The sequence below is a fragment of the Diadema antillarum genome, unplaced genomic scaffold (genome assembly GCF_040938485.1).
Source record: "Diadema antillarum isolate AM-2024a unplaced genomic scaffold, OU_Dant_1.0 scf00000029, whole genome shotgun sequence".
Lineage (NCBI taxonomy): Eukaryota > Metazoa > Echinodermata > Echinoidea > Diadematoida > Diadematidae > Diadema > Diadema antillarum.
Genome location: NW_027270918.1, coordinates 2,108,872 through 2,397,229, shown reverse-complemented (window position 1 = coordinate 2,397,229; position 288,358 = coordinate 2,108,872). Strand labels below are relative to the sequence as shown.

The following is a 288,358-nucleotide window of genomic DNA, read 5'->3' as shown; positions in this document are numbered from 1 at the left end:
CAGCCCTCACCCATAAATGCCATGGTTTGAATTCTAATGCTGACCAACAAAATAATAATAATAACAAAACCCCACAACAAATCTGAAATTTACAAATTTGGTCATGATTCTTGTCAAGGTCACTTTTTAAAAAATTCTTGAAGACTATCATAAGCTTCTGCAGCAATGTATTCTAGAAATGCAACTTACTGACTTGGTTTTGAAATAACAGGAAGTTGTGAACACAAACATAAAGAATGTACGATAGTTATCAGGAGAAGCTAAGTGCATTCATACCTTCAGAAAATGGACCAGGAATTTAATAATAAGCCCAATCGCATAGCACACTCACAAAGTAATTAACTCAAAAACAGTGTGCTAGTAACATGGAAGATGTGTTAGGTATAACAAGAATGATCAAGAAGTCTGATTCATCACAATAAAAAGAAAGCAGTTACCCGTTTTAGAAGGTCAAAGGGAGTAAGATGTAACACTGGGGCTCAGATCTATTTGTTAAATACCAAAGTACATGCACCAGGAGGAGTAATTTTCATTTAATAAGTTTGACCTGTGCTACAGATGCTGCAAACAAAGAATAAAAGTAATACCATGATATGCTCTCGAATGCATTAAGACATGAACTACTCGGACTGAACATTGCTATTTGTTTTTACTGTTTTGTTTTTTGGGTTTTTTTGTTTTTTGTTTTAATGAGACTTAATACGCTACAACATCAGTAGCTGATCTGTTTGGCTTGAAGATTATGCTGGACATGACAAAGCAAATGGGAAAAGAAATGAGAAAAAAAACAGTGCTCCATATGGCACAAGGGCAAAATTCATGCTGCCATTAAAATTTAGCAAACACAACATGCATTGCATTGACAAACACGTCATGCAGTTGATCGATATGCCAAACACTGCAGAACTTTGGAAACACTTCGACCTGTTTCCTTCCATGGTGACTTGTTGAATCACATCTAAGAATGTTGCCAGAACAGCACTGAAAGTGACACATGACGAAAACTGACAAACGACTTTCTTTTTATCTTTAATAAGGAATTACCATCTGAATTGATGTATGCTACTTTTATAATCCTGACATCATATTGCCATTCATATGGGAGATTTTGTTGTTGTTGTTGTTGCCATGTAATGATAGAAAAACGTTGTTCTACACTCTTTTGTGAGTGTAACATTAGTGTATTTACTAGACACAAATGCCATAACAAAAAATAACATGTTATCATGATTGTGCTGCTAACAAATGTCATATGTACTCACTGATAAGTTGGAGAACTATACAGTATTTTAGATTCCTCGACAGCCTCCAAATATTTTCTTCCCAACTGCAGTAAGATAACATCCAACAGCAGTACAGTAAATGCACACTTTTGTGGGGTTTGAACAAAAAAAATCTACTTGAAATTTACACAATCCCCCATCAATTTCAACACAGTTAAGTCTGACCAATGATTGGTATAATCACAAAGACTGAAAAATCTTCTCTTATCCCACCCTCAACCAATTCTTGTTCCGGATCACCCGTGAGATATGTCCTTTGGAACATCAACATCACTTACTGTTACACTCTGCGCTATACTTCCTGACTTGCTTGTATACCTGATAGCTACGCGAGATGTTCCCTACACACAAAACATTACATTCACCACATATACTTTCTTCTACTCCTTTTCATCTCTTGGCCTCGTCTGGTCTCCAATAACATTCCTTCAACACATTGCCAAGGTAAAAAATTCATCCCTGAATCACACACAATGCAACATAGTGCACTACAGTACTATCTTCACAGTCCCAGCTAGCTAGCTCTTATACCGTCACTTTTATTTGGCAAGCACAATTATTATCCAACTGGCAAGATAACAACAGCCTTTTTGTTGTTTTTTCCTCTCTCATCATACACAACACAAAGTCTCGACCTGTATACTGTCTCCTTCCGACTTGCAATTGCAAATTCCGGACAACTGCTCACATATACACACTACCATCCAAATGCCTAAAGCTCATATAGCACCAATAAACGTTCGTGTTGCCGAGGACATGTTTGAGCATACAGTTTCCATGACAATCAGAAATAATACTTCTCAACTTAATTTCATTCAAAGACATATCGTTTTATGAGAGCGCATTCCATCGATGCATTTTCATTTTGTTTTTGTTTTTGTTCCAATCACCTAGATCCCATTCTATTATTACACATTGCAGAAATTAATCAGTCAATCTGCATCAGTGATCATTAGTCAAATTTTACAGCTCTTACAATGGTATCTGATACAGTATGGTAGCTGCTCACGTATTGAGAGGCCATCTACTTCAAAACACATGATGCACGGCACATTTGCATATCAATGACTGCTGAATATGGTCACTAGGGGGCAGTGCACATAAATTGAATGCTAATGGCAGAAACCGAAATCATCATCACTGATTGAATAGACAAAACATTTTTTATAAACCCCTAGGAGCCTACAAGGCAGAGGTTGATGGCAACAACTGCTTTGACACCTTACACACACACACACACACACACACCATTCCAAATAAAACAAGCAAAAACAAAAACAACAAATTTACGTAAAGTATACAACCACACACACACACACACACACACACACACCATTCCAAATAAAACAAGCAAAAACAAAAACAACAAATTTACGTAAAGTATACAACCACACACACACACACACACACACACACACACACACTACATTGTATGTCCACTCTCTTTTGGGCAATCACCTTTCAAACTGCCAGGAAATATGTATCAAGTTTAACACTAACCATAGATCAAATAGTTTAGTCCATTAGATAATCATGTGTGATTTCACAACTATGAGTTTAGTTCGACACCCAACTCCAGAATTAGAAAAAAAAAAAGTAAAGCAAACAAGCAAGTGACACTGCATTCCGAAAAAAAAAATATGAAAGGAATATTATCTTGCTGTGTTTCATACTTTCGCAATCAATGCATGTGGGGAAATTTTCTCTGATGGAGCTAACAAACTCTGCCATGCCATGCCTTAAACCTTTTAGGCCTTCACATCAGTGGACCATTTGCTATGCACTTTACATACACACAATTCTTTGCAGAAATAGCCATGATTGATACATGTTATCTTGTGGCTCCCAAACTATAACAATTTATTCATTGTTGCTTTTTTTTCACTACATGGACTATGTAGGGATATCTTTCCTCTCTTAATAAAATGTCCACATACAGTACCTCTCAAATGAAAATTTCATACAAAGTTCCACTGGCACATAGAGACATATAATCACAGCCAACACGTATCCCTCCCTAGATTGATTGCTCAGAGCTCAAACTAGTACAGAATGACATACGGAAACCTCTTTGTCACTTAATGATGTGCAGGTGATATAGAAGGCAACTGTTAAGGTAGAACTGATTCTATGACGGCATACTTTCCGACCCTCTGCATAAACATACTGGGCCATTGAACTGAATCAGCTCATTTTGTCTCCCCCAATCACACATGCAGTGTACTCCCTGACTTGGGACAGAGAATTTGGTATTAAATGCCTACAATTCAATTGACTGCAAGAGTCATGACGAGCTGAGAAGTAGAAATATTGTGTCTTTAACTAGCACCATGGAAACCTGTGTCATTTCCTTGTACAGACCCATTGATGACGCAGTTACCGTCTATGATCATCTACTGACGCAACAATTATTACAGTAAGATCCACACCTTGGTGTGTTCACATTGATGGAATCTGACACAAATACAGCTGGTTTAAAGTGTACCAATACCCTGGAAATCAAATTTGTGTACAGCTAAAATACACAAAAAACAGCAATAATTCTCCTGTAATAGCCCCTCAAAGTATATATATTTCCATTATTCAGATAATATCTCAATAGCAATTTGGCATTTGTGCTCCATTTCAAGCACCGGTACTGAAGTTTGCGTGTTCCAGCTATACAGTACCTTTTTATGAATAATATCGAGATTCCATGTCGATCGGTTAGCTGATCAAGTGCACACATTGCATATCACTATCGTTCATGACAATAATTGACATATTTGGAAAATAAAAATATCGACAGCACGATCATTCATTTGAAAGAATCAGGTGATCAACTAGCCTATTTTCAATCACATTTGTTTCTGCATACTCTTTAAAATTTACATTTAAACTCTAATAACCAAAATCTGAGGGACAAAAAAAAAATTATAGTATTTTGCAGAGGGCATATCTCAAGTATATTCAACAAATACAGCAAATAGTATACGCAGCGTTATTGGTACACTTTAAAATAGACATTGATCCCTGTTTAAAAACACACAAAAAGAAACGCACACACATGCACACACATGCACACACGAATTACAGTGTAACAGGCTGCGTGATACCATTTTTTCTCTACACCTCTTATAAAGGGCAGTCTAGTATTCAGCAAATTTTCTTCTCACCCACAGGTAAACCAGAAGAGGACCTAGGCCAGCATTCTGTGACACACTAACACATCATGGCCGGAATTTACAAAGGTAGTTTACAAGTCCAAGGATTACAGACTTTTCACCTGCATTTATGCGTGTTACACATTGCACATGCTGACACATCCATTTGCAAGGTATGCCTATTGTGCATTCATTTTAATTCGTGGAATCATTGGACTATTACTTTCAATCATGGATTTGATTTAAACTTCCTGTGTGAATTGGGTCCTCCTGTTACTGCAATCTAAAGAGTGCACATGATTATGCTATAATGGAAAACACCACAGAATTGTCACAGAGAAGAGCAACAAGAATCAATCTGAATGAGGTCAGACCATAATGTGCCTGTCACCTAGGACCAAAGTGGTATGTGACTGAGATGCCAGAAATCTGACGCCAAAAGACAGTCCCCTTTACAAAGCCGAAATACCAGCTGTACATGAAGGCCGGCTTACCATCAGCTTTCATGAGTGAAACGGTGGGATCGTTGCTTAAACCTACTCAGCGTATTTGCTGGATACGTGAAAATCAGCGAGGAGCCACATTGTGAAGCTCCTTGACTCATATCATCACCTCTTCTCCCGCTGGCTCGTGGCAGCCCTCCACAGGGACGCCACCGAGGCGGCGGCCGACGACATGAGCCCCGCTGCCTGCGGCAGGGTGGACACGCTCATCACAGACGGACTCGCCTCGGGCGGGGAGGGGCTGTGACCTGCGACGTCCTCCCCAATGCCTTCCGCTGGAAGAGGCAGGCTGGTGGGCACGGTCTCCCACTCCTCCTGGTCCGAAGCGATGCTGTCCTCCTCCTCATCCAGAGATTCCGGCAGACTTCCACTGCCCGACATGCTCAGCATACTCGTTAGGTTGGGCGAGGTCTGGGCAGCAAGCAGCAGGTCACTGTGCACCTCAAAATCAGCTGTCCTGTGTGGAGAAAGAGGAAAAATGGCATGAACATCTGGCATTTAACCCTCAAGGTGATACTGGCAGGTGCAAACAGAAGAATTATGATAAAGTAAACTATAAAATAAACACCTTTTTTCTTTACATTTTGAAAAGTTGAAACACATCTTAGACTGGGAATCTCTGTAACACCAGTTTTACATCATGCTCTGACTTTCAATCATTCAATATTTCCTATATCACATACTGTACTTCTCTCACAATTATAAAACAAATATTGACTGCTTTATCACTTGGGTCTCAGTGCAAACCCTTGACCTACATTGATTCTACCTTTCACTTGCATTGCCAGTCTTAAGTTTCAGAAAAATATGTTGGAATCAACTTAAACAAAAACAAAACACACACACACACACACACACACACACACACACAAACATACAGACAGTAAACAAACAAACAAACAAACAAACAAACAAACAAACAAACAAACAAACAAACAAATTGCAATTTGTAGCAATTCTTACCTGCCATAACTTGGAGTGTCGCTGGCTACTAAAGTGATGAGGTTTCTTAGTGTGTAATGAGGATGCAGTTTCTCTGGTGATATACTCTGACAAAATAGGAAAGATGAAAAAAAAAACAACAACGAATAAGAAATCAACAATTCGCAAAATTGATGTAATGTGACAATTCTCACATAGCACAACATACATACTGCAAAGGTCTTTACGCCCTTAAAACATGATCAATCGAAAAATTATCTCAAGTGGTTAATTGTTGGATGCATGTTCTGTTCTGCTTTGAAAAATAGTTGTCAGAGTCTACAAGAGTGAGGATTTTCCTGCATGTAAGGCCACTCAGCAAACAATGTAGAAATGGCTTGATCATTAGGACTGTCATGCTTTATTAAAATGATACATCAAAAAATAAAACAAACAGTAACAATGAATACTGAAATACACTGAAAATGGTTCATATCTCTTCAACATCACCAATACATGACTGATGCCCACAGATATTTAGTGGGAAATTCACTGTACTTCTCCAACATGATCACATCGTCGTCCTTGTAAAAAAAAAATTTTGTTCAACAACAAATAACCACCTCAATGCACCTCAGCCCCCCTTGCCCCCCCCCCAAAAAAAACCCACCAAACACCCAAGTTCTGTATTAGTCAAAATACATGGCACTAGTGTGAAACGAAAAGGGATAATTTTGTGTTTCTAATATTCACAAATAAAAACAGGACTTTCTGACCATCCAGCATTGCTTTATGGGTGAAACTCACAGCTCAAGGTACTACAACTTTTTACACATTCCATATATAGTTCAAACCGTGTAGTGTATTAGCACTTACCTGACTAAAACAGAGAAAGAGCACACTGCTGTTCAGTTTGTCAACTGCAGATGAGAATTCACGGCGGCTCAGCTCTGATTTACAAAAGCGACTGCAAAGATTGAGCAAATGAGTTTTGGCATGTGAATAGATTTCAAAACATTTACGGCAAATATTCTTACATTGTGTTTTCAACTTGTAATGAAGAATTCCAACATTACAGGTTCACAAATGATATTGTTTATGCATATTTTGGGATTTAGTGCTACATAAATATGAATGTAAAGGCTAACTTTCAAGTATACTACACAAATTACATCTAGAGAGTTGATGAGGAGACAAAATTCTGCTTAACCCTTGCTGTGCTTTGGGCGCTAATTACTGTACGAGCTGAAATCTTCGCTACAGATATTTTCGCGAATTGCTACTTGGAGGACATTTTCGCGTGTTGTTAAATTCGTGGTTGCGAGGGTCTAACTGAACTTAGTTATTCACGCGTTATCATTTTCGTGTGTTGTTATTTTCGCGGTTCAAAGGCGATTCGCGAAATTCGCGAAAATAAAACCACCGCGAAAATTTCAGCTCGTACAGTAGCATGCATGTTGGAGTGCTTTCTTTGCCTAATTGACACAGATGTCAATGAATAGAGATTACCCAATTACCCTAATCTCTATTGTGTCCCCATGGCCTTCCTGCTGGACTGAGGCTCATTGTTACACCTGAATGGCCTTGCTAATCTTCAACTAGGTTAAAGGGACTGTACAGTACTGGTTGAGGTAGGAATTCATGTTTTGAACATTCCTAAGTGAGATAATGAAAAGCCTCTTATGAAATATGAAAGAGCATGTAATTTTAAGAAGGATTCAACGTCTTTTTGATGAAAATTGGTTTTCAAATGGCTGAGATATCCAAAAAAGTGTTAATGATAAAAGGCGACATGCCACAACTTTATTAGGATCTCTTTGTTTCACCTTGTTTTTGGATATCTCAGCCATTTCAAAATCGATTTTCATCGAATAAACTTTTGATACCCCTTAGAACTGCATGCTCTTTGACATCTCATAGAGTGGTTTTTGAATATCTCGCAAAATGTTAAAAGCTAAATCCTCACCTCGACCAGAAGTGTACACACCCTTTAACTTTGGATGGATTACTGAATGCTGACGAAAAATGCTTGGCAAGTTTAATAAGCTAAGTGCCTGGGCAAATAAAGGGTTACTCAACAATGACATCAATACACTCCAGCATAAGATTTCAGATCATTCCATACATGCCGAAACAACGTTTCTCGTCATATAGATGAAATCAAACATAGCACTAAAATGAATAAATTAATAAAATGAAATAAAGTAAATATATACCGGTAGTAAATTTATCATGAGATGTAGACAAGACAATTGTTATTGGTGGTTACCTGAAATGTACCCTTCGGACCAGTGGCACGTCCAGTGTGTTGGCTATGTGAGCTACGAGCTGCGCAGTGTAGGTTAGAGCTGCTGCCACCTGGTGGCCAGGATTGTGCAGGTCAAGTTCTGCATCCGGGTCAGGGATGTCTGTTTCCTGGGGCACAACTGCAAAGACAACAACAGAAATTATTTTTGTTAAACAACAACAACAACAATAACAACAACAGCAGCAGCAGCAACAGCAGCAGCAGCAGCAGCAGCAGCAACAACAACAACAGTAACAAAAACACAAACATCAACAGAAATCAACCTATTTTCAACAACATCAAGAGAAATTAACCTTTTTTCAACAACGTCAACATCAACATCAACAACAACAAAATCAACATAAATGCATGGGATGAAACTTCATCAAGCAGTACATTACACACTGACACACTAGAAAGGACAAATAAATACATGCACAATCTTAATCAACAAAATTCACAGGAGAAAGAAAAAGAAGAAGGTATCTCCCTCTTGAAATCAGATGCTTTCTGCATATTCATGATGAAGGATGACCCAGTATCTACACAGAAATTTAGTTTGAGAATAAAGACATAAGTGGATTTAATTCAGGGTATGTGTAATGAGATGCTTTACTTAAAATGATAAGTACAAACTAGGGGGAAAAAATTCACTCACCACATGCTACATAGGCCGAGTAGTCGCCGTTGGCTGGTATTTGGACGTGGGGGTGAACTATGCTGTAATGTGCCTCCCCATTGTTGATGGTCTCAACCCAACGACCCCTGACATAGGAAGTCATCCTGGCCTCAGCGAGGGCAGCAACCAACTCATCTTCTGCTGATTGCTCGTCGACCTTACTGTCAGTCAGGCTGACCTCCTCTCGCCACCCTTCCTCGTGTGACACGCTGAAACAAGTATGATCAAAACATTCATCAATACTCCTGTTTGCAGCTGAGCAAGGTGCTATGATCAGATGACAAGGCAAGTTTGATGCCCTACAAACAGATACACGTACTTCTGCTTCACGCAAATCATTTCATGACAACATGATAAAATCTTATACAAAATCAATACATTCTCACAAGGAATGATACTCTGTTGGCAGAGAAACTTTGGGTAGAGCGTTTGGCAAGCAACACACTCATACAGTAAATTTGCACTCTTACGATACTGTCATCAGGTGAAGAAAATTTGTCTCATCAATAAACTACTAATATTTGAATTATTCAGCGATACTGGCACATTATCATAAGTCCCTTGTACATGCTCATAACCACAAATTTTGACTGAAGATGCTCCACCTGAAAATGATGCATCACGCATTACCCCGGGGTACCACATTGTGTAGCGCCACCTCACGTCCACTCAAGGACAGCCGCAGAGAAATGCATGCACGGTGTGTGCGTCTACAGTCATTCCCATGCCACAGTATGTGATACTATGCATGCATGGTATGCTGTGCTAGCAATATTAATAGCGTGTGCTTCAGTGCAGTGCAGTGGCTAGCGCGCTCTAGCTCCTGCACCAAAATAATTTCCCACTTTTTGGCACCCAGGGTACAACCTTTAAAAAAAGAAATACAAATTCAACAAAATGGCTGATTTTTATTTGGTACCCCGGGATACCATATATGTCATCAAATGGTGAAATCATGGTAAAATGCCATTGGTACTTGTGACGTCACTCACCTCTGGTTTATTTCAGTGATGGGGAATATATGATGAAGCAGCTGGGTTATTTTCTCTCTCCTCTTGACTTGCAACAATTCACTCTTCTCCTCCAGCGACTCCTTCCGACTCTCAATATTTGTTCCTATGTGCTCTGCAGAAAGTTAATGTGCCAACCACACAAACTTAAAGGGATGGCATAGTTTGGGTTGAGGTGGGGATTCAGATTTTAACTTTTTGCCAGATAAGTAGAAATCACTTATGAAATATGAAAGAGCATACAATTCTAAGAGGATATCAAAGTTTATTTGATGAAAATTGGTTTTGAAATGGCCGAGATATCCAAAAACAAAATAAAACAGAGTGGTCCTAAAAGATGGGTCCCACCTTTTATTAGGACCTCTTTCTTTTTCTTTTTTTTAAAGGATATCTCAGCCATTTCAAAACCAATTTTCATCAAATAAACTTTGAATCCCTCTTGGAATTGTATGCCCTTTCATATTTCATGAGTAGTTTGTCATTATGTCACAAAAAAGTTGGAAACCTGAAGCCCCATCTAAACCAAAATATAACCTCCCTTTAACACATCGTACTATGTAGAGGCTATGCCTCCATGTTTGCTCCTTGAGACAGTGTAGAGTTACAACTCCCTCTCGATACTCAGAATACTACATATTTGTATTCAACAGATATTTTCAAGAGTTTGAATTGGTGGAAGAACCTCATGTACATTGTAACCATAGTTATTGGAAATTTGTTAACAGTTAGGAATGAATGCAAACATCAATTGGTTCAAACATGAGAAAACAACATAACCTCATCATATCGTCGGTTGAGAATGATAAGGGCGTTAAGTTGCCACTAAACCCATAGTGTTCGAGACAACTTAACATCCTTCTCATTCTCAACAGACGATATTGAGCTGATATGATAAGGAAAAATAAAAGTGATTATGATTGTCAAGCATGTATGTCTATTAAATATGTGTAATTCCACATTTAATATCGAAAGTCATTACGTACCAGGCATTCTATCACTGTAATTGTTGTTTGACGACTATCTACTCATCACTTTAAAGGGATGGTACAGTATTGGTGGAGATGAGAATACCAAGAAAACACTTATGAAATAGTACAGAACATACCATTTTAAGAAATGGAATTACATGCTCTTTCGTATTTCATAAGAGGTTTCTCATTATCTCACCAAAAAATGTCAGAAACCTGAAATTAGGTCTCAACCAAAACTATATGATCCCTTTAAGCAACTCTCTGCAAGGCCTCTAACATCACTTTCTTACGTTACAAGAGGTGCACTTACCCATATACTTTTGAATCTTCTGCAATTTCTTGTTGTGTTCATCCCTTCTAATTTTCTCCAATTTCTTTTTCTCAACAACACTTTGGAGTGACTGTTTATCTGTACAAAATAAAAACATAAACAATTGTCACGTCAAATTACAGTGGCAATATCTTTACTTATCATCTCTTCATTCACTGTACAGAAGTAAAGGTGGCATTAATGATACCAAATGTAACTTTTACATAAAAGGAGGGATCACGTTTTAGCAATAAAAAGTACCAATATGGACACAGTATTAGGAAATCATGTTGATCTTGATAGTGGTTAATAACAACATGAAAACGTAAGTCAAAAACAAACACACAAATAGATCTGTCAGTTGTCAACAAACAATGTCACATATACTTGGTATACTTATACTCTCTTCTATACAACAGCAGAAGATGCCCACATGCTGATGTCCATGAAGGCTTTTCCTTTTTGTCTTAAAAGAGACCTCCTGATGATTATCAGATTTTTGAATCTGAACATCTATAAATTGGAGACACTGGGTACAGAGTTTCAATATTCAGAGTGATTGGGATGAAGAATAAGAATGTTTTCAAAATTCATAATAACAATGAACACGGATGATGACCTACCAGATTTACATAAGAATACATGATTGGGTGCTCAAGGAAGCAGAAAAAAGAAGAAGAAAGCATGCATAACTTCTACACACGTGAACCTGTTAAGCAAGAGGTATTCTAATGGAATTACAATGCTATGTGTGCTTAGAAACGCCAGTATGAAGCGCCATATAAATGCAATTATTATTATTATTATTATCATAATACTGGAACGTGTGAGTCTCCTACGTCATCATCCTTGTTTAGTGTAATTTGGGGTTTTTCAGAGTATTGGTTTATCTGCTCAAGATCACAAAAGTTCCACAAATCTGTACATGGCACTATCGATTTATGCACTTATTGATGTCAAATTATATTAATTGTCTGGAGTGCCCCTTTCTATTTTCTCCTCCTCCTGAACTTGGTGCAAAAAAAAACAAGGTTCCACAAATAAATATACACCGTAAATAGGATGAAAAGAAAAAGAACAAAGAAATATATCAATTGTTAATGTTAAAGGGATGCCAGATATTCCACTGAACTCATTCACACCTTTATCTAGGTTGCTTTTCTCGTCAGTGATGGCCTTCTGTGTCATCTGTAACCTTCCTTTCATTAGTGAAACTTCCCAGTGCTGCATAGGAATAAGGTAACAAACACTCAATGCTAGAAGAAATCAATCCTTTCAAGTATGTTACACACATAGTACACTGTATAACTGTCACAAGCAAAAGACAAAGTAACTAAACTGTGTATTTTCTACAAAGAGGTTGCATTGTCATTTAAAAAAAAAAATGTCTTGTACCAGGGGCTCTTTAAAATGAGAACTTCATCCATATTATAGATATATGTCCCTGTGCTTTCCTTCTTGGTTTGTAAAATACTGTCACTTATTCTTGTCTTCACAAACTGATTTCAAAAGACAGTACATGTACCTAAAAAGATATGAAAAGAAGCAAAAAATTTGCACTCCATGCAAACCATAACTCAAACTTTACATCATGTGAAATGTATGAAAACACTGTGTAGCATTATAGTGTAATGATGACTTTGACGCAATGTGATGTCCATACCTTTTCTGCTATTGCATTTTTCCTTCTCAGTCTTTCACAAAGCCTTGGTGAGCAATGAAAGAAAATGTAAAAACCATGATAAATATGGATATCATCTACATGACACAATGAATGAATAAAAAAAGAATGATAAATAGATCTGCATAAAAGGCAGAAAATGGTATACAACAATGTATTTACTAATACTCTGCATAATGAATGTCCGATGCCTATTGGAAGGGCAATAATGCCAGCCTAGACTGTGTAGCCAACAACTCTTGCATTGGCAGAAATCAGGCAGAAATCTATCCCTGTTATTGTGTTCACAAGTGTCAGATACAGCTTGCACAATAATTTTTGAAGGCTCTTTTCAGAAAAGTTGTGTACTCTGATATACTGACTTTTCAGAAAAGTTGTGAACTCTGATATACTGTACATCTTTAAATTCATATTCAAAGTAATGTCACTTATTTTTTCAGGTCCCATGAATAAGGAATCTGAGCATTGATCCTGTTCTCCAGAATTCATGACTGGTAGCAAACACTTTACATACATTGTACATCAGTGCTGTAGAATAGCTTTCACTTTTTATTTTTTATCTTAGACAAAAAAATAAAAAATTAAATGTGATATCACTCACTTTGCAGACAGGCGTTCTTTTTCTTTCCTGAGTCGCATCAGCCTGTCTCTCCTTTCACAATACCTGTTTCAACACACATACACGTATTATGATTTAAAACAAGCAAACGAGGCAAAAGGCTCAATTTGAATTATTCTGTTGTTTAAAAAAAACAAACAAACCTCAAAACAGAAGGATAAAGAGGAGAAAAATGGGAAACTGTAAGATTAACAAAAGCAAGAATTTCATAATGGAGAATAATGCCCATCAAGAAAAATATTTCAGACTGAAAAACAATGTTTTTATGAAAATTCAAGTAAATCACACATTACATACACATATTCAACATCTTGAAACAAAAAAAAAAAATGATGTGAATGTCATACAACCACCTCAACATAGTCACAACAGTCACAAGATCATGATGACATGTTCACTACATAGTTTTCTTTGTCTGTTTATGCATATATAAACTGTCACTACATTATTTTTTTTTAATGCATATAGAACCAAACAACTGTCACAGCATGCGGTGTGCAGTAACTTTTTCTTTATGTTCGCGTTTGCTTCTTTTTCCAGATAAGGTATCAAATACTTATACAGCTCTAGCTCAAATACAATTCTGTATTCAAAATAGCTTCATTTTTTTTTTTTCAAGAAAGTGTGGGAATAATTATTAGAGTCTATCAGCTACTGTTTTTTTTTTGTGTGAAAAAGGAGCACACTTCTTTTGTTCTCCTTTATCAATGGTAATCAGAAATGACTTCATTATAATGGGAATTTCACTATATATCCTCATTTGTTGTAAGGAAATGTTGTGCCACAAAGTAGGTCTAGTTTAATACTTATAATTTGGGGAACTGACTTTTTACTCATTTATACCCGTGTTTGATGTAAGATGGGATTGTACTGCACTGTACGTGTTTGTTATTGTTATGTATTCATCTATCATATACACGTAGGAAATTCATTAAATTTGGGTGCAGAGATGTACATCATCATGATTGAGATCCCATGCAATGGCTATGCACCATGCTAGCTTGTACAACCTGTAGCTGTATGCAGATCAGCTTTTTTAGTAGGGCCTATATAGACCATCTACTGGATTCTAATACAGTAACAAAAGGCTCTAGAAATATTGTGTATTGGTAGGCAACATAAGGCCAAAAAAAAAAAAATGGTTTGTTTGCTCTTTGCGACCGACCGAAAATCACAGAAATCTCGGGTCGGGTTTTTTATTTATTTATTTTTTTTTACTCTTTTGAGTTTAAATTTTTCCATGAATTTCATCTTTCTACAGCGTCTAAAATTGTAAACAGTTTTAAACCCAAAATTTTCCATTTTGAACTGACAAAAGAATGAGAAAAGTCTAAAAATATTTTTTCATCACATCAACCCATCGTAAATCATGTTGTACGGTACACGTAAGCATATTAAAGCCGTATGGCGCGTGGGGCCGCAGGCTATACGTTTAGCATACACTGCTAGCTAGCTTTTTGGCTCACATGCATGCACATGTACGAAATCCAATCAATGCATGCATGCGCATAGCTAGCTACCACGGCAGCGCAGCGCGACTGCCAAGATGGCTACTTTTGCAGTATCCGTAACCAGCTGTCATGGCAGCAAAACTGTGTAGAGTTCGGTTGCCAGCATCTCACTGGAAGGTACTTTTTTTGAGCTGTTTGCTAAATTCATCAAAGAAGACCATTTGTCAGTTAGTGTTTCTGCCTCGCCCACTGGCACTGGGCCCTGGCAAGATGTTATTGTTAGTTTGAACAAATCGCTTGAGTGTTGAGTGTATTAACTATTAAATTTGCGCCATATTTTGTTCAAAGTTGAACTTGAACTTGAAGAATTGCCAGAAACGAATCATGCCGCAAATGCACTGTGGAGGTGCTAACAATGTAGTCCGCCAAACAGTGGACACTGCCCCAAAGAAAAAATGCAGACCCGGTATTAACCGCAGCAGCGACCCCATACGGACAAATACGTACCGTAAAGGGGTCGCACAGCAAGGCCTATCCTGTCACGGAAGCACCTGATATGGCTTAGCATTTACGTGACCAGAGACCAAAATACAGGGTTTTATACTGAAATTAGTAGCCTTACTCTTAGATAAGATACTTACAATCACAGCAGGCGAAGTCGATTTACAATATGATCTGTTTTGAGAGCCCTGTGAAAGAGTTTATCCGAGGGTTTTAAAGTCCTACCGCATTTCGTATTGTGGTACGACTTACACAGCGCATGCGCGAATATGGATAAAACGTAGCACATACTATAATACGCAATGTATGCGTGTGGAAAATAACCCGGACGGCTCGCTGAGATCTGAAATGAATATTCATGAGATGTAACAAAAAAGAACGCATGCTGGGCGCTGATTTACTATCGGGCCTACCGGCACTTATTAATTTCGTTTTTAAAGCACATTTTGAATGTGTGGTTCATTATTTATTTGCAATAAAGGAAGTGCACACATAATGAACATCTGGAGATATGACGGATTAAGAAAATAACAGGTGATTTTCATGATAGAGGGTATGTTTGTTTCTTTGTTTGTTTCTTTATTTGTTTGTTTTTTAACAGTCTGCAGGGGCAATGTCCCAGATGTCTCATCTATAAATCAAGTTTCCTTTCACACTGTAAAATGTTGTACATTCACAATGGGCTCCACTCACAAGCTCTGCTTCTTGGGGACTCATATTCATTTTTGCTTCATGTTTATTATCTGCTGTGATTTGATTTGAATACACTTCTGTTACATACATGTCTTGTCTATTTTCAATGTTTCAGGATTGTTTGATTATTTATTAAAGAGACCTTTCTTTTTTCAAAGAATTCCACCGTATGGGAATCCTTTCCTGTCTTTTTCTTTCGGGCATGTCACTTGCTGTTTGATTGTGTGTGTGTGTCTGCACGCATGTGTGTTTAATGATTATTTGTGTGTAACAAGTTGGATGAACTGGAAGCTAAATTTCTATGTACTGTGATATACAGATCAATAAAGTTGACTCTGAGTAGTCCTTCATTTTCTTCATTCATTCATTCATTCATTCATAGCAATGGGACAAGAAGTGTCTTCCGAAATTTTTATATCAGAATGTCATTATTTCCTTTTTTTTTAAATCTGATTTTATCATTTTTGCAGTGTTCTCCTGGATTTTTTTTTTCATTCTCATGAAATATAGATAAAGTTTTAGACTGGCTTTCATCTTAAAGGTATGATGGATTGGTTAATGAAAAACTAGAAAGTAACCCTTTCAGATCCATCCATATGGTCATGGGGATTGTATTCCACTGCTCCCTATGTCATTTTCAAAACATTTAGTGTCTTTTTTTTTGCACTATTATCGACACTATATCTAATAACACTATACACTCAATTATAGCTTCATATTGATATTGTTATTTATACATACGAGTGTGTGATACACCTTTTATGTATTGGTGATGGTAATGTACAAGCATATTCATACACTTATTCTCTTCCTTCTCATTCGCATTAGGAATAAAATAAGCACTAAATTATTATGTCATGTCCCTAGTACTCATTCTCATGATCGTGATACTATATACCTGGGGAGGGAAGGTGACAATAATGCAAGCCTTTCTATTCGTGTTCAATCAATAATCATTTTTCCTTATCTCATAACCATGCTTGCTTTAATTGATCGATATTTTAATATTATTAATATGTCATCAGAACCTGCCTTGCTTGATAAATTATATAAGATTATGATAGTGATATAATGATTATCATTATCATGATTTGAAATATCTAATCATAACTAGTACCCTGTATGGCTTCAGTTTGCTACTTTCACTGTACTTATTGATGCCATTGCATACTCACTTTATCCAAGATTTGGTGATGGAAACCAAAACAAACGCTCTTGCCAAACCCAGTTGGCAATATCATTAAGGTGTCCTTCTGTTTCACTGTGCTTTCCATTATTTCTACCTGCTCCTCTTTAAACTTAATTCCAGCCTCCTCCTCTAATTCCTTGATAGCATCTTTGAACTCCATGATGATGATACTGATAGCTATGAATGGTCCGAGAACTACGAGCAACATTGTACATATGTACATATATGGCAGATGACGTAAACATGAATATTCATTTGCGCATGCCCAGATCAATTTACTTACGTGATATTTTCAAAATGGCGAGCGGCAGTGTCGATAGTGTCGAGTGGGGTTCCAGCAAAGATGATGGCGATTTCTCTTGTTTTCGGAGGTAATGGTGAGTAATACATAGTCGGCTAAAATATTCAACATTATGGTATTACAACATGTGGCTTTTTGTTGCGAATCCATGTGTCGTTTTGAACGGTGAGTTTGTGACAGAATTGTACGCGTCGCAGTACTTCCTAAAAATCGCATGGGATGCTTCGGGGCGCTGTTACTGTGTTACAGCGCCCCGCGACGGGGTTAACCCGGTATAAAAAAAACAACAACAAACAAACAAAAACCCGACCTACCGACCCTCTTGGTTTTTTTGTTTTGTTTTGTTTTGTTTTTTGCATAATGTCGTGTTGCACCACATGATGGCAATCAGCGAAACTGTTCGGAGCCAGAGCTTCATTTATTTGAAGACCTGCCAATCCGTACCTTGGGCTTGCCTTCAACTCCGGAAACAGCAACGCAACTGCATTGAATTGAAAGAACTCTCAGCTACAGTAAGTGCATTGCAATGTTTTGGACACTGCGTGACACAGCGACTGTGGCCCGTGCCGTGGAGCTGCAGCTGCGAGCAGCGGCGCGCGCTGCCTGCTATGAACCATTGTCATTAACTGCAATGCGAATGTATTCGATCTTTTGTTTACCTTTCAGCCTCTGCAGATTTGCTCGAAGAGTGACAGAAATCGCCCTTTTCTACGCAAGATGCACATGTAAACGGTCTCCTTGTCGTAAAACACAATGGACATTTCTCAAAAGCTATGCACATCCCGGCCAGAGGAGGTACAAAGCGTCCTACGTCGTCGTCTGCAGAAATTTCTTCACTGTCCCTGTAAGCTGCCATCTTGGATATCCACCCTGTCTCTATGAACCGATTAAGATGTGGATATACAAACATTTTTTCACTATTAAACTTAATTAATCCATTTATTATGTTATTTCAAAATGTGAAATGTATTATTTAGATGATTTGGGAAGATTTGTATTTAACAAACTATTCATTCTGGTATCAAATCATGTTCGCATAATATGGAGTAGTCAAACCGGCAATAGTATCTTTGTAACCACAAAAACGTAGCAGCAGTGGCATTTCATGCAGTCGACAACAGGGTGACAAAATAACCCGAACTCGGTGTATGACGTCATAGTTGTTTGTAAATGTCAGCTGGGATTTCATTACAAAACGTATCCTCTCCAAAGTCCAGCATTTGCAGTACGACTCATATGGTTCACAAAAAACAAAAACAAAGAAAAGAATGAAATAGATCTCTAAAATAAAATTACAATGAAAAGGATTTAGTTCAGATCAAATTTTCAGAGGCAGTAAATAAATGCCGGTTTCAGTATTTAGGTGCCTACAATGCTCTCTCCTTCTCTCTTCCTCCACTTGATTGTTAATGAATCAACCATACTTGCCAACTCTACCGCATTTGGCGGTAGACTACCGCTTTTGAAAGATTTCATTAGCATTCAAGCTAGCGCTACTCGCATAGGCGTCCTGGATTCTACCGCTTTCTCAAATGAAAATGTTGGCAAGTATGAATCAACTAGAACTTGCATTTCAATCCTAGCAATTGAAAAGATTATAACGACTCAGGTTTTTGGTTGGTATGTTTACATTATTTGTTATATTTCTCTCTTTTTTTTTCTCAAAAGATCATCCAAGGTATCAGGACCCCCAAAACAACATCAAAACAGCAGACTAAAAAAAAAAAAGTTTACATAAGATGCATATGTCTGTGTAAAGTACAGTGTATGTCTGATTTTGTCTCACGATCATGTATCTATTTCTCATGTCCATGTTCCACCTAAATATATATAATCATAGTAAAGACTGAACAAAAATAAATCATTTTTCATGTTCAGATGTTGGCAACTGCCATGTATTTATTAACATGCCTTTGTACAGAAAAATGACACAAATATCGCACAAGATATAAACATATTCTACAGTTTGTACAAATTACATGTATACAGTACTTTAAACAGGTCTAGTCATGAAAGAACTTAAAAACCATTCCATGTTCATATTGACTACAACGAACGAAGTAAAATGAAATAAACAGAACGGTAGAAGTTGTTCAATTAAAATCAGATACAGAATTATGGAAGCTTCATGTTTCCAGGAAACAGTACACAGTCATTAATGCAAAATTGAATGAGATGATGATTTTGCAAACAAGTCACCCAATGACCTTGTACACAAATCTTCACTAAATTTTATTCAAAAAAAAAACTCACCAACTGAAAATTATGTTCACTGCATCGAATCATAATAGAGTTGTTATGCCTTAGAAATAGTGCTTGATGGGGAAGGATTGCATTTGCTGCTCTATCAACCCATATGTAAATACTTTGACATCAACTTTTGATTAAGAAGCTTAACAAAACTGTGTGAAGTTATGACATCATCATTATCTAGTCTAATTATCATATTTGGCTATGACTGATGACACTCTTTCATACAAAACATGCGATAGATGTAAGATTTTTATAATCTTTTGATCTTACCTCAAGGAAACTTCAGAAGTTCTACTTGTTTGAATTTACTATATCCCATTAAAAACATTTGAACACAGAGAGGTATTGTCACTTTAACACGCTCAGAGTACATTCCCACTTGCCTCAATGATAATTCTGTTGTCAACAAGTGGATGCAATGTTTTGTTATCACTCTGTACCCATTGATATATTTGCTTTTCTCTGCGAGCAAGGGTGAAATATGGTACAGTATCTTATACGTTGTATATTTCTCGAGCATATTTATTTTTGTAAATTTTGCTAGTCGGGCACTATTCAGGAATTTAAAAACAAGCAAAATGATTAAAGGGATGGTACAGTATTGGTGAAGATGAGAATTGGGCTTTTAACTTTTTGCGAGATACCAAGAAAACATCTATGAAACAGTACAGAGCATGCCATTTTAAGAGGAATTTAAAGTTTATTTGATGAAAATCGGGTTTGGAATGACTGAAACATCCAAAAACAAAGTAAAACAAAGCAGTCGTAATAAAATGTGGGTCCCACATTTTATTAGAATCACTCTGTTTTGGATATCTCAGCCATTTCAAAACCAATTTTCATCAAATAAACATTGAATTCCTCATGGAATTACATGCTCTTTCATAAGAGGTTTCTCATTATCTCACCGAAAAATGTTAGAAACCTGAAATTAGGTCTCAACCAAAACTGTACGATCCCTTTAACTCAGACCTTCACATGAATTCAACTTGCATGTGTGCATGTCTCCTTTCATTGCTGCGCTCCATGATCGCAATTTTAACCATCTGCACAATAACATTATCAGGAAGTCTCAGTTTGCAAAAAGTCAAGTCTCGTGAAATACATGGTGTATACAGTACATCCATGTGTGATCCTGGCATCCTTATTCAAAATAACTACTGCACAATTACAAATGTTTGAAACCAATTCAACTGGAAATTACAAAGGTAAGGACTACAAAAGAAAAGATGATCATAAGAAATAGTATTCAACCCTTTCTGACAATGCAGCCTTACAAATATGAAGACATAAATGGTATCCCGGGGTACCAAATGAAAATCAGCCATTTTGTTGAACTATTTATTTTTTTAAAAAGGTTATACCCTGGGTTGCCAAAAAGTGGAAATTATGTTGGTGCTGGAGCTAGCGCATGCTAGCCACTGCACTGCACTGCACTGAAGCACACGCTATTGCTAGCACAGCATGCCATGCATGCATAGTATAACATGCAGTGGCATGGGAATAATTATGTACACACACAGTGCATGCATTTCTTTGCGGTTGTCCTTGAGTGGACATGAGATGGCGCTATACAACGTGGTACTCCGGGGTACTACGGTACCCCGGGGTAATGCGTTATGCATCATATGATCATTGACAGTCTCAATAAGATATGACTTGATTATTCTCCCAGGAAAAAAAAGAAGAATATTTCATCCAGCACTGCATTCAAAAACAGTAGTTGCAGCTTGTTACAGCTGAATGAATGGCTAGGATATGTTCTGTTGAATTTTTGTATACATAAACCACTTCTTTACACATCGATACATACTGTATTGTATATCTATATACTTTTTCTTTACTCTACAGATGGGAAGAAAAACTACAGTTGCAACACAAGTTTTAAGACAAGCATACTACTGTATACGCTATATATTTTGCGGGGGTTTTATTTTCGCGAATTTCGCGAGTTGGGAGCTATTCGCGAAATTAACAACACACGAAAATATTACCTTACAAAATGAATCCCTTGCTTTGATGATACGAACATTTCAGTACTAGTATACCATGTCACGGCTTACCGAACAGACCATACTGGCTAAGCTTGTTTACGCTCGTCTACGTCTACTTACGAATACTGTAGAGAGCCAATCCATTATCGCAAGGGGACCACTCGTCAGAAATCTAGCGCGATGGACTTAACCACTTCAAAAATGTTGAATTCTAACTTACTAGTTTGCAGAGTTTGGTAAGTTTTTTTCATGCAGTGTATAACTAGTATCATTCTTATTTGCTAGTAAGTTGAAAATTCACACTTTCTTTGCCACTTCATATTTTCTCTGGTCCCCCAATCGCGAATTTAACCACTCGCGAAAATGTGTGACAGCGGCAATTCGCGAAAATTTATGTACGCGAAAATTATAGCGTATACAGTACCTTTCTAAGGTCATTGGACATCGTAATACTACACATGGAATGATACTACAACATGCATAGCTGAACAGCAAAGATTTCGGTGTTTTTAAACATATACTTTTATTTCAAGGTGAAATATGCTAATGCTGTCATTCTTTTTTTTTTCAGTCAATCATGATGAAAAATAATATATCTGTATTTTGTCACCTTTTTGGTTAAAAAATATAGGTTCTAACTGCAATCTGCACGAAGATGGCATCCCACTGGTACTGTAACAAAAATGAAACAATAATTCTTATTTCTTGCGACACATTTCATATCTAATCTGTTTAATCTTACAGTAATGCTGCATGTGCCACATTACCATTCTTGGTATGTTTGATGGATGCCCAGTTAACTAATAAAAAACACAGTGTTTCATATACATACATTACTGAATGCGATACGGGGTAGGACATTAAACTCATATGCTTTTGATGTATGGTGTAACTGTTTTGAGAGCACTTAGGAAACTCTTCTATCCGAGTATTGCATTGGTGTTGCTCATGGCCTACAGAGCGAGACAAACAAAAGTTGTCATATGTTACTCAGATAAACTGTCTGATTATGCTGAAAATATTTGTGTGTGATGCTAAAACAAATCTTTGCAGAAAAAGACACATATCTGAAACTGCTTCGATTGCTAGACGTCACACCCATTGTTAACATCAGTACATCTTTCTACACAATTTGTAGTTTATCTTGCTCATGGATCACCACCTGTGGATCCATTCTCATTGCAATTCTAACACAGATACTACATCTCTGCTCCTCAAAGGGAGTTTGCCTTCGGACACCTCATTTCAATGAGTGAAAAGATCCCTTTGAATATGAGTGGCAGCTTACAATGTACATACACATGGCTAACAACATACAAGATCTCATCACAGCTGCCAGAAGACTACTGTAAAAGTAGTTTCTTTCGCATACAGAAACTTTCGCGGTTTCCATCGGTGCCGACTTTTTCGCATGTGTTTAAATTCACGGTCGGTAATGATAGCGTTGTAACAGCGACGAGTTCAAAACGTTTTCGTGTGATGTTAAATTCGCAGTTCAACCTCAAAGCGCAAAAATAAAACCACCGCAAAAGAAACCACTTTTACAGTACTTAGAATCATATTCACAAGAGAAGACTCATAATCATACATCATATACTATAAATACATGAGATGGAAATCCCTTCCATTTCACGCAGCTGAAAGATGCTACAAAATTTTACAGAATACAAATATACTGCAAGAATGAAAACTTCTACTGCTTAGATTGCATCATTTTACTCTATCAATTTCACCTCAGTCATTGGGTAGTTTTTTTTTTCAGCTTAAATTCCCTCTTTGACAGATGATAAAAGACAGAAATAAAATCTGATTTCTTTTTTCTTTTACACAAGGTATTCATACAAACAAATGTAATCGCTTTCTTTTAACGATGTTGGCTTGTCATTAGCATCAAGATTTGGTGGTGGTTTCATATAGATTTATTACCACCTTATTTATTCACATCAATCATCTAAAATCTTGGATTTTTAATTCTTTTAAGAAGTCAAACACATAAAACAAATCTTGAACACAGCTATCTTTTTTGTTTTCAATATCGGAAGATATCGTAGATTTGTACATGTTTCAACTTTTTTGGGGGGCATAATCAAGACAATAAATCTGATGGACCTTTCTATCAAAATATTGACTAACATGAAACTCAGAATAACTGCTACATAAAAAAAAAGATAACCCTGAATGCAACATGTCCACGTCAGGACAGCTAAATAATTCACAGTACAGTCATCTGCTGATATCTGTTAAAGGGACACATTACCCCTAGACATCTACTGTAAAAGTGGATGTTTTTGCATTTTTTTTCTCTGCTGAGTTAAGATGAATTTTGAGTGCAAGATTCCACAGAATCAAGATTCCATACATGGTGGTACATACAACACCAAAAGTATGGATACTTTCTTTTTTTTGCACTTGTTTCTGGTCACACGAAATGCATGAGAATTTCCACTTTTACAAATTTCCACTTTCAGAGCATGTGGATTCAATGAATCCACATAGAAATGCAATGTAAGAGTATCAGTAGAACATATCAGTTAAGTTTGAAAAAAAATCAGACAATACATTCAAAACTAATGAATGTTTCAAATTTTGGTCAAATCCATTGTGGCATAAGAAGGCTACATGATTTGGGAAGTCACAGTACACTGTAGCAAAAAGAGAATATGACATATTCCAATTATAGAAGCCAAAGTGGACCTCTGGTTAAAAAAGGTGGAGAAATGTGAATGTAGAGTACTGTAAAAGTGGATATTTTCGCGCAACCAATTCTTTGTGCTTGGCCGGGTAAGAAGAGTTTCGCATGTTTTTAATTCCGCGAATATAGACACCAAGTACAGGAACATATGGCAAGAAAAAATATTTACATGCTTTTATTTTCGCACTAGTTTCTGGTTGCACAAAATGTGTGAAAATGTGAACACTGCAAAAATTTCCACTTTTACAGTACCTGACTTTACCTCATTTAAAAGAAGGGGGAATAATATTATCTGCAGCAAACCAGGGGAATTGTACTTTTAACTGATAAGTGAAACTACATACACATGACAAATTGTTATAGCCTTCTTATCCAGCAAATGACAGTATATAAATTACCAAGTCAAGGTAAACTTTGGAGGCTTGTCCAATCTCCTTCTATTTTCATTGATATATTCTACTAATATTTCTGCATTCACTGAATCTACACACTGATAACTATTATGGTACATTCCTCTTTGACGTTATGGCATTCACCCATACAATATCTGAGCCATCTCAATCACAGTTGTGCAAGAACTCTCCTTCATCCAACAGCTTTCTCCGGGCACCTTTACCAGCATCATCATGGTGAGATGGGTTGGCCACAGAAAACAGCAATGGACTCCATGTGCAAAAACTTAGTATCGTCCGCTGGTGAGATACACTGTCAGCAGCACCAAGTTTCCATTCTATGTTCCAAAGTAAACATGTCTACAGTCTTTCGTTTGGTTGCTGTTCCACCTTCCTGACTTCACACAGCCGGCCTGAGCCAAAAATGTCTGATTCATGCATTTAGCACGACTACTATGTCTTCTTGAAAGACTTCAAAATTGGGTAGATGTTGTTGAAAGCATCGTAGATCTCCTGTCTTACCTTTGCACCTGCAGAGGAAAAAATGTCATTTTCAGTAATGGACAAACATTGATAAAACCTTTGTGAAATACCTTAACCCTAAAAGGGCCGAGGGGGGGGGGGGGCAGAATCCGCCCCCCTCTACGTTTTGCACTATAATTCTGTAACGCGAGAAGGCCTCGTCACGAGGCTTCTTGACTTTCTTCGTTCTCAAGTCTCATGCAACTTTTGAGACCAAATTTGCAACGCCCGCGCATACTTTTGTGAAGCCACGCCCATTTTTGTAATGGAATGTCGCCCCAAAATGGGCACAATTTTGTGATTTTGTGTACATTTCCTATGGAAAACAGTGCTCTGTCATGAAAGTCATAAAAACCTGATTATTTTTACAATTAATCACTTTCATTGATTAATATTATGCTAATTATGGTAGAAAAGTGGTCAGTGACAATTTCCAATAAAAAACAAAGAAAAAAACAAAAGTTGAAAAACGAGGAAATACATAAGAAATTCTGGAAACAATAAAATACATAAGAATTGAAATGAGTTTTGGAAGTTTTTGTGATGTACAATTGGTTGAATATGCTAAAACAGATTTACAAACCAAAATTAGACTCTCAATGCTTTTAATTAGGCTAAAATATGATCTTGAGCTTAATTTGCATAATCTATTAATCAAAATAAGAAATTGATTGTTTCAAAAAATCTTGTAGATTATGACGTGGGTCTCACACATGCAAAATTTCATCACGATCGCACCATTGATGGCCAAGATCTTGGGGGGGGGGGGGGTTGGAATGCGCCCCCCCCCCCCCCCCCCCCCCTCCGGTCTTAGCATAGCCAAAAATGCCTGGCCCTTTTAGGGTTAATACAAAGAGTAGGCGGGTTTGAACCAAACATAAATGCAGTTACTCATTCACACTTTTTATCCATAATCCTGATATACACTTACAAATAACAGAGGATCTGTTATGGCTAATCATTGTTTCAGCAACTTCAACTTATCCTAAAATGGTAAAGTCTATATTTTGAGCAAGTGCCATAGCACTATTCTCATACACATCAATACACTATATTACTGTCCTAATATTACTAACCATACTGAATATGGGTAAAAAAAACCTTCTAATTCAATGACACCATTTCTATTCTACTCACTTCTGAAACTGAGCTAGAGTTCTACTGATGGAGAGTTTGAAGTGCAATACAAATTACTGTTTTCTTTTGGTCATAGAAAAGATCTGCCATCCTTGTAAATGTGTTGCGAATGTCTGATAGCTTACCTGTCAAGACAACTTTCCCTGAGACAAAAATGAGGAGAACGATGCGTGGCTTCACCATCCGGTAGATCAGGCCAGGAAATAGCTCTGGTTCATAACTACAGACAAAAGCAATGTCAGAGATGCAAGTGTAAAATATTTTAAAGTGAAATGTTCTTTGTACGATACAAATCAAATACTAGTGGCATATTTTGATGCCTTGTTCGGTGCATACATGCATCTAATTTTTGTTGTTTGACCCTCCATAGAGCCACAAACTAGTCTTTAAACAAAGGATTGACGGGAAGGGAGTTGGAGGTACATGACTCCACAAATTTGAAAGGCATCATTCCCCTCCCCCTGCCAACAATGTATCTGTCCGGCTACAAGCAAGTGAAAATTGGGCTCTCTGAAGCAACCTGGACAGCTAAAATACACCCAAAAAATGTTTAAAGTGAATGAACTTCAGAAGAGAGGACAACCAAATGAAAGAAGACATGGAAGAGACACAGGTGGAGGAGGGGGAGCTTGGGAAGGTTCGCTTGAGGAAGGAGGTTGACAAAAAGGTGTGACTATGGTTTCCGTCAGTGTTAGAGTAAGCTGAATATGGTCACCCCTGTTATCGGGGACAAACCCGGAGCAAAACTGGATGACGATGATGATCCTGATGCACTCATCCACACACACATACAATAACCCCCCCCCCCCAAAAAAAAAAAAGAAAATAAAAATAAAAAAACAAACATAAAAACAAAACAAACAAAAAGTATATTTTTATACATTAAGTTCTAGATAAGGGATACTATGTTCAATGGACATCTATACGCTGAGCACGAACTACCCAGAGAACTACCTTTACTAATACCGCAGTAATTCAGTATCAAGTGCGGAGTGTAAGCTACCATGAGAAAGTGTGCATGAGTCAAAATGTATACAAGAGTAAAATAGAGAAACTCTAGGTGCGCATGCTAAAAAAACCCATAAATAACGCAGAAGTACTGTAAAAAGCGGAGAGTGTGCAAAGAGCATGAATTACCTGGAGAACTGTACGTGGGTAAGCACAAGACCCTCCAAACGGATTGGGAACTTCACGTCACAGCTGCCCACCATATTTTGGATTTTGAAGTCCAGAAACTTGGCCTGTGTGAAGAAAGTAATGCAGATGAAGTAGACTACTAAGTACCAAGTACAACACAGCCTATTGCATCAGTACTGCAACCGCAAATTGTAACTTATGAAAGACTCCTGACCTTACAACATACTTATAATTTAATCGATTTTCCTGCTATTTATCGATATATAATGCTTTGGAAAAAATTTGTGTAATAGAGTTTTGCAAATAAACATACATGTATCATCATTATCATCACTATTTTTTAATTACACCTACACACTTTTATTCTACTTGCCACTTGGTAATTCTAAAAGTATTCTTTCAAAGCTAAATTTATCAAAGTCCAAATGCCATTCCTTTCACGCTGAGAAAATGCTATGTGATCTGATATAGAAGTTAAGGAATACTTGGCACCTACATGTATTACACCATTTTGCGCTATTATTGAAACAGAACAACTGTTTCTGATTTATATGCGGATTGTCTAAACAAAACATTACTTGCTAACAGGAAAAGTCACTTTAGCAACTGGTATGCCTCCGTCATATCACATTATTCTCCCAATAGGTCTACAGTGCATATTGCCAGTACGAGACAACAGCTTCACATGATTAGCAAATAATCACCATCTTGTCATTACACATAAATTTCCATTACAAATCAAGCTGAATTTAACTATGGAAAACAGGTGAAATTTTACCATTTTCATTTGACCATTGACCTCATTGCTCAATACTTACCTAATCACTGTTTGGTAATGCATGTTTATACCGAATTTACCTGGCACAGTAATTATGCTGTATGTGTATACATTTAGTCACTTCCAAGGTATGAAGAAAATAGTGTAATTTCAACAAGAGTAGTGTATGGGTAATTCTAGCATTTTTAGCTGACCTTTGACCTCATGATCCAGAACTTCTAAAATGAATCAATGTTAGGCAATACATGTATATGTACTGCGTTTTATGAAGATACCTTGAGCCATTTCCAACAAATTGACAAAAGTTAAATTTTAATATTTTAATTTGACCTTTGACCTTATGGTCAAACCCCCAAAAAACATACTGCCTCCAGCGACATTTTATGGCAAAGGTATTAAAAAGAGATAACAGACAAGTTGCCTTGACCATCAGGGAAATATTCATACGTGTACATCTCTACTCCATATCTAATTGCACTGAGAATTAACAACTACTTTAGGGAAATAAAAACAAACACTCACCGGAAAGCCCAGTTTCTGCACTACCCTGGCATACTTCCTGGCTGCCAATTTTGAATTATCTTCACTCTTGGCACCAGTGCACACCATCTTGCCCGAGCTGAAAATGAGAGCTGTTGTCCGCGGTTCCCGTATCCTCATGATGACAGCCGCAAACCGCTGTAAGAAAAAAAATTTATGTAAATGAGCCAGAGCATCAGTCTTCTGCCATTTATATTTCCTGAAAATGGATGCAAAACAATTCAAGGGATTTCAGTTGTACTTCTATCTTATTTAGTAAAGCGGTCTAATTTCCTTTGCCATAATGTGTAGTTTCAGTGGGCAAGACTGGATTGTAGACGTCCTACTAGACACAGAGTGGGAGTGAAGTAACATTTATATGTTAATCATTTTGATATGGAGCTGAGAAGCACCGATAAAAACAAAGATACATTCACCAAGATAAACAGCATGTTAAAATGATAATGTATGATTTCCTATGTTAGTTGGAAAGCAACAATTAGATCTCACCTTTGGATTGTACTCTGCGTTTCTGGCATGGAGGGCAATTTTCTTCAAATCAAGCTTGCAGCCAAGATTTACTGTGGACACAATATTCCTGTGAGAAGAAGTATGCAATAACATTACTCAAACCAATTTGTAGGAGACACTGTGGATGCTTTATGAAAATGAATAGAGTGACATGAATCAAAGCAAGTGATAACCTATTCAAATTGAATGTAAACAATTGGTATCTTTCAGTTACAAGTGTGCTTCTTAACGGACAATAAATCCAAAGCTAACATTTTCAAATACAAAAAAAAAAGAAGAAGAAAGAAATAAAGGCACCTTCCATTTCCATTCATCTCCAACAGCTGTGAGACTACAAACCATGCATGAAATATCCATGACTTCTTGCTGCCATACAATGATACATGTCTGTTTGTTTAATCCATCCTCGTTAACTTGCACTGCAAAAACTATGTTGTTTTTTTCTGGCTATAGAGGATGCTAGTCAAAACACAATGGATGATTGTCAAATTAATCTTTTCATAAAAGTAATTGAAGTGATTACAATTTCTTTACTGTTCCCATTGTTGGTTTCAACATTACTTCACAGAATCCATCACTGACATTCTTGCCAAAGAGAAGGAGATGGAGAAGAAGAAGAAGAAGTGTTTATCCAGATGGGAGAGCGGTCTTCCAATAGCGAGATTTCTGTGTTAGGTTTCTAAACTTACTGGAGCTGGGGGATTATTCCCGAGGATTCACTGCTGGTTGATGCCACTGGAGTCATTGGGGCCATGGGAGAGGCGGGGAAGTTGCTACCAGGCTGCATCGGCGAAGCGCTGCCCACTGTGTGGGGGGAGGAACCAAATGCTGAGGTGCCGATGGAAGGAACCGACAGGTAGGACTGAGACTGATTGGAACCCACGGGGAGGTACTGACTTCGCGGACCTTCATCTTGATTCTCTTGCGATCCATGACCTTGATGCAAACCCTAAGAGCAAGAGAAATAGGAAAACTTGCTTTTGTACAAAGACTGTTTTGATATAATAAACTAATGTATTGCTTGTTGTCCTTTCAAATCAATGTAAGGAATGTAACTTTTGTCAACCCTGAACATGCAATTTATAGAGCAATATCAGACCATTTAGATAATTTCTCATTCAAAACGGTAAGAACTTTTAATATCTTAGGATCTGCTAATTGATTGAAAAACAAGTTTAACAGCAACGGATACTTTATACAACTCAACCTTGGCCAACATCAGGAGTGTGCACATAGCAGTAAACAGATGGAGACTGCAGCACAGGTAGGTCATGCAGAGTAATTTACACCTCCACTGTACAAGTAGATGAGGCCCACAGGTCTATCAACTTCAAATCCAGCAAATGAAAATATGCTGTGAAAGGTCTAGACTCTATTAAATTAACCTTGGTTGTCAATGACAATGTAACACATAAATCATATTCATAATTTCATAAATCATGGGGCTGTATTTGCTGTCAATTTAATGGAGATCTCTGCTCCAGGCTTCTGCTAATTAGAAAATTATAAACATCGAGTTGAACTGCTAACTTTAAATGAATTTAGTCGATTTTATGTCATGTTGTAGATCTACTGACTACGCGACAAAAAAATAAAAAATCTTGCCGCAAGGGCGAAGGCTGCTGTAGTGGTGTGATGACATCATGACAGTGGGTGACCTACCCCAGCAGCTTTATGAATTGATACAGGGGTGATGTTCTGCTGGCTATACATGATGATGTTCTGCAACCACGCACGGATGTGTGAAGCGTCTACCTAGCAGGAGTAGCACTGTACACTAACTGAACTCCAGTCGGAAAGGCCTGGCTGGCCTGGTCTCTGCTCTGGGTGACGCTCTGTGTGTCCTTTCCTTAGTCCGACACGTTTCAGTACAGGTAGGATGGTCCAATGCACAGATGCATGCGATGAAAAACCCCTCTAAAACTGAAAGAGGAGGAGCAGATCTTCCTGGCCAAATGAATCACAGTAGTGGATAGTACTCGGACTCATTTCATTCACTTCCTGGAATAATGTACAACCTACTTTCTATAATATTCTAGGTAGAGTACCAGTGCCTCTGTTCTGGATGACAACTGTCCATGTCACTTGCGACGCTAGCGATAGCGTCTACAGGGCACGAAAAGATTGTAATTGCACGGCGCGAGGCGGTACGGTCGGGTACTGTATTGAATTGCACATCAATCTGCATGCACGCGCACACCGATGCCTCATCATCGGGTAGTGCAGTGTTCTCGCGCTAGAGCAAACAGCGCCATCTACACAGCTCGTGACTCGCTCGGGATCTCGGAGGCGAGGGTACACGGTACACCGGGTGTGTGAGATGATACGCACATCAACTACAGCTTCTGTGGTGTGCTGTATGGTGTGTGTGTAGTAGAGGGGGATCAAACAAGTTTGATCAACACAAACCAAATAGGGATCTCTCTGCCTGAAATATACAACACTTCTAGGTGCTTTTCATCAAAAATTGAAAGGGTAGCCATCATCATCTTCATTCTCATTGGTCTACCGTATTTTGGTTGATCAGACATCGAGGAAAGAGCAGCTGCATTATGTCCGGAAAAGAGAGGATTGCTGTTTTCCCATCACGAATGTGAGTCATGTCATGAGCTAAAGAGATTTGTTTTTGTTTGACCATGTCCATGAATGTCGATCCTACTTCCTAGATTACTTAGATGTTTTGACTTTCTTATGATGATAACCCTAGGGAAACCTTATTTGTAGCCATGAAAAAAAAAAATAATTGATTGAGAATTACTTCAACAGTCCAAAAATTAGGGTTGAGAAACAGCAGAGCCTGTCAGAAAGATCAGTCTTTACAATGTCAATGCTGTATCTTGTCGTTGGGGATACAATTTGTATGTTCTGCGGAGACAAGACCTAGCCTATAATTCGTCTGTTGAGAATGAGAAGGGCTTTAAGTCTTCTCGAACAGTGTGGGTTTTGTGGTCACTTAACGCCCTTATCATTCTCAACCGACGAGTATGTCTGGCTTCACCTCGGAAGCCACTTCTCATAGTCATACTGAGAAGAGCTGTAAAAGTTTGAAAATCATAGATTTTTCTGTCTGAGGTGAGAAGAGCTAACTAGGTAGATAGTAGAGCCTTCAATCTTTAAAGACGCGGTAGGGTTGGACCTACTACTCATCGACCGCCTAATGTTTATTTGCTTGATAAGAATATTTAACACTGAAATTCACGTTAAAAACTTGACCTACGTGATTGAGAAAATCCAGCTCTATCAAATGCCGTTGTTCCCTTTTCGATTCGAAGTTTCAGTGCAAAAATATCGCCGACGAACTTGCGTGGCCTTGTTTCAGCTCCCCACGGTAAATCGCGTTATTAATATTAGGATCGACCGCTGTTTTTGCATTGACAATGCACGCAAACCGAGTTGTATTGAACACCGTGTTGTACGAAGCTTTTTAGAAGCCTTTTTTAAGTTTTAGAAACTTCCATAGACATTACATTGTGCTGTCATTACGATTCGGCGAAAATATTCATTCGAAATTTTGTCCTTGATTAAAACCATTAATGAACAGTGAATTATCGCGTTTTCCCACACCATCCTCATCTACATTCAAAGCCAATCCATTTTTATGTGCTTTGCGCGCAGAGAAGTGCGTACTAAGTGTTCAGTGTGCGAATTATATGCGGTCGGTTTAAAAGAAGGTGGTCGATATGTAGTAGGGCTACCATACCAACAACCGGTTCAGGTAGAGCAGATAGTGACTGATGATAGTATGTAATTTATTCGACTCTTTGAGAATCCCCGTATCGGAGTCAACTCAAAGTCTATTTAATTTAGTTTAATATAGCTTGAGATTCTACTTTTACAGCTTTATCGATCTTTATGTCAGATGTAAGTAATATACATGTACATGCATAGCCAAAGAAATTTGACTGGAGAAAGATGACTGTTGCCATTGGGTGTGAATGTCGTCGATGCATTGTGTGCGATACCTCATATCTGCTTTCAAGTGGCTGACAGGCAGCAAATGAAGATTAATTCATTCGGACAATCCATCCATGTCTGCCCATGCTACGGGTTCTTGATAAAGATGTCGGGTGTATATTTGTCTGAGAGGATTTATGGTTGGAGTTTAAAAAGTATTACCCATTTACCACTTGAGATTTAAAATTCTCATCCTTTTGACAATATTTCTACTTGCGCAGAGTTTGGTAGAGTGTAATTTGCCACCTGCTGACTTATCAGTGGTATGGTATGGTTATATCAAAGTAGACCATATTCCTTTTTTTTCCCCTGAGGTAACGTAGTTATGGGTAAACTCAGCCCCAAGCTCAGCGCGCGCATTATAAGTGGCCAAGTTTACCAGCTAGGCCAAGTTTACCCATAACTACAGTTGTGTGATATAATAGGTATGGTACAATGTAGTTAGATATGTTGACAAAATTGAAGCAAGCTGTGTAGTGTATAAATGGAAAAAGAACATCATACATTATAGTGGTATAAGTTGTCATTTGTACATCATCTTTCATGTAACATGAGATGAGAACTGATAACTGATACAGGGAAACTTCTGTTCAAGGGTTTTGATTGTTGTGTGTTTGTCCATTGTGGTGTACAGTCTTGCATATATGGCCTTTGTTCTTACATAATTGTAGTCACAGCTAAAAGACCCAATAGCATATTAGAGATTCATACAATTGGAAGGTTGGACTGGTTATCCATTTGAGAGTACCTGTTATGAATTGTGTACAGCTTTATCACTGATTTCTATATGCCTCCCCCCCCCCCCCCCCCATAAAAAAAAGAAGAAGAGAGAAAAAAAGAAGATGATACAATCTTACTTCTTGCGTTGATAAAGTTCTTTCAAAATACAGCTGTACCTTAACAATCTAAATGCTAATTCAGGGTATTCAAAACAATAACTTGTATGTCCATCTTGCAGAAAACCCAATTCACTTTGGTTAAAACTTCAAAGGGCATGGAGAAATGAGGATCTTCGTAATTTATGTTATGGATCCATCCATTTCTCTCAAGTTTAGCACTTGGATGGTCGTGGCATCCATATGAATAAAAATATTTTGCTCACAACTCACAATGGCAGCCAACACATGAATTGAAATTTCATGCATAACATTACATCATTGTGAGTATTACAGATGTGTAAATATGTAAATATTGCTGTCATGGTCGCCTTGATAATGAAGAGAGAAAAAAGAAAGAGAAAACAGAAACAGAAAGCCAAAAAGGAAGATGACAACAGTCTAGTTTTCAATGAGATAATACTTTTATATCTTTCTTTAATCATTCATTTTCACTCCTTACTAATGCTTTTTAATCCTTTTTTTTATGCAATTCACTTTTCATTTCTTTATTTGACAATAAAAACAAATTAAGCTCTCACTCTTTTAAAAGAGATTTTTGTCAGGGAACACAATGAAGAAGTTGGTATTTGTAATTTGCAAATGGATATCACATCTCCTCACAAAACTCTGAGAAAGGGACTTCTGACATGCTTTAAAAAAAAATCCCCATTTCTCTGTGTCCACTGTTCAAAGCAAATCAAATGGGGCCTTTTGTGGAATGTTGGTGACAAGTTATAGTTTCATACCCTGAAATTGCATTTTGATTTATTCACTACTTTTAAGGTTATCATTGCAGAAAGTCTTATTGTAATTTTTTTTTTTTGACACGCGCAGCTGAAGAACGGCAACTGGAGATGACTATTACCAATGAGTGTGCATCGTATGCTTTGATGCACATATTCCCTGACCAGTGTAATTGTGGTTTTCGAATGTCCCCGATGGGCAGTGAATGTATTGGGCCAGCCATGAATCCCCATGCTACACAGTTGTTAATGCATGTGGATACACTATCGTTTTAAAGTTAGAAAAATAAGAAGATGCACAGATTGATAACTCTGACAATGAAGACACCAAAAGTATTGTTTAAAGTGTAGAGCTATTAATCTACATGCATTTACAGTTTATTATCATTATCTATTAACGTATTGCCAACATCTACCCTGTTTACCTCTGATTTAGGGCTCTGACGACCATGAAGGTTCGTCTCAAGGGGGCCCAGAAGGGTCACAGTCTCCTCAAGAAGAAGGCAGATGCTCTCACCCTGAGGTTCAGGCAGATCTTGGGGAAAATCATTGAGGTTAGTTTAACAATTCTATGCATTATTTTCTATCATTTATAGATATCTCACTTTTTTTTGTGTGTGTACTGAGTATCATGGCTTCATACATGATCTTGTCTATCCTTCTTAGTTCATTAAGTTTACTTTATACATTATACTCTACATGTTTCTATTTATTGAGGAGAGACCTTGTACAATGAAAATGTCATTGTCATAAAGTTTTGCTCTTGCATTCAGAATTTCAGCATTATAAAGTCTGGTCTAAATCAAGATTGGAGCAAGAGTTAGAAGTACTGTACATACATAGTATACAGCATTCACAGATAATTATATGATGCATTTTATCATAATGATATGACCAACGGTATTGCCAAATTATGGTCATTTTAGGTTCACATGCTGTAATGTGCACATTTCTACACAGGGTAAGAAAGGTAGCCACTTCCAACTGAAAGTGACATGCCAACTTAGATATTTTGGAAGATGTTTGCCAGGCTCTTTAGGCTTTTTATGTTTGTCTGTCTGTATGTTCATATATGCCTACACAATGAATGCCTTCAACTACAGATCATTGCAGGAACATATGCCTAAGCACACAGATCACAAATCAAGTCATACTGCAATTGAAACTAGGTTCACATGTTTAGTATTGATATTTGGGATGGTTCATTATTAATTTTATGGTTGCATTTTTTTTTTGGTCTTTTTCAGTGGGCTTTATAAAATGTTTGACTTTTGGATAGAGTAGTTATTAAACATTCAGAGTGTGTTTGCAAAATTTGGCCACCTCAACAAGAGATGTCAGTGTTTTCGTGTACATATTATGAATTAGAATATAAGTTCTGCAATTTTTTTTTTGGTAGCCTTTTTGTGGCATACTTTGGAAGGAACATATTTGAAAACAACATTTTATGCGACATTGCTCTCTTGCTGAAGCCATTGCCATATCCCCAACATGCAATGATTAAAAGAACAAAATCATTCTGCTCAACAGACTTAGCAGAGATTCTTATCCATAGTTTGGAAATGAGAAACTCTGCCCAGATGCTTGTCATGCACACACCGAAAGTGTGTGGAGTACAACCACACAGGAAGTTTACTTGAATCAGAACAAGACTTTGGAGGAAATAGAGATTCAACATTCAGAGGAAATACTCAGCGTGTGTGTATGTGTGTGTGTGTGTGTGTGTGTGTGTGTGTGTGTGTGTGTGTGTGTGTGTGTGTGTGTGTGTGTGTGTGTGTGTGTGTGTGTGTGTGTGTGTGTGTGTGTGTGTGTGTGTGTGAGTAGACAGCAGTGTGTAATCATGCATATGTTCTTGTGTTTGTGCATGTATGGAAGACCTTTTAGTGAATGACCAGCTGCAAATTTGGAATTGAAGTTAAAAGATGTACGTAGAGTGTCATCTAAAACATTTAAATTATTTTGTAGATAAAAGTAGTGTCATGGTCACATTGCATCAAAGATGTGTGGAAAACAAAGATACATTTTGTATGATTTCCAAAGTACAATTGATATTATAACTGAGCAACTTGAGCAGGTATGACAGGTACCCAAGTTTCATTTTCATTTTCATTTCATTTTGAATAAAAATATAAGAAAAATGCAGCAAAACATTTTAATATGCATAACGACACAAAAACAGTACAACTTTGTAATCACTATATTTGCTCATGTTTTGCTGTTTGACACCCAGTGTCTTCTTATGGCATGATCCAATGACATGCATTTAAGTTGAAATGTGAAAAAAAAAGAAGCTGGGTAATGATTTTTACTTCTAAACTTCAATCCCACATTCTCAGTTTGTGAGTCAGCACAGTGTTTTAAGCTGTCAACAAGATTTGATAGTCTAACAAGAACCTTTTCCTTGTTTCCTGTACATTGGTATTTGTTATAATAGAACCCTTACCTTGTGGGAAAAACTATATCAAACATGTCTGACATGCATCCAGCTGTTGTCTAGAATACCTTTATTGAATTGATGAAATCTTTCTGTTTAACTTTTCCTCTTTGCATAGAACAAAACATTAATGGGAGAAGCCATGAAGCTGGCATCACTGTCACTTGCTGAAGCCAAGTTTGCCATGGGGGACATCAGGTAATTTGGACCATTTTTTATGACATTTTTATCCTTCTAAATAGTAAATTCACCATTTTAGTGAATCTCCTAATTGAGTATATACATATCATATGTTGTAAAGCTTTCACTACTGTGATTATTTCTTTCAGGTCTTGAATTTTGTATGTAGCAATACACAGCTGTAGTTCTAGGCGTATAAAAAAAAGTTTCTGTCATGATATTACTCATTAGAGCAGAAGAAAATTATTTGAATCTGCATGCTAAGACTTTTGTTTAATTTTTGCTGCATGGAACCCATATTGTTCATACAGAGTCTCATGAACTGAAATTATTCTATGTGGTAATAATGCTAGTATCCACGAGAGTTGTACTTTTGTAGATAATAAAAGCGCAAATTAAAGAAACATTGAGAAAAAAAGAAAGAAAAGAGAAACTGTACATTACGTTAAAAGTCTTTCTGTGTTGAAGGTAGAAAGCTGTGTAAGGAAAAAGAGATTAGAAATGCATAAAATGATTAATGTCTCTCTCTTTGTAATGGACAATATCTTTGCTATATATAGCAATTCACTGGAAGACTTGTTGCATCAATTACTCATCCTTCCACTGTCATTTAACTTCTTTGTAGCCACAATGTCCTGCAGAATGTCACCAAGGCACAGACCAAGGTCAGGTCAAAGAGGGAAAACGTGGCCGGAGTCAACTTGCCGGTCTTTGAACATTACACCGATGGAGCAGACAGTGAGTGGAAAGATAATGGCACCCAGGTTCTCTCCCATGTGGCTTAATCAGTAGCTCAAACAAACAAAAATATAGTCAACCAGGACTCAACAATGCCTTTTTTTTCCCCTCTTATGGCCCATTCGACCATTTAAACCTTTAATATGAAGTTTTGGTGGCCCAAAATTAATGGAAACATAGTGCAATCCATTTCAAATCGTAGGTGCCCAATTGGGCCACCAAACGATGGTTCCATGACGCTTGCTTCTGCGACAGTTGCTCCTACGAAATATCTGCGCTCTAAGCCAAATGTAAATTCCACCCGCAAACATAAACCCTTACCCTAATCCTAATCCTCAAATCAAACTAGACTTAAAACCCCATCACAACCCTAACGCTAAGTCCTTCAAGAAAATAAGACCATGGCAATTGTCGCAGGAGCAAATGACATGTCACCCCAAATGATAGCCTTTTTGGAAATTTGGTGGCCCAACATCAATTCTTAGTGGCCATCGGCCACCGGGCCAACTGCCAATGTCAAGCCTTGGCTTGGCTAACAGACCAATTACAAATGGAGTTTGTTTCATGATTTGGTCATGAGAGAAGAGTTTGCTATATTGTATGCTTATGTTTCATTGTATCATCTCTTTAAATTTTTGTATCATCTCCTTATTGCATCATTTGTTTGAATTAGCGTGGCTAATCAAATGTAGACATTTGTACAGAGAAACGCAGCAACAATTTAGGAACGTGAAGGTATATTTTCCCTTTCCTCCCGTACAATTATCATATTGTCTCAACCCGAGGCATAGATATGCCATGGGGTATTTTGTGCCTTGTGCTGTACTGATTACTGCAGCTGTTTAACCCATTCTGTGCCAGGAACTTTGCACAGTATGTACAAAGCTATGGGGTTTTCTGTGCCCATCAGCACTCAAAACACATGAAGGGATGAGGGACACTATAGGACTATCCAGGACTATTTCAGGAATAACAATAACAAGAATTGTGATTTATTTAGGGCATAATAATCATTAATTCATTCTCTATGCAACTTACAACCAAGTTGTAGGCAGACTACATAACAACACCTAAGTAATTATTGTCTTATATTTAAGAAAATGATAGAATAGATTTCTTAAAGGTCTTTTAAAGGAAGAAAGCAAAATTCTACGAGCTTTCAACAAATTTTAAACCAGATGGGTCTGAAGAACAGTCTTGACTAGTGGAAATGAAGATCTTTTCCTCTTGTTGTAAGATGATTGTATTTTATAACATACGTTATGTGCCGAAGAGCAGCTTACAGGTAATCGACAGATATGATCCAACTCGAGATTAATATCTTACCACCTTATCTTCCATTCAAAGCTTATGAGCTGACTGGTCTGTCACGGGGAGGGCAGCAGGTGGATCGACTGAAGAAGAACTACGCCAAGGCCATCGAGCTCCTGGTCGAGCTGGCCTCGCTACAGACGTCATTCGTCACCCTCGATGAGGTCATTAAGATCACAAACAGGCGTGTCAATGCTATTGAACATGGTGCGTTTTTACTCTCAAGTTTTATTCAGTATTTAAGTTTCCTCTTGACCATTATATTGTTGTGTGTGTACCGTTCTGGTTTTAGCTGTCCATTGGCAACCCAACGCTGCACCCTGGCACTAGTCCGACGATCTCTGACCAGTAAAAATCACTGTCGGACCAGTAACTTTTTCAGGAATGGACCAGTAAAAACTGGAAAAATTGGGTATCTACTGGCCTAACAGAAAGTTTGCACCGGTAGAAAAAATGGGTTAGAGTGCAGCCCTGTACAACCCTTTTAACTTTCATTGATATGTATTTAAGATAATTTGCAAATCTTGTGATTATATGTATGCACTGTATGTGTGAGTGCAACAATATGAATGTATGTATGTATGTATGTATGTATGTATATATGTATGTATGTACAGACTATATGTAAAGATTTCCTTCAAAAACTCACATTAATCTATTAAAGTTTTAAATTTTTACCTGGCATAAGAACTGAAATTTAATGCCATGGAGTTTAATTACCCCTGGTATGAAGTGATTATAAGGTACATTTGTAATAGATCCAATCAAAGCAGTGTCTGTTCTGCCGCACTGTGTCTTCATACTGACAGGCAGGGTTTGCGTGTCTCCCTTCTGTATTCCACAGTAATCATCCCCAAGATCGAGAACACTATCTCGTACATCACCACGGAACTGGACGAGCGGGAGAGGGAGGAGTTCTACCGTCTGAAGAAGATCCAGGAGAAGAAGAAGATTTTGAAGGCCAAGGAGGAGGAACGCAAGAAGCTGAGGCAGGCGGCCGGCGCAGACGGCGATGTCCGGAACCTCATCGATGACGACGCAGACGAAGATTTACTCTTCGACTCATAGTGCTGAGACATAGGATTTAGGAGAAAAATAGTAGAGATGTACATGTATATTTACATATCATGCTACAGTATATTTTGATGGCAAGAAATGGTGTACCATTTGAAATATATTAAGTTTGAACTATTTTGTTGGTGCAGTGTGAATGGGTTTTTCGAAATGGAAAAGTGTGTAGGTAATGAAATGCATTGAGAATAAGAAATGTTTTGAGAGAGATCTGAGCAGAAGGACTATCATAGCCTTCTCATTGGGAAATCATGAAATGTTGTAGGACATCGCAAATTCATGCTCTGGTCAGAAAAGTTCCTTCATGATACATTGGACAACACCGTGCTCATATTATACCTTGTGTATGTAATGAAATGGCATGAAACCTTAGCAAATGGCCATCCATGATAGTGTACAGTATTGTACTGGCATTCAATGCATTGTGTGTGTGAAAACTTTTGTGAATGTTTGCTCCTCACAAATTTGCAAAAGCTTCATGCATGCCCAAATTTCTGGTTTTACAGTATCCCAAGTGTAACATTGCTCCATTCTCACTGTAAAATGGGTCTTTTTTACAATCTTGCAGCATATCATTATCATTGTAGAGACTTGGTAGATAGAATGCAAGAAAAGATGACATATTTTGTAGCTCTATAAATCCCCCAAAGATATCAAATTGTTTTAGTTTTATCATTATTTCACAAGCTACAACCAGCGCAACTCATAGCAACAGCATATTCACTATGCTGTGGCGTTACTGCATAGGGAAATGAAATGTTAATTATTGAAATTATTGAAATGTGCCCTGTACCTGTGTGAATTAAGATTTGCATTCCAGTGTCCTCTGGAATGCTGTGAATGTGCAAACTTTTGCACTGGGTTATTTCCCAGGAAGTTCATGGGTATGTGATTTCCAAGATTAGAGTACTTCTGTCAACAATCCCCAAATAGTCATGTTATAATTTATTTTATTATTATTTTTTTTTTGGTGATAGTTTTAATACTTAAGCACAGATTTCACCAAAATTGTTTACAGTTGTGTTAGTATATATTGCTGCTGAAGAGGTTAGGTCAGCTACATTATGAAAAAAAGAATGTGAGATTACATTCTCAGCAGTATTTACTATGTAGCATGTACTTCCTCAATATCGACCAGGCTTGTAAGTGCAGTATGGAATGTAGTGCTTCACATTCCACACTGTGCATATTGTCAGTACTTGTACTTATGCAGTGCATGTTAAAGTGTTTAAAAAGAAGGTGGAGGGTGAAGAAAGTAGCCAAATGGGAAAGGGTTTATTTCTTGTGATGCTCAATCTCAGTGTGACTGTTGGAAAGTCATTTTAGACATCGCTTGTGCAAGCATCATAGTTTCAGTGTTTTTTGATAGTGAATATAAATTATTCCAAAACAAAGAAGGTTGGGACTCCTCTTACATTTTTTTCTTTATTTTTTTTTCTTTGTTATTTTGTCAGTGTTAAGGCTATCATTTCCAAGATGAGCAATTCTGAGAACCAATTAAAAATACAATGTCATGTGAGTCAGACTGGCATTTATTGGGTGTAAAGCTTGCTACCATTTCACACTAAGCTCTCAGTGGATGCAGGTGTAGCTGTTATTTTCTCTTTAACTGAGAATGACCTGATATTAGTCAGCAGATGCTTGTTCACACCCTCAGAAATGACTAATATTAGATTTTAGATTTGTCATTGGTCTTGGTTTAAAAAAAAATGAAGGTACATGCTGCTGCTCAGCAATTATTTTTTTTAAAGCACATGCTTTTAAAGTAATGGCAGTTATTCCATTCAAAACGCCTAGTTGGGACTTTTCCTTATCCCAGTTTCCCACACTTGTCACACTGCCGCATGTATATCATATTAAAAATGTTGACCAGTGTTGGAGGAGATGCCATGTCCAAGTGCATGTTGCACAGTGGGAGTTTAAAATGCAATGCAAAATTCATGTCGGATGTGTGTAATCATTTTAATCTCTGTAAAACAGCATCTGAAACCTCTTGATCACTACTGGCTATAGTTGTTTGAATTCATCGTCCACTATTATCGGGCATGAGTAATACAGGCTATTGCTGTGGATCTGATCCGACCAACTGCTATCATTGTTGAGTGATTCTTTTTTTTCCCTTGGCTACAAATGGAATTCCCTACCCCTAGAAAAAAAAGAAGAAGTGTTGACCGACTTTAAAGATACATGTATATAAAGTCATGACTGACCAGTTGTGAGCATTGGGTCTTTGTCCTGATGCAGCAACATTCACACAAGCAAGGCATACAGTTTGGGGCTACACAGCAAAACATGCATGAGCACAGAGAATATACATTGGGTAGAACCGTTAGATTGTGGACATGTGGTCACTCGGACGCTGTTGTGATAGCTATTGTCTTGATGCATGTACCTTCCCAGCAGCCCTGACTTGAGAGACAAAGCAAAGATAGTTGCCTTCAAATAAATGCACTCGGTCAGTTGGTAAGGAGTATCTACACGAACTCTCTCAGCATTATGCAATAGTGCATTTTACACACCATCTTTCGTTCCTCGATGCCGATTTTCAGAACATTTCATTTAGCAGACACTGCACATGATCAAGTTTTTGTTTCATCTTTGCAAAGATATAAAAGATTCTTTATTCTAAATATGACAATATATCTGTGTATATATACACATGAGATTATATCAAACTGTAGTACATTTATATAATGGCATGTGTATACAGTGTAATGACAAAGTCTTACTCATGGTGTTAGATAGTACCGTTATACAAGTAGCTTTAAGAAAAATAGTAGATGTGTACTGTTTTATGGTAAACTACACTCATCTTTATGAGCGATACATGTTTCTGGTTTTTGAATAAAAATGTGTTTTAAATGTACTAGCACAAATCGTTTGTACTGAGTATTCTCTTGTGTGAATTAGCTAAGGAAAAGTTTCACAAAAGTGATGATCATCTTCTCAGCAAGCTAATACATGTATAGTTTTGAGGGTCTGGTATAGCTATGTGCCGTTACTCTGGTTCTGTAGAAAGAAAAATATTCACACAAAAACATAATATTGCAACTACTCCCTTGCCCCTATAACATTTTGCTAAGTTCTTTGGATCAGCAGATTCAAAGTCCATGTAGTGGCTATTTCAGTGGTAGCTTTCAAAATGTCTAAATATGCAGAAAATTACACTTCAAATGGAAACGACAGAACTATGCCCAACAAAGTTACTTTCATCTCATGCTGAAAAGTATAGGTACCCTCTGTTTGACTCATATATTGAGAATTTCTTCAAAATCAGGCACTAAACTTAGCAATAAAATTGATGAGTTGATAGCCATACTTTGGCACGTGGAGTAAAGCCACAACATTTTCACCATACAGAACATTACAATTTTTTTTAAAGGACTTGTGCAGACTTTTGCCAATGATGAGACTGAAGCCCAGATGATTTTGTGGAAGACGTGTGTACAAAGACATTTGCAACTGAAGCTAAGTGCTCTAGTGACTCTTCATAATTACACTTACTGCTAGTTTGACTGCCATTCAAAGTGAAAATAGCTTCCAAATGATTAGTTAACAAGTACCAACGTTTTTCATTGTCCCGTGATTTAAGGCATTCCACAGCTGAAATGAGTAGGGCCTAGATCAACAGGAAAAAAAAATCACATGAAATCTACACCTAAAAATGTATAGAATATCACTTTAGGGTTTTGCCACCTGTTGAAAAATATGACCAAAGGAGTACCAAATGGTCCTACAAGCAGAAATGCCCTCTAGTACTTCATAGAATAGCACAATTTCCATTTCATTGAAATCTATACATTAATTCATAATGAACGCTTTTGATAATGTTGCAACAATCAGATCCCTTTTTGTTTTCACTATGCAAAGGGCATATTCAAAATATAAACAAACATAAATATCAGTAAAAGAGACATACAAGCAGCTCAAATCATGGATGTTCTACAGCAAACTTTGAAAGATGTCTAAATTCCAACATCACTTAATGCAACAGTTCTTAAGTTTTCAAATGAGGAACATGGTGATACAAAGATGGCATGTTTAACAGACCAATGATGACAACTGATGAATGGAATGGACTCTTTACACATTAAACATGAACATTTCTAAATTGTTTTAAACATGCATGAAATCAGATGTATTAGGAATTGTAATTAAGTTCAGCACTTTTCTGGGTTAACAACATATTGATTATCAATCATATCTAGGCATGTGCACAGTTTATACAATTTGGTCAGTACTGGGATGAACAATACAAATGTCATGTAGGCCTACTGTTAGTAAAGTACAAGTCTCAAAATAAGATCTAATACATGTACTCTACATCACCACATGGCAAAAAATATCTTCCATTTGAGTACTCTGATCTTAGACATCAAGCTATAAGTACACTGATACTAGTATATGTGTACTGTAAAAGTGGATATTTTTGCACAACTAATTTTTTCACGCTAGGGAGGGTAAGATGAGTTTCACGTCTTCTTAATTCCGCGGAATCAAGACATCAACTACTGGAACACATGTCAAGCAAAAATATTCGCATGCTTTTTACTTTACGCTAGATTCTGGTTGTACGATATGCACGAAAATGTCAACTTTTACAGTATCTTGCCCCAAAGTTAATAAGTTTCTTTGTATTCTATTGCTTTCCAAACTCTGAAAAAAAATGATATAAAAGAGTGATTTCACTGGTCATATGGAGCTTGTTATGACAAGTGTCCATTGTACTGGTTATTATATTAATTTCTACTTTCTCTTTTTTTATACATATATGCATCAGAGTTTGGCACAAATGTGTAAAATAGATCAATATCCAAATCTTGTAATAAAAAGAAGTCCTGTCTGCAGAATTAAAACCTGAGATTTTTATATTCAAAATTTGAATAGTACATATTATATTAGTATAGTGCAGTTATTTGATATTACTCATTCTGTCTGATTCTCTTTATATCCTGGAGCTGGGCTTCATGGGGATTACTGGAGAAGAGCAGCTGACATCAGTCGTCCTGAAATGACAAGGATAGGAAAATTTTCTGTATATGACAAATATGAAGACATCAATCAGTAATGGCTGCATGATATGGGTACATTCCTATAAATCCATTTTGTGTGCGTGTGTGTGTGTGTGTGTGTGATAGTTTTCAGAAAATTACCAGTAACTCAGGTGATAAAGCTCTCCTAGTACACTTTAGCGGTAACACTTATATTTCCTGTACGGCTTAGAATCGTTTGAGCATACAGAGAGAACAATATTCAAGCCCATTATTATGTAGCTAGAATGGATGCATTTCACTTGTTAACTCATAGCCTATTACAATTACTTGTAATAGCATTTTTGAATTTCTTAAAGCCTTACAATCGTGGCGAGTGGTTTGTGCGGCACGGAGATGAACGCGACACGCTGCCTCCCCCATTCTGTACCAAATGTAGTGACACCGAATGAGAATAGCGCTGGCTCAATGGGTCAACGAACAACACTTTAGACTACAAATCTCCTGACCCAAAATGGCTGTCCGAGCCACGAGAGCTTCCGAATGGACGCACACTCTCAGTGTGCATGCGCATGAACAGAGGCCAAAAGAGCCACGCGTCTTCTGGCCTTTCTCCTCCAATCACCGCAGCTCGTGGTCACAATATTTGTGTATGATGCATACACACACGCACACACACACACACATGTCTCAGTGGCAGCATTGTCCCACACGTTTATGGATATAGCACCGGTCTGGCATTGCACAATTGCATGCACAAACTTCAGTCATTCGGGAGATTACGAAATAACACACCATTAGTGGTGACGATCGTCCGACTTTAAGAGTGGTCACATGTGAAGCTGAAATGATTTCAGAACTGAATATTTGTCTTAAAAAAAAATGCTAGCTCTATTTTTCAGTTGTCATCATGCTATTCTGCACTTTGATACAATGTGGCACTGCATGCTCCTTAGATATATATCACGGTAAATTGATTTGAATTCATAATCCAACAATCTTACCATGGAAACATCCTTGAAGGTCACAATTGATTGACATATTGCCCTACATCGACGTAAATAAACACATATTAATCAGTGTTTGAGTAGAAGTCGTGATAAAAAAAATCATGGGCATACATACTATTAAAAACACTGATTAATTGGCACTTATTTACATTGACGTAGGGCAATTTGTCAATCAATTGCGATAAAAACAATTCGATGCAAGAATTAATGAACTTGAATCCTTGTAGATGTTGCAAACCCTGTCTCACCCATTCATCATCCCCAGCTCCTTCGTTCTCCTCCTCCAAAGGCTTTGGATCGGGCAGATTTTGTGACTTGACTGTCATGATCTTGTCAGTCCAGGACACACCGACTTGTCCCGAACCGGCCATAGTGGTCATTTCTTTTGTGACAGTGTCCAGTTTACCCACTGAGTCTGCACAAAATGAAGGCAAACCAAGAAGAGGAAGTAGGTATACAATTTAACAAAACAAATATATCAATAACAAAGCAAAAATAAACATTCCGTCTTTATGCATATAAGAACAACAGTAACTATTACTTCAATTGCATTTGACACCGAGTAATCTTTGGTGTTTGAATGTTAGGGTGTTTGCTTCATGCAAAAGCTAAGGCATTGAGACATGCTAGAGATTTATCATCTTTTACAAAACACTTGAAAATAGAATGCAGTGTCCATTGCCCACATTCTTTTACATTTCCATTTCAGGCTTTCTGCATGACACAAAATGGAATATGCTCTATTCGATGTCAAACTTGTCAAGCAGCACTGGCAGCATGATGATTTTTCATAAGCACATTTTGAATTATAGGGCAACCAAAGCCTGGCCGCCTCATGGTTTCCATTTTTCTGAAGCAGGGATGATATCACTTGCTCAGTAGTTGACTAAGTAAAGCTACTAAATGCTATGTGAACTGTAATAAAGGGAAATTACTTCATTATTTAGGGAGGCCAAATATGAAAACTGTCTTGACACTTTTTGATGCAAATTACAATATCAAATATGTACTTCGATTTGATTTGATAATGGTTTATTAGAACAAACATGCAAAGTAGTAGCCCGAAGGCTAAATTATAATGCATCACATTAAAAAACATATAAATTACATCAAACAACATACATTATATGAACATTCTAACAATACAAATACCAATTACATTAACATAACAAATACACAGCATCATATAAAACTTAGATTTCCCTGTAATTAATTCAATACACTATAAAATTCAATAAATATATTATGCATATCTTCAATAAAAAATCTCATTAACCATTAACACTTTAATGCTCAGATAACTGTGTCTGCATTCACTTTTAACTGGACTTAACACCGATTTCCCAAATCTTTCTTCCCCGAATGACATGAGTTTTGAATCTTTAGAGTTAGGCTTAAAAGTGAACTCATGAGCTTGATTTAGACTGAATGAAATTGGGGAGACAGATCCTGCACTTACTCTGTAAAATGGGGACACAGTGTTTAAAGGTGCATGGTCCCGGTGTTTTAGTCAAATGCGTACACGGGCGCACGGCGCAAGTTTCCTATAGAGACCTACGCTATTGACTCCTCTTTAGCGCTTTCGCTTTGGCCCACTTCCCCGAGTCCGAAGAAGTCTGATTAACTGTAGTCAGTGGTCCGATCACAGTTCGGTTCATGATTCGGCTGAGGGGGAAGACAGCTTTGGCAAACTTCTTTTGTGATGTCACAATAAGAAGCACATATGCACGCACCCTGGCATTACTACACACTGCGCGATGTGCAGAGAAGACAACAAAGGCAACGTTACTTAGCAATACCTACGCACTATACTCTTGATGACAGCTCAACTTCGGTAATCTTCGTATCAATGCTAACGGTGATCGGCAGTATCATCAACAGCACCCTCTACACTACCGGGACTATGCCCCTTTAAACTAAATTATAAAAAATAAGGCTTTAAGGCTTTAAGGCTTAAGGCTTTGCTCTTTCATTTCCCTGGGCATTAATATAGTGTATGTTGGACATACCCAAGAAAGGTCCATCCCCCTTGGTTCTGAGTTTGACGGTATCACCATCCTCAAGTTCCAAGTCCACCAGCTCTTGCTCGGTCATCCAGAAGGCCAGACATCCCGCTGGCGTGTGTTTTCTTGTGAGGGCCTCCAGGGCAGGTTTGCTGACCATGGACTGAAGCTGGGTTTGGGTCAGGTGGTCAGTTAGCCCCTTGGCTTCAACCTCTGTCAGGAAAAAGAAAATGTGAATCCGCTGTGACAGCAGCTGTCCGACTGAAGCTAACAAAGGGTAAAACTTGATAGTCATCGATGGGGAATTAAAGGATTCATATATATATATATATATATATATATATATATATATGATATATAGGCACTGTCATCCCTGAAGAAGAGGAAGGATCCTCGAAAATTTGGATTATTCATTAAATCAAGATTGGCTATTAATGCATTCCCTGCATTCCTCTGTTGTGACTTTATTATTGCTATTTCTAGTACTGCCAATACGCGGAACAACTACAATGTATATATATATATATATATATATATATACATATATATATATATATATATATATATATATGTATTCTTTTTTTAAAACTTTTTTTTTTTCTTTTATCAACTCTAGCCAAATTTTGAAAGGTTGTCGGACACACCTGATATTGTATATCGCAAAAGACTATTCCTGCTTGAGAACACCTGATCGATTGGCATTTCATAGCATTATTTTCAGTTGGGATGGGACATAGCATCATGGACATAATACCATATTCAAGAGTATGCATAAAGATAAAATTGAGATTGTAATGTCTTTAAGATTTAAGAATATGCAGCCAGCAATAACAGAGACATATAGGTCTACAGGTTAAAGAATCAGGTTACACATGAGCGGTACATGATGATGACATCATAATGTGCACAGATGATGGTCATGAGGAAAACAAGGAAAAGTAGAAATTACGTGGTGCGTAATATATGTCCCCGCCGGAAGTGGCATTTTGTAGCAAAATGTACAATACGGGTCAAAAATCAAGGTCAAAGGTCAAAATTCTGTGTAGAAGTTTTGAAGCCCTCACCTAGTGCCATCACTTAAAGCAAACGGAATTGAAATCGGGTTAGAAATGGCGAAGGAGTAGCATTTTGTAGCCAATGTACAATATAGGTCAAAAATCAAGGTCAAAGGTCAAAGAAGTCAAAGGTCAAAATTCTGTGTAGAAATTTTGAAGCCCTCACCTAGTGCCATCACATAAAGCAAACGGAATCGAAATCGGGTTAGAAATGGCGAAGGAGTTGCATTTTGTAGCAAAATGTACAATACAGGTTAAAAATCAAGGTCAAAGGTCAAAGAAGTAATAGGTCAAATTTCTGTGTAAAAATTTTGAAGCCCTCACCTAGTGCCATCAGATAAAGCAAACGGAATCAAAATCGGGTTAGAAATGGTGAAGGAGTAGCATTTTGTAGCAAAATGTACAATACAGGTCAAAAATCAAGGTCAAAGGTCAAAGAAGTCAAAGGTCAAAATTCTGTGTAGAAGTTTTGAAGCCCTCACCTAGTGCCATCACATAAAGCAAACGGAATCGAAATCGGGTTAGAAATGGCGAAGGAGAAGCATTTTGTAGCCAATGTACAATATAGGTAAAAAATCACGGTCAAAGGTCAAAGAAGTCAAAGGTCAAAATTCTGTGAAGAAGTTTTGAAGCCCTCACCTAGTGCCATCACATAAAGCAAACAGAGTCGAAATCGGGTTAGAAATGGCAAAGGACTAGCATTTTGTAGCAAAATGTACAGTACAATACAGGTCAAAAAATCAAGGTCAAAGGTCAAAGAAGTCAAAGGTCAAAATTCTGTGTAGAGGTTTTAGAGCCCTCACCTAGTGCCATCACATAAAGCAAACGGAATCAAAATTGGGTTAGAAATGGCGAAGGAGTAGCATTTTGTAGCAAAATGTACAATATAGGTCAAAAATCAAGGTCAAAGGTCAAAGAAGTCAAAGGTCAAAATTCTGTGTAGAAGTTTTGAAGCCCTCACCTAGTGCCATCACATAAAGCAAACGGAATCGAAATCGGGTTAGAAATGGCGAAGGAGTAGCATTTTGTAGCCAATGTACAATATAGGTCAAAAATCAAGGTCAAAGGTCAAAGAAGTCAAAGGTCAAAATTCTGTGTAGAAGTTTTGAAGCCCTCACCTAGTGCCATCACATAAAGCAAACGGAATCGAAATTGGGTTAGAAATGGCGGAGTAGCATTTTGAAGCAAAATGTACAATATAGGTCAAAAGTCAAGGTCAAAGGTCACGACTGAAATTCTGTGTAGAAGTTTCAAAGCTCCCATGTAGTGCTCTCATATAAAGCAAACAGAATCAAAATTGGCTCATAAATGACAGAGAAGTAGCAAATTGAACATTTTGATCACACACGGACGCACACACGGACACACGGACACACGGACGGACACACGGACACACACACGTACGGAGCCCGTTTCATAGTCCCCTGCTCGAACTCGTTCGGCGGGGACAATAAAGTCACTTTTGAGCTGATGATGAAAAGTAGCTGATCATTGAAAAACAAGAAAAAAAAAGAACAAAACCAAACACACACACACACACACACACAATCACAGAAAAAAAAGGGGGAGGGGGGAATCTTACTGTAGGATGACATGAGATAACCAGTGTTGACTTTCTGTGTGTTGTCCATGTTTGGTTCGATTTCCTCTCCATTGCTGTTGAACTTTCGTCTGTGGGCGACCTTCACTCTGACATGCAAGACGAGGTATCGTATCTATAAAAGTAAAAATGCAGAATGAATTCTTCTAAAGTACTGACATGTACTTGGCAGATATTTATGTTGCTCATGAGTAAATGTTTGTGTCTAATAAATGTGTGCATCAGTTGTGAAAAAAAATATGAAAACATTGAAAACAAATGAATATGAGGTGAGAGGGGATTTTCTGTGACATACCTTTTGTTGCTTGGAATCTGTAATGACATGCTTCGATCTTGCTTCTATTTTTCCTTCAATTAGTGCACCAGTCCCACTGTAGTGAAAACAAAGACGAAAATTACAGAAACTAAACAAAACAACTTGCAATTGAGAACATAAATCCTTCCATCCAGACAGACGTTAATGAAGAAAATACAATAGATTTAATTCATGCATACATTCTTCATGTTCTAGTCTAAAATGAAGTGATATGACGCAACCATCAAAATGACTAATCCAGAGCTACCAAGTCTCATGCATTGTAAGACTCAAGCATTTAGGGTCTGTCTCACGATCTCACGCATGACACCCATTTTTCTCACGCATTGGGAGCATAGCTTAAAGGATTAAAGTGAGAGTTGCAATTGAAGGCATATTTCCCTTTTGTCTTTCAAAATAAGCAAAAAATTGTCACTTAAGTATGCACCAGCTTGCACCATTAAGAGCTAAGAATTGAAAAAGCTCCCTACCGTGGGAGGGCGGACGCTTACTGGTCATAACGTCCCCACGTCAAAACGTCCCCGAGCCAAAACGTCCTCGGGTACGACCAAAACGTCCCTGGGCCCTGCTGGCACCAAAATGTCCTCGGGTCAAAATGTTCTATGTCATAAATTTTTATGAAATCTATGTTCATACAAGTTTCACTTATCAATTCATAATGGTAACTGTGAAGGAATTTTGTTATTTAGAGCAGCAAGACAGCATATTTCTAAAGTCTTGTGATGAGAATACGTACGCGAGATAGAATTGTCAACAACAAACCGAACTCGACCATGGCGAAACGTGAGTAGAATTTGTGCCCTTTGCGTAATAATTGTCACTTTGTTCACATCAAAATAAATAATTAGATCATGGAGAATGTGATGTAAGGTCAGAACAATTCATACCCATTTGAAAAAAAAAAAGATTTAGTGAAAGCAAAAACAACAAAATCTGGGTGACTTCACCGAGTTGCGAGCTGTAATGCAAAAGCGGGGACGTTCTGGTACCAGTACTTGACCCGGGGACGTTTTGGTTGGAACACGGCGGGGACGTTTTGACCGGATTCGGGGCGGACACCCCCCTCCCACACCCTCCCCTCGCTCAGTCGCTTCGCTCCCTCACTCACGCACATGTGCACGCGCTGAGATGCTGAGTCATGAAAATCTCACTCATAAAAAATTTTTGAACTTGGCATCTATATGCTAATCATTACATGCATTATCAGGTGTGATGCACACACAACATACATACACACACACACACACCTATGACTAATACTACAAAACGCATACAGATAAAAACAAGAAAGAAATAAGATTGAGTATGATACACTAATTCTAAATTTAAATCTACTGTAACTTAGAAAAAAAATAACCTCACTACTGCAGTACTGCCACTGGACCAATGCAATGGTGACAATTGCCATTGGGTAAACCATATTATCTAGAGAATACATTACATTCTAAAAAGTACCTATAGAAAAGGTTCTTCGATATTTGCAGTTTTTTCTTGAATCTGAAAATACTGAATTACAAAAGAGAGACAGACAGAGAGAGAGGAGAGTGGTAGACAGTGCAGTTACTCCTTTACTTCAGCCTTTCACACTCTCCCAACTCCATCCTGAACGTATGGGACCGTGTATAGGAAATGGGCAGATCCTATCCGACAGAGGGTAAAAGATCCACCAAAGTCGGTTCTCGCTTTGTACTCCTTGCCTTTGAAAATCATCAGGTTTCCACTGGCTTGGCCAAGACTGGTTTTCTACAGGAACAGAAAGCAGCGCTTCATTATGGTAGATGCGAGACATTTTTCTTACTTGTGTCTTCACTGACTTCAGACGACTTCACTTTTCCGCACAAATTGCAAAAACAATGCTAAACAAGACATCCCAGTCGTTTTCAAAAATTATCTTATTTTCAAAAGAGTCGGTTTGCCGCAACAGTGAGTTGACTGTTATTGATAAATTTAAAAAGTATATTAAATGAATTTTAAACATAATTATTGTACTATTTTCTTTATTGCATCGATTTTTGTTGTGCTTAAGAGCAGACCGCTTAATTAGCAGTCTAACCATAAAGGATCGATCGCGCAGCTAAGCCTAGTAGAGGTCAGAGCTAACTTCACGGAAGACATAGAATGAGAACCACCCGGATTGAAAAACATAAAATAATTATATTTTCCGGTCGTTTGTCGTTTGTCATGGTATACAGTACAATACTATTGCATTGGTCTAACGACTGAAGATGTATTCCGGCTGGGCCTCGCTTCAAGAGGCCATAGAGACTGACCAAAGTAACCAGAGCGTCCTGCATACATTCCCCGAAGCCGTGGGGAAAGATGTCGCCGTATCTGTGGTGAAGCAACTGGCAGCGAACACCGCAGCACTTGCTGCAAATCAACAGCAGCAACTGCAGAGAGGAGATGGTGTAACAGCAAGCAACCCCCTGGAGTCAGAGAAGCAAGTAGAATGGACGATGGAGGTATAATTGTACTCGTAAACGATAAATGTATTTTGTTGTTCGTACAGTAAGTAAATGAAGAAGTTGTTTCACCTTTCCAACTTGCAACTGGTGGGCTGGGCGATTTACATAATGTATGATGCAGTAGAAACTTAAAGTAACATGATTGCGATTGCTTGAGGTTTAAATAACATGTTAAATTGGTAGGTTTCTAGACCATGAGTGTGTATAAATATGAGATGCTGGTTGTACCCCATGTCTAGGTAACCCCAGGGCACTCCGTTTTACGCTTTGTGTTTTGGCTGGTCGCAGCTTGTATATAATGTCAATGATGAGTAGAATCCTTTCCAGAAAATTACAGTCACCTACTGCAGATCTGGACTTGGTTTCTTTATAATGTTTGTAAGCAAAGAAGAGTGAACTTATGCGTCAGTTGATTGTGTACAGCACCTGCACCAAGGTTCGACTGTGCGCAAAGGCTCATAGGTTTCTACACATAGCTGGCGGTAGAATTTGGGACGGCATTGTAGTCTATTAATGGGCGGCTTGCATTACACACAGTCACTGATTTCTGGGTGGTTTCGTCAGAGTAGACTCTTGCATCCTGTCATTCATTTGTTCACGAGCTATTCTCAACCACTCCCGTAATTTGTATATTTTTGTGTGTATCATGTTTAATGTACATGTTTGCTCTTTTATCTTCGAAGTAGAAAATAAATTCAATTCAGGTCAAGATATCCACATAAATACAAAAGTGCATTAGTGTCTACAATGAATCAATGAGTCAAAACTATAACTAAAGCTGATAGTAAAAGGCAACCGAGGTCATATTAAAAGACAAATTTTGACACACACACACTCAGTGGATGGAGCAGGAATACTACTGTATCTGATAGTAGGTAATTGATAACAGCCCCAAATTCCCAACCTTGTTAGTCACATTTGTTTCATTAAATGATAAAATGTTGTTCTACTTTTCAGGTGATATGCTATGGGCTTGGCCTCCCACTGAGTGAACATGAGGCCATCCGTGACTGCGTGAGTGTGTACTGCGAGTGGCTCAAGGCGCTGACCATCCCCCAACCAACATTACCCATGCCGCTCATTAAGGACCCCAATCCGTACATCCAGAAGATCTTCCAGCACCTTGTTAACCTCTTCAAACCCAGGCATCAAGGTCAGTGAACTTTGCTGGCCATGTAGATGACATTAAAATTCTGTAGTCATGCAGCTGCTGTCCTTGAGAGAGTAGAAAATTATATGGTCATATTCTTTAGTGCAAGTTTGATTGATTTGATTGGACCCATGGTGACATTGATTGTTTTTAATTCTAGTGCAGAACTGCTGAGTGGAAAGTAGGTAATCAGATACCAAAGTACATACTTTATTGAATATCACAGTGAAGCATTTTCTCTTGCGCACTTTTCATATATTGCCTGAGCTAGAAACATTCTTATGACACAAGTCAAAACAACTGCATTAAGAGTCTTGGAGAAGACACTGTTACTTGTAAATGAAATTCAGTCAATATCAGTAATATTGATTCACACACCATAATGTTCATTTACCCTTATATCAGGCTGGAAAAGAAGGAACAAATTATTGCACTTATAATATATTTCCGCTGTATAGATGAATGTCCCAACAATCAGTGATGAATTTTCTTGTTTTGCAAAGCAAAAAAACATATTGCATTTCCCCACATTCTACGCCATTGCTTCACCAGTATTCTGTTTTTTCCCCTTTTCTTGTTGTATTGAAAGTAAAATAAGAATTAGATCACAATTCACATATATTTTCTTGTAATGTCATGTCTCTATTAAGTCCTGGCATTTGTAGTTATCCTGAAGGACTGTTTTCATATTCTTTTTGGCTTTAATCTTTGCACTTCCTTTTAAGATTTTTGAAATGATAATACAATGTGACATGAACCTTGTCCTTGATTTTGACTAATCCTCGAGCTAAAAATTTTCATGTCACACTGTTCTAGAGCAACCTGCTTGACATGATAAAACATGTAAGGCCAAGTAAAAAAAGATAGCAGTTTCTCGTCCGGGTTTTTTGAGCAAGGCGATGAGGGAGGTCCTTACTATTTGATATCTTACTATTTTTTGAGGATTGTCAAAATGAAAGTAATATGTGTTTATCGTCCGGTAATTCTGAGAAAGGTAACGAGAGAGGGCTTTACTATTTCTATATCCAATTCATGAAATGAAATATCACTCTGGTAGCTGTGTTATGAGAGACCAAGTCCCAAGTGTATGTCTTGCCTGCACTCTGTGCATTTTCAAACAAATAGATTATGTACCATACTTGAAATGAAACTTCATGTATGCAGAAATACATTTGCTTTTTCTTTCCACTACATATGTCAAGGGAAAATGACCATCTTAATACTGGTATTTAGTGTTGTAATGGCATTTCTGATTCGCAGTGTACTTGCAATTCTGATGTATTGTGTACAGGTATAAAACATGTCTTTCAACAATGTACGACTGAAATGAATTCCATGATATTCAAAACACTGCTTTATTCATCATTGGTGTTTGTGACTTTTTGTATCCACACAGCTGGTATGTATCAGCATTTCTTCACAGTACAATTGTAGCACATTCAACTGGAAACTGGCTTGTACAATTGCAGATGGATGTCAAAATGATACTGATATGGCATTATAGCATTAAACATTTAAAGATGTTTCTTCATGTTTTAAAAAGACATTTGATAATCACTCATCATTTGGATGATGAATGATTGTATACCACACTACAGATGATATAACTATACACAGCCCAGTCGCTGTACGTAGGTACGTCGCACAGCGTAATTTAACAGCGTCTTGTCGGGCTACAGATGATACGACTCACGGCCGTGTCTGTGAATTTACATCGTAAAGAAAAGAATCCCGCAGAAATACGAGACAAACCAGAATCCGTGGAAAAGTTATTTATTTTGGAGATACATCCATTTGATAATTCTACATTTGCTGGAAAAGCGCATTCATTTTCTCTTCAAAATAGAACAATACATCGCCGTCAGATGCAACGTTACAGAGCAGAGTGTACGGGCTTCTACACATTCGAATGTGTTCATGCGATATGCGTGCGTGCAGACAGCAACAGACACGCACACTTTGCCAATACGGCCACGGTGCGGCACGACAGCCACTGAACCCGGCGGCACCGTACCTTACGACACTGCACACACATGCACATAGTCACAATGACATGAAAATGCATACAAACTCGATACAATCCTCACAAGCATTTGTACAGTATAATTCATCCGCTTGAAATATGAGAAACGGGGAAAAATACGAACAATGCTCGAAATATGCGTGGAATATCAGCGATTGATCGCAAAAATGTTGCCGCTATCGCGTTCATGACATACCGAGTGCGCTGTACATCACAGCTAGCCCAAGCCCGCCCGCCGCGCCCGCGCCCATCCAACTATATACAGTTCGACTGCTTTGTGGGTCATTCCTTCTTGCCGAGCTCGCAGTGTGAAATGCATGCGTTATTACATACGCACTACAGAAGCTACAGCTGTACTACAGCTAAGTAGAGGACGCAAGGCGTAATTAGAAATGAGACATCACGATTGGTAGGTGAATTGTCGATTTTTTTTCGGCGGCCGAAAAAATAGTAAATATCAAAAAAGTCGATGCGGCAACTGAAAATCGATGCGGGCGGGGTGCGGGCTGGGACGAGAATTATGAATTTCTCGGTATTTTCAGCGCCATTTTGAAAATAGTAAATAGTAAAAAAATCGATGCGGCGGCCAAAATCGATGCGCGCGAGGACGAGAAACTGGTTTCTTTTTTTACTTGGCCTAATGGTGAGTGATTTTTTTTTCTTGTTCAATATTCTGACATGATTAGAAATAGCAACAAGTTTGATTTATTTTGGCTTGGAGACCTTTTCATACTTCCTGAAATCTAAGGGGCTGAAATAAATTCTTTTCTCTCGGTCTCCTCTTGTCAGGAAAGAGCGATACCAACAAGCAGGCAGTGCTGTGTCATCGTGTGCTGCGCTCTGTCCAGTCCGTTGCCACGGAGAGCATCGTCATGACGAAACACACTTGGGAGGTCCTGCTCAGGTTTCTTCTGTCAATCAACAACACACTTCTTTCACCACCACTGGAAACAGGTGAGGATGTGGCATGCCCCAAGATATCAGGTTTAGATGACTCTATGTAAAATCAATATGTTTTAGTGAAACAATTTGACCCTTTCAGTTCCAGGGACTTTTGACAGTGTAAACAACCATTTTTGGGGGTTTTTTTGGTTTTTTTTTTTAATGCCAAAAAGCACAAGAAGGGGTAAATGATAAAATGACAGTTAATTAAGACTGAGTTGAGCTGGATACAATTGATTTTTTATGTACAGTAAACCAAAAAAAGAAAAAAAAAATAGATATGATATATTTATTCTGTGGTTTTTGTCATACATTGATTCAAATCTAGCACATCATTACAGTAAAAATTTACCCACTCTAAACATGTATTAGGTGACTTATTCATCTAATTCTCTTTCTTCAAACAGGGAGTCTGGCTGAGCAGCTGTGCGAGCGCTTGCTGAGTGTGCTCTTTGAGGTGTGGCTGCTGGCTTGCGCCCGCTGCTTCCCCTCCCCGACCCTGTGGAGGACCTTCAGGGAGATGTGCTGCACCTGGAGGCACTACCCCTCCACTGTGGCCCAGTGGAATCGGATCAACAAGGTCCTCACCGCACAGCTCATCCAGGTGCTCTATGGGCCGGCCTTCCCATCGCTGAGAATAGGTCAGCACCACTACCTTCGTCAGTATATTTTACCGTAGAGCTGAAAAAAACAAACAATGAGCTGCAGAGGGATTTCTCTGTTTGATACCTTCTTCTGAAATGCTTTACTCACAATCAAATTGCCTACAACTGTTCGATATTGAAGCAGGAACGATTACAAGTTTTCTCCCTTTAAACTGTGTCAAATTTAAATATTAGGAAGTGAAAGGACTATTTGTGATCAGGAGGACAGGAGTTTGAACAGTTAGGATGAAAGTCATAGCTTGAAGTGGAAAGTACAGCTGGGTAAGTATTGGATTGGAAAAGGAGTTTTACTATAATTTGTTGTTTATACTTACATGCTTGGGTTAAACAGAACATGACATGCCTAGATTTGTACTATGTATCTATGCATATTTGTTGAAGGACAAGATCACCCAAATATATGTGCGGATTTCAGTGAAAGCAGGAAATATTACTGTAATATTAGTAGAGCATATCAGTGAAAGCTGGAGGAAAGTCGAACAATCCATTCAAAATTTATGAGTTTTTGCAGTTTGTGTGTAGCCATCACTGGATAAAAATACTACTGCAGTTTGTGATGTCACATATGAAGAACAGTATAAAGAAAATATAAAAATTCCTCATTTTTCATTTTCTAGCATAATAAAAGAGCACTGGACTTGTCTCCTTAAGAAAGCAGTGTGAATAGTATTACCCTTTATATAGCATAATCATATGTCAGTAAGAAGTCAAGGAATGTGTACTTTTCATTGGAAAAAAAAAACTTTTAAAAAATTCTCTTTATATTTTTGTTATATCATTCTACACATGTGACATCAAAAATTGTAGTATTCTTCCCATCCAGCAATGGCGGCACTGAAACTTAAAAGATTCATATCTGTTTAAACAGATTGTCTGATTTTCCTTTAACTTTTACTGATGTGTTTCTACTAATATTGCTGCATTCACTCAATCCACCCATATATTAGGGTGAACTTGTCCTTTAAAGCCCCCAAAATGTCCATTCACTCACAAGCAGGAGACGATGAAGGGCGGATCATTCCACCGGAGCTAGACAACGACGGCCTCGCCCAGGCGTGGTTCCGCTTCCTCCACGTCCTGGGCAACCCGGTGGACCTGTGTCACCCGGAGATCATCGGCAGGACGCCCATGTTTGTGGCCTCGCTCAAGGACGGCAAGAAGTTCCCGGACCAGTTTGCCTGTCTCCAGGCCCTGCCCGAAATCTTCCTCCGCGCCATGAAGGGACTCTCGGTCCTTGTGGATGCATTCCTTGGTAAGCCATCTCGAGCAAAGTCCCCACATTCGAAGAGGCAGCGGTCAGCGGAGAAGATGGAAGATCTGGAAACATACATACAGGAAATCGTAAATTACCCAAAACACAAACAGAGCAAGCTTACATCTGAAAATGACATCCTAAAAACAAACTTGTGCTGAGATGTAGAAAAAAAGGACAGGAATATATTACACCTTGAGATCATTTAGCCAATGGCTGTAAGAGTCTTGGTTTCATTCATTGTAGATGTGGCATTCTCATCATATAACCTGTTTACATGTTCATATCATTAATCTCACTCAGGTAGCTGTTTTTTTCTATAAATGATCCAAATCTGTCCATGAGTAAACTGTCGTTTTGATGGGGGTTATCATTGTGAGTGTTGACTGAGACAAAGATCCTACCATTGACACTCCATGCATGAGTGAACTTGATGTTTGGTAGATGTTATTATTTAAAGCATTATTTACCATTTGCAGATGAAACAAAAACCCAGCTTTAGTGCTTCAAAATAGTTCTAAAATGTGAGTTAGGGATAGAAACAACCAATGTAAAAATGTTAATCAGTTTAATCAGTGTTAAGTATTGTTCAATATACAAAAGTGAACAATAGTTATAATAAAAATGTTTCTAGAATAAACTGTCAACAGTTATGGTATATTGAGAAAAATAGTGATATCTCCTTATACATTAGGCTTTATTGCAAAATAGTATTTCTATTGCAAAATGGTAAGATGTTTTGTGATACAACTGACCTACACATAAGCATCAAATGTGATAACTCAAAAAAAATTTTAAATCATAGCTCCCAATGGTAAACAATACCTTTAAGTTCACACACTGATGTCCCTGAACTATTGATGTTGTCTTTGAACATGCAAAATAATACTTTTTGTAGGAAAAAATACTTTTTTTTTTGCTTCTGATTACCATGCTGCAAGTGTGTTGTGTGTAGTTCATAGATGATCTTATGTAGTTCTAGATCTAGTAAACTGTAAATAGTGCTCTGCCTGCAACAATGTCTTATGCCACCTGTGTCACTCTGTTTTAAAAGCAGACTTGTAGATGTATCAACAAAGGGATGCCCTTGCCTTTCATCCAGGTTACCCCACTGATCGGTACATCACAGATCCATCTCAGACCATGCCCTCTCGCTCCCCAACAATCCCTGTGAGCAACTTCAGCCAGGCTCCGGGGCAGAAGACCAAGAGCGGGTCGGGGACCGGGTCCATCAGGGGGACATCGAGCGGCCCTCCGGCTGCCGGCATCCGGGTCGGGGGAAGGAGCAATATCCTGCACAGCGGCATGCTCCCGGGGCCGAGCCACTCGGAGTGCAACAGCATCCTGCATCTATTCGGGGCGTGGCTCTTCCAGGCGGCTCTGATGGGATGTAAGTTCGGCGGCGGAGGGACCGCCGCTTCCCTCCCGCGGCGGAGTGGCTCCGTCTTCGTCGCCCCGTCGGCGGCGGCGGCGGTGGCGGCTGCGGCTGCTGCGTCTTCGATTAGTTCTGCCACCACCATCACCACTACCAACAACACCAGCACCACCTTCACTGCTTCCACCACCACCGCCACAAACGCTTCTACTAACAGTAACGCTACTAACTACCATCGCACCCATGGTGTGGGTATGTGTGCCGTTTGATGTTGCATGAACACACATTCATGTGGTAGAGCATCCTATGTTGCTAGAACATCTAAATAACATCCCCACCATAAAAGATGAATTTGATAGCCTGCTTATAATCAAGATGTGTTGAGATCTTTTGTAACAATTATCTTGAAGCAATCAATAAGGTATAAAGCGTTTATCCTTCTCTAATTGATACAAAAACTCTGTCTCTCTGGCTGAAAATTTACCAGTTGACCTGAGTCCAGCCATATTTTAAGCCATTTGGGCACATCACCTTTGCTTTATGACTAACCTGTGCATGCAATCTCTCTCATCCTGCGATATAAATTTGTACTTGAAGGAATAACCAAGAAAACCATTTGAAGGCTCTCCTAGAATGTCAAAGTGGAATAATATCAACTTTAAGTTGCACACATAATCAATGCAATGTAAATTGTGATCCATGGTAAGTCCAGTGGCATTTGAACATTATTAGTAACTGAAGGAGGAAATTTTTCATGGAGAAAGGGGGAAATATGTCCTATGTGAATTCAATGTTACCCATAATCAATAGATTTTATTCAGTCATGATTTGTATGGACATGTGTGTGGGTCTGTGTGTATGTGATGTATCTGAGCACATTTGAAAAAAAAAGAAGTAATTTTGAAAGCAATCATATACTTTGAAAATCATCTCACATGAATTGATGTACTTGAAATGACCTCATGTTAGTAATACAGAAAAGGAATTTCAAGTTGGTATCTGTCCTCTTTCACTAATCAATGAGCTGAACTGTCGCTATGAGAATTTCTCCCATTTCCTATCGTGCATTGATGTCTCTAACTTCCCAGCTTTAGGTTTCTTTGTATCCCAGTAGCTAACACAAACTATAGCATTCCTCTGCTCTAGTTCCATGGTTACATAACAGCATGAATTTGTAAACTGCATCTCCACTCCACGTTCGAAACAAAGAGTGGATGACGACATTCTCTGGTACACAAAGTGTGATCATTCTGGAACCATTCCTTGTAACTGGAGACGTAGTTAACTTTTCACAAGGTTAAAAGCTTTGTCAAAAGGCTCCATCCGAAAGCTTTTGTAATTTCATCAGAAACACAAGCAAGCCAATATCAACTACCCTTACTCAAGCCCTTCACTGGTATTAATATAGGATTTTTTTTTTGTTGTATATATTTTAATGTAGCCATTTGATTTCTTTTCAGTGAAAAATGTGCATGTATCAACATATTCCTGTGGCCATGGTAATATTAATCTTATCTCATGTTTCTATGCCTCTTTTGTGTACTCATTCTATTAATGTATATGTTTTTTGGTATATGGTTCATATCTTTCCAGTTTTGTTTTCACACACCTTTTTTACTGTAAACAAATGAGAGTATGTATTACAAAACTTTGAGCGGCTTGAGTATAGAGGTGTTACTTTAGGTCATCAGTGAGGTAAGTCTAAGCAAACCTCGCACAAAAAAAAAATATGCACCTCTTCTAGAGATGTTTGTAGTGTCACTAATATCGCTTGATTAGATTTGTTCAACGCCTATAGTTTGCAGCAAATAGGAATTTGTCTTTTCAGCCTTGCTTTTTTTCCACCGCACATCAACAGGGTGTTTGAATGGTTACTAAGATACATTCAAATAAACCACACCTACACAAAATATAATTATCAAATGTAGAAATATAAGTGTTAACATCCCTAGATTTTCGCAAAGAAGTAGTAGAAGCATGCATTCCATATACATCTATCTACACATAGTAAACCAGAAGTATTCACCGTAACATCTCATGTTCTTGTGATAAAACACAATAACCATTGCTGTGAGTTACAGAATGTACTAATTGGGTCATGTTAAACTCATTGCTATAACCTATTTCATGCCAGCAGTACATCTTGGAAGTCACTCATTTTGACTTATTCATTCCTGGATTTATTCATGACTGTATATAATCATTCACCCATTCATTCATTTATCCATTCACATGTATGTCCTGTACTATAGAATTGGTCTCTATAAATGGATCTGTCTGTCTGTTTTTTTTTTAATAATCTTTGTATTTGTGTAAAATACATATATAAATAAAGTTATAGTGTGATTTAAAAAGAAATTTGACAGAATTGTAGATCAACAACTTCCTCAACAAAGTTCAACAATTGACAGTGTTGCTGCCAGAGAACACAGTGTGCAATCGAGTATATTTTCACGCCAAACAAACTCTGTCTAATTGCATACTTTTAAAGATTTACCTAAATGTGTACTCGAACTTTAAATCACTTTGTGCATATGCATGTTTTATGCACTATTGGTACTTGAATATGCACATGTCATTTCATTGAATCTTTACATTTTTTCCCCTTTTTTTCTGTAATTTTATGTACATTATGGGTAGTCAACCAAATTTAGTATTTTAAAAAGACTAAGATTAATTGACAAAAATCATTTTAAACACATTTTTATCACATTCTTGGAATCGGTACTCTATCATAGCGGTTTATTTAGGTACATAATGTATCATACGTACTGCTGACCCTCAACTTGCAATAGTTATTTATATTTTACATCAAAACACACCAATGTACATGCAAGGAGTGATAATGGTATATGATGTGGGGACTCTATGGATGATGGTTTGTTTCCAGTACACTTCAGAACGATACTACTGCCCTGTTTGCTAACTGCATACCCGTGGGAATACATGTATGTCTCAGACTTTTTCCTGTATAAACTAAACATGTCTTACATTCATTGTAGCTGTAGATCTATCAATAATAGTGTAGAGTTTTAAGATGTCATCATATTTTCTGTGAGGTTGGTGGTATCTTTTCAAAAACCCTCAAAACATCAGGATCTGCTTGGAAAGTAAAATTGACTAATGCACCTCGGGTAAAATTGATTAAATGTAAGCTGGCAGTGAAAGCATTCTAAGATGAGATACAATATGAACCCAGTTCATATTCATAAATTGTTATCATGTCTGACACCATTCAAAACTCCTAATTCCTTCCTTGTCTGTCCAGGCCGTATGATGAGGCGTGCCCAGTCCACCCCATCCTCCTCGGATGTCCCTCACACCCGTGAGCCCCACGAGAGGGAGGCCATCTCGTCTCCGGGCGTCTCCGCCTCCCTGTCCCCGCCCGGCAACGACCGCCTGGGCGCCCCCGAGAGCTACGAGGGAGGGCGTGCAGAGGCCTGTGGGGCGCTGTGCAGGATCTTCACCAGCCGCAAGGCGGAGGAGAGCATCCTCCCTCTCTACCTGTCCCGCTTCTACCTGACCCTGACCCAGGCACTCTGCACCAACGGGAAACAGGTCAGTATCATGGTTCATCCTCTCGCTGATGGCTGGATGCACCTGGTTCTCACTGTTGTTATTATCACTGTCATTATCACTTCCACAATTTATTTGTGTCATTATTTTTACTGTTGTAACTATCATTATTACTATCATCATCATCATTATTGGTGTTATTAATGTTTTAAGTGTTACAGTGGGTTTTTTTTTCCCACTTCTCATATTAAACATGGAATCAATGTAAGATTTCATAGTAAGGTTTTCTATAAATAAAACAATCATTAACATAATAGTATACATCAACAATTAGAAGATACAATTTCTTTCCTTTTTTTGTATTTTTAGCCGGTCAGTGGTCTAGTGTTGTCCAATGTCCTCTACAATGCTGACAACCTCCTACGGGTTGACTTGGCAGGGGTCAAGGTGCTCATCCCGTACCTCCTGACCGCCATGGAAATTGTCATCCCAGACACCGAGCTTCGATTCCGGTGAGTCATTCAAGCTAAAGTGTAGAAAAGGGTATCAATAAAATGGTTTACATATGTTGCCATGTATTAGAAGTTTACACTTAAGTGTACCTTGGCAGATGAAGGTTTCAATGTAATGGTGCACATGTATTGGCATGTATGAGAAGTTTAAACTTGAGTGTAAATAAGGGTTCAGTGTAGTGGTGTACATGAAGTGGCATGTATGAGAAGTTTACACAAAAGTGTAGTAAAGGGTTCAGTGTAGTGGTGTATATATAGTAGCATGTATGAGAAGTTTACATTATAATGTAGATAGGTTCATTAGTGGTGTACATGTAGTGATGTGTATGAGAAATTTAGGTTGTAGTGTCGATGAGGGTTCAATATAGCGGTGTACATAAAAATGTACAGTGGCATGCATGAGAATTTTACACTTAAATGTAGAGGTACCAATACAGCAGAATGTATGTCGTAGTATTTGTGATGAAATTTTGAGAATGTGTTGAAAGAGGTTTCATTGTAGTGTTATGTCCTTGAGGGTATACATAGAAAAGGTTTGCAAAGGTTAGAACTTTTCGTGTTCTTGTGTGAACACGATGGTACATCCGTATCAGATAAATGTGCACAAAATATGGAAGTTTCTTAAATCCCAAGATTGGCAACAACAATTGTTGGCTAGATAGATTTAAGGGGACTTTCTGCCTTTGCCCTTAATGGTTGACGCCTAGCAGTACTGCGAATGAGGTATGTGTATACACTTCCAACAACATACAGCCAAAAGTGACTTGGGCTTAGTTTATTGAATAGTAGCTGTTATTGCACAACTTGTCTGGATGTAGATGGTGACACAACATTTGCTCCTGTGACAGTTACTCCAGTCTTATTTTCTCCAAGGAGTTAGGGTTAGGGTTAGGTTTGTGATAGGGTTTTCGGCTTAGTTTGATGTGAGGTTTAGGATTAGGGTTAAGGTTAAGTTTGTGGGTATAATATATGTTTGGCTTAGCGTGTAGATATTTCATGGGAGCAATTGTTGCAGGAGCAAATGCCATTGAACCATGCAAGATACAGGTATATGATATAGAGATGATGCTGATCAATTTATTGCATTATTGTGCCAGATCTCTGGTGCCTAAGAACGAGCTGCGGCGTGCCTGCATCCATCTGCTGATGTCAATGCTCTGTCTGCCTCACCACTTCAAGGACCTCACCATTCAAAGTTAGTTTTTTTTCCTCCTCTTGTCGCCATGGTAACCACTTCTCTCAAACATTCAATTCAATTAAAATCAATTCATTTTTCTTTATTTTCATGAAACAGAAGGCAATACATGGTACAAAGTATAAAAGCAAAAAGTAAAAAAGTACTGTATACGCCATATATTTTGCGAGCCTTAAATTTCGCGAGTGATTAAATTCGCGATCGTGGAGTCTTGTACTGGAACAGAGAAGTGTATACGCATACGTTACATTCACATCGGGATCAGAGTCAATATTTTCGCGTGTCTTTAATTTCGCGAATAGCACCTGACTCGCGAAATTTGCGAAAATACCATGATGGTACAAACACTGTAATAGTAATAACTTTATCGTTTGTGTTTGCATGTGTGTGTCTGTATGTGGGTGCATGTTTGTGTGTTTTTGTCTCACTTTGTGTGTCAAGGATATGTGAGATGTAGAATTAGCCGATGTTTCTGCCGTACAACTGTATTTAAAGGGATGGTACAGTATTGGTGGAGATGAGAATTGGGCTTTTAAGTTTTTGCGAGATACCAAGAAAACACTTATGAAATAGTACAGGGCATACCATTTTGAAAGGAAATTTGAAATAAAAATTGGTTTTGGAATGACTGAAACATCCAAAAACAAAGTAAAACAAAGCGATCGTAATAAAGTGTGGGTTCCACACTTTATTGGAATCACTCTTTTTTGGATATTTCAGCCATTTCAAAACCAATTTTTATCAAATAAATGTTGAATTCCTCATAGAATTACATGCTCTTTCATATTTCATAAGAGGTTTCTCATTATCTCAACAAAAAATGTTAGAAACCTGAAATTAGGTCTCAACCGATACTGTACGATACCTTTAAGGTAATGGATGTAGATTAAATTATTTGTCAGTCATCCGATTTAGCAATATGCAGATGCTGACCAAAAAAAAAGGATGTTAACTAAATAAGCAGGGAAAGAACTCGGCTTGTACAGAAACCTGATGTCTCAGGCAGTGCAAATCTTTTGGCTTCTGTAGTAGCCTGTAGTCCCCATAGTATTACTAGTATGGTAACACATATGATTGTCTTGTTCTTACAGCCAAGTTTGTAATGAGTGACTCCATCCTCCAAAGCACTGAATAATGATTCAGTAATAATGATTACGCAGTGCAATGTATATGCATTCATGATTTAGACGTGCAAAAAGTTCAGGGAGCACATATAAATGTACACATGTTACCATGCGAAGATGTAAAAAAAAATTCCTAGCTGTCACTTGTTAAAGTGCTGAAGATCAAAGGAGGTCGTTGGTATTCATGATATGACTGTTTCACAGCCTCAGAATTTTTGTATAGAGATGGAATTGTTTTGCCAGGAGAAAAGCGACAGCTAGAAGTTACCATTGCAACAAAGTCATCACAGTCCCCCTCCCCCCTTGGCATTTGCCACACAGCTAGTGGCAAACCCCTGAATTACCAGTAGTTTTTTTGAATCCCTCGGAAGCAAACTTTGTAAGAGTAACACAGTGATGATCTTGCAGTCTTTTCGTTATAGCATGGGTTGGAACCAGATGCAAGCACAGTTACCAGCAATAGTGTTCATATTTCTGGCCAGTGCCCTGTTTCATAAAGCTCTTCGTAAAGTTACGCACAACTTTACGAAGGACTTGAATATGGCAAGCAAAGTGGGTTTCCTAATGATTGTTAATTTCAATAGCTAGGGTTGAAATTTGCAGATGATAATGATTATTCTTACATGTTAACACTTGTTTTTAGTTGTAAGTGTATTTTTGCTCAAATGTAGATGAAATATTGACATACAGTCGTACGTAGTTAAAACAAAAGGGGGAAAAATGGGCACACGTATTGGCACTTCATATTTCAGTCATTTGTTAAGTCATGCGTAACTTTACGAATAGCTTCATGAAACAGGGCCCAGGTAAGGTTGTTTAGAACCAGTTTCCATGGTGATTGAATGGCTTTGACATCACACTTCTATTTGAATTCCTCAAGGTATCATTCAGAAGGAGAGTCCAGGGGAGGAGGCAAAGTCTGAGCCAGAGGTCAGCTTCCTGAGTCTCAAGCCGCAGCTGGTCCACCTCATGATCAATGGCTTCCGGTGTGAGAGCAACCCGCAAAACGCCCAGATGCTTCTCGGTGAGTCGTCGCAAAGCGTGGGTTACCCAACCACTGGTAGCTGTTGGTAGCAAACCCTAAATAAATATCCCTTGTTCACAACTTGCAGACATACATTGTACCCACAAAGTGCAACTTTTTAAATACCACTCAGATACTAAAAGATATGTGTATAAGATAGAAGTATGGTATTCTTTACATATTGTTGGTTAATGTGAAGTTGAGTTTTGTACCCTGGGCATTTCAGAAGAGTTGTATGTGAGTCATGCTTTCACTTCTGGTAACTCTGTGAGATTATTTGCGAATGTCCGGATGAGTTTACAGGTTTATAGTTTAATTAGATAAGTTTGGAAGTTGCTGCTACGTGTATGGACACAAAACAGGTTAAACTGAATAGTCATTGTCACTGAATGTTGCATGCGTCAATTATTTCCATCAGGTGCAATGTACTTGTGTATCCTGGATTCCGCCGTGTGCGAGTCCATGGAGGCGAAAATCAACCGAACAGAAAAGAAGAAGAGCAAGGGATCTACCAGGTGAGATGAGGGGGAAAAATTCTTCAAACTGAGACCGTCAACGTATATGGGGAAATACGAGAAATGATCATATTATTTCACCCATGCACCTTTGCGTAAAAAGCTTTTGCATAAAAAGCCAATGTATACGGGGAAATACGAGAAATGATCATATTATTTCATCCATGCACATATGCGTAAAAGGCCGTTGTTGGCCACAAGTCAAACATCAACTCGACCTTTGTGTGAGTCTGTCAAATCCATGCAGGATTAGGCTTAAATTTGAGGGGATATTTACCATGGATCAGTGGCAACTTTTTAGCAGGACCATGCCATTAACCTTTATCATTCTTGAATTATAGGTGAGCTTATTCGCAAGAATTTGCAAAATAAGTGAATGTAACTTCTGATGCATTACAAAGTAAACTTGTGGGATGAAAAAAACAACCCCAAACATGTTTAATGAAATCCACAAGCACATGTGTACAAATATATTGCCAATAATACGGCATTAACACTTTTTTTTCTCATTATGCAGCTTTAACCTTTACTTTACTGCCGATTTCATGTAAATGTTTTGAAAGAAGGATTTTTCAGGGAAATTGGAACTTTTCAATATCATGCATTTTTCAAAAGCATGGCAAATATCAGTATCTATTTTTAAACTTTGTAAGCTAGACTCCAGGGCTCCATTTTATAAAAGTTGCTATGATAGCAACTCTCGCTACAGTGGCAAGTGTCTTGGTAACAAGAATCGTGCTTTCTGATTGGCTGCTAGTACAAGAAGTTGCCATTCTAGCAAGAATTGCTATCATTGCATTTTTTTAATGTAATGAGTCACTGACGATAGACTATTGTGGAGGAAACTCATCCAAAGACTTTATTCTTTTGTTCTCAGCTCAATCAGTATGGAGGAAGGGGGTGACGGTGGGTCAAGCAGCAATACGCTGACGGGCAGTCTCTATGGTAGGTAACACTCTGGTGCGCATTCTCCATTTCTACTCATACTTACCTTCCAATCGGCATAGATTTTTGTTCCGTTCCTTTCTTAATTGATGTCATGCGGTGTTGTGCAGCTTTAAGTAACAAGCGAAGTGCAGAATATTGATGATTGGGAACTTTGTCTTATAAAATGTTATTACCGGTAGTTTGTTTTTCTTTTGTGGCTACAAATGTTTGAAGTATTACTCTCTTTCTTCAGAGATAGATGTTTGATGTGTGCTTTCCATTATTGTTCATCTTAGCAGGGAGGCAGCTAGAAATTGAATAATAGTGGTAGATCAACAGGTCTGTTTTCATGTCCACGCTGGGTTTAAAGGGACAAATGTGTTTAAATTTCCACAGTCATCCAGTGATTGTTGAAAAAAACCCCAAATGAACACAAATTTGAGTTGCATTGGATGTGCAAAATATTGTAAACACTGAAATCAAGTTTGACTGTTGGATAAGTCGATCTGAAGTAATGATTTCACAATCTAAAAAGAAATGAGACCACCTTACAGTGTCAACATGGAGTCACAATTTCTTGTGGACGCTTGAGGATGCTTAACCAAGAAGATACATAAACGATACACCTCAACTTTACTGGACACTGCATACATTGAAACTGTGGTGTCTCTACTTTCGACTGTTTAAAAATATATAATTTTTTTTTTCAGAAAATGACTCAGGATTCACGTGTTCTATTGGGAATCTGTTGGGAAATTTTTTATTTTGACCTTTGTTAGACCTTAATAACTTTTGATTTTGAGCTTTAATTTCTCACATATTATTAAACAGGAAGTGAAAAAAGAAAAGATGCAACTTTGTCTACCAGAACATCTCAATTCATTCCTTATTACGTCTTTTGTGAGCAAATGGCTGTGTACATACTGTTAGCAGTAAGACATTTTAGATACTATCAGAGCACAATGCACAAATAACACTTCATGTGTTGTCCTTCATTTTTGCCATGCATAGATTTAGATTATGCAAAAGATTGACAAATTGGATAAGAAGTGTAAATGTGATGCATTCGTTCACCAGTGGATGTAGAGAGAGGATGCAGTGTGTACATGCATTATGTTTAAAAACTCATTGTGTGAACAAAACACAAAAAAAAGAAGCAAAAAAACAGTAAAATTGTAAAATGTAGGAGGCTGAGGAGAGGCATTCACATCAAATGAGCATCTCATAGTTCCCAAATCAACATTTTTTTCTACCTATTGCCCTGACTTTGGTTCAGTACCTTTCCATTTATTTATTTTCCAAGTTTATTTGATTGTTTCCTTGTCCAGTTTTGTTCAAGTTTATTTGATCAAATGCCTTTCATTTTTGCGTAAGTTTCCTTTTCCCCAAAACATTTAATGGTATCATCATCACTAACAGATCATGGAGAACATTCAGTTATAATTTACTGATTAGACGAAGTGATGTTATCATTTTAGTATGAGTTCTTATCTTTCTGAAAGGTGATTACAAAATTGCATGGATAGGAGAGTTAAAACGTATCCCCAACATCGCTTTTAGCCGGCTAGTACCTCTGCTTGTGTGTTATTTTGTTTGAGATTTAATTCCCCTCCTTCCTGCCATCCAACTCTTCAGCTTTATTCGATGCTGCTTTCAAGGAAAGTGCAGAGTCCCCCGCCGCCCCAGGTAACCGAAACAGGGAGTGCACCAGAAATAAAGAAACAAGCTTGTCGACAAACAAACAACGTTCATTTATTCACGCAGTCATTGTGTAACCATCTGCTTTTCTCTTTCGTGTTTTTTCGATGCTTGAATCATAACCACAGACTCCACCCCACCCCTATCCCCTTGCTCTGTCTCTCACATCTCAGTATTCTATTGTTCTAACACCTAGTTATCTTGCTCGTACATTGTACAGTAGATAGAGTCTGATGACTTAGTTTCACAGCGTGAAGTTTTACGCACATTGCCATACATTTTTCATCATGTGCTCTCATACACACACTCAAAAAAAGAAAGAAAAAGAAACCACACACACACACACACACACACACATACACCTAAACACCTCCAATTATGATTAGTTTGTGTCAGCTTCCATTTTGTTGTGCAAAATAAAAGACATTTCTTTTATTCTCACAGATTAATCATAGAATAGATTATCACAGATTGTCATGGAAGTGGCTACAAACCCACTTTTGTCCACTGATTTTTTTTTTTAAATTTAAGTTGTAATAAAATACCTACCATGAGGTGATGGATGGCTGACTGTTTGTTGTCATTTTTTTTCTCATCCATAATATGTCTTAAACAATGCTTGGTCAGTAGGATTATTTTCCTCTAGTATTACTATTTGATAGACGTTAAAACTCTCCATGATCCACATTACACTGCACACACGAGCAAGATAAATCCTTTCGATATTGATTTTCTGGTGAGCAAGATTTATTAATCAGGATGAGTACATATTTCAGCACATGCTGTGTGTATGTATATGCTTTGCTATATTACTTGTTTTACCATGTTATCACTCGGTATGAATAACTGCAGTGCCTTTCTATCCGTGATCTCACCCTGAATAACTCAGTTTTTCTCTGTGATTGCGGGATAATGTACTTTAATGGCTTTGCAAAACTACCAGGAATGACAGTCAGACCGCAGCACCCGATAATTCGCTCGTATTTATTCAACTTGTATGCAAGCCCGCTCGAGGTTTGCATACTAATGAGCTGAGTAAAGGGATTTTGTCCTTTGGCTTTCGGCAACAAAAATACACCTTATATTCACAAATTTGGTATCAAATTCAAGGAAAATATGTAAACTATCGTCACATGTTACTCAAATTATTGTAAATGAAAAATATCATAGCGTAATTTGAGCTTGAAAAATGATGAAAAAAGTAATTTGTGCAGTACACGTTCAAGACGTCAAAAGAATACCAAATTCACTTTGCATCTCAATGAAAATGCAATATTATCTCTTAAATCTTTCTATCCATGTAAATATCTTGACAATTTGTTGCTTAAACCGGTCAGGAACCAGTAAAATATACATCGATGTCAGTGCTGATCAGCTTGAAACTGTGCAATCTCAAGAGTAAGCTCTCTCATTGGACAGCGCTTGCATTCAGCGCTTGCATTACGTCATTACGCTGCTACATAACGGTTTGATGCCACTTGCGGTTTCTTGGCACGCTTGTAGTTCAAGCCAAGTTCAAAGTGCTGGATGCAAGCACTGTCCAATGAGAGAGCTCTTTTGCGCCACTGTACACTTTGTGTGGAGCATACTTCCGGCTTAGGAGTGAATTTTACAGACATTTCAAAACAGAAAAATAGTAAGATCACGTTTGCATCTCCTTGACTCTAATATGTGACCGTGCACCTCAAAACGAACATAAAGTCGCACACACTGATTTTGCGTGAGGACTGAAAATAAGTGAAATGGGTCAACCTAGCCGAACTTGACTTTTTCATATTTTCTGAAAGACCGGGTCTTCTTTTACATCATGCTAAAATTTGGTATCATAAAACGGGCAGGAAAGTGTGTTTTTTTAGCTGTTTATCTCGAACATTTTTGGTAGAATAGTGTGATTAGGTGTGTCTTTAGAATCCCTTTTTCATTTCTGAAAAACCTTGTCCACACTCTTCACTTTCAACTCTAATAACTTTTGAAAGGATAGTGCTACTGCTTTGAAAGTTGGCATTAATTATGGACAGAATGTGTTAATGAGGCATGCTTAATTTCACTTTAAGCTGATAATCTTTTCATTGTTGTTACTCTGGTGGTTTACTTCCTGTTTTTTGTCCCATTCATCGCACAGCCAGCACGGTTTGGTAAAGATTAAGCGCTTGAATAGACACTGTACTTCAGAGCCTCTTTTCTCAGTTCATACTTTTCCTGAGTTTGTGCTTTCTTTCCAATATTTAGATAGGTTAGGAGAGTCCATTTGATTTAAGTTATACATCATTTTAAAGCTTAAAGTCGGCTCTTTCAGAATATGGTCTCAACTAAAAATTCATATCTGGCGACTTTTTGTTTGTTTTGAGGTGCAGGGTCACATATATGATGAGTATCTAAGTTTCCTCTCTACGAAAAAGCCAAAATCAGAAACAACAGTTTCTTAAACCAGTCAGGAACCAAAAACGAACTTGAGACGACAAAATCTTCCGTGAAAAGCAGGTAAAATTTACGCAAATTTAACTGATTATATCGTCATGATAAGATCCGATATTATATGCAAATTTAGTGTCAAAATAAAGATCAAAGTCTGCAGAACAATTTACCGTGACTTGTAGCCATGATGAATGTTGTACAAGTCGCTACACTGTGAAAACCATAGCCCTGTCAAACTCTTGCAAAATCTCGCACGACGAGACACCTTTCGAACGCACAGATCGTCGACGAGAGTGCTGAATAAATCTTCCCGGATCGGCTCATTAGCATACGTGCTGCGGTCTGACTGATGAGTGGAGTTTTTTTGAGATTTCTGATTGTATTGGTTCAAAATAACCTATGGAACTAGGAAAGCACTCAGAGAGTGCATACCTCCTCCAAACAGATCATTTCCACCCACAATGTACACATATGCTGCAAATCGCTGTATTTTCCAACGAAAACGAATCCTTTCTATTGTCTCAACCTTCCTGCTGCGCCTCACGGGCATGCTCTGTGTGCATATGCACACCTCTTATACACACAGTTTGAATTCCCTCCTTTGTTGGCCCTATTTGCCAGTGACAAAGAAACCTTCAATGAATTTTGTAGAAATTTCTGGATCCAGACAGTGATTTGGATTGCTACCAAAATTTAATGATCTCTTCCTTGTGTCATTATCACCTTTTTCCTGTAAATTTCATCTAGATCCATTTAAACTTTTGTGAGTTATTTTCAAATAGACAGAGACAGACAGACAGACAGACAGACAGACAGACAGACCAATATATGCAGGCAAAAATATAACCTCCATGGCAGAGGTAATACTGCCTTTTGTATGTAAACATATAAAGATGTGCACTTGTTTGGGTACAGTCAAATCTATGTATAGCAGCTGCTTTTGGGGAAAACAAGAAAGGATGGTCCTTATAAAATAGATAGGTGGCCACTAAAGACAGGTTTGCAAACACTTTGATTGCAACACACATCATTAGTAATTAATGTGCCTAACACCAATGTCTGCCATACATGTGTTAACCCGTTGAGGACGGTTTGATTTTGCTACAACACATATTTCCCATAGACACTTGCCCGAGTATACTCAGGACTCGTCCTCAACAGGTTAATGTGAAAAGTCAGAAAACCTTACCAATTTTCTAATTTAAGGAATACATGCGATAGAGTCATCCAATATATGTTTCATTCTTTATTTTTTATTAAGTCTTCATTGCCAGTTTAGGGGGAGGGGGGAAGCTGTTCATGAAAGTCAGAAATGTCGGCAGAAAGGAAGAGTAACTCATTGATCAGTTTGTCTAAAGGGATATACCTGTAGTCTGTGACTACTGCACAAAGTTTGATGTTGCCCATGGGAGGGGAATTAGATAGTGCATGAGATAGATGGTTCATAATGGAGGAGGTTGCCATGGTAACAGGTTTGACTGTATTTTTGCTACGGTAGTCTTTGAATGGAATGCAGTGCTCGTCGTTGGAGACTGACCACGGTTTGCAGTTCAATTGGTTAACAGTAGAGCTGGTTCTCTGCATGTCGTTTCTATCACAGTGAATGTGTTTCTGTTGTTCCGTGGCATGGATAGTTATTGCGTCAGGTGACAGAAGTGATTACCGGTTTTTTAGGTAACTGTAAGAGATGTTTTTCACTGGTTTCCATTTAACACCTGATATTCAGTGTCAAAACTTGCCTCTGTCCACTTTCATATACATTTATATTTGTCACATTTGTGCCCTGCATTTTATCACAATGTCATCAGAGAAGGAGAAATCGTGGCAATTAGACAAACTCGAGACTCAATTCATTTCCTACCTATTCTAGTTTCATCTTTCCACTTGTGCTTTTGGCATTAACCATCAGTATGTTTTGAGCACAAGATTTCTCAATTTCATTCATTTGATGCCATTTCTTTCATGCCATGAATTCTACGAGGATTTTTATGAAGTGCATTTATGCCTGTCAAGAATGTGGCTAAATGCTGGGGGAGAGTATACCATTGCTCCTACAGAGTTTCATATATCAAAGTTACCCACTTATTACCCGCAAATTTGTGATTATTGTGTGTGCGTGTGTGTGTGTGTGTGTGTGTGTGTGTGTGTGTGTGTGTGTTTATGTTTGTGTATTTTTTAATCAATCATGATGTGATAAACTCAGCAGCCATTTTCATTTGTGATTTTTTTTTCTCCACTTGCCCTGTTTACCAGGAGCCTAGCCCTTTTTCCGGTGTAAGGTTATTGATCTGTGTTTAGTGTTGCGTATGATACCACTACTACTAACTTTGTAGCTTTGTAGACTGCCAAGTTGCAGACACCAGTGGTCTGTTCCCTGAAGCACTGTGTGTCTTGCAGTAATTGTAGTTACCATGGCAGCATCTCGATAACAACCAATCAACTTCGAGCATGTGATCTGTTGTGGCTACAAATGTTGCAACTTACCATTTTCTTGATATAATAGAGCCCATACATTGCCATCCATTGCAATTGATGTAGAAAAAAAAAAGTAAACAAAATTCCAAGCCCTAAATACTGGTAGGAATCATATTTTTGCATCCACACAATAGGGTGCTATATCATAGTTTATAACTTGCAGTGCATTAATTCATGGTCACAAAGCAGCGTAAAATTTACCATCTTGCTTCTCACCATCAGAGGCTATAATGTGTAATACTGGAGAAGGGGATGTAATTTCTTAACACCTTAACAGTGCCCTGTGATTGTATGCGTTTGTTTTGAAATTAGCATTATATAGAGAAAAATGTGTGTTTATTTGTATCTGCCAAGTAGTTACCCGAAGAAATTAGTCATAACTGGATTATACTGTATTTGTATCAATTAGCTATCTGACTGGTATTATGGTGCATTAATACAGTTTAGCTAAATCTGCATATCAAGCAGCAAATTAACGTGCTCTTTACATTTTGTCTTCTGAAATACAAAAATATTTATCTATATTAAATCATATACGTTGTATATGAAAATCTTAAATGCATATTCATGTACCGGTATATTACTAATATAGCCTGTTATAAAGCTGACTCTATTTTATTGCTTTTAATTGTAGCTTTAGCTGAGGATGTGCAAAAGAAAGGTATCTATCAAAACAGTATCTTATTCCTGGTGTAAGGTTTCTCTCTATTAACCCAATTTATTCTACATTTACACCATGTTCCCGGCAGCCATGGCAGCCCCGTTTGCCTGAAACATAGTGCGCCGTTGGTAGATGGGATATTCTCATGTTTTTCCCTCCATACGACAACACTTTCACAGAGCGTGGTCAGGCTAGACTACTAATATTTTCTGTTGTGTGGCATTACGGACTACTGAGTACCTCCAAGTTTTGTTACGGCCTCTTACATTCTGTCATGTTTTTTTTACGTTCATCTTGTTTTATTGTGGTCTACAAGCTTTCTCATGAGCACCTGAACTGCCATGGCAAAGTTTTTGACAGTTTAAAAATCTGACACGGCATTCACGGCAATCTCGGCCTGTCATGTTTGCCCATTCCATCCCACCGCGTAGTCTCACGTCCATCCTGTTTTGTCCATGGTGGTCTGAAACGTGACTGCCGTGACCACCGGGAACATGGTGTGAACGCAGCATAATATCACTTCTATTGCTGTCTGTATGAGAGATGAGTCTCTAGATCTGACAATAGCTTTCCCAATCACATATCATTGCTGGGGCAACAAGACTTCGTACGTGAAATTTTAACGAAAATGACTTTTCGGATTAATGGTCAGATAATCAGTTAAGCGATGTCCTTTCCAAATCCTGGCTGTCTTACCCCAAAAATAAAGCCACCATGGCATGTCAAAGGAAAGGCTCTCCCATTTGATGCAGTGCTTTGGCTGCCATGTTTTTTTGTTGTCCTGAACATTTGACATTTTGAGGATACGAGGTCTTGTCGCCCTAGCAACAATATGTCTTTTTCTTAGGCCTGCTCGGGGTGATTAGTCTCCTTATTTAAAGACAAATAACACCTGCCAAGTTGTGAAAAGATATTGTAAATTGTTGGATCCTTTGATTGGACTTGGAATAGTTTCTTTCATTCCTCAATGAGTGTGGATGAACATTGACAAATGTTATGCAAGTTTGACCTGTTCAATAACATAGCATGCATGTTGTTTTTGTATTTTGATGACCTTACTCTCAGTTTTTCACTTCTTTTTTTTTGGTACACGCACAAGATATTTTCTGTTCCTTGAGGATGTATTGTTTTCAAAATGTAAGATGCATTTGCTAGACTGTCACTAAAAAAAAAAAGAAATCTCATGTTCTTCTTTTTGCTGTCAACGGAATGTGTCATGATATACCTTTTTGTAGTGATGTGTTTTGTCTGAGTGAACTTGACATATGCATTGTGTCTGTACCATATTTCAGAAAAACAAAACATGTCTTTATGTTGCCATAGTTCATTTGACAGATGATGTGTTAGATATTCTCGTCACCCACATCTCAATTCATGTATCACGTCTTTCACAAAAGTATTCTGATGCAACCAACTTCAACAGACTAGCACACATTATGAATTAAAAGGATTAATTTTTCAGCATCTACCAGTAACGATCAAGGTTTTTTTGTAAGATATGATTATCTATGATTTATGATGCACTCAACTATATTATAGCTGATGCAAGACAAAAATTTTTTTCAATTTCCTGTGTTGTATGACTTCAAAAATAGAAGATATGAGATATACACATTTCTCTATATTGGTGTGTGTCATAGTAGAAATCTCAAACTGAATTAAATTTTGATGTGAGATTCGAAGGGACGGAAGTTATATTATTTGTTGTATAGGGCCCCAATTTTTCTCTCTTTCTTCTTTCTTTAAAACACAACAGAAGGTAACTGAAATAAGTGTCCTATATGAGTAGTCCAAGTCCAATTCTATATTGTAGTAAATTCTTTTCAGAATGAGCGACTGCACAAGTGGAAATTTTGCAAGGAAGAAATTTTAGTGCAATTTGCACAACATGAAACTGGCACAAAAATAAAATTGTGCATTTTTTTTTCATGCTTGTTATATATTGCATTATTGTTTGTTTTTTTTCAAGGCAGGTAACTTGTTGGGGTAAAACTGCTTCATTGTTTGTAGTTTTCTTTGCTAATCCTGTAGTGTGAGTGAATTTACTGTCATAATGAACACCATTTAGTTTTTATCCCAGTATGAGCTGCCAAAGCCCTTATCAGCTGTGGCAGCGGTGAGCTGTTGGAAGTACTTGCTCAATTATTGTATCTGTGAAGTCATAACATATGAAATTCATCTTACCCAGCTGAGCACACACACACACACACACACAAACAAATATATATATAGATAGATAGATAGATATAGATATAGATATATAGATATATAGATATATACTCACTTGATAAATTCCACTTTTGCAGTATATGATTCAAGAAGGTCACATTTTCTCTGTCTTGTTCTGTTAACCTATACTGTCTTGGTACCAACTTTTGACCATGTTTTTTGTGTTTGTCAAATACTAGTCACTGATTCTGCGTGGGTCATCTTTGTGAGGTGCTGCCACCTGGTGTTTCAGCAGCTCATGTCCACCTGGATCAAGGACTGCGGGGTTGCCATGGCAGCGCTGGAGCTGTTGTCGGGTGTGGCCAGGATACCAATGAAAGTCCAGGGTGAGTTGAGTTGTGGACCATGTCCCGTTGTCATGCAACGTGGACCTGAAAGCCCCAGCATTGTTTCCATAGCAACAATTATTTTGTTGGCAGCCAGCCACATTATATTGTAAAGATTGATTAATCAAAATTCCATGTGCATTGGTATGTACAGTAATCATATTGATTAATATTATGATTACATGAAAACTAAACAAGCTAAACTGAACACACACAGCAAAAAAAAAAAAAAAAAGAATAGTAATAATAAATTTTAAAAAAATCAAAACTTGTGACGCCCTGGTATTTAAAGCTTTCCAAGATGAGTTTTGGTACTTTGCACTGCTTTGAGTTTGTCTGTATTTTTTTCCCAATACAAATAGTGATGTGTTATGTGAGTGTTGAATTTTGATGAATCTGGTCAATGTTTGGTGATCTATAATGTCAATACGATCATGATTTGATAAACATGACCTCAAATCAACCTATAACATCTTGCTGTGAACATTTTCATTTGACATTATGAGTTGTGGAAGGTTAAGTGGGTGAGATGGACTCTTGACACAGTAACAGCCAACAAATGATTCTCTTGATGTGTGGCATGCCTTATTTTGTTTTGGTTTCTGTTTTTCAGTTTGTAACAATATGTGTATCTTTTCATAACAGATTTGTTATTTGTACCTGGCTTCATTATAAAGTATGCCATGTATTAAAAGTCAGTAAAGGTTGGTAGAAGCCTAAATCTCCTATTGTACGATCTCCCAAACTGATGAAAGTTTTCTGCATCACTATGCCATGTTTGTTTTTATATACTGTTAATGACGCAGATCCGCTGGAGTGCAAGCGAAATGTGAAGTGGATCTGCGACCACATCGCCAAGCAGTGCAGCCAGCCGTCCGTCTTTCACTCACGGGACCTCCACTCCATCATCGTGGCTGCCTTCCACTGTCTCACCGTCTGGGTGGTGGAGCACAGCTACCTCCTCAAGGACAGGGTGAGTTGAAGATAATGAAGATGACTTGTTCATCTTTACTTTATCTTTTCTTTTTATACCCCCGCCAAATGAAGTTTGAAGGGGGTATATAGGAATCAGCGGACGGTCGGGCGGTCGAGCGGTCGGTCCGTTGCAAATCTTGCGTCGCGAACTACTTCCTCAGTTTTCAACCGATTCCCATAAAACTTGGCACAGATGTGTGCCTTGGGTTGTAGATGTGCAAGACGTATTTTTTGACAGTACCCAAAAGTACGTTGCCATGGTAACGGCATATTATGGGCAAAAATGGGTACAAATCTTGCGTCGCGAACTCCTCCCACAGTTTTTGATCAATTTTTATGAAATTAGGTACAGATGTTCATCTGAATATGTTAATGTGCAAGACACATATTTCCGCAGTGGCAAAAAGTGCGTTGCCATGGTAACGGCATGTTATTGGTAAAATATAGGGCAAAATGCTTCATGGCAAAACTGCTTCATCAGTGTTCTTCCAATTCTCATGGAATTCATATTGAATGTTTGTCTTAGGATATAGGTCAGCATGACACATTTCTTGACAGTGACAAAAAGTATGTTGCCATGGTAACAGCTCACATATTATGAGCCAAAATGATGGAAAATTTTGTGTTGCAAACTACTTCCTCAGTTTTTGCCCAATTTCCATGAAACTTGGTACAGATGTGTGCCTTTGGTTGTAGATGTGCAAGACGCATTTTTCGACAGTACCCGAAAGTACGTTGCCATGGTAATGGCATATTAATGGCAGAAGATCAAGGAAAGATCTTGCGGATTTAACTACTTCCTCAGTTTTTTGACCAAAGCTTATGAAATGTTGTTTTGACCAAAGCTTATGAAATGTTGTTTGGCGGGGGTATAACCAGTCGCTGTAGCGACATTTCTAGTCTTCATCTTTTTCTGCCTTCGTAGTCTTCCTTGTTTTCCTTCCACTTCCCCCTACTTTTCATCTCCTCTTTGCATTCTATTTGCTTCTTTCTCTATATATCTTTTCATCTCCTATTTTTTTTTAAAAACATATTCAGTATCAATTTCTGACCTTCCTCATTCTTCGGAAGTTGTGTTGTGAATGTTGTCAACTAAGGGACTTATTACTTCAGACTTTACATAGAAATTACAAAGAAACAAAAATAGGTAGTGAAAGTAGTAAATGTAATTCAGGATAAGATAGTGTGCACTAGAATGTTGTTATTGTTGTTTGAAATTATAAAACACTCAATGTGCCTCTATAAGTACTCATTTTGTGCAAGGCCTCAAGGCCTTTCTCTAGTTCTCTTTTTCATTTCCATGAACTGCTTGATATGGTAAAATATGTAAACTCTAAGTTTCTTTGCTGCATTGTGTCATTGATCTCATTTTGATTGATTTTTGTTTGTGTTCTTTCGTAACCACTGATCTTTTGTTGGAATGAATAAATGAACGAACAAACAAACGAACGAATGGAAGCAAACTTTGTGTGGTTCTCACTTGCATGGTCTGCAGCAGTAGCAAAGAAGTGGCAGTATAGTGTGTCCCCAGGAATGAGTCATTCATATAGTAGAGCAATACTATGAACAGTAATACCCCTTAAAGCAATGCCACGTTTCCTTGTCCCAAATCCAGGAGACACTTCAGATAGTGCTGGAGGTGGTAGAGCTGGGCATCTCGGGCACCAAGTCGCAGCCCAAGGCCAGCATCCCGGCCGTCCTCAAGCAGGAGAAGGAGCTGAAGCCAACCTCCACTCGGGTCAAGAATGCCGCCCAGGGAGTCCTCTCCTGTATCCTCAACCAGCTGGTAAGGGACCGACTCGTCTGCTTGCATCCTGAAAGGCAGAGACTACCCCTGAAAATCGTTTTGTGTGAATAGATCAGCAGAAAATTCAAGGAACAGGATGGTGAAAGTTTGAGCAAATTCTGATCAAAAGCAAGAGATTTATGATTTTTTTGAAGTTGCGATCAGTCAAGCACAAATCCGCAATTTTGTGATGTCACATGCGAGCTCAGCCCCTCTTTGCTCTGTGCTATATGGTAAGAAATGTTTATTTTCCCATCAAGTAAATCTCCAGTCCTACATGCATCCTTATTACATTCATTGTCAATAATTTCTATGCAACCCCTGCATGGAAAAAAAAAAGTATATTTGTCAGAATTCCAAGAAAGGGAATTCCTCATATGTACAACAATCTGTTATCCACGTGAATGTCAAAGGTTGTGTCCATGATGCTGCTCATGCCAATTCAGTTTGCATTTTCCTTCACTGACACATGCAATTTACTACCAAAGCAGATACCATTAGTTTTCAGCCCTTATCAATCACGGTTTTGGGTAAGCGCAAACATCGTTCAGTGAAAAACTTTAATCCAGAGAAACATGTTCATGTATTCAGTGAGAGGCTTCATATCTGTTGTCTTCCTCCTTGTGCATTGGTGATTGTAAGTTTCTGCTGTAATCTAATTTCTTGCTCTCCTGCCACCCTCCCATCCCTCCTCTCCCCCCTCTCCCTCCCCCAAACTCAGGGGTCCTTCCCAGCCCCGTGTGGACCCGCCACCGTGGTGTCCCTCCTGGATGAAGCCTCCCTCCTGCAGTACGTGGACCATCCCAACACCGAGGTCAAGCCGACCTTCAAGTATTTCGTCATGGACAACACCATCCTGCTGGCCATGCTGGAGGAACCTCTCAAATATGCCAAGGGTCAGTTGATGACCATCCGCCTTGATCTCATTCATTCCTTACATCGTCCAAACAGCTGAAATACCTATTCTTTGTTATTTCCTCCTTGTTTTCTGCGTCTTGTTTTTGTTTGTTTGTTTGTTTGTTTTTGGTGACCCGACATTTGCTTCTGCGACAATTATCCCAGTCTTATTTTCTCCAAGGACTCTGGGTTAGAGCTAGGGTTGTGATAGGATTTTAGGTTTAGTTTGATGTGAGGATTAGGGTTAGGGTTACAAATGTGTGTGGGTAGAATTCCTATGTTTGGCTTAGTGAGCAGATGTTTCATGCGTGGGAGCAATTGTCGCGGGAGCCAATGTCATGGAACCAGTATGAAGATCAGTCTGTGCAAAAACAAAGTGAGAAGAACAATATGAATGACATGGAGGTAACATGACTTTACCTGGCTGCTCTTGAAAGCCCACAGAATGTTAGGTTGAATGATTTATAAATAGTCGAGTGATAATTTTAGTTATCACCTTTGTGATTTTCTCTGAAGTTTCCCTGACCCATATGTCGGTGCCATTGCCTTTATTGTGTAGGTAGTATGAGATCAATCAAATCTATACATGAAATGCTGAACCAAGGACACTTGAGTATTATCTTCATACAAAGATGCTGGTGCAATTTCTTCTGTGTTTCTTTTAACTGTTTGAGAGAATTGTCCTTATCAAACTGCAAAGCTGAGGAAAAAGGAAAATACAGATGTTATCTTTTCTTAAATTGTTTATCTTCAGAACCCTTGCCAACAGTGACCACCATTATCCGAGGCCCGACTGGTCGCCACGTCTGGACATTCCAGCTCAGGCACTCGTCTCGCAAAGACCAGGTAGATTGCCACAAACTTACGTGTGTGATGGACTGAGAGAGTTGAGTTATGAAAGAGAGCATAGGTATATGTGTAAGGTCAATGCAATAACTCCTATGCCAGATGATTATTGATATCCTGTATGTATCTCTCTTCAAATTTGTCATGCCCAACCTCCTCATATTGAATGTGGTTCGAAACCTATCATTCACTGACAGAGCCAGCTACTATGTACAAATGCAATTTTGATGGCATTTATTAGGATGAAGCACTACGTTAACGGTATATGCATAAGTGGAAAAGGCTCTCACAGGGGACCCTATTGGTTCAAGTCCCTCTCACACCTACATCCTCGGACAAGATGTATTATGAGTACCTAGCAGTGCTTAGGTAATACACAGCATAGCCCAGTTGGGGGGGGGGGGGGGGGGAAGGTGCTTAATATACTGAAGAAACTGCTGTGATTAGATGAGAATGTATTGTATCATAAGAAGACATTTTAATAAGTGAATGTCGTGGCAACCCTTCTCGAAATCCTTTCCAAAAGGAGGCGGCTCAGAAACGGCTGATCTACCCGGGGAGGCCGGAGCCCAACGACAGCATGGGAACCCATCACGAGATAACCTCCAAATACTTCCCGGACTCCATCAACAAGATTCCCATCACTAAGGCGTAAGTAGCTATCATGTTCATTCTCGTGTGTCAAGCAGCCATGTGATTTCAGCTGATGACATGACTAAATTTTCTAATGGCAATTAATGGCAGTACAATGTGAGCTGCAGAATGGTGATCTAATGAGGTTGCCAAAGACTGGTCGTGATGTGGTAGTGATAAGAATCAAGCAACCAATCAGCATGCCCTGTCAAATCTCTACAATGGCAGCCACGATGTCTTTATATCTGTTCTTGCAGTGGCTGACCAACTCACAGGGCAATGATTTTTCTCTTTTGTCATAACACTGTGGAAAGCAAATATGGTCCAACAAGGAGATTAACTCTGAGATTGTGAATTCAAGGAAATGTAAAACAAGTGGTGCGACAAATTCCTGGGGGGCATTTCATGAAGCATTTTGGTCGGATATTTTTCTGACAAACTGTTACAAGTTACTGAAATCCTTGCATCTGATTGGCTGAGAGCAAATTTGTCGGACAACTTTGTCAGACAAAATGCTTTATGAAATGCCCCCGATGTTAAAAAACCCCATAAAGTCCATCTGATATGTGAGTATGAGTCCTTTCATAAGAAGTAAATGTCACACGTATTGGTACTTTGTCCTTTGATGATACCCCAATTTTTTCCATGCGATTAGCTTTCTTCATTCAAAAGACCGAACTGCATTTAGCTTGATTGAAATCAGTCTTTACTTTCTGTTCATCCTTTGTCCGGTTACTGATGCCATACGCCACCAGGGACCAGAGCATCCCGAGCCTGTCCGAGATCGAGACGGAGGAGTCTGGGGAGGACCACGTCAAGCTTGGACGGCTCCTGCAGGACCAGATGGAGTATGAGGCCCTAGTCAGCGAGACGGCCAGACGGGAGAAGGGCCGTGCGGACTACCCCAACCCGCAGACGGAGACCAAGCCCCCCAGGCCATCAGGGGAGTTCAGCCCGGCCAGGCTTCTCCTCTCGCACCTCGGATACCTCTCCATTGAGAGTTTGCAGGTGAAAACTCATTTTATCATAAGCCCACAATAGAATTAGGTTGATGGTTGACTGGCTGCTGTGATTTATTTCTCATTCAGTGAAGTCAGTGTATTTTCAGTGATCGAATAGTTGTACAGGCCTTTTAAAACTGATGGTGATCCATATGTTTTCTTGGGTTAGGAAATCAGAAGAGCTTACTTAAAACCATAACACCTTCAAAATGTCATTTATGTATAGAGATAGAGAAGCAGCAAGTAGCGGTAGTTTTTTCATGCAGCATTTAAATAATTTGGGAATCTGATGATAATTTTGGGAACCTGACTCTCTTCTTCATTGTAAGAGAAAGTTTGTTATAATTGTGTTCATTATAATGGGAGTGCACTGTAACCCAGAGTTGATCGATGTCTCTTTGGTTACAGAACATCAATTCCATGTCTGCAGAGCCAACATCCTGATTTCTGTCACAGTTAATACTGTCTTTTAATCGTCATAATGCACCTGCTAATGTCCAGTCAAAGCTTCATGACGTGATCATTTGGTGTGGATTCATTGTTCTTCTCGTGTGAACAGGGTCCAGAGAACACTCACCTCCCGCCGGCCTTGGTGGCGCTGGATGAGAGCCAGGCGGGGTTCACCGGGGACCTCCTACAGCTGGACCAGATCCCCAGCAGAACCTTCGACACCGCGTTCATCTTCTACGTCAAGACGGGCCAGAAGAAGGCAGAGGAGATCCTCAAGAATGTGGTAGGTGAAGCATGTGATCGACAGGATCTAAACTCCGGGGAAAACCCAGTCTTAATCCTCTTATGTGCCCACTTACTTTGCATTTTTAGTTGCTAATCTTTTTCATCAGCATTCTGTAAGCCATCCAAGCGTGACCCAGTCGTAAATGTAGCATGCCCACTCAAGTGTAGCAACATGCCTCAGGCCAACAGGAAGGCCATGGTGACACAATAGCCAATAGGGATTAGGCGGATTAGGTAATCCCCTTTCAGTGACAATTACTTTCCAGACATCTACACCAGTCAGCAAAGAAAACACTCAGGCATGCCCGCTCATCATCGAACGAAGCGCAGTGAGGGTTATCGTGGTGAATTAGTCATCTCGGTCTGTCTTTAATGTATATGAGAATGTATTTCAGGGCTTGACATTAACCATGACCCGTTGGAACGGGGCCTGTAAAAATTTGTGTTGGGCCACCAAATTTCAAAAGGCTTGTCTGTTGGTGGCCCCATTGGGCAGCTAAACTTCAAAAGGAAATTTATATATCCATATATTTTGGGCCACCACATTTCTTTTTTGTCCACCAAGACATTTTGGCCACCAGAATTTTAGTGGCCCAAATGGGCTACCAGAGAAAAATGTAAGCATCGCCTATATGTAGTTAGATGTATTGAAATATGTTGTTGTTTTTCGTAGTGTTTTCTTTGGTAGTCTAATCCTGGTAAAACTATTTGTCTGTGTGTGTTTGTGCATATCAGCCAGACTTTAAGCATCGCTAGTTCTCTCATCAGCTCAGTGACTGAATACCCCTCGCCCTCCCTGCATACACCCCCAAAAAACAAAACAAAACAAAACAAAACATCATACACCTCTGGATAAGTCCCTTATTTCTGTGTTCATGTCCTTTCTATGATTTCCATGCGACAGAAATCACAGGAGAATGTGCAATACCAGTTCCTGGAGTTCCTACAGGCCCTGGGCTGGCCTGTTGTGATCGGTCAGCATGCAGGCTGGACAGGTCACACGTCCACCTCCTGGAAGATACCCACATCTGCCTCCAAGGAAACTGAAAACTCTGGTGAGTGACTTTCTCCAAGAAAACAAGCAAACAAATAGACAAAACTTCCAACAAACTTATGCACATACTTGGTACTTGGTACTTGGTAGATGTCCTCCAAAAGGCTCCGTAATAGGTGCTTAAACTGGAGGTGTGTCGTATGCGGTCAATCACCAATTTACAGGGCCAATTTTGTGGTCCTTTCTAATTCTGTTTTGAAGCTACCTAAAGACGGTTGGGTAACAACTGAAGAGGGAATGGCAATTCAGGGAAGGCAATGCACATCATTAATCACTTGAAATAATCACTATCACATACAGTCATGCAGAAACGTATATCTGTTTGTATGTAAATCATTTGGCAAATATTCAGTAGCTGTCATGATGAGTCCGTCTGAACACAGAACTAATACACATTTCATAAATACTAGTCTTCAATCACCTTTCAACATTCATCCTAAGAAATTAAGCCTTGCAGAAAAAGACAGGGTTCTCTTGTTCCTACATATGACCATTAGAAATTATTTTGATGGATGTGAAAAGGATGAAGCCTTTTTAGTATGGTTAGAAGACTTTCAGCACTTTCCACTGAAGTGGATACAACGTCGATGAGTATTATTAGTGCTAGGTCCAAATGTAGTTCCTGTTCAAACTTTCAGCACTTGGCATTGAAGTGGACACAACAGCGATGAGTATTATTAGTGCTAAGTCCAAGTGTAATTCCTGTTTAAATTGCAAGTAGAATCATTTATCAAGGGAGTTCTAGATTTGGATTCTAACATCAAAGTTCTAACACTATCAATGCAAATCAGTGAGGTAGGTTGTAAGGTTCAATTTGAAAACATCTATGGAAGATGCTTATTGTAAACATATGGGAAGTTTATTCCAAAGTTTTGGGCCCATGTGTGAAAAAGTATGATCCCCCACTTATGTTTGATTGGAGGTATCTATAAGATTTGTGAGTTAAATGAACAGAAATTTTGTGATGGTACATTCTGTATAAGAAAGTTATGCTTAGAAGGTTTGCAAAATGATGGAACTGGAATAAAAATGATGCTATCCACTAGATGCCAGTATGGCAGAGGAGACCCATGGTGGCAGTCTGTACAGCGGCAGAAAGCAGGTCCTCTACTTTGCCGACTTCTCGTCGGAGATTGCCTTCGTCGTACCCACAGAGGAGGAGGCCAAGCCCGGTTCCACGGAAGGTACATGTATTTTCAGCATCAGATTTTAAACTTCATTCTTGTGGTGGCACGTTCAGACCCTCATTGTAGCCAGTATTTCCACTGTTGCTTCTTGTGTCTGTTTTCTTTAATCTGTACATCCCTCTCATTTCCTTGATGTGTTCCTCTTTTGATGATTCAGTGGGCTTTTGATGATTAGAGATGGGACAAAATTGTTGGCAAACAAGGGAAAGTGTTTTATTTTGTATCTAAATCAGGAAATGCAATGCAATTATTTGTAAGTCATTCTGAAAATCCATGGTGTCATGTTATAGTGGGGCACACTTAAAATCTTAATAATGTATTCAGAGGATGGAAGAATTCAATGTTTCTGTGAGAGAATCTTTATCCATATTCTGTCATTTTGTACTCAGTTTCTCTCTGTCATTTCTGATTTCTTTGTATGTCATCTTAGCATCTTATTTCATGTATTTTTCATGTGTTTAGAGCATAGATTTCCTCTTCCATATTGATGTGATATGAAAAAAAAAAATGGTATTCTGGGGCCCATTTCATAAAATTTGTCATCAGTGACAAGTTGTCATAGATGTGACAAGCTACTGAAATCCTTGCATCAGATTGGCTGAGAGCAAATTTGTCATAGAAATGTGGCAGTTGTCACTGATAACAAGTTTTATGAGATGGGCCCCTGGTCTTCATATTTAAAGATTTTCTCTTTTCTTTTCTTTTTTTGCCATCTTATGTATAGACTCTGCTCCGCTGGCACCTGTTCCGGAGGACTCCAGAAACCAACCTGGCCCTCCAGGGCCCGCTGTGGTGGCCCCAGGAGCCCCAGTGGTCCAGGGAGCCCCGGGGGCGCAGCGGCCCGGGGTGGACCTGGAGGCCAGCGGTTCCAGTAGCAACAGCAGCCTGGCGGGTTCCCTGGCTGGGTCCCTGGAGCGCCCCTCCCGTAAGGTGTCCACCAAGGGGGGCTCGTCCCCGCCCCCTGAGCTCAAGGTCATGGTAGTATGGCTGGAGAACTTTGAGGACCACCAGGCCTTCCCAGTCGGTAAGAAAAACTGACGTCTTTTATATATTTTTTTTATCAAACTCATTCAATGATTGTTAGTGCAGTATGTATGCATAAAATCTTTTATGGTCAAACCTGTCTATAGTGGTCACTCAAGAGGAACAAAGAGAGTAACTGTTAAAGACAGGTGGCTGCTGTAGACAGGTTATCCACATTTTGTTTGTACAGCATATTATATACATGTCTTACCATTGCATACATCTATGTACTCACTTGTACTTGTATGTGTATTGTGTTTCATGCACTGAAGATGTTGCCGTTATTGATCAAGTTATTGCACAGTAATAGCGTGCATACAGCGGGCAAGCTTTTTACAAGTTCATCATTATTAGTGAATGGCATATGAATGCAGTAGTGCCGATCACTGAACTGGCAACCATAAATGAATGAATAACTAGCATGACTGCAAAGCAGAAAAACACACCAAATTATCGGCTCGGCTGCAGCTTTGTATGGGTCTGTGACCTGCTATACACAGGTTCTTTAACATGACTTTTCTATTGGGGGAATTTTTCAATGGCTGCATACAACAAGTGGCTTCTACAGTAGGTTTGATGGTATATTGATGAGGTGGCATATGCAGTGTTTCATTGCAAGGTTTTATTGTTGTATGTGTGTGTGTGTGTGTAAAACTCTGCAGCCGATCTCCTTGCCAAGACGAGCACAGGTTCAGAGAACCTCGCCATCAGTTGCAACTCTCTCAGCAAGGTGCCCGACCCCTCCATCATGATCATCTACATTCACCTGCTCAAGAGTGGACTCTTCCGCATCCACATCCAGAGCAGGTGAGGAGTGGAGAGTGATTTTTTTTTTTGTCTCTTTCATTGAGCACCCAGTGCAGTATTTGAGCTGAAACCTGACATTTCATCAAGTCTGGTAGAATTATGTGTAATAATGGGTTTCACTGACAGTATGCCGCCATCAAATGAGGTGTTTGGATATTTTGAAATAACACCATTCCCAGTCATTTTTTATGATTTTTTCTTTAAGATCAAAATCAAATGTTCCTGCACTTTTCTTGTATGTTTTCTGCCCCTCACAACCTTGTGCTGTCTCATTGGAAATTACCTCTCCTCTTGCACTTCAGTGTAGGTCCGAATTCAGGAAGATGGTTTTTAATTTAGACCATGGTCTGAAATAAGCCTGAAATAGGCATACCTTTGACATGAGCACATCAATGCACGTTTGTTACTGGACGTCTGTTGGCGTATGCAATCTGTCAATCGTATTCATGCAGAAGAAATTTGCATAAACTGTGGTTTTCATGAATTCGGGTCATCGAGTCATAATGAAGGAGACTTACTTTGTTCTTTTTTTAAATCTGACTTTTTTTTGTAAGGGATTGATACTGATATTTTGATTGGCTTTTGAATTGCCTTTATTTGTGTATATACTTCAACAACATTGTAATCACACTTGGGTAGGATTTGAACCCACAACCTCCCAATTGCTAGACAGACGTCATATCCATGTGACTACTGAGATATGATGATGTCTGTCGAGTAATCAGGAAGTCTTGGAATCAAATTCCCACCTGAGTGTGTATGCCCATGATTTTTGTCCCCGCCGAACGAGTTCGAGCAGGGGACTATGAAACGGGCTCCGTACGTGTGTGTGTCCGTGTGTCCGTCCGTGTGTCCGTCCGTCCGTCCGTCCGTCCGTCCGTGTGTCCGTGTGTGCGTCCGTGTGTGATCAAAATCTTCAATTTGCTACTTCTCTGTCATTTATGAGCCAATTTTGATTCTGTTTGCTTTATATGATAGCACTACATGGGAGCTTTGAAACTTCTACACAGAATTTCAGTCGTGACCTTTGACCTTGACCTTTGACCTATATTGTACATTTTGCTACAAAATGCTACTCCTTCGCCATTTCTAACCCGATTTCGATTCCGTTTGCTTTATGTGATGGCACTAGGTGAGGGCTTCAAAACTTGTACACAGAATTTTGACCTTTGACTTCTTTGACCTTTGACCTTGATTTTTTGACCTATATTGTACATTTTGCTACAAAATGCTACTCCTTCGCCATTTCTAACCCGATTTCGATTCCGTTTGCTTTATGTGATGGCACTATGTGAGGGCTTCAAAACTTCTACACAGAATTTTGACCTTTGACTTCTTTGACCTTTGACCTTGATTTTTGACCCATATTGTACATTTTGCTACGAAATGCTACTCCTTCGCCATTTTTAACCCGATTTCGATTCCGTTTGCTTTATATGATGGCACTAGTTGAGGGCTTCAAAACTTCTACACAGAATTTTGACCTTTGACCTCTTTGACCTTTGACCTTGATTTTCGACCTATATTGTGCATTTTGCTACAGAATGCTACTCCTTCGCCATTTCTAACCCGATTTCAATTCCGTTTGCTTTATGTGATAGCACTAGGTGAGGGCTTCAAAACTTCTGCACAGAATTTTGACCTTTGTCTTCTTTGACCTTTGACCTTGATTTTTGACCTATATTGTACATTGGCTACAAAATGCTACTCCTTCGCCATTTCTAACCCAATTTCGATTCCATTTGCTTTATGTGATGGCACTAGGTGAGGGCTTCAAAACTTCTACACAGAATTTTGACCTTTGACTTCTTTGACCTTTGACCTTGATTTTTTACCTATATTGCACATTTTGTTACAAAATGCTACTTCCGGCGGGGACATATGTTACGCACCGCGTAATTTCTACTTTTCCTTGTTATCATAGCTATTACTCAAGCACTGAATGATCAGTGTTTATTTATGTCAATAAAGGGCAATTTGTCAATAAGATACAATAAAAACATTTTGACGCAAGAATCATGAATTTGAATAAAACATTGTAATCATTATGCCCTGCTGTAGCTGCACCATGGCCATACCCCTAGTGGACGGGATGGTGGTCAGTCGGCGGACACTGGGGACGATGGTCAGACAGACGGTCATCAACACTTGCAACCGGAAGAGGCTGGAGAGCGAAAAGTAAGTCCGGCTAATGTCTCGTCTATTCACTCACTGTTTTGTTCTTTTAAAGTTAGTATTTAAGGTGCATGTCATTCAGTTGTGAATATTTGCACTTGTGCTATTGTAAAAGTGTGGGGTACTGATTGTCAAAGTACCCCTCGCTATTAAATTAAGGAGTTTTTGGTTGACAACGCACTGTGTGACATAACTAGTAACAAGCTAATAGGACCATATCTTTCTGTTCGTTGTGCCTCATAAGCTCGCTCGCAAATGTGCGATGCAGCAGCTCAGTTGAATTGCAACTTTCCCAGGTGCTGATGTGTGTACAATGTCATAAAAAATGTTGTTCCTTCGAAGCTATTTTTGCCTTCTGCCGTAACAGATTTGAGAAGACACAAGACTGTATTAAAGCCTTAAAACTTGAGCTTTAAACTATCAGGATATAGAGCATGTTGGCCTTCAAAATGGCTAAAGTGTAGGATTTCAGTCTTGAATTGTTTTTGTTTGTTGTTTTCCTGATTCCAGGTCATGGGATTTTTTAAACTTCAGCAATTGTCATATGACCGACTGGTCCCGAGTTTGAACTATATCAGGAGTCATTGTCTCTTTTTAGAGTTTGGCTGAAGTTTCTTGTCGAAATTACATCTTTGACTTCCTGTTTCTTATTTAGTATCAGGAAGTGTTGACATAGATAATTCCTGAGGGAAAAGAAAATGTATGTAACTGAAGAAGGGAAAAAAAAACAAGCGCAAACAGAAAGAGAGAGAGAGAGAGATGAAAAAAGAAACAAAAAAGCAACAACAAACAAACACACTCTGTCATGTTTTGTTTGGATGTTTGGCGTGTGTGTGTGACATGGTTTCTTTTTCATTTCATGATGAATTTGCCTGAATCTCTGGCACACCTCAGCCCTAGATTTGTCAAGATGGTCTCTCTCTCTCTCTCTCTTGGGGTGTAAACTGACTATTAATTCATGCCATTTGCCTTCATTCAGGCACGTGAGAGGGAAAAAATAGAATTACCATGTGATGTTTTGCCAATAAGTGTGGTGGAGAGTAGAAAGTGGATAATGTGTCGCCAGTATCTCTTTTTCTAAAGTCATATGCTGATGGTAGAGCAAATGTTGGTGGTCATTCCGTCACACTACTTTACAACCAGAAAAGTTCGTGGCATGAAATTTCGCAAAATGTGGACCATGAAAAAAATTACACGTATACTACATGGACTGGATAGTGTAAACACAAACCTGACACATGTATTTTGCTTTTGTGAATTGTGTCTTGTGAAATTTGCAAAAGTTTCATGAGCGCAAATATTTATGGTTTTTCAGTGTGTGTGATTGTTCCTCGAACAAACTTGCTCTAATTTCCTTGGTCCACAGATATTCACCTCCTCACGTGAGAAGACGGCAGAAGATCCAGGAGCTGGTCCAGAAGTACCACACGAAGCAGACTGTCTCAGAGTTCTACACCAGTCTCTTCATGTCTTGACCGTCCCTGATTCAAAGGGTCCAGCAGGGGCCAGACTCATTCATTTGTATTCACACACGTATGTAGGGTATGAACACCTGAGAACTTGTCGGGGGGGGGGGAGGGGGTGGGGGGGGGGGGGGGGTGGGACTTCAGTCATGCACTTGTAATTGTATTCACAGATCTTCATATTGTGTTAAAACAAGAGTCGACATGGTAACTACAAGGTGGAATCTCCCATTATGTGGGCTAGTCTTGATTTTAGCATAATCATTGCCACTCCAGTAGAACACAATTTTCATACAAGCCAGTGATTTTACAATTTCGTAGAGGTGGTGAACTGTGCTACAGATTTTAAATAAGGACTACATTTTCAAAGAATCCCATAATTTGATAATCCTGTAAAAGATGTTGAACTGTGCTACAATCTGTAAGTAAGGGCTCAAATTTGAGAAAATCCCATCATCTTATAATCTTTTGATGATTGTGAATTGCATCACAAGGTATACATAAGGACACAATTTTGTGAGAATCCAGTAATTTGATGATCTCTGAAAGACTTTGACCTGTGGCTACAAAACTCCTAATTTTATCAAATTGATGTATATACCTACTTTAAACGTGATTGGACAGAGCCATGTGGAAGGCAAGAAGAGGATGGCCACAGTCTTGCAATATTTGACCAGCTTATAAATATCTAAAAAATAATCAAGGATGCAGGTAGGATTTTCCTTCTTGTGCCAACATGCTGAAGTCTTTAAATAATGCCAGGACGAAATGAGGGGTGTTGAATTAATTATATGAAGAAGTCTTAGCATTTGCTTTGGGAGAATTCTTCTTATTTTACGCACCGATGCAGTCCCAAATACACTTCACACACACAAAACAAGGAAATAATTGAGGAAAAGGAAAAATATTGGAGGATTAATCATTGGAATGAAATGTGACTCACAAGTATAAATTTCTCTCCATACTCTCACATTCCTTTAGTCTGGACAGCTGTACTTCCTAATATTGTATGGTGATCCTTTTTTCAAGCCAAGCACGGCATGATACTTAGCTCTGAATGTCCAATCAGTGTTTGTGAATTCAGGTTCAAAATACTCAGCAGGTGTTTAAAATGATTCTCCTCGTTCTTAACATGTAATTTGGCAGCACATACTCTTGTGACCAAAGGTAATGGCAGTGTGTTATGTCTGAGAATCTTATGTTTACATTGTAAGGGAGTGATTTTTTTATTTATTTATTTTTTTATTCATATGGAAGGAATTGAGGAATGAAATTTTGTCCACACATCTGAATGCAAAGCAAAGTGAACACTGATCATAAGGCTCAACTAGAACATTGACCAAAACATACGTTTTGAAGTTTGGAGACAAAGATTTGTCAGATGTGAGTATCCAGTGTGTGTGCCATGTCGCCCTCTACTGTGGAGAGGGGATCAGTTTCATGCAGTCGGCATGGCGACAGATTGGAGCGAATTGATACCTAGCTTGTGCTACGAGTGCCTGGATAAGGGCTGTTCAGCAGCTCCCTTTGTTTTTTATCGCTAGGAGACGGTTGTTGAAGTATAGGAACTCAAGAGGTAGCACTTGAGCCTTTAATACACATGAAACCAAGACTTTTGCATGTCACGTGCTGGTCTTTTGTGCAGGCTGGCGTATGTCACGTTGACATGAAGTATTCATCAATATACCTCTCACTGGACTCAATGTGTGCTTGGAATCACCCTTCAGAGCTATTGTTTGTGCCTTTATCTCAACAATAGGTCTTGACTCTATGCCATTTAGTTTCATCCAGAAGGAATTAGAAACTCGGTAGGTCCATACACTCCCAAGAATTTATGTATCCAAGTGGTATTGTGCAATCTTATTCTGTTATAATTTGTAGTGAATAATATACAAAGTATACATTAGAGGTATAGTGTGATATATATGTACTTAAATTGTATAATAATTTCACAAGCTCTTTGTGCATCATGAGGATTGCTCATTGTGTTCTGTAACTTTTATTTATTTGTGGAAACATTGAGTGCGCATTTACATGTACAACACATATTGTACCTTCCTCATTAGGAAGTAGGTTCCATTTATTTCTGCAGACCCTACTGATTTTCATCTTAGTTTGTGTCAAAATCACATTTTAAAAAAGGTTTTTTTCAGGAAAATGTGCAGCAAACATGAAATTCATGTTCAAACAACAGGTGCATTTGGGGGCAAGAAAATTGGAAATATTCCCTTCCTTTGGCCCCCTCTCCCCCCCCCCCCCCCAAAAAAAAAAAAAAAAAATGTTCAGTGTAAAGTAACACAGCCTTAAGAGAGTGTCATGATACTTTGTGATTGCTTTACAAGCACCTCCCTCGCATCTTTTCTTGTGAGAAAAAACAAACAAACAAACACACTCTTCACAGACTAATATGACATCATGATCATAGACCGAAATTGTTTAGATAGTTAATTACACAGATTTAAAGAGAATATCCACATGTTGGGTTTATAAATGCAAATTTGGGTAAATCACAGATCCCTAAAAGACAGTATGAGCTAAAATCTACAAACATGGTTTTGACTATGATGGACTCCTATTGATATGGTATTTACAATATCCTATGTTGTTACCAAGAATATATATGTCCATTATTATTAAAATGTGAAGAGTTTTGTCTTAATTACATTTCTTGCATGAACCCCGCCTGCAATCATGATAGCTGGCAAGTGCTGCCTTCGTCTTCAAAGATTGTGATATTAACTCTTGTAGTACCATTCCCAAATGGTATAATATTTTGAGATGACCTACTCCCAAGAAGGTTAAAGGAAAGCTTTCCCATATCTATTATAGAAAATCTCTTTCTTTTTTTTTTTGGCAATAAGCTTACATTTGAGCCATTCCCCTCTGCCAGCTTGCCATTCTGCTTCTTGTAAGCCCACCTAGAGGCAGATTAGAATTCATCAAATTAGATTATTCAGACCATCATACCGGCATTTGATATCAGGGACAAATTCTGTGTGCTTTTCTGCTAGCTGTGTCCACTTTTGAGGATGTTAATCGACGAGCCCTGTCAGATTTGCAGAGGACTCATTTGTATTTGTTCAGATGTATGCCATTGTGCTAACTGAGTGATTTTTGAGTAATTTTTCCCCTTTTTTTCAATTGCAAGTTTGGCAGCAAATTTGAGTCACACTTATCCCAAATATGTTACCTTTTTCATGTTCATCAGATGTGATGCAGTAATTAATGGTTTGTTTTCTGAAATACAAATAAGGAGATGGGGCTTAACTTCACCTTAAAATCACTTCAAGTTCCATAAAGATAAACTATTGTGTACACTTGTATGTAAGCGTATCGACAGATACTCATTATATATATGTTTGGTCGCCAGGCTGTGGTGTGTTTCACGTGGCTGTCGTATGGAATGCCTACATACAGTTAGAAGTCATCGAGGAGCCTTGTTCCTTTGTGTTAATGCTCTGTCACCACAAACACACCTAGGAACACATTTTTTTTTTCTCTTGAAATGTGATTGGACAACAAATCCTTTTGTATGTGTGAAACTTGTCAATGTGCTGCAGCATTGTGAAGCGTGTTTTGTTCGTGAGCGCTGTGTGCTCATTTGCCGACTTGTTTTCATTTGTATCATTTGAATGACTGACTGACCAACCATTTCATGTTTTTCTGTAGAGTATATCATAAGTTTATACTTAAAAAAAAAGTCAACTCTGTATTGCAAACAATAAAAGCCCAGAAGCATTGCAAAAGTGCATCTCAACACAAGTTGTCATTCAGTGTTATGGAAGTCCTTTTCCCCCTCCCCAGCGACTGTGGGCCTTTTAACATGCAGAAACTCTTCAGATTCATTGTAATTGAGTCATTGCAATGGTATTATTGTGAAAAATTACAGGGATAAAGCCTTTGGTTGCTCTTCTTCTGTGGAACTCTCTACCAATCCAACTTTGGAAATATTACCGCCTAGATACCTTCAAATTGGAACTAAAGACCAATTTTTTTCAAGCAACTTTGTGAATAATAAGTGACGTATTGTGGGAGTGGGGCACCTTTGAATGTTCCACAGATAAATGGGGCTATATAAATGCTGTTCAACATCATCATCATCACCGTCATCATCATCACCATCATCATCATCATCATCATCATCATCATCACCATCACCATCATCATCACCATCACCATCATCATCACCATCACCATCACCACCATCACCACCATCACCACCATCACCACCATCACCACCATCACCACCATCACCACCATCACCACCATCACCACCATCACCACCATCATCACCACCATCACCACCATCACCACCATCACCATCATCATCATCATCATCATCATCATCATCATCATCATCATCATCATCATCATCATCATGTATTTTGTGAAGAAATTCTTGTTTGTTATACAATGCAAAAAGACCACTTATTTGATATTTCTCAAATCTATATCAAGGAATCAATTTCTTCTTTCTCAGAGGTCACACCACTTACATAACACACTCGTCTTTGATTCATCCTGTGCAGGTCTAAGCAAAGCAATCGGTCAACTGACCTACACAAGTGCTCAACATGTCATTTGACATCATGACTGACCAGTAAAGTAGTCATGCCTTTCCTCGCCCATTTATTTTTATTCACTGCAGTCAAGCGGTGTAATTCAATCTTCCAAGCATATACTTATGCTTACTGCCTCACTGAAAATGTAGGTTATTATATACCACTACATTGTATCAAGTTCCAGATTTATGGATACTTAAAATTGGGATCAAATTTCATCCAGTACAATGAATACATTCAAAATCTGGAATTACCAATGAATATATAGGTGTGTCATGAAGTATTCTAAAATAGTCGAGAATAACTTTTGGTGGTGTCATGTAATACAAAGCACTCGCCTTTCATTACGTACTTTTCATAACTTTCTTTGACGGCTTTCAAGGAGAGTTAGTATTACAGATTCAACATATTGCTGGGGGCTTCTACAGTGTTGCCAACCTCTGTTGAAGATGGCCATTAGCGAATACATTCATTTAAAACTAATCTACATTTTTCAGCATGCATTATTTATGGCCAGAAAATGACAGTATAAGAAAATTTTGGTGACCTGTAACCTTGACCTTTGACCTTTTACCATTGTCATATTTCAGGCAACTATTCGTGTATGCAGTTCTATCCTTCCTATCTTAACGAAAGTTACAGATGGAAAATTACATTTTCCATTAAAGTGCTATGGCCTGTGAGTGACCTTTGACCTACTACTACTATCTTCTATTTCTACTTGATAGGCTATCCACCAACTTACATCCCACTTGACATTCCTAGCTGAAGTCATGACTGACCTTTTGCACAAAATCTGAAATGATAAGATCTTGGTGGTGCACACCACCAAAAACAAACTGCTTCCAACATCCGGGTTGGAGGGGGGGGGGGGGGGGGGATGGGGGAATGGGGTCAGAGGCATTAAGAGAAACGCGTAAACTTGTGCAATACAGAAAGTTATTGGACGGGTAGAAGCACAGGTAAAGTTTTGGTATTACAAAATCTGTTGTTTGCAGTGCTGAATTGTAGAGCATGGTTGTGATGGATGATTACATGCATTTGATGACATACATATTCCGTAATTCCTGACCATGCTGAAAAATTCAATATTTCAAAGCAAAATTGCGCAACTTGTCTATTATTGTGTTTAAAAAATGACTCTATTTACAGAAAGAAAGAAAACTGATAGCAATATAGAGAACTATGGATACCTTTTTTTCGTTTCTATAACTCTGTTTATACCATTGGTTTATACCATTGGTAACCCAAGTTCCCAAAATATTTTGAGTTGTAGGTCTTAGAGAGTTTTAATTGGATACCAGTACACCAAATAGAAATGAAGAAAGGGTTCAAGTCAGTAATTGATAGACACTATTAAAGTCGATGTATAGAGAATAATAATTGTCTAAACCATGCATACTTGCATTTGAGATACATGGCAACCCAGCTATAATGAGGACCTAAATCCATGACAGTTACCTTAAATCGGGGCCCTTTTTTAACAAGCGAGAGTTATTAATCAAGAAATCAATGATAACTCTGATCCAATTATAATTGATTATAACTTTCGATCAACTATAAGTTTCCGTTTTACACAGATTTAGAATTGATCTGAAGTTCTAATTGATTCAGGAGGAAGTTAATACTGATTTGAATCGTGGGTCTCTCAATAAAACGGACTTACAATTGATTAAGAAGTTATCATTGATTTATGGACTTTCACAGATTTCCAGGACTTCCGGGACTATGATTTTTATAAAAACAGGGTCCAGGTCTCACTATATCAGGGTACAGAAACAAAGAAATTATCAGATATAAAGAATTGGGACGAAAAAATCATATACTTATGAGAGAATTATAGTTATCTCCAACCTCTTTACAACGAGGTTCCACTGTTACATGATGTCTATTCCCCCCCCCCCCCCCACTTTGTACGCAAAGCATCACCGTATTCTGTTCTTATCTCGAACGATTGACACCTCAAAATTACGCCGGCCATTCACTGAGTGGCGAGGCTCTCCATCAAGTGCTGTCATTTCTCCACTCAATTGGACGATATCGACTTGCAGTTTTGGTTTCTATCCTCGACAAACTCCTCTAGACCAATACACCCTCCTCTTCCGACTGTCGTGTTGCTCGTGATTTATTTTCCAGTTGACTGCCGTGGCCCTGTTCAAACGTACTTCGCTGTCAAACGTGTGAAAGGGAAAATAACCGCACTGCACTAGAGGAAGAAACGTACAGTCCTTCTGATGGCTACGTCCGAGGTTTAGAATTCTAGGTTCCTTCTCATTCAGAAGGGACGTCAAGGCATCCGCCCAATGATGGCTTGCTTGCATACAAGCATTTCGTGCTTCCTCATTGGCTACAAGCAGCAAATCAGAACTCGATTCATTAGTCAATTCAGGGCCCCATTTCATTAAAAGTTGATGTGATAAGCAACTCTTGCTGGAGTGGCAATTGTCATGGTAACGACAAGAATCCAGCTTCCTGGTTAAGTTCCCATTCCAGCAAGAGTTGCTATCCTAACATCTTTTACAAGATGGGGCCCTGATGTACACACTTACCTCGCAAGAGGGGGCGGGAGGAATTTGTTTTCTTTCTTATTTTTCCTTTCTTTCTGTTAGATTGGTTGATGTGAGGAGGTTTGAATCAGGCCATTTCTTCGTTTGTGGCGCCTGCTTCCTTATCTAGAAATGCAAACGATACTCTCTATGGTGTAAGAAATAACCATCAGGAAACAAGTTTACAATATTAGTCAACAATAACCTTCTCCCATTACTTTTTTTTCTGTGTCATCTGTCTTTATTTATATTCATATTTTCACAAAGTGGCTGGTCCCATGCTTATTCTTCCATTTAATGCCAGAGAGAGGTGTGTAATGTATTGGGAGACCAGGCCAAGAACCAGCAGTTAGTAGTCACAATAGAAAAGTTATACTGCCCCTGCAGCCATAGCCATACACCTTATACAGGGCTTCACATTAGCAGTGGCCCAGTGGCCCAGGACCACTAACAAATGGTGTCGGACCACTGAATCTATCTTTTGGTAGCCCTATCGGGCAACTTTGATTAAAACTGAGCTGTTACTTTTGCTCTTATTTTGGGCCACCACAATTTCAGAATTAAAGATTTCAGAGGCCTGTATGGGCCACCGGACACACAAGAAAGTTAGTGTCGCACCCTACCTGACACCTAATCCCTGGAATTGACTTGTCATACACCTTCAACACAACTAGAATCACACATGCACACACACACACACACATCAAGATGATGAACCACACCAGCAACACGTAATATATACACATTAAAACCACATACACATGCACATATTACATATATATATATATGCATATATGTATGTGTATATATATATATATATATATATATATATATATATATATATATATATATATTGTAACAAAATTGACCTAAAGCAATGACCATGCCTAGTGTTACCCCTTCCAGAGGAACGGAACACTCAACTGTGTTGTACATGTATGCTCCCTGAGCACAAGCTACGAGGTAGTAGTGTTTGTGTGCATAAGTGTGTGTGTGTGTGTGTGTACGAGAGAGGGGTATCCTCCTTGTGCATGGCGAAGTGATGTTGGGGGTAGGCAGGGACCACCTCCCTGGTGTACACTGTAGGGCTGTGTACGCCCAAGATTATGTAACTAGCTAGGTAGTGAGAGAGAGGGAGGGAGAGAGTGACAGAAAGAAAGAGAGAGGGGGGGTAAAAGTTTGGACGGTCAGTATAAAAGTCCGAGTAGATGGAGAGAGGAAAGAGTCTGGTTTTGGTGCTGGTAGAAGAAACTAATCTTCAGTGGACAAGTTTGTCTTTGTTCTGATCCTTGCCTGAATAAAATCAACAGCGAACGGTATGTACTTGTCTTGCGACCTACTTTATTAAGTCTCTTCTGAGATGACTTGGGTATTGGTGATGGTGATTTGAGTACATGACTGTGTGAGTGGCATGATTGTCATGAATTTGCCGTGCGAGTTAAAACAAAAGGAGTGCCTCTTCAGCCATACATTTTGCAGAGACTCCAACCCCAAGCACCTTCTGATCTGGAGATTCTCCCGCCTGAAACCCCTAGCAAACGGGAGACTCCAATTTGAAGTGAAGTCCCTTGCGGCCGGGGTCCAAGCTCTAGGGTTGTAGATGCTCTCTCGTACTATCTAAGGCTTATTTTTCAACATACAATGGCAATAACTAAGAAATCCTGTCTAACGGGAGACACAGAGCCAGGGCGGGAGAAATTAAATCTCAAGCGGGAGAACGGGATATTTTGCAAAAATGCGCTTTCGGCGGGAGATCTCCCGTCGAAAACGGGAGAGTTGGAGTCTCTGATTTTGGCAAGCAACCCAGGCAGATTGTACATCGTGTTTTGCTCGGGATAGTGTGCTTGTATGATTAAAGCATTTAGGCACAATTCTTTCACAACACAAAAATACGTTACAATATATATATATATATACACACACATCTATATCACTCACACACACACATGCCAACGAGCACAAGCACACAGACCGAGTGCTGTGAAGAACCGCAGACGAAAAGACCCGACATGCACGCAAGTCTTTTGACAATAAGATGCTACAGCCGAGTCATTTATTGTGCCCCTTTACAGGCCATCAATTGTAAAAATGTGTCCGTCACATGTCACATGTTGTCACATGAAAAGCTAGACAAATAAAAAGAATTTAAAAAAAAAGATTTTAAGAATTATAACTGCACAGCCTTCAGTAATCCTCATGCAAAAAAACAAAACAAAAAACACCTTTACCTTCTGTCAAAAAGCTTCCCTCATAAAAGGCGTTTCACACATTTGTATGATACCATCATCGCCATTAATGACATTATTGACATACCATAATCACCATCAATAAACATCAATGACATTATAGTGTGAAAATTACATTATGCAGATTATCCTGTACAAATATATATTTTTTCTCATTTATCATTATAAAGTTTTGCAGAAACGATCTCCAGCGAGGGTTCGGTTTGGCACAATTTGGGTGACAAGACCACGTTTGTTTTTGTTTTTTTCACTCTCCACACATTTCTACGAGAGAAAGAGGAAGCCAGATTAGCTTCTGGGTTCACACTGACAGTGACGTGCCGAATTGTGTGAAAATTTCCACACTGTGATGCAGTCCACATTTCTTTGCGTTATGTATCATATTCTTCCTTCTCCCTTTTGATTTGCAGCCATAGATATCAGATCTGTAAGACACAGTCCTTCTTGAAAGCAGACATCGTGGCCAAAGCAAGGCAGTAGTAGGCCAACGGAACCAAGAGAAAACCGTCTTTGAAAAAGACCCAGGAGTAGTCTCCCTGGTCTGAAAATCACCAGTTAAACGTGGCAGGCTGAAACTGCAAAAATTTACACAAGACTTCCTTCCTTTTTCATAACAATTACTGCAAGATGAGCGAGGGCGTTTTTCTCACATGAAAGCAGGAAAGTGATGATTTTAATCTTGCAAAAAGCACTAAGCACAAAGGACTACCCAAAACTGAGCGAGATCACAGAATTCCTATGGGTGTTTACATTCTTCGGTGACAAAACATGCTTTAATGGTTTATGCAATTATGTTTTAATACTTTATGCAATTTCGCCAGGAAATGTTTAAGACAGCCATCAACCTACCATAAAAATGTAAATCAAATTTCCGTGGGGGAAAAAAAGGTGATCCTACACATGATAAAAAACTAAAATTATCTATAATTTACATTAGATACATAAAATCACTTCTCTTGACATGATAAAAACTGACAATTTTCATGTTATCCGTCAAGGTGACTTGTGTTAAGGATTTGCCAATTCATTCTTTACACCTTCCAAAGTTTAGTTTTTGTAAATGTGAGATCAGTGTGAAACTTGCTGAAAATGGATCTGAATGGTTCACTATCCAAAGTGTGACATATTTTAAAGTATGTGGGACTAGCCAAACAGAACCGAGGAAATTTGTTGTAAATTGAGCAATGGCAAAAAAGCACCGATATGGAAACGAGTATTCCTATGGCAGACAGAACAATTTCCATTTTCTAAGGATACATGTAAGTGAAGAACTTTGATTGTCAAAAATATTGACTTTAGACCCATTCATTCACATAGAAACTTGTAAACAAAAAACAACCTCTCACAACTTTAAAAGAAAGGAAAATTTGACAAGCTCTAGTTTTCTCCTAACATCTCCAGGGAACAAAATGCTTAGCACTAGGTTGTGAATGTTGTTTCTCCCAGTAGCGGACATGATGTAGAAGCTGTGGGACTACATTAAGATTCAATAGTCAATGTTGGAATCAGAAAAAGGCTGGCATTGTTGGTCATTTCATGTGCAGAGGTAGCATGCAGGCAGGAAAAAAAAAAGAAAAAAATGCAAGTAATGATATAGCAGTGATAAAGTAAAATTGTCTGTCACAAAACCAATTTATTTGTACACGTTTTTTGGGATTCGTGATGAACATTTTAGATATCATGCTCAGGTACATGTATATGTGTTGCCAACAAGAAAACCAAAAACATGAAGAAAAAAATAACACCCAGACAATAAAATCAACTCCATGAAGCCTTTTCCGAAAGGTTGTGTGATGACAACTGCTTTTATTTTACTTTAATGATTTTCATTTTCACACAGCACTGTGTTTTGTGATTTGCATATTATGCCCTGCATACTGTCATTTGAATTCATACAATTCCACATGTATTTTAATACTTCCTTACACACTCGTCTCATTAATAATCAATACAGTTGAAATACGCGCCATCCAGCAGTCCCTCAAAGCAGGAGCTATGGCAAATGGAAGTATTACATAAAATAAAAGAAAAACTGAAAGCAATATACAGATGTCCACAGAGTTTGTTGCTAATATCTTCAAGACACTATGTCGGGTTATTATCAAGTACAGGAACAGGAAAACCCCTGGATTAATATGATTATGCAAAATACTTAATAAAAAAATATCATTGCGTGTGTTTCATTTAGTTTTTCTTATAATGCATTTGTCAGTAATGACCAGTAACTATCAATAACAGTTACAGAGAACAAATGATTTGTATGACATGCATGTAAAATACGGTAACTATTTCTGTCTAACTATACGAAGTACTAACAACAAATGTTGCAGGATCAGTTTTTTCCTAAAAATAGTAGTAAAAAAAATGATGGTTAGACTACAGCTTTAGAAGTAAACACACAGTTCAAATTCACACAGTACAAAGTCGGGATCAAGACTGACGAAACTAAGCAAAATGTGTAAAAATCTAACAGCTGCCCAGTGCACATATGGTACAATACACATGGATTACCTATCCTAGAAAAATATCCGATTCAGGGGAGTGGAGGGAGGGAAGGGTGCATTACGGATTGAATTACTGTTCATATCATCATATCCACAAACTTAGGCAGTTGCACACTTCACCCTTTAGTTTGATTTGTCATGCTTTTTTTTCTTCATAGCTTTTTGACAGCTTGCCTAACACCTCAACGTCTTTTATCTGGTTCAAGTTTTGTCTTTTCCACAGAAAACATAAGGAAGAAACAACCTATTCTGCCAACACTGCAACGGAGTCTGAAAAGTGTGCGGTGGGTATTTTGGAGTCAAAAATGCATATCACATTGGATTTTTGCTCGTAGACGGTAATCAACCACAAATATTTTCAAGAGGAAAAAAAGCAAAAAAAGCACACTGATAAGTGAGGGACTATGGTGAATATTGGATGAGGACCGCAAACTACCTTAAAATTTTGGGCAACATTTTCAACGATGACTCCACACAGCGTACGATACAAACTGACCAAATGACGGGCATCTGCACGTCCACGGGCCAATGAAAAATCATCCGCGGGCTGATTTGCATATTTCCACACCCTGTGCGTGCAGGTGTTCCCGTCTTTGCAACATTCCAACATCCACAGAGAATCCACAGAGCAACGTCAGGGAATGGTGTACAAAAAAGAGGCAGTGAAGCTGCGAGTTTGAATGCGAGAGGCGGTTGAAGTCTTTCCAAACGGTCTCTTAACAAGGCGTCAGGCATCATAGAGCAATTCTGATCCGCCATTGGGTTGCCATCTTCATGGACTCCATACGTCGCTTTATTCCAATACCATTTCCCCCTCTCACGTAGGACTCCAAAATAGATGCTTGCAATTCTCTGTCCTTTCTCTTTCAAAAAATCTCATAACTAGAGTGGCATAAATATTTGCAAGGATACATATAAAATGCAGTATATATATGTCAATCTCTCCATGGTCTATATCATATGTCTGTATAGATGTCGCAGAACAATGCAGGCATGCCCGTGAATTTTCTCGTTTTTCTCCTCACACGTGATACCTGCCCGGCGAAGTAGCTGGGATGTGGTCATCCCGCCACATCGTGACGATAAATTCGTCTGGCATAAAAATTACACGGGTGGATAAGACTATACCAACAATTTGATTGTACACAATAATACATATACATGTTAAGACCTGGATTATGTACACATAGATATATACAGTCAAATCCACTACAGTATGATTTATATTACTGGGCACGTGATTGGCTAGGTCTATTTCGGGGACACGCATCTCAATCCATCTAGAAGATCTCACATGTGGTGTGGGTCAGGTCTACAGGTTGACACTAAAATTGTATCAATCTTTTTTAAAAAATGACAGAATTGTTTGAAAATCTATGAAAGTCAACATGCACATATACAATAATTTTTGTAACCTACATACATGGCATTTGACAGAGTTGGGATAGACTTTGCAGAATAAATAAAAATCAATACATATCACATATTCTTAAGAAGAAAAAGTATAGGGGGATGACACTAGTCTAAAGATATAAAGATCAGTATATATACAAATATATGTCTATTTACATGAAAATTGACCCCTAAAATAGCATGATGTTAACAACAAGAGAAGTCAGCAAATTCTATTAATAGAGTAAATTGAGCTTTGAAAATATGAATGCAATTGACTTCGCTCGGCTGCATGGATAAAAAGAATAAAGAGTTGAGCAACATTTCCTGAAATACACAGTGAACCTAAAGAATGCTAATATCAGACTACATAATGCTTCAGACAAAATGTTGATTTCCAGAAAGTGCATATCTATCTTAAAAACAAAACAAAATGTAGTTTCCTTGATTCCGAATCCAATACAAGATGCACCACGATAAAATTTCGTCCTCCTTGGCACGTTTCCCATTATTGCAAAGAGGCTGAGAACATGGTGTCCCTAGTCTTGGCTCAAGCCGTCCTGATCATTCCCACATTGGCTCAAAAAATATAAAATGCAAGTCATTTCATAAAAGCTACAATACTCTGCCAAAATTTAGTTGTCCATGTCATCATGAGGGTCCGTCCTCCCCTCACGCTATTTTTTTGGTTGACCACAGCTGCTCCGAGGGACCACCTGACTACTCCGCTTGACCGCTGGTCAACCTTTTTTTGTTTTTTTTTTGCCAAACAGGGTGGAATGACCATCCCCATGGCTTACTCCTCGACTAGCGAAATGGCAGGCGATGATGCGTCACTGGTGATGCAGAAGGGGGGCTGTACCATAGTGGGGCGGTGAACAACGCACCCAGCTCTGAGGAGTGGTCTCATCACATTAGGGGGCAGCAGAAGAGGATACAGGGGAAAAAGAGTGTGACATTTGCCACTCTCGTAGGCATTTTCATTGCGCTCCAGCATCCACTGTGACATCACCTCAAGTCGAGTGAGTTCAAACATTTTCATCTGTGCTTTGCTTACACAATTCCTTCAGTTACTAGCTCACAATGCAGTGGCATATGAAACACCTTATTTTCTTTCTTCTTTTTTTTTTTTAAGTTTTGGGTTGCAAACACCAGAATTTCGGACATTAGAGTAGCATTCTTTAGAAAAAAATTCTACTCATTGCACCTTGAAGACTGTATTTGTTGAAGGTCCAACTGGCAAATGCTGATCACCGAGCAAGGCACCTTAAAGTGGCAAGGATGTCCTCACTCCCCCTCCACAAGGTCCTCCTTCCTTATCCAGCCCCATCCCCACTCCATCAGCAGTGACAGCAGTCCTTAGCGGAAGCGGCGTCGCTGTGACAACCCACGGCGGTGACAAAGGCGGCAGCGGACGGCTACTCGAGCACGCCCGTCTCCGAGCCGCCGGTTAGCTTCGTGAACATGTCCATGTCGAGCACCTGGTTCTTGTCCTGCTTGCGCAGCGAGAGGAAGATGGAGCCGCCGATGAACTCGTGTACGACCTTGCAGTCGCACGTCAGGCAGGAGAGCTGCACCATCTCGTCCTCCATTCCGATGACGAGCTCCCGCGTCTCCCAGTTCACGTTCCAGTGCGTCATGGTGTTGTAGCGCCACGTCTTCTGCAAGTCCCCTGAGTTGATGTCCATCTTGATCATGCGGTTGTAGGCCAGGCCCAGCAGCTCCTGGACATTGGTCAAAACAATGGTCAAGATATCGGTCAAGATCACGGTCAAAATGAGGTGACATAAATGAATGGCACACTTAAGGAATTCCAAAAAATGTGTACGCTGTAACTTTCTTTTAACATTGTGACATAATGTGATCTAGCACCTTTATAACCACCTCCTAACAATGGCACTGACTTGTCAGTGTATCAACAGGTCACTGATGTTGACATCACAGTTGGGTACTATACAACAACACAAACATTATTATGTATTCGGTCATTTCTAAAAACACAGAAACAAAACAAAACAAGTTATTGAGTATACAATATGTAAATTGTACAATTAATTCATTTTTTTATTTTTTTTTTGTACTTCCCACACAGTCAAATCATGGTTTTACAGATGTTCCCATATGAGACAATCACAACATAAGTGTGTGAAACATTTGGTTTTGAATAAAATCACATACGCACCACTATTTCAGCACTCAAGCACCCGGACACTTTTATTTTTATATCACCAAATAATTTATTGAAAGGCTTTCTTGAAAGACTGGTGTTTGCAGCACAGGTTCTAGGGAAGTTTTTTATAGTTTTGTTTGCTTTCATCAAAAATACCTCAACCTTGGGCTAAATTGTGCTTTAAATTCTCACTGAAAAAAAAAAAAAAAAACCTCCTGAAGTAAGAAGTTATTTGTGTAGAATTTTACACGTGTTCCTGCCAATATTCTACACAAGGTGACAGCTGGTGAACATTTATTTAAAGTAAAAAAAGGAAGAAAAGAAAGGCAACTGCTCCAATCTATTTTTACTCAACTCGGCTCAAAGTGTGATTCCTCACTATGTTTCAGGTGGCTTTAATAAAAAGACTAAAATCAGATGAACATAATGGTGGAACTTGTATCGATACCAGCCCCAAAGTAGAGAGTCTCTGATGCGATTGCATATACGCAAGTCTTCACTAATTCCTTCTTTTGACAAGAAATCAACAACAAGATCCATCCTGCACATCAAATTTCTGTCTTGTGTCATCATGTACGAGGATGCACAATTTTCATATTTGATGTCCAGACCTGGTAAATATCCCGACATTTTGTTCATCAGATTTTTACTACACACTAAAGGGTGTGTACAGTTCTGGTCAAGGTGAGGATTTAGCTTTTAACGTTTTGCGAGATATTCAGAAACCACTCTATGAGATGTCAAAGAGCATGCAGTTCTAAGGGGTATCAAAAGTTTATTCGATGAAAATTGGTTTTGAAATTGCTGAGATATCCAAAAACAAGGTGAAACAAAGAGATCCTAATAAAGTTGTGGCATGTCGCCTTTTATTCTTAGCACTTTTTGGGATATCCCAGCCATTTGAAAACCAATTTTCATCAAATAAACGTTGAATCCTTCTTAAAGTTACATGCTCTTTCATATTTCATAAGAGGCTTTTCACTATCTCACTTAGGAATGTTCAAAACATGAATTCCCACTTCAACCAGTACTGTACAGTCCCTTTAAGTTATCTTGGAGGAGAAAAAGATCTGTGCACACTACCATAGCACATGGCACTTGTCATTCCATTTTGCTGGGTGTCTGTTTTTGTTTGTGCCTTTTAGTTCACTGCACTCTGCTCTCGCTACTAACACAGCATTTTCCACTACTCACACCTAAATGGATAAGATTTTACTATTTCAAATTTCCATCCAGTATGTGTATAAATTCCACAATGCTGCATTATGAAATCATTACTGAACGAAGTTAGGATACATATAGTTCAGATTTGAAGATATTGGGTACTTGGATGTTTCAGGTATATATATTTGCTGCAGATTTATTGAAGGCAAAAATGAATAGCATTTTTAAAACATAACACAAGGATATTTTTTCAAAGATTGGATGAGAGTTCCATTTGAGATATCAGTGTGAATTCTTCCTTCTTGTTCACCATCTGTAAAAGATTATTAATGTGCATATTTACCTCCCCATTCTAAGAAAAAGCAAAGAGCAAAACAAAAAAGAACAGACCTTCTGAAGGTATATTTGTTACAGCATGCCACTTTGTATTTATATATATAGAGAGAGGTAGATAGACCTTTTAAGCAGCAACAGGCACATAAAGCCAAATGTTGGTTATTCAATCACTCCAAATACTGACTCATACGAGAGGAAGTTCCAATTATCGGGATTTTCTAAATATCCTTGAGGCCGATGATATCTGGGGCTGAGAACACCATATCTATCCGGTTGGCGTGTTGACGTGTCAGATTTTTACATCATCCCCTCCCCATAAAAAAAAGAGAATATATGTTTATATATATTTATATATGATATTAATACTACATGACAATTTGACTATGTCTTCACATGGGGAGATTTGCTGGTATGCAATGCGTGCAACACACTGCTGTAAAATGGCACGTGCCTCATTCAATGCCTACCAGCTGAAACAACATGCCAATTGCGGCTGTAACAATTTGAATATCTTATCGATTATTTTTTTCTGAGACATTTGGCACTTTTGTTTCAAGAGATATTCAATTCATGTCGCCCTTTTTATTGGAATTGCTACTGGCTAAAATTGTCCATTTATTATCACACTTATTGATTGGCCAATGCTAGTATAGGTTTAACTGATATTTTTATCTCACGATAAAATGACTACTTTCTGGAAAAGCAATAATTTGTCTCATTTTGTTAGGCACATTCACATCCCCCCCCCCAAAAAAAAAAGGAGCAATTTTCAAATTCTCAATTTAACTAGAAAAGAACTGCTCACTCTTATTTTTGTAATAATCTTATCATTTCCTTTATTCTTCACAGAGCATTCTAAAGGGGGAGGGTGAACCCCCTCAAATCTTACTGACAGCACATGCGAAGCAGGTGCAGTTTACTGATACGCTTTCAAACTCGGTGACTAAGAACCCTGGCACAGGTTCACAATACAACACTGTTCATATCTCCTCAAGCTTTATCAACAAAAACAAAATGAACAAAACAACATCAACAACAAACTCTAAACACACACACACACCAAAAAAACCCAACAACAACAACAACAACAACAACAAAAAAAAACTTAACAGATTTTTATCTAGGGACCTCTATAGGATCATTTTAAACTTTGTCACATCAAATTACAGTGTCCAATTCAAAATTCAAAACGCAGTTTCAGCATGATGGTGTAAGCACAGTTGATCATGATTAAATTTTTGAACAAATGGAATTGCCACACAACTTGGAGGCAAACTCCTTTGTTAAACTCTGGAGACATGCCTCCTAGTATGAAGAGTAATCGATTCCCCCTCCTCCCTTGATTATGAACACGGTTGAAAATGATTTGTTGATGTCCCAGTCATAAAGTCATCTCTCAAATTATGATGCAAAGCATTACAATTGTGCATTTACCACTTGTTGACATAAAGAGAGAAATTGATTCAATAATTGCGCCTTAGTTCAGCTTCACCAAAACATTATTGACACAGGCAAACTTTGTGAATTGTCAAGATTTGAGTACCACGACCTCTGACCTCATTCTACAGTAATCATGGTGGGGGAAAAATAACAACAAATACGTGATTGAACAAACAGGGTGATGAGCTTGCAATGCGTTTGAAAAACAAAACTGCCTCTGGGGACATTTTGTGAAGGTATCATAAAAACACAGCATCCTTTCTGACCTGCATTCTCTCTTCCCAATCCTGTTAGACTACGATATCCTGTTGGCAATTATAAAATTTGATCCCCTTTAATCGTCATGCCCCAAACCTCTCACAGAAAAGTGGGGCACCAGCAACTTATAGTTCATCACATCCAGGCAAGCAAAGGATGACATACATAGGGGCTTCAGACTTACTAAAGAACTCGTTGCTAACATCTATACAAGCTCATTAACATTGCCAGTCTGACAGCAAGCTCAAACCTATCTTCTCCCTAACATGGTCCTCACAACAACAACAACAACAGCAACAACAACAACAAGAAGTAAGATACAAGAACAAAAATGCATTTGGCCAATTTGCCATCCACAATTTTTTTCCAATCAAATTTGGCTATAGTTTCGATTTGCAACTATGGTCCGACCAGTCAGATCGCTAAAACACTTTTGAGGAAGTAATAAGTTGTACAGCTCAGCATAAAGAGTTGTAGGTTAAAAGGGACATGTCATAGAATTTGTTACAGATCGGTTGACAGTCGGCATTCGGCTAGGAGGCTAATTTCAGGGCCTGAACATGTCGATAACTTAAGACACAATAAGGAATCTCTTTCAGGAACATAATTACGGGCAAGATTTTTTTTTAAGTCTGAAACCTCTCAGAGGAGGCCTGAGCCGAGTAAAAATAGACTTAGCTAGAAGTACCCTGCCCTGATATGGACTGCTCTAAATAGATCCCACACAACCGTGATACTGTCATAAGCTGGCTTCCTTGTTATCACAGAAAGCATCAAATTTGTCTTGAACAACTGCCTGATGCATGAAAGGTGTCTTCATGCTGTTATGCCATTGAAACTGTGAAACATCTGTTGACAGCCATAATGTGCCGAACAAATTTGTGATGCGCTGTCTAGATGGAGCGAAATTCTTTCAAATCAGCAGTGCAGCATGCTGTCACAAATGATCTAATAAAATTTTGCGCTTGGTGGTTAAGAGGCAATCCAGAAGACGATACCTGATGCCCTTTTTCTGGATAACACATCTAGATCTATCCCTTTAATTCCTCCTTCGCACATGTTGTACACTGCGAAAAGATGTATCTACTTAGGTGATTCTTATACCTTCTGGTTGCCAAAAAATCTCCAGAGATCCGTTAATGATGATCTTTTCTGGCTGACACAACCAGACTTATCCCTTTAAGTCTTCCAACACACACATCACATTAAGGACAAGATGCGATATGAATTGCTTTTGGTTACCGCAGAACTCCAGAGATCTCCTAATGAGCATACATGAGTGTCTCAAAGCACATTGATAGGTTACCATTGAAGGATCTAACACAACTTTCAGTTCTCAAAGAGGAGGAGAAGTCTAATTTTAGCAGCCGCACAAGGGCAGCCAACACGAGCAACCAACCTCTTTCTCCCTTCTCAAATGACAACCATAACCACCTCGGCTAGGATGATTGAGAGTTCTGTCAAAAATCCCCTCAGATGCTCTCTTTAAAGGACAAGTCCACCTTCATATACACAAGTACTGAGAGAATGCAGCAATGTTAGTAGAACACACCAGTGAAAGTTTGAGGAAAATCGGACAATCTGTTCAAAAGTTATTAATTTTTTAAGTATCTGTGCAGTCACTGCTGGATGAGAAGACTACTACAGTGTATGATGTCACATGCGTACAATGATATAAGGAAAATAAAAAGAGAATTTCACAAAACTTTACTTTTTGAATAAAGTGCGCATATCTTCGACTTGTCACTGATGTATTTTAAGGGTAATACTATTTCCCCTGCCTTCTGAATGACAGAAGTCAAGTGTTTTTTCGTTGTGCGAGAAAAATGGAAATATGTTAAATTTTCTTTATTCTTTCTTTATATCGTTGTACACATGTGACATCACAAGCTATAGTAGTCTTCTCGTCCAGTCATGACTGAGCAGAAACTTCAAAAATTCATAACTTTTGAAAGGATTGTCCGATTTTCCTCAAACTCTCACTAATGTGTTCTACTAATATTGCTGCATTCACTAAACCCGCATGTCTATGAAGGTGAACTTGTCCTTTAATGCCATTATGCTACATGGTTACAAGATACAAGATCAAGTGTACACAGACATGAACACCCTGCATCCTGTTACTTCAAGAACCTAGCAAAACACCACCTCCTCCTTCTCTTCCTCCTCCTCCTCCTCCATCTCCATATCCTAATGTCTTGATATGAGATAAAAAGCATTAGGGGAATAGAGAGATGGCGTATTTCATCATATACTGGCGGGAAACTCAAGCATGATGAGAGAAGATCAGCGGCACACGATCGAGACTTCATTTGTAGTTTTCATTGGCACTGTAACATGACGCTAAGACATTCTGCTAATGAAACTCCCCGCCCAAATCTACTATCGTCACACTATCTAATTTCAGTATTACACTGTACGTCCCACAACTTACATCTGACTAGAGTGCCACTATACTCGACAGCACTTACCTTGACATCACAGGATATGACACTCTAAATGTTCTCATTTTTGCACCGTATTCCCTGGTTTAATTCATACACAGATGCAATTCACCATACATCTTCATAATTTTCATTCACACAGTCTCTTCTCTCATCGATTTCCTACCCAATAGTTCTCTTCATTCCTCCTACCACTCATTGCATCATCTTAAAAAGCGGGTAAGGAGGAACCCAAGGAGTTAATGGCTCAAGTGCAACTTACGTCCTTCTTGCTTCCCCGAATGCGTACCACGAAGAATGTGATGCCGTATTCTGGCAGTGCCTGCCATGCCTTGATGTAGTTCAGCTTGGCATCCACGAGTGAGAGCGCTGATGATCTGGAGTGGGCTTCCAGGATTCTCTTGGCAATCTGTTCACGAGATAGGAAGAGGGGTGCAAAGAGGGGTGCAAAGAGGGGTGCAAAGACCAAGAACAAAGTGTGAGAAGGCATGATGGTACACCCCATGGTACCTGTACGCAAATGTCTCTGAAGATACAGCATGCCTCTTTCATTCATTGAATGATTAAACAGCCAAATATTGTTCATTTCTTCCAGATTGCAATGGCAAAAAAAAAAAAAATACATAAATAAAAAAAATGGTAGACCCACAGAATGTTAGGTTTATTTGAATATACTTCCATGCTAGAATACCATGATCATGATCAGTATTAATGCCATGTAAAGAATGTTTTGCATGTTACAGTACACTCTAGCTGGGATGCTCAAATGTAAAAAGACATCATCCTACAAACTACTCAGTCCCACACGGTCAAACTGATGTCAAGCACAACTCAGTCCCACCTATGAAAATTGATGTCCAATGCAAAGAGGAGTGGCTAACTTAGAGCAGAATGCTGAATCATCAGGGGACAAAATATGAACTGATGGATTAATGACGTCATTTTCTTCAAAATATTTGTTTGACCCCAGCTGGGAGAAGAAAGTAAAATCATCCTCTTTTGGAAGACATCAAAAGTTGACAGAAAGTACAAAGACACAACAACTGATGGGAGACTAATGTACATTTCATAACTTGATCTATGTTCAAAGGATGAAAGAGGGGAAGTTTTCAATGAACTTTTCTTCACAGTTAACAGTCACTCTGAGATTAACACATCTCATATCTTATCTCAGCGTTGTGATGAACTGATATGTTTTGACAAACTTTCTCGGCAGACGGCACACAATTTATGACTAATTTGAGCATCTGTTTTGTTTGAGGGGCCCCATCCCTGCTTGACTACCGAGTGATGCTAATCCTAGATGTTTCATCCAACTTGCAGCTTCTTTCTACCAGCTGAATTCATGCCAATACAGGAAGCATGGAAGCACGATGCCAATATAATTTCATTTTACGACCCCTGCTCTGGATTTTTATTTACGGCTCCGTGGTCTCATGATCTCGCGTTTGTCTTGCACAAAGTTTTTAATCACTCGTTACTGAAAAAACAGCCGTGCATGATGATTTTATCCGCATGTCATGCATGGAGTGACCTTGAAAGAACTAAGAATGAACTGAAAGTAGCCAACCAGCATATAAAGAAAGGAAAGGAAGACCAGTATAAATCAACTAGAACATAGCTTCAATGAATGTATCATACACATGACAGATATACAAGTATACAGCCCTGTCAAATGATCAATTCCTTTTCTGTCACGATAAAAACAAGTTGTCCTAAACTTTCAGCATTAAAATGCCTAACAACTTAGGTCACCAGGCTAAATTTTCTGTCAACAACTATTGATAAGAATGCCACTTGTGTGATGAAAAAAAAAAACAACAACAAACACTATTATCACCCTCTGAATCTTTGTGGACTATTGCATGACATTTATGAAATTATGATGTTTTGTTTTACGGTAATCATTTTTTTACATCAAATTTTCATGACAGACAGTAGTTTAGTAATACACTTATCTGCATAACTCTATAAAAATTGGTTGCTCTGATCTTCATCGGGTTTTCCTCAGTCTTACCTGACATAGCAATGGTAATGCTTGCAAACTGGATATTAAAGAGTGATATGAATTCAACTGCAACCTGCTGCTCAAACAGCTCTATAATGGGTCCATGGAGCAAGTGTTCACTTACCTATCAGTACATTTTATTTAACAGCCAATCGAAAGTGGCAAAATTACACCAAACAAATTGCTACATACTCCATACCCTTGTAAATGGTTATTTCTTCAAGTGTGGGACAATTACAATCATTTCCCTGTCTTGAATATCTTACAAATATTTGATTTTCCCAAATATACAATTGATAAAATGAGAATAGTGTACTAGTGCAAGTCAAAACAGTCAGGTGATTCAAAACTGTCAGGTGATTCAAAACCGTCAGGTGATCAAATGCTGCACAGGCACAGACTGACCTCTTTGGCTTTGTACTTCTTGAGCACCCGCGGCGTAACAAAGTTCTCCGGCTGGAGGTCGGGCATGTCGGTGGTGATGACCACCGCGCTGCCGTCCTTCTTGCTGTGCTGCATGCTGAGGAAGGCTTGGATCTCCTGCACCTCAGACGTGTAGGAGCTGTCGGCCATCGTCTTACCCTTGGACGCCAGCCGACAGGCGGCCATCCACTTGGCATACTGGTCCTCCTACAGTGGGGGCGGGAATTGGGGGACAGTGGACAGAATTAGAGGGGATACTTCAGGACACAGTTAGTACCACCCTTACACAAGTTTCCTACTCTTCTTACAAACCGTAACTGCTGCCCAAACAAGCCAGCAAACTGACCACAGAAACCCTTCCTACTGCCCTAACAAAACAAAAAACAAAAACTTTTTTGTCCACTGCAAAACCTTTCTAATTACACACACACACACACACAAAATACTTTTCCCACTGTCAACCACAACATCTCTGACTATTCCTATCTGACACTCCAACTTTCTACTGTACACAGAAACCTTTCCAACCATTTCAACAAGCCCCTCCCACTACCTATTGCCTGGAGAACTTTATTAATGGGTGAAAATGAAGATGCAGAATATTGTAACTGGCATTTTTGAGATGACAAAAAGTAATTCTCATTGATAACCCCACATTCGAATCTTATACAGAACTAATCTTGATCTCGTTTGTTTGTGTTCTTAAGTCACAGTTGAGTTGATTCCACTGGATGGAACCTTTAGCCAAATAACATTGATCATCAAACAAAGAGCAGGTCTTAAGCAATCACATTTTGCTGTACACAATTAACAAATTGAGATACACACTTCACTCCATTCAGATCACACTTGCTCCATTGATGCTTCATCAACATCATACTAGGGCTTTATCAAATAAAATTAGGAAACGCTTCTCTCATTTCAGGAGTGGGGATGGAATTGGGGTTGTGAATCTTTAAATCAAAGCATCCAATGAAGATGTAGTTGCAAACACTTTGCACTTTGCAAAGTGCACCATTCTCCCGGGGGATGATACTTCAGCTGGTAAGTGCTTCTACTAAATCCAATCGCAATCGTATGGGAAAATTTTGTTCTTCTAGAGACTGCTCCATCTATAAGCTGTATTGGAAGATGTTACAATCTGAGTCAAACTGGAGGCGGAGGAAGTCCTTACCGTATCACATCTCAAGATGAGCTCCTGCGTTCCCTCGGCCGAGACGGCGAGGAGCTTGATGCAGAACTTCTCCCCGGCGATGCTGACGTCAGGGGAGGCCTCACACCCTGGGAGGAGACAAGTTGGGGAGAAGAGTTAAAGGTAAAGCATAGATCTCAGATGGGCTCAAAATTCATCTTCCATCATTTGGACTTTGCTTGCGATACACTGAAATGGTCTACTAAGAAACTTGTATGGCTGATGCAGTTTGCTAGGATAACGAGTTGTTGTGGAGTATTTTGAGATAAAAAGTGTAAAATGATGAAAGTCTGTATATCTGACATTTATTCCTGAATAGTCCTCCCCCGTTCAGTAGTGGGTAGGTAGACTGCTATATCGATGTGGCGATCAATTGTAGAGTTTAAAGCATCACTTGGAAAGAATTCAATTGCATCAACTTAATGGGTAAGATATACAAAGCATCACTTCAGAAAAAGCTAGAGGCACAAGGACTGCCGATATCTAATACCTCTAATACCAACTATAATTTTTTTCTGAACCAGAATAATATTCTTGATGGAATCCTCAAGCAACAAATATTATACAACTATGCATCACAAATTTTTAAAAAAAATCCCAAGGGTTTTGATATTAGCTCATGACAATATGAAACTTTTGAAGCACATAACTGATGGGAGTCCATGTTCAGAATATTTCAAAGCAAGATCAACTGACTTGTGGGAAAAGAAAGGAAACATGCCCATAAAACACAATAAATAATTTGCATGACTTCACATCCAAGGATCCAAATTCATATTTCTTAACATACAGATAAAAAATTCTACTACTGAATAGAATAGATATAATATAGAATGTCAAGACCCCATAATCTAGTCTACAGACATGACAACATTCAAAGCCCAGTAGCATGGGGATACCCTGCAGGGGGAAGACTGGCCCAACTCGGATATATTCGAGAATCCCTGTAATGGACTGTGTACAGCTTCATCACTGATCGCCATGTCAAAGAACACACACAACCGAAGAGTCTCTACTGGAGTCAAACGTTAACAATCGGCGTACACTCTGAAAATGCACATATTCGCTGACAGGCAAATCTATTCTAGCAGGACGGCGCTAGTTGTGGTTTTTGAATGTGCCCTGATGGGCAATGAATGGAGATTGATTCAATCTGGCCGCCGATCACTCACCATGACACCGGGTCTTTAAGTGGCATGGAGGGAAATAGTATCCTGTGCTATCTTGCGACACTTTGCTATCTGATACATTCACTTTAAAGGCATTAGTCACAACAACTAAAACTGATTACACAGGTCTTACAGAGAGGAAACTCTGTGGGACCTTTAATAAGACAACCAGCCAAAGTCAATATTTCCCTAATGCTCATTTCAAAGTAGCATTCACATGGTAACTTACACTCTCCTCTCTTGAGGGAAATACCATACATCTTCTAACATTCCACAAATGAAAACTACTACAATTTTCAATTATAAACACTTATTTACAATTATTCTTATCACTACTACTACTACCACACATACCACTACCACCACCACCACCACCACCACTACTACTACTACTACTATTACTACTATTATTACTACTACTACTACTACCACTACTACTACTACTACTATGACGACTACTACTACTACTACTACTACTACTACTACTACTACTACTACTACTACTACTACTACTACTAGTAGTTTACGTTCCTCTCTTTCGGCAATCACCACATCAAATCATACAATGTAGTTCTTTGGGTTACTCTATACTGTGCAGTGGTGAACTCTTGACAAGGAAACGCATAGGACAGTCCTCTCAGTACTACACATGGAGGTTGGTGTGAGTCCAAATATGGTGCATGCCACTGTAATGTTACGTTGACACCACGCAAAATTCGAGGGAAATCACATTATATCATCTACCCGTGAAATTTCTGAGAATACAAATTGACAAACATGCAGCAAAAGAGGACTGCAACTTTAAGAGTGCACCACAGTCAGATATTTTACGTTCACCTTTGACCCCAAAGCACCTCTCTGACATCACTCACCCCTCCCCCCCCCCCCAAAAAAAAAAATAGAAAACAGAATATGTCATCCTTGTTAGCAGAGTAGCAGCAGTCAGAGTTGTCGGACCCCGAGGTGTTGTCGGGGAGTCCAGGAATGCCAACACGATTGGCTCCCCGTAGTGAGGCCATGCCTCAGTCCACAGGAGGACGGTTCGAAAAAAAAATAAAATAAAATAAAAATACAACAGTCTACCAGGACGCCATATGTTCCGCAAATTGACAGTGATGGGGTAGCATCGCCACCATGCCCATCAGTGGGACGGTGCTGACTGGCTATTAATAGAAGTATGCCACGGCAGCCTTCGTGGGGGGATTACAGGGGGGTCATGCTAGGTACACCATCAAATGCCTTTTGGAGTAAACATTCTTATCATACGCCGTCAATATTCTCTGCTAGAGACAACGTGAATAACACTTTGCTCCTTTATTCTTGCCACCGGCTCTTCAAATTTTTCGTATTTTAAATGCATACATGTTTTTCTTTTTAAGAATCAAAAGCAATTTATAAATGGAAATGTTAATCTTTATCATATTTTAATGTTCCAGATCGTTGGACTCACGCAAGAGAAATTCTATCATTGCTGACATGTACATACCTATGAGAGCACTGCATCACCTGAACATGCTCATCGTTACTGCTAATCACTTCCAATTATGCTGGCGGCCCACAATTAACTTTGTTTAAATACACATGTTCTCACACGACTTAAAGCTGATTTCTTTTCTATTCAATTGGACTCATCTGAAACTCAATGGCCCACAGATAGGACCACCCAGTGTGAATTTCAGTGAAGATCTGGTCGGTCTTTTAAAGTGACCAAAGACTATAAAACTAGGGAATTAGTAGCCTACATGTAGTAACTGATGCAAATTCAAAATGACAGGCTGTTTCCATGTCTTGACGTGTGCTTCAGCAACAAACAGGGAGGTCAACTGCAAGGGGTCAAGAGATGAAAAGTAATTCTGCACTGACCTCTGAGGTTGACCCTCTGGATTGGTTGACCGTTGCTCTCATCTTCACTCTTGTAGTAGGCCAAGTGCAGGTCACGGAAGACGAACCATGCCTTCTTGTAGCCCTTCAGCGTGAATTTTTTCGGCCTGTGAAAAAATCAAAGAAAAGAGTACATTGGCTATCATATCCTGGAAATTACAAAGAGCAGCAAAGCTCTCCTATTTTCATACAAGTTCGCTGAAATGTCACACACGATATCAGTTTGATGTGTGTTCACTCAATGCTCACACTATTTTCATGAGTTTGGAGACAAGAGATTGATAACTTCACTTTCTTTGCATGTTAATAATGTCTTCATATATGTTGCCCTTGGCTCTCCACATTCATAAAGTGCAGACTACATTACTTCCTCGCAGTGACTACACCTTCATGTTATGGCATAGAGCTGAAAAATGATACATTCTTATAACCAAGAGAGCTGTCTTTCTAACACTATAAAAATTGCTCATTTTCAGACTTGTGATGACAATTTGTTGATAACGTAACCATCACTTCTTGAGAAACCTACAGTAGAAGTGGTTTAATAGTTCGATTACCTAGAAAAGAAGACATGCTTTTCAGAGACTATTTCAAGCTGCTGTAAAGAGCATAAGAACCTCTAATTTCTTCTGTTTATTGTCTTCACTCTTGAGTTTTACACACACAAAAAAAATCCACATAAAGATTACCTTCAGAATATACTACTAACTCATGATACATGTACACCCATGAACTTGCAGTTCAAGGTTGATCAATCTCCTGAATTATGCCAATACCAATCATCAAAAGGAATAAATTGTTTCATAAATGACAATAATTATTGCTCATGAAAATCTAATGTATTTCTACATTGTACAACACTATTTGGAAGTCCAAGATTCCTGAACATGAAACACAACACTCACATTTGTGTCTGACTTTGAGCACAATTATGGCTGCACAGTCACAGACCCACAAATGTGTCCAGAAATACTTCAGACGAGCATTTAAAGCTCACAGTATTTTACTACTCAAGCGCTTTGAGGGAGATGTCAAGGTGAAAATATCATTGCTGGATACATTCCTACCAAAACAGTATATTCCCAAATGGCAACGAGCAAGGGCTCTATCGAGGTCTCGCATCAACCGGAACCAATTCGGAATTCTGTAATAACGACGACGGCCATAGTTTTACGCTGAATCAGAGAGGAATTTCGTCCACACGTTCCAGCCCCTCTCGCTCGCGAGTCTGGCAAATTACTTAGTCTGGAATATTCATCAGGCTTCTCCACCAACGCTTGAATCCATGCAATTCAAGAAAATGGAATTGAACAAAACTAACAACCGGCATGTCTGGTGAATCGACATTCCAGAGAAGTAAAGGACAGGAAAGATAACGCACATTCCTTTGACACTTCTGAATCACCAGTCTTGCGATGCCATGCTAAGTGAGGACATGAACAGCACTACAGTCATAATCTCCTCGCTGCGACATAAATTTGTAATCTAGTCCTCACGTACAGAAGCCCAAGGTCTATGCAATAAGCCAATGGCAAGCATAATCTGAAACTTTTCAATTTCTTCCTGGGAATGAGTTAGAGATAGTGATGCTATGGGTTTCCTTGTTAAACCAATGACTGCAAAAGAAAGATAAAAAGAAAGAACTTTCCAATCTTTATCAATTAGACAATAATCAGTCAACAATAAGGGGAAAAAAATTTTGGATGGGCCTGGTCTCAATAAATGACATCGTCAGAGCGTGGGAGTTAAACCCTCGTTCTCATTTCACTTGCTGCATCTTTGCAGGGTTGACATTTGAGTCATCTCGTGCCAATCAGCAACTTATAAAAGTACAGTGTGCATGACGATCATCTCTGTCTGGTACCAGAAATGTTGGAAATGTGCTGCTGCCCTCTACCCCAGCTACCTGTATCTACGCACAGGTCACCACCAAGAGGGGAAAAAGAAAGCTAACTACAACACATTCTTGATATGTTTTCTTGCTACGTGTCAAGGACAAGTAAGCAATCTTGCGGTTGGGCTTGTCAGTTTCCTATGCCAGGATCCCAAACATCCACATGCGAACGCATTTCCCGCATACCAGAGCATCGAGAGTTCAAGTTTGCAACTGGCGCTGATCTCACCCTTTGAAGCTGGGAGTCTGGAGGACTTTTTCCATCCAATCCTGGCTTTGGATTTGGCCTTTACTTAGCAGTAACTCCTAACAAAACTGGGAGGTCCCCAGAGTGTGCTGGGTTCAAGCTTTTCAAACATCTCCTCATCAACAACACCAACACCTGCCTGCCTCATCCGTCAATTTCAAACTTCCTCCAAATAAGAAACTTTCCATCTCTAACTTCAACTAAAAGCATCCTTCCTTGCAGATCCAATTCTACTACAAATTTCACAGATAATGCGCATTTCAGATTCTTAAATGCATAACACTAAACTACATCAGACACATACAGACGTAAAGGAAACATTCAGATTAAACAAAATATCACAGAAATTAAAGAATATCTAAACTTATCAGTCAAAGTTCAAGGACATCATGTACTGAATCTAGGCAACTGGTATCCAGGGCACCATTTCACGAAAGTTGTCAGCCCTGGCAAGTTGTCAGTCTTTGACAATGTCAGTAAAATCCTTGGTTTTGATTGGCTGAGAAGCTTTGGCTACCAACTGTTACTATGGTGATTGTCAGAGACTGACAACTAGTCAGGGCCAACACTTTTCATGAAACAGTGCCTAGAACAATGCACTTTATGATTACCAGACAATGTTCATCATGGCACATATTTTGCAACCTTTGAAAGTTTAAAAATGACTTAAGTCCATGAGATTATTCTGCAATATATTTCATATGTCATGTACGACCTGCAAAAAATACGAACTTGGAATGAGAGTGATAGTTTACACAAACAGGAAGAACTGAGCATGGATGGAGCCCTTCTACAGGAAATCGCAAAGAAAATAATCCAAAGCACTCATAGCAGGTGATGGAATGTTAGAAACCATTTCCGGTTCGTTATCTGGTGCCGACAGCTCTGTCGAGGCACACCTTTCGAAAGTAACGTGCTGCATCCTACAAACTGTATCTCCATGAGTGTCTGTATAGATTTGAAGTGGGATATCTGCTGTCACACCTTGGCAAGAATTAGATGCTTCACCTTGTGAAGTCGGGGCATCCCCTTTCTCTTTTGATGGATGTTAATGTATCATCGCTTTCTTTCTCTTTTTTTCATTTCCTCTGCTATTAGAACTTCACACATTGTAAGATACATTGAAATTAAAACTACTTGATAGAGCTATCTTGAGTACAAGCAAGAAATGAGAAATACAGAGAATCAATGTCCCATACACATATACACACACATATAAACATACACATTGTATATAACATCAAGAGTGACCATAATACTTATGCAAGCTCCATTATAATCATGTAATAGGACCAGTTACATACAATCAGGCTAGTGACGTCTTACTATCATGTACAAGTGATACTTGATATTTCTTTACATTTGTCAAATTTGGGTCACACTTTCATGCAAAATTTTTTTCTTTGGGAATAAATTCTTCTTTGACTGTACTTTTTTTAACATCACATTTAATAAGCAAACCGCCCATCATAAAGATCCCAATCAATCTCATTCAAAAGATCCCAATTGTTCCGAGAATAGATATACAGGCCTTCTCAATCTTTATCACCAGGCCTAAAATTTGAATGGTCATCAAAAGGCATAACATGCTGGTAGAATACGATCACTCTTTACAATAACATAATTTAGGCTAAAGAAATATGAGTATACTACCAATCCTACTTTTAAGTGCGATAACTTTCCACACACACATACACACTCACTCACAAGGCAAGCTTACATGTATACACACAACAGTACTCCTTTAAACCGTATGCTAAAGCCACCAGACCTAGTAGTCAAATTACAGTTTTTTTATCCATGGCTCTTGAAAAACTGAATAGGACTTACTATCAAATTGAAGTTACTTTTTGCTTCCTATACTGATCTTTTTTTCTTGCTTATGCCCTAAATTTCTGTGTACACTACAAATCCCTTTTTTTTTTTTGAGGGGGGGGGGGGGGGGGGGGTGGGGAGGCTGATGAGAAACTTTATACATGAAAGCCCATCCCACCGTGATCTACTGATCTATTTCAGAGTGGGTGCCGATCCCAACCTTCTAGGATCTCGAACTATGTGGAACTGATCCTATTACAAGCCGGGCGTGCTCGGGTTACTCTCGTGGTAGAGACACACATATATATGCCAGGCAAGGTATTCCATACTCGCAGATGCTGGGATTGCCGGGTGAGCGCGATACCGAAATCCTCTAAGGAACGCGGCTCTCTAGCTCCGTCCTAGAACTTGTCCACCTTTTGCGATCTGAAGGAAATTGATGTTTAGTTTATGGCTCACTCAAAGGGACAGATTCCTCTTAATTTACAGCTAACCCAACTCCCCACCCCCCAAACTCCAATCCTGGCTGAAGGGTTTAATCCCCTCAGCTCCACAATCTCAATGTGCCTTTGGCATTGAATGCATCCATGTTGCCAATGAGAATCACAGCATAACGAGGGAAAAGGTTTCAGCAAGCTTTAACAGCACAGCTAAATTTCACACAAGGACAACACTGATGAGCAAGTTGTCAATGAACAAAATTAATACCTCATCCTTCACCCCTCTGATTGATACTCCCTTGCTTTCAAGTTGTCAATTGTTATAAAGATAATATCTTAAACAGTGATAACAGAATTTTCGACATTTCTTTTCATCATCTGTGAATGCAGTCGGTAATGTTCATCTTAAAGAGAAGATTCTTATATCATCACCAATTGCCAATGCAATCATAACCTCCATTGAAAGCAATTGGCTTATATCAACAAACAGTGTTACAATACGACCTGTATGTTTCCATTTGCGACTGCCATAATGCATTCCACAAATGAGTGCTCCTGCTATTCTCCAAGAAGTCTGGCTACCTGTGCGTGAGCTGCGGCTAAACAGGAATGCCCATAACCTTCAAAACGACCTACGGTGTGAAACAAATTCCCTGGGACATCTGCCCCTCTAAATGAGATATTTCCCTCCCCCTACATAGTCTTGATCCCAGATGTGAGCATTGACCTTTACACACCCATCACAACATTCACAGACAATTACACACGTATGGCATTACTGCAGCCTCCCTAATGGACTCTTCAAGGATGTACAAAGCATTAATGATGACCCAGGTGAAGCAAATCAAATGAATAACATCTTAAACAAAGGCCACTCAGGGGGCTCTTTACATAGAAGAAAATGCCTTCCACAACATCATTTAAATATATGCACAACTTTTCCATTATTTCCAGGGTATCAATAATGCCATCCAAATAGTTCTTTCTTTAATAAACTGAACATACAGTAATGGAAAAATGGTCTAATTTTCCACTTAGCATATGGTGTGGAGGACTGACCTCTATTTCCCCTGAAATGCAAATCAACAAATCAAACTCACAAAAAGTTATTCGACATACCATACATGTACTTCTACCTAGGTCCGAGGTCATTTTTTACCTTGCTTATCCTCGGATTACTCTCAAGGAATAAGTGCTGCAGCTCTTATTGAGACTACTATGATGGAGTTCCATAGATAAGAAATCAAATTTGAGTCTGAAATTGATCTGTTGCACGGACTGGACTATTAGCCAGTAAATTGAGGGCATGATACAAGCCTGAATTTACCATTTTCTTTTTCGTGCAAATCACGATTTCGAGCAGGTCGAAGCACAAAGAGGCATCTTATTTTTCTCATAAGCTTTACCATTTTTTGTGAAAAGCATCAGACCAATTTTCTTGACATCAAGATGGAGAAAGTCCACGGAGAAATGCTATAACATTATTGGAAGAAACGTTCACCTTACATAAATAATGTAGATAATGAAAGTACCCTATCGCTTGTATTGTCATAGATAGGATGTGGGTGACTGCCAAATGCAGAGAATAGAGATCACTTGGGCCACACTCCAGTGGATACTGATGTGATTCCTGACTCCACCACAACCTCCGGTGTCATCCTTGGGCTCAGGACACCTGAGATCAGGGCAATGCCCCCCCCCCCCCCCCCCCCCCCCCCCCCCCCAGTCATGGTATCCCTTGGCTCCACTCCGAAACGCAAACAAGCCGCCAGCTGATGCCGGAGACACTGGACCTCCCCTCCTTCGTCATCCCACCCCCACCACCATGACACATCTTTCTTCCACTCCATCCCTATCATCCTCCACTTCCTCCACCCTTCCCCCTCATCCCTCTGCCACGCCCGACAAGAGGAACCAAAGCATGACATCACTGCTACGCAAACTTGTTTGTGACTATTTCCTGATCTCCGAGATATCTGCTATTTTAAGATAAGGAGCTGTCGTAGAAGGAAGTGCAGATCCCATCCTTATTTGGAGACCACGTGCCGTGCGACATCTCGTTTCGAACCCGTAACTATGGAAACAGACAACCATAATGATGTCGCTCAGGTGTCTGTTACCTTTCTTCCTGCTGCATACCGTCACCGATACTTCCCTCTCTTCTCTCCTGCTCATATTTCCCTTCTTCCCAACACAAACATCGCTGTTTCCTGCATGATATCCGCCCACTTTTTCCTCTTGCAATATTCCCTTTTCTTCATTCCACGTAAGCACTAATCGATGCTATCCATCGGGTAAATAAATATCCATGGCTATTTCCAGAAGGTCTAAGCATTTCTCTCAAGTTCATGAGACAATAACCCGAACTCATTTCCTCACACCATCTAATACATTTCCTGAAACCGATCCCAATCTTTAAATTAAAACAAAATAGAATCCCCACCCATAAACAAACTATCTGTATTTTCCCACCCTGCCCCCCCCCCCACCCCAATCTCATAAAATCATAAACATTTCCTTTATTTTCAGCAATACATCTGCTGTAAGGTATGATATAAATGTGACCACATCCCAGCATAAAAACTCTGGCCATGCAAAAACTGGACCAGTGAAATTCTGCTCTCCTTACCATAATTTCACCCAATACGAACCCTTCTTCCCATCTTCTTTCAAGAACATTTTATTATCCACACTAACATTTCATGGGCAAACACTGGTCAGGACATAAGATACTTGGCAGCATTGCTTTACTATGTGACATACAATAGCATGTCAACACATGTGAGGAGCATATCAAATCATTGGCACGTTTGAAACAAGGTGTCATGGAATTTGATTCCCATTTCATGGCACTGACCGCGGCCATTGGTCACTCACTGCAGCCATACCACTGTGCATCCGACAACAGGGCACTTTTAGAGCTGGTATGGTACATGTACTTGATCTTTCCAAACCATTAACCCATCGAGGACAGACTGATTTTGCTACAATATGCATTTCCCATGGACACCTGCCTGAGTGTATTCGGGTCTCGTCCTCAACGGGTAAATAAAATCTTCCAGGTGCTGACGTGTTCTGAAATGAAATGAAATGGCTTTCTCTTTTCCGGGGCCACTTGATCTGAAGGCAGATCCAAGGCAAGTTTCCATGAATCAGAGGTCAATGCTGATTCAGAGAAAGCCTAAATTTGTAAACACACCATAACTGAATCAAGTTTGTAAATTGAAGTGAGAAGGCAATTTGTTCCAGTCAGCTCTTGATGTCCCTTGGCTTTGTTTTTCGTTCATTTGTCAGAAACATTGTCACAGAACAGTAGACACCATCATGATGTACACCCTTGTAGGGCTAGACATGACAATGGATGCAACATGATATGATCTCCACGATTCAGTGGACTTTGATATTTGGGAGGTTATCTGCAAGGTTATTTGCGAGGTTATCCAAAGAAAGTGGAGGTAATGATACCATGTACAATGAAATAAGTACTCTCAACTATTTCAAATATATGTCACTGATAAAAGCATTGATAAGAGACACAACTATGTGCTGCTGGTGTTGTTGTTTTTGTATGTCTGTATGCTCTTTTGACAATGAAGTCAAGAAAAGAGAAGCCATCTCCGGCTCTCTAAATACTCACTTGAGATATCTTAGCATTCCTGAAAGTTCTGGAACTGATGTAATGTCCGTCTGCAGAGGGGAAAGAAAACACGAGATGAACAAAACTGATAAATTCAAGTCATGTTCCTTTAATATCCTGATAAATGTGCATTTCATCATACTCTAATTTGGTCCTCCATATTACGAAGACCTTTCCGCTCTTACATCACAAGCTCAGAGGATAATTGATCATTTGAGCGGAGGTAGGGGAGGGGGCGGTGCTGGCAAGTACTTGTAAGAGATAACATCTGGATACAATGCAGGGCTAATAGCCAGAGTATTGAATGACCCATATAATTTGATTGACCTATCACAGAACCGTCATAGAACTTGTAATGATCTTGGGAGTTTTATGCTCCACAAGCACGCAGGGCAGCGAACTTTCATCACATGACTTCCATACCAAATACATGATAACTAAAATGCAAAGAGGTGATACAGGTGGTTTAGCATATTCCAAACATACTGCATTGTAATATAGTTTATCAATTTCAATAGTATCACGTTAAGCATATATATCATATCATATCATATCATATCATATCATATCACATCATATCATAACTCATGTGATACATGTTTATGATATGACAAAAATTGATATACATGTATCATCTATTACAAATATATCAAATCATATCATATCATATCATATCATATCATATCATATCATATCATATCATATCATATCATATCATATCATATCATATCAAGGGGCTATAAACACAGTAATTACATCTGCCTTTTCCTCCTTTGACTACCAGATAGAAAAGTCTAAAAAAATAAATCACCATGGCAAATGTACCGGAAAAGGCTTTTTTTCCTTGAAGCGGAAACTGCTGCATTATCATTTACCAATAACGCTATTTCAATGTTAATTTTCATCAGGGACAGAAAATGCAAAAGTATTGCATCTGTACCCACAAAAGAAAATGAAGTACTCAGTATTGATATGCTTAACATCAACATCACTTTTCCTTTTTCTGACAAATACTGCTGCCTTGGTTTATCAATATTAAGCAACTACAGCAAGAAAAAGTGATAGCAAAATGCAAAGTACAGTACAACATATTCAGATAAAATGATTCGATTCCAAGGAAACCAAGGATGGTCAAGGGAGGTGAAAATCTCTGAAAGATGAAATAAAATCCAAGATCAAAATCAAGGACATTTTACATGTATTATTAAAGTTCATGTTAATATTCAAAAGATATTACAGAGCCAATCTCTACATTATTCTTTCAATAAAGATCAAATAATGCAATTGTTGAAAAAAAATAAATACACTTTATTCCACAAACTTGTAATATGAGAGGATATGGACCCTTGAACATACTGCACCTATGTCTACTGACATGAAATGGAAAATGTTCAAAGATAACAAAATAAAGAAAAAAATATGGATTCCTTCAAAGTTAAGAGCTGAATAACTGTCCTTCATCAGAGTGGATTCCAGGCACGCCCCTTTGACATCACATACCAAATCTGAATGCAATTAATAAGCACACAAACAGAGTGGACTTAATATCTGATCTTCCATAGATCCCTGTATAGCGTGAGCATCACTGCACTTTCCCTATGGGTCAAGCACTTTTGAAGTCTCTTCCGTCATTCAACCGGCCGCATCTATAGCGTACAAAGATCTCTTCCACATATCGGGTCATATCATATCATACTCTCCAAAATCGTTTTTGATGCTCATCAGCATTTTACCTCAGCCCACTGTCTCCCACTGATATTCATAATTGCATAGCCAGACCACGTTCCATTTCGTGCACAACGGGCCGCGGGTGTCCAACTGAAGGGGCTCTGATACATTTTGAACGGGATATAATCGGGATGGGGGGGGGGGGCAAGAGGGGAATGTGTGGGAGCATTCAAATGAGACACAAGATTTGTGACTTAATAATGGCCTGCCCCCTTGCAACTATTGCAATGAATTGCCATTTTCGTCCTATGTAATCAAGTTATCACTGGAAATTAAGGAGTCGTTCGGAGAGCATGACCAACTGAATTGTGATCCAATGACAGGATGCTTTGAAACTGTTTACCGCCCAATTACACCTGAATTGAATTTTTGATGTATTTGATGTTTTGATGTTCATCCACTTATGAAGGTTTGATAGGCAATACTCTTTCAAATTGGATGATGACCATAATCCCTTGAAATTGAAAGTAATCATGGGAAGCGTACTGCAGAAATATGGCACTTTTTTCTTTATTTGACACGTAAGAAAATTTTAGTAGTACCCGACCTCAGAGTGATTCCTATATACCCCCATACACGCTATGTGTGGGCGGGGGTATAAAAACAGTGAGAAAGAATAAGGGCCTCTGACTTTCATACATCTTTATACATCTGGTAAACACAAAAATTTCTTGACAACCCTAATATGAGTAGATGATTGAAATTACGATATTTTTTGATGAAAAGAGTAATACTGCTACTACCACCATGCGTAAATATTTTTGTAAGTGTTGCTTAAGGTATACAATTTCATTGTGGTTTTCAGCACTTGCTTTTTCGTGTCATTCAACACAACACAACTGAGAAAGAAAACTACTATCCACTGAATTAATGTAGCCACTTCCTCAAAGTTTGTCTTTTTTTATGACCCAAAGTGGGCCTACCTTTTTTTTCTTTTTTTTGCTGACATTTTCCTCAATGTCAACAATGCAAACTTGGAATTACTGTTGCATTGTACCTGTCCTGTCATCGGGTTGCTATCCATGGACTTAAAGAATCTACAGCCCAAAATAAAATCACAAAGACATAAGATGCGTTGAAGATAGTAATATTTCCCCTAACTACACCAACGTTTCATTTTTTTCACTTTTTTTTTCCAGTGTATAAAAGCCATGAAGACAAGTCCAGCATTATATTTCCCCTTGTAAACATCAAAATGTATCACTGTTTGTTGCAGCGTGTGCCATTTTGTCTCATCATGATAGACATGAATCACACAACAATCTAGCACACAGAGGTTTCATTTCCCCTGCTCTCTCTCTCTCTCCTTTGCAACCCCCCCTGCTCCTCCTCCCCCTACCGCTCCCCCTCCCACCCCCACCCCACCAATCCCGATGCAAAATCCTCGCCTGCCATGTTACAAAAATTGCTTGGCACAATCAGAGAGGATACCCCGGCCTTGGCTCATCGAATCGGACCCTTTGTGTCTGCCAGCCTTGGGAGTCTAGCCCTGTATTCAACGTCCACGGCCTCCAGCGCTGCGCCGACTTTTTAGCACGTTTTCCCCCACGCTATTCACCTAACCGACATCTTCATCAAAAGATGGATGATTTTTTTTTTTTTTTGGTGTGTGTGTGTGTCTGTGAGTGTGTGTGCCTGTGTGAAACTGTAATGCTGCAGCTAAAAATATTACTCCAAAAGAACAACCTGCCCATATAGCACGTGACTCATGACATAAGCCCCATCTCTATCAGCTCGGCAGACTGAACGACATGGAGCATTCATTCATTGCTACAAGAGTGTACGAGAATTCTGTCTGCTCCATCACCATTCTAAGTTCTGCCTTAAAAGAGCCATCGGCTGGCACACAGAATAAGTCCCCGCTGCTACAGTAGCGAGAAATCAACTTAGAGCACACTGGTGGTTAAAGTGATTGAATTAGGTCACTGCTTCTTAAAACTCATCAATTAATAATACCTGAACGTAAGCATGCTCAGACTGAGGGATCTTAATTGCTCACCTAATTTCATTTGGCTTTACTTTTATATCAACTTCATAAATATTCATTCAAAACAACTGCTCTTAAAAGTAAATTCCTGTATTCATTACAGTATGCCATCTTCAGTGTCATATACACCAAACCATGTAAAACTTTGATAAGAAATGGCAAAAAAAGGATTAAGTTTCATAACATTTGAGGCATTTACCATGATTTTGATAGTTCCATACATCATAAGAATTATGCAAATTGTGCAAGAGTCATCATGAACAGCCCAAACAAGCCTGGCCTCATGTCAAATGAAGCAATGGATGCCAGAGAACTGAGGAGGGGCACTTTAAAATTTGTCACATCAGAATGTTGGATGGCAGATGCTAAGCCATGTTGATAGCTCGTCGGGCCAATTAACCAGATTAGCTCAAAATTGGGGAATGATCGATTTCCCAACATCTGATATAATCATTCCAACAAGGCTGTCTGCGCTGTACGCGAGGCGCATCAATTGTAGACAAGTATCTTGGGGCATGGCGAGCTGACACGCAAAACATGATTCCTAATAGGTTCTCTGATAATTGAGGACTGGGATACACATGTCAAGCTCGCTATTTGTATTGAGTATTCTTTTTTTTTGTTGGTAATCATACTTACATACCACATGCATATACACTGTATGAATAAATACAATAAAACATGAACACGTAACTATACTGATAACTCATACAGATACATTCTACATATGCTGTATACATACACACACATACATGTAGCACATACAATAAAGAAACATGTACTAATACACAAACACCACACACAACCTTCTTCCCCTTTAAGTTTATCATCTCCAAATACAAAGGCAAGATAGATTATTACATGTACAGTAACAGCAATGGAATTTGAGACGTAAGTTCTAAAAGGTTCAAAAGTAAATCCTCTCTCATATGCAACATCTATTATGTATTTCTTTCTTTTAAGTCTGTTGACAGGAAGTGACCTCAGAAAAGAGAGGAAAAAAATTCCTCTAAGCAAACTTCCTCTCACTAAAGCAGTACAAAAACGTCAACATTCTGAGCAACTCTGATTTTCGCTTGCACGGAATGTCTTCCTCTTTCCTTTAAAAAAAAAAAAAAAAAAATCTGCTCAGGTGGTTCCATGTCCCAGGTTGACTCACAGAGCTCGTCAAATCATGAATTAGAATGTTGTAAGTTAATTAGTCTTCCCTTCAGGCTATGATGACTATTTTCCTAGTCTGGGATTCATCACTATCCCTTGCAGGACCGTGGAACTTGTGTTGTAGCTCTATGGCAAGACAAAGACATGACTGCTTTTTAACACGTTGAGGACGAGTCTCGAATAAACTCGGGCAAGCGTCTATGGGAAATGCGTGTTGACGCAAAATCAAACCGTCCTCAATGGGTTAAAGGTCTTGTTTACCTTCGGGAACAGTGACTTAAAAAATTTTCAAGATATGACATTTAAAGGGATCGTATAGTTTTGGTTGAGACCTAATTTCAGGTTTCTAACATTTTTTGGTGAGATAATGAGAAACCTCTTATGAAATATGAAAGAGCATGTAATTCTATGAGGAATTCAACGTTTATCTGATGAAAATTGGTTTTGAAATGGCTGAGATATCCAAAAAAGAGCGATTCTGATAAAGTGTGGGACCCACACTTTATTATGATCGCTTTGTTTTACTTTGTTTTTGGATGTTTGAGTCATTCCAAACCCGATTTTCATCAAATAAACTTTGAATTCCTCTTAAAATGGTATGCTCTGTATTATATCATAAGTGTTTGCTTGGTATCTCGCAAAAAGTTAGAAGCCCAATTCTCATCTCCACCAATACTGTACAATCCCTTTAATGCATATGTGTAGGTCTGTTGTACCACAAAACATCCTATCATATACAATTTTCGTAATAAAGCCTAAAGTATAAGGAGATATCTGTATTTTTCTCAATAAACCATAACTGTAGACGGTTTAGTTTGGAAACATTTTTATTATAACTATTGTTCACATTTTGTACATCTAACAATACTTAACATCGATTTTACCAATTCAAATTTTTACAGTGGTTGTTCTATCCCTCAATCACATTTTAGAACTATTTTAAATCACTAATGCTGGGTTTTTGTTTCATCTGCAGATAGTAAATTATGCCTTTAAAGCAGGATCCCCCAGGGCTGCCAAAGGCTACTATCATTAGTTGAGGATACGAATGGTTTGTATTCAGGTGTAAGAAACAGCTCCCTCTCAGTAGGCATGTGCAATGCACAATCACGAATATCAGGTACACATAAAGAATCACTTTTTTCTTCTAAAATCAAAGACTTCAAATATAGCTGTGTCCTGTACACATCTGGAAGATATCTTGAGCACATGTATGATGATGGTTTTCCATCTGAGGAAATCATCATTTCACAAGGCAACACAGGGATGCTAAGGTACCTGGAATTTGATATGTGACAATTTCACGCCATCATGAAGATTGATTTTTTACCACCGATAAGACATACGAAAAGTAAGCTGTTTAAAGGACAAGTCCACCTTCATAAACATAAGGATTGAGAGAATGCAACAATATTAGTAGAACACATCAGTGAAAGTTTGAGGAAAATTGGACAATCGATGCAAAAATTATGAATTTTAAAATTCTTGTGTTGGAACCGCTGGATGAGGAGACTACTACAGCTTGTGAGTCATATGCGTACAACAGTATAAAGAAAATGTAAAAGAAAATTCAACATATTTTCACTTTTTTCGCATAATATAAGAGCACTTGACTTGCCTCTTTCTAAAGGCAGGGGGAATAATATTACCCATAACATTTGTCGGTAACGAGTCGGGGGAATGCGTACTTTTTTTCAAGAGATGGAATTTTGTGAAATTCTCTTTATATTTTCCTTATATTGTTGTACGCATGTGACATCTAAGTTATACATACACTGCAGTAGTCTTCTCATCCAGCGGTTACTGCACAAAAACTTCAAAAATTCATAACTTTTGAACGGATTGTCTGATTTTCCTCAAACTTTCAATGATGTGTTCTACTAATATTGCTACATTCTCTCAATCCTTATGTTTATGAAGGTGAACTTGTCCTTTAACTCTTGTTTTATCCACTGAAGACCACAATCTGACACCACAATCGTTGCATACCAGCAGCACATGGCCAGTGGTCATAACTGGAGAAATATGCTTGTTTTCAAATTCACACCATATCCTTTTATCAAACACGCAAATCGGATGTCCAGATTTCAAAGCCGTCCTTAGTGAGGCTTGAAAGCTGGTCGTCCTCTAAATACACCCCTCCCTCCACAAAGGACCCTGAGGGCAGCAGACAACGGAACGGCAAAGCGTTTCTAGAAGGTCACCTGTCACTTTTCGTCAGCCTGACTCCTATTTCGTTGCAGAAAATTTACAGAGTGCAACCTGCTCCCTTTTTGCTTTGTTTTTAAACAAGGCCTCGATTCATAATTATGACAGACCCAGGTGGTGACCTGCCAAAAATAATTTGTCCCCCTCCAAACATGTGATGGATGTGCCCGAAACCAATGACTTGACAAGATCAAGCTTATAGTAATGACATCATATGTTACAAAACAACAACATCATGGCCACAGGAATGTTAAGATAATTGACATAATGGCACATTTAAACTGAAAGCCCATCAGGACCTCTACTCCTACATGCAATGGGCATGGTGGTGATAGGACTTGTACCCATCACCAAAATTTTACTTCCTCAAGTAACTTTAATAATCGAAGGTGACTTTCCGCAACCCATTGCAGAGGACAATGTCTGATATTTTTATTAAATCAGAGAGTGCCCAGTCAGCCAGAACACATAAAGCTGATTTTTCTATGATAAATGTCAAGATTGACCACTTCTAGTCTGGTTGAATCGAATATTACAGTCTTGCTCCAACTTCAAGCGGTCACTGCTACAGTGTACCCTCTGGAATACGATGCTGGAAGAATTTGTCACGAGAGCATACATTGTATATTCAGCCATGCATTTCCTTGCACACTAATGCTGCATACATACACACATGACAAATGAAGTGAATGCTACAAAATACACAAACACTCTGATACTCAACTAGCACTCAGACAAATACATGCCAAGTTCCTTTTGGTAGAGCTGGCATTTTATCCCACTCTGGTGCATCTTTAAAGGGAACCCAAACCCAAAGAGCAATGTGGATTGAGAGAAAGCAGCAACGTTAGTAGAACACATCAGTGAAAGTTTGCCAAAAATCGGACAATCGATGCAAAAGTTGTGAATTTTTAAAGTTTAAATAAACAATTAAGTTTAAATAAACGATAATACAGAGAAAATATAAAGGGATTTCCACAAAACTTCATATTTCATGAAAATTACACATTCCATCAACTTGATACTGACATACGTTAAGGGAAGCAATTATTCCCCCTGCTTTCTGAAAGTGGTTAGTCAAGTGCCCTTTCATTATGGTAGAAAATTGAATTTTTGTGGAATTTTCTTTATATTTTCTTTATATTGTTGTCCACACATACGTCATAACCTCTAGTAGTCTCCTCATCCAGCGGTTCCAACACCAAAAGTTCAAAAATTCATAACTTTTGCATCGGTTATCCAATTTTCCTCAAACTTTCACTGATGTGTTCTACTAATGTTGCTGCTTTCACTCAATCCACATTGCTCTTTGGGTTTGGGTTCCCTTTAACTCAAACTACTGCTTATGGTATTCATTTACAATTAAACAAAAACAAACAAAGAAACAGTGAGAAAGAATAAGAACCTCTGTCCTTCATACATCTTTATGCATCTTTGTTCAGGGAAAAGAGCAAAGGGGGGGGGGGGGGGCGGAGAGGTGGTAGAAGTGTCCAACTTACGTGTCCCGGTGAGACGGAAGAACCCTCTAATGAAACTTGGAGGTTGGTGAGGGCCTTGTCGATGTCGTCGTGGCCCTCTGTGGGGCCATCCACCTCCGACTGAGGATTCTTGGATTGCATGCTAACTTGGAGCTGGACGAACATGGAGGACAGAGCAAAAAGAGAAAGAGAGAGAGATTAATCAAAAGAAGAAAATAAAACCAGATGAAAAATACTAATCAAATACTGGATGATTACGGGCACAACTGATTATGGCGAACTGCACGTGACGGCGATCACAAAATTGGAAGTACCCTGGTTTGATTTCTACCGGGAATTTTGTACATGTCTTGATAGGTTGTATGTGGACAAACATGTGGATGGCCGACGTCAAAAAGCGTGCGCGTGACGAGTAATCGCCGTGATGAATAGCATCGAGGTAGTGATCAATCTGACGGTAGTGAAATCTCTTCCATTGATGACCTTGATTTGATTTCCCCAGACACCGATGGTGCTAGGTTTACACATACTGTCACAGTCAAGTACTGACTGGATGAATACCACCTAGCCCAGACATTCGTATCAAAACTACGATACAAAGGCAAGATTAATCTCAATACTTATCACTAGCTATCACTTATGATCAACAAGTAACTTTAAAGCACACAACAGTCATTTCACTGCACTGAGCAAAAAACAAAGAAAAAAAAACACAAACAAGCAAACAAACACACCCCAAAACAAAACAGAAACCCATACAACCTAATCAAGTAAACATTATCCCTTTTGCAATGATATCTTTTTATCCAAACATGGCAAGTTGCCACTATATTCTACTCCACTAAAATCTGTGCCAACTTGCTGGAATGTTCTCCCCCAGTTAATGACACAACTAACTCGCACTCTTAATGTCTTGTTTACATAGGATTTTGATAACACTGGAGCAATTTTGCAATTATTAAACTGTGGCACTGTCCAATCTTCCCATTACCATGAATGTTTATTTCCTCCAAAGGGATCTGATTACATATGTGTGGCCAACTTCGGGCGGGAGGGTGACCGTGACATTGCAAAATACCATCATCTATAATAACCAATGCCCTCCAGTTTTGCATTTTTTTTAATGATAAGTGCTCAAACTTGGCCCATTATCTCATCTCTTAAAGTCTCTTCATATTGCATATTACCTTGTGCACAAGAAGAAGAAGAGAGAACAGCTACCACATGTAACATGAAAGCAAGCTATGGATTGTTGCATTCTTTTGTAAAGCGCTATCATGCGAATAGACTGATGTGAAAGTTATGACCATTTAAATCATCTCTTCTCATATGTTTCATTTCCGATGAAATCTTGTGGGTGGCTTTAAATGGCCATTCTTTGGTCATGAGGCTACTTAAGATAATTTCCTGCAACACTCCTCTTTCAAATGTCCTACAGGAAGCGCAATAAGAATTATCTAACATTTCCTCAATGAACAATTCTCCTGCCTTTACTCTGATAGGAAACACTAGATGTGTCACAGACAACCAAATATGATAAAATCGAACCCTGTGACAGATAGATGACACTGTTTTGTATAATAAAAGTCATGTTGAGGTTTTCTTGATGCATTAACAAGCACAAGCAGTGAATGGTCACAAGGCCTGAAGGTGTTATTTTCATTGATCACAGTACGACATACAGTTGAACCTCTATTATCCGGCCTCCCTTTTTCCGGATCTCTCTATTATCCGGACGCAATCTCGCCGTGATTTTTTTTTTTAATAATTACGGGAAGAAAGGGGGATTCCCAACTCTTTGAGAACTCCTACCCAAACACACATGAATTACATATTACTTCCAATATGATTAACATACATTGCATCAAATTTCCTTCCAAATTGCTTACCTTCAGACATTTCAACATCCCGAAACATCCCCAAATGTAACAATGAAAAGGTTGCAGTATACACATTACTACATGTGGTACTACAATGGGCTACATCAGTACATGTGTATGTATATGTACATGTATAAAGCATTGAGTCTCCCGTATCCGGCCAAATCCCTTATCCGGATGAGCCCCGGTCCCGACTTGTCCGGATACGAGAGGTTCAACTGTACTGATATGCTGCATTCAGATGGTCTACACAATGTGTCAGCTGCTCATAGGCTACATGTCATCTGATCTCTTGATCTTATTGCACTATTAATCTCCATGGAAATGGCTTTTTAGTTTTCCTTAAAGTGCCCTCGAAAATAAAAGCCCTGCTTTCCATATCATTACGGAAAGGGAGAGGGGAAAAGGTACAGTTTGTTGCAGTTTAAACACAACATCTAGTATCATCATAACTTTCACTTCATGAACCTAGTGGAACATATTTGTCACACATACTAGACTAATGTTCATTTCTTGGTGACCTACTTAAAAATGCCATGGACATTTGCTAGGACGGCAGAGGAAATTTACGTCCTACTTTCACTTTGCAAGCTACTGAAGCTATACAGAGCGGTAATGCCATTTGTAGGACTATTTGACCATGCAGTTCTGATAGCAGCAAGCCATATTTAGAAGACATTTTCCAGAAAGTGAAAGAGCTCATTGATAACTGCTATGGAAGTAAAAACATATCAGATTTAGATACATACATATACAGTGTATATATGTATAAGTGGGGAGTGAATGAGAGTGGAGATACACCACAAACACTGCTTGCAAAATTGCATGCAGTATCATGCATCAATTTCTGGTCATTCATTCTTTAACTGCATTTAGGGGGATGAGAATTCAAGCTTGGAAAAGTGCACTGTTCTGTGAATGACCTGGTAATTCTGAATATGACCACAAGTCGACGAGGGCAGGGTGGGGGTGGGGGTGGGGTGGGGTGGTGAGAGAAAGAACTAGAGAGAGAGAGGGAGAAGCGAGAGAGAGAGAACCGAACAATCCTGGGAGCAATTTAATGTTACAGCCAAAATAGTTGACCACCTGATGGATGTTCAGGGTTCTCGCCAGGAATTTCTTCACGCTTGTCGGCATTTATGCGCGCTGTTCTGGGGGTGGGTACGGGAGGGGGGATCCCCCTCCCGCGCGAAGCGCGGAAGCCTTCGCTAATGCTCAATACAACACAGATAAATCGCCGCTAAAATGCCACTAAATGCAACATTTTCACGGAGATGTAATGAACGTTGTGAGGAGCATATTCTCACAGAAACAATGCAGAAACTCCATACCTTTTGTTAGCGGCAGTTCCTAAATAATAAATGAAAGAGAAGTAGGTGCCGATGGTGGAGGTTCCGATTTCTTTTAGGCCTTTCCTGTTTCACTGTTATAATAATTAGCCGCCTCTGCATCGCAACAACGCGCGCCGTGTTGCTTTCTCGCCGTCTGCTCGACCACGTGGTAGGCCTATTGCATGCAGATGCGCGAGAAGCGAACGAGAACTTTCGGGACATCGTTGCACTTTCATTTCTGGGTATACTGCGGTAGTTTGGCCGTGACATCAAAGAGATATCATACAAAAATGTAATGATGGTCATTATTCCGAAGGTTTGTTTAATCATAAAATGAAACGATTCATTACTGAGTACTTCGAAGGTTTGTAATCGAAAACAACAACAACACCAAAGGTCGGTACTACAGATGAATGTTCAAAATAAAACTGATTTCGTTCGAAGATTAACAAGCATTTTTTCTTTATTATTTTCCGATCAACGAACCTTCAGAAAGGAATCTATCATCTATCATCGTTATTGTTTCAGAATAACAAACCTTCAGAATAAGAAAACACCCTTTTGGGGCCGTTGTTGTATTCCGAAATTATACTGGCAGAACATTTGAAATAACAAAACTGATTTCGTTTGGATATAAACGAATATTTTCTCCTTTATAATTTTTCTATTAACGATCATTCAGAATTAAGAATGTAGAGTATTATTTTGCCATTATTCTTTCTGAGTAACGAACCTTGAGGGTTAGAAAACTGTAACCGTTTTCATTTCTTCTTTATCGTTTTCCGATTAACGATCGTTCAGAATTAAGAATCTAAAGTATTATATCGTTATTCTTTCTCAGTAACGAACCTTCAGAGTAAAAGAAAACTGTAACCGTTTTGGGGCCGTCGTTTTATTCTGAAATTTCAATGACGGAAACGTTCGAAATAACAAAATTGATTTCATTGTGAAATGAACGGACATTTTTTAAAATCATTTTTGGATTAACGAACCTTCAGAATAAGGAATATAGTATTATTTTTTCATTAATCTGTCGGAGTAACGAACCCTAAGAGTAAGAAAAGTGCAACTGTTTTTTGGGCAGTTTTATTCCAAATTTCACTGGCAAAACGTTCGAAATGACGCACTGATTTCGTTTTGAAATTTACGGACATTTTTCTTTATTCAATTTTCGGTTAACGAACCTTCAGAATAAAGAATCTATTATTATTTCATCATTACTACTTCTGTCGGAATAACAGACCCTTATAGAGTACGAAAACACGCTGTTTTGTGCCGTCGTTTTATTCCGAAATTTCACTGACAGAAACGTTCGAAATAACAAAACTGATTTCGTTGTGAAATGAACGGACATTTTTTCTAATCATTTTTTGGATTAACGAACCTTCAGAATAGGGAATCTAGCATTATTTTATCATTAATCTGTCGGAGCAACGAACCCTCAGAGTAAGAAAACTGCAACTGTTTTGGGGCAGTCGTTTTATTCCAAAATTTCACTGGCAAAACGTTTGAAATGACGCACTGATTTCGTTTTGAAATTTACGGACATTTTTCTTTATTCAATTTTCGGTTAACGAACTTTCAGAATAAAGAATCTACAATTTATTATTTCATCATTACTACTTCTGTCGGAATAACAGACCCTTAGAGTACGAAAACACGCTGTTTTGTGCCGTCGTTTTATTCCGAAATTTCACTGGCAGAACGTTCGAAATGACAAAACTGATTTCGTCGTGAAATGAACGGACATATTTTCTTAATCATTCTTGGATTAACGAACCTTCAGAATAAAGAATCTAGCATCATTTTATCATTAATCTGGCGGAGTAACGAAAAAAAAAATGAATCCTGGTGGCGATAACTGATGCTGGTGTAGAGAAAAACAAAGACAGCTCGCTCAAAAGATGCTTCCTTCTTTGCAGATTATTTTCTCCCTAGTCATTCCTATCGTTCTCCTCCCATGAACCCCTGCCATGCACGGACGATGAACAAAACAAAATGTTACCGATGCTGCAATGAAAAAAAAAAAAGAAAGAAACACTCCCTCAAAGCAAATTATCTACACTTTTCAAGTTGAACAAATTGATGTTCGTAATGAAGAATAAAAAAAAAAAGCACGACCTCAAGCAGTGGGGAAACTTGCTATCATGGCTTGTGGAAATTTCCATGATATTTCCACGAAAGCCAGGTGTCAGATAAAGAATGTCGCGCGTACTGCCACCTTGCTTCAGTGGTCGTAAACAGCGTGTACATAGCATGTAAACCAACTGGGAACATTGATGAATGATCATCATTTATTTTCTGCCCATGAAGGCCCCCTAACCCACCTTTTAACAAACCTAGCCAGAAGCACGTGGAGCATTACGTATACGTTGAACTTGAAAGACCATCATGACAGAATTACTATAAATTTCGGCCCGGAGAAGGAAAATGGAATATTCACGAATGACGTTTACAAATCCATAGAAATTGAAAAGGCTAAAATGGAACGCATGGCTTTTTAGATTTAAAAAAATAACCCACTGAAACTACCAAAACCTAAATAACAATTTGCATTTGCTTACTCCATCGCACGTTCTTTTTTTCTTTTCTTTTTTTAACGAAAAATGGAGTTAATTTTCTCTCTGCGGCAATGCTTTGAACGCATCTAATTTTGCGTCATTGCCGATGGCCAGCTTCCTAAAGAATTAATACGAATCCTTTCAAATATACGAAACAGTCTAAAGATCCTGGATCCTGGCGGTGAATTTCGGTGGTATTATAAATCCTGCTCACTATCAAAATTTAATCATCTGTTCCTTGCGCCATTTTACCACCCAACTGTTCCTGAAAATTTCATCCTAATCTATTCCCAAATTTTGACTTATTTTGCGAATAGAGAGACAGACAGGCAGACAAACTAACAAACAAACCAAAGCAGCCAAAAAAAAAGAAAAGAAAATACAACCTTTGGCGGAGGGGGGGGGGCATGCATTTCATATCGTTTGTTTTTGCGTAACCCGACAACAAGCGTGACAACAAGCGAGCACGTGTCAGCCTTCCTCAGCCTCGCTCGGCCTCCGACCCTCTCTTCCCGTCCTCTCTCTCCCTCTCACAATACACTGTAGCGTTGTACACGCAGGCGGCTGGATAAGTGGCCGGCTGGGTGCTTGTGCATGTGTGTGTGGATCCCAAATCAGAGCGCATGTGAGTGAGCAAGTGTGTGATGTGTTGTGTATCAGCAGGGAGGTGAGACCTCCCTGGTATCAGCTAGTACGTCGCTCTGTTGAGCCGCGTTGTTGTGATCGGTGCGGTGACTGCGTGGGTAAATTTTTGCGCTTGTATAAGTATGTAAACTGCAGCTGCTTTCAACATCTAGCTTCTTTTCTAGCCAGATAATAAAGACTGAAAAAGGCGAGAAATTGGTCCGAACTTAGCTCGTCAAGCAAGTTACCCTTGTCGGCAAGTTCACGCGTGGTGTTACCCTTGTCGGCAAGTTTTACCCTTGTCGGCAATTGCTTCTTCAAACCGCACGCTTGTCGGGGCCGACAAGGGTGATATACGCTGGCGAGATCCCTGATGTTGCCGACATGCTCTGCACTATTCTGGCATTTGAGGCAGTGTTTTCCAATCGAGACCGTCAGTCGGTTTTCGCCATATTGCCCTTCTTTCTTTCTTTTTCTTTTTTTTATCCTTCTATCTCTCTCTCTCTCTTGTTCTCTGCAGGCAGCCACCTTTACCACCTGGCTTATGTCCAAAATTAATGAACGCTTTCAGCACTGCCTGCAACAGTGTCTGGCGACATCTTTGCTAAGGAGGATATTCTCATCTGAAATCCACTTATTTCTCATCCACTCATATCTCAACTGCCAAGAACTCTATATCTCTTGGCTAATTCAGGTAAGGTGGGGGAAGTGTTTTTCTTTTTTTTCATAGTCTTTGCTCTTTGATGATTTTTTTTGGGCAACCTCTGAAAATTCATTTGAAAAATGTTGCTTTCACTGAGTCCCTCCTACTCATAATCTATGAAATCAGTAATGCCAAGCTTTATGAAAGAAAAGAAAAAAAAATTGCTTACGAACTTTTAGCATAATCTCTATGATCTTTACCTCTCAGAATGCAATTATATATAGCTGTCAAGTTAAAAAAAAAAGTGCCAAAATAAGCACGGATGATCAGCTTTGCCTGCAGGTAGAATGATCGCTCCCAATGTAGACTTTTCTTGATGCAAAGATTTAACTCAGCACAAACACATGCATCTCATTTCAACTATTCACACTACAGGGATCATCAAAGATTATTTTCAAAGAAAATTTACCCCCAACGGAAGGTTACAAAGTGACAAAGAGCAGGGCTTGCATAAATCGTTAATAGGCTGCGAATGAGTTTTCATAAACTGCGGCACAAGTATGTCGGCAAGTCCGTCTTTGAGATTCGATGAAAGACCAGCAAGCTTGACACAAAGTGCAAAGGGGGCGAAAATGCAAACCAAGAGAAAAGTCACCTGTTAATCTACTTATTATCACAACACTGGCCCCACTGCCTAATTAGCTGTGTGACAATACTGTTCGGTAAACAGTCATTCCAGTCCCCAGGGCAAAACCTTTGTGGCACTGAAAATAGCGCCAAAGGATGTCGCCACAATGGAAAGGGGAAGTAACCTCAAAAGTAAACCTTAAAGCCCAGCTATGGCTTCAGCGCACCAACAGCAAACCCAAACTCAAGGAAGTGAAGGACATAATTTCTGAATATTGCCCAAAGTGGTTGTTACACATACTTTCATGCAATCCAGATTCCATGGAGCAAAAAAATTTGCTACACAAGAACCCCCGAAACTTGCTCTACATGTACACCTACAGTACGCGCAATAGAAAACGCCCGACGAAAGTGCGTCCAAATTTCGTCCCAACGCTTTTTTCATTGTTGATTTCGTCGGGGACGTTTTCAACGCTTTTTGCGTCCAGACTTCATGGACGGATTTTGGACGAATTCAACGAATTCAACGAAATCCCCGAACGCTTTTCCGAAGCTGTGGACGCTTTCAACGCTTTCTACGCTTTCAACCCTTTCAACGCTTTCAACCCTCTGTACACATCACACACACAGCTACAGTGTATACAAAGTTAGCTCGAATCGCGAATCGCTAGCTCTCCCTTCGTCGAAGTTGTCTAGGTTTCCCGTCCATTTCTCTCATTTTCTCTCTTTTGCTTTCGTATCATTGTATCCCTTTCTTTTCAGAGTACAATCATACTTCTGAGAGTTTAGTTTTCTCATTTTTATTAAGTGATTACCCTGTTTGCAACAATTTGGGGTGAGTTTTTGTTCGAGTGTTTGTTGAGTTTTTCGATTGAACGATTTGTCGATTATCTTCGTATGTGCGAGGACATCGTACCCACTCGTTTGTTTCCGTGTAAGTATTTTTACCGTAAAGTGTCTTCATCGTTCGTCTTCACGCATCGGGTTTTCACCTAGTTTTCCTCATCGTAGTTTTCCACATCCATTTTTTTTTCCGGTGCAAGATACTCTGTGTATTTTCTGCTACGGTAAAATGCCATCGTCGATAGTTTTTGTGTATTCATCGTAGTTTTCCACCTCCATTTCATTTTTGTGTGCCAGATGTGTAGCTAGGTCTGCGATGTCTGAATCGTTTACAGGTTTGTTTTGAGAGGGATTTTGAGGGTTTCGCGGTGGATGAGATTGACTGGAATGATAGTGATAATAATAATGATTCTACTATCTAGTGGTGTTGATATACGAGCTCTTTTGATGATGCAATTTATTTCGTGTGACCGACCATCATGACGTTGGCGATGACGAGTACGAAACGAGTAGCCTACACATGTACAATGTAGGCCTGTAAGACGAGAGTGACACTGACGACATGGCCTGGCCCTGGGGGCGGTTTTAGTGTTGGCTCGCTCGATCGTGCACTGGAGTGGTCTAGAGACCTGCATTTTATTTTTTCATTTAATTGTATCCTTTTGCCTTTTTCACTCTGGTTTACTGCTACAAAAATTTATGTCTCTGAAGAAACTCAACCAGAAGTTAGACAATATGTTTGCACATCAAGCCCAAGTCTGTCAATTGCGATGAGATAGGTGGTCGATGTACCTCGTAGATAAGAGGATCACGCCTGATCCTCATGTTCCTACTCCTTTTTAACTCGAAATCCCATTTTCTTTGCTCATTTTTCCACTGATAAATTATTTAGAACTGTACTGCATTTCTGATGAATTGCTTTTGTGTTATATCAAGAGCCTGCTGAGTAGGTGTTTCATTCTATCCTTTCAATTATCTTTCTATCACTTTCTTCTTTGACCCTGGATGGAAAAGAAAAACCCTATCTTGCCATGTAAAGACAGAACACATACCATCATGAAATATCATGACATTACTAAAGTAATAAAAGAAATAGGAAAGCGATGAAAATTCTTGTTTGTAAAATCATAAATCAAAGGTGATTTCATATGAACCAGCTCTTTGAAACGTATTTAATTTGCCTATTGATACTTGCTTTGCAAGTATACGTTTTCTCTCCAAATGGACTTTGTGTCCCCCTTTTTTTATGTGCTTTAATGATTATTATTCTAGTTTGTTTTGTCAATATCATCATTATTGCTGTATTATTATTACCATACTTTGATATGGTTAATTGCATTTGTTGATTGACTCTCACTTTCATTTCGTTGCCTCCTCTTGGTACTTGTGCAGATCCTTTCTAGGGCTTGCTGTTTGCTCACCCCCCCCCCCCTTTGCTGTTGCTATTTCACTCTTTACCTTTCTTTATCTCTCTGTTGTTCCTTATCTTGTTTGATGTTGCCTCCATATTCATCCTTTTCCTTCAATGGTTGCCCCCTGGCCCTCACGACTATTACTAACCTTCCCCTGCCTTTTGTCTGTCCATCCTCCTGCTCTAATCCCCTTCCCTTTACCTGTTGGGCTCCTTGCCCATGACATCCTACCCTCTCCTTTTGTTTTCTTTGTTTCGTGTCCCTTGCCTGTTCCTGACTGTTCTTGTTGTGTGAAGTCGCTTTACACGTATGTGGTTGCTTTTTCTGCCTATTTGCCATTTTGCTTCTGACGAAGATTCTGCTATGATCGAAAGCTAGGTCCCTTTTGACTATCCTAAAAACATTCATGTACACTCCCAAAACTTGCTGGGCTGTAGTAATGAAAACTTCATTATCTAGCATGGGAGGGGGAATGCTTTCATTTTCTCAAGAGAGCATTTGAGAATGCAAAACTTGATTGAGTGTTGCCAAGTTGTTTTCAAGCTTCTTCATTTTATTTGATCTTAAGCATAATCACTTTCGTAAGTACATGTACAGTATTACGATTTCTTCTCCCCTGATTGTAATCGGAAAGTTCGCCATAACGATGATCGCTAATGTGTTTGGATGGATGTGCCGATATGGGAAACACGTGGTTCAAAGGAATGCACCATGTGCTACTGCAAGTTTAATGGATCGAATGCGCCATAGGCTTAGTTACGGTAAACAGTTTACGTTCGATGCGAATGATTATTACGTCTTTCAGGATCGAGGAATAATACACACAAAACATGCAAACAAACAAATCCACGAACGAGTGTTGATAACCAAAATTCATATAATGAAAAGTAATAGGCAGTTTTGATGAGCGTGAAATTAATTGTCATGATTTTGCTGTTTAATCGGGTGGTGGCTGCATCACATAGGACATCGCAGTGAATTTGTCTAGGCATATGAGACATTTCATATATTTCTGTGATTGCATTTTTGAGTGATTAATCAATTCCTTTTAACAGTTCGGGAACATATAAATGCATTGTACTTAGATCAAGTACACAATAATCGACGGTTCGATGTATGCGCCTAAAGAAAGGCGAAAGAATCAGAACATCTTTGCAATGATTCCTTTAACTCAACTCACCAGCGAGTTCTTCGATCGATATTAGACCAGTGCGCGCATTCTTTCGTCTGGCACCTGGGGTCTGGCACGCACCTGGTTTTGTGGAAATTTCCACAAAGGGAGAGGGTGGGGTTTTTCCAATCCCAAGAGACCGCATTATACAAGAAGACAATCTCGTCGCTTCTATTATTTTCCGTCACTTGTGTTTCCCCCTTATTCTTTGCTAATAATGAACATTTAGGTTGAACTTGATGATGGTTGTTCACACGTGGTTCCTTTTGTTGTGAGGTGTAGGTATTTTCTTTTTTATCATTCTTGGGAGGGGAAAGAAGAGTAAAAGAGGGAAAACTCATTTAAATAAACGAAGGGCACGTACGCTCAGCATCCACAGCAAGCCGTCTTTTACATCAGCATCGTTGATTATCATCACCATCATCAGGCATCACTCCGATAATTTTGTCCTTTTCTTATAAACATTTAGAAACACGATCACCATCACTCGAGATAAACACGTAGCAGTGGCAGATCCAGAGGGGGCGCATGAGGCGCACGCCCCTTTATTTATCGTTAAAAGAAAAGAAAAAAAGAAGAAGTGAAACCCGGAAGTGGCACCAGAAATATTACAGAATTCCTGGATCCGCCCCTGCCTGTACGAAAATAAATGACAACAAACAAAGTATCAACAACCTCCCCGACAACTACATAAACATTACCACAGAGCACACCGAAGCGGCTGGGATCAAACACCCTTCGAAATACTGCAGCAAAGCGGGAAATCGCCGTGACTAAAATGCATATGTACACAGTGCGAAGCAATTGAAAGAATTACCTTTAAATATTTCAGAATATAAAGGGAACAAATTAAGTGATATGAAACGAAAGAAATCGTATACCAAACGAGATGTATGAGAAACGACCTCCAATATTATAGGCCCTTAGCCGCAGCATATCAACAAACATGAGTAGGCACACGGAATATGCGTGTTTGGGATTCCTCCCTTCTATATTTCTTTCCTGAACTACTAGTATTCCCAATGCCCGAATAAAATAATGACTAGTTTGTTACTCTGATTTCTTCTTCTGAGGTAAGGAAGTTCGTTCATCCGAAAACGAAAGGATTGACACTCCGAAAGTTTGCTAATCGGACAATGCCCCCCCCCTCAAAAAAAAAACAGCCCACAAAATGCTCGTTAATCAAATTATTGGTTAATAATAGTGAAAGACGATAATAATGATGATAATAATAATAATAATAATAATAATAATAATAATAATAATAATAATAATATAACAAAAGACAGAAATAAAACAATATATGGCCCTATAGCAATTACCCGCAGCATGATTACATTTTCGAATCAACAAACATGGATAGGCACAAGGAATATGCGTGTTTCGGATTCGAAATAACGCCGTAACCATCGGAATAGCGCACCCGTTTTCTTTTTAGGAATAATGAACACCAAGGAAATGAATAAATTATTTCAAACTATAAGAATCCAACGTAATTCTTGCCTTAATGATTTTCCTCCCTTCTATATTTCTTTCCTGAACTATTCCCAATGCCCGAATAAAATAATGACTAGTTTGTTACTCTGAAAGTGGTGTTGTGAGTAAAGGAAGTTCGTTTATCCGAAAACGAAAGGATTGACACTCCGAAGGTTTGCTAATCGAACAATGACAAAAAAAAAAAAAAATAATATATTTTATTTTCACACTAGGTACGAACGTCTGCAAGGTGTAGGGAATTTGCGTGTTACGGAACATTTTATCAGTTTCGCATCAGCGAACTTTACGTGGGTACTACAAAAATGCCTCCCCCCTAAAAAAAAAAAAAAAAAAAATGTATTACACCAACACTTGAGCATAACAACAAACAAGAAAGCTAACAAACAAATAAACAACTTAAGATTTAATCTCATTTAGCTGCTTTGAATATTTCACGTTCCGTCTGTATATTATACTTCTTTTCAGAATTATCTCTCGCTTCCCGCTTCACAACTAGGAAATAAACGATGTCATACTACAAGTATATAAGAATTAAACTTATTGTCTTGCTCTAATATAGAATTCATTATTCCAGAAGTTTGTTTATCCGTGAATACAAAAGGCTCGATACTACAGTACTACGAAGGTTTGCTTATCCGACAATAACGCACCTACCCAATCACAAACATTCGTGCATTTTCGGATTATGAATCATAATATAATTTGACTATCACATTTACGAACATCTATATTTCGTGTAGGGAAGTCGCGTGTATCTGAACGTTTCATTTTCGTACTAACGAACCTTATGGGTGCATGGGTACAACGAACATGACCCTCACCCCCCCCCCAAAAAAAAAGAAAGAAAGAAAGAAAGAAAGAAAGAGCTTAGTCAAACTAAGAATCAGTCAGAATTAGTCGCTTTGAAAATTCCACGTACCGTCTGAATTATCTCTCTGTCCAATAAAGAAATAAACGATATGAAACTAAGAATTAAACTTATTGTCTTGTTTTAAATATTTTTTTTTTTGCTTTTCTGATTCAATAAAAAAACGGGCAATGTAATGCGCAATTGCTGAAGAAAGAAAATATATTTAATGACCAAATAACGGCGAACAAATCCTTCTAATTTCTTTTTTCCTCTTTTGGGGGGTTAATTTTCTTTCTAATACTCAAATGGATTTTACGTACACGCAATTTTAGTGAAACCATTTTCTTTTTGGTCGGCATTCTACGATACTGTGGGTTCCCGCTCGCCAAAATTGCGTGATTTCTCTTAAATACTATGAACCCGAATGATCTCTGATTGGTAATTTAGTCTATTTCATGATCAACAGTTGTTTATTTTCTGCTTGTAAAAAAAGAAAAAAAAAAAAACACCACGTGAACTACTCGTACTAGTACATCGTACATATCTCTGTTTCGTTCAGCCAGTCTCACCTGCCTGGTTCAGCCCACAGAACGTGGTTCAGGCGAGCGAGCCATGCCATAGCAATGGCGACGCACACACGGCGCACTCGCCTTTCCCACCACGTGCACTTTCCCTGGTTAATACGGTTACATGCAGCCAGCAGCATGAAATGTGATGTATCAGGTGACTTACTAAATGCAGTGATAACGGTACCGTACTTACAGTTAGGGTAAGGGAAACTAAAACTTTTACAAATTGCTTCAATGAAAACGGCATCGATATATGTATACATGTTACCATTTTAATATTATCATGTGTATCAGGTGAATTCCACGCCTGTCTACAGTTCTCATTCCGACCGCTGTGCTACTTGCTGAGTCTTGCAGTGTGATTCTTGCCGGCTGGCTAGTGAATGTGGCCACTACACACACGTGTGTATTCCATGTGCGCCTTGGATCACGGACGCTTCTAACGAAATTTGGACGAAACTGCCGAGCTCCGAACACGCATTTTCCGAACGAGCAACGCATTTGCCGAACGGAATTGAGCGGGCGGTCGTGCGTGAAATGCGTCCACAAAGCGTCCACAAAGCGTCCACAAAGCGTCAGAATCGTTGCTACTGGATCGATAACGAAAGTTCGTCCAAATTTCGTCCAGATTTCGTTGCTACTGGATCGATAATGAACTTTCGTTGGAAAACGAAATTGACGGAGGCGTTTCTTATTGCGCGTACTGTACACACACCACAGACTAATGGTAATGTCCTAGGAATGACAAACATGATTTTGAATACAATTTTCTTGCATTTATGGAAAAGAAATTGAGTTTCTGGGTTGTTTTAAATCAGACTGTGAAGTAGTTCTAACTGGTCCACTTGAACCGCACACATATTTAATATCATAACATTTATGACATGAAAACAAATGACTCTACAAGTGTCTCGCCTACTGTCCTCACTAAAAATAATTAATAGGTTTCAGAAAGGCTAGGACATAAATAAGACCGGTAAATTCCAATCAGATATGATTACTACAAGCAAAGGACTGGTTTTGAGGCTGGCTTTCGCAGACTGTTGCATGGAACAATGGAAATTTCAAATAAATCAGACTATAACAGGGATGTTGATGGAAAAAAAAACCAACACTTAATATGATGGTCAGGTGTCTGGAATAGGCACTAAACGTTCAATGAAAAATACAAGAAGAATAAAGGAAAGTATTCATCTTATTCTTTCTTTTTAATTTTCAGAAACTTAGTTGTACCTTAAGCCTGATGAATAGCAGTGTCCAGCCAAATGCCACTTCTTGTCAAACTTGAAAAGAGGGATTTGGACAGAGTTTGAACGAAAGTATTAGAAACTTCCCCCTTTTTCTTTCTTTTTTATTCTTGAAAATTTCAATAACAGAACCTGACCTGTCATTAAAATTATAATGGTCCTCAATAAAGAAGCAAAAAAAAAAAAAAGTCATAATAACATTTCATTTCTCAAACTTCCTCCTACAGGGCACACTAATCCATTGTCTATTTCTTGCAAACAAGCTTTTTTTTTTTCAACCCTGGAGTTTGGTCAAACTGTCCTTCTCAAGGGGAAAAATATTCGAGATCAAACGCTTTCTATTGTATACACTTTTTTCCCCTCTAGTCCATTTTGACATTCAATTAAACTCGCATGACGAATCATGAAAAAGTATGATCAGTCAACATATGACAGCTATAGAAATCACTTGCTCTCCCTACTCTGACATTTGCTGAGGGCAAGGTTTTTTTTTTTTCCAATGCCCTTTCATTCGTTTGCATACAATCCCTTTCTCTTTCTGCCCCCTGCCCCCCACCCCTTCCCACTTTCATTACCATTCACCCCAAAAAAACTCTAACCTTACAGGCTACATAGCATGCCAAGAAAACCGAAACTGGGCATGTAAAATACCTGCTAATGACCCGAGTATACAGTCCCAGTTTTGTAATTTCCACATAAAGGATCACAACCTTGGTGATACAACTAGCAAATCCTGGTCTCAAATCTATTTTTATCTTTTTGCCTAGGCCTTACATGTTAAACCTTGCTAAACGTCAAGAGTTTTTGCAATCATTCCTTAAAAGTGCTGTCCCACAAATAAACACTGATTTTTGTCTTATTTCACAGCCTTTTAGTTCTGGACTGGAGGAACTAGGGATCGGTGCACTCTGCTCTCCTCTGGACAGAAACAAAATATCCTTCACATCCACAAACAAATTTAATCCCAAGTGATATGAAACAGAAATCACCCCTAGGGAACATTTGTTTGTTATGATAAGCTCAGCACAAAACGAGTTTCTCCCCAAAAGAGAATCAAATCTGATAAGTGGTCTCTTTCTGGTATACAAGTTTTGACAGTCCTTGGAAGGGTCTATTCCTGCTTTAATACCAAAAGGGTGTTAGTACTCACCTCTGTGAGTGTGTGTGTGTGTGTGTGGGGGGGGGGGGGGTGAAAGCAATATCTCAATAACTGCTGTGAAATCATATTCATCCTAACAGGATAATCAGCCATAGCTGGACTTATCTCAAAATTCCATTTCTGAACACTTTTTGATATACTGTTGAAATCAAATCAAAGTATCAATGAGCATTCTTGCATATCAGAAACATAATACTAATAAAGAAAGTTGGGCAGTCTCCAACTTTCTAATAAACATGACATGATGAATATAAATGACATAGGCCTACATTCATCAATGACAGGGTGAATGAGAACCTTAAAATCACTGTCTTTGACATGCTGCTGCAATGTCGCCTGAGATTTGTTTAGGACTTACTGCTAACTTTGAATGTAATACCTTACTTGCAAATTTCTCTGCGTAAAGTCTTTCTGATTTATCAAATAGTTATGTGAAAGTCACAATGTTCCTGCATTATCCTTGAAGATCTACAAAGAATATCCCTGCGCACAAATTATGATCTCTATGCATAATACGGGGGGGGGGGGGGGGGGAATACTTTGAGAGGAATTACTCTGATGACAGCATAATCCTATTGCCATGGCAACCAGCTGAGGGGGAGGGGGATGTTCCTGAAAAGTAAGGAATCTCTGATAAGGACTGATGTCTTCAAAAGCTTAATTCTAAGGCAAGAGAAGAAAGTATGTCCTGTAACTTGGAAGCACATCCACAGCCTCTCAGAATAGATGCCTAGATTTTTTGAATTTGTAGACAGCTTTCACTCTGTACACTCCGGGCAGAGATAGTGGCCAGGATTCTCATTTTCTCAGACTACGAAAGTTCACTACTTCTTGTTGCTACGTTGGCAAACCCTTGCGCATTTCTAGGTACGCTTGTATGTTTGTTCACTGGCATGTTACGTGAGGTACATATGTGTGTGTGTGTATGTACAACATAATATGTATGTATGAGCCTGTTCTATAGCCACATCTTCCCCCATGAAGAAAACACAAAGGAATTTGATAAACCACAAATATTTCTGGTTTTACAGTACATTGTTGTGTATGTATGTATGTATGTATACAATGTACATGTAGGCTACATCTGTCTGTCTGTCCGTCTGTCTGTGTGTACATACCTGCAATGCAGCAAACATCATCATTTCTTCATCCGTGCAGTCCACCTCTTCCCTGAGTATAGACCACTTGGCCTGCTCGTAGATCTGGTTGATCCTGACCGCGTTCTTCTTCAGGTGCTCCACATCCGTGCTGCCCGGCTGCGGGAAGTCGTAGTACACGTAGTACTTGAAGCGCAGCATCAGCGTGTCGTTTTCCGCCACATCCTGCTCTAGCAATGATCGGTTTGAGTCCAACCATCTGCAGCGGCAAAACAAAAACAAACAAAAAAATGTTTATTTTTCCTCGTTGCTTACTGAAATGGTTCACATCTGGTAAACATTGCTGTCATCACTGTCAATACTATTGTCATTACCACCACCACCTAAACATCACCACATGTCTGTCATTTGGGAGCACATAATAAAATCATCATTGTCATCAGTGCAGTCATGACCGATTTTGTCGTAATCACCATCACTTCTAACATCAACCCTTCATGCTTGTCATCATCGCTGTCTTTCACCTAACATTTACAGGTCACCATTATCAAAATTGTTGTTATCATTATTGTCACTGTCATCATGGTCTACGGAGAAATTCAATTAGATATACAGTTGTGCATATAATATGAAGTCACATGGTGGCTCTGTAAAGAAGATACTGGTAAGAGAAGCAGCAAACATGCTATGCATAAACAAAAAAGAAAAAAATACACGATTATAAACGATGAGAAAAATAATTTGTTAAACTTCTCAAACACATGTTTGTTTGGTACAGCAATACCACTTTCTTAACATAACAGGATGAACTTAAATGTTTCATTACAATACTGCCTGAAATACTGACTGCACTAAAGAGGCAACATAACAGAGAAGAAACTGGTTGAAAGTAACATACTAAGTAAAACATCTGCACAACAACAAAAATCCCAAATTAAATGTGTTTTTTTTTTCTGATTCTTTTTGAGGCACCACAGAATTCAGAGGTTGCAGCACTCCCAACGAATCTGCACTGTCAACAGCGCAAGTGGAGACGTAAATCACAAGGCTAACATGTCCGTGTGGGATGAAGGAATATCGTATTTCAACCAGTTGGCAATATTCTCAATGATATACTACAAAACACTGTTTCCTTTTTTTTTCTTATTCCTGACATTTCAGCACACAATCAAAGCCCACAGTTCCTTGTGAAGTTTTAGTATGGCTCGCAAAAATTGATCTGCAGCCATTTATTAGTGTTCACTTTGAACTGCATGCTGTTCAAGTCAGACAAACACAAATGTTTGACCTAAAATCTACTGACAGTACAACTTTGAGGAGTTATATCATGTAATGATGTGACAGTCATATCATTGCAAAATTTGGCATCTACAGTACATCATACAGGGTTTTGTTTGTTTGTTTGTGTGTGGTTTTTTTTTTTTTTTTGGGGGGGGGGGGGGGGAGAGGTGCAGAGAAAGAGAAGAAGCTAGGGGAAATGTGAATATTGCTTTAGCGAGTTTGCAGGGCTTGAAACTGATTACAACAAACAATTGCACCCCCTGCTTTACAATTAACAGCACACAATGTGCCAGGCAAGAATTAAAATTAAATCTCTAAAATCTTATTCCCGGGTTCACTGCTCTGCAGTGACAGAAGAGCCACACGGCAGGACTTTTCCTTCACCCCCATCCTCCATAACCAACATCTGATGCAGTGTTTGCACATTCTCAAACTGGCTGTTTTTTCAAATGTGAGCAGGGCCAACTTTTTTTTTTCTTCCCCCTGGAGGGGAGGTTGCGCCTTCAAGGGCTGACCTTTTGAATTAATCAGCCTAGTGGCATACCTCACATACCAATGACCTGTCCCTCCCATTGACTCACTGTGCTGACCTATTTCACATTCTAGAATACAACTCTAATGTCTTATCAGTACAGCATGCAGACCCCATTTACACACGAAATATTTTTAAAGGGGGCTCGGTACTGTAAAAGTAGCAATGTTCCTGTGCATTTTAATTTCACAATAGCCAAAATTTTCAAAATTAAAATGCATGTGAAAGTTCTGGTCTACACTCTATGCATCGAATACCATACCAGTGGCAAATTCGCCCGCCCCCCCCCCCCCCCCAAAAAAAAAAAAAAAATTGCTGTAAAAATTTTGCTGCGAAAAGGGCTGTCAGCTCCAAGATACGCAAAAATTGATATCTACAAGGAAACAAATTTTGTGCCTTGGTAAACATGGCTTGAATCTGCAATACTCAATGTTATCTATAAATGTCAAGTGTATTCAATTTTATGACTCATATTTATGGAATCATCAGTAGTTGTTGCTATGTTGGGAAAGGCATGGGAAAGCTTTTTGCTCACTAGAAACATTTGATTGATATCAAAATGTTAAAGCATGACATTTGAGTATAAGAATGCACTGTGGTCAACTGTAAATTGCAAGCAAGTTCATTAAGTAAGCTGTTTTTTTCATTACAGGCAGCTAAATCTTGCTGGTGTGCTAGTAAGTGGTGTCATGGTATGGAGTTATGATAGTATCATAACATCAGTGTCGCTGACATTTCTTGCTCTTACTTTACAAATGCGAACAGGGATCGTGGCCAGTTCCCTCAAACTGAAGACTGCCCTTCAAGCTACGTGGCCCAATTCCATGCACGGGATATAACGTTATTACAGACAGAACAAAGCTAAAAGCCTGCAGCAGTCAAAGGTAAATGTGATTACAGGATTATAATTACAGTTTGAATCTGTATGCTTTTGGAAAACTGAGGTCATACCTGACTCCTGTGTGATTCAGTCGTTTTGTTTCCCTAGTAGACAAGTGTAATCCTCTGAGCAATTTCTGTACAGCTTTACTGTGAGCAATTGTACGAAAACACTGACTTGAGTTCAACAGGGAGGTGAGATGCACCTTCCTGAGTTCAATGACTCTATTTGGTTGGGCATCTGTTTGATTCTCTCTTATTCTCTGCATCTAGCTACTGTAAAAGTGGTTTCTTTCGCGTACAGAAATTCGCGGTTTCCATCAGTGCCTACTTTTTCGCGTGTGTTTAAATTCGCAGTCGGTAATGATAGCGTTGTAACAAGCGACGAGTTTAAAACATTTTTGCGCGATGTTAAATTCGCGGTTCAACTTCAAAGCGCGAAAATAAAACCACCGCGAAAGAAACCACTTTTACAGTACATCTTTCAAATCATTCTATCCATCCACATCCTTCTACTCATTAATCTCTCCATCAATCTCTCTATTTATTCATTTATCTATCTATCTATCTATCTATCTATCTATCTATCTATCTATCTATCTATCTATCTACATATCGACCTATGAATCTGTGTAATTTAACAAGCATTGGGACTTCTGTAATTGCATGGAACATCCTTCGACCATCACAAAAAAATAACACTTTATAACAAATTCTAATCTCCAGACATTCATAAACGACTATTGAAACTGTCAGCATCATTTATGCACTGATTTTATAGGGATAGTACCAGCACAGTAAAATCACAAACTTCTTGCATGAACACACAAACAAGATTCACATCTTGCACTGATACTGTATACGCCATATATTTCGCGAGTTTAAATTTTCACGAATCGGGAATTCCCGACGATTTCGCGAGTGGTTAAATTCGCGATCATGGAGTGATGTAACTGAACGGAGAAATGAACACCCATACATCACATGCACATTTGGATCAGAGTCAATATTTTCGAGTGTCTTTAATTTCGCGAATAGCACCGGACTCGCGAAATTCGTGAAAATAAAAACCTCGCGAAATATTCGGCGTATACAGTACATCCGTGTTTGAGGTTACTTTACTCCTCAGACACTTGTTGCACTCCATGTGTTTCCTCATGCGTATAAAATAGACTCTCCCTCGTCTGTGGATTCAGAGATTGCGAGTGTGCAAGCACGGGCACTGGAGGAGTATCAGCGAAAATAGTAAATCATCGAAAAATGAGCACTCGTAACAGTAGTGTGGACTTTCCCCCAAGATGTGTGCGAACATGATCTTTTTGGTCTTGTCCGCATTATATGGATGCGGGATGATTTAACCACAAATGCCTGAAAAGGGTATATGTGTCAGTGACCATAAACTCAAAGTGCGTAATTCAGACAGACACATAACCATAATTGCAAGGGGGAGGGGGAAGGAAAAAAAAAAGAACAGCTCAGAAGTCTGTACCAATACAAACAAACTGGAGGCGGTCTATTAAAAGTCTGGCCAATCTGACCATGCCCGCCATCCACCGTCGCCACAAACAAGCTGTGGAGGAACAGAGATGACATTTGGATTAATAGTAATATTTGACGCATGCTGGAAGGGAGGGGGCAACGGGTCATAATACAAGCAACTTTGCTGATGATTGTATATCGAGAAAAGACCTCCATGCTTTTCTGACCAAGACGATCATTTGTTTCAGCTCCGAGGCAGAGACATCAACGGAAGAGAGAGCTTTGTACAAACACATTTTCCTCTGGGAGCTGGTCCTCTATTTACCCGCTGCAAATAATTCACACCTTATTCGCATTTTTCTAATTACAAACGGGTACTCCTTCATTGTTCACGGTCTGGCCAAGGAACATTTAATGAACCACCCCATTCAGCGACAGATAGGTAAACACTCCCACTGGAATTGATTGATTAGATATTGATGTGTGTCCCAATCAAGTTTCTGATGGCTTGCTCGAAGCAGAATGATCATATCTGATTGACAAGTCCTCCTGAATGCTGACTCTCACTTCCCATTGTAATACGGAAGTCTTCTGTGCCACTGAACAAACTCGTTTATATTGCTTCATAAGCCATACTGTACTTCATTCGCTGCACCCAATAAACAGATCGGTGTGGGTAGTGCATTGTGGGATGCATTTGATATCGCACACCCGAGACTCATTACATTAGATCATTTATACAATCAGAATAACGAAAGAGGAGGCAACTGCAATTAATAACGATGTCTGTGCAACAGGGTCTTCAAGGCAGCCATAGCTTAAGGCCAGACACTACACAATTTATCTTCCTTCTTCTTTTGTCAAGCTTGTCATATATTTCATTTACAAGCTTGTATACATCATTTCCCAAGCTTGTAGAATGCAATGATTTCTTGTTCTAACAGATGGGAAGAGGTCTGAAATTTTCTGCCAGTAATAACACAGACAGTTTGAAATGTAACAGATTTTTCTTTTCATGAGAAACAAACTAAAGAAAGGGAGTGTTGTAGTTATGAAACCTCTGGTATAGTTTGAGTAATCTTGGGGGGGGGGGGGGGGCAACTAAAATATAGCAAAGTCTGCTTGATTTTCCTCAGAGATGGTAAAAGTGGCTCTTAAACATCCTCCTCACATGATCACGTTTTCAATTCTATGACACAATCTAATATCAGTTGTACTATTTTTGGTGCACAAAGGCAGTTAGAAACTTACAATGGGGTCCCACATATACACATTCATGTTAGGACACACCAGATGTAAATGATCTTCAGGCAGATGGCTATTTCAATCACAGAAGGTTCATCCACCAATCCCCAATCTCTTAATCAAAATCACCCCTCTCGTAAATTACACCTTTGTTCTGAAAGATGCTCTAATACACCAGGGGATTCACAGCATTAGGGACTGCGAGCAGGAATGAAATGAAAACTCTCTTTCACGGACATGAAAGATCCTTAGGAGGATCTTCCCTAATATCATGCCATATTTCGGGACTGACTCACAATTCTTGCACTCTACTATTGACACTGTCTTCACGGTGGGTGATGTCTGCTATCTCTTTTTTTCTTCCCTTTTTTTGTTGCGCCGGGGCATGTTTTCATATACGGCTTGTGTGCATATGTGCTGAGCACACAGTTCATACATCGCCCACGAACATACATAAAGCGTGAGCTATTGTTTTCCCTCCCCCCTCTAGCTTGCTCACATAGCATACATGTACAAAGTCCACATGAACTATTTGTAGCAGGGCTATCTCTACTCAGGCTGGTATGATTTCGATCCCCCATTTTCTTCTGCATCCTATTTGATTTTCTTCTTCGCCACCCCCTCCCCCCCCAAAAAAAAAAATATTGTACGATAAGAAATCCTACATGTTTGCATGTCCTGTTTACGTAGTTGATCACTCATGACTCACGGGGTTGGCATAAAAAAAAAAAAAAACAGAAAGAAAGAAAGTGAAAGAGTCCGTAGCAATGTGCCAAACTTGATACCATACTCACCCCATGACTTTGAACGGATCTTCTTTCTCTTTCACTGACACTTGATGTATTGCTAACCATTCTCAAGACTACACACCCACTGATAATGCAGCTGCTCAATATGTCAAAACTTGCTGGTAGCCCTATGCCTCATGTTTTTGGCATTGATCTCGGCTTACTTGAAAATATCTTTAGTCATAAATGGTTTTAAAGGTGTTTCCCCCCCCCCCCACCCCACCCTCTTAATACAGACTGTAGTTCTTTATTTATCTCTTAGGGCATATCCTGACATTCATTCAGGTAGAAATGACTCATTCCGAAACATGAAAAGTGAAATGCAATCACTTGGATCAATCATACTTCACTTTTCATGATAGCCTGTGTCTCATCATGGACGGTCACATGTTCAACTGTTTCATCATCTGACCACATCTTTCAAATGTATTCATTTTTTCCATTCCTTTTATCTTTGCATGATTGACATGTAGCTAATACTGGTTCTATCAAATGAGTATGTGGCAAACCATTGAGTGAATGATGATATGAATTCGCAGGAATCCTCCAGAATGATCCTTATAATTCAGTAGACTTACAGCTTGTCATCTGAACTCCTTGGCAAAAAAACAAAGCAAAACAAAAAAAAAAGCCAAAAAATCCCAAAACAAAACACATCAAATGAAACCAAACCAACAAAAACAAACAAAATTCTCACAAATAAATGAACGAAACCCTATTAAGACTTTTAGATTATGAGTTTCAAACACTTTCCTCTCTATCCATACTCTCATAGCTTTCTTCCTTCAGTTTAAAACATGTGGGACTAAGTAAAGTTATTTGTCCCTTCCACATTTATTCCTGCGCAGGAAAATGAAATATGTTCTCTGCTTTGATATTAAAAAAAGAAAAGAAAAAATGACGACTTGAAGCCAGACTAGCTCTGAAAAACATCTATAAAGCAGATGCCACAGTCTGATTACAGCCAGCGGCTATAAACATCTGTTGCCTAGCAACCGGCTTGGGTTTCATAGTCATCCCCATCACTGGTACTAGTGTGCAAACCATGTCTTGCTACATGAGGCAAACACATAAAAATTCTTAGTAAATAAGTTCACTCTGTCGGATAGACTGCCTTGCATATCATCCAACGAGAAAAGTGCTCATTTGCAATTCCTTGTTGGGGATTTAATGAGAGACGGGCTCCAGCTAATATAAAATGGTTCCTTTATGCAAAAACTGACCTTATAAAAGTAATATCACAGCAACAAACTCGTAAGAAATTCAATTTATACATCTGAGGGCATAAGGAAAGATGCTTGAAGATCGGGGGGGGGGGGGGGGGGGGATATTGTCCTTTCACTTAGATATTCTTCAGGTATTAATTATTCTGTCCTGAATCTGACATAGATAAGCAACTTTTGTCATCATCCCTTCTGGCAAATCTACAGACTTTGTTGAATCAAACTGCCCTTGCAGCACACCTTTAAGGTCCAACAGAATTCATATCTGAGATTATGGACGCTTAAAGAAGAAGATGCTAAACAAATGAAAGCCTGGGAATTTCATCAATATCCTAATGTAAACATCCTGGGGAGGGAGACTTTTCGACACTCAGGGCACATATCTCACCCCTCCCATCCACCCCCACCTCCCCATCTATCCCTCGTCCTCTCTCTATCCCCCTCATGTTCTCTCCTACTCTTTCATCATCTCATTTTGTTAATATTCTACTCCAAATACATAGGCCACACTGGTGGAGGAATTCTGCACTACATTATCTACTTGAGTATATGATGCAAACACAGGGCCAGTTCTGTTTACTTTGCTGCCATGCACCCCTGGATGTTTCTGGTCGCGTCTGCCCATTAACATCATCAGATCCTCTTTTAGCTGACGCCCTGTTTACTCTGACCCTCTTCTCCAGATTTTAGCCTGCATACTTTCTTTCTCTTCTTTTTCAAAGCTTAGAAACCTGCATAAAAACCATCATTTAAAGCCTGTGCTCAGTCTTCGAAACCATGCCCACCCCTTAAAAAAAAACACCCCACAACAAACAAAAACAAACAGACAAGTATACCAGGAATTCATGGCAAATATTTTGAGGTATGGCTAATACAAGAAAATCCTCGCAAACCTAAATTTTGATTATCAAATCGCAGTTAAGAAAAGGATATAAAAACTGCAGAAAAGTGAGTTAACAATCGCTTCTGACCAAATAACCTTGTCTGTCACAATAACCTTAAGCAGACAAAGTATTTATGATTTTGCATAATCCATATCTCCGAATGTTGGAAGAAATGCACTAGAAATGTGAAATTTGTGTAAGCAACTACTGGAACAGTTTAATGAAGGCTTTTTCCTCTTTCAGTTCACATTTTCTAACTTTCCATATTTTGGATGCAGTGAAAGAGCCTTACAGTCTGTACAAGTTGATGATGTTTGTGTGGGGAAATTTTTGTACGTCTGTCATCACGACATTTTCACTCATCACGTTAATGATGACGCCAGACAAGCTGCCACGGATAAAATGAGGTGAGACCTCTTTCTCGCAAGGCATGGAATTTATGAGAAGCCTGGTTACCAGGGGTTTCACACACACAAAAGAGAACATGTTTGTTTTATCATGTTTCTGAAAGGCACTTCTGAATGTGTTTTGAGTTCACTGAGTGCGTTTACATTGAAATAAGTCTCCCAACGGACTCCTGAAGCCAACAACATTCCATACAATAGCTGCATCATAAAACCCACGGCCGGTCAATAAAACATACATTCTCGAAAAGCCTACATGTGAGAATACATTCATGTATGCAAAAGCATCACAGAAGAAGTAAATAAAAAGCTGGGCTACGTGTAAGCTCCTCAATCTTAATTGCACCTTAGAGGTCAAACCGTTGAAAGGGGAAGTGTGTATCTAGAATTGAACGAAACTGAACTGGATGATAACTTCACATCTAGGTATAGGCCAAATGTGATTTGAAAGAAATACAGTAAGGAGAAATGTGATGAAAGTATGCTTTTAGACCTACTAATATACTCAATCAGCATGAAATACATTTCTAAATAAGTTTGAAATAATGTGTTGTTTTTTTAAAGTATAAATCCCCTTTCAAGCCCACAACCAAGGTATACACATATATACTCTCCCTCCTCCTCAAAGAGCTTTTTTCCCTGCATATAGGCCTATGTCACAACCCACCTTCCGCAAAGTAGTGTTATGTAAAACCCGAAATTTTTGCATCCATGAAACTTTCATGAATATCATGAGAAGTCAAAATTCACAAAAGTAAAATGCATATTATGCAAAATTTCTTTTCTACGCAATGCGTTGAATCCCAGTGGCAATTCATGAAAGTTTCATCCCACGAATGTTTTCATACATAGTTTTACAGTATACTAGATGTGAAGAGTGTCTGCTTCTCACACTGTCTCATCGTCAACTTGGCCTCTTTCTGATCTTCCCTTGCCATCAACATGATACCATGTCAATGCTAATCTATCACGAAGCTTTACTTGTCACTCAGCATTTCTCACTCCCGAAATGCCACCGAGATTAAAGCCTCTACCCACTTAAAAATCCCCTTGCAACCCCTCGCAACGTCTGATCCACAATGATGCAACATTACGCTAAAAAAGTTGCATTCATGCACAAATTCGATTCCTACGTTTATCCCCTACATAAGCTTCAGAAGGTTACATGGCTCAGCAATAACTAGCATATTCCTTTGCTGACTCATGTTTGCCATCATGCAATTTATTCCCTTCATAAATGTTCCTGAAGACTCGTCGCAGGCTGCATGTCAAGACTTTGATTGCTAACCCCCTGGCCTTTTCATTCTCCTGCCCAAATATACTTCTTGATTTCGTAAATACCACAGCTATGGAGTACTATTTGCTCATCACCTGACATACTATATCATGCCTATTTGTTTTTCCCGTCTTCACAGCTGAGCACATTTCATGTTCCTCTGTACAACCATATTTATAAGCTGGTGTATATCTCAGTCATTCTTGTTTAATATGACCACATATCTGGATCTTTCTAACACTCTCCGACGTTGTACCTTCTAATCTTTGCGTCACTTGTCTCTCTCCTATCTCTTCTACTGTATGAGCCATTATCTTCGCGAATGTTTAATTTTCGCAAATGTTTAATTTTCGCGAATTTTGCAAATTGCACGAAAATGTCACCAAGCTCTCAGTAAATAGCACATTTACGATAGCCTCAATGTTAATTTGTTGAAGAAAAAAAATCTCAAGGAAATGCTGAGACCTCCTCATTCATGAAAATATCTGCACGTGAAAATAACAGCTTATACAGTATCAGATCTACATACAACATATGCCATCTTATGCTACCATGTAGACTTCATCTCAAATACCCTCTTTAATCCCACCATTAGCATCCTCCTACACAACCATCCCACTTCACACAGATCCCTCCTTCCTCCGTTCCTCCATCCTATGCTCAACCTCCCTCACACTGCTGCCAACCAACCCCCCCCCCCCCTTTCTTCCATGCATAGCTAGCTGGATTCATGCACGAAAGACGGCGAGAGAGCGCGGGGAGATGGGGCAGAGAATATCTCGGAAGTTACTATCCAGACAGGCTGTAGTGAAAGCTACATGACGGAATGACAAGAATTCCCTGCTGGTGCATGGATAATGGTTGTCCCAGCCGCGCCACTGGAAACCCCTGGCACAGCCTCCCAATTATCTCGCCCACTCTCCCCACGCTTTGTAACAAGCTCCATCGTGTTTCCCCCGGCAAAGCACGAATCTCCCCGTCCCTGGTTACATTTCACTTCGGCGGGTTTTATCCACCAAAGTTCACAGGCTACTGGGGTCGTCTAGCGTAATCTTTTGCTCGAGTGGATGTTCATCTCTTGTAGTGTTCATGCATCATCTACTGACCATCATGCTAACTCGGATACGCTACGTGACAACATAATCTTGTATTTGAGTTCCAGAAGTGGAAGTGTCAAATCACCTATCCAAAACTGAAAGGGCAATCTATCATAAGCTCGCAATAACCAATCATATCATTACTATAAATTTCCCTTGTTACAATCATTACTATATTTCAACAGTGGACATTAATACAAATTGATTGCTCTTTGGAGCATTAATCAAACAATCGTAAACCCTCTAAACCTCTCTTTGTATTTCTTGCCCGTACAAGAAGCAAATTCTCGAGATGAATTTTGTCGAGCAGAGTAGCAAAATAAAAATCAAAAAATAATAATGAAACTGTAGGGTAAGGTGAATGTGTATACTCTAAACTACATGTAGTAAAATGCTCAAACTGTGTAGAAATATCTGTCTTGAAGGGGGAGGGGAGACAGACATTTACGTGGGAAAAGAACATACACTTTTGTACATGTACAATGTATGTATTCTAATTATGAATGATGTTTGAAATATTTTGCCAAATGTGCATTTAATAATGGCAAATTAAAAGCGGCTCTAAATCAGATACCAGAAGTGTTAACATACAATAGTGCTGTTCAGAAACTAGTCAACACAATGGAACAGTAGATTACAGCAGATGGTGAAAAAAATAACAACAACACAAACTTTATACTCTTTGTGCAAGAAGATGTGGTTGTTCTGTGGATATTACCACAATAAATTTTAGAAATGCTCACTGAAAACAGATATGGACAGGGAAATTGGAGGCAATTTGGAAATGGGAAAGCTTTAAATTTCATTTACATGCAAATTGCCATAGAAGCTCTTCTGCAAAGACCACTCACTGACCAATGCGGTAGTGGACCACTTAGGCCTAATGGAAATGTGCAATATTAGCCACAGGAGAGAGCAAACGTGTTTGGTTCGATGCATTATGGGAGAATGGACATCTTTCTCCTGGAGGAATAACTCGCTTTAAAGGCAAACGTCAGCTCTGTGTTTGAAGAGCAAAATGGAAGGACGTCAGGACAGCAGATTGGCACAAGAATGCAAGCATTGGTAATGGGATGCTGCAGTGTACTGGGCATCTAGTGTCTTCCATAGGGAATCGATGGCATCCCATAATTCTAGGAATTCCCTACAATTTCCTGAATCCTAAAGAGATTGTATGTATGCAGTGTTAGGGCGCCCTCCTGGATTTACATTCACATAATAAGGAAAGAATATCAGTATCTACATACACAGATGTGTTGAAGATCTACACGAATAATTGCACGCATCAGATGTTATGCCAGTAATGAACAACGCATGGACAAATGACAAGTTATGGTCAAAACAGGAGACTCTATCTATCTATTTGACCACAGCATCACGATCAGCGCTTCATGACTGTTTCAGCATACAACTGTGGTTACAAAATGTTGCACTAAAAGTAAAAACAAAATAACCTAATATCTGCTTTGGAAGATTTTTTTTTTTTCAGAGAATGAGATGATTTATGCACGGGACCGCCATCCCCCTAGCTACCCCCCCCCCCCCCCCCCCCCGTTTTTCATCCTGAAATTACCATTAGAACCCAATTTTTTGGAATTCATAAACAGACATGAGCAATTTGGGCAGAGCATTAATCATGTTCACAAAACCATGCCCCATCTTCCTGAAAATGACTTCCACGAACTGAAAAAAAAAATATGTGTGCGATAAATCAAATTCGGTCGCGGCAGCATCCGTTGACAGTTTGAAATATACCTCTCTCTTTTTTTCTGCTATCTTCCCTACCAGTGATGCATACAGGAAGGAACAAGGAAACAAGAAACCTCTTCAAGTGGATAATAAATGGGCTAGTTCCTGCACAAGAGCACAAAGTTTATGATTAACTTCATCTTGTTCTAATGAAGGGTGGGCAATATTTTCCAAGGAGCTGCAGGCAAGTGATGCTTACAAGGGTTATTATAATTGCAGCATATCATATTAGTTTTATGGCACACACACATTAAAAGACCAACAGAATGAGATTCATCATATCTTGTAAAAGAAGGAGAATAATTGTTTTGTTCCATTAGAATATAACATCACGATTTTCATGTTGCATACATCACTGAGGATGTGTTTCTGTTCAGTATCGTGGATGTTTCATGGACAAAGCATACATTTTCACAATATGGCAAACCCCATTGCTGTCATGTGTTGAAATATCTGGAATCATCTTGAGATAAACAGTCATAATTGTTAATATCACAAGATATTTTTTACTTTTGCAGTAAACCTGAGAAGACACAATGAATGATCTGAAGTTCTTCAAAGTTTGAGTACACTGCCATTTTCAAATCAGCTGGTACATCAGTTGTAGGTTGGACTTGACAGAAACTATGAATGCACGCGAAATACAAATCATGCAGTCTCTCTTGACCACAGCCTTACCCAGTCTGGTATGGCTGTCAAGCCTTCTTCTTCCACTGTCAATTCAATGCACAAAATTGTATCAATTTGCGGTATTTGTTAGTCACAGTCTGGAGTGAGTTTACAGAGACAACTGAAAATACTTTGCATTCCTGAAACATATCGTAAATTCCACTGCCCCCCAGAAAAGGCATTTCCAGTACTCTTGTGGTTTTGTGGTTCTCTAGTGTGGAGAATATCACCTTTATACTCCCCCGTCCTAATTATTTGGGCAAACATAAACACTGCTTTGTGAATGGCACAGCAAATATCCCCTGCCACACTCAAAATGCCAGGCAGAATCACCTCTATTTCTTCCGTCACACCAGAGCCCTACGGAAATCCACTCCAAGCACAGTCGGGTCAAGTAAAAATACAAACTCGTGTCGTGAAATGGACCTAAACGAGAAGAACGCAAGCACAGTGAATCATTTCGACTGGAAAAGAAGAAGCTCCCAAAAAAACACAAATAACAGCAGATGGTGTGGGCTTTCTACCGCTGTTACCATGGAAATACCATAACACATGCACACCTCCAGATTTTAAAACTGCATGAACCAAAAAAACTTGTAGTTGAGTGCACTGATGGTGGAGTAGACACCATCAATGTACAACTTTTCTATCAATGAAAGTGAACTTTAATTTCAGCAGCAAAGTACAGCATCCCTTGTCCGGTTCCTTTCAACACTCTTCACAGACACTCTGAATGTTCAACTTGTCGTGTGGCAGCGAATCGTGTATTGAAAAGGTTCAAGGAGACGTTAGACTCTGGGAAACCACATACCTACGAGTGACAACATTGAAAGTATTCCACCACAACTTGGGTTGAGGTTGACACCACAAGAGCCATGTAAAGCTCCTCTGAAAAAATTGACAAGATTATTATCATCGTGTCAACTAATATTGGGTTACTGTACAACCAGAAATTTCAGAGGGCATAAAACTTTGGCGAGTTTCGTGAAGAGCCAAGATTCATGGAAGTGTTGGTCAACGCAATGCATCGAATGTTAGTCGGCAATCAACAAGAGTTTCATGCTGCAAAAAAGGCTGTCAGCTCCAATTCGAAATTACTTTGCAGCATAGCACCAAAAAACTCCCCATGAAATATGGCATAAATAATTGCAATTGTGACAGGAATATAAGTTTGAGAAGAGAGCAAAATGTGTTCCTTTCCCCTCCCCCCCCCCCCCCCCCCCCCATCTGAAGGAATACAGTGGCAGTAAACCATTGCAAACTGAGACAAGCTAAATGTGCTATGTACATTGTAGTTTAGTGGGGCCCAGGTCACCTTCACCTTCAAGCCTGGACCATATGAATAGGTGGACGCAATGTTAATACATATGCCACACATGCACATTCAGTGTGAAAATAATGTGTTCCCAAAATAACACGGTGGTGCAGTGCACGCCAGCACGGTTCAAAATTAGTGTGCTAATTTTGCTGCCACCTGGTACAGTGCAAACTCAGAATACCTCTTTGGAAATGTGCAGTGTTACACCACTTACATGTATATAATCTCTTCTTAGTGGTAAATAGGGAACAATCTTTGTATGGATAATCTCTTTCCTTTTTTTTCTCTCTCTCTATCTTTCTTCCTTAAATTCTGCATTGATGTTTTCATTCACAGACAAATTACATGATAGACTCAACTCAGACACAAACACAATTTTCTTGTTTTTGTTGTTGTTGTTGATTTGGTGCAATATTCATTTCATTTCTGACGTTGATTATTGAGGCAATGACATAAAAACAAAAACACCAACAACAATCACTGATACAATGTTATCTAACTGATGTACTGTACATTAATGAGTCTGGACTTGTCAGACATTACGATCTACTCATGCGTGCTTTGAGGGCAGACACTGTGAACTTACAACCCTAATAAAAAAAAAAAATTAAAAAAGCATGTGAGCAGATGGAGGTACCAGGTTATTTTCATAATTTGAGACATACATGTAACCTCCCTTCTTTTTCTTCATTTTATACTTTGTTATCGTTTGTATTCTTGTTGTTTTTATGAGGTATCATAAAAGCAGGGAGAGAGAGAGTGGGAGAGAGATGACAGCTGGCATTATACCTAAATTGGCTAATTCATCAAGACTCTTGAAATCCAACCCAACGAAAGAAGATGCTTCATATTGCCATTGGCACTAAAGGAACAGAAACAAAACACATGCATAGAGAGGGGTTGGTAATTTCATTTTATCAGTCATGAGGAAAGTGAAACATCCAAAGATGATCTTTACATCCTTTCATTTACTGTCATCTTTTTTTAACAAGTTTATTAATATAATTATTGTAACACCGCATGTGTTATAGACAAGATCATGATGATGGTGATGAATTGATATGAGCAACTTCCATGACACTCGACCCTACCATCTTCTAGATACTTCCGGCAACTAAAGTGTGTCACTCTTCTCAAAACTTCCTTCAAATTAGGTTCAGCCAGCCAAACAAGCAAGCAAGCAAACAAACAAACAAACAACAACACAAACCGACCATCAACAAACAGAAAAATAGAAAAAAAAATCAGGCATGATTATATCAATTCATAACTGGCTATTCCTATCAGATAACAATAGGTGACATCACAGCCTAACAAGCCACAGATAACCGCCCTACAACAGGAGCTATTTTTGTTGTATATGATTGTATCCAAACCACAATTGGTGATGTGGAATAGAGTGAGGTCCTCCAGCGCATAAACCCATGTGTTAAATGAACTGTTCAATGGCAAGAAAGAATAGAGTCAGTTGCAAACCAAACAACGAACCCATTGTACACATCAAACAATGAGTAACCATTATATGGGCACTGCTGTGTACAGACCCATATGATAATACAGTAATAGCAAACATCATGACTGCAAATACAAATTCTAGAAGATGGCATGCTATTGTCATGACAATAGTCATTGTGACGTATCATATCTTTCACACGCCACAAGGCCACGATCTTATTCAATGTACATTCTTCCACTTTGTTTGATTTCACTACTTTCCTGCAAACAAAATTTAAAAAATGGATCAGAAACTACAGATATCTTGAACTTATGTATTTCTAAATGAAGTAACAAATTATCAAAAGCTAGGCTAGACAGCATTCAGCCATATTCACACCTTACATCTTGTGGCTTTGGGTTCAGAGAGAACTTTAAAAAAACAACAAACTTCACACAAAGTTTGCTGTAACAATTTGCAACTAGACCGCTCACAGCAGAAAAGCATTTTAGTCGATCAACTGTCTCTTCTTCACCCCGTAGCTAGGCATGCAAAAAGTGCAGCAACATTGCAGCTGGCCAGCCCAGAATATGGTATAAACAAACTGACATCAAAGCTGTAATTGCCTACAACTGACTTCTAAAGGCAATCACCCATGCTCTTTTGCAGCAGCAAAAACTATAAACTAACGGTACTTCTCGAGTGCCATGAAGTCATGATTTTTTTTTCCGTTCCAGTTTGAACGGACGGTCAATAACTGTGATTGTTAATAGCACAATACTTCCCAATAAGACTGGACCTCATAACCAGTTATGGATGTGTTTTTTCCTCTACGCGAGGTTGTTGAGGTATCCCCTCAATACCCTTGCCTATTTCAGGATGTTTGTTTACCATGTTTAGTCTTCCTCCACACTGTGAATATTCCGGCAGTGGGCGGGGGAGAGAGAGGGAGATCGTATGCAACCATATACCCATTTCAAAACTGAGGTTTGTTTTGCTGCGGTGAAGAGGATGAAAAACCACACTGGATACGTCAGTAGGGGGGTCTGACTGACTTCCAGTTTTACGCCCACAGAAAAGCACCGACAAGGTTGCAGATTGTTGGGAGGGTGCAGTGCAGTTGTAGTTTGTGGCAGACAGTTATCCTGTTTTCTGTGCACAAATGTCACAACACCATTGTTTTCTTCCAAGCCAGGACAGAACGGGAAGTTGTTACCCAGACAAAGAAAAAGTACACAAACTGGCACATGGAAACCAACAAATTCTGTTAATGTTTGCTAGAGCTGGAAATCCATGAAAGCCGGCTAATGTACCTCAATATAATCACTTCCTAACTAAAAAAAAACATGTTTTTATCTGTCAGACTAATACACACATTCATACACATGCCCACATTCTGGCATTGATTTCAAAGAGGTTGAAAGGCCGCGAGTTTCACAAACAAAAGCCCACCACGCTACACATCAACAGTCCCAGCTCGCATCACTGATATCACGAAATTTGGCAATAAAAATTATGAAAACGAGATTGAAACCCCTGAGTCACATTTCCCGAAACTAAATTCTTGCCATCCACAAGATTCTTGGCCCTTCGCTGAGATCAGGTTGTGCTCTTCCTTGCACTTCTGCTGCAAATATTCCTTTGACATGTGGGGTGCAGTTGGCATATCACATCACACCCACACAAACCACTATGGTTGGGACTGGGACTTGTTTCCTTGTCTATCAGCCATGGCCACTGTGCAGCTTATTCTTGTTTTCAACACTTCCCACCGGATATCCTGTCTGAGAATGGGAGAGACTAACATCTATTTCCAACGTTATGTTCTTGTTGAAAGCACTATGTAAAATGATTGGGGGATATTGATGAATTTTTCCCTTCTGATGCCCCACTTTCATTTCATAAAACATTCCATGTAATTCACAGAAACACGAAAGGTGCTTTCACTCATGCTTCCCGGTTCGTTTGAAGTCTGCTGCCTTTTATTTAGTCCTCATAATAAAAACAAAACAAAAACTAACCCCTCTGGGTCCTTAGCACTTGCAGAGGAAGATCTTCCATGTTTTTTTTTTTTCTTACAGTTCCTTGGGTTTAATCTAATACTGACATCATTCTCCACACATCAACTCTACTATAACCACAAATCCCCCTCTCTTTATCTACCTACAATTGTATTTATGTAGCTGCTCATTCTCAAACACAGTCACTTGAACAGTAAGGCACAAAATTGTGTAAGTTCAATTTCCCAACATCCCGCTTCTCAACTCAGAGAAAAACCCCAGCAGTGGTTTATTACGAAAAGTGGTCAACCCCCACTGCACTGACCACACACTCTCCACCCTCTTCAAATGTCAACCTTTGTGTCAACCCACCTGCGTTATACTTGACCACCGCATTCCATTGTGGTGACTTCTCTAGGTGATGATGCCTAGTGGTCATTCATAAAATCTCCTGACCATATATGGTGTTCCTCTTTCTAAATTTAGAACATCCCCTGATGAATATTCATCATATTCATTAGCCAGTGTCAATCTTTTCCCTTCATTTTATATGAAGTACTAAGATGAGTAATATGTCCAAAGTGTCGGTATAAACTACCCTTATGATCGTGTAATCTTGGTTCTTGTATGACAAGTTCTCTTGACACCGAACAGGGATTCTACCCATCATCACTTAAAACCCGACTGAGGGTGCACTAGGGAGTGCCATGAGTCCTATTCCATATATTCTGTATCATGTTCACTAGTGAATCCATTTCCTATTTCAACTGATGATCAGACACTGGCAGAAGTGGACTCAACTTGTTTGGACATTGCATCACTGCGTGTATTTAGGACCTATCCCCTTCCTGCACCTACCATGCCAAGAGCACTCATCACTAGTTTCTTCAATACAAGAGCACGAATATACCAAAGAGAGCAATATATCAAAGACTAAGAGTGTTACACAAGCATTTAATAGTCCCAAAGATGATTCCACTGACTCGTAATCTCAAACCCAAAGCATCTGGTACCAGTTGTCATTAGAAAGAAATGCTTTCTGATCGAAACAGGATCTGACAACGACAATATATCAGAATGGCAACACCCAGAATTCCTAAAAGCAAAATGGTGTCATTGCTATGGAAGCTGCCACTATCCTATGTGTCGGTCATGGTGCTCTCTTTTATTTTTCAGAAGTACACGAGGGGGGGCATCCTCATCACTTGTGGTAATTCTACTGTTTAGGCCAAGTAAAAAAAGAAAGTAGTTTCTCGTCCGGGTTTTTTGAGCAAGGCGATGAGGGAGGTCCTTACTATTTGATATCTTACTATTTTTTCAAGGATCGTCAAAATGAAAGTAATATGTGTTTTTCGTCCGGTAATTCTGAGAAAGGTAACGAGAGAGGGCTTTACAATTGTCTATATTCAATTTATGAAATGAAATATCACTCTGGTAGCTGTGTTATGAGACCAGGTCCCAAGTGTACGTCTTGCCTGCACTCTGTGCATTTTCAAACAATGTGCCATACTTGAAATGAAACTTTATGCATGCAGAAATACATTTGCTTTTTCTTTCCACTACAGATGTCAAGGGAAAATGACCATCTTAATACTGGTATTTAGTGTTGTAATGGCTTTTGTGATACCAGTGTACTTGCAATTCTGATGTATTGTGCTATTAATTGAAACAGATATAAAACATGTCTTTCAACAAATGTACGACTGAAATAAATTCCATGATATTCAAAACACTGCTTTATTTATTGGTGTTTGTGACTTTTTGTGTCCACACAGCTGGTATGTATATCTGCAGTTCTTCACAGTACAATTGTAGCACATTCAACTGGAAACTGGCTTGTACAATTGCAGATGGATGTCAAAATGATACTGATATGGCATTCTAGCATTAAACGTTTAAAGATGTTTCTTCATGTTCCTAAAAGACATTTGATAATCACTCATTATTTGGATGATGAATTATTGCACAACAGTACACACTACAGATGATACCACTCACGGCTGTGTCCGTGAATTTACATCGTGAAGAAAAGTATCCCGCAGAAATACGAGACAAACCAGAATCCGTGGAAAAGTTATTTATTTTGTAGATACACCCATTTAATAATTCTACATTTGCTGGAAAAGCGCATTCATTTTCTCTTCAAAATAGAATGTATCGCCGTGACAGACCAGGGGATGGGGACCCTGGACAGCTACAAAACACGCACACTTTGCCGATATACGGTGCGGCACGGCCACTGCACTGGCACCAGGGAGGTGTGGACCTTCCTGCTGGCACCGTACCGTCCGACACTGCACACACATGCACATAGTCACAATGACATGAAAATGTATACAAACTCGATACCGTACAATCTTCACAAGCATTTGTACAGTACAATTCATCCGCTTAAAATATCAGAAACGGGGAAAACTACGAACAACGAGCGAAATATGCGTGGAATATCAGCGATTGTTCGCAAAAATGTTGCCGCTATCGCGTTCACGACGTACCGAGTGCGCTGTACATCACAGCCCAGTAGGCCGGCCCGCCGCGCCGCCCATCCAACTACAGTGCAGTTCGACTGCTTTGTGGGTCATTCCTTGATCTTGCCGATCGGCCGAGCTCGCACTGTGAAATGTTAGTGCATGCGTTATTACATACGCACTACACACAGAAGCTACAGCTGTACTACAGTCTACAGCTAAGTAGAGGACGCAAGGCGTAAAAATTAGAAATGAGACGTCACGATTGGTAGGTGAATTGTCGATCTTTTCCTTTTTTTTCGGCGGCCGAAAAAATAGTAAATATCAAAAGAGTCGATGCGGCAACTGAAAATCGATGCGGGCGGGGAGCGGACTGGGACGAGAATTATGAATTTCTTGGTATTTTCAGCGCCATTTTGAAAATAGTAAATAGTAAAAAATTCGATGCGGCGGCCAAAATCGATGCGCGCGAGGACGAGAAACTGGTTTCTTTTTTTACTTGGCCTTATGGGTACCTGTATGGTGGGGGTGAATACCATCTCCTCAGCATATATAGAGCCATCGGTGAATCAAATGTCATGCAGTGGTTGCTGCGTATTTCATTAGCGTTCCAGTCCCACAGCCAAGGGGACTTCAAAATGACGCTTCACGTGGCTGATGGAGCTGACACCGTAATCCATCTCCCTGCAACGAATTCATCCTTCCAAGAAGATGAACTTTCCTCACTTCAGTTTCAGGTGTGGATCTAACAGCTGTCATGGCAGCTGCTGCCTGGTAGATATCTTCTAATTTGGGTTTTTTTTTCCTTTTTCTAACAACTATTTTTAAATGAGAATTCATCCCAATCCCCATCCCCCCCCCCCAAGACTGTTATTGAAATCCATTAAACCAAAGCTAAATTGATTGAGTGTTATAACCAACCACTAAATGGTGACGCTACCTAATTTCATTTCTTTTATTTCTAACATGCATGCAGGTTATGTCCAAAAATAGCCATCTCAGCAGTGTGAATAAGAAATCAAGAGCTTTGGCTGCATAGAACTCAGTTTACAGTTGTGTTTCAACAAATAAAAAATTCAACATACAAGTAAAACTGAAATATTTCTGAAGGAAATGCCAACTGGACCATCAAGAGTGTCAGAAGTTCTCAAAACTCTTAGTGCTATCCAATAACCCCCCCCCCCCCATAAGACTAGTATGGCTGTTATTTCCCAATCTAACCCTTGTGTAGTCTTTGACATTTGAGATCTAATGTCATCAGCAGTCAAGTATGACTCTCTTTTTTTTTCAATGGCTATGAGAGATGAACAACATGGAGTGTGATCAAGCAGCACAGTAACTGTGAGAAGACCATAGTCTCCATTCAAGACTATCTTGCATATCATATCTTATAGAATGGCTTGCATACCTGACAAACCCATCTCGGTTTTGTCATGCTTTTGGTTTTTCTGGAGTAAGAAAGTAATTGTGGGGGACACAGCTCTGTAGACACACTGGTATACTAACCAGGCAGATGATCCTTTCAACAATTTCAGTGAGTAAATCAGATGCACTTTTTCTTTCATCAAGTGATGTGATGTTTAGGCTCTATATGAATCATGAATTATACTTCAGGCAGTACAGATCCCTTTCATATAAATGAGAAAAAGTGACACGGAGGTTATCGCAAGAAAATAGAAACATGGCTCATGACATTTCACCCTAAACACATCAACCCACTCTCCTATCACCAGAAAGTCGCTCTTAGAGAGACGTGATGAGTTTGATAAACATTCAGTTGGAATCCACCAAGTACTCTTTCTACCCATAATAGGCCCGTTCACAAACAACGAAAATCGAAATTTCAATCGCGATCCAAATTTCGATTTTTTTTTTCGACCGTTCATACACAGGGAAAAATCGCACTTCGCAGCAAGGAAAGAACGATCAGTGGCCAAACTGCGCATGCGCGAATCTTGCATGACCGAAGACTGACCCCGCAGTCCCAATAGAGTTTCGCACGCGCTACGAACGATGGGATTAAAAATACCGATTTCCGAATCTCGATCGCGCTCACACACACGACGCTTGGCAAAATAATCGCGATTATTCTGAAAAATCGCACTAATAGTGCGAGTTGGATCGCGATTAGGATCGCGGTAATTAGTGAGATTTTTCTGTCCACACTGGAAAAAATTTCGAAATTTTGATCGCGATAAGAAAATCGATTTTTAAATCGCACTTTTTCCCTTGTGTGTGAACGGGCCTAATGTCACTTTAGAACGTCGTTAGGGTGCACAAAACTGCACCATGAATGTTTATTTGTGGGAATGGGGAGGCGTTCTCTCACATTCTCTTCTGTTGCTTTCGGTCAGCAAAAGACCCATATTTCGGTTTCATCTGTCTTTTGGCAGCCATTTTTTTATCAGCGGAATGAATCAATCAGGGTTCAAAGGGGGGGGGGGGGATTTTTGGGTGGTGGGGATGGAGGCTACATGGCCTCCTTTAATGTCAATGAATGAATTCTGTGGGCAGTATACAGGCAAGCCTCTCTTTTCTATTCCTAGAATCAAAGAAAGCATCAGTTCCATCCTCATTTTCAACATAAACTATCTCATGTGACTGCATAAACCCATCTTCTTGTTGGCTAACATTCTTAAGTCATCTTTTCTGCTACACTTTCTCCTCCTACATTTAATAGCCATGCATTTACCTGACATTGTTTCCTTCAGACAATAATATCTATCACCACATGAGTTCATCACTACTTCTCTGAACCACAGTAAAAATCTGATAGAGTATTACTGTCTGATACAGCACTTGTAACTCAGAGATGCAATCAATAGTTACCGTAAGATCAAAAAGATTTGTTAAACACATAAAAAGCAACGTATACTATCCAGATAGGACTCCAGAGGATGTTTCTGTGGTGGATCCTACAAAGGGAAATCATGTGCTCTATAGGCCTACAGCCGAGTTACGCATGTCAACAATCTGTGCATTTCTGTCAACATGCTAAACATTACTTTTGAATGTACAACTGATATGAAGCAGACAAAGAAAACATATGGTGGGAAGTTTCTACCCCCTTGTGTGGAAAACGAGACTTGCAGGAACTGAGAGCTTTTCGCTACAAATTGTTAGCTCGTCATGGGACTGAAATAAATAGGGGGGGGGGTGGGTGAGAAAGTAAAGCCCCAAGAGGTCCCACTAGCGCTGGGTGTAACAGGAGTATCACCGAGGAGGCACTAGTCACCTTGTACCTCCTTGGAATTACTAGGTGCTCCATAGAAAAGTTGGAGAGGATAAAGCTTCAATGCCTTTCAAGCTCAGCGCGAAACGACACCTTTCACATGGTGTCCCGCCTCCAAGAGCAGACCCCACCCATCTCAGAAAGGTGCTAGAATTCTCTGCAGAGTATCTCCCCCCCCCCCCCCCTCCCCATTTTCAGGTATTTAACAAACCCCTCAACTGTATCTTGCACTGCAAAGTTTACATGGGTCACAACTTCTGCAATCTATGAAGGAAGATGAAAAGTATGTGAACACGGCCTACATCAGATGACTCCTACCGCAGATTACCCTGCTGGGATCGCTCCTGTTTTGCAGGAGTGTAAATGGAGCACATCTTTCCCCATCTAGTCCTCTTTGCTTCCAGCTCCTCCCTGGTGGGGCAGGTGGAGTTCAAAAGGTCAGAGGTCACCCTCTTGTGTGTGTATGTATGTGTGTGTGTATACATATAATAATACTCTACACTGACAAGACTGCCCCGCCGAATACGAGTTGTGATTTATGACAAGGATGGAATGCAAAACTGACAGATGATTTACCATCATACATGCATCATGTAAACTGCTGCAGTTTAGTGGCTACAGCTAAACTGTGTAATGGTGGCACCGGCATCTGTAACAGTAGTCAAATTGATTGTTGGGGCAAGTCGCTTTGATTGAAAACAAAAACAAATACATTGCATCTCACATGCATTAGGTCATCATATAATAGCCAGCCAATGCTTGAAGGGTACGACTCAATCACTAGTTGTCAGCATTACCCTGCTGCAATGTCCACCACAGTGATGTGTTTAACTTTTATCAGGGAATGAAATCAATGAAAAAAGTTATCTGGTACTGGTAATATCTAACACAAATGTTATGAATCAGGGATTATTGGAAAGGAATCCTTCAAATGCCACCTGAAATAAAGGGAAATACCACTCTTTGCCTTTTCAGCGGCATTCAATCTGTCATCTTAAAGAATTGGCAATCTGTGGAAACAGTTGCCATTTTGTCGTATCCATTTTTTCTATCCATAGGGATAATAAAACTTGTCTGAGTATGTATCAAATTAATTCCCTTCAACACATGAAGTCACATTTCACTCACACAGTCTGGATCATTTTTGCATTTCACTCATACCAAAAACAAGTCACTGTTACTATCTCTCTGGTTAATATATTCAGCTTTTTTGTATATCAGGGTATATCTGAACATATGAATGGGGGGGGGGGGGGGGGGAGATATATATTCCAGATTCAACTGGCTACAAAAAAAAAGAAAAAAAGCTGAAGACTATCAGCATTTCAAGGATCCCTTACAACTTTATATGGTTGTTATCTTGGTTTGTATCTGGGTGTAGCAGCATTGAAACAAGACTATCCCCCAGCACCAGGTGTAACAGACTGACCCTTATAACTGTTAGTTTAATCTTTGTAGCATTTGAAACAGCCAAGATATGCCATCCGTCCATCAGAGTGGGCAAAGGTCCCATACAGGCATGGCATCTATCGCGGCTATCTACACAGCGTCATCTATCACTCTGTCATAGTTTTGATAAGACAATGTAATACTTTGTGTAGGTATCTCCCTCCGTTCATAGACAGAGAGTCGCTATAGTGACTCCATGCATCACCAATGAAGAGAGAGAAGCCCCATTAGCCCCTCAAAGTAACGTAATGTGGTTTTCTTTTGAACAAGATTCATCAACTTCCACATGTCATTCTGTTGAGGTGTATTCGTTTCACAAATTCTACGCATACCGGTAGTTTATTGTGCGTTAGTTTCACAGATTTCTCTAGTGTTGCCTTGTCCCTGATGCTGATAATCAAACATGCATAATTGGAAAGAAAGATATGCAGAAAGGATCAGTATGCATGTACAAATGTAGATGTACGTACAGTTGCCTTTTTATTCTCTAAAGATAAAACTTCGAAAAGCACATCACATGCAACGGCTAAGAAATGTTTGTGGCGGGTTTGTCATGATGTATCCGAGTATAAGTGCTCTAATGCATTGACCTAGATATCAGCCACTTTGCTAACTGTCATACTTCATGACACAGAGCACACAAGTATAGAAAAACATGTCCACTCTGCATGGGCATCAAAATAAACCGCTTTTATCTGTGCCTTTCTTACAGTTTGTATTCATGAATCTATTGTTCCTTTCCATTTGTGCTGTTCATCCCCCTCACAAGACATTGCTCTCTTTTATGCGGTGAATGCTGCGAAACCTGCGTTTTTATACTGAAGGCATATAATCACTGCACAGTATGTAGAAGCGGAGACGGTTCATCCAAATCCAATCAGTTCTGAAGGTCTTCACACATGAGAATGGGTCTGTTTTTATAATAATCATCACGAACACCGTAGAAAGAGGAAATGCAGAGATGGTGGGGGGGGGGGGGGAAGGGAAGGGAGGGAATCGCTTTCGGCTAATAATCTCTGGCTAAATATGACCCCCGACTCTTGCAATGAGCCATGGCTTGACAAATGAGCCGTACGCCTCTGGAATGGGGACTGTGTAGGTGTAGTAGGGCTTCATTAATTACCTCTCCAAGAGCCCGACACAGGGGACGCATTACTGCAGGCCTCGAACCAAATAAAACAACAACAATAACAACAAAAGAATCTGTCCCAGAGGATTTAGAGCAATAGAAATTGATAAAAGAAGCTCACTTGCATAGAAGCTATTTCAAGTCTGAATCATTCAACTTCATTCAAAGCAAACCCATTTGTATTTATTATTATCATTATTCATGCTATCCAGGTCTATAGGCCCTACACTCTAAATACGTGTACATGATGTAGGCCTACACATACACATGAAACTGACTATATGAACACACACTAGGTATGATACAATTGTATGTCTTAGCATTGCAGTACGTCTATATGCTCTGGATTTCTATTAAAGGCAGTTTAATGTTATATCTATAGAATCCATACGGACAAAAACTGTAGGGGTAAGCAATTGTACACTGGTTCTTAAAAGTCTGTGCATCATTACAGCAGCACTCATCACATTTACAATATTACATGGATGTCATTACTAGTTTGCTTTATACTGTATCTGAATGTCACATATGAAGGTAAACAAGTAAACGTTCAAGTAGCAGTGAGCTTCTTGCAAACATTTCATAATTACATGATTTTCAAATTTGGCTGCCATCCTGTACTCTTTTGACTACATTGACTCAGTTGCGTCGCCACTGGTCTGTGTATTATCACATGCACTATGTAAAAAAATTTGCCAGAAATCTTTGCAGAGGCACTTTTGAGCAAATTGGTTGAGAGTTAAGAGGAACACCCTCTAAACCCTAACCCAGGGCTCGACACTAACGGTGGCCCGGTGGCCCAGGGCCACCAAAATTGAAAGTCGGGCCACCAAATTTTAAACTAGAAATGTCGCTATGGCGACTGGTATGCCTCCGCCATAATGCATGATTCTCCTAATAGGTCTATAGTACATGTGGACAATGTGTGATTACATTTTCACAAAATTGGCAAAATATTAAAATGACATGATTGTCACAAATGTATTGAATGTTTACCTTCCTTGACCTATGTTTAATTGGATGAATAGGAGAGCATGTATTTGGGGATTTAAGAACTTTAACTTGACATTGACCATTTCATAAGTTTATGCACTGAGTAATTTTCAAGGTATGGAGAAAAAGCGCAATTTCTGTATTGAACAGTAAATTGTTATCATTTTCATCTGGCCTTTGATTTATAAGAGAATCACTGTCAGGCAGAACATACATAAATTCAGCATGTACTAGGTTTCAAGATAACTTGAGCCACTTCCGAGATATGGAGAAAGAAGTAAGTTCAGCACTTTCACTTGATCTTTGACCTTTTGACCTTTGACGTTCTTGGCAACAAAAAAAATCCCAGAGAATCTCTATTGGGTTATACATGCATACATTGAGTTTAAAAAAAAAATCCTGCTGGCATTGCATAAATATAAGGAAAATAGTAAAATTTTGAAGTATTGCCCTTGACCTTTGACCCCTGACCTTTGACCCCATGAACCCTAAATTCCCTAGATAACCACTGCCAGTCAGTAGATGCATATATACTATGTTCCATGAAGATACCTTGAACAATTTCCAAGATACAGAGAAAAAAGTGAAATTTTAACATTTTGCTTGACCTTTTGACCTCTGACCTTTTGACCTCATGACCCCAAACTTTCACCAGAGAATCTTAATTGGGTAGTACATGTATACACTAAGTTTCAAGAAAATATCTTCAGGCATTGCATAGATATGGGGGAAATAGTAAAATTTTAAGCATTTGACCTTGACCTTTTGACCTTTGACCTTGAGCATGTGCACCCAAAAGTTGATAGGCACAACTTCACCCCCTAATACACATACATGCCAAGTTTCATTAGGATACCTCAAAAGGTTTTGGTAGTTACCCTGTCCACAAAATTCATTACGGACGGACGGAAGGACGGACGGACGGAAAGACGGACGGACGGACGGACGGACGGACGGACGGACGGACGGACAACCCGAAAACATAATGCCTCCGGCACCACTTCGTGGCGGAGGCATAAAAAGGGCAAATTTGGTGGCCCGCCTCGGGCCACCAAATTTTTTTGAAAAGTACATCAATTAATTCGTAACTTTTTGCGCCGGAAATTAGCAGTTATATTTGTTTAAAGGATGGATGAAAAGGACTGAATGAGTGCCTGAGAGTGAGTGTTGCGAGTTTGTTGAGGTTTATTTATGAGTAGATGTATGTCCAACTTCCAATTCTTACTATGACTGGATAAAACTTAGATATTTGACTCATTGAAAAAAACAGGACTTTTAATGTTTTTTATTGTTTTTTTTCGGGGCCACCAAATTTTTCTCTCGGGCCACCAAAAATTTGAAATTGAGGATTTTGGTGGCCCGATGGGACCACCAAACAAAAAAGTTAGTGTCCAGCCCTGCCTAACCACATAGAAAGAAGTTGGTTGGCGAGCTCATGCTCAAATGTGTTAGAGACACAGCACAGGGAGCTATCTTACCACAAATACCACCCACTAAATCAAGGCTATTGACTGTCAAGCAATGCACTTGACTTTTCAAACTTTTCTTCCAATTGTTCCATCAAAGCTTCTCTCCAGAAGCTCCTCTGGCACGCTGGCATTCACCTCACACTCATCACGGGTCCTGTTTACCCACCCATAGGCTAACTGGCTCCTTCAGAGAGAGTCACTATCAATTAAAGAAGACTGTTAAGGCCAGCCCAGGGGTACATAAACACAACCAGACCACTAATGTGACCCAGAGCAGAGCGTGAGGTCACGCAATGCCATTTTGGTAGACGAAATGGGATGAAGCTTCGGGGGAAAGGAACATCACAGAATGAAGGGATACACTTGCACGCTACTGCAAACTCTCAGGAAACTGAAGTACAGTATTAACATCATCAGTAGAATCTATCAACACAAAATGGAGCCAGTGATCTGTACATTTGATTTTTTTTCCTTCCTCATCTGTTTTTTTTTTTCTGCCAAAGTTCCATCTCTTTTTTTTTCTTTGTCTCTTGGGAAATTAAGACATAATTTCATGGGAGTTTGGGCAGAAAATTGGAAACATAGCATTTCTGAAGAGTAATGTACAGATGGCTCATCAATTTTGTCACATACTAACAAACGTTTCCCATAATCTGTCTGGAGATGTCAAGCACGGTCAAAGGTCACAGACATGGGGAATTGGTCTGTTGTGTTTGACCCCCACCCCAAAGCTCTTACTGCTGCTGCTAAGGTGGCTTCAGAATTGGGAGCAAGCCAAGTGATGTGCAACACGAGCACACGTCATCATGAAGGAATACAAAGAGAGGAATGAGTGATAGCTTTAAAGTCAATTGTAATGGGAGTGATGACATTAAAGTTATCAATTAATGAATGAATATGATAATCATCATTATTCTTTTCCAATCATTGATACTATTCATGTTATTATCACCATTATCAATCATTACCAGCATTATTGTTATCATTATCATCGATATTTGTTATGTTTACTACTGTGTAGTTGATTCTGTAACGAGTGATGAAAGCCTAGTCCCTGCAAGAAATGTACAAGAAAGACCAAGATCTATGAGTCATGAACTCTCCACATGAAATACAGTCTGGTCTGTCTCATTGACTGTTGGATAAGTTACTCAAATATATGGTGGAAGACTGTTAAGATTATAGGAACAACAAATTCTTTGGTTTACCAACACACTAACTCAATCAATACTTTGTTTTTCTTGTGTGTTACTTATGTAGCACTTGGGTAACTTCCCCGTCCTGATGCATAGTTTCCGTGGAAACAAGATACAGGGCACTTGTCCAAATCTCTCCTAGAAACTTCAGACACCACTTGGATCAATGAATGTCCACCCAGCTAAAAGACTGTCTTCGTCTTCTGTGCATTTAGTCCTGAAACCACTCCTGCTGAGTTGACATGTATTCTAGAGCAGACACAGAAGCAGCAAAAAGTGCCTTTTATACGACCAGCATCTCGAATCGATATTGTCAACTTGGGGGCATCCCTCCTGAAACTTAATTTCCTGTGTCGTGTATCGAGCTTACAATTGAAGGGGTCGGTGCGATATAGTGCTAATCCACACAATGGTCATTTTGAGATAATCGCTATTGAATATTTGGAAAGTCCATACATAATACATTGATAAAACATGAATGCATGCATTTTTTACCATCTTATTGGTTGAATTCAAATATGATATTTTCATGGAGGTTAGAGTGAAGGATAAGGATTATGAAAATGCATTTAACTCAATTTTGACAAAAGTGTGGGTTAGCACTATATTGCACCGACCCCTTCAATTCATACAATAGATATGAGGAAGAGAAACAATACATACAACCGTGTCCTAACATTGTATATCACAGAGCAGGTTGACAAAGGAAAAAAGAGAGAAAGAGATAAAAAAAAACCCAGAAATGTAATACAAGCATCAATGTGAGAAACAAAAAACCACCACCAACAACAACAGCCAATATCTGCTTAGACATTACGTCCTCCTGCTTAACTATCTCAGGATCACTGTTTCACAAGCTGCCACTGACATTACATAACCAATGGTATTGATAGACATAAACTGGCAAAAAGAAGAAAAAGCAGAAGAAGGAGGAGGAGGAGGAGGAGGAGAAGGAGAAGAAGAAGGAAATTTGGCTGGTACAGAGAGGGTGCAACACACTTTGCCTTCCAAGTCTCCACTGTTTGTTGTAGGAGCTACTGCAGAGGCCTGATCGCTGCATGATGAACAAAATGTTCAACAACATTCCCACAATCACTTCATCCCCCTTGACACACGAGCCTCAATGGGTTTTTTCGGCAGCTTTGAGGTAGCAAACCTCAGACTCCAAATCAGACTCGCTTGCCGAGGTGAGAGACGGGTGGCGGTATGGAAAAAAAAATTGGAAAAGGAGCTCGACAGGTTATGATCAAATTTTCTTGAAGCAAGCCTCATAGGTTTGTCTCAAGGGATGGTACATGCCCAGAAGGCATTTTCAGAGTCTAGTTTTCATGTACAATCCCTAAGGGAAAACCCTAAGTCTTTACAAGCTAAACCCAAAATAAGCCAGATGCAAGGTCATGTGTATATTACATGAATTCTGTATGGCTACAATTGCTTTGCATTGAAAGGGTTTAATAACGTATATAATGACCTTATTTTAAGCACACCTTATCAATCATTGCTGAGACAAATCATTTTAAACAGCACTCATTGAATTTGGCCCTCAGGTCCACTGGTAAATATGCAGTTTGAAGAATATGAAATATAGCATCCCTTGAGAACATCTTTCAATAAACATACACAATGTAGTTTATCATCACCAACCTTCACCCTCTAGGACGTGAGTGATTTTGTGCCTTGCGCACTTATGTTCGCGCACAATGTTTTTATGGTGCAACCTGCTAACACTCTAAGTTGTGGAGCACCTGCTACATCCACCATTTATATACTTGTATTTTTCTTTATTGTTATTTACAAGCTAGTTCACTTCTTCAAATAATCTCTTGTACCTTGCCAGCATTCTCTTCTAAACGAAATAATAATAACATTAAAGTATAGGAAAAATTGAAGCAGTTCACAAATGCAAGGGTACATGATGGTCAGATGATTATCAAGACTTTTTTTGTTTCAACATTTGATTGATAAACAAACACACGCAACATCTCCCTTCTAGGTATTTGAAATAGGTGCCTACAATTCAAAAAGTCTACCATATACATGTATATCCCTGGGGTACCCCATTTCTAAATTTTGAAACAACTGTGTCATTGCTGTTTTTGTATATAGCTAATGACACACTCGAGTTGCAGGGATTGTACTCCCTGTTCATTTTCGTCACACCCCAAGATAAGCATGATTCAAAGTTCTGAAGATGAGAAAAAGGAACAACAACAAAACAATTGTGTGTGCATATTTGTATAAGGGTATATGTTATTGCAGGAAAAAGCGAGAAAGGGAAATATACTGACTGCAAATTTTGGGAAATATGGTGTTCCAAAATGTGAAACGAAACCGAGACACTGGGTGTGAATTTTGAAGCATAGAGCCAGGGGGATTACCCCTTGACTTGACCTGATCCATAATCCATACTCCCCAGCGACTGTCAAAGTAAATTTCTTTCACAAGATCTGTCACCAGACGGACTTAAGAGCTGGTGCTGGGGATGGGCAGAGGGGAGGGAATATGTTGACTTTTGGTTTGATATGTATACCCTCAGAGGGCACCAGCAAACCATGGGGTACCAGGAGCCATCCTGCACGCTACGTTTGTCGCTCACTTCACACTCATACTTGCAAAATGCAACAGAGTGTCAACCCAATGGCTTGTTCTACTCTGACATAAGCAACTTTAACCCTTTGTTTGCTTTGAGACCTGCTTGATATGGAATAACACAGAACATTGTATACATTGTCCAAAGTCCCTGGTGTTGAAAGGGTGAAGAAGCTATTTTGATTATAATACCCAACTTTGCTACCTTACATCCCACCATGACAGTCTCCTTGTTTCTTGCTCCTGAAACCGAAATTACAGAATTATATGCAATAATGTTTAACACTGGCAGTCTCATGGATGCAAGCAAGCAGACTGTTTCCAGTCGGTAAATGAACTGAAATCTCATAATGATGTCCGTTGCACTCAACTTAACTCTGCAACACTGAGGCCCAGACTACAGTGTATGTTGCCACTGATTATCTGTGATTCCAACTTCTATGCATGATATAACTTCAAATGTGGTTTAAAGCTTACCCAGCATTGATGGCAGCCTTGTCTTTGTACGAGGAGGGTCTGATCAAGCCCTCGAGGGCCTCCCGGCTGGGCTTCTGCGGGCTGATCACCAGCGACGTGTTCAGGTTCTCTATGCTCCCGGAGTAGTTGGATCCAGAGCTGTAGGCTGGGTTCCCGTTCTCTCCCATCGGTGTCCGGTAGTTGCCCGGCGACGGCCGCCGCGTGGGCGTGGACGGGCCGATGCCGTCCAAGCTCCCTATCGACGCGGCCTCGTTGCTGTTGCTGGAGGCCATCGAGTCTCGGTCTCTGTCCTTCTTCTTCCTGCCGCTGCCCCGGTTCTTACCGTTGCGCTTGAAGCCCTTCTCTGGCTTACGGAGGAGCGACATTTCTTCCGAGTGAGGTACACCTACATTGAGACAATTGAATAGAATAGACCCAAACTGTCATACCAGCTAGAATTCACTTTCTTTTCTTTAGGTATTTTCTTCCAACATTTGTGTGTATTCAATATCTATCACTCCTTCCACTTTGGAACATAGCAAACACATATATATCTTTCATGGTTGAAACATAAGTCGGTAAAAATCATCGCCATCGTAAATTACACTGTTTTCAACCGAACACTTTGATAGTATGTAACATGTATTCTGCGAGGACAGTAAAGCTTTCGAATATATTGGTAACGAAAAATAATTGCTCAAAGAGACACTCTCCTCTGAGTCCCCTCCAACTACTACATGAGCGACAGTTTCACTCTATTCAGTCAAAACGGCGTTTGTAACAGACTGGCGACTTACGTAATTCGGAACATATTTCTTGCACAGCGTACACGATGTTCTTGGAAAAGTTAACTCGGAGGTCGATGAGCTGCATGTCAGGCAGTTGCACTCTTAGCGTCTTGTGGCAAGGTGTGAAGTGGAGTTTGGCGCCCGCCTGAACCCCGTAGTTGTTCAGGGTTAGCCTTGTCTTCTTCAGCCACACCTTTTTCTCTTCCCACCATACCATGTGGTCAGACCAGTCTATCTGCACACCTAGAATGGATGAATGAATGCAACAACAAGCAAGGCAGTTAAGTGTCATATCAATCATATCTCAAGTTTATGCAGCATACCATGCAGAAATGACAGTTAATCTTGCCTTCTATATCATTGAATAACAACAACAATCTTCTTGGCAATATCAACATTCTAGCACATTTATACAATTCACTTGAATTTTCCTGATCCTGATAAAAGCAGTTATGACTATATTGCATTTTGTTTCACATAGAGTAGAGGAAAAGTTGGGCAAACATTGAATTTCAGCAAAACACTGTGACATTATGTATCTTTAAAAAATCAGTGTAATTCTCCCATTGTATTGTGTTAAGTTATGCTTGATTGTTCTTCTCATGCATTTAAACATCATAATACATATCAGTCCGCCAAGTTAGAAAATTTCTGAAATAGATCAACCTCCACAACCAAAGCCTGCATCACTATTCAGACCATCCTAAATTCAGAGGGCATGTTTGTTTTGTTTTGTTTTTGGCCTGCAATTTCACCCAAGGTACACGACTTCTGTGATATTGCTGTTTTGAAGTCACAAGTGCAAAGCAAACACAAACTCCTACTCAATATAGAAACTAAAATTGTGAAGAGAATACCATCCACATGTCATACAGAAAACAAAAAATCAAAATGAGCTTCTGTGAATAGAAAAGCACTGACAAAATTATACAGAATCACAAAAGAAAACTAAGACTGCACTTGTGATAAACACACACACACACACACACACACACACACACTCAAGAAAACAAAGTACATCAATGTACGGAATGTAAGCTCTCGTTCATCATCTCCTCTGTATAATGAAACATCATCTTGCTGTTTTTGCCAGAATTTCAATCTTGAATGGTGTCGTGAGACCCCGTTCAGCTCCCAGGGGCCAACTTCAGCCCTGTCTACAGCTCATCAATCACGAACAGCAGAGGGGAAGAAAAATGTTGGGGGGGGGGGGAGGAATGACTAGCAAAGCTGACATCAGAAAGAATCATGAATTACCCAAGAAACCTGCACGCTCAGTTTGTTTCTCTGTGATGAGCAGGGATGAAACTAAAGAGATGGAGGCGAAGAAGTCTGTCATATTGCTGAATGGCCCGGGCTAAACTACCACTGTTATTAAGTGTTCTTATTATGCATTGTAAGTTCAGAGTCTACCTCTAAATAAGTACCTACTGGTATGTCTTTTGAAACCAGTACCGATTCAGGAAAGAAGGGAGAAGGGTCCTGGCTGAGTTGTGTTTCTCTTTCACAGAGTAATGTTTTGCGTTTTGTCTTCATTTCTCTCATCTTCAGTTATTTTATGCATGCTGACTGTTTGTTCCAAAAAGAAAAAAAAGTAGATGTACTATAGCAGTGCTGCTTTTAATCATAAGCCAATTTCTTTCTCTATTTCCTTTTTTGGTTCACAAATAAAGAAAAGAAAGAATACCAACTTCATCAGTCATGTCTTATTTCTTTCTCTCTAAAACCTAACAAATCTGCCATGAATGGAGAAATAAACAAACTTGAAAACTATGTAAAATACAGAATATACTAGGACGTACCTATCCCAGGCCAGAATGCATATCATCTACTGAGTACAACTCATCTGTTGCCTAGTGACACTGCAGGAGACTAACATTAATCATTCAGCATAACTGCATCTTCTTCACAAACTGACATGCCACTGAGACGCAATGTGCACCCAGCGTGGAAAGGCGGGTATGTGTACTATGACCAGGACACGAGACGACAGAGGAAAAGAAGCGCAGAAAGTAGGGTTAAAGGGATCGTATAGTTTTGGTTGAGACCAAACTTCAGGTTTCTAACAGTTTTTGGTGAGAAATATTTTCTAGTGATAAACCTCTTATAAAATATGAAAGAGCATGTAATTCCAAGAGGAATTCAACATTTATTAGATGAAAATTGGTTCTGAAATGGCTGAGATATCCAAAACAGAGCAATCCTAATAAAAGGTGGGATCCACCTTTTATTACGATCACTCTGTTTTCAATACTTTGTTTCAGGATGTCTTGGCCATTCCAGAACCGACTTTCATCACATAAACTTTGAATTCCCCTTAGAATGGTATGCTCTGTACCATTTCATAGGTGGTTTCTTTGTATCTCGCAAAAAGTTAAAAGCCCTATCCTCATCTCTACCAATACTATACCATTTCTTTAACCAGTCACAGTATTAGTCATGTCAAAACTGCCGTTGGACCTTGACCCATCTATAGACAAGTTTCATAAGAATTACACTGCCAGCAATTCTCCGCTAAAAAAAAGTCAAGTTCAATGTCAGTGCTGTAGGACACCAAGGGAAAATAATGGCAAATCCATGACTTATGTCAATTTATGTGGACACGAGGTGAGTGCCATCATAAATTTTAATATTCCTCCTGCAGAAAGCATCACATTCTTTTGTACACTGAGTATGTCACAAAACATCTTCATTTATGTTCATTTCTTTTTCTTTTCTTTTTTTACCTTCAGCCAGTGTCATCCGATTCAGAGCTATGCAGGCCTACTTTATAGAGAAGGGGAATTAGAGCACTCACAGATTTAAAGGGACTGTACAGTACTGGTTTCGGTGAGGATTCAGTTTGTAACATATTACCAGACACTTTAGAAACCACTCTATAAAATGTTTAAGAGCATACAATTCTATTTAAAGGGGAATCAGAAGTTTATTTGATGAAAATCGGTTTTGAAATGACTGAGATATCTAAAAACAAGGAGAAACAAAGAGATCCTAATAACAGTTGTGGCCTGTCAATTTTATTAGGATTGCTTTTTTGGATATCTCAGCCATTGCAAAGCCAATTTTCATCAAATGAATGATGAATCCTTCTTGAAATTACACGCTCCTCCATATTTCATAAGCAGTTTCTCATTATCTCACCAAAAAGTGTTATAAACCTGAATTCTCATCTCAACCAGTACTGTACAGTCCCTTTAAAGGGATGGTAAAGTTTTGGTTGGGATGGACTTCAGGTTTACAACTTTTTTTTTTTAGACAATGCGAGACCTCTTATGAAATATTAAAAAGCCATACAATTCTAATAGGAATTCAAAGTTTATTTCCTGAAAATTGGTTTTGAAATGGCTGAGATATAAAAACTAAGAGATTCTAAATGAAATAAGAGGACCCACCTTTTATCAGGATTGCTTTGTCTTACTTTGTTTTTGGATATCTCAGTCATTTCAAAACAAATTTTCAGCAAATACACTTGGAATTCCTATTAGAATTGTATGCTCTTTAATATTTCATAAGTGATTTCTGATTATCTTGCAAAAAGTTAAAAGCTGAATCTCCATCTCCACCAAAACTATACCATCCCTTTAAACTTAGAAAATAACTGACAACTGTCTGACATTCATCAGGAAGTGGATACTAATATCATAACCAGGCTCTACTGGTGACTTTGTTCTGAGCATCCATAAACCACTCACATACTGTCACAGTACATGAAAAGTTCAATCACCCCTCTGCATTGTATCCGGACAGGGAGAAGGCAACACCAAGTGCATGTTGCTGATTCACAGACCACAATCCCTTTTGTGCTGCAGTACATGTATTTGCTTCTCCTGAACACAAAAAACATCAAAAGCTCCAAGGCCACGGTAAATAAACATGTCAAACAAATAAATATGGCATGTTTGTTTGCATACAATCCCCAGTTATTGCTTCATGGGTAAGGCTTCTCTGTCCCCCCCCCCCCCCCAACAATGACTGTCTTTTAGTAGCATACACTACATATTACAAATACATGGAAAACAGAACTATGGCAAATGCAATGTGCGTTTTTTGCCTCCCCCCCCCCCCCCCCCATTACTCTATACGAAACCCTTACAGTGCCATAGCTCACCTAAGTATACATGTACATTGTAGCGCTCTTGACAGAGTTACAGACAATGTTACATATAGCTCTCTGGGGAGGAGACCTGGTAAAGAAAAAATTTCCAGTTCACGTGTACAACAATGTATACACATCTTATTACCCCTGCTATACTACAGCCAATCAGAGCAGTTGTAACATTCTTGTTTCCAAATTCTCTCAGTATAACACAAGTACAGTAGCTACAATTGGTTGGGGATACAGCACTCGTCAGTATTGAGGACAAGAGATCTGAGGTATCTTTATCATAGGTAAAAGTCAGTAGCAAAGTTTTTTATATCCCATCAATATCATTTGTAAACTTGTGTGATTATCTCACTATCTATTGTTACTCTGCATACATTGTACATTAAATCCCCCTCTTAGCCATAACCTAATGGCCCTCAAACATTTTTTCTTCTTTTTTTTCACAGAAACTGAGAAATTCCACAATTGCAATGTACTTCAAACACGATATCAATGCAACAAATGTAATCATTTCTTTATGTGCACGATATCACAGTTCACACACTAAATACCGATAGAATTTTTTTCTGGTGGCAAAGGATTAAAGGCTGCTTTTTGTTTCTCTTCTGGTTCTGTTGCTATTTAAATCAGCACAATAGTTCTCACGCTAGATGGGCCACGACACACGAATAGACTGAAATTCTCTTGCAGAATAGAAAGAGGAATGCAGGTAGCTTGTTCTACTTGATTTCACATCTTATGTTACCGCCAGAATGACTGCCTCCGTGTGTAACAAACAGAGGATACCACTGCAGCGTAATGTTACAGTCCCACTATATTCATACAGATACTTTCTTGCTGTTTCACGCGGTAACTCATTTGTTTTTATCAAATTCATTCATTCATTTACCTATTCATCCCAATTGATTAATCAGACAAACTTGTGACTACTGTCTGACTGATCATCTTCAGAAATACAGGAAGCGGAATCATTCGCCCAACTTGAAGGAAAAAAAACAACAACAACAATCATTCTGGTTATGATGTATTCACATGACCGATGCAGCGCTACATCCAGGTCTTAAACAACTGACATGCGAGAGTGGCTGGTAGAGTGCCCCAAGTTTGATACTTGTCCTATTCTATTCTGAATTTCGAGTGATCTGCACCATTGTTACACATTTGTACATTAAAGGACAAGTTCACCTTCATAGACATGTGGGTTGAGTGAATGCAGCAATATTAGTAGATTGTCCGATTTTCCCCAAACTTTCACTGATGTGTTCTACTAATATTGCTGCATTCACTCAGTCCACATGTTTATGAAGGTGGACTTGTCCTTTAATGTCAAAACCGTGCGCACACACTCTCTCTCCCTCTCTACCTCACATCTTTCCTGGTCTGACATTGACAAGGCAGAATGAAAAGGGCTCACGATGACACTTGCTTTCGCTTTCAGAATGCTTCATCTTGCTTTATTTCTCTGCCTCCTTACCAAGCACTAATTTTGGCTTTTTCGTCGAAGCAGCAGACTTAAAGTGCAATGCAGGAAGTCATCGTCGTTGCGCAGCACCGCTATTCGCTGAATGCTGAGTGAAGTTCGTTTGATGTAAAGACACAACTGGTCAAACATGCAATGGAAATTCACAGAACATTTTCACGCATGGCAGTGCCTAGGCACATCAACCATATGAACAGCAGCAGCACGTTCATAAGGTAAAAAGCTGGTTAAACTGTTCCATTAACTGTGCCTTTTAAAACGTGTCTTTCTGACTCTAGAAGTGAGGGGTAGTATATTATGACCCATTGACCACTAACCCTCCTATGTCTACTCAACCCACAACAAAGATGGGCAAGTGCAATAATACAGCACTTCTAAGTATCTTCAGGAGGTATTTAACACACTTCACACCTCAATTGCACTTTATTCCAATGCTGCTTTAGTTTAAAATCTAACAATTAACACATAATTACTGGTGTATGACCGCTCAACTCTCTTTGCCCTGTGTTATTGAGTAAAATTTGGCTCAACCCTAAGTGTGGATCCCTATATCTAGGAGGAGGCCCCCTTTACTACAGGTCTTCCAGTACATCACAGCAAACACTTCTTTACTTTTTTTCATTTGTATGCAAACTCTGTCACGTTGGGTTACTCTTGCATGACCGCACTATGACTGGGTGACTCAAATCGTCCAATTTGCCTTGTGCTGTGCCTTTTAAATCTGGCCAAACCCCCACGACGGGGAGGCTATTCACGTCGGCTGTGGCTTTCAATTGCCGGCACGCACGATAAAGCTCACTTTAAAAAAAAAGAAGAAATAGCCAACCCTTGTGTGAGGGGAGGGGGTTAGGAATGCAGAGCGCACCATCGATTCGGAGTGAGGCAATTGAGAAAATGGAGGCAATTTAAAAATCAGAGCTTCTGCATTCGCGCAAGACTTCCCCTTCCAACTTAACCCTCTGCACACCAAAAAGGACAAAACTTGGTATAGGAAACCAAGGAAGCAATATGAAGTCGTCACTCCTAACGGCTTGCTACATACTTGTGATTAATGCACACTGTCCTACAATTCAGAGTACACGAAAAAGGTGGCCAAAAATACTGCATATTATACACTATAGGCCTAGGTAATAATACCAAATTACACTTTGGACATCAAAAGTACTGAACTAAATATTCTTCATTGGCAATTGCTGTCTTTAAGTGTCAAGTGTGATTGCATTATTGCTTTCCCCATACAACAATATACAAATACACAAAGGATGAAATGTTGACAGCACATGTGTACTACACTGTACACTTCCAGGTTTTCACAACTCTGGCAATTTCTGTAATGAAGCAGTACTGTAGGCTGTAGGGCCTACTGTAAAAGTGGTTTCTCCAAGTACATAAATTTTCGCGGTTTCCATTGGTGCCGACTTTTTCGCGTGTGTTTAAATTCGCGGTCGGTAATGATAGCGTTGTAACAACCCACGAGTTCAAAACATTTTCGCGTGATGTTAAATTCGCGGTTCAATCTCAAAGCGTGAAAATCGTGAAAATAAAACCACCGCGAAAGAAACCACTTAGGCCTATACAGTAACTTGTAACGACTGGGGGGGGGGGGGATCCAAAATATCTACTACACCTATCCTTGTGTATAGGCCTCTATATGGTTATGCAAACCGATGACAAATATGTTGATATGCCAAAACAAATCCACCAATAAGTATAAAGATACTCGTGGTGACTCCAGACTTTCATCTTTTTGCCAGTAATATGAAACAGAAAGAGATGTACACGCCTGTGGGGCCATAAATTTGACATGATTCGATACATTTCGATTGATTTCCATCTCAAAGTTTCTGATGAATTCCCCACATCATATTCTAATCAGCACTGCTGCACCCAGGGTTACAAATGTGTACTACTGTGTAGCTGGGACAGTCAGCAGCTTCTGGTTCCACTCTCCCTGTTGTGAGAAAGCTACAGAGCTGAATTAAGCCAAACAGCTGGCAGGAAGTTCTGTGTCCCTTTAAAAAGTCAGCAGGGGAGTGACCTAGGGAAACCTCTCCCTGCTGAGCAGCCTTCACTATGTTTGGTCATTGGGTCTGTGGGGCACCATGGCTAAAGGGGAGGGTATATTAATACACTGCCCATAAGCATCTTGTTCACAAGTGCTCCTTCACATGGCTCCCACCAACTGGCCATTGCAATGTTTCTGCACTATGACCAATGGCCTTGTCATTTCAACCCTAGACCAAAATGTGTGTGGGGGGGGGGGGAGGGGGTGGTGCTTCATTCTTTTCATTTTCGGTTGTGTGCAACTTCATATTCCTTTACTTCGTTTGTACATGTACCCACCTTTATACATGCAGACTCATCATACACGTAAATGAGCATGAGGAAAAATGTGTGTCTGGGTTTACAGAAATTCCTTGATCCTTGTGTGGACTACACAAGGTACGTGTACATAAGTTGCTTCTGATAAAAACACAGTGTCAATATTCTCAAATGTAATGGCTTGTTCTGAGGAAATTTCACTGTACATCACTGCTTATGACACTTTCCTGCAGAAATAATGAAGCCATATGTGGCTTATACGCCTACACTTCTCGGTATATAGTGTTTCATTTGTTTCTATCTATAGGACCTAGATGTGTACTATGTGATTTATATTGTTTTACATTCCTGCTCCCAGACAGGTTTTTTTTTTTCTTCTAAGAATTCATATATCTCTTAGCATGGGTGGTGGTAGAGACATATTACTGGTAGGTACTTTAGCGATATCACTGACAGATTGAAGCCACGGATTATTAAGAACGCAATATGTCTATCACTCAGGCACACAATAGGTCTGCCACTGGGACACAATTTTGATAAAGTTATCATAAATGTAATGGATGATTCCTTGATAGTCCAAACATTCAGACATATATTGTCATAATATATACACTGCTATAAAGCACAGTCTGTTGACCTGTGAAATGATGGTACTGTGATTAAAAAAAAAAAACGGTTTTTTTATAATATACAATTTGCACAATGATATTAACCACTAGAAATGGCTTTGGGTGACCTATCATCCTGTATATCATAAATCTTGTTTTTAATAGCAACCCTCTTGTGTTCATATGCATCGTTTGGTAATACTATCCTACCCTTGTAGTAGATCTGTCAATCTACCCACATGATTAGCTTGACCTCTCTTGTATTCACACTAAGGTCATATTTAAAAGCATTAGTCTCTACATGCAGACCCTTTCACAATAATTGCCTACAGTCAAAACAGAAGCCTAATGATAGTTATTTTGATTTTTTTTCTGTGATTGAAAACATGGCTCACTGACAAATTCATGCAGTAAACAGGAACTACAGCTGCATATTTCATTCTTAATTTTTATCACAGAAATACAAAAGAAATGATAGCAGTTAGGCCTATATGGATCACACATGCTTTCTTAAAGGTAGGGGATACCTTTTACAGACCTCCCAAAATGCAGCAAAACATTAAATATGAACCTCAGGGGACTTGTTTAGGCCACTGCTGAGAAATTTGGAAGTCAACAGTTATCTACAATTTGAATAATGCACAAAACTCAACTACTCAGTAGTTCTGTGTGTCAGCCACACTTAAGCCTTTTTGTTGTAGTCTTCTATATTTTTTTATTTATAAACACAAATCTAAAAGTATAAAAGCTGATGTAATAACATATAGAGTGCGTGGCAAGAATGTATATAGAAATGTTTGTAAGTTTTGATGAACTTTCTTTACAAAATATACATGATGGACACACATGCAGTGCATGGGTCTGCAAAGCTAGCCTAGTAATGTACTGGAATTTACGGTGAGCCCCGAAAAAAATTCAATTCAAAATCTAACGGTCAATAAAAATGTACTAAATGTTACCTTCCACTTTCAATACTTTATGGGAGTTTCTAAAATGATACTCTCTTCAACATACCACTGTTTTTATACAACTCTTCATTTAAGGCATGCAAATGGGATTCCCTACCTTTAAGGAGCAATAAGGTATTGTGCAAAAAATGCACCACAAGTTCTCATCCCTAAATTACGGCATACAATTGACAAGGTACACATGTGTGTAGAGTCCTCTAACCACACTATTGCCATGGAAGATACAAGGATACCCACACTGTGTGGATAAGTGAATGTAACATATTTTGACTGAAACATGATGCAGTGCTCATGTACATGTATGGCGAACTTCAATGGGCTAAATATGCTGCAATCTGAGAGGTACGTACAAAGTACTTCACAAGCACTCTTAAAACAAACTTCAATAAAAGTTTGTGAATAGGGTCTGCAATCATTAAGAATAATATTCATAAGCTGTTGGTGCTGATAGCATACGAGCAAATATCATAAGTGGTCCTTCCCTTCTGTTATGATCATCATTTGGAATAGATTACCCCGCCCTGTGCCAGCCTATCATTTTTCCTGTTCACTGAGTCCTGGCTCTTGACCTTTCTAAATTTTCTACCAGATTAGTCTTGCTCCAAGGCTGACACAAATTTGGTACAAAGGCCTAGTCATATGTTCACTCCAAGGTCAATGCCTGCTTTTGTACCATCTCTTTTGCATATTTTCTTTTCAATATTAAAGGGATGGTACAGTATTGGTGGGGATGGAAATTGGGCTTTAACTTTTTTCGAGATACCAAGAAAACACTTATGAAATAGTACAGAGCATATCATTTAAGAAGAATTCAAAGTTTATTTGATAAAAATCATGTTTGGAATAGCTGAAACATCCAAAAACAAAGTAAAACAAAATGATCATAATAAAATGTGGGTCTCACACTTTATTACGATCACTCTCGTTTTTGATATCTCAGCCATTTCAAAATCAATTGTCATCAAATAAACGTTGAAATCCTTATGGAATTACATGCTCTTTCATATTTCATAAGAGGTTTCTCACTATCTCACCAAAAAATTATAAAAACCTGAAGTTAAGTCTCAACCAAAACTATACGATCCCTTTAATATCATCTTCCTGATTTCACAGCAAATAAAGTTATAGGGCCTATAATGCATTATCACACATTTTCTTTGAATTGGTCTAGTGTAAAAACACACCGAAGTATCCATGCAAGCTAATTATCAGGACTAGCTCTAAGGCATAAAATGGCAAGGGGAAAGTGAGACAATGGTGTGTTATGGTCTGAACTTTTGATATTCACTGGTACTTGTACATGCATTTTAAAAGTATAGCAATATCAAATGATCATGAAATATTAATCAGCTGAAGAAATCAGTTTGTGTGACTAAGGCTTCATAACAAAAATAATAAATGAAAAGATTTCAAGGCAATCACACATCCATTTTGCACAAGCCCATGTAAGTGATAACAAGTGGACTAACGCTGTACGAGCCCCATGTAATCAAAGAATACAGTCTGGAGGCTACTAGACAGTAGACTACATGAAGCTAACGGTAATGCAGGAAGGTGGTAAGTCTGCTTGGCATCACACCTCAGCCAGGCACTGGCATTATCAATATTGCTTGGAAGACCCCCCCCCCCCCCCTTTCCCTTGTCAAGGTCATCAAGGAAGTTATGGGCCTCATGTGTGGAAGGACTTCCTTAGTTCTCCTTTATTATCTTTGACTGTCACTCACTACAATGCACTTCAATAGGCCAATGTACAAATGTATTCAAACCTATGGGTATGCATATTGCAAGGCACACCTATATTCACTGCAAACAAGAGGGTCATGTGAGGGTAGCTACTGTAAAACGAGGAATGTTCGCGTGCAATTTAATTTCGCGAATTTCGCGAGCGCCAAGATTCGCGAAATTAAAATGCACGCAAAAATTCTTGTCTACATTATATGCATTGAATGCATTTCGCGAAAATTTCATGCCGCAAAAAAAGCTGTCGGCTCCAATTCGCGAAAAATTCATGCCGCGAATATATCATGTTTTACAGTAGGCCTATTAGATCAGCACACCCAAAACTATGTATGCTAAAATACATTTAGGACAAATAAAATTGTGAATACCAATATCCACTTTCTCTGCAAAACAGGCACAGACCTTAACTGCCATTAAAGCATTAATGTCACCAAAACAATATCTTTCTAGCAATTTGTCCTTCAAACAGAAATATAACATCAACGTCACTGATCTTATGTCATTTTCTACACTAAAGAATGCCTTCAGCAACTTTTAGTTCCGGGATACATACGGCATCTAATTTTTGTATTAGACTATTAATTAAAGAACTCTCTTGAAAAACTCATGCAACCATCAACTGGTGAAGCAGAAAGTGTGATGACCCCATTTTTGCCAGCCGACCACAGTCAGGGAGGTGAAGGGTAATCAAGTCATCCTCCGTGCCACAGTTAACAAGTCTGCATGGTGTGCACAGCAGAGCTGTCCTGTGGAGTGTTGTGCTTACAAGCTTCTACCCCTGTCTCAAGTTCATTAAAGCATTCATCTGTGCACAGACAATACACTGGGAAGTGGGATAGGATTGGGGGGGGGGGGGGGCTTAGGGAGATCGAGGGGGTGACCTTTACAAATTTAGCAGATCACATTCTAAAGAACTTAGAAGTGGAGGCGGCTGCTACATAAATGCAGATATAGAATGGGGGATGGGGCAGAAAGACAGCCGGATGACCTTTTCAGATCTGGCAGATCACGTTGTAACTCTGGTGGTGGTGGTGGGAGGGGGGGGGGGGGGGGGGCTGTCACGTAAATGCCGAGATCGAATGGACTGCAGCCAGCTGAAACTGATGTAAATATGCAGGTGGTCAGGGCTTAAAGCTGTGATACATGGTTTCCTGAGCAAACAGCTGTCAAGGCCAGTCATCCTCTTCTTCGGGCACAAGTTGGAAATCTCACACAGCTCTTTTACACCACTCATACTTGATGTCACTGGATAGACCAGTTTTCCTTGAACAAATCTATAGCATGTGATTAGGCAAAAGGGCATACGAAACCTTAATCTTGATAGTGAAATTATTGCATTTATGCAGACCTACAGTATTACAGGTTTCTTTAAACTGAATTTGTACTATCTGGCTGACACTATCTACATGTAGAGAGTAGGGCAGCCTGCATGATCATCCCTTCAAGGCACACATGTTGTACATGTAATTTTTTTTTTTTTTTTTTTTAACGAATATCAAACTTATCAATCCATAAATATACTGGCATTGGCATTATCTCGGCCATCAAAACCTGAGGGTACCTATACGGTCTACAGTGAACTGTGGGTCCTAGGGAAACACAAGAACACAAGTCTGTGGTTTATGTAGGAAGAAGACACCAGATTAATAATCAACTGAACCAGAGCATTCAACAGGAACACTTCAAAAGGAACACTTCAGATAATGAATGTTGCAACGGTGCTTGACGAATCTGTATCAATGATCGACTAGAATTTTCCTTTTTAGATGCAGAGTTTTCACTACGGTGTACAGTATCTGTACATATCCAATCAGCCCACACAATTCACACCTTCACACTTTTTTCCCACTCCTCGTCAATTCAATGTAAAGAAAAGCATCGTCAATTCAATGTGAGAAAAGCATCAGCTCCAACCACCATTCATAGAACCGTGAGCTCCAATACTGCTATTTTCCCCCTTTTTTTTCCAACATTACACACTCCATTCCATCCTGGTACTACGACTCGTGTCAAATATCAAGTCTCACAATAACCAACGCCTACAAAAGATGGGCTACACATTGAAAACTTGAATACACAGCCTTTTCGATCATCCCTGTGCCTCCAACGGAAATCACAATAGGTATTATTGTGTGTGTGTGTGTGTGTGTGTGCATGTCTGTCTGTCTGTCTGCGTACATGTGGTGTGTGTACGTGCATGTATATGTGTGTGTGTGTGTGTGTGTGTGTGTGTGTGAAAGAAATGAAAGGAGATATGGAAAGAGGATAGGGCATAGGAGGAGCAACACAAATAAGGGGAGTGAGGCAATAGAAGCGTGGTATCCCTTGTCGCCCTTGATTCTCACGGCTGAGTGAATGACTACACTGCAGGGCACCCACCTTGTGTTTTCTTGTGTACGGCTGTGAAGCCAACCCTCTTGCACTACCATTAACACATAGCAGGGGTATGAGTCAGGGGGTGACACAGAAGTAGTCACTTTTCTTTCAAAACCACAATACATCATAGGGCTCCCCTTCCTCATCCCTCTATCTCCACTGCAATGTAGACTTGTGTATGGGGATGGTGTAGGCTTAGGGTTTGTTGGTTGTTGTTGTTTTTTCTATCCCCCTCCTATCCCCCCACCCCCAGTATCCCCCTTTCACATTTCTCCTTGATTCTTATACTCAGTCCCATATTCATCTATGATCCAGCCATGCCTGTATCTCCAAGCCAGGTAGGCTTGGCAAAATGCATTTAACCTAAATCAAGTAGCCAGCCTATACACTGTGCCATAATAATATACAAGTATTTTCGGTTTGTGTGCATGCAAGCACCTGCAAATGGAGGATGTGCAATACTGAATAATTGATGATGGGGGGGGGGGGGGGGGATACAGCAAACTGCACTTTGCTTGGGTGATTACTGACAGCGTTGTGAACCGGGCTTTTTGTAGAATAACGGCACGGCACTATGCTGACCAAAGCCACGATCATAAATATCACTTCGTTCATACACTTGCAAGAGGTTATGACTACAGTACATACATTGTAAGCGTGCACTGTGTGCTGTGTGTGACCACTTGACATGTCACTTGGTGCTTTCACATACACTGTACTGTATGCTTTGTGTGGCTGAGAAAATCTAACATCCTATCCCTGCATAAATTGTACTTGAGGCTCACATGGATACCAACCCTGGAAAATACATTAAAAGGACATTCTGCTGCATCCTCATACAGTATGTGACAGTAAACAGAAGAGTATACACACTTAATTTGTCTTGCTTTTCTCTGAACCAAGAGAAATTCAGTGATTTATTGCAAGAAGTACGTAAAGGCTCATTGAGTCATATGGATACTAACATCAGAAAGGAAGTACATTTACTGCTGCCTGCTAAAATATGACAGTAAACAGCAGTGTATACAGGTATAATTTCATCTTGCTTTTTACTGAGCATGCAATTGTAAAGAAATTAACTGTGATTTATTCTCATTTCACTGATGTATAATCTCTCCTGCAAAAATATGACTTCTAAATGCATCCTTCTACTACTATGATATCCTATCAAATACTAGAATTTAATAGGACATCATCATCATCATCATCATCATCACCTTATCATGTAATAATTGAAGATTATCATCTATACTATGATAATCACTGCTACTGTCATCATTACTAGCATGACTATTATTAGTACTTTCACAATCATTTTCACTTTCATTAATATTCTAATCATTATCATTACTACTACTATGATTACCATTGTCGTAATCTTCACCATTGATATCAACAACATTATTACTGCCATCCCCATTACTACCATTATCAATCAAGCCAATCTCATAGTACCTGTACGCATGTAGGGCCTACACTGTATATCACTGGCCCAAGCAGACTGAATTTTGCATAAATTGTTACGGCACTTGTTTTAGCCTGGCATGGTGATGCGGTAGGAGAGGGTGAATTTTGTGATGTATCTGTGGAGGACTGGGATGAGTCATGGAGTGGAGGACGTGCTAAATAATGCACACATTTAGTGTCCTAAAATGACCTCCTCTCACTTGGTAAAGGGTACTGTGTAGGGGATCTCCCATCCAATTCAAAGGCGCTGTGCCTCTGGCAGGATAGCATACCCTAGGGATTGCTTCGTGAGCACCAGCAGTGCTGTGAAAAAGGTAGGAAAGGGGACAGCGAACAAACACTGCACTGCAACAGCTTTCACAAAATATGCGTTCTGATCCACCCTTCGTCATGCACACATACAGTACAAACACACACCACACACACAAAAGTGTCCTTCCCATTCAGATTCTATTGACCTGCATCATGGTTTTAGTAGAGCCTCAGTTACTCTAACATATATGAAAAAAAAAATACAACAAAACATAAACAAATAAATGAAAAAGACAAAAACCTTACAATAACAGAAGATATCTCCTCTGATACTTTCTTCCCTAAGGCAACTTCCATCATAATTCATAACCTTTCATTTCCTGAGCCAAGCCACTCACGTCCTTTCATTCAAGGCCAACAACAATTGTACTTGTTTCTTTAAATTGAAGTACATAAGTATACAAAAGAAAGTCACTCGAATTCCACACAACTCCCTCCCTCCCTCTTCTCACTCCAACCTCAGCAAGTTAAAAAATAATAATAAACTGGAACAAAAAAAAAAACAACCCTGGAGTGGACACCTTGGTAACTTATACTTTCTTTCACAGGATAGTGAATGGGGCATGATTGGACCTAAGCCTCTTTGTCATGCTTGTATGCATTTTAAGATGAAACCCATAATAAACACACCGTACTTCGTACAGTTGTATGTCCACTATATATATCTGCGCTTTTAATCACTTCTCTTGAAATTTCAACACAAGTTCACATGAATTTATATAGTGTGTATGAGATATAGGCTACTCTGTATAGACTCTGATTGGTATCACAAAAATATCACAACTGACTGAAGAATTTCAACATGCAAATCTTTGATGGAATATCCTCTTAGTACAGTTGTGCATTGTGATGCACTGCTACTCCTCAGGGAACGTAGTGCATGTGCCAACATGCAAAAGAGACAATCCCCACTTTACACCTTCATGTTGCATTTGCAGGAGGCTGAAATATTTAAGCAACCATACAACAACCTTTCCTACACTTTCCTATGCTAGAAATCATCCCGTCCCCCAAGCGTTATTCCTCTTGCCTACGAGGGAGGGACGGGGGACAAAAGATTGAGGATTAAAACGGCAAAGCAGCCCAAACAGGAAGTGTTGGATATCTCTTGACAGAGACTAGAGGAGACAACACAGTGTGTCACTGGCTGTTTTCACACGTACTGAGAGTGCGCAATTTGAATCACGATTTTAATGGTGCATCACGAGAATCACGATCCAAATGATGCAGTTTGGCTGTGTGCATGTAAACTGGAATCACGGCGGGTGGTTTGAATCATAATTCCACTCGTGATTCAAATGACGGTCCAATCACAGTTCTCAAGAATTGCAGAACGAAACAGTCGTCTGTATGAATTGACCTCTAAATCACGTTTTGGAGGGTGGAGCTTATGGTTATTAAAAAAAAAAAAATGCCCCTTAAATGCTCACACTGCAGTCAAAGTGCTTGCTACTTACCACTCAAGAGTATTGATAGGAACTACAAAAAAAAAACTATACCTCCTCTCCTCGCACTGAAATTCTAAACAGCCGAATCCCAAAAGCCTTCCTTTTACGTCTACAGACAATAATTCTCACTGTAATTGTAATCATAATTGTAATTCAGCATTGCCATAACGCTTCTCAACCCGTGTGAAAACGGTCACTATCTCTTCTTCACTATCCAGGCTTCTCTCAGGGCCATCAGCAGGAAGTGTAGGAGGCGAGGTGTCAAAAAACATAATGGTGTGTCAATACATACTGTGCTCGTCTTCTGTAGTTACACATAATATACCTACTGAGATAGGAGGTGCTAAGCGAGGCAATAACTGTCACTGAGAACATGACAAACATATCATCCTTTCTGACCTAGAAGGGAGCATCAAGAACAACTGTATTCATGGTGCAAAACAAGAGTACTGTAAAAGTGGAAGTTTTCGCAGTGTTGAAATTTTCGCGCATTTCGCGCAACCAGAAACTAGCGCAAAAATAAAAGCACGCGAATATTTTTGCTTGCATATTGTATGTTCCTGTGTGGGATCTCTTGATTCCGCGGAATTAAAAACACGCGAAACTCTTTTTACACCGCCAAGCGCGAAAATATCCACTTTTACAGTAGATTAAACACATTGTACTTCTCTCCTCTTTATATCTGACAATACATAGACAAGAATATCTGTATAATCCCCACAGTTTTGTCTCACTTCCTTTTCCTTGTGTACAATTCCTTTCCACCATGAATATTCAACAGATTAGTTTGGGCAGCTCCCCATTAAAACGTCCATGAATTTTAATTTCATTACCCTATTCTGTCGGTACAGAGAAATACTCTGCATGAATGCAGTGAAAGTAAAACTCTCTGTAACCCTAGACTGGGACTACAAGCCTTCAAGTGACTATTAAACATCAGTGCTAAATCTGTCCATTGTACCGTGTATACATTCATACAATGTACATGTACATGATCCACTCACACACACACACTCAAAAACAACAGTGTCTGGTGATTGATTTTTGCAACGTGATGCAAAATCTGATAATTCTTGTGTGTGGACAAACACCTTACAAAAAAAAAAATCACTTTCATGGTCTTCGTCGTGACACACACACACACACACACACACACACATACACAAATTGTTCGCGTGCATTTTATTTTTGTGAATTTCGCGAGAGCCAAGACTTACAAAATCAAAATGCACACAAAAGTTCTTGTCTTCACTGCATTGAATGCGAGCGGCAATTTGCGAAAAAAAGGCCATCTGCTCCAATTCGCGAAAATTTCATACCGCGGATATATCATGTTTTACAGTAATTCATGACATCACTATCAAAGTTGTGTACATTGTATGTGTGTGGAGGTGTATTTGTGTGTATGTGAATGTGGACATGAAATAATGCAAGCCATATAATGTGAACGTGTAACACAGGAACCAAATTTTCCTTCATATCTTAATTTCCTTTGATTTCATATTAGGCTGATGACTATCTCAAATCAGCATCAACCATCATTTGAAGACTATCATGTTTAAATTATAAAAGAACTGATAATAAGAGACTTGTCATTTACTCTGTGTCCTATGCAAACAGCATTGAGAATATGGGTTTTGAGAAGTCTGCCCTGAATAAGGAGTGTCCTTTAGCAATACTGCATACATGTACTCCACATCAGTTCCACGAACTACACTATTCATGTGTACTTGACAGGAAACTAAAATGGTATTGCTTCACCATTACACAATTGCTCATTTCTTTACTTTATTGGTCCAAGTATAGAAACATAACTCCACATGAAAGTCACAAGGGATTTACCCCTGTCTTCTGAGCACACATTCTCAGGCTCATGTCCTTGCGTTTTATGTGTATGAGATGGGTACGAATCGAACACACAGATGCTGGTACTTTGCATGATTACCTTCAGTTTCTGTCTGTCAATAGCTGCATGTCACATGTGCAGTTACATATCACCAACTATGCCATACAATGTACCAGAGGCTCATCATAACTACAGGCATAACTATTCACCACATACGCCTCAACACACGGCTGTTTTATCAACGGCAGTCTAGACGACAAACTTTCAGTGCTGGTCTGAGTGAGCAGGCGCTAGCTGGAGTGCCTATTCAGGCCCCATGAAATACCAAGCACCGGATCCATGCATCTTGTCGGTAACTCGGTCAGGATTAATGGCACCAGCTGATCCAACAAACTGACAACAACAGAGCAGTTAGGCCCCCGACACATGTCACACTTGAGCACATACAAACAAAGTAGACAAAAGTCGCTCTGCAAGAAAATATTTCATGTATTGTAGAAGGGGGGAAAAAAGTACAAGGATAAAGTGTTCACTCTGTGCCAACTGGACTAATTTACACATAAATGACTCATAACTGTTCAAAAGAAAAGTGACAATATACACTGAAATCGATCCTATGCATCGCACAAACATCTACAAAGGCGGCTAACTTTTAGCCTAAATTGTATCTGTTGAAGGAAACTGCAGCCTTTTGTGTTACCGGTACCCAGTATAAGCACTACCCTATGCAGCTGCAAATTCCTGGGATAGCACAGTACACTGCTACAAAATAATTTTGCTTGATTGCCTGATGATCAGACAAATGAACAAACAACTCTGTTTGAATAATTAAAGTAAACATCACCTACTTGTATCTTCATGTTTAAAGAGAAAATAAGGAGAATGTAATATGCTATACTAGTAGTGGGCTGCACATACACTTTTCTCTGTGTGTTTATAGTGGTGCGGCTACAACAGATTTTGACTCATTTCACCCTGTACTTTCCCACTTTGTCTAACATTCACTACACAGTGCTGGGGTACATTTGATAGCTTCCGGTGCATTCTTTTCGACTCCTTTCCGAATGGTACTGACCTGCAGTCTGGACGGTACGCAGCATGAGATCACCGATGGATAGGTTTCCCTCGATTCCACTGATGGTCACCTCCGTCTCCAGGTTGGTGATGTAGACCTTGAGGTCCCATGTCCCATCCGCGTACCTCCCATCTGGGAGAGTAAACTTGTACCCTTCCCGATTCATCATATGATCCAAGAAATCTGAAATGCAGAAGACACAAAGGAGTCAGTTCCATTTTTAAAATCAAATCACACAGGGATGATGGAGCAAATCAATTTGAATTGCATCAGGACATGGCAGGAAAAACGTCTTTATACACAGAATTCAGCCACTCAAGATAATTTACATGCATCATCAAATATTGCAGTATCTTCCTGACAGCGCAGGTACAAAATTGCAATCTAATCTTGCCTTCACCGCATGTGGAGTACAAAGGCTGTAGATGGCTATTTCAGGGCTCTACACACAATAGCATAGTATTTGATGTACAAAGTGCACTTTAACCTACACCAGTACTGTAATACACAGTAACCACAGGAAATAATGCACTTGTCAATGTAATGACGCACCCCACTACCCCCGGACATGGGTGCGTCATGGTCATTTTTTGACTGACCACACGGGGTTTTTGACGGACACCACAGTCACTTTTTTGACGGACATAACGCTGCAAGTGACGAACACCACAGTCACTTTTTTGACGGACAACACGTTGAAAGTGACGCACACCTCGGTCACTTTTGTGACGGACATCCTCGGTACATGTGACGCACCCCCGTAAATACTGAAACGATTTTTGCATACGTTTTATTCAAGCAATTTCATTTTCTTTTGGTTCGTACACATAATTTGTAAAAGTTTCGGCAAGTTTCCCTTACCATGTAAGCACCGTATTGTCATTCACCGTACATCATGCTGCTGCTACGATAATAGTATTCCGTATAGTAGTATGTATTCTGTGCATGCAATCCATACATGACAATCACATGACGTGTGCAGAATTTGCGCTGTGTGTGCGCGGCCATTGCTAGTGCGGTGGATGCATACTGCTGCAGCGCAGGTAGGTACACACCACGCCACGGCATTCATATTCCCGCTCGAGTACTGCGTAACTACAGCCTACTAGTCGCTGTACGTAGAGATTCGCACATCTAACGTCGCGCGCGCGTCTGGCCAGCTGGTCGGGCTATCCCGCAAGCAGAAAATGGCATGCAGCAGGCAGTTCTTCTGCTGCCGTTTCGACAGGAAAGATTGAACTAAGTTGTTACATCGCTGAACAGTCCCTGGTTTGAGATTGAGTATGCATGATTTCATGGGTTTGTTGGAGGGAAAATGTAAGGAGAAAGGGTGGCTTTTAAATTCTTTGCTTGCCAGATTCTGGCAAGCATTTTTTCCTCTTATTCCAAAACGCTTCCCGACTTTGATTTTCACTTGCCGCGGGAAAGCGCTCACTGTAATTTCACTCGCGGTACGTGTATCCGGCCGGGACGCGGGGCCGGTAGCGTGCAAAAATGCGTGCAGTTTTCCACAGCCAAGTAACGTACCACGACGCACCCCTCGGTTCAAAATAATGCGTGTTATTTTCCATAGCCAAGTGACGTACCATGACGCACCCCTCGGTCAAAATTTTGACCGACAATGATGGGATTTTGACGCACCCCTCGGTCAAAAATTTGACGGACAAAGCTGGTAAAATGACGAACACCTGGGTCACAAATTTGACGGACCAAACGAGGAAATGACGCACCCATGTCCGGGGGTAGTGGGGTGAGTCATTACATTGACAAGTGCATAACTGTCATCATTTTTTGATACATTTGTAATACTAAAAAACAAGCCCAAGTCATGTAAAATATCACCATCACATGCTTAGGCTTGTATGACCTACAATCTGTACCATATGCAATCTAAAACTTGTTTTATGGTCCATTCATAGACCGAAACACTGTATACAAGAAGCATGGAATTCACCATCCTGTACATATCAAATCTTTTTCACCATCTGCCGAGTCTCTGCATTTATAGCTATTAATTAATCATACCAAAATGAATTGAACACCTATGTGGCCAATACAGATATATCTGTAGGATTTTCTTTGTTTCTGGAGGCAATTACAGTGCCATGTTAAGCAGCAGATTATTAGGTGATAGCGTGCAAATGATGCAGCATGCAGTTTATGGACATCGTACTACAACATGTAAGTGCATGGATTCACACAACTGACTTCCTGCTTGCACTTGGGAACGCAGCTGTGAATACTGTTGTCCAAATATCACATCAGATGCAACAATTACAGCAACATCGAATGCTTACCCATTCTGAGGAATTAGTGTATCTAATGATGTTAACAGTAACAACTGTGTGCGTAAGTCCTGAAAGTTCTCAAAGCGAGACGTTGCAAAATGATATCCAGGATCAGAACTGATGCACACCTCCTAGCTCAGCTTACTTTATATTCCACCTTTAGCGCACACTTCACAGTGGCTGTAGCCTACACTTGAGCTATCGTTCGTTTTGAAGACAAGCGCAACCCATCCCAGGAAGTGAACACACGCACACTTCTCTGCCAGAATACGATCGCTCAATCCTGCACAGTTTACACTCGTGCACATAAAGATATCCGCCCTCGGTAACTCTATCATTTAAACTTCCTGCTAAAACAGCTTCCCCCCCCCCCCCCCCCCACCACCACCACAAGTCATCACACCCTCATAATACACAGCAGTGCTGTGTTATTTTCTTGCCCAGTCAGGCTGTCAGAGCGACACGAAAGCGAAAAGTATGAAGCACTTCAGAGTTCAACTAGTCTGCGCTCCATGCACAGTTTCTATCAAACCTGCCTGTTCTCTTCTTACAATGTACGTTCTTACCACACATGGACAACATGCATTATCAGCACTGCACTAGCCACTTGCAAGAACTTGCAAGTTGGTGTTGGGCAAGTACAAGAAAAATGGCACATAAAAAAGTAAATTAACAAAATAAATTAATAAATAAAATAGTTGAATCAATTAATCAATCATTCAATCAGAAAGAAATCAATAAATGAATAGAGTCTAATAAAGATCCTTGGGAAAAAAAAAATTATCATGTAGGCCTACCAAATTCCTCCTTTTTTTTTTTTTTTTTGCCCATCTTGGCCTTCTAAAACATTTCCGGAATAGCTTTTGTTGCTGTTGATAGAAAGGTAACGTAACATTTCATATCGTACAAATAGCCTGGTGATCTGGAATAATTCAGGTAATTTGTACATAGTCACTACATTAATTTCAAAAAAAGCCCTTCGTTTCTCCCATGTTTAGATGTGGTGGACAATGGTAAAATGGTGGGTTTGTGTAATTACTGTACAGTGTACATAATGTTTGTCAAATGTCTAGTATCAAGCTGTTTTCTTGAGCTGACACATGGCCTCCCAATGATTTTTTGTTTTGTCTTGTTTTTCAAACTACAATTCTGAAGGATTTGTTTTTGATGCGCCACATTATATACTGGTTAATACATTTAGGGTAAAAGGTCAATCTTGACTCACATCAATAAACCTCAAATTATCATTTTTTAATTATATTTCATATTGCTGGGTTGTATGAGTGTGTGCATGTGTGGGTGTGTGTGTGTGTCTGCATGTGTCTGTGTGTGTGTGCTGTCACTACCCTGCTTCAGAAGCACATACAGTAGGTACAGCATACAAAGTTGAATGTCACTGTGTAAACACGACTGCTGCTGCTCAAGGTGGAAGACATCTTGAACTTCAATCTTCCTCGTCATTAACAATATACATAAGTAGCATTGATCCGTCATTCTCTGCTCTGGGTAGGCAAACAACTTTATTTTTCCTACAGTAGATGCTGCACATGGCAAGGACTGAGAAACCTTTGGACTTTTAGTATGTATTGTGCAAATTGCTGTGATCACACATAAAATGGGCCTCATCTCTCTCTCCTCTTGCCTACTTGTTAGGTGTATTTAAAGCTCAATCGTGTATCAAAAGAGAAATTATTTCTAGTTTTAGCATTTCGTAAATGACAGCAGAATTACATATTGTAGTACCAGAACAGCTATACCTCATATAAGCTTAATCCTGCTAAGACAAATTATTGTTGGTTTTAGCGTTTTGAAAATGGCTGAATTTATGTTTTTTCCCTTTTGAAGAAACTCACTGAAGGCACTTGAAACAAGTTTAATAGTTTTCCACAATATTTCAGTAGTGAGCAAATCTACTACAAATCTTAACAGCATTACAGGTGTTTGATGCATGCAATATGAGATTCTTCTTCTTAGAGTTCATCTGAAATAAAGAGACAACACTTTTTATATCATGTCCTGACAGCAGGTTTTACAATTCTAATATATTCATTGTTTTCAGACCAGGTGATGTTCAACCTGCTTTTTTCACCCTCAGGTTATGCTTCATTCAGTTGTTTACAACACCTGCAACATAAATCAATTGCAGTATCCATGGCAACAGTGGGCACTAACCAGTCAATTGAGTCATTTATGGGTACCATGTATTTCTGTTGTTACTATGTCAACTGACTGACACCTGAGATTTTACGCCTTTTGCAAAAGTAAAAAAAAAAATGTGTTATAAATTATGTTTTAGGTTTACCCATCATCAGGGACTGATAAAGATATTACATCTGACAAAATTCAACTAAGTTTTCATTTCAGATCATAGGGCTGTACTTTACATCAAAATACAGCCAGGTATCCATGCTATCATTGTCACATGACCAAGCAGGTATTTCTGTCTGATGGTGCCCCATGTAATTTTTAATACAAATCCTACATCAGCATGACTGATAATATGGCCATTAATTTCTTGATAGCTACTCATTCACAATTATGTAGCAAGGATACCCTTTAATACAGGACACAGTGCCCTATAATTTCCTTATTTACCCAGTAATTTATTTTTTATTTGTTTGCATTTTACTTTCATTGTACATGTGCATCTTCTTTGCAAAGTTTGACTCCTCCAAATTTCTGACGTTTGACTGGTAAGCTACAGGGTGTACATCGTTATGTGGAAGAATCCATAAAATTTTGTATGGTGAAGCACTTTGTCTTTGAAGCAAGGTTACAAATGGTAGACGGAAAGATCTGTCTGTCCGGAGGATTTTTTTTTAAACCTTTTTTTTTTTCACTTTTACGGCTCTCGGGGATTTTGTGAATTTAGACGCAGTCTCTGCGGAACATATCCCTGACAAGATACAGACCGATCTTTCAGTCAAGCAAAATGGCAGCTTCACAAAACCAACGTATTTATACACACGGGGGGCTAACTATACACAGCCCAGTCGCTGTACGTATGTACGTATGGTTTGTAGCGACAGGGTTGTACAGGCTGGACCACCAACCACGAAGAGAGCTCAACAATCGCATTCCGATCGCTTTGAATTTTGATACTTAAGATCATTTTTGTTACCTCAAACTCATCTAATACAATCTTCAATAATGAGACTCTATATCTATGCTATCAATATTTAAATTCATGTTATGCGACTTACCGAAATTTACGATTATATTCAGCATGTCCAAACGGTACATTGTCTTTCATGCCAGGCCAATTTGAATACACATATACGTGATGTGAATGCCCGTTCAAAAGGTCGCGCTATCGACCGTGCTGCTACACTCAAGCAGCGCACGCACGCACACATTAGATCTTTCCGCAGCAGACGACGTTACGCAGTAGGCCCTACGCATTACGATATAGGTTCTGTAATACAGTACATTCTCAATGCATACGCCGCGCTTGCTTTGGAGCACTTCCGGTCACGCATGCGCATAATTCGCTGAGATGAAGGTACCATTTTGAATTCTGCAACGATGAACCCCGGACAGTCAGGAATTGCGCAAGAAATTATCATTTTTTTGTTCCACGGACTTATCGCAAGGGCTCTCTATGGACCCCGAGTGGTGAACAATTCTTCTGTAATACAAGCATGCATTTAGCGCGAGTAACATATTCTGTTTGTAGAAGAAAAGTACAAATTTTCATAAGTTTTTTAGTTGTGTTGAGGTTCCCCACTTTGAAGCTGCATGCCTCGCCTGTCAGACGCTGTATTTGCACAGCGTACTTACATACTGTAGCGTCTGGTCAGGCTAATGCCATTACTATTAGTAATGGGCAGCCAAAGGTGTCAAAAGTTTGCAAGTTTTGGCTCTGTCTCTTTCATAAATGTCAACAATGTTTGACTTCATCTTTCAAGACTTCTGATCACTTTCCAGGCCATGCCAGTGATAAAAACTTCAAACTTTGAACAACTCCACACCCGAGATCGCAGCGCGGCGAGCAATTCCCAATTTAAATTGATAGAAACTAGATCTAGGTTTGTACAAATCGTAATCTCATCTCGACCCCTTCCCTTCCTAGCTACAAATGTAGGTCTGCCACTGCTTGCAGTACAAGCACTGAGCAGCTGTATTTGGGGGCACTGTCTTCATTTATGGCTTAAAGTCATAAAATGCTAAACGACAAATGCAAGGGTTCCCTTGATTATTTGACCAACAGTCTAGTACAGAAGGGACGCGAAGGGTCGGGCCAAGTGTATTCTACAGCACCAGCGGGCCCAGAGGGTGCTTCGCGCGATCGACGAACCCCGCACACACTCTATTTATGCTTCAATGTTCCGGGTGGTTTATGCAAGCGCGACAGCGAAGCTCGCCCGACGGCCGACCTGTCTGTGGCTGTGAGCTGTGTAGTGTAACATGGAGCGACGTGCACGAATTGTAATCGTGGCATATCTAAATTTTCAGAAAGTTATGAAAGCAAACTCATCCTGACCATTGCCATCTATCGTTCGTAATTGATGGGTGGGAGTCAGCAATTAGAGGTGGCTGAATTGCCGAAATTCCTGCAGTTGCAGAACACCCTCCTGTCGTGATCACCTTTTATGGCAATGAAATGTGTTTACTATTAACTGCACACAACCAACGGCTCTACGATCTACCGATCGAAACGCAAAGAACCGTGTGCCAAAAAAAGCAATTCCCTTTCTTGGCCTACCCCACACTGTTATCACACGATTTCCGAAAGCGATCATTTTACCTTCACTCTAACTCAAGAGAAGCGGTTGTGATTTCCGCAGTCAATGGCTATCCACTTTGTCCGCGTCGATCAGGAGAAGTATTCCAGAGTGTAAAGTCCGGTCGAAGGCTTCCGGGAGATAAATTGGTGTAACAGATTCCCCTTCGGTTGTTTCAGTAAGCGGTTACAATACAGTACACTACGCCGTGAATCTACGCACATATGCTATGCATGCACACACACAAGAGTGACCGATTCGTATCTACTGTGCATGAAACGCCGTACTTGACACGTACGCACGTACGAATGTATGCGCATGGCGGGCAACACACATGAAAACAGGTACTAGTACGCAAGTACAATGAAACGGGCGCGCACTGCGCGCACCGATCCGACAGCACCGTTATCAAGGTCGACCTCGTCACGTCGGTGCGCTGCATGATTTCAAGTTCGACCCAGGCCAAAAGCTGGCCATGAGGGTTAACAGGAGGTGCGATTCGTTCTTTTAAAAAAGAAAAGAAAAAAAAAAGGCGAAGCAGTAATAGAATTTTATTATCATTCATGCCAAATAAGCACCACACAAGAAAACATTAAACTCGTGAGGTGTGTTTACCAGGTACGTCCCAGGGCCGGCGGAGCGTTTTCAAAAGTGGGGGCCCACTTCCGGGTTTCATGAGCTGACAAGCAAAAAAGAAAGGTCTTCAGGGGAAAAACAACCTTACCGCGCTCACATTTCAAGATCTCTATCTATTTCTCTGTAGTGTCACTTATGTACTTGCGGGTTAAAAAAAAGTGGGGGGGGGGAGCCCAAAGTGATGAGACCTTATGTATTTTTTTGTATGGTGCACAAAAAGTGTGGGGGGGGGGAGGAGGGCCCCCCCCCCCCGGCCCCACGGTTCCGCTGGCCATATACATTTGGACCAACATCTTCCTATAGTATGTCTATGCAATTTTTCATTAATGTTTTCCTCTGACGTTTAGACTTCTGAAATTTTATCTCTGGCAGTTTTTACCTCTAGTCTCCAGATGGGCACTTTTACCGGGTGCTATGCTGACAAGTGTTCCATATCGTTTCATTCAATTCTTACGTTGCTATATGTCTGTTTTTGTCTATCCTTCCATTCTTCAATGCATCATATTCGGTCATGCATTCACCTACCTTTTACTAATGTTATCTATCTGGTTAATATTATTTCAAATTACTCATTTTCATTCAGTCATTCGCAAAATCAATGCATCTGTCATTCCTTTCACTCATCCCCCAGTTAAATGTTACCTGTATATGACATATTCATTTGTAGGCCTATATCTATTTATGCTTCATTTTTTTCCCTATTTATATCTCCGTGATATATGCTGTATATTGTGTCTTCTTTCATTTAACTTAAGCAGGCAAGTGACAAAATGACAAAAAGCAAAACCGAAAAAAAAAATGGAAGAAAACAAATTTACTGTGAACACAACCAACTTTATGTATCGTTGTTGTCAGGCAGATTCTTAACTGGTTTCATCACATGATTGTCATGAAAAACGATGGGATAAGCATAGCAAGTCTATTCAAAAAATGTTTCCTGAGGGGGTGGGAAAGAAATATCTACATGGTTTTGTCAATTGAAAAGCTATGCATGGACATATTTCTGGTCACATTCAAAATATTTACTGAGATGGAGACTACCTTTAAATTCTTCTCTTCCCACGAATAAACCCCGAAACGTCATTCTGCAACAACCGCAGCAGATGGCTACAAACCGGATGAATCTCTGTACAACGTGCAATCTTTGGAGATATCTGCCACAAGAGGTCGCTATTACAGCCAAGGCCTTTTGATAGTTGGGGTGTCTTAGGGCAGCATCGTGACCCGGGAGACTGCATGAGCAAATCTCACAGGCTCTTGCCATTATTGTTTGTTACATTATATGAAGAGCTTGATCGCAAAAGGAGTTAACTCCATTCCTGTCTATTTGAGATATTGGCTAATAAACCTGCTAAAGATACCGAAGAAAATGGCAAGAAAATATGAGGTATTTTCTACCATAACTACAAAAATGGCTATGTAGCAAGTGAGGTATCTTTGGAAAGATTTTTTATTTTGCTCTATCTGATGATAGATTTACTTTAAAATGTTTAAAAATGGTACTTAATCCATTTTGCTATCAAACTCCTAAGAAATAGACTGGAAAGACGTGTGATTATGAGCTTTGGTGGTATCTTGATGCAATGGTGATGTAAATAGCAATAATTTCATGTTACTGTCCATTCACAATTATTGGCATGAATGTACATTTTATTGTGTAAAATTGTTTCCCTGACATTTGCTCCTGCGACAATTGCTCTCATGAAATATCTGCACACTAAGCCAAGCATAAATTCTACCAACAAACATAAACCTAACCCTAATCATCCCATCTAACTAAACCTAAAACCCTATCACAACCCCCAACCCTAACCCTAAGTCCCTGGAGAAAATAAGACTGGAACAATTGTTGCAGGAACAAAAGCCATGTCACTGTAAAATTTGTCTTGCAATATCTGCCTTCACTTGTTTAAGATACAATTCTACTTCTGTATTTAAATTGGCTGTAATGAACAGAGTAAAGAAAACAAACAGAATAGCACAGGTTTCTTCAAAGCGGACATACAGAAAGAAAGTTATAATGACATAAAACTCTATAGTTTCACAATTTAATTTTCACAAAATAATGATTTCAGTATAACAACCAATTACAAAGCAGCACAGGTGCTGATATCATCCCATTATAGCTCTCCAATTGATTTGCAAACAAATCTGAAATAGATTTGAATTTGGACATAAAAGCAAACAATAAAAATGTATTTTTCAAATTCAAATTTTGGAAAGCAACCAAGCTATTAATATTTGTCTACAGGCACCCTGTTTGGGAGAAGAATACAAGAAGGCATCAGCCTTATTTAGGACTTCTGTAGACTGGAAAAAAAAAAGTGACTTGCTAAACTTGCTTTAGGACACAAAGGTGGACAGGGACTTCCCCCTCTTGCCAATCCATCCCAATCAAGGTACCTCAGAGCATTTCAAAAAGACAACTTCTCCTTCTGAACACAACTCCTCTATGTATTCATAAGTTGCCTTCTGGTCTGGACAAGACATCTTGGCAAGTTACAGCACACTGCCTTCTTGTCCCAATCCAAAACTTCTATTCAAATGGAGATATTATGTCTACCCCTCATGTTTCACCGTTTTTCAACAGAGAATTTCCTTTTTGCTGTTTAATTTTCTCTGCCTCAGTTTCTAACATTGCACAGATAATAGGTAACAAGTCACAAATAAAATGTATGTGTCATATTGTCTGGCATTAAATCCTAGGCTGCTATTTGATATTCCTATGTACAGAAGTTTCCACTCTACTGATAAAAGGCTATTATAATGGCCTTGCTTATAGTTATAATCGCTGTACACTTATTAATTTGTCTCCCTCTAGTGGGATGAATTTCAAAATTGCAAAGGCTCCCTCTTGTGTGTGTAATGAGAAATGCATCCCAAATGGCAACATCTGCAGATATATGGTATATTCTATATGTTTGTATCTATTTCTCACTTGTTTGTTTTTTTTTTTTCATTGTCATGGTTCTGTGTTTCACATTTGGTCATGTTTTGATTGTATCTTTGTCAACATTGGCTTAGGAATATATTTTTCCTTGTCTTTTTTTTTAAACTTCTGGTTGTATATATTTCCAATTATTTGATGCATTTCTAAATACATGTAATAATGTGCAATGTGACTTGACCTAAAACTTGCAGTAATTGATCTGTGAATAGGGTTCACTTAGCAAGTACATGTAGGTGCCTGATGGGCTCTGACTGTTTGTTTGTTTGTTAGTTTGTTTTTTTTCCATGCATATAATTTTGTACATGTAACAAATTATTTGAAGACATACTGTTGATTCACTACACCTGCATCTATGTATCAAATGGAGTCTATACAAACACACACACACAATCTTACCCAAGGTGATCTGTTGGGTATAACTTTGTTCACTAGTGTTGTTGTGTACCCTACAAGCTTGATAGAATAGTCATTCTTTGCTATTTGATTACGACTACCCCATGCGGTAACTATGTAAGGGCATACGGACAAAAATAAAAAAAATACACACACACACACACACACACACACACACACACACACATACATACAAGGACATTTGCATAAGCGGAACTAGAACAAATATATCTACACACTAGAGTTGTAGGTAAAATTTTAGAGGTTTATCTGCATTACGTAACATATTTTGTCTTCTGAACAAATAAAATTGTTACTCTTCAACCTGACAAAGGCAACAAAAAGTCAAAAAACCACACATCCTCTCTTCATTGTCATACATTCGTTTTTATTAAAGTCATTTTACAACTGCACAAAGAAAACTGTTACAGAATTCAGGCAAAGTAACAAGCTGTTTTGGTCGAAAGTCTTGTGTGACTTACATAATTCATTCATTAATCTTAGCCACGACTCTATGTGCAAGGACATGAGATATTTAAATCAGCAAATAATGCAAAGAAGCATGCTATCATCCCAAAAGGAGATATTTTGCATGGCTGGAAAAACCCTCTTATCATTTAGAGCATTGAGGTATTTGAAGTTATTATATAGTTTTGGTGATGGAAGTATATTTCTAGCAAAAGTACATTGAATTTCATAAGTGATTTTGCAGAAAATATAATATTCCATGCTGCATACAGCTGGTGTGCACATTAAATGTCAGAAACATGCTGCAGGCATTGTGCTCTTTGAGCAGCAAACACAGATGTGGGTAGGTGGGGCAATGTACTGCAGCTGAAATCATAGTCTTGTCTCCAAACAGTGACTAGCAATATCATTTTTCAGCATGTGTTAATCATGACTGATGGATGTGACTTCCACAGGCCACACTGAAGCTACAACAAGTTAGCAGAAAGGCAAAATTTGCATGTGAGCCCTATACTTTAAATCTGGCCACTTTAATTTGACATCTCCTGTTTAATCTCAGCCACACTCCCTTACTATGTTGACTTTTTTCCTTGAACACAACTAGGTGACTTCACTTCCAAGCAAATTGAACCTCATTTGTTAGCGGGTAAAATTCATATTGGAAGAAAATCGTAATCTTTGAAAACAATGCAGGGATAATAAAACACTCTCCAATAAACCAATAGACACAAGTTATTTGCTAAAAATTATATCTAAAATCAGTAGATACACAGTTGAATTCGGTAACACTCATCTATGTCCATAAGAAAAAAAAAATATTACATTCACATTTGGTCTACTTTTAGCAAATGTATGGAACATCAACTTGACTGACATTTTGATTAGATCAATTTATATCTCTACTTTGGTATTGAACAAATCTTTATATAAATATATATGTTACTCTCTCACCAGTGACGGATGTCACATACCGACAAAAAGGACATATCGGTAAAAGTTTGAGCTTTTAATCTTGCAGTTTGAGCTTTTAATCTTGGCCATACCAACAAATTTGATTGAACTAAGTATTGACTTATTTGAAGCATTCAACACTGCGACTGAAGTAGTTTCAGTAATTATCTGAGGTCATAACCGTAAACCAGGTCAACTTTCCATAATGGAAGCATATCAGATGCATGAAGATAATGGCGATACGACATGCAGGCTGTTACAGCAGCGAAGTCATCATTCTTTCTCAGTTTTGGTGACAGTGTCTATTTACTCCACATGACAGAAGGTCTCGTAGAGACTGCTAAAATGCAACTAGGCACAGTCCACCTATTTCATTTGTTGTTTTATTTCTCTGTACAAGTCTTAACCATCTCTGTGGGTGTGGTCGACCGCTCCCCTAAAGCATAATGCTCTGTACCATACTCGCAGCAGAGGAGCACTCGAACGCTCCTGCGGTGGACCGTACTGTACTATGCCAAGCCAAAAGTGGATCTCTTATGCACTCCAAAAGCGTACCATAAACGTATCAGGAGTTGGCATGACAAGAATGCGCGTAACACACACACACGTCATAATGCAAAAGGTTGATTCTCTTTGTTCTGCAAAAAACCTTAGCGCCAAGAAATTGCTACAAAACTTGTGACCCCCTCTGACTCGAGGTAAAAAAAATAACTCACGAGGTGCATTTCCTCCACAAAGCACTGGAACACTCAAAATCTTGCATGGTACAGTGCGGTATGCAATGGATAGGTTTGCTTTGGTTCAATTTTGTGCGCTCAAATGCGGCTTAATTTCTTTTCTCAGCTGAAGAAACTAGCTTTTGAGCTGTACATATAGAAAAGGACACACATTGAAAAGAAACCTTCCTTTTTTTTACATGTGTGAAATATTACTATATTCTAAGCACACTTCAGAAAAAATAAACACCATTAATGCAGTCTCCAGACAGAAGACATTAGAAGGCCTACATTACGTTATAATTCATCTCATACCTGTACCTCACTTGACAACAAAGAATATGCATTCACAATCCATTTTTAGCATATGTACAGCAACGTTCCAGTTCCGAACCCACTATGCATAATGGCCTGTGACATCAAACAAGACATACATGTATATCCTGCACAGCCCTATTGAACATAGACTGTTGCCAAGACATTTTCACGGCCCTATGGACCAGTGGCAAAAGTAAAATAGACCAGTTTTCTAAAATATTCAAATTTTATGCATACCTCCATAACAACTACTTTTCCTGTCTTTACAGGAAAACAATCATACATTTTGAATACACTAGTAAAACTGGACTAATGACTAAAAGAATTACCACTTGAAATGGAAAAAGACACCATCAAAACTATTAGCCAGTTCATAGTTCTTCTCTTGAAATTGATTTGAACTGAGGTACTTGTCAAACTGAATAGGTCTTCATGAAAACAACGTTATTAATATTCATATAGATCTCCAGTCAGAGCCCCTGAAATCCTGTAAGCTAGCCTGGATGAACCTTCCATCACCGGAAAATTTCAGACTCCAAAACTGAATGTCACAGATGCTGGTCTGATGCTATCTACGATACCGCTCAAGTTACTGTAAAACGTGATATATTCGCGGCACGAAATGTTGGCGAATTGGAGCTGACGGCCTTTTTTGATGCAAGAAATTTTCGCGAATTGTCTCTGGCGTTCAGTGCATATAGTGCAGACAAGAAATTTCGCGTGCATTTTAATTTCGCGAATCTTAGCGCTCGCGAAATTCGCGAAATTAAAATGCACGTGAACATTCCTCGTTTTACAGTACTTGCAACACCATCACTGACAAGACAACAAAGTTAAAGGGCTTCAACCTCCCTCCTCCCGAAGCAGTGGCTCACCCTGAACAGTATCCGAACCCTCCATGCACAGACAGGCCACCTTCTACATAAATGGGGATTCTTGTATAGTCCGGCGTGTGTGACTGCGGCTATCCAGACCAAAGCCCGCCTCACACTGTGGAGGACTGTTATCTTCGGAAGATTCCAGGAGGGCTGGCAGAGCTTTCCAAACAAAGTGATGCTGCCCTGGACTGGACCAGCATCTTGGACATTAATCTACGAGGCTATGACCTCCCCTTTGTATTGCATCACATGACAGATGATGAAGACTGCTCCTGTAATGGTCAGAAGATTGATCCACGTTTTGATAAGAGTCTCTGGCCCACAGATCATTGCAGATCAATGCTAACTGTGAACTTGCTTGTTCTACTGAATGGCATTCAGGTATGCTGCATTCATGGATTATTTGTGCATGTCTACAACTGGCACACATTCAGTTTTCAGCATCTTGCCCTGCTATTTGGCAGTTACTCACAGCTGCAGTATCAACTTTTTTGTAGCATGCTTTTCACTTCTGTGCAGTTCCTGACTTTCATTTTTGTTTCTTCTTGAGGAGCTTTTAATCATAATAGCCAGTGAAAATATGTCAGCATGAATGTAACCAGGTAGTGTTGAATCATTTGTTTTTGGAAGACAGCAAATTTTTTCTGTGGTTAGTAGAATTGTCACCTTCAACCTGACTGCTTAAAAGAAAGCCCTTATGTTATTCATGCCTGGTAAAGTGACCACTGCCAGTGAGCTGCTATCGCCTCTGACAATACATCTTGGCAACTCACTGTCCAACGGGCAGCAGCCTCCTGTAAGAATGAGCACATACAGGACTGAAAAATGTGGAATCTTATGCACTTTCAAAATTGTCATGTATCTTGGACAGAAAAAAAAAAAATATATCAGCAGGCACAAAGTAAACATGTACACACAATTTGTTCATTTCACTTTTTCTTTTTGTGCTTCAACATTAACTCTAGTGTGCGCTTTCCAAGGATTTGAATAACAGGAGACTGCAGAAGCTGTGATTTACTATGTATGTAAATCCATCATTGACTGGCCACAACTGTCAACCCAGGGATGAAAAAATGCAGAAAATTAACCTCCCTTGGCCACTCACAAACACCAATCATTCAAATTCGTCCACTGTCACAATAATAAGATTCTAAATATACGATAGGAGAGCTTCATCCCACAGGAGGGCAGGGTGCATTTTTAGATTTGAGGTCCTGGACACTGCCTCTGTCTCCACATATAGTACATGGGCTCCACTGTGGACATGCTGCAAGATATCTACCTGATAACCATAAGCTTAACCTCTCTACATCATGCACCTCATAAGGCTTGTTTAACTCCATGTGTCCCTGGTGAAGAGCCAGAAATTCAAGTTGGTATTTACAGCTTCAAACCATCCCTCCATCAAAGATAAAACACAAATCACGGCCGACACACAGACCATATCATTACGGCGCAAATGTGCTGCCCGTTGGGCTGCAGTCCTCGAAAATAAATAACAGGATTCAATGTACACGCCAGGAAGATTCTAACATTACGATGCATGCTCACAGGTTTGTCAAAGGCTGTATGCAGCTATCTACATATTTCTTGTGTGACATTTGACACACAGAGTATTGCTTCACATAAAGGGGTACAAAGCCTTGATTGAAAAAAAAAAAACCCAACAACAACAAAGAAGAATGTGACACTTCTCAGTAATGAATGACTGAAAGCTGACCCGGCAAAATACAGTGCCATTTGATGACAAAGTATTTCCAGTTTGATATTCTTCACACTGTTATACAAGAGTATGTTAGAAAATCTATTAAATGCTATGCATTTTTCCTCAATTTGGGAGAAACATGTGCTCAAAAGTGTGTGACACAATGGCAGAACCCTTTTTATGTTTGGTTTGTTATGATGGTTTACTATCAAGACAAAAATTGGAGGCATAACATGTGTTTAGTATTTTGTACCCAAAAATTGAACATAATTTCAGAATGAGACAGGAAGAATTCATCATATTACAATATGTGGTTTTTTTTTTTCCTTGCTTTTATTTTACATCTCTGTACAAATGTTTCTATGTACAAATCAAACAGGATACAGGCAATGATTTACATTTTTATCAACACAACTGATCAGAACTCGATAGTTTTTTATCACTTATTAGAATTTGATACTTTTCCCCCTATTTACAACATTTTCTGCCCACACAATCTGTTCAAATATCACTTGTCTTAACCACATAGTAGCACTTAAATGCGACAAACATCACCTGCGTACGGTCAAACACTTTGAAGCTAAGCTCCTTTTGAAGGAAAAAAACAGCTTCAAATTACACATATGTTGAAACTGACTCAAATCTAAGCCAAGAGTTCTTCCTAAGACACAGAAACTGCAGATTTGATCTTTTCAAAGATTAGCCTTTGTCAAAGGTTCTACACTGTTGTAATTTCCAGCGAAAGAAGCATAGGGCTGTTACAAGAGACAAGATTCAAGTCACCGGCAAGAGGTAAGCCTCAGTTTAGAGGGTCTTTGGGGCCCCTCTCCCACTTACATAAAGTCTCTGAATTACCAAATCTTGCCGCCAGTGTTTGGCAGCAAAAAAAGTCACTCGTACCCAACTGGCAGAGCTCCACTCACAGAAGCCTGACACATATTTAGTTTGCACTGGTGCCGATGGGCACATCTATAACGTGTAGCAACTACATTTGGTTGAGGTGACTGACAGACCATATTATTCAATGACTGGTATGTTCCATTCGAGCGGTGCACCGGTTGAACCTTGTCCCCACTCGCGAATCATAATCACGTTCGAAGTGCTCCACAGACCCCCCACACTGACGCATTTAACTTAAGTTCTCTCTGCTTGGGATTGCCAGCACCAAAACAAATGAGAGGACCTTTGAAAGAGGCTAATCAGAGGCAGACTCGTGTAAACATCAACTGCAGTGATTTCCTTCCTTACAAATGTCAACAGCATCACTCTTTGCCACTGGTGGCGCTACGCAATGAAATTTACAAACTGTACATTCTCCGCATCTCTTCCTCATCTTTGACAAGGCAGCAAACACAGACATACCAAAACACATACATGCACACTGCATGCACCATGAAACGCAGCGAAAAATTGTCAAATACTTTTTGTACACAAACACACACACACAAACACTTTTCCAGCTGCATTTTCATGTAAGTCTATGACCCACATACACGCACGCACACACACACACACACACACATGCTAACTGATCCCGTCATTAACGATGGCACCATAACCTAACATCAAATCACAGGCTCTCACCGGCACTTCTTGATCCCTTGACAAGAGAAAGAGTGAAGGTATTGTGCACAAAGCTTCAGGTAAGCAACCATGTACAAGATCACTGAAGGAACTCAAAATTTGGTATTAAGAGTACATTAAGTATTTTACAGGACAACTTATTTAAAAGATTTGCCAGAAGTACTACGCTGATTAATTTCTGTAGGAGCAAAGAAATTTCAACCATCACACACACGTCACACCACTTTCTTGTATGTACACTATATGCGTTACAGATATTCAGGTGTACGTGTTGGTGTCCAAATGATAAATATACAAAGACAAAATGTCAATATAGAAATACCATATGCTAACATGGTTAAGAAATAGCAAAGGAAAGATTCTTATTGAGAGAAATGCCCATAACTAACATAACAACAGATTAGTATAAAGCAGTCTGCTACTGTGTTCAAACATGAATTCGAGTGTTTAGTAATGATCCTGTCCAGGATCTGAACCAATTCATAACTCCACTAGGCCGTATAGCATGATATCTAGTGGTATACTGCATGTCTAAACGGACCCACGTTGAATTCAGAATCACAAAACTACAGACTGCTAAGAATGAGTACGTATGCATTGCTATGCTTCATCTCACAAGACCGTGGACTTGTTTTACTCGGTGACTTCACACTTTGTATATGTCACCAACAAACAAGGAAAAAAATCCACCTCGTAAATGCTGTACAGATAGCCAAACAAGTTCTTTTATTACCAGTCTTTCTCCAGAGTGACGCCACCATTCCAATCATTCAATGTTTCGAATATTGGAATGCGTCCATACATTACATTTTATGATATGAATATGTACAAAGTTAGCATCCAAAATACTTCCTAGCATCGCACATAATTGAATGCTCCTACCCCAGTCCATCAATTCACAAGCTCTGAAGTAAAACTAGATGCATGCAACTACAGCTGAATGCATCTCATTACACATCAACCCTCAGATATTCCCGTCATAAAAACTAACGGATGTAAAATCTTCAACTTTCAGACGAGAAACCTCATAAAGACTAACAGCTACGATGCAATGATTACTGCCATTTTTATCTCTGGTATCTATCTGTCTGATCTGACATTTCACAAGAAACGAACACATGCAGGGAAATTGCGCAACTGCACAAACCTGCAACGTGAAATCAACAGGTGATTCGGGGGAACACTAGCATGACAACTGCAAAGCTGTGTGTGTGAAACAAGGGCAGCTATAGTCATCACTGTCATCGTGATCTGCGAGAAAAATTATTTCTGGAGACCAGACCGCATTCCAGAGAGTTACATGGCACCCGAATTGTTGTCGCCACTAGCGCTGATATTGTTGTCTTCCATGGACTCATCTTGTTGGCTGTAGGCGAAAGCAAATGACGGTAGGAATGACCCTCCATCCTGCAGACTGCCCATATCAATGGTGGTCAGAGAACTGAACTGGATATCAGGCAGTGAAGGGAGTTCCATTTGCTCCACCACCACGCGATTCGCCGTGGGCTCACTCGGGCCCCCGCCCACTGCGCCCCCGATGGCCATCAGTTCGTTGGCGATCGCAGAGATCTTCTGATCGCTGTTCAGCCTCTCCTCGTTCTCATTCCCCATCTCGTACACCTGCTGATTGGTCGCGAGGGACATCAGTACCGCCTCTGCATCGCTTCTGGACAGGTTGGTGAAGCTGCCGACATCTTGGCTGACGGGGTGGTGCTGCTGAATCACCAAGCCGCTGCTCATGTGAGCCTCACTGGTGTACGACGTCGTCGTGGTGACCACCTGGCTATCATCCATTAACTGTGCGGTGCCCGGAAAGGAGATTGTGGAGGAGGGTGTGGATGGTCTGGAACCTCCCCCACTAGACGGGTCACCTGCAGGGATGGCATCCACACACAAAGAAAGAAACGATAAAACAAAACATACAAGCACATCCACTAAAAATGGACATTTTAGCTCATAGACTGGAACTGGGTATACCCAGTCCCCTAGATGTAGGCTTACACAAGACTGTCTTGTGCATTCATAGCTTAAAGTCATTTCTACCTGTATTATACTGAATGATAAAAAAGAAAAAGACTTTTAGCAAAAGGCATTAGCATGCTTACAGTAATAACCCAGAAATCAAAATTCCACTCCTTGGTATTATTTCTGGCTAAGGGCAGGCTCCGTGGAGCAATAACCTAGAACTAAAAGATGCCCGAAAAAACAAAACATGAGTCAATAACAACATCAATGAACACAACTTGCACTTTTTTTTAATCTTACGCATCCAATCTTCAAATTCAACACACAAACTACTCCGGATAAAAATACCAATTATTGGAAACCCAAGATGTTGTATACCCAAAGCATGTACTCGAAAATTGACCCAAACACTTTTTTTTTTTTTTTTTTGGGGGGGGGGGGGGGGGGGGGGTCGGTAGTTGTGATTCACAGCCACAAATACACTAAAATAAAGGGCATAAAATGTCCCTCTAGCTGAGGGTAGACATCACACAGACCCACCTCTTTCCATCACTATCCTTCTCAGGTTTTCCTTGACCTGCCGCGAGTCGGACGTCGTCGTCGTCATTGGGGTGACGGTGAGGGTGGAGGCCGTGTTGGAGACCGGGTTGCTGATGGGGTTGCCCCTGCAGGACTGCGCGCTGGCCCCTAACGTCTCGGCTACAGGCAGAGAGAGAGAGAGAGAGAGTGAGTGAGCGGGAAAAGAGTGTAAATCACACACTGTGCCAATGGTCTCTGCCTAACTTCATGCTTCATTCTACCGACAGCAAAATGCATGACAGACTAAAACAAGCATCTCCAATTCATACAGATGGATTCCGCCAGAAGAAATCACCCCCACATATGCAAAAAACAAAACTACCACAATTTCTTCCATCATTGATGCACTGTAACTATTCCCAACATCTCTGACAAGCTGCAAAAAAAAAAAAAAAAATCTCATATACATCTCACCTGCAAAAAATACATCAGGCATTACTTGTCTACTGTATCTATAACATACACACACATATATATTATATACATATATATTTTTTCATATGCTGGCAACTAAGTGTGCCAAAGACTCAACTGGCATAATGGTGGCTTGCACATTGAAGCGAACGTAAATATTCAAACTAATGACTGACTGACAATCCTTGTATGTAGACATACATTGTAAACATAATTATATTCATTAAGCACATGAATGAATGTGATGAAGTGTTTTTTCATTGAACCAAATAATGACTGAAAAAAAAAAAGATATCTTACAATTAAAAAAAAACTGTATCAAAATGTATAATTACATGAACAGATCTTGCAATGAAAAACTAGAAGTCATAGATATGGAAATCATTTCTTGATGCACAAAATATTCCGCCTTGTCACTCTGCCAACAATGCTCCTCGGTTGACATTAGTGTGCTTTCATTGATGGTCATTTGTTCAGTCTCTGACCAATAACAGTGGTCTTAGGGGGTCAACTTACTCTTGCATGGCTTGCCCTTGGTCGTGAAGTAGCGTTCGAAAGTGTGTCCGTCCATGTGACTGAACTTGCGTTTCTTCTTCTCGATCTCCCCATCACCTGCTCCACAGACAGGAGAACGAACACAAAGAGACAGAAATAAAGAGAAGTCATCATTTTCTGACTTTCACTATCACCCCGCCATCTCTCCGAAGCAAACTGCATGTCTGGTGGATGATCTTCTCTGGGGCTCCACTGGTAACATAGATGCACTCCAATCAAACAGCGGAGCCTTGAGTCCCAGTGGGCCCAGCTGTTAAAGCAATGTCCAGTGTCGTCATCCCTATTTAGGCAATTAAATTCCCACATCTCCCTTTACAACCCGACAAATCTTACTTCAGCCTTCCGATTTCAAATATGAAACCGGGAGTCATCTAAATTTAGTCCGCATCAAAAAAAAAAAAAAAAGGACTGTGTCACAAAGTTAACAATTATTCAGCTCTACATAAAAACAAAGAACAGCAATGGTAACAAGAAAAACATTGGCTTTCAAGCTGGGAGGCAGTTTTTTTTTTTTTAAACTGAGATGCATTCTCCACAAAAAGACAAGACTGAATGTGTACCAGACAATTCTGCGGAGTGCTGATTAGTGCAGAGAATTGATCTGCCCACGCTTGTTTTGTACAGGGAACAATGTTCCTGGTATTGCATTGCAATTTACTATATTATGCATTTTTTATGCAAGTGCTACACAAAACTACTTTTTGTATTGCAGTCTTTCTTTCATAGAAGTGTGCAAAATAAAATTTCAAAATATCTTTTATCAGCTACAACTGTTGATCAAATTCAAATTGGAAAATTGTTCCCTGCTCGTGCACTCATAGCAATGACCCTGGCAAAGACAGGTTTTGGCCTTTCTTACCTGATGAGCTGTTGAGGGGCTTGTACGTAAACTCCATTTCGTTGCTGTACTCTTCGTCCGATGGCCGATAGAGCTGGAACTTCACCATGTGCGCCGCTCTGATCCCCTGGTTCACAAACTTGGGCGTCGCGCACACAATGGCAAACTGCAGCAAATGGCACAAACAAAAATAGACAGTGACAATCATAGCAGGGAAGGAATACATGCAGAGTGTGCCATCTGAAGGTTTGAAATGTTCCTTTAGATGGGTTTAATTCCCAAACTGAAGTCCAGAAATATTCAAAGCCTCCCCAAAATAACACTGCAAATCTTGAGCTTAGAACACTTTGTATACAATATTTTCTTCTTTTTTTTTTTTTTTTAAATCATGTGAGTTAGTCACAGGCACATGATCATGAACTGCAATTATTTGGTCTTCAAAACTGTTCCTAAAATACAACAAAGACTTAATTTTCAAACCCTTTCTCACTCTGATGCATAGTGTGTTAGTTGGTTCTATCCATCAATAATGTCCACCTTATGTGATGTCTGCATCTCCCCCCCCCCCCCTCCCCACAGCCCCAGTCAAAGCACTCAAGAAACCATGACTTCAGCATAAACCCAAGTAAAAGGCAGACTCCTTGCCCTGTACCCCATCTTTTACGCAGGTTGCTTAATTCATATTCCCCATTTCAATTCATTGGTCATCAGTATTTCGGCACCGCATAGAAAACGAAACCTTTATTCTGTCGAGTGCATTAAAAACATAATTCTATCGCTTGGTGTCATATGCGATTGTTTGAATAAAAAAAGAAAAAAAAATCTGTCAAGGAAGAACATAATAAAAATGTTCTACCTAAAGGCCCACATAACAAAATGCTCCACCATCATGTGATTATGTTTATCTAATCCATGACTCATTTCTGACAAAGTCATGTAATGTCAGACTGAAATCCAATCCAAGATAGCATGATTCATTGCACGGGATTGAATGTGTGGGAAATAATGCAAATTAACACAAGGTAAAGATGATTTAATCAAGACTTACATTACCTGTACAAGACAAAGTGCACAAATGGCGATTCTACTTCAGAAACACTACACATATGCATTTCTTAATCACAAAACACAGGGAGAAGTTATAGTAGAACTCAATTTCATGTTCACACAGACTCATAGAAGAATAAAGTCAAGGAAGCGAAACAGCTAAAGTACCATTGAAATCAGATTAAAAAAAATAAAAATCAAGTCTCACAAAATATCAAAGTCCGACATTTGGACAAAACAGCACTTCTGGTCAAAACCACAAACGCAAATTGAACGAGATTTCTTCATCTCACAATGCTGCCATTGACATGTGCGAGAAAATACCGTAAATATTCTATCTGACAATAATTTAGTGGCTCACTGGTTGAAAGAAAGTAATTACTGATCTATCATTCTAACTTGATTTGATGTTAAGGAAATAATTTCATTACCTTGAATTAATTCTAAATGTAGAAACTTTCATAGTGAAGATCTGCACAAAGCTGATGGGAGACTTGTGAATACACAAGGCCATGGTATCATTATTACATCTAATGTGCATACGAGATTCGGAACAATACCACCATGTTTCTGAAAAATTCTGTAATTTTAAAATTCAACAAATTTCCTAGTTTTGGTCCAATTTTTGATAACATTTTCACTGTCCTCTTTGTGTGATGTCTTGAAAAAGCCCAGGTGACCCACCACATCGCATACCTTACATTTCTGTGACTTGGTGCTGCATCTTTTTATCACTATTTCAACTCGATTCTTGGTATTTCATAGTGGTTAGAGTACAAACTTGTATTTTACTTGAGCCAGTTTTGTTGTTCATTAACAGAACTTTTTGTTTCTGTTACAGAATTTCCAAAAGCCTCCTAGCTGCAAAATGTAATACTGATTATCAAATTGGCAACACATTCAAGAACATTTTAGTTGATGTTTTTCTCTAAAATTGCCACATGTTTAAACATTTTTTTTTTAAAATCTAGTGTAAGTCAAATGAATTTAACCAGTTCAATCTAATCTTTTTCTTACACAGCTAGAAGTACAATTCAGTACGTGTTGCCAATCAAATGAGGACATTACTATTATCATTATTATTATTTATTATTATTATTACTATTCATTATTATTAGTTATTATATATATGTACATATATTTTTTGCAGAAAGGTAAATTAAAGTCAAAGAGTTATACATGTATTTGAAGTGATTTCACTTTGAGAGTCTCACTCACCTGTCTGTGGACATCACTGGGTCCAAACGGGGCAAACGACCTCCACTGCTGATGTGGCTTGTCTGGATCAATTCCGGTAAACACGACCTGGATGTCATCTAAAGAAGGGGGGGGGGGGGGGGGGATACAATCAAGTTGGCCATAGGTGAGATGGGTCAATTAGAAAGAAATCTGCACGAAATAGCTTCAAGACTCTCACGTAACATAATGAATTGCCAGGTACTTGTCAATCCTTGCATGAATGTCTTCATGAAGTTCTGTCACATCTGCTACTGAATAAGCAACAACATGAGCCCAGGAAGGGGGGGGGGGGGGGGGAAGGGTCAAGCCTTGATACAACTTCCCTTCCCTGTTCCTTTAATGGGATGCAATTAACATACAATTAAAATGCAACATGTATTTTCAGTTCCAGTAAGGTTAACTACACACAAAAATATATACCCATTCCAGTGGATTGACACATTACTTGAGCATTTCAATCCTCAGCAAAGCTTCGCACTCAATACAAATTATTCTGGATATGCCCTATCATAATATATTCTGACCAAATATGAAGAAAAGGTATGTACTTTTTGCCACACCAGGACGCCAAAAAGGGGGGGTGGCCATCCCCAGTAGAACTACCACGAATACTAGTACCTGTCACATTTTCCCCCTGATTCATGCCAACTTTGGTTAAACTATCACTGGAGGTTTGCCCTTCTATCAAGTCCAAGAAGCCTGATTTCTGTGGTTTTGTGCTGAACCAGTTACCATAATATTCTTAGTACTATTCATCATCAGTTTGTCATAACATAAAGTAAGAAATTGCCTTTCTATCGAGCCCTTTGTTGTTGTTGTTCATATATATATATATAATTATTTGTTTTATTTGAAGAATTTCAGAAGTCCTTTATCCCATCAAATAAGTTGTGGGACAATTTTGTGACAGAAATCATCCTTATCTTTCCAATCAATAGAATCTACAGTGTATTTGGAAAGCAAGCTCTACAGATTTGACAATTTGAGAGAGAAAGAGGAACTTCAATCTTCTGAAACATGTTGTCGATATTTGAAGAATGAGTTATAAACTTGGCAATTTAGAGGCTTTTGAAACTGAAAATTTTGAAACCATAACGATCATACATCATTAAGGCTCAAACAAGAGAGAGCTTTTGGTTCTACCTTGTGAAATACCTATAATAGTAGAAAAAAAAATGATGATGATGACAACAACAACGATAATAATAATAATATAATGATAATAGTAATGATAATGACAATAATAACAACAACAACAACAGAAAATAAATAAAACCAAACCACAAATACATGGTTTCTGGGACTGGAGGACAAGAAGATAAATTTGGTGGCAAAATTCCCCCAAGGCTTGACAGTTACAAGAAGACTAAATGACAAAATGTCATAGAGTACACAGATGATGGACGACCGACAAAAAAGCAACCGCCACGGTTCACTTGAGCCCTTGTGGAACAAAGGAAAAGAGCAGAATATGGGCGGCCATGCCTGGCTAACTCTTGACAGAGCTTAGATTTGCATAAGGAAACATGTTAATGTGTTTTCTTGTTCCTGTTGTTTGCATGGTACAAACTCTACCATGCCTTGCCACTGTCTACAGGCTTCAATGAAATCTGTTCCCTGAGCAATGTTTAGTCTGAAACTTGGTCTAAACTTGCTTGTCGCATGCTGTTCATCAGAGAGGTGCTTTTCCTATCTGATGTTGTTGTTGTTCTTCTTCTTCTTTTAAAGTGGATGGGCTCTACCAATGTCCGGCAACAAAGCCTCGGGTCAACGTACCTGACTGGACCTTCTCACAGAGGATGAACAGCTCATCGCCTCCGGCCACTGACCCATGGCTGATGTTGACCCGACAGATGGTCAGAACTGTATCCTCTGAAATGGAGAAAGCAGACACAAACCCCAAGACTCTCAGTCACACTTCCATGAAATCGCAGGAAAACGCATTTCAGTAGAATATCATTTGCACTTGACATGTTCATTATCAATGCTCCATTGCCTTAATCAAAACTGATCATGCAAAAAAAAAAAATTATGACACAAAATTCATGTATGATGCAGCAAATAAGATGCCTGTTTTGTTTTTTTAATTTTTACTTTTTCCCTGACTTGTGATGGTTTGCAATAAAAACACACTTGATTTCCCTAACAGTGAATTGACTACTGTAGAAGATAACATTTTCTCGCAAGTAACTCTTTATGCTGGCCAGGTAAGATGAATTCAGCAAGCCCTTAATTCCGCAGAATCAAAATATTAAAGAGTATTGTGTATAGCAAGCAAAAAATTAGCATGCTTTTGTTGTCTTGCTACTTTCATATTGCACAAAATGTGGAAAATCTCCATGTCATTAAGATCTCTACTTTTTATAATAAATTCAACTCGGGCAGACAGAGCTCTCGATAAGGCATATGGACTCACTCTTGTCATAGATGGGGGTGGATGTGATGGGCTCGAGGTACTGGTCAAAGATGTTTGACCCCTCGCGCGACTCCACGTGCACCTCAAAGAAGAGGCGGACACACTTCATGTCATAGTTGTGCTTTTTCCCAGTCTTGCCCTTGTTGACCTCCATCGAGAGCCTCACGCCGGCCTTCTTGCGCTCTGCCAGTGAATTCTCCACCTCCTTGTTCATGGTGCGCTGCACTCCTATCTTTCGGAACCTTCGTAGGGAAGGAGGCAAAAGGCAAGACATTTTGATTTAAAAATCTCAAAATGTTAAAGTAAAAAAAAAAATACAGAAATCATGTACTGCTGTTGATCAATATACATATGTTGGAAGATAACAAAATGAAAAGTTAGGTTTTGCTGCTTGGCCGATTGTGATGCCAATTGCAAAATTGGCCACAAAACTTCATTCGATTCGTCTGGGAGTCGTATATGTACATGGGTATCTCATCCATAATGTAGTCAGAAGGTAGTCCGCCCATAACAAATTTCTAGTCAACGAGTCTGGCTTGATTTTCACAAGTATGTTCCAGGGCACTGCTCACGTCTTCAAACTTGGGTCATTGATATGTTGGCCTGCCCACTAACCAAAAAATTACCACAGGCAACACAGCTACTGTGATGCTCGACCTTTCTGTGAAGGCCAAGGTTGGCAACCTTTTCTCCCTCCCATCTACAATGGCAGCCATCTTTCACTGTGAAGCAGAGCTTCAATTCTTAATGAGGAGGATGGAAAAACAAGGAGATGGGAAGAGAGATTACTTATTATTTGTTGCAGTAATCCCAAAGGCAGCTCCTTGGAAGCAAAACCAGGACAGAAAGGAGGAGGGGGTTCTTACAAAAAAATTGTAACGGTAAATGTACTATGCTTATGGATACTACGCATCTATCATTCTTACAGTATTTGCTATAAAGCTACTACAGAGCAGTCTTCATAGGACTGTTCAAATATTTCTCTTAGCCATATTTCTCCCTTTTCAGATGATAGGGGAAGTTGAAATATGGAGGAGGGGGAAGTTAGTGGGAGGGGAAAGGATGGGGCAACTTTGAGATATGTGTAGACCTACACAGCTTCCGAATGCTGGGGGTCTATGATCATACAGCAGACCCCATCCTTGCAGTTGTCCCCCACCAGACGATGCGGGTGAGGATGAGGCTGGGGGGAGGTGTCCTTGGTGACCAGTGAGACCACGGCCTTGGCTCGGCGTCCATTCAGGTTGTGGACCTGCATCCAAAAAAAAAGCAGCACACAGAAGATTTGATGAGCAATGCTAGAAACTGCTGATTGGCACACGCAAGTTGCAGAGCGACACAGTGCAGGAGAGAGGTAACAAATGCAACTGAATGAGTGAGACTGACACACTGGGATAGTGGCTGTGTTTATTTAATGCAAAAGGATAGAACCACATTTCAAAACGCATTTCCTGGGATGCCACATTTATCTAATAATCATACAATCACTATTTCGGAGTTGTCACTGTCCAGCTGCTTTGTACCTTTCGACCTGGGAAGTAAAAATCAAGTAAGGCACACAATACTGACATGTTTCAACATGGCTTTGTGTTCATCTACTTCGCATAAAGGCATTTATGACTCGAATGCTCTTCAAATTGCCTTTTTTATGGGTGTTTCCGATTGCCATTTCCAACACCAATGGAAACACATATCTATCGCAGGGAAAATGCTAAAACACTTGAAGAATGGTGATTATGCCTCAGAAAATTTAAAGAAGAACCAGTGTCATGTAGCACCTGTCAAAAGACAATACAATATAATCTTCTTTACAGAAGAAGACGAAACATTTTCTTTCCCACACAACCCCCACATCAAGTCCTTCACTCTTAACCTGTTGAGGACTAGTCCCGAGTATACTCGGGCAGGTGTCTTTGGGAAATGCGTGTTGTAGCAAAATCAGTCCGTCCTCAACGAGTTAAGGCGCAGTATGTCTATCTCCCATGAGTTAGTCAATGTGCCATCAGTATACACAATTCTTTCACTCTCCCAAAACCATATCCTAACTCTTTCCGCCCTTATCAATGTTTATCATAAACAACACCACGCCTCTGCCTGCCTTATCAGTGATTTTCTAACATTAATAACGTAGCTTATTAAAGACCTAGTAGTGTGGGGTGATCAAGCAATGGGAAACTGACCCGACTCCGATATATTCTGAAATCCTCATATGAAATTATACAAAGCATTAAACATACATCACACATGCAACACTGAAGAATGTTGACTGGAATTGAATGTTCTCTGAGCATGTATGCTTCAGTGCACATATTCGCTGATGGTGCAAAAGTTTGGCGGTACAGAGTAACAGCCCCAGGGTGGGTAGCACTCTTGTACAGGTCCTCTCCATTATTCTGCTGAGATTTAGAGTTCAAGCTCGAACTACAAAGAGGTCATGCAGGGATAGGTACAAGAATCCCTCAAATGTTGCTGTCCACAGAGTGCTTTGATATAACCTTCATTCATCAACAGACTAATGCACTAGTACGTCTTTCTAAACCACAGGCATTGTGTCTTGAGAACTTGACAAGTGTTGACTTGCAGACAATAAGTATAAAGAGATAAAACAGGAGATATAACAGGCAGAGACATGTGTTTGCACTACAGCAGCATCAACAGTAACAAAACATGGAACTTATCTCCGCTGCATGTTCGTTTGAACAACTATTTGTTACTTGCTAAGTACTGTAAGAGTGGATAACTTTGTTTGAGGTTTTTGTTTTGTTTTGTTTTGTTTTAGTCCAGTACGACAAATGTCTTGCATTTCAATTGCATTGATACTGTTTGTTCATATTCTGGTACCATATAGCATCAATATAATGCAACCCAGCTTCATATGAAGATAATCAACTTGTGTATTGTGCAACTGTGGCACATGACATGCAAGTGACCTATTGCTCATTATATAAAACACATAAAGACTGCTTAACAATTTTCGTCACAGCAAAAAATCCTTTACTTGCTTTGATTCAACCTCACATGCTATGACACTTTGGAGGCTTAGGGTCAGAGCACATTTGTCAGAGTCAAGCTGCGTAAAAGACGCGCACTACAGCCCTCATATGCAGCAGTCAATATTTGTGTATACTTTCCCTTAAAAACAGCAGTGCATAATTTCATACTGTTCTTGTTGGAACTCTTCTTTCGACCCTCACCCACCTTGATGCTTGGGTACGAAGGGATATCTGACGATGCCTTCTCGCCGGCGATGCTGCCAGCCTGTCGTCCCTCTACGGGATAGCGGAAGCGGTGGTCTCTCTGCTTCGGCTGCTCTGTGATTTCGATGTAGGGCTCCGACGGAGCCGGGTGAGGGCAGATGGAAGCAATATCGCCTGGACGGGACACAAGAGAGAAAAGGAAAGGATAAACGCATGGAAAGAAATTTCACACCAGATGCAATTTCTTGTTTAAATGAAGAGCAATCATGTGGGAGGTGTTTGGTGGGAGAACTCTGGAAGGCTTACGCACAAACGTAAAAAATCAGACTACCACAGAAAAATGAAGTTGAAGGTGAGCGTTATGCTCTGGGTAACTTAGATTGACCTACATAATGCACCAGGCTGTGATTGACTCATAACTTCAGCTGTCACAAGAGTCCAGAGTGCTTTTACCTCCAAGGCGTGAAATGCTATTTTGGGGAGGTTTCGAGTCCATTTTTGTTGTATTTTCTTTATCCTCCTTCACAAGCCATGACATCCCCCTAAAAATATCAACACACACACACACACATACCAGCATATATACATACACAAACACATACACATACCCAAACATGTGCACTATACACACACATGATGCATACTTCATTATCTCGCTTCATGCACTACTACCCCCCCCCCCCCATCACAAGAACAGATGGTTAATGTTTTTTCATGATTTATTAGGGCATTAAAGCACCTAATTAATGCAAGGGTAGGACTCCAATGTGGACTTAGCCAACATCCTGCTTCATAATTACCCCATAAAACATTCTGTATTTCATCCATTCACTTGGCTTTGGCTTTGACTTGGGCAAGGATAAAAATTTGACCAGCAAAGTCAGAAAAAATGCTAGAGTCATGCTAAGGCCACTGTGCACATGCTTTCGAATGAGCCCTCTCACTCATGTGTGCCTCTCTCAATGCACGCACAACACACAACACTTGATTCCACTAGTGACACAGATCGAACCAGCCATGACCAGACTCTCAAAAACAAAGCTGAAGCTAATCTGAAAACCTATTAGTCTTGCTGGACATCTAGAGACATACTTCAGTTGCATTCCCTGCCCCCCCCCCCCCAAAAAAAATGAAAATATACCCAAATTGTTTGTTTACCATTTTTATATAAAGCCTTTAAATCCATTTTTGCATAGGCCATCCATGTCTTGACCAATGCTAATTTGTCCTCTTCTATTTCACTTGTGTGAAGTTGACTGCAGTTAAGTGCATCTTTTGTTGAGGTTTAAATTGTGCTTAAAAAATGAAATAGATACAAACAAAACAAAAAAACCCTACTGGTGTGTATTAGGCTCACAACTGAATTTTTAAATACTGTTGACGAAAAAGATCAAAATATTCTGCTCCTTCTCGTCAGAAAAACAAGTTGTGAAACAAAAACTCACCAACCTTCTCTTCGAAACTGACTCATGTTGACCAAAAACCAAACTACACCTCAACGAGCTGAAACATCATCACTCGCTTCATGATTTTTTATTCTTTTTGCCATGGCTGGGAAGAATATCGCCCGGCATTTGAGATGAGCATTGTGTTGGCACGCTGCCAAGCTGGCAGCGCTGCTCTGCATTTGGTGTGGGGAAGGCGTGGCATTTGATTCCAGCCAGAGCAGGGCTGGTGTACAGGAGTCTCAAGTATAGCAGAGCAATTGTATGCATTACTAGCGGGCCAATCACAATGCCGCTTGCTTTGCTCCCCCGGATGACACGGCCTCAACTCATGCCAATCATGGTGTCTCTTTGAACAATTTCACTACCACACTTCTGTGATGTTCATTCGTAAAGAGATACACCATTCTTCCAAGGAATCGCACGTGTGGACGGTGGTTAACCAAAATATTATGACAAAATCAAGACAGGCAAGTCTAATATTTCCTGTCAGTACGAATTTGGCAGAACTTACAAGCTAAAAGAAAAAAAAAAATTTGCTTGTCAAAGTAGTTACATATGATGCTGGCCATCCAAGGCACTGCAAGTGTAATGACAACTCTTCTGCCCATTTCTATTCCCCTCACTTGCCGTCATTACAACACATTCAGATGCTGGTAAAAAGACAATATTTTCATATCATAACCAATGTCCTCATTCATCACCATTACTACCATTATCATGCCCCATAACAGGTCTTGCTACAAGCAGTATCGCTAACGCCAAATTTCCGCGTTTGATTGCTCGCTGATCAGTTCCCTTTTAAGTCTGCTTTAAGGTACTTGGCAATCAAAATCTCATTCACCAGTGATCGCTTCTTGATGGTGGGCAATTAAACAAATTATGCATAGGCAGGAGTATCACATACTGCCATAAAAAGCATGTTTCTGAATTCCTATTCTCTTCTTTATATATTGTAACACACATGCAAAGAATGATGTCAGTACATGATTGGTGAAATTTGCAGTATTTAGTCAGTTCAAAGATTCTTTTTTTTTTTTTGGGGGGGGGGGGAGAAGCTAGGCTTAGAGTTAAATATCAACAGGGCAAGTCTGAGGGGGTTAAAAAAAAACTTGACTTGGTGTAAAATGCAACTTCATTTTCATTTTGATTTTTCAATATTTTAATGTAAAATAGTGTCTGGGGCTTGAGATTGTCAGTGACAGTTTCTGAAGGATGATTTCCCCTATTGCATGACAATGTGAGATCACAGTCTAAATTTGCATTGTAGTGTTTGAGTCATGAATCTGCACTTTGACGTTACTGCTCTGTTTGGTCTTTCCGTATTTGATTGATATCAGATGATACTCTCTCCCTCTACTCTTTTTTTTTTTTTAAACTCTTTTTTTTGGAATAACTTGTAGAAACAGATAAAAGGAAAATGAAACTGGAAAAAAATAGAATGCATGCTTATGACAATAACTTTTAGATTAAGAAACTCCATATCATCTTAAAGTGTGGGTAGTTCAGACAAGCCAACTGCATGCATCATTTTAATTTTTATGTTTTTTTCACTGGCATAAGCTGGTAACCTCAGGCAGTCTCCCTTTCAAAGAGAATGAAATCTATAGTTTTCTTCAGCAGTTCTTGTTTTTAAACTTTTCACATCCCATCCGGTTCATAATTTGTTACTGCAGGCAGCACTACTGTAACTACTGTAAAACAAGATACTTTCGCGGCATGAAATTTTCGCAAATTGGAGCCGATGGCCTTTTTCGCGGCACAAAATTTTCACGAGTTGCCTCTAACATTCAATACATATAGTGTAGACATGAACTTTCACAGGCATTTTAATTTCCCGAATCTTGGCTCTTGGGAAATTCGCGAAATTAAAATGCACACGAACATTCCTCGTTTTACAGTATGTCCAGTTTTAACACAGAAATAAATTTCATTTGTACAACAAAGTGTAATCATGGTTTTTTTTTTGGTGATGCATTTCAAATTAATTTTCAGGCAGAATGTCATTTGTAATCACGTTTGTCAAATGCATTTCCAATCTTATTCAGATTTACTGGTTGTCCAGATGCCAAGATGGGTCTCCACACCAACTGCAAATGGCAAATGATAGTCCACGTAACAGTTGTGTCGCAAAACTCAAATCCTTGTCAATCAAACGATCAAATTTCAATGTGCATACAAATATGAGGGTTATTTGTTAAGCGTGCACTCGTTGCAGACGCAAATGTCCCAAACAGCGCATGGTTTGGTGGTAGAAGTGTCAAATTGAGCTCTTCCAAGTCAAATGTTTTCGACAGAGGTCAGGCTGTACAGATGACACATGACCCCCTGAAATTGCGCAAATTTCGATGGAAAAGATGCTGCCTGACCAGCCACTTCTAGTCGAACATGACTTGCAGAAAGGAGATGAGAGAAATACGATTCCAGTGCGCTTTCGGATGCACAAAAATAACTTGCAAAGCATGAACAGTCCCTTTGTGACTTTGGTCGATTGCCAAAGGACATATTGCGCAATCGCTGAATTGTTCATCAAACCTCCCTTACAAGCCCCTGCTTCATCACAGGACCACAGCCGTTATATCACTGCATGTAATTGGTCAAATCATGCATATAAATATGTTTAAGTATGTGTGTGTGTGTGTGTCTCTCTCTCTCTCTCTCTCTCTCTCTCTCTCTCTCTAAAAGAATGATTATGATTGGCTGCCAGCCAGCCTGTAGCCAGGCTGCATTTGATTTGCTTGGCCTGAAATTGAACTGCAACTTTTTATGACAAACGAACCCATGCTCCATTTTGTATTGTGCCTGGGTTTTGAACATTATACCACATCATAGGGACAGTGATTTTGAACTAATCAAAATTTTGCACTTAAAAGGGGATGAAGCCCAAGTATACTTGTGACTTGAGTGAATGCAGCAATATCAGTTGCAGTCGAACTATTCAGCTAAGTTTGAGGAGAATCAGACAATCCATTCAAAAGTTATTAAATTTTAAAGTTTCAGTGCTACCATTGCCTGGTGAGACTATAACATTTTATGATGTTACGCATGGATGATATAAAAAGAATTCTATAAAATTTCATATTTCATGAAAAGTACTTTTTCCCTCAACCTGTCACTGACATACTGTAAAAGGGTAATTTCCTTCACCCAACTTTTTGAAAGAGGTTAGTCAAGTGCTCTTTCATTATGCTAGAAAAGTGTAAATGTTGAATTTTCTATATTTATGTACTTTCTTTATATTGTTGTCCATGCATGATGTCACAAAATGTTGTAACTGTAGTCTTCTCATCCAGCAATGGTGGCACTGAAACTTTAAAAATTCATAACTTTTGAATGGATTGTCCCATTTTCTTCAATTTTTGCTGATGTATTATACTAATATTGCTGCATTCTCTCAATCCACATTCATAGTTCGGTCTCATATTGCTTTAAGGACTGAGGTGGTTGAATTCACATTTGCTTCCACGCACATCATTTTGTTGTGCATCATTACTCATGATGACTCCACAGATTTTAACAAGACTTTTAAAATGAATCTGCAAGGTTGGGTGAAAGCACACTGAGCGGCCAAACAAGCAGACGGATCCAGGAAAACAACACTTCCAGGATCTACACGACGCTTTCACGATTCTCATACACAGAGGGTCCATGCAGGGTGCTTTGCCACGCATACTGGCCATAACCCTCTGCTTTACATTCTGCGTAAGCTGAGAAGTTCCTGGTTGGAAAAAAAAAAACCAAAAACATACCAAACTAATAAAAAACAACAACAAAACAAACTAGCCATTATGGAGTTATTTGCGGTATGTTGAGTCTGCCACCAAAAACAACATGTGACTAAATGATTTCATCTGTTTACAGAGCTGTCTGTCTTATTGTACATGCCGTGCATGCTCTCATGTGCAGTGCAAACTGACCCAACATCTGAATGGACAGAAATCAAAGATTTTGGGAATGTTATTCCAGTAGATTCACAGACTCTCGGGTGTCAGGTTTAAACTACTTTATTCAGTTCAACACAGTGTCTCCCAATCTTTGCAAAATATATTCCGCTCACTTTTACAAGTTTCATACAAAATGTGATATAGCATAGCTTTGTTGCTGGGGTGACTTGCTTGTATCTCAAATTTTGGTGAAAGTTACTTTTTTGGATTAATTATCAGATAATCAGTTAAGTGATGTCCTGTCCAAGTCCTGGCTGTCTGAGCACCAAAATGAAGCAACCGAAATGCATGTCAAAGGAAAGGCAATCCCACCTGTTAAAGTGTTATAATGCTTTGGCTGCCATTTTTTTTTTCCTCCTGAACATTTGAAACTTTTGAGATACTAGGTTTTGTCACCGCAACAGTGATATATGAATGTCATATCTATTTGATTCAGCATGCTTTAACCTTTCTGCCTATACAGCCAATACTGTGGCAAGACACTAGGGTTATCACATGAAGATAGAGCTAGTGAAAAAAAAAACCAATGTTACAGGAGTTATTGTTGTGCTAAGAATACTAATACAACAAAATCTTCTCGCAAAAGGTACTATAAAATCACCAATTACCCATGATACCTTCACCTATTTTTTGGTCACCTCCTGTACAGTTTAAAAAAAAATACATAATTTCACAAGATAACACATTTTTTTTGGTTGGTACTAACCCCTGGTACCTAACACATCATCAGAGTGATGCACATGTCCTACAAAAAAAAAGTCTTGAAATTTTGGTGCACAAGCCATTGGAAGATCTGCAAGATAAAGACATTATTATCCCATACCTAACATACTCACATGCTCGTGTCTGCAAAAAACAGTGATATCCATGGCAAATGTTATGTAAATCAGATGAGGTGATGATGTCATTATTTCACAAGTCACCCCACAACATCAACACAAACATCTTTACTAAAATTCCCCTCTTTTTTGACAAGAAATAAGAAAAAAAAAACCCAGAACTTGTACCCTTTCTTTAACGTTTTCGCATAACATAATTAAAACCCGATCTCTTTACAGTGGCGGGTCCAGGGGGAGTGCACCAGGCACATGCCCCCCTTTTATTTCTTGCCAAAACAAAAGAAATAAAAAGAAATGTGACTTTGAGGGTGAAGGGATTGTCCTAGTATTTGCTAAATAACGGGCCCCAAACATAACAGTCTAAATATTTATTCTCTGCCTACCAACTGCAGAATTTTCAGGAGAGGACATCATCGCCTTATCTAAAGGGCTTTTTACACTTGTAAACTTTTGCTTAGTCCCGTACCAACGGTGGGGCTAAGGGGGGCCTTAGCCCCAGTAGGACACAGTATGCGACGAGAATAGCATGAGATCCAAGTGAACTTGGAACTACCATGGTAATGAAGTAATGGGCAACCAGTGTAAAAAAAAAAAAAAATCCTTAAGTATATAAGAGAGACGTCAATTCCTCTGCAAGTTTAACAAACGATAGTCTGCAAGGGGCGCAGACCAGACTAAACAAGAAGCATTTGATTCTGAAATCTGTCTGTTCTGTGTGTGTTGTTGTTGTTGTTGGGGGATTTTTTTTGACCCAGAACTATACAGTGCCATGGGGAAGAAGACGAAGATTGTAAGGTAAATTGATTTGGGTGGGTTTGTGCGTCTGAGCAAAATATGTGAACTTGGCACACTGTCGACTAAGTTGGGTGTGTGAACGAGGCACATAAAGAAATATTACCCAATGAAATTGGTCCTGCAGACATTCAGTATAAAGTGCTGTTGGCACATACTGGCATGCTGGGAGCTACACGTACATGAACTATGATCCAGTTATCTACACCTGTGAAGCTCACATACTGCATGTGACCTGTGCCCCGTTTTTGCATACAAACGATAACATTAGTCTGATTTCTACAGACCCTAGCCAGTCACTCTACACATGATATCCCATTATCATCGGCCATAACATGTGCAAATGCGGCCCAATCTCAACACTAAGCAAGAATACTAATCAAATCACAGAAATAATATACTTCTTTCTTTTACAATTTTGAGCATTTTATATCAACAGGTATATTATCAAATCTATATAAAAGCACCTGCTTGCTTTAAAACAGATGACATTAGCACCTCATGAAATACATTTTATATTTATGTGATCCAGTGATTAATATCATTTTGTGAAAAAAAGTACAGACTTTATATTTACACACTTTACTTCTTTACTTTTTTTTAACAATGACAGAAAATGTTTAGTTTTGATTAGCCTGTTAGATATTTTATGTAAGTCAGCTTGAAAATGAACAGGAATTTCATGTTAAACCCTTTGTGTGCTGTGAGTGCAGACTGGCACAAAAAGCCTTATAACACTGTAGGCCGAGACACCATCCAAAGTCCATGGCACAAAAAGGGTTAAAACCAAGCACCAATTTCTTTGTTAGTCTCATCAATAGCCTGTCTTCACCATTTCATTTTTTTTTTTCAGATGAACTTCTGTCTTACAGATATATTCTTATGAGTGCAATAACGTTTGAATTGCTTACAGATAACGGTGTTCCAACATAATGATACTGTACTAGAGATGAAAGTACAACTCAGTAGAAACTATCAGTTTGTGGTACCTATTTAAAAAAACCAACTACAACAAAAAACAGCACTTTCGAAACATTACTTGTGGCACATTTACAGGAGTCTGGAAGTAAAGACTATACATATCTCTATATTGAAGGTTGCTCACTCTATCTGATCCTGGAATTCAATAGTTTTCTCTTTTCAGACCTCAGAGGCAGAGAGACACACAAGGTGTGCAAACAAAAGGGACAACAATTATTCTCCTGACAATAGACATTAGCCACCCTGGTTGGTCCATTCCACAGATAAAATGTGTTGTACATCACCCTGAATAAATAAAGTCACAATGCCCTTGATGATCCATGAAGCATGTAGTCGCAGACAACGCACTTTTTATTTGTGGTTTGTGTACTGCTGCTTTTCATATACCGATACAACTGTGTATTTCACAATTGTATAGATTTTTTTTTTCCCAGCACAGACAGATTTTTTTTTTTTTTTTAAATACAAAATGATAGATTCTAGCATTGTCAACATACAAAATGTAGTTTCAAGGACTGAAGTTTCTGTATATAACAAATCAGCAAATTTTTGTCAGTTTCTTTCTGATTTTGTGTAGATTTAGACTGGTTTCTCTGAAGTAAGATGATCAGTGAAATTAAGTAGTGCCAATATCATAATGCAAAGATGGTACTTTTTGCAACAAATTTCATCCAGGACTTTATGGGTTAATGAGAAAAGTAAAGTCATCTCCTATGGTGCTAGGGATACTGCTCTGGGTTTAAAGCACAAAGGATATCACTGTTTCTCTCCAAGAAACTTTATACAATTCCTCACTCCAAGGCATCATAAGCTGTGGTCATACTGGAAAAACTTTGAGGAGTTTTGCCCGTGTGACTGTGCCTACAATGTGCTCACACGCCTTTCCTGTCCACAAATGTCCTACTCACAGAAAGATATCATTCTACAGCTGTAAATATCCATTGGTACTTACATAGTAGAAGAGTTCCCAGTTCACATAAACACACATACATACATACATACACACACACACACACATGCGCACACACACACACACCACCCCCTCTCCCTCCACCCCTCCGCCCCCACACACAAGAAGGAAAAATAGGGTCTGCACGAAAGACTAGGAGGTGACTCAACACCAAATGGGGAACCCCCTTTTCACTCCCAGCATACCATTCGGATATGGCTACCAGTTGGAGAAAAGCATAAGGTCGCACAAAACACATTCCAATCTAGTTTCTCTTTTATAGTTTGCCCTTGAAGCCTTAAAAGGCGGCTGCATTATAAAGAAACAAAAGTTGCACCTTGCAAACCAGATCCATTCTGTTAGTATTATGGAGGCTGGAAATAGAGAAATGTAAATTTCTGTCCTCATCATCCTGTACTGCAAATGAGAACAACATTTACATTACTAAGTGCCTGCATAAGGCAGTTAAGGTTGCCAAAATGAACTAATATTCTCTAATAAACGAAATGATCCCATGGCCTGTACTTGTAGCAGCATTATATTGATAACTGAACCACAAGACAACTGCAACACGACAGATAACTCTTTGCATTACATGGATACTCCACTATTACATCTAGCTTGGATCGTCAACTCCAACGCAGGGCCAGATTTTTCCTGGGTTAATAACGGCAGTCGCAAATGGTGTGCTTTGTGAATTACTTGGAGAAATATTAACTGTCTGTACTCTTTCCACGAAAATAAACCGATGAGTATTTGTATAAATCATAACATGCTTTATTTTTAAATAAAACAAACAGATACAACACATGGAAAATATCTGTAACTTGAGCCAGAGGAAAATTACTTGGAGTATTCCTGCAAATACTTGATCTATGCATTGCATTTTGAGCTGTAAGTAAATTATGGTAGACATGCAGAGGAAAGTCTTCTTCAAGTACTGAGGCATTTGCTTAATTACTTGACTACTAGTAGTTCAATTGTCCATCATCCAGAATACCCGCTCACCCTCAAAATGGTATCACCTCTCAAAACTCTTAATCAAATCAGACATATTACTACAATTTTGTAAAAGAGTTCTTAATGAGGTTTAGCTTGAGGTGGTTGAACTTCTAAATTTTCTCAGGATATGATACGGCAGTTTGATAAAGGGTGAATACTCTATCAGAGAGTCGAAATTTAAACAGGCAGTGCGAGGAGTTACCGATATTGAGTTCAAGGTCATGTTAGATCCTGGTGACCATTGAATAACTCGTGGCAAACAAACAAACAAGCCTCAAATACATGTGTATAAACAGCAGCGTTGTATAGTGAGTTTTGTCGCACAGGAAACATGTTCACTTTGTGTCCTTGGTCATTGCATGCCATAGTGGCTGCTGCTTCGTCTGTCACGTGGCGAAGATTTCATTTTCTAGCTACTGGACAATGGATCACACTACTGACTTTTATCGTTCGGTGGCGCTTGCTGATAACAACTACAGCGTTCCTAGCGATAAGCACTTGATAGCACGTGGTTATACAAGCAAGCCGTCCTATCACAGATAGTGGTTATCATCAATAGCGGGATTCACACTAAAGAAAATTAGCGGGATACAAATCTTGAGATTTGAAACGCGATGCAGATCTCGAGATTTTTACCCATGTGGATTCAAAAATCCCCCAAAATAGTATGATCAGCATCACAATCTAAATCCTAAGAAATATTGCAATATTTCAGAGTGACTGCGATAATTCACACCAAAACGAGTGTGTGAACGCTGTAGCAAATTAAAAAAAAAAAAAACCTCAGAATTTTTATCTCGCCATTCAAAACATGAATGATTAAACAATGCATGAACATAAGGGCAAATGTAACCATTTCAGTAGACTTTAGGAATATGCAGTTTGGTCTAGAAATTATCGTAATCAGCGATTAACAGGATATTTCTGTCCGTCTGACAGGTGTAATAAATCGTGGTATTTGGATCGCAGTCGCTATTTTACATGTGTCAATGCAACTAATGACGTAGCTGTGTTAACAATCTTTCCAGAAGAAAGCTTTTAAGAATATCCTTTTATGCTCAAAACTTTAACTTGTTGCAAACAGGCATTTGTAAATGTTTGTAAATTTGATTATTCACATTCCTCTAGATACATTAGGTCTGGTTAACTGCCATAATAGGAAATACATCTCTGAATTTTGTCAAAAACAATCTTACCATAAATACTGAGCAAGATATGGATATCATGTGTTAACTGAACAATTCCTTAATACTGGCCATATAAAACTAGACCTATCCATATTTCGGGTCATAAATTAGCGTTACTGCAAGATTTAACTTGTAGTGAAGTGATGTAATTGCCTCCTTTTGTACAGTGAAGAACATACAAAATTGAACATCATTTTTTTTTTTCTGGTTATTTCCCTCCACAACTATAAATGGGCTTAAATGACCACACAAAAGAATCAACAAACTATTTTCCAAGTCAGTTTGACGCCCCGAAAGTTTTGAGTAGATGAATCAAACATAACAATGGTTCTGGTTTGGGTTCCCATGGACAATGCCTTTGAAGCAAATAGAAGATTTTTCACAAAACTGAAACCTATCAAATTTCACGCTGGCAAGTGTTGTGATTGTGTCCACACAAAACGAGCACACACATAACCTGAAGCTAATGATACAGATGTGTAATGAAACTTCCGCAAAAGATGAGCGCAGAGTCACATTAAGGTAGGAGAGAATATTATGTAAGGGTGTCACATAGCTTCTGCCCGTAGGCTTGAACTCGCAATGAATCAGAATAATGCTTTAAGTAGTCTGATGTCAGACAGTGTGTGTTTAAGTACTGAGAGTGTTTGTGCGAACTGGTCTTTGTTCTCACGCAGTTGTTTGTTTGTCCAACAAACACTTTGTGTTGTGTTAACTCCTCCATTGCAGTTTGCAGGATGATAACTACACTTATGAGCAAGGTCTCTTTACTAGCTGCAATTGCAAAAACAAAAACAAAAAAAAATGAAAATTATAAACCAAGAAAATCATCCCCCCCAAAAAAATGTCTTATGAATTTGCAAATGCAGAGTGATTTTGTCTGAAGAAATTTTCTCCCGAACCATGGCTTAGTTTGGGGAGAAAAATGAACCAAATTGCACATGGGCTGGCTGCATGTCCTCAAACATCTCCACTTGGCCAAGACAGCCTTTTGCACACTAAACATGAGACAGAGTAGTTGTAGCAGTCAGCTCAGCTAATGAAAAGTCTCAATCGAAGAATAGTATTTGCAATTTGAGAACTGATTTACCAGTTCAAACCAACAAACTTGTTCCTTAGTTTACCACTCTCAAGCTAATGACTTAAGCCTAATTTAATTATCTGGTGCAATAATTGATACTGCCTTGCATGTTCATGTGTCCAGGGGTATGTTTATCAACTCACTTCTGGCACAGATTTAAGGTTTCCAAACAACTTTCAGGGAGATTTGGATGGATGATAAAATGCAAAGCCATTTTGATTATGGGGTTGAAACATCTTTCTGAAACACTCTTTGAAGATGAGAAATGCAAAGTCTTTTTGAAACGCATCTACAGCTTGGACCTACCCACGCCAACCATTGTCAACTACATGATCTCTGCTCCTTGGGTCAAAGTGCGCAATGGAGCTGCCCAGTGACAAGGCCTCCCTCTCGACTCTAAGATACAATGTAGAGCTGACAAATGCAACAACTTGAGAAACGCGATCCGAAGGGCCTTTGCAAATGCGCTTTGATGGTGGGTATTGAAACATGTTTCAAACCCGGGAAAGATGATTAACGCGGCATAGAACAGGAAACAATGGTCATTAAAAGTCACGTGAGTTTGTCTCCTCGCAGGGTTTGTTCAATTACAGAGCTGCGGATCTGCAGAATGTGTAACTGGTGTGATCGCAGTCGCGTTTGGTTCATGGCTTAATCCCACAAAAATAAACAAGAAGAAAAGTTGACTGCCTACTGTAGACAAAGCAATACCTGCAACCTGTGACAGAGACCTCTTTATCAAACAGCCAGCTACTAGCGCCACAATCGTATTCCTGCTAAAATTTCAAATCAAGAACATGTCCATATACAGTTAAAAAGAGGAATGAAGAAACAAACCTATTTTGGTTCGGATGTGGGCAAAATTGCACATATCAAACACACAAAATCAAATTTCGGAGAGAGAAAAATTGTGTTTTTTATTCCAAACTCATCTTTTCTACTATTTCATATAATGAGGAAAAAAAAAGCCCCCATACCGAATGTGGTACAAAAATATACAGGTTGGCATCTCTGCTTAACTTTGACTAACATCAGCTACGTTGACACACGATGTAAGTTTATAACACTGTCTTCATTTTTATACCAGCAATCATGTCACTTGCATGGGGGAGGGGGTTCACTGCTGACCTCTTTTTGTTGTTGTTTTTTGCAACACCAAAATGATCCACCCATAAAGAAAACAAGGCTCCCATTGATTCTTGCCTTTCAGCTAGCAAGCCCTCGTCTCTGTTCCTTTTTCTTTCCTTTTCTTGTTATTCTAAACTTTACAGGACACGCAAGCCATTCAAGGTGGGTTGGCATGTACAAAGAATCAATAATGGATACAGTGGGGGTTACACTGTTTAAGCTCTTGTCATTGCATCATTCAAAAATTTATGTGAAAGTCCCTTCTCAATTTTACAAGAAGTACATACATGTATCCCTTGACCTGCTACTGAGATATGTGTAAGCCAATACTCTTCTCCACACCTTCTGAAGCTTTATCAAGTCCTAATTCCGTGTCCTGAAAATGAATTTCTGGGAAACTTCCTCCACACTTTCTCTTTGTCACTCTTTGACTGTGTGACATTACAAATGTTGCAGAGGGCAACATACTGAATTAAAGGAAAAGTTTTGAAAATCATAAATTGTGAACAGATCGTCTGATTTACCGAAAACTGTCCCCAAGTGCTTTGGGAAAACATGTGGCATATTAGATGCATTCAAATGACCTTTGCAATCTTCAAAGTTTTAAACTCAGATTATTAGTTTGTAGTTTTTAACTGCAACTCGCGTTTACACAACAACTAATCTTCAAGATTGAATTTTCAAGCAAGAGTCCCACTAGAGGATTAAATCACATAACTAGAGGAAGTATTTACAAGCAGTGCTAGTGATAAACCTGATAATGTGTGGTGACACTGTAGTGTACAAAATGCACTGGAGGTAGACCTGGAAGCTATAGGGGAATAGAGTTCACAGCTAGCATAAACCCTACAATGTCTTGTGGTTCTAATCACGGACTAATCATTACAATTGCTAACTTTCGAGTGCATCTACACAGGGTTAAACTATCAGCTAATCATCGAAGATTGAAACTTTGAGCTTATCTTTACATTCAGGAATGTCGTGTGAACGTAACTATAACAGCTACACAACTATCCTAATCATTTGTCTGATTCCCATCAAACATTTCCTGTTTTGTTGCTTTGATCTATTTATTATACTATTTAAGACCGGATGGAGTGTCTTATTTCTTTATACAACCCTTGCTGTCTGCCTAAACTATATCAAGGTTCACAGTGTAAGGATGAAGTTATCTTCCATCGTTGGACTTCATTGTGGATGTGACTAAGAATGAGGCAAGTCGAGCATCTGATGTTACCACCCTGTGCGACAGGCGCGAAAACAAAGAGCAAATGAGTGCAGTCGCACGCGCATGTTGCATTCTGCCGCGCTGTCACGTAAACCAAGCACTTACACTTGAACTTGGCACTGTTCGATGTGGGTGTTTACATTCGCAGGGCATGTTATGGTTTAAAGCTCAAACGTAGATGGGGAAATCGCCAAGAACCGTGAAATGGTTAAATCTGTCTAGATTTCACCGTGTTCATATAAGATAATGCATTATAAGATCATACATGCACAAGATTTGAATGGAAATACTTTCAAATGACAGTTCTGATGGTCATATTAGTAACAATTTTTTTTTTTTGGGCTGATGAAACATAATCACATCAATCTCTCATTCAGTTATTGTACCTTCAGCATCAATGTTAATCTTTACGTAATTTTAGTCATTAGTGAAGCTGCATTAACTTTCAACCCAGTGCGTTTTTAACTTGATGACGACATTCTGTAGTCAAAAAAGTAAAGAAGTTTTAGGCAAAATCTGAATATCACATTGGATATGCCATAATAGTACCACTTTAAGCCTTCAAATAAGCATGATGAGACTAGTTTCAGATCGAACCACCCCACGTGGTCTTGTGAAGGAAAATGAAACTGTTCCTGGATATTTACATGTACTAACCAAAAGTTTGTATACTGGCTTTACTTCACACTCTTACCATCTCTTTATTCGTATGAAGGAAAGGGAGGCATATGACTGCCCTGGTTTTATTTCTGTGTTGTATTTTTCTTTCGGTCATGCTATTTCTTTTAAAACATAGTATAGGGCATAACAAGGACTGCAGGTAACTATTAAAGCTGTGACAACTACATTTACTCCTGCAACAATTGCTCCACTCTTATCTTCTCCAAGGACTTAGGGTTAGGCTTGGGGTTGTGATTGGGTTTTAGGTTTAGTTTTATATGAGGATTAGGATTAGGGTTGGGGTTATGTTTGTGGGTAGAATATGTTTGGTTTTAGTGTGCAGATATTTCATGGAAGCAATTTTGGCAGGAGCAAATGTCATGGAACCGAGCTAAGCAAAGAAACACTCATACTTTAACACACTGCATCACATACACACATACATGTACATACATACATACACACATACACATACATGCAGGCGCACACACACAAACACACACACACACACACACACACTCTTAATGGTGGCCATGGGCAAATCAGTGACTAAAAAGTTAATTTAAAAGAAATAAAAAGAAAGAGATGTATCATATAAATTTGCAAAAAACAAAAACAAAACAAAAAAAAAAAGGATAAAAACACCCCTCATACCATGTAGGCTACGATCTTTTGGGCTTGTGAGTTTATCTAGCACAAGAAATTATTAATCCAATCCCTGATGCACTGTTTTACCTCATTATCATTCCAGAAATTTGATTTGACATATCCTTTATTAATCCCCTAACGTCACAGTTTGTCTCTGGTATGACTGATATGTCACACTGCCAACATTGTGCGTAAACACAGAACTTGGCAATGTCAGCTCTATCCTGAACATAAAACAAGCAAAATTATGAAACAAACCACATGGATGAAGAAAGAGAACACTCTTTATTAAACAAGATGCAGTTTATAAAACACTCCAGCCATCATAAGTAAGTCAATATTCTGTGCTGTTTGAATATAGACAGTATCTATTCATATCTATTATTACTCTGAATTGCAGCACTCTTTGTTTCACTGTGATGAGCACTAAAAAGCAAACTCTTGTAACTGGGTGAAAACTACTCTCACTCCCTGACAAATCAAACTGAAATACATTCATCAGACCAAAATTGAAAAAGAAACTGATTTTAATTGAAAAAAAAAAAACGAACTGAAAAGAAGAAAAAAAAAGAACTTACATTATATACAGACATCTTCCTTCAGTATTACTTCTGTTGTCAAACCACGACAGTTTGAATTGAATATTGGCACCACCTGGTATTACATATCTTGAAATTTAATAGAAATTGATATTCTTTAGCTTTCCAAACATCACTGATGTTATTGTATGCACTGCTCATGTAGGAATTTGGATTTAGAAAAACAAAAAAACAAAACTGTTTAACCTGAGCACTATCAAAGCAGAAAATGAGGATAAACTGCCTTACCACAGGGGCACTTCCTCACCTCAAGGGCACTACCTCTACTTCTAGGGGGTTTGAACTGAGAAGCTAAAGCAGGAGAGTCTGTGGCCACATCCACAGTGCCACCACAGCTCCTCAGTTTGACATGACCACTGTCAAGGTTGCTAAGAATGGGTCTCAACTCTTTTTACTTGTATAACACAATGTGCCTGGTTGATACAGTTTGCTGACTATTGCTAGTCACCTGGGGCGATCGAGCCATGAGGGGTCGGCACCATTCGCCCATTTTTTCTTGCATGGGTAAACAGGTGGACCACCTCATCGGGTTAGCAACCTGCTCTTTGCGATGAATGAATGAAGCGAGTTCTCTAGCGTGCATAAGTCGAGAGTAATTCACACATGGGGACCTCTATTTAATGCCCTATGAGAGGAACAGAGTGTTTTGCCTTTTCCCTCTTACCAGAGGGGACAATATGAGTGAACATACCAGAGGGGACAATATGAGTGAACACACAACACTGCTCAGCTAGAAGACTCGGGAATCGAACCCCGGTCATACTCGCTACTCTAATGGCCTGATAATCATACTGTAGAAGGAGGGATACATTTTTGACTCACCATGCCCGATATGGTCATCAATGATCAGATCTTTCAGGTAGATGGCAAACAGATCGGAGTCCGGAGACTGAGGCTCCGTTTTGATGGGGCGCTGTCGGTACAAATCCATCCTTGTCTCTCAAGTACAACTGATATCTTGCAATCAAGCTTAAAATCCACAATCAAAGTCTTGCTGACAGAGATTCTCGGACACGACATTCATAGTCGCTGTCCAACAATAAAGGGGGACACACGAATACGTACACCGAGTAAGAAATCGCCACAGATGGTATTACTGCCTTTAAAATCAATGAAATGAGGAAGAAAAAAACAAACACCACAACAGCACTGTCATATACTCTGAAACTGTGTAACTACTTAATTGTGCATGAGAGGTTGTTTCAGTGTGCATGGGTGCTCTTTGGATTGTCCACAATACAGCACACACACACACATGCAGATGAGCGCCGATCTCTAATAGACTACAGTGTTCTGACAAAACGATTTGGAGTGTTTGTAAGCTTTGGACATCCGTGAGTATCCAGCTCTTGGCCTGGGCTCCCTTGCAACAAGTGGTAGAGGAGGGGGTGCTACGCACAGGCAAAATACAGCATGAAACCACTGCACATGCCTTCTCTCCACAAAACTGTGAGTCTCTCTAGATCTCCTCCCACAGGAAGTGTCATGAATATGCAGTTCACTTCCTCGTTTGGCAGCCGACAAGCGTGACGTCACAGTTTCACAGAAATATGCCTGTTCATCCATTACAATGCACCAGAGACAGACTGTACATTGAACTTCCTGCCAATCACCCCCTGATCTTGCAGTGGAGGAGTCCGAGCAAAGTCGAGATAGGACAGTATGCTGGTTGATATTCATCTTTCGAGGAATAGTCCATTTTTTTTTTCACTCTGCTGTTATCAATGTTCAGGTGTTTGACATGAGATGCACTATTCATATATCACCTTGTAAAATACAAACATAAAGGGGATCTCAATACAAGTCCAAAGGAGGAAATGCACAGTTTGCATTAGCCCGAGTTTATGGAGTATTCATTTCTTTATGAAGTCTGTGGGTAGACTCGTTATAGAAAAACAAAACTAACTGTACACTCAGAAACTGCACACCTCCAATACAGGCAGACCCCATTCTAACAAGCTCGCTTACAAGGAGGTATTGCTTTAAGAGGTAAATTTGGCTGTTCTCATTTTCGGGACAAGTGATTCTAATTCAGCAAAGCCCCCTGCTTAGGATGAGTTCCATTATAACAAAATCCTGGCTAAAGTGAAGAAACCATAACCTTTTTGCTCATGTAATATATCAAATGTAGGAGTGTTGTTGCTACAAACCCGAGCTTCAACCACTACAGACATGAGGGAAAACTCCTTCATTGTTATTCCCAGAATTTTGTCCAACCCGACTGGTCATCACATCCTGTGGTCAGTCCACACACCCTACCTCCCTAGGAGCATAACCTCTCCCATAAACATTTCTGGATAACCTGTCTCCCCATTGTCTACCAGTGCTAAGTTTCTTCCCCATCATCCCCGTCATGTAATATGTGAGTCACTGGTGTCAGTGACCCATGGATTGACAGTGGTCATCATTAACTTACACCTTTGTTTTATTATAATTTGAATCCCTCTATTTTGAATATTTGAATATTATCTAGATTAAGCCCCTCCTTTGAGAATAGATGTACTATAAAAGTGACCATGTGCTTTTGGTCAAGAGTTCTCTCTTTCACCCTCTTCGGGTAAAGGACATAAGCGTTGGTCTCCCTTGCCATCCCTCTTTAGGGGCGATATATGGCCGTTTGATGGGGAGTACCTGTTCATATATATCTCTGCTAAGTGTTATATCCCACTGTGATTAAATAAAGAGCCTGTATACTTTGTAATAAGAACTGGTCTCTCGATCTCTTCTGTGTGCTGTCGTCGAGTGTCGAGAAACTTTACCAATGTAACACCGCCAATCGTACGCCATCGAAGAATAACATCAACACAACAAAACAAAGGTGTTACACTCAGATATATAACAAGGATATTTCCATACCTGATCCAATTGCTCCTGTTAAGAATTGCTGATAAACAGTATACACTTGTAAGCTAATAAATAAATACAATCCTTTCAACCCGAACCATATTCAACAATCAGATTATCTGAAATCTACTCTGCACTATACTTTACTGAACACTGAAACTGTCAAAAACAAAACTTCAAAAGCACATATTGTTGTGCCTGCCTGGGACCTCAACCCTGGACTTCTTTGTTAATCCAGATAGTTTGATACTATCATTAGGTATACAGTAGTGGAAGTTAATTCTTGTTTGATTTCCAATGAATAAACTACATGTACTGGTTAAAAAAAACCATAAAAATATCACCTACAGTTACTATCTTATGACAACATTCACAAATTCTTTGAAATTCACAATTTCAGTTACAACCCTTTATCAATTTGAACCACAAAAAGTAGCACCTCCATACAGCATTCACAAGGATCATAATAGTAATCGAACAAAATCTACTATTGAAAAAAAGAAAAGAAAAGAAGACACCATCGAAGCTGAAGTGAAATGCGTGACTGTGTTATCAAAGCCCGTGGATCTGGTGCTGCATATATTGTCGGTTGAGAATCAGAAGGGCTTTATGGCAATTTTGGGGGCATTAAAGGACAAGTTCACCTTCATAAACAGAAGGATTGAGAGAATGCAGCAATATTAGTAGAACACATCAGTAAAAGTTTGAGGAAAATTGGACAATCGATGCAAGAGTTATGAATTTTTAAAATTTTTGTGTTGGAACTGCTGGACGAAGAGACTACTACAGCTTGTGATGTCATATGAGTACAACAGTATAAAGAAAATGTAAAGAAAATTCAACATATTTTCACTTTTTTCGCATAATAAAAGAGCATTTGACTTGCCTCTTTCTAAAGGCAGGGGGAATAATATTACTCATAACATATGTCGGTAACGAGTAAAGGGAATGTGTATTTTTTTCAAAAGATGAAATTTTATGAAATTCTCTTTAAATTTTCCTTATATTGTTGTATGCATGTGACATCGTACACTGCAGTAGTCTTCTCATCCAGCGGTTACTGCACAAAAACTTCAAAAATTCATAACTTTTGAATGGAATGTCCAATTTTCCTCAAACTTTCTATGATGTGTTCTACTAATATTGCTACATTTTCTTAATCCTTATGTTTATGGTGGTGAACTTGTCCTTTAAGCTACGTATCATGTTGTAGAGCTCAATGTCCTGTACATTATGGCATCAATTTCAAACTATTTTAATTCTGGGTAAAATGTTCAAAATTAAAACCACAAGTGAGCTACTTTACCCTATATTTGCAATAATGCTTATAAATCCACCCACTTTTGATTAAATAAACTTTTGATTTCATGAAAATTGATCGTTTTATTTTTATCTACGCTCAAATCTTAGAGAACACGGCAGTGCGCATTTGGTTCTCAACTGACGAATTATGTCCATTTTGATAAGCTTAGTAGGATCACAGTGATACAGCACAGTAGGTTGCAAGGCTTCTATCCTTTAAAAAACAAAAGTACAATGCACCTGAATCTGACTAATGCTTGGTGTTTTTCTCCTACAACAAGATGTCTTATCCACAATGTCTGCACGCAATTCCATCATTTTCTTTCTCTCTTCTCATGTTTCAGCAATGTGTTTCTGTTATGCTCATTACACTGCTGGTTTCACGAGGAAAGCCAACAGATCAAGAAGGTTCTAATCAAGCTATCATGTAACAAAACCAAGTACAAATTGTATGTCATTCCAGCATGCCTGTGAACTTCTTCAATGGCTGCAGGTTTCACAATACTGACCAGTCCTGAAGAGTTTCTGAATCTGATAGCGAACGTGATTTCCACCTACGGGGCCGCGCTCGTGGGCGAGGTGAATTTACTTGTGACGTTGCACGGACGTGAAAGCTGGCAATAACGTTTGGATGAAGTCCGAGTACCTCCTTTACAAGTATAATAGCAACATTTACATGGGCCTCATTAACCACGGGGAGGGAACTTGTTCCTTTTTTCGAGGGTGAATACTGTGATACATATGACTGAGGATAGTGGTGTGTTTCGCACTATTTTTATCATGAAATTACAATCCCCAAAATACTGCCTCCCATTTAAACACTTGTGCTGCTCTATGTCGGCTCCAAAGAGGGGCATTCCTTAATTTTCTCCTACAAAGGCAAAATGCTTATCTATCATTCTGACAACATAGTTCTCGATTGCAAATCAAACCAATCACGTAATTCCAGCCCATACCCACAAAGTATGATTGACATAGTATACTCATGAAATTTATGGCGTATGATATTACAGCAGTCATCTTTTTTGTTACTGGCACAGCTTCATCAAAGTTGAGTCAATAATGCTTGTACTTTATACTTTATATTCTTTACCTCTCAAACACTATGTGTACGAGGGGTGGGGGGATCTTACTCACGCACTGCTCTTATAAGAACTTTTTAAGACTTTTTCGAAGAAAGGTCCCTGAATAAACACTGACTGAAAAAGATATTAAACGATTCAATTTCTAACTTTAGAGATCCATTTTTCTTTTCTTGGAAATTTCATTCTTCAGCAACAGACATATCGTTTAATTGAATTCCTACAATTTTGCTTTGACATTGCTTTTCCTCAGTTTGGGACAGACGACCCCATACCACAATGCCCATGACACTTTGGAGAGGAGGCATAGAAATCCCCTTCCAAAAGTCTGTACTCTTGTTTAATAATCGAACTCGTCATTTACCCATCCATCGACTTCAATTCCTTTCGTTTTATTCAAATACTAGTGTACAACATCATTACTTGTGTGCGTGTGTGTGTGCCTGTGCCTGTGTCTGTGTCTGTGTCTGTGTCTGTGTCTGTGTCTGTGTCAGTGTCTGTGTCAGTGTCTGTGTCTGTGTCAGTGTCTGTCACTCTGTGTCTGTGTTTGTGTCCGTGTGATTTGATTTAATTCACTTTCACATGGCAGCGAAGGAAGCAATAGATGCTCATAAACAAGCAACCAACAATGGGACAATGCCTCCAAAGGACTATAGGCTATATAAGGGTAAATTGCCTTGCTGTATTAATAGGGCTGCTATGACAGAACTCTCTGCTGTCAGGGGACTGAAACCAAGGGACCTCACGATTGACACCCTGTGGTCTTGTTTTAAAATGCCAATTCAAAATGTTGATCCAAAACACTGTTAATGGGGTACTGTCTTACTTGAGCTTGGAAAAGAGCATAAATTTTGCAGTTGCTATGTTGACCTAAGCTGACAGGTCAAATTGGGGTGCGTAAATGAGGCCATTACAGACCTTTTCTTAAGGTGTTGTTATCACGCTTCGACACAGAGGCTATAGTAAGTGCACAAAGATACAGTACACACCCCTATGTGGGGCAATATTTTTGTATGCTGTTAAAAACATTGCTTCATAAAATTTGCAAAAAAAAAAAAACCTTTGTGAAAATAGCAGCTTTTTACAGTACACCTGTCTCAGTCACATTGGGTGTGGTCTCTGCAAGTGGTGGCCTCCCTGTATGAACAGACTTAAAAAAACACAAAATAGAAGTGCTTCAGGAATGCTCCTATCTCAAATTTTGTGTATAAATGGGGCACAAGATGGTTCTTGTTATTCACTGATAAAAAAAAAGTCTGTGCTACATGATGGAAAAACTCTTCACATTGGTAGCATGGTTAGATAGGGCTACCATTTAATACTACAGGGTCTGTGGAAGTTACTTCTTTGTTCTAAAATTGTCACATCTGAATGTCACACACATGCAAGTCAGGCTACGAATAGAGGACCAACACGGTTGAGGTAGCGCAGAGCTTCGGATTTTACACAGTTTATCAGAGTCAACTTGGGTACATTGTGCAGAGTTTCTTTATCATCACCACTAAAGGTAGCGCACACGTGTACACTACGCCATGTAAGTTTTATTACTTTGCTCTACCTGTGTTCCTGATTTATGACAAAGAACGACAGGATTTTGATGATAGAGGGGAGTACTCTAGAGATGCTGAGATTCAAGCTTTTTCTTGATTTCGCATGTCACCCTATAACTGGAATTGATCCTTCTGATGAGCAGTTTCAAAGTTTTTCAACTCGGTTCAAATACATGGAAGTTCCCAATATAACCTTTAATACTGTACGCTCTTATCAATACCTTGACCTTTGACCCTTGAAGCGGGGCTTATACAACATCGCAGCTTGGTAAATACAGCACATGTGGCTCCTTATCACAAATAGACTACGTCAAAGAACTATTTTCAAGAATACAGTGATATTTGATCTGGCCACACTTGTTCATGATAGAGCCTCTTCCTGTGCAATTATAATCAGAAGTGCGAGTATGTTTACCGGTATACCATACGTTACCACACAAATGAAGAAACACTTCCTCATAACTCGACCTTTGAGGCCACAGTGAACAGTGCAAGGTGCACATTAAAAGCCCGCCAAAACTGAGATCGGATCCATAAACACACATTAGCGACGTCACATTCTGCTCCATTGGTTTTCATACACACATACGCACACACACACTCACATACACAGCTAGAAGATACTGTACTATAAAATATACATGAACCTGGGCTAACTCTGGCGTCACAGCAGAAACACTTGTGTAGTCTACACAGTGCAGACTCGATCTGTCCCAACGCAGAGCTGTGATTGCACCCACAGGCATTGATTTTGCTGTTGCACAGCAAGCAGCGTCTAGGTGGTTGCTCTTGGTCTCTTCTAAGTAAAATAACTTGAAGTAAAGTTGCTCCATTTAGTATCAAACCTTCATTTGAGCAAGCAGTCTTTGCATACTGCTTATAATGCTGTATACGTTGAATACTTCATAAGGTTTTTATTTAGCGAGTCAAGTGCTATCCAAAAAAATATTGACTCTGATTTCGACATGAATGTGACATGCACGCACACATTTCTCCATCCAGTACTATGCTCCACAAGCGCAGATTTAACCACTCGCGAAATCGTTGGGAAGTCTCAATTCGCAAAAATTTGTACTCGCTAAATATACGGCGTATACAGTACCCTAACCCCTAGGATTGGCTCCTTCAAAAACTATGATCATGCAGGTTTGTTTTTTCATTTAAATAATAAAAGTGTTATCTTGAACTCCTTCCCCAAAATATTACCCCTGTTGGTACTTAAACGGGCCATCACTGCCACTACCATACAATGAAACCTAATTCAGTTACAAAACTTTGGGCACCTAGGCTGTACAACTTCTGGACCTGGGAAAGACATTCAAAATGCACAGGTTTGGCCAAGGGTCCCTTTCTCTGGGACCTCATTCGGGCAAACTGTGTCATTTTATGAACCTCATACATTGTGGCCTTAGGAATGATTCTTGCCATGTTTGGTACTTGTAACCATCTGATCAAGCGTATATAAATAAAGAGAATCCTTTATGTTTGAGAGAATATATTACAATTTTCATCACTGAGCCCAACCTTCATCTCGTTGTTCCACTTGGCACGCACACGGTCAACACTGCGCCCGTCATGAATAACCTCTATTTTCTTCCCCTCCAGTCTACGGATATCTGAGTGCAATGTGACTTGAAAGTACAATACCACTCCAGAGTCTGGAAGAAACATCTTTGAAATTCACATACTTTGGGGCCCTAGGGTCCCACCACTGGGCCATATCTGTACCATTTGAATAAGTTTGTATCACATGCCCCAAGGAATAATTCTTGCCAAATTCAATATTAAATCTGATGCCATATCTGAAATTTCAATTTTTGACCCATGGGCCCCATCCAAACTGGCTATCTACCTTGGGTTCCCAATCTGATGACCGCTGTCATGAATGTATATTTCTGACCTTCTATGGTCACGAAAATGCAATATGACTTGGTTGTTTGACTACTGGTGCTGGAAAACATCACAGAAATTTACTAAGTTTGGGGTTTGGGGGGTTGCACACTTGGGCCTTCATGAAGACCATGCAAACCAGTTAAAAATTTTTGTTTTTCCCATCTTTAGGAATATTTCCCTGTACAGTTTGGTGAATATCTAAGTTGAAAATGTGTCACATTTATTCCATGGGCCCTGTCCAAACTTAATACCCCCGTGGGTACCCAGTTGGGTCTCCACAATCACTGTCATGAGCAACTTTTAGTCCCTACCGCTATGAGTATTCAACTGGTATGTACTTATACTAAGTTGTGGGACTTGTGGATCCAGAGGAGATCATCTCTAAATGTTGCACACTTGTTAGGTTTGGAGGGCCCTAGCCCTGGGCCCCAGCCCTGGGCCATCACCATGGCCAGCTGTGCCCATAACTTTCCAAGCCCTGCCTTTAAATGTGAGACCTGTCAAATCTGATCAAAATCTGACGACGACTGGTTAGAGGGGACGAAAAAACGTAAACAGTTGTGCCGATGATTGATGACGAGACGAACAAAACAGCAATTTACACATGGATATAACGTGAAAAATGGTTTGAACGAAACAACTACTGAGTACTGTATGCTAGAACGCTGCCTTAGGAAGTTTGAATGATGACTGAGAGAGAGGGGGAGAGAGGGAGAGAGAGAGGAATAGTGAGCACCCAGCAACAGCACATTATGCCCCGACCAATAAGCCGCCTTTGTCATGATCTAGGTCGGGTCATTCACAATAGACCAATTGGGTGCAGACTGTCGAGGTTGTTCTTTTCATGAACATGTTATCTTTATGTGCGAGCGCCACTCATGAACGTGTAGAAAAAAAATACACTTCGAAAGATCATAAACAGGAACTGTCCATGTCAATTGGACAGGAAGATGCAGAATTTTTTTCCCGTTTTTTTTTCTGTTTTGTTTTATTTTTTAAAGCACACAGATGGTGCCCAACGAGACAAAAATCAGTGTTTCCACCATCCTTACTAAAATGTGAAATTCCAGCTGTATTGACAGTATGGTGGCAAAGAGTTGTAATGATAGGAAACCGGGCTGGCTGCCCATCTCCTGTACAATTGTCATGACCCTGTTAGTGACACAATTTTCCTTTTTTTTTTCTTTTAAAATTTTGTTCTACATGACCTCATAATCTTGTTTCAGCTGTTACTTTTTGTTACCCTTTTTTTTTCAGGGTATTTATCCTTATCAACATCAGAATTATTCAGAATTTACATTTATCTCGCCAACACTGACAGTTCCATAATGTTACTTTCCTAAACTGATGACAACAACAAATATGATAATACTAAAAATTATAATAACAATTAGCATTTCTGCTATATTACTAACATGTGGGGGGCTGTACAGTGTAGCATAGTGGATAAGACTCCCGACTCCCGATCGGAGGACCCCGAGTTCGAATCCGGCCCAGTGCTTACGTCCTTGGACAAGATGTTTTCACTCACAATGTCCCTCTCAATCCAGGTGTATGAATGGGTACCTTGCAACGCTAGGGTAATACCTAACAATAGCAGGACCCTCCGGTAGAGCAGAGGCAACACTGGCTACCCTGGGTAAATAAGACCTTATTATTTATATTATTTTTATTATTATTATTATTATTATCATTATCATTATATTTGTTATAATGCTCTAAGAAACTAAGAAATAAAAATGTACTACATCAAATCAATTAAAGCCATCATGACTTGGTATTGTTTGATGCAAAATTTTAATTTTTTTTAATTTAGGTAAAAATGATGAAGATACAAACATACCCTACACCTCTCTTTGTGAGCAATGTCATGTGATTTAATTCATGCTAAAATATGAGTTCAAAGTGAAATTTTTTTTTTCAAGTGGACTGTATGAGAGTAATGCCGGTATCAAGTAAACTGAATTTTGAAAACTTTAATCAGAGTTAGACATGAATGATAAGGTCATGAAATTGTAAAGTTTCATGTGCTATCACGGTATGATATCACTGGTCGCAGTCATATGGCATGTGAATTAGAGGTCTTAATGTCATTTTGCAAGTTTCCTTTTCACCTGCACTCTAATCTTCACTCATTAGCGTCATTCACACAGACAAAAAAGCGGGATGTCAATTGCGTTCCAAATGCTGAGATTTATTTACTCCCATTCAGATGGACAAAAATATCCCACTCATTGCCAATAGCGTTAAATTGTGGACCAATTTGAGCATTCCTAAAATCTATCCAAATGGTGACCCTTGCTTTTGAGTTCTTGAGTTCTTGTGATGTGTGTTTTGGACGGGATTAAAGACGTTGAGATTGTTTGCTCAAGCATTCAAACTCTCACTGCGGTGCAAATGATTGTGCTATTTCTCAAATTATCGCCACAATTCCAAAATGAACACACTCTTTGGATTGCAGTCCCGAATGTGCTATTTAGTAAGGTATTCTGAGTTTCTTACCCATCGTATTTTGCAACTCAGAAAGCATCCCGGATTCAGCAGCATACACACACATCAACGCCAGCAAACACTTGTTTAACACCAATGAAGTGATTATTCTAGATAGAGAATCCAAGTGGTTTGAGAGGGGCGTCAAGGAAGCCATCTGGGAACGTGTGGAGAGACCTACACTTAACAAGAGAGGAGGTCTCTGCTTCAATTTATCGCACGCGTGGGACCCAAGCAAAATCCCAAGCCGTCTTTCGCGCGCTGGACAAGGTCCAGTGCGCTCTGCACAATCTCGCACTATTTAAGGGCCATTCCATCATCGGGAGCTTCATTCGCCCGAAGAAGCCAACTGATAATTGGCAAAACGTCGCAACAGTGAGTTTAATTCCAGTTTCTTGATTCAACTAATCTTTGATCTTGTACTTTGACTGGATGAATGAGAAGAATTTACATCAGTCTATTTCAAAACGTATATAAAATCTGAAGTGGGAACCCAGCAAAACAAAGACCAAAGGCCTCTGCTGGCTCCTCCATATTGTCTTGTAAAATATTCCTTTTTTCTTCTGTCTCTCTCAGTGTCTCTATGTGTGTAATATCCTTCTTCTTTTTTCTGTACAGCCAGGATACTTCATGTGATGTTAAATTTTCAGCTAAATTTGTTTTTGTTTTTTTCATTTTAATGAGAATTTAGAAATGAATGAAATAAGATAAAATAAAATAATGCAAATTTCAAGATTTGTGTCTTGCCAATTCGCATCAGTGTGAATCCCACTCGCGCCACATTGAAAATAAGATCAAGCAGAATAGATATACCATTCTCATCTCAAATCAATGAAGAGATGTAATAACGAAACAATATTGATGTTCACGGGAAAGGTGATAGGAGGGATGGATATAATTTTCAGCATATGCCACATACATATTGCAATTATAACATTTTACAACTTCTAACTTGTCTGACAATTTTGCGAATGGTGGAATTCACGATCAAGAACCACACTGATGAAACAAGAAAGAGGTATTTCCAATATAGTATAAAATTCCAGTTGCTATCTGAAAAAACAACAACAATATATGGTCAGTATTTCTTGCGATTAATGTTCCCTCCATTTGATCACGACACACAACAGTGTATGTCACATAATGTGTCATCATTTCTGAGTACACTGAGCAAACTTTAGCTTGAGCATCTAGAAGAGCTCAGCATCTGATAACAAACTTAATTGATCTACTTGCCCTTCTGGATAAACATTGAAAACAGCTATACAAAGCATACAATGCACAACTCCCCCCCCCCCCCCCCCAATCCAATTATAATAAGCTTCTTCTTCTTCTTTTTTCTATTTCACAGACTACAATAAACTTATAAAAATATGAACATCCTAATAACAATACACCACGAGTGTCGCTGCACCACAAAGGAGAAGCAATATACATATGTATTTCAAAATGAGCAGCTGTGAACTGAATATTGACAATGGACCAGAACATAGCCGAAGAGGTAACCCCATTGTCTGCATCAACGCGGGAGGCAAATGTGAATTGACTGACATCGCTGGCAACTATAGAGAAGATGCAACATTGCTGGGGGTGGGGCAGGGGAGGATCATGAAATGATGAAAATAATGAGTGAAAGACCCTGGATGGGCAGGTAAGTGTGAGTAATTTGCATGGCTGACAGCTTCATTCAGAGGAGATGCTATTGTTGGGGAAATTAAAGTCATGAACATGATGTGGAAGAGCCGAGACCCTGGATGAACAAACAGGTTGGTAACCATAGCATCAGTATAAACAATAGCACAACCCTAGCACACTACACGGAGGAAACCACACAATATATCATACCAAAGTATGTACCGGTAGACCTATGCGTGTATGTGTGCTTCTGTGTGAATGTATATATATATATATATATGTGTGTACCAACAGACAATTGGAAATATTTCATGTAAACAGAAACATCAGTTCTAAAGAAAAAAATATATATTTATGTGTTCTACAAACTTGGAATACCTTAATGCGATAGCTTTTTTCCCATATCAATTGGAAAGAGCAATCTGAGATACAAGGGTTGCATTCATGCCCAGTTTTATGCATCACAATATCTAGTGTAACTTTTAATATATCGATATGCATCATGCAGGGAAGGAGTTCCCTGCAAAGCATTTACTGTAAAGAAAAAGAAGAAGAGAGAATTATGACTTTTAACCAGAGTCTTCAATTTTCATACAATGATTAATTACTGGCTGTGCAATGCAGGTTTGTAATCAACTGCACTATTGCTACTTGCAGACCACCATCGCAAGAAACGCGACACACAGCAACAAGAAGTCTCCCTCGACAATCCAATACCTGCAACCCTACTACTGCAGTAATCTGCTCACACAGTGACCCACTCGCTCTCTGCAGGAAGGGGCTGCACCCGACTCACAGAATATTGCGAAATAATTCTCTGTGCCAGGACCTTCACACCAAAACCTTTATCGCAAACCTGCTCTTGCGAGAGAGACCCAGACTTGCAATCCTATACCACTGTTATCAGACATCCCTTTTTTACTTTCTCTCACTTTTCTTCTTCTCTCACATCTCATATTAGTCCTCACTAGATCTACCCTCTACTTATCAAATTTCTTCCATAACTTGGAGTTCCCTGCAGTCTTAACTCAAAGCTATATTTAAGCAAAGGAGTATAATCTCGTAATTGTTCATCCTCTGAGGTATATCCATGTTTTTTCCTTTTTAACTCTTCATTTTTCAGAAAGTCTGCTCAATGATTCTTTTGAAGTTTTTATCATATGATGATGAAAATAACTGAAGATTCGGGGGGATTATAATGATAAGGAACAATGATTTTTATGTATCAGGCTAAATTTTTGTTTGTTTCACTTTTCCATCTGAGAAGATGGCTGGATAGCCCATATTCAGCTACTCTAGCTGGTCTACCATGGGGTCCAATTGGATGCGAGGCAGGACCACCTCACCGGGTTATGCACCCTACTCTTTGCTATGAATGCATGAAGCAGGATCTTTCACATACATGAGTTGTGACTCTCTCACACTCTGGACAGATTTCATGTCCTGTCTGAGGGACACAGCGTTTTGCCTCTTACTAGGATAGAGGCAACAGTATGACTACACAGAGCAATGCTCAGTCGGACTCAGAATCAAACCCAGGTCCTTTGGACCTAGAGGCAGACTTACCGGTACTACTGACTGAGCTGAATTGGAAAGGATGATCTAGTGTATACCCGACTTGCTCTCTTGCCCAGCTGGGCAGAAAACCAAAACTGACAAAGCATTAGGAGGGCAAGAGGTAATGTGGAATATTTCACAGTCTGGAAAGATGTCTACAAGCGAATTCTGCATTTTACTGAACAAGCACGAAAATGACAACAAGGAAAATGCCTTAAATTGCCTAACTAAACAATAAATCAAGAACTGTAAACATAAGAATGTTCACATGCATTTTTACTTTGCGAATTTTGTGAGGGCCAAGATTTGTAAAATGAAAATACATGCAAAAGTTCTTTTCTACACTATGTGCATAGAATGCCAGTGGCAATTAAAAAAAAAAAAAAAAAAAAAAAAAAACTATGCCGGGAAAAAGACCATTGGCTCCAGTTTGCAAAAATGTTGTGCTGCAAAAATATCTTGCCCTACGGTACCCTAAAATCGAAAGACCTACCGTGCAACTCACCCATCACCTCATCCTTGAGGCTCCCCAGCGCCTGAAGAGAGCCCAGGATGTCATTCATCTCATCTCCTTCTGTGGAAAAAAAATATGTAAACAAAAAATATGACGCGAGGCCTTACTCTGGGCATAATGAATCCTTGATGGAAAAGAAAGAAAGAAAGGCTACAATACTGAACTTTTGATGATAATAATATTAATAATTAGCAATGCTTATATAAAGCACTACAACACATACATGTAGTATATTACAGTCAACTTCGGATACCTCAGTCGTCGGGACTGAAGAAAATGGTTCGAGGTACGCGAAATTCGAGAGCGTACGCATACGTACGTCGAATTTTCTTCGACTTACCCGACATTTATCGATGTTCAACATGGTATCTGTTATAGTGCCTACCGATTGTTTGCATGCTTGTCAATTGGAATTGAATCGACTTTTATATGAATGAATTGAATCAAAATCGGAATTGAAATCAAAATTTCAGAAATGAAGATTTTGGTGGCCCTATCGCACCACCAAAAAAAAAGTCGGATGTTTGCCTTTACTTTTGAAAATGAACAGCGGTAACAATCGGCTCCGTAAGATACTAAACTAAATGTCGGATGTTTGCTCATACTTTTGGAAATGAAAAGAGATAAGACTCAGCTCCGTATGGTGCTAAAACTAATGTCAGATATTTGATTTTGCGTTCAGAAATGAATAAGGATAACATTCGGCTCCGGACGACGCTGAAATAAATGTCGAATATTTGCTTTGACGTTTGGAAATGAGTAACAATAACATTCAACTCCTTATGAAGATAAAATAAATGCTGGATGTTTGCTTTTACGATCGAAAGTAAATGGCAATAACATTCAGCTCCGGAAGATGCTAAAATGCATGTTGAATGATTGCTTTTACGTTTGGCATGTTTGGAAGTGAATAGCAGTAACATTCTGCCACATATGATGCTCAAAAAACATTGGATATTTGCTATTACATTTTGTAATGAATAACAGTAACATTCAGCTTTGTTTGATGGTAAAATAAACGTCTGATGTCAGCTTCGACGTTCAAAAATGAAAAACAGTAATATTCGGCTCCGTACGATGATAAGATAAATGTCGTATGTTTGAAATGAATAACGGTAATATTCTGCTTCGTACGATGCAAAAATAAATGACAGATTGTTGCTTTTACATTTGGGAATGACTAACGGTATTAATCCGCTCAGTTAGATGCTGAAACAAATAGCGGATGTTTGCTTTCACGTTTGGAAATGGATAAGGATAGCATTCAGCTCCGTAAGATGCTAAAATGAATGTCGGTTGTTTGCTTTTACATTTAAAAATGATTAACGGTAATATTCGGCTCCGTAAGGCGCTAACAGGCTAATAAATGTTGGACGATTGCTTTTACAATAGGAAATGAATAACGGTAACTTTCGGCTCTTTACCACGCTAAAACAAATGTCGGATGCTAACAAATGTCGGCAAATGCTCCCACTTTTTCATTTCAAACGTAAGTTTTGACCTCCTAAATATATAGTCATCAACTTTTATAGTAATCTATGCGCCTATTTACTAAATCTTAAAACACAGAATAAGATGATTGGATTTTCTATTCATTTGTTTTAGACATGGGCATCTGTATCACTTTAATAATGCTTAATATTCATTTTTCTATGTTTAGTAGGACCGATTTAATTTTTCTAATGTTTTTCTCCATTTTTTTTGTGTGTGTCGCCAGATATTAATTTCAAGTAAATTCGACCATCAAAAAATAAAAATCCGTGATACTGGTGGCCCGCTAAAAGTTAGTGTGGAGCCCTATCTATTCTATTCTTCATTATGCTCGGCCTATACTTCCAAATCATATTCCACAATATTTTCATAATCGCATTGCTGAAAAAAAAAATCAGTGCGTGCGTTCTCGGGGAAGAATAAATGAAACATACTTCGTGAAAGGCAAAAAAAAAGTAAAAAAAAAAAAGGCACTACGCAGGAGATTGATGTTTGGACAGTGGACCGTGATTAATGCCGAAGATACTCAGTATAACTGTCAACACCTACGCAGGTGCGCCACGACGGTTTAGAAATCTACGCGCACGGTATGACTATCATGATCAAGAATTAAAACACAGTGGTTAAAGAAAAGAAGATGATGGGGCATAGCGTAGTGCTATCGTAAGCACTCCATTGGCAAGGGTGCTATGTGCATACCGTGTACGTATGTAGGCAGGTGTTGGGGATTTTTCTTGTCAGCTGTGTACCGGATATTTCTTTGGGCGCGCGATTGTTCTGGTCGGGAATTTACAGTCGAGTGTGAAAAGATTTGTGACATGTCTTCTTCGCTGTCCACGCGCGCTTAATCGGAGATGCTGCTGAGTGATGTTTGCAATTTCGATTCGAGCTACATGCTGGGAAAAACAATAAGTTAATTAAGATCGGGACAGTAGATTTCACTTCGAGGTAACCGAACTTCGAGTTATTTTCTTCGAGCTACGCGAATTTTAATACACGGAAACTCCATAGGAACAATCGGGACTTTCATTTTGCCCCCGAGGTAAGTGATATTCGGCTTATCCGACGTCGAGGTATCCGAAGTTGACTGTATATGTCTCTTTCTAAGCTCAAGAAAAGGAAATGTAATAGTAATCAATACAACTGCAATTACAATTATTCATCTATTTAAACTTCAGATCACCCTAACAACAATTTATGTGATTTATTTACTCATGAAAATCAGAAATATGTTCTCAACTTTCAATAAAAGTACATAGTATGATTTTTTTTTTAATTTGAATAAAATTTGAATAAATCTTATTCATGCCAGTAATCAAACAATTCAAGCAAAATCAACAAAGTGATTTCTGAACACTTCACACTCTTGTGAGTGTACATTTGTACATATATGCACGTAAACAAATCTTCCTTTGTCCTAAGAAAGTTGAAAACGTTTTTGAGGTTTGTTTTTTTTTATAATGGGTGGTCTGTTGGAATTTGCATTCAGCTTGTTCACATATGAAGGATAATGGAGAGAGTGACATTACAAATATTTCAATGCAGTATTTCTTTATTCTAGCATCAAAATAATAATGCAAAAACAGAGCAAGTCATGAAATATTTAATTACCAGTAATGCAAAACACTGTCAGCAGATTTATTGTGAATACCAGCATGTGATACATATACAGATACACAACTTAAAATGGAATTTCATTAACAAAAATGCTCTTTAACATCAAAAAATTCCACTTTCTATCTCTTCAACAGAAATGTACTGAAAAATACTACTTCAAAACAAAATAAAACAGATTCATGCTGCATATACAGGGCAAAACAAAGGTCGAGATATGATTAAACAATTCAAGCAAAATTCAAGCTCTGTATTCATCATTGTTCTGGTGTGTGTTTGATATAGATGTATGCATAAAATGCTGGTTGTTGTTTTTTTGTTTTGTTTTGTTTTTTCTGAAGTGTCTCATCTACAGTGCCTTTCCAGGCTACAATACAGGGCCTGTATTGATGGTCTGAACGTGCATGTGCAGTGCAAGATATAATAACATAAATTATTTCTTCTCTCTCCCTCATCTTATCATTTCACTATCCTACATAATATCATATGTATGCATTATGGTATCTATAATGTAGTATGGACTGATGGATGTAATGCATGTGTGTGAGTGCACATGTACCAAGGTATGTACATGTAGGTCTACAGTTAGTATACATCTGAGCAAGTAATTTGATGACTGATTGCATTCCTGATGGGAATGATCACTTCCATCCCATCGGAAATGTTTGTGTTTCTCTTAAAGGGAATGTTCCCCCCAAATATACAAGTGGATTGAGTGAAGCAGCAATACTAGTAGAACATATCAATAAAAGTTTGAGGAAACTTGGAAAATCTGTTCAAAAATCATGAATCTGTACAGGTTTTGTGCTGCAACCACTAGATAGGGAGAAGACTACAACAGTTTGTGATGTTAACGATTACAGAAAATATAAAGAAAATTCCATAAAATGCTGTTCTTTTTGGATGATAAAAGAACAACTGACTTACCATTTTAGAGGGCAGGGAGAATAGTATTACCCATAACATTGTTATGTCAGTCAAACAAGCCAAAGGGATGTATATTTTTCATTTCAAAAAATAAATTCTACGGAATTATCTTTATATTTTCTTTATATTATTGTTCTGCACAGACATCAAGCGAGCCCCCCTTTCTCTCTATAGCTCTACTTCAGGTACGTTAGGGATAGAAGGTTGATTCCTTCTTTTTGATAATGACAGACATATCATATCTATTTCATTTTTTATTATGCATGTTACAATGGAGGAGTTCTATATGAGTGATGTCACAATCACATTATCCCAAAAAGCTACGTAAAGGTCAAAATAATATGCCACATCAAATGCATTGCAAACAATCAAATTAGTTACATTCATATTTGAATTACTGCTACATGGTATTAAACACCAATATTTGTTGACAGTTGGCACCATTCTCATTTATAAAATGCGATGGAATTTCTAGCAAGCACTGTGCATGCACATATTACACTGTACAAGCATTCCCACCCTAAATACCATGATATTTTGTGATGTATTTCGTGGTGTACAGTCAACCTTGCATAAGTTGACCTTGCACAAGTTGAATAATCGTCTAAGTCGAAGGTCTTTTCAAGTCCTCTTCTCTTTACATTTCTATTGATTCGCATCCCTCATAAATCAAATATAATTCAAGTCGGAGCTATTTCTTCAGTCCAAATAGAATTGACTTAGGCAACGCTGACTGTATTTGCATTTACTTTAAGAGTTACCATGCAAAATACTGGATTATTTCACCATAATATGTGAAGGCACCTATTGTTATGGCAGCCTGTTATTGTTTCAGGACTAAGAAGATAATGTAAATGGGAGGCTTATAATATTTGAATGCATTATGAGGACAGGGATGCCAGCCTTGTAATTACCATTGCAGCATTGTAGAGAAAATGCTAAGCTTTGTTTTTATGTAACGTGTATGACAAACCTATCATTGTTTTTCTTTCAAATGACCCGTATAGCTAAATTACTGTAAAAGGCATGACTATTGCACACCAAACAGTGACAGAAACTTAGAATCTATACCTACAATGTAAATCTAGGTACGGAACACCGCTTGTTAGGCAATCACGACATAAAATGCAAGCTATATGTGATAGGAACAAAAGCACAAGAAATGTTTTCATTGTACTGCGGCATTTGGCGATTTATCAATCGGTGTGGGCGGGTTTGTGCATTTGAGCAGAATATGCCAAGTTGGCACGCCGTCCACTGAGTAGGATGTGCGAACGTGGCACATAAAGAGTTAAATATACGTGTACGTATGTTCCATGTTTCTCAAATAAATTGCCTCAAAATCTACAACCTTATATCATGCTGCTCCCTATTTGAGAAACATTGCTGGGTCAAATGATCAACATCACAACTGTGTGCTATGTGCCCAATAAAACTAAAATATGAGCTGTAAGAAGATAAAGGCACTAAATAAAATGTACATACTACAGCTGTATAAAGTGAGTACATATGCTGTGCACGAACTTAAAATGTTGTGCAATGTTGCTGTGTGTGGTTTGCTTGTGAATGTGGTGCATGCTCAGACACACCCTACTTTCAATCCAGCTGTGGGCTTGTGAGGACATAAGCAGTGTAAAAGATAGCAAATCGGGCGCACATGATTCACTTTTAACCCCAAATCATTGATTCTGTTGCAAGTTTGTACTGATGCATTTCTACAGAAGTACTTATAACTAAACACATTTCATTCAATCAATGAAAAGTGGACATGAACAACATCCATTCACCCAAAAGGCTTCCCACTTCATTTTAATATGGTGGACATTGGAACTGTTCCATGAACTTCTCGTAAATTGAGCCGAGTACCGTACCGGTTAAAGCAATACCCTATAACCCGGAGACCACAATATCGTAGGTTGCAGACTAACATCTGTATGTATAAAAGGTAGTTCTGAAAAGAAAAGCTGTGGGAGGGGTAATACGAGGGGAAAACAATGTGACACTGTTTGCCCAAGTATCCCACATAGACGTCCGCCGATTGCATTGTAGTCAAAGGAACGCAATCTGTGGGACTACACAATAGCTTTTTGTGGGCAGTTGTACATTGCTTTAGACACACAGAAGTACAATTCAGTGTGGATGAGCATACACGTACACAGCAGCAATTTCCTTGACTTTGTCTACTCCCTCGCTTGCTTGCAACGACTGTGCCTAGCCTGTGTGAATGTGTAACTGCGACTATGCTGTGTACAAATGTACACATATGTGGGTGTTAAGTGACTGTGTGTACAAACAGTCTATAGATGCATATCACAAAGGGAGTGGGAAAAAAAGGAAGCCAGTGAATGTCATCAAGTTTCATAGCATGTTTTGCAATTAAGTGTACTGAGATCGTACACAAGCAATGTACAAATATTACTTCAAGTTACCAGGACAACGTATGTTTCGGCATTCACAAAGTCGTAGGTATCCTGATGTGATGTTAATCTAAACTGTGAAAAGGATTAAATTTATTTGGCATAAGAAAAAGCAAGCTATTCCACTGAATTTTTTTCATATTTTCTCTCACTGCCTTTGCACAAACATCAACTCCTTACATGTACATCATTCAAGCATAATATCTTGTTTTGAATTTGCTTTGTTTGTCCTCTTTTCAAAATAAGGCAGTGTATACAACCACACGCGTGTGTCTTTACCATCCAGCCACACAAGTGTGGTTGTAGCCATGGCCCAAGTCGCTGGATACAGCCACACTCGTGTGTAATGTACATGTACATAGGGATACACACACGGTACATACGGAGAAGATAATCGCCATGCGTGCATGTTAACACGTAAACACTACACAATCAGCTTGCTCATAAAGTGATGAAAGTAACCTCATTTTCATACCTTTTAATATTGCTATTTTACAAATAAATTTACATTGTGTTTGCTTGATATGATTGGTTTTGAATTAATAGCAAAGTTACAACTGCCGCTAAATTGGGGGACTTGGGATTGACATCGCTAAACTGCTAGTTTTGTGCAAGCGATCGCTCAGCGCAGCTGCAGCCTAGCCAGCGCAGTTGTGCTGCCCGCCCGCCCCAGCAGGGACCCGGACCCGTGCGCCGGCTGCTTGTGTACGCTGGATCGTGGGTGCGCGATTTGCAAAGTACCCGAACGAACGAAGGCGAAGTCTCAATAACAACACAATGTATCAAAATCAATTGTAACTTTAAATTCACCTCATCAAATCAAGAAAATGAGAATAAAGTTAAAAATGAAAAAAAGTAAATCTGTCTAACAGTTAGATGGTGTGATTAAATGGGATTAATCTAGGAGGCAGGTTCATGTTCATCGCTTTGCGGTGGTGCATGATCGCGTGTTGATGTGGCCGGCCACACACACCTTCCCGCTACGCAGTAGCTTCTTCGTGTGTGTGGATATGTACATTACACACGAGTGTGGCTGTATCCAGCAACAAGGGCCATGGCTGGCTTCAACCACACTCGTGTGGCTGGATGGTAAAGACACATGCGTGTGGTTGTATACACTGCCTTTCAAAATAAATTCTCTATCACAATGTGACTATGCAACACTACAGGTTCTCAAGACTTTTTAGTTACAGGTAAACAGCACTTGGCATCCAAAAGTACATGCATAGTATAAATTATTATCAATTCAACTATTCACATCTCAAGAACTCACATTAAACGTTCTACAGTCAGTACAGACACTGTTTTACAAATAGTAAAATAGTAAAATAGTACTGTGCATGTGCTGATGCAGTATGCGCCCCACTTACCTCCTCCAACTATCTCAGACACATGAACAGAGACGCATGCATCAGGTTCACGCTCGACTTTCACCCTCTGTGAAATTCGTCTGCTTCTCCTTCTTTGCGGCATGGTGACAACCAGTTTATTCAACGGAACACACAATCAAAAACTTATAGTCTGGCTTCTTGGATAGAGGTGAAGATTGGAAGGTAGCTCTGAGATGGCTCTAGTCTTACCAAGTGGTTTCTTGTCCCAGTTTTGCTTTCAAATATCTCAATATCTGGTTCATATTTTCTGACCATAAGTGCGGCATTTTTCCTGTGTTTACCACAGACTGCAAGCTGATGATCACACACTCCAGTTGCAAACCCAATTTATGGTCACAGCACAAACATGTATGGTATGGTTGCAATGAAATACAGCAGTCAACACTGTACTGGAGTCACTCACTCTCAGGAAACTGCCTGGACCTGGTGATGGTTGGGGGCCGGGAAAAATAATCCTTGAGTTGAACAGCCCTGTCTGTGTGGTCACCAAATTATTCAGCGCGGGAGTTTAGTTTATCAGCACTTTTTGATCAGACGCTTGTCAGAGTAGAGAAAGCTCCTTTCATTCGAAAAACAATCGTGCAGGTACTACAAGTATTACTCGACACGAGAAAACCGCTTAGAATCACGTTTGCACCCTGTCTTTTGCTACCATACCATAACCCCTTGGTCAGTTTGGATTCGCAACGCTGTGTATTGATCCTAATTGATTATGATGGCCTAGATCAGAGACTGTACGAGGAGGCGGTTGTGGATGTGATCCTACTTGAATTGAGCCTAGTTACTTGAACATGAAATGCATTTAGACCTATACACTCACTCACAGATCACACTTGAAACAAGCGTAACCCTAGATTTCAGGTCGTAAACACATGTTGTTAGTTAACAACTCTCTCTTTCATTAGAGAATAACAAAATCATCACATACCTAGGTCAGTCATGATTCATTCCACTTTGTTGAAACGTTGCGCAATCTTCTGAATCTTCTATCTGGAAAGTCCCGAATTTCACATCCTCGTAACAAGCATAACATCTATTGGCCAATTTCGGGCCGGCCGCTAGTGCTGAGTGTACGGGCGTACGGCGCCGGTGCTCTGCTGCAGCTCAGTGCATGCAGTGAATCACAGTATGCGATGCGCGGGATGCCCACCCACGTACGTACAACAATACACGTCACTTACCACACACATTGCCATCCGGGTACTGCAGTTTCCCGTGCGGAAGGATTATACGCACAGAAAATCTGTGATTGCACGTCGTCAGCACGTATGGTAATTTTAGTGCCGTGAGCAAAACGTGCAGGAAATAGTCTTAACTTACAGAAACTTTCTTCTAAATGATTACAAAAATACAACATTTAATGAATATTCTTCATTCAATTACTTTGAAAAATATTCAATAACAATTTTATATATTATATAAGTATTTTTTTACATACTTATATTGTACCAAACATAATAATGATATATTATAAATTATAAGAACGCTTACAACAAACTCTGATAATATGCAAACTTGTAGGGGATTCCCCCATTTGGTAGGCGTTCCTAATGCGCTCGACCCAGCTCCAGCTCTCTCGGTTCATACATAGCACACGCACGCAGTGCTTCAGAGCAAGGAGCTTCAGAAGCTCCTTGTTCAGAGGAAGATCTTTCGGAGATTGATCGAAGAAATAAAGCAAGGCATTGTGAACAAAAACAACACGGGGGGGGGGGGGGATATAATGCTAACGGAGAAGCATCGCCAAATACACACGCACCTGTAGACATTTCTTTTCCTCAGTGATGAGCTTTTATCGAAATGAAGAGAGTACTAGTAATATCACATTTTAATAATCCCCCCCCCCCCCCCCCCCCCCCCATGACAACGCCGGTAACTAGAATAGCATGTTCATACAGAAAAGCTCCTGTCTTTTTTTTTTTTTTCAAAATTAAGGGAAACTAGAAATGTCGCTATGGCAACTGGTATGCCTCTGCCACAATGCATGGCCATCCCAGTAGGTCTGTTAGTGGGCCTACGTCTTGACAATGTGTGACGATAGTTTCACATAATTGGCAAATATAAGAATGGCATGTTTGTCACAAATCTGCTAATTGTCCACTTTCCTTGAACTAGGTTTGATTGGATGAACGGCTATCTTCGATTCAATTCAAATGATTTTATTTCCATATTAAGTTATACAAAGCAATACACATAACGCTTGATACAAGAGTACATAATTTCTTAAGGAACTTTGAATCACGTAAGTTCAACAAAACATGAATAGACCTACAATGCTACAACGATATCAACTTTGGTTTCTAAACAAGTAAGCAATACAATCTTATTTTGTAACTCTACATGGAAAAGAGGAATTTACAAGAAAAGCAAAACTTGTAAAATTTGTGAATTACTCTGGAAGATGAGGGCATCTCAAGATCCGTCAAGGACTCCATATATGAAAATTTTGATATCCTGGCGTCAGGCGAAACAATCAGAAAATAAAAAAGGACCATGAGAAGGACAAGAACGATAGCAGTGACGGAACAGGCAGGACATCAAACTAAAGATAGACATAACAAAGAAAGGGAGATAAACAAAAACAAGACAGTGTCTATATTCAGTTATCTGTAAAGGTCACCAAGACATGAGTAAGAACTTAAAATTCTACACAAATTTGGCTTAAAACACCAACTCTTGATAATTTTGAAAACACTTATCATTAAATTTATTTAGGGCCTATTTGTTTATTTTTGTGAAAAATAACTACAAAAAAATTTAATATATTTATTTGTTTTTGTGAGGATGACAAAAGATTTTTTTCCGGTTTTGATTTAAAGGGTGGAAAAGTCCGAGCATTCTTAAGAGTATATTGTCAAGGCTGTTCCAGAACCTTGGGCCAGTGAAAATGAATGTATTTTGGGTGAGAATTGTACGTAGTAATGGTAAACAATATTAATTGGAATATCGAGTAGGACAATTGTGTACTGCATCATTGCGATGAAAGATTTGATCAAATATTTGTGGTAAATTTTTATAATAATATTTAAACATAAATTGACCCTACTGAAATAAGTATGAATCATCTATCTTAAATAATCTATTATCATATTGTCTATATTATGAAAGCAGGTATTTGGGGATTTGAGGATTTTTACCTGACTTTTGACCCTTCTTTACGGCTTATCTCGAAAGGGCGCGGCGCCGAGTACATTCAAGATATGGAGAAATAAGTGTGATTTCAGTATTAAGTTAATTTTTTACATTTTACCCTGGCCTTTGACAATTGACCCTGTGACCCTAAAATTCCCAAGAGAATCACTGTCAGGCAGAACATGCATAAATATTATGCTTCATGATGATATTTTGGCAACTTCTGAGATACTGAAGGAAGAACTGAAATTTAGCATTTTTAACTTGACCTTTGACCTCTTGACCTTTGACCTTTTGGCAAAAACCTTTCCCAGCAGATCTCTTCTGGGTAATACATGTATACACTAAGTTTCAAGAAAAACTATGATGCAGGCATTGCATAGATATGAGGAAAATAGTGAAATTTTGAGGAGTTGACCTTGACATTTGACCCTTGACCATTGACCCCATGGTCTCAAAATTCTACAGAGAGTCACTATTAGTCAGTACAAGCATATGGACCAAGTTCCATGAAGATACCTTGAACCATTTCCGAGATTGAGGAAAAAGTGAAATTTTAACATATTCACTTGACCTGAAACTCTCTTTGGAGAATCTTTATCAGGTAGTACATGTATACACTAAGTTTCAAGAAAAATAATGCTTTCAGGCATTGCATAGATATAAGGGAAATAATGGAATTTTTAGCATTTGACCTTGGCCTTTGACCCTTGACCTCGAGCATGCACCAAAAGTTGACAGACACAACTTCACCTATTAATTCATATACATGATAAGTTTCATTAGGATACCTCAGTTGTTGGTTTTTTTTTGTCCACAAAATTTAATACCGACGGACGGACGGACGGAAGGACGGACAACCCGAAAACATAATGCCTCCGGCGACACTTCGTGGCAGAGGCATAAAAATAAAGCATCAATGACGTGATGTGAGATTGTTTTGTTTGCTTGTTTGTTTCTTATATGATTTTCACATCGCTGTCATAACGATTGCAGGCGAAGACGTATAATATCTACTTATCTACTGCTCTTATTTCTTCTTCTCCTTCCAATACTGTGCAGAAACTGCTTGGAGTATGTAGTAAAAATGATCCACCATATATACCCCTGTAGTTACAGAACTGATAAAACAGCATTGATTCTTTCACTTTTTCCTCCATATATATCACGGAAATGGTTTATGGAAATTACCAATAGGAAAGTTCCAGAGGAATAATTTACAAGTGGGGTTATAAAGTGAGCAGCCCCTTGTCAAACAGATTACTCGATTTTATATTGCTACAAATTGAAGGGATTGCTTCATTGTTCTCTTAATAATTCATTATATAGGCCTATGTGTAATTTGTAATAAATATCATATGTGATGGTGGCAACTTGCAGTTGGTGGAGCAATTTTTCTCCTATGAAAACAACCAGGCCTTAGTTTTCGCAACAATTTGCATCCTTTTCACAGAAAGATGGTCTTCACTGATAAAATGGCATCTCCTTAAGTGGCCTATATCAACACCAGGCCTTATTTTGAAAAGGAAAAGAAAAAAAGCAAAACAAAAAATAACCAGAGCAAACACACACACACACACACACACACACACACACACACACACACACACACACACACACACACACACACACACACACACACACACACACACACACACACACAACAGCCACATGAAACTAATGCATGTACACAGACTTCTGGCTTCTGGCCAATACGAACCACTTTGAAACTGCACATACAAAAATATTGGAAGGATGAACGGAACTGAACACACACACACACACACATTAAGCACACCGTTCTTATGTTTGTCTCTCTCTTTCTCAAGGTGACCAATGTTGGTTGAGGGCGGTGTTCATTATCACAATTCATTATCCAGAATGATACTCATGTCAACAACAACAACAACAATACTCTGTAGATTTCTATTCATCATGAACATGTAACTATTACAACCATTCCAAGGAGGACAATGATTTAAGGAAAACAGTTCCGAGAAGGGCTGTAACAATTCATCTTATAGGCCCTTAAACGCTACAGAGATTTTCTTATCTGGACAACCCTAGATAACCTAGCAAAGTGGAGACTCTGAAAAACGTGAGCACATTTAGACCAAGTATATTATGGTGTCCACATAATATTATATCATATCGGTGGTTATCGGTGGCTGGCGGCCCTTGCTTAGAGCTCAAGGTTCAAGTAATAAAGGCACTCTCTGGTGCTCTCTAACCCCTGGACTACACTCTTAAAACATCCGAGTCAGAACTGACCCGGAACTGGGTCCGTTGGGGTCACACACCGGTCCGGGTCGCGTCAGAAATGACAAGGAATGAGGTCAGATATGACCCATTCAGAGTCATGAATTGGGTCAGGGTGACCCCACTCGGGGTCTTCATGACCAAATTCCAAGTCATTTTTAACCCGGAATGGTGACCCCAACGGACCCAGGGCCAGTTCCGGGTCAGTTCTGACTCGGATGTTTTAAGAGTGTATTCCTGAACATACCGTATGACAAAACTGAGGTTTTAATGGAGAAAATTTAATCTATTATAAAGCTGGAGAAAATACGATACATTATTGTAGAGGGAGAAAATTCAAATTCAAATGCTAGCGGCTGGGAATGTGTGAGATTTTGCGAAATGACCTCATGGCAGAGGGGGAGAGTCGGACCCTCTGATGCTGTTTTAAAATATATAATCTATGTATAATCTACAGGATGCGCCCGGTACCACGAAATTGGTCTGGTTGACCCAATTTGTCAGGATAATGAGTTGTTTTGGAGTATTTCGTGATAGTATAGTGTAGATCGTAGGACAAAACTTTTAATCCAGTAGATCATTCCATTTTTGTTGTGTTTTAAATCATATCTCATTTCCTCCCTTTTAACGTACATCAACGATCAGAATACATTGTAAAAACACTTATTGTTTTACTCAATTATCGAAAAAACTCATTGTTCTACTCGATTCGTTATCTTACTCAAGAAAAAAGAAAATGCCTCACACTTTTACCTTCATAAATCACTTCAGTTGATGATCAATCTTGTACATAATCAGCTATTGTTTGTTCAGAATTAAATAGCTTAAAATCGAAATGAAGGACGATGTAAAATCATGTTTCCCCATCCCAACCAAGGGAGGTCTTCGACTCTACACTTCCCGTACATAAAAAACATAAACATTTCATAAACACTCTGAACAAACTCATATGAATGAATCAATCAATCTATAATTTTCTTCCCATTTTGGTAAATGCATCCCAAATTGTCCTTTTTTGTTGACTATTTCATAATTATTCTTCATCTCTGTAATCTTCTATTCTTTTATAGATATTACTTACTGCACTGAATGCAGAATTGCTCTTTTTCGAGGACTGAAATAATTTACTACAGTAGTATTTTACACACAATATTTGTGACAAAGATATTCTGACAAAGATTTCTTTGATTTATAATCAGAGCGGGTTGATAGTTAACCCGCTCTGGATTGAATCTTGCAGTGTCGTATCAAATACTAGTACAGTACGGCACTGGAATCTTGAATGATCTAGCGCCCTCCCCGGTCAGTAGTGGATTGTCGGGTGATGATCGTTTGTGCTTTTCTGCTCCCACCGGCACCACTGATACACGACCGGGGATCATACTGGGGGCTGGGCCGGGGCGCTTCGGCCGGCCGGGCGGCGGCGATAAAGAACACTAGCTGACTAGTTTATCTACCTGGCCGTACCATACCGTTGGCGTTGTGTTTGTCGACCAGCGGTACTTTTCCAATTTTCGTTTTTAAAATGGACCAAAAGGAGACGCCAAAGAGGAGACCTGGCCGTCCGGCTCTGTCTCCGTCCTTAAAGAAGGCGAGTCGGGCGCGGGCAAATGCAAAATATGACAAACAGAAGAGGAAACCCACACGGGTACTTCGCTTATCTCCCAACATCTTCTCGAGATTTTGCACCATACGAAATGAAGGGGGGTGGACAACCGACGAACTAATTGACCATCTTCTTTCCTTGTGAGTATACAACCACAGATCCAACACTTTAAGGATCTTTGATAGAGCTAGAGGTCAACAGTTTAGATCAGATGTGGGTCTAGATTTCTAGATTCTAGTGCTTGTAAATTTTATAAAAGTTTACTTTGTATTAACGTATGACTCGCACCTCGTCAAAATGTTTTTGCATGTTTAAATCACACAACGTCACTGAAATTATATGAAATTCTGCTCACATAAAGGAAAAATGCTGAAGATCCCAATGGATCTACGAGTTCAATGATCGATAATGGAAATTGCAGCTATCGTCAAACGTGAACGATGCGATGCGGAGCGCGGAGTAAGTTCACTGAGTTGTGTGCTATAAAAAAAAGGAAGGGGACTGCACATCGCCACCCCACTCCCCCATAGACAAAGCATGTAAACTTGGAAGATGTGTGCGGGTGACCGTGGTGATACTGATAGCACGTATTCCTTATATAAATTAAAAGATTTTCAAGAAGAACTGTTCAGTTTTCACCTCAATTTGCTTGGTTGTGGTAACCCTGCAAAGTTTCAAGCGTACTGAACACATACTCGGGCGTACATTTTTGTTCAGTGGGCTTGTTTAAGTTGTAGCAACTTTATGCTGGGTGATGATATTTAGGGCCCCTGCACCTGCTGACGAGGCGAGGTGCAGGTACCTCACTATACTTGTCGTAGTAGCAGACACATTTTCCCAGTAGCCGACATAAATTTTACCTAGCCTCTAGGTCTACAGACCTCATGGAATGAGAATGTGGAAAAGCAGGCCTTGGGCTAACTGCAACCAGCCCAAACGCAAAGCGGTTGGCTCCCACAGTATAACTGCTTACGGTACAAGGAGCGCCCCGGGGTTAGCCTTGGGCCACCTTTCATCTGTAACAGGGCTCTTGAAGTATACCCCCTCTGGACTTACACAGGAGTCTACACAAATAATGAATGTTTATGAAAGCAATGGCTCAATAGTCTCATCTTTCACTGAATGAAATATTTTGTCAATTGCATGTACTTGTAAATGAAAAAATATTCCTTAATTGTTTTATATAACACTTAAAAATAGATCCTTGTCATTTGATGTTTTATGAATTTAAAAACAAGAGAGAATGTGTGAGATTGAGAGAGTGCTGAGCACTAGACATTTACACGCTGTCTGTCAATGTGCTTGATTGTATGCACACTGCAAACACTAGCATTTTATGTACGTAATGTGCTTGGCTCTCGTCATGCGTGCAATGGAGCAAATTGCACGGATCCAAGATTGCACGCTAGATTTATCGGCAATTGCATAAATGATGACATAATTTAGTGAAATGGGACAATTTGTCAACATCAAACGATCAAATGACAAGGATCTATTTATGTGTTATAAAATCCAGGCTAATTATGTAGACTTAGATTAGTATTGACACTTTTATAAATATTTTCCCAATTGAAAATACCAGCTATTAAAGTGTGTCATTTTCAGATTTATCCGTTGGCAGTTTATATTCATGTGAATAACAAGATCAACTTTATGTTTCTCCTGTATGTTTTGTGAAGGTACGAGGGAAGGACATGTGAACGGGTGGTGTCATCTCCGTCCTCAACCCAAGATGGCTGTGGAGAGTAAGTGGCCAAACTGCCAGGAATCATGAAAGCTAAAACATTGTTCTTACAATGTGTATTTGTATGAATGGGCACCATGCCCCATGGTTTGCTATGT

The 288,358-nt window shown here is 39.2% G+C and overlaps 7 protein-coding genes across 14 annotated transcripts; 2 read left to right on the top strand and 5 right to left on the bottom strand.

Annotated features, from left to right (window-relative positions):
* Positions 1-4,586: 4,586 nt before the first annotated feature.
* LOC139739031 (beclin 1-associated autophagy-related key regulator-like) lies at positions 4,587-18,398 on the bottom strand. Its single transcript, XM_071649649.1, has 11 exons — positions 18,202-18,398; positions 13,390-13,452; positions 12,771-12,813; positions 12,250-12,331; positions 11,108-11,206; positions 9,809-9,941; positions 8,796-9,025; positions 8,120-8,276; positions 6,727-6,817; positions 5,893-5,978; positions 4,587-5,386 (listed from the first exon to the last, which is right to left on the bottom strand). The coding sequence occupies exons 1-11, from the start codon at positions 18,396-18,398 to the stop codon at positions 5,035-5,037; spliced, it is 1,533 nt and encodes a 510-aa protein (XP_071505750.1). The 3' UTR covers positions 4,587-5,034.
* Positions 18,399-25,134: 6,736 nt separating this feature from the next.
* LOC139737989 (TATA-box-binding protein-like) lies at positions 25,135-31,273 on the bottom strand. Its single transcript, XM_071648658.1, has 7 exons — positions 31,160-31,273; positions 30,187-30,446; positions 29,477-29,564; positions 28,970-29,125; positions 27,670-27,773; positions 26,658-26,752; positions 25,135-25,403 (listed from the first exon to the last, which is right to left on the bottom strand). Exons 1-7 carry the CDS (start codon positions 31,208-31,210, stop codon positions 25,327-25,329), a joined length of 831 nt encoding a protein of 276 aa, XP_071504759.1. The 5' UTR covers positions 31,211-31,273; the 3' UTR covers positions 25,135-25,326.
* A 592-nt stretch (positions 31,274-31,865) lies between these two features.
* On the top strand, positions 31,866-41,152 carry LOC139737978 (V-type proton ATPase subunit D-like). The gene is made up of 6 exons (XM_071648647.1): positions 31,866-32,090; positions 35,509-35,626; positions 37,625-37,704; positions 38,312-38,424; positions 39,772-39,942; positions 40,580-41,152. The coding sequence occupies exons 1-6, from the start codon at positions 32,050-32,052 to the stop codon at positions 40,801-40,803; spliced, it is 747 nt and encodes a 248-aa protein (XP_071504748.1). The 5' UTR covers positions 31,866-32,049; the 3' UTR covers positions 40,804-41,152.
* Positions 41,153-45,803: 4,651 nt separating this feature from the next.
* LOC139739578 (arpin-like) lies at positions 45,804-53,604 on the bottom strand. The gene is made up of 6 exons (XM_071650185.1): positions 53,479-53,604; positions 51,761-51,836; positions 51,448-51,580; positions 48,817-49,023; positions 47,056-47,222; positions 45,804-45,812 (listed from the first exon to the last, which is right to left on the bottom strand). Exons 1-6 carry the CDS (start codon positions 53,568-53,570, stop codon positions 45,804-45,806), a joined length of 684 nt encoding a protein of 227 aa, XP_071506286.1. The 5' UTR covers positions 53,571-53,604.
* A 311-nt stretch (positions 53,605-53,915) lies between these two features.
* On the top strand, positions 53,916-94,864 carry LOC139737968 (ral GTPase-activating protein subunit beta-like). The gene is made up of 27 exons (XM_071648639.1): positions 53,916-54,243; positions 55,204-55,399; positions 58,209-58,373; positions 58,769-59,002; positions 60,024-60,278; positions 61,381-61,869; positions 64,922-65,211; positions 65,539-65,681; positions 66,779-66,876; positions 68,881-69,024; positions 69,443-69,539; positions 70,417-70,484; positions 72,102-72,152; positions 80,124-80,270; positions 81,077-81,243; positions 82,861-83,031; positions 83,753-83,927; positions 84,683-84,774; positions 85,301-85,425; positions 86,163-86,415; positions 86,968-87,141; positions 88,048-88,202; positions 89,251-89,381; positions 90,109-90,408; positions 91,070-91,214; positions 93,276-93,392; positions 94,756-94,864. Exons 1-27 carry the CDS (start codon positions 54,007-54,009, stop codon positions 94,862-94,864), a joined length of 4,728 nt encoding a protein of 1,575 aa, XP_071504740.1. The 5' UTR covers positions 53,916-54,006.
* A 12,755-nt stretch (positions 94,865-107,619) lies between these two features.
* Positions 107,620-217,708, bottom strand: LOC139739022 (fermitin family homolog 2-like). Its single transcript, XM_071649638.1, has 12 exons — positions 217,504-217,708; positions 210,469-210,651; positions 190,731-190,964; positions 189,955-190,339; positions 156,715-156,952; positions 139,204-139,335; positions 130,621-130,670; positions 122,570-122,694; positions 119,520-119,626; positions 118,328-118,552; positions 116,177-116,323; positions 107,620-109,826 (listed from the first exon to the last, which is right to left on the bottom strand). The coding sequence occupies exons 2-12, from the start codon at positions 210,635-210,637 to the stop codon at positions 109,521-109,523; spliced, it is 2,118 nt and encodes a 705-aa protein (XP_071505739.1). The 5' UTR covers positions 210,638-210,651; positions 217,504-217,708; the 3' UTR covers positions 107,620-109,520.
* Positions 217,709-229,325: 11,617 nt separating this feature from the next.
* On the bottom strand, positions 229,326-280,703 carry LOC139738964 (nuclear factor NF-kappa-B p100 subunit-like). Of its 8 annotated transcripts, none has more exons than XM_071649630.1 (12): positions 280,448-280,703; positions 278,141-278,203; positions 271,671-271,739; positions 240,331-240,503; positions 238,227-238,384; positions 237,133-237,374; positions 236,493-236,588; positions 234,696-234,793; positions 232,452-232,596; positions 231,554-231,649; positions 230,585-230,743; positions 229,326-229,950 (listed from the first exon to the last, which is right to left on the bottom strand). In XM_071649630.1, the coding sequence occupies exons 3-12, from the start codon at positions 271,726-271,728 to the stop codon at positions 229,376-229,378; spliced, it is 1,800 nt and encodes a 599-aa protein (XP_071505731.1). In that variant the 5' UTR covers positions 271,729-271,739; positions 278,141-278,203; positions 280,448-280,703; the 3' UTR covers positions 229,326-229,375. The 8 variants fall into 8 exon arrangements, with proteins under 8 accessions (XP_071505731.1, XP_071505719.1, XP_071505726.1 ...); XM_071649618.1 differs by having other exon boundaries at positions 271,659-271,739; positions 280,448-280,702; XM_071649625.1 differs by lacking the exon at positions 280,448-280,703 and adding an exon at positions 279,499-280,327 and having other exon boundaries at positions 271,659-271,739.
* Positions 280,704-288,358: the final 7,655 nt, after the last annotated feature.

What these genes read in the sequence shown, in the direction of transcription:
- LOC139739031 (XM_071649649.1), bottom strand. Translation starts at nt 18,398, where the DNA reads ATGGCAGCTTACAGGGACAGTGAAGAAATTTCTGCAGACGACGACGTA. An exon ending in GAAGATTCAAAAGTATATGG is followed by an intron (nt 9,942 to 11,107) that starts GTAAGTGCACCT and finishes AACTTTCTGCAG; the next exon opens with AGCACATAGGAACAAATATT. An exon ending in GACACTCCAAGTTATGGCAG is followed by an intron (nt 5,387 to 5,892) that starts GTAAGAATTGCT and finishes TTCTCCACACAG; the next exon opens with GACAGCTGATTTTGAGGTGC.
- LOC139737968 (XM_071648639.1), top strand. Translation starts at nt 54,007, where the DNA reads ATGTATTCCGGCTGGGCCTCGCTTCAAGAGGCCATAGAGACTGACCAA. An exon ending in AGAGTCCCCCGCCGCCCCAG is followed by an intron (nt 72,153 to 80,123) that starts GTAACCGAAACA and finishes GTCAAATACTAG; the next exon opens with TCACTGATTCTGCGTGGGTC. An exon ending in GAAACTGAAAACTCTGGTGA is followed by an intron (nt 88,203 to 89,250) that starts GTGACTTTCTCC and finishes ACTAGATGCCAG; the next exon opens with TATGGCAGAGGAGACCCATG.
- LOC139738964 (XM_071649585.1), bottom strand. Translation starts at nt 279,601, where the DNA reads ATGCCGCAAAGAAGGAGAAGCAGACGAATTTCACAGAGGGTGAAAGTC. An exon ending in CTTCGTACCCAAGCATCAAG is followed by an intron (nt 238,385 to 240,330) that starts GTGGGTGAGGGT and finishes TTTTGGATGCAG; the next exon opens with GTCCACAACCTGAATGGACG. An exon ending in CAAGGGCAAGCCATGCAAGA is followed by an intron (nt 230,744 to 231,553) that starts GTAAGTTGACCC and finishes CTCTGCCTGTAG; the next exon opens with CCGAGACGTTAGGGGCCAGC.
- LOC139739022 (XM_071649638.1), bottom strand. Translation starts at nt 210,637, where the DNA reads ATGATGAATCGGGAAGGGTACAAGTTTACTCTCCCAGATGGGAGGTAC. An exon ending in GGAATGCTAAGATATCTCAA is followed by an intron (nt 122,695 to 130,620) that starts GTGAGTATTTAG and finishes ATTTTTTCACAG; the next exon opens with GCCGAAAAAATTCACGCTGA. An exon ending in TCATCTTGAGATGTGATACG is followed by an intron (nt 118,553 to 119,519) that starts GTAAGGACTTCC and finishes CCCCCACTGTAG; the next exon opens with GAGGACCAGTATGCCAAGTG.
- LOC139737978 (XM_071648647.1), top strand. Translation starts at nt 32,050, where the DNA reads ATGTCCGGAAAAGAGAGGATTGCTGTTTTCCCATCACGAAT. An exon ending in GCTGTTTTCCCATCACGAAT is followed by an intron (nt 32,091 to 35,508) that starts GTGAGTCATGTC and finishes CCTCTGATTTAG; the next exon opens with GGCTCTGACGACCATGAAGG. An exon ending in TTACACCGATGGAGCAGACA is followed by an intron (nt 38,425 to 39,771) that starts GTGAGTGGAAAG and finishes TTCCATTCAAAG; the next exon opens with CTTATGAGCTGACTGGTCTG.
- LOC139739578 (XM_071650185.1), bottom strand. Translation starts at nt 53,570, where the DNA reads ATGTCTCGCATCTACCATAATGAAGCGCTGCTTTCTGTTCCTGTAGAA. An exon ending in CAGATTCCAAGCAACAAAAG is followed by an intron (nt 51,581 to 51,760) that starts GTATGTCACAGA and finishes TTACTTTTATAG; the next exon opens with ATACGATACCTCGTCTTGCA. An exon ending in TTATCTCATGTCATCCTACA is followed by an intron (nt 49,024 to 51,447) that starts GTAAGATTCCCC and finishes TTTTCCTGACAG; the next exon opens with AGGTTGAAGCCAAGGGGCTA.
- LOC139737989 (XM_071648658.1), bottom strand. Translation starts at nt 31,210, where the DNA reads ATGTATAGCCAGCAGAACATCACCCCTGTATCAATTCATAAAGCTGCT. An exon ending in GGAATAATCCCCCAGCTCCA is followed by an intron (nt 29,565 to 30,186) that starts GTAAGTTTAGAA and finishes TTCTTCTCACAG; the next exon opens with GAATATTGTGTCCACAGTAA. An exon ending in ACGCAGAGTACAATCCAAAG is followed by an intron (nt 29,126 to 29,476) that starts GTGAGATCTAAT and finishes TTTTTCTTACAG; the next exon opens with CGGTTTGCGGCTGTCATCAT.